The 288,358-nt window shown below is 37.4% G+C and overlaps 2 protein-coding genes across 2 annotated transcripts; both read left to right on the top strand.

The window, feature by feature from the left end:
- The first annotated feature begins 6,286 nt into the window (after positions 1-6,286).
- LOC128659474 (mas-related G-protein coupled receptor member D) lies at positions 6,287-12,520 on the top strand. The gene is made up of 3 exons (XM_053713096.1): positions 6,287-6,342; positions 7,019-7,152; positions 9,836-12,520. The coding sequence occupies exon 3, from the start codon at positions 9,887-9,889 to the stop codon at positions 10,868-10,870; it is 984 nt and encodes a 327-aa protein (XP_053569071.1). The 5' UTR covers positions 6,287-6,342; positions 7,019-7,152; positions 9,836-9,886; the 3' UTR covers positions 10,871-12,520.
- A 65,845-nt stretch (positions 12,521-78,365) lies between these two features.
- On the top strand, positions 78,366-207,541 carry LOC128661598 (proto-oncogene Mas-like). Its single transcript, XM_053715833.1, has 2 exons — positions 78,366-78,457; positions 206,507-207,541. Exon 2 carries the CDS (start codon positions 206,558-206,560, stop codon positions 207,539-207,541), a length of 984 nt encoding a protein of 327 aa, XP_053571808.1. The 5' UTR covers positions 78,366-78,457; positions 206,507-206,557.
- Positions 207,542-288,358: the final 80,817 nt, after the last annotated feature.

Here is a 288,358-nt window from a genome sequence, read left to right as displayed (position 1 = left end):
ATAGATCAGAATATATTAAGCAGCCTCAGCAGAAAACTCCCTGGTATGGGGAACATTGTAGAAATATTTTTCTGTTTCTAAATTCCAATTGGGGATATTTAAATAACAATCTATAATAAGGTTTATAATTATGGAGCAACATTACACAATAAACATGCCAAGCGAGTGTAACAACATTCATTTCTTGCAGATAAATATTAATATTAATAACAGTAGCAGGAAATTACATGAGTAGTGTTTATAAACCCTAATTATGTAACAAGATATTACTAATGACAGGGTCTGATTTGTTGACCATATTAGTTAAATACATGTAGAAAGTATATTTTAAAAAAAAGTAAAATAATTAGTAATACGAAGTTACACACACAAATTAGATGACAACAATATTCTGAGTAATTACATAATTTGTAATTTAAATAATGCATTGCAAACACAGGTTCCCTTAAAAGGATAGTCTAGTCAAAATGAAACATTCATGATTCAGATAGCGCATGCAATTTTAATCAACCTTCTAATTTACTTCTATTACCAATTTGTCTTCATTCTCTTGTTATCTTTATTTGAAAAATCAGAATGTAAGCTTAGAAGCCGGTCCATTTTTGTTCAGCACCTGGGTAGACACCAATTAGAAAGTGCTACCCAGGTTCTGAACCAAAAATGGGCCAGTTCCAAAGCTTACATTCAAATAAAGATTCCAAGAGAACAAAGAAAAATTGATAATAGGAGTACATTTGAAAGTTGCTAAAAATTGCGTGCTCTATCTGAATCATGAAAGTTTAATTTTGACTAGACTGTCCCTTTAAATTGTCATTAACTGAAGCCTAGTGGAAGGATCTTTATTCTTCTACAACAGACAGGTCCCCGTTTCTTAATCTTTGCACTCTTCTGCTTCTTTTTAGTTTACGACTGCTATATATTAAATAGTATCCTGTTGTGATGTTGTTAAAGGGACAGTCTACACCAGAATTTTTATTGTTTAAAAAGATAGATAATCCCTTTATTATCTATTTCCCAGTTTTGCATAACCAACACAGTTATAATAATATACTTTTAACCTCTGTGATTATCTTGTATCTAAGCCTCTGCAAACTTCCCCTTTTTTCAGTTCTTTTCACAGACTTGCAGTCTAGCCAATCAGTGCCTGCTCCCAGATTACTTCACGTGCACAAGCAAATATGTGAACTAACACCCTCTAGTGGTTAAAAACTGTTAAAATGCAATCTGAAAGAGGTGGGCTTCAAGGTCTAAGAAATTAGCATATGAACCTCCTAGGTTAAGCTTTCAACTAAGAATACCAAGAGAAAAAAGAAAAATTGGTGATAAAAGTAAATTGGAAAATTGTTTAAAATTACATGCTCTATCTGAATCATGAAAGTTTATTTTGGCCTAGACTGTCCCTTTAATGTTAATAGAATTTTTGGGGACAGTTGTAATTGCAATTTAGAGACCACTTTATTTTAACTTGCAGTGGAGAATGTTGCAGTTTATAAGGTAAATGGGTAATTACTTTGCTTTATGGCTGAGATATTCTGTGAGCTGTAGTCAGATGCAAGCCATAGTCATAAACAGAAGAGAAGAACCAGAACCAAAAGCATATATACCCAGAACACAGAAGAGTAAGTAGGGCAGACCATGGTCAGGTATCAGTATATCCAGCAGAAATGAGGCATCAAAGAAATCAGAGCAGACAAATGGGTAATCCATGTAAAACAGTCTAGAAATCTCAGTATAGAAAGGGATAATGCTAGAAACATAATCCAAATAGCAATCAGTCATAACAAAGAAGACAGCTCAGGAATAGAAATGGCAAGGTCTTTTGATGAACACTAACAAAGCTCAGAATGATGTTTTCAGAGGCATTTTAGCACTTCCTGTGTGAATTCTGCTGCTGATTCTGCTGCAAGGTCATTTTTGATTGACTAGCATAAATAATCATTAGCACAGGTAAACACATGCAAGCTAATATTTACATCAACATGAGCCCCCTATGCTCTAACCTAAGTGCACTCCTCTTCATATACCTTGCTCTCCTTAGTGCTAAACCTCTTCTCAGAATCCAACATTGGGCACCAGGCAATGCACCCCAAGCCACTAGCCACGCTAAACATCCTCTTTCTAGCGAGGTCTGGGACATGCACCTGTAAGTATCCTGGAGCCTGATAGTTAGGGTTAAACACTGATAGCAATGGTGTCTATATAATATAGGTGCTAGTGTTATAGCAGGTGGGACAGAAACTCCTTGGCTCCTGCTCATAGTAAATTGCTTTAATGAGCTGACATTATTTAGTGAGCCGCATATAGTTTGCTTTTACTAAAATAATAGTGATGCTAGAATGATGTTGTTAATATAATTGACGTGCTAGGAAAAAATTGCTTGCACTAGATTTTTTAAATATATACTGGTTCATTTTTAATAACTTTCATGATTCAGATAGGGCATGTAATTTTAAACCACTTTCCAATTTCTATCATCAAATTTGCTTTGTTCTCTTGGTATTCTTAGTTGAAATCTTTTCATATGCTAATTTCGAATCCTTTGAAGGCCGCCTCTTATCTGAATGCATTTGATAGTTTTTCTCAGCTATTGGGAATTAGTTTCCATATTGGTAACATTGTTCTCACGCATGTGAAGTTACTTATGAGAGGACACTGGATAAAATGCAAGGGCGCAATTACATATATGGCACAGGCTTCAGCACAGGCACTGCAACCCGCGCCGCCCGTAATTTCACCTCGCACATCGGGGTATCACATATACGGTGCCAGCAGCTCATAAAGTGCCGTAAGTTGGATAAACTAGTGATGTCAAGAAATGAGCGTAAATCAAACTTCTGGAGTCGCCAGTGACTTACAGCACTTTAGAAACTGCTAGCGCCTAAGAAAAGTAAAGAAAATAACAAATCTCCCGTAAAAGTCTAACACGTCTCCCAAAAATAAGCCCGGCATGTAAAAACCCCTATATCCGTAATCCCCCCTCTCACTACTAATAATAAATGTATTAACCCGTAGACCGACAACCCCCCACAACGCAATAAGCCTAATTAAACTATTAACCCCTATATCCGCCATCAAACCCACACCGCAAGTAATAACTAAATTATTAACCCCTAAATCCGCCAATCCCAACATTGCAAACTACCTATCAAAACTATTAACCCTTAATCCGCCATTAATCCACAACGCAATAAGCTCATTAAAACTATTAACCCCTAATCTGCCATTAACCCACAATGCAATAAACCTTTTAAAGTATTAATAAGCCCTAAACCTAACCCCTAACCTTACCCCCCCTAACCTAACACCCCCTAAATGAACCCAAATTACCTAATTTACAAAATACTAAAGTTACTATTAAATAAAAAAAAAACTAACACTACTTTAAAAATACAAATAAACTAAGTATAAATTAAAGGGACAGTCTAATCAAAATTCTGGAGAAGACTGTCCCTTTAAGCTACAATTACAGAAAATAAAAAAATCTAAAAACACCCCCTACTCTAAGAATAAACTACCAATAGCCCTTAAAAGGGCTTTTTGCAAGGCATTGCCCCAAGATAATCGTCTCTTTTACAAAAAATACACAAAGTCCCCCCTAACAGTAATACCCCCCCACCCACCAAACCCCCCGAAATAAAAGAACCTAACACTAAAAAATTAAAGGGACAGTCTAATAAAAATTCTGGAGTACACTGTCCCTTTAAGCTACAATTACAGAAAATAAAAAAATCTAAGATTACAGAAAATAATAAAGAAAATTACCAAATTTTACAAAACTTATACCTAATCACTATGAAAATAAAAAAAGCCCCCCCAAAATAAAAACACCCCCTAATTTAATAAACTACCAGTAGCCCTTAAAAGGGCTTTTTGCAGGGCATTGCCCCAAGATAATCAGCTCTTTTTCAAGAAAATACATAACCACCCCCCAACAGTAAAACCCCCTTCCTACCAAAACCCCAAATAAAATAACCTAACACTAAAACCCCCAAACTACCCATTGCCCTGAAAAAGGGCATTTGTTGGGCATTGCCCTTTAAAGGACATTTAGCTCTTTTACTGCCCACCCTATCTAAATAAAATAAAACCCCCCAAAAATCCCTTAAAAAACCCTAAGTCTAACCCCCAAGTGGTACTCACCTGTCCTGAAGTCCGGCGGAGAAGGTCCTGTTCCAGGCAGTAAAGTCTTCTTCCAAGCGGCAACCTCTTCTTTATTCTTTCAGGAACCAGCCGGAGCGGAGCAGAGGGCGGAACTGAAGACCGATGACCGCAGAGCTGAAGACCGGCAACCCTGGAACTGAAGACCGGCGACCCTGGAACTTAAGACCAGTGACCGCGGAACCATGGAGCGTGGAGGATCCTCTTCATACGATCTCAGGCACACTGAATAGGAATTCAAAGTAGGCAATTAAAAATGGCGTCCCTTGAATTCCTATTGGCTGATTTGAGCCTTCAAATTCAAATTAGCCAATAGGATGAGAGCTACTGAAATCCAATTGGCTGTTCAAATCAGCCAATAGGATAAGAGCTACTGAAATTCTTTTGGCGGTCGCCAGTCTTCAGTTCCAGGGTCGCCGGTCTTCTGCTCCGCAGTCATCAGTCTTCAGCTCCGCCCTGCGCTCCGAGACGGCTGGTTCCTGGAAGAGGAAAGAAGAGGTTGACGCTTGGAAGAAGACTTCACTGCCTGGAACAGGACCTTATCTGCCAGACTTCAGGACAGGTGAGTACCACTTGGGGGTTAGACTTTGGGTTTTTTAAGGGATTTTTGAGGGGGTTTATTTTATTTAGATAGGGTGGGCAGTAAAAAAGCTGAATGCCCTTTTAAGGACAATGCCCAACAAATGCCCCTTTCAGGGCAATGGGTAGTTTAGGGTTTTTAGTGTTAGGTTATTTTATTTGGGGGGTTTTGGTGGGTGGGGGGTTTTACTGTTGGGGGGTTGTGTATTTTCTTGAAAAAGAGCTGATTATCTTGGGGCAATGCCCTGCAAAAAACCCTTTTAAGGGCTACTGGTAGTTTATTAGATTAGGGAGTGTTTTTATTTTGGGGGGCCTTTTTTATTTTCATAGGGATTAGGTATATTTTTTGTAAAATTTGGTAATTTTCTTTATTATTTTCTGTAATCTTAGATGTTTTTTATTTTCTGTTATTGTAGCTTAAAGGGACAGTGTACTCCAGAATTTTGATTAGACTGTCCCTTTAATTTATACTTAGTTTATTTGTATTTTTAAAGTAGTGTTAGGTTTTTTTAAATTTAATAGTAACTTTAGTATTTTGTAAATTAGGTAATTTGGGTTCATTTAGGGGGTGTTAGGTTAGGGGGGTTAAGTTAGGGGTTAGGTTTATTGCGTTGTGGGCTTTGGCGGTTTAGGGGTTAATACTTTAATAGCTTTATTGTGTTGTGGGCTTTGGCGGTTTAGGGCTTAATACTTTAATAGGTTTATTGCTTTGTGGGCTTTGGCGGTTTAGGGGTTAATACTTTAATAGGTTTATTGCGTTGTGGGCTTTGGCGGTTTAGGTTTGATGACGGATATAGGGGTTAATACACTTTATTAGTGATTGCGGTTGACAGGTAGATAGATATTGCGCATGCGTTAGGTGTTAGTTTATATTTTAAACTGTGGCTGCCTTGTTTGGCGAGGTGAAAATGGAGTAAAATTTCTCCATTTTCGACACGTAACTCCGTAACTCGCTGAATATTGGATACCGATTTGCGACGCGGTCCCATGTTATCTTATGGGAGTAAAAATTGCGGATGACGGGTGAAATATACATGCCGCATTTACATGTGGCGCTGTATATGTAATAGCAAAATCGCGTAAAAACTGGCGGCGCCGGCTTTTGTGGGCGACGCTGCATATGTAATGGAGCCTCAAGTCTGTGAAACGAACTTAACTTAGGGGGCAGTCTGCAGAGGCTTAGATACAAGGTAATGACAAAGGTAAAAAGTATATTAATATAACTATGTTGGTTATGCAAAACTGGGGAATGGGTAATAAAGGGAATATCAATCTTTTTAAAGAATAACATTTTTGGAGTAGACTGTCCATTTAAAACAAAGGAAAATATACTAGTTGAACCAGATATTTTTTTCTACAATGAAATGATGTACCTCTTTGGTAATACTTAGTGAATGTTGGGAAATACCTTACTACTGACCTAATTTAAAGAAGCTTTCCAGTATTTCCTCATGATTTGCTAATACTCATAGTGGACACACCCTTATTTCTATGCAAATTATATTTCATGAATCACCACCTTATGTAGTTTCTGACTAAACCCTGTATGAAATGAACGAGCAGTGCAGAACTGAGGATCTGAGGTACAACATCAGAAAGTTATAGGTCAGTTGGCATTTATGTAATATGTTTCTGGTTTGTCTTTGTTTTTCTTTCTCATTAGATAGATTTAATGTATAGCTATAATGTAACTTGTAAATATAAGTTATGGTCTATGTTTACATTTTTTTTGTTAGTAGTTACAATTTTCTGCATTTGGTTGCATGATGTGATTGCTGATAAACATGTCTAAAATATAAATAAAAAAGGATTAGCCATTGAGATAATAAAATATTAATTGGTGCAGGCTAAACCTTGTTTTTCTAATTAATGGGTAAATAAAAGCAACACTCGTATCATGGGAAATGTAAGTAATCTGTTTTTAGCTGATTTATGGGTCCTTTTTAAAAGATTGTTTATTATGTTACAGTTATTGTAGGTTACACAAGTTATTTCGTTTTTATAAGAACTTTTTACTAAGCATTTGAAAAAAAACAACACAATTTATTTGTGCTATTTGTCTAGTAAAAACTTTTTGTCTCTAAAGATAACAATACGATTTTCAAAATGCTGATAATTTTTTTCAAATTATTAATATTTTTTCTATGAAGAGCTGAAATGGTGCATCAAGTCCAATACATCATTAACAGTCCAGTGGCTATAGTATAGACAGCTATCATTTTCTTTACATTCTGTATTTGCTTTTGTGTGTATACTTTACATTTAATCTAACTCTTTGCAGGGCCCTATCCTTTCAATATGAATTATTATTTTCTGTTAAGAAGACCGTACAGAGGAGCTAGTGTTTGCATTGCCTGTGCATTATTCTCAATAGAAAGTATGGTCACTCTTCCAGCTGTTCATTGACAGAGAAAGGTAAGGAGCCTGAAATGCTGCGTGTCAGTGAGTAAATCATGCAGGTGCTTGCCCCCCAGTGTGTTTAGTGCTAGAATGTCCCCTGCATAGAACCCAGACAATGTAATCAGTAGCTGAGCTGCCAGCACTTTGTAAAGTGTTAGGATATCTTGGACTTTCTAATTTATTTTCACCCCCCCTCCCCCAGTGAGGTCCTGACCTGCCAGCCCTGCTTCAATCCTTGTACATAGACCAGGGGGGATTTGGAGCTGCAGCATAAGTGAATTTATATTGACAATGTGCAAAAAGACTAACTACACCCTTCTGATTTTTTTTTATTGTTTAAAAATATAGATAACACCTTTACTACCCGTTCCCTGGCTTTGCACAAGCAACATTGTTATATTAATATACTTAAAATCTCTAAATTTCTGTTTCTATGCCTCTGCAGGCCTCCTCTTATCTCAGTGCATTTTATCACCTTTTCACAGCCAGACAGTGCTAGTTCATGTGTGCCATATAGATAACATTGTGGTCAATCCCATCGAGATATTTATGAAACAGCACTAATTGGTTAAAATGCGAGATAGTAAATAGCACTGAGATAAGGGGGCAGTCTTCAGAGGCTTAGACGTAATTTTAAAATTATATTAAGATATCAGTGTTAGTTATGCAAAACAGAGGAATGGAAATTAAAGGGATTATCTTACTTTTTAAACAATTACATTTTTTTTTAGAATGTCCCTTTAAATTTAGATGATTAAGTTTAGTGTCCTTTAAGCAAACTATGTTTAATAGTGTATATATATATCCAGTACAATTTCTAGGCAAAGCATCTATAACAGCACAGACATTATTGCTGTATGATATTAGTGAGTAATAACTGTTACTGAATTGTTCCTATGTCAATATGATTTTAAACAATTTAGTCAGTATGTCTGCAAGAAACAAAGCTTTTGAAATGTAAATATTAAGGATTTAAAGAATTTAATGGAACTGAGCATTATTTCCAGCATTAAAGGGACACTGTACCCAAAATTTTTCTTTCATGATTCAGATTGAGCATGAAATTTTAAGCAACTTTCTAATTTACTCCTATTATCAAATTTTCTTCATTCTCTTGGTATCTTTATTTGAAATGCAAGAATGTAAGTTTAGATGCCGGCCCATTTTTGGTGAACAACCTGGGTTGTCCTTGCTGATTGGTGGATAAATCCATCCACCAATAAAAAAGTGCTGTCCAGAGTACTGAAACCAAAAAAAAGCTTAGATGACTTCTTTTTCAAATAATGATAGCAAGAGAACGAAGAAAAATTGATAATAGGAGTAAATTAGAAAGTTGCTCAAAATTGCATGCTCTTTGTGAATTACAAAAGAAAAAATTTGGGTACAGTGTCCCTTTAAATAACACTTTTCATGTGTAACTTTCAACTTTAAAACAAAATATATTTAAAGGCATCATGTTCTTATTCCAACTATTTTAAAAGGATCATTAAAGGGACATTAAACACTTTGAGATGTTAGACTTTGATATATAGAAAAACGCTGCAATTTGTGTTCATTATTTATTTTGCCCCCTTTTCATGCAACTCCATTCTGAAATTGTGAGCTTTTCAGTCCCTGATAGAAATGAAAGTGCAGAACACTGTTGTATTCCACACAGCCATTGGCTACACACTCTAGTGAACTATTTACAACTGTAACTGATTGGTTACAGCAGAGAAGGTAACCTAAGTTACAATATGGCCGTTCCCATTGTTTATAGACACTAAAACTTTAAACTTATTTTGTCAATATTTAAACAGCTAATAAAACTTTAAAAACATATCTGCATGTTATTCTCAGACTAATCTTGTTTTTTGAATGCCTCGTTCTATCCAGAATTTATTTAGTGTTTAATGTCCCTTTAAGCACCTCTTTCTTTTGTGTAAATATGTGCACGTCACAAGCAAATAATGTAGACTAGGTTGTCTTTAATATGCTGTAATTTAGCTAAACCAGGTGTCTGATTGCTTAGAGCAGTAGATACCCTTATTTACATATACTGAGATAATGAAACTCGGTTAGTGTTGCAAATAATTTTTAAACTATTTTAACATTTATACATGCAGGTCTACATACGCAAAGCATATATATAATGTCTCTATAATAATTTGGTTTAACTGTTTGTAAATAAACTTCTCAGTTGTGTTATTGGTGTAAATAATGCAGTTTTATAGTTTCTTTTGATAGCTACAAATATTGCTTTGTTTTTTCTGGGGTAACAAAAGTTTATCTTCACAATGCTATGGTGAAAAAAACACAGCTCAATATACAAGTAGCTGGCACTTAGAGCACCTCTGTGGTGGGTTAAGAAGTGGCAGTGGATATGTGCACCACTTCTTAGCTTGCGGTAAGCAGGCTCACATCACCAAACCTGCCCTGCAAGGGCTCTAAAGCAGCTTCCTCTGCTTGAAAAATGAAGTCCTTTATATTCAGAGGACACTAAACTCAAAAGTTGGTTAATGCTAATTATCCATTACTAAACTACTGCATAGCCCCTCATCTTTGCCCTCAGAGACTGACATACTAAACTCTCATCCTATCAACATACAGATTCTGAACCAACAGCTCAAAATATTGCTTTGTGGAATTATTTTTAATGCAAGTAATTCAATGGGTCATATATTTGTTTCTAAAATATTTCTTTTATTGTTTTTAATAGGGTACACAAGGGCTTTTTACAAGACTCAAATTGAACAACCAAACTAGTAACATGGATTTCAATGGAACAAGTCATATGGGTCTAAATACAAGCGAGGATGAAAGCGGTTTTGATGAAAATGCGAACATACATTTTGCTATTGCAGCCTCGTCTGCCGTAGCGCTTTGTTTATTTGGAATGGTGGGAAATATAATAGTGTTCTGGTACCTCTGCTTTAGGATTCCAAAGAACAAATATACTGTTTATATTATAAACCTTGTAGCGGCTGACTTCCTCTTTCTAACGTTCACTGTTTTTATAATGGGGATCCAACTTAATTCATTACTTAGTGTAAATGATGATTTTACAGGAAAAGAACAATTGTATATATTTGCTGAGATATTTTATGATTTTGCACAATACTCTGGAATGTTCTTCCTCACAGCTATTAGTGTAGAAAGGTGTCTGTCTGTCTTATTTCCCATTTGGTACCAATGTAATCGACGAAAGAACCAGTCTTCCATTGTGTGTATCTGTCTTTGGATTCTTGGCTGCTCTGAGAGTCTAATTGAAAATGTTGCTTGTTCACCGAAGGATTTTAAGGCCCAGACAAATACATGTACAGGAATTGAAATAATGACATTTGTGATAAGTATTGCTATTTGTCTGCCATTAATGGTGACTTCAAGTCTTATTCTGGTCTTCAGGATACAAAGAACATTACGACAACAGTACCCACCAAGGTTGTATGTCATTATTATTGCTGCAGTTTTTTTATTCATCTTATCAGTTACTCCATTCAGCTTTATGTGGTTTCTTTTTTACTTTAATCTTTTGCCTTTAGATGTTCATATAGTGAGTTTATTTTATGCCAGCGTGTTCTGCACAGTGCTTAATAGCACACTGAATCCCTACATTTATTTCATTGTTGGGAGACACAGGAAGTCAACACCTAAAGTCTCCATACATGAGATTCTTCAGAGAGCCTTCCATGAAGAAGAGGTAGAGAGAAAAAAAATAACCAGCAAAGAAGTGGATACTGAATCAAGTCAATAGTGCCTCAAGTTGCATTACTTTCTGTAAAGGTGCTAGATTCCATTTCTGTTGTGTTAAAAAAAATGATGAATTCATACGGTACAATGTCCAGAGAAACTTTATTTTAGTTTTGTTTAATATTAAATCAAACATGGCTTCCCTTTTGATGTGTCTGTTGCACTGCCAGCCAGGATATCATGTGATCACAGATTGGTGTCAACAAATCCCACAATGCTACAGTGTGCTGTATGGATGAACATATTTGTATGAAAAATAAATAAGATCTTGCTGTCAAGTTGACTGTAGATCAAAAGGTAAATTGTATTAGTCAATACTGGAAACATATTAAAGTGATAATAATATTAATAATAAATATACAATCTGAGACATAAAGCTGACTTCAAAACATCAATACAAAATTGTATAATTTTTTTTATCTATATAAAGTAAATATTAGTGCAATATACAAAAATCGATAAAGATTTTAATTCTATTTAAAGGGACAGTAAAGTCAAAATGAATCTTTCATGATTCAGATACAGCAAACCACTAATATGTCTTATTCTATTGGTATTTTTGGTCGAAGAGTACACCGAGGTAGGCTCAGGAGAAGCAATGCACTACTGGGAGCTAGCTGGTGACTAGTGACTGCACTTATACACCTCTTGTCAGTGGCTCACACAATGTCCTCAGCTAGCTCCCAGTAATGCATTCCTGCGCTGGAGCTGACTTTTCAACAAAGGATACCAAAATAACTAAGACAATTTATTAATAGAAGTAAATTGGAAAGTTGTTTAAAATTGCCTGAACAATGCAAGTTTCATGTACTTTGGTAAAGGAACAGTAAACACCTGGTAATAACAAGGCATTTCTGTTATGTTGCTATAGAATAAGATATCAGTCATGGCATAACATTGTTAAAACAAATTAAGATAATTTTTACTGCAATAATTTATCAATAACCAAACTACACCTACCATTTGCCTTATTTAGAGGAGCCAATCTGGGATTTGGTTCCAATGTTGACTATAATATTAGTATATAGTGCATTGCTGTTATGAATTAAAGACAATTAGGGGCAGATATATAGCACATGTAGTCCTGAGAAATCAGCAAGTTGTATTTTAACTTCTAAGTATTAGAACATGTTAAATGTTTAAACTACATGAAAAGGGAGTAAAATAAATAATATATATTTTTTAATTGCGTCTATTTTGCAATTTATAAATACATGTGTGTGCATATATATATATATATATATATATATATATATATACACACACACACACACACACACCAAACACACACAAACACACGCGCACCATAGCAACACAGTAAAACATATTGTGATGCAGAAGTGTACCCTAAATAACTTATTATGCTGTAGTAACAACGACTGAAGAAAAGAGTTTTATTATCCTTACTAAATAAATAAACATATTGCATTATGGTGGGAATCACTTCGTAAGGGACAAATAAATAGATTATTTGTATTACTTATTCTGAAATGGATTGGGACCATTGTTTGTAAATTGCTGTAAATTACATATGTTTGTTGTTATTATTTTTATACCGCACATGTGCTGTGTAATGTATTTTACATTTATCATATAAATGTATCAGCTTGTACATAAAAATGACACCGTTTATGTATAAAGTGCATTTTTACAATATGCTTTTGTTGTTTTCCTTCTTTAGAAGTCTTTTTTCTCATACTAATAAGACTAATATGGCCCCTTACTTTACGCCAATCCTTACGTCATTTTAGATAACATTTTAGTGAATAATCTCTGTAGAATTACATTACAATTGTTAGATTACATTGGATATTCTATGTTTAGTAATATAGGAAACAGAGTTGTTCTTAATAAGGGCAAGATTACAAGTGGAGCGCTGCAAAGGGGGTAAATAGCGCATCATTTTTAAATATATATGAATATCTGTAAAACAAAAGGTGGGGAAGAAGAGCCACACCAGAGGCTGATCTAAGAGCAGACGTTTCAATTTCAAAATCAGATTTAATAACAATGTGCAGTCACAGTGCACTCACAAGATAAACCTCGCTTAAAGCCGAGGTACATTACAATCATTCATCAATCCAATAGTCCCAGTATCGTTTTCCAGTTCTTCCAGCTGAGCACTGGGGTATTTAAACAATGGTATAAACCCTGTTCCCTTCGTGGCTCTCTGAAATAGAGCTGTTACCTCCAAGAGGCCAGCATACAGTTCAGTGGGTACGGAATAATAATAGCAGTTACGCTATGTTAATACCCACAGAGAGTCGACAACAAAATTGGGCGGTTATCGGATAAAAAACAAACAAAGATGCCGGCAAGTATAGACAATAAAATGACAATACAATTCACTTCTAAAAACAGTTTAAGCAACGGTCGTGGTGGTAAGTGGGCATGAATGTATAAATATATATTTATGTGTTAATATGGGTATATATACATATAAACACATAAATATATATATGTATATAAGCATATACATATATATTTACATTGCAGTCTATGGGAATAAAATAAAAAACTCCAATGCCCTCTATTTGGAGGACATTTGGGGCACTTTTAAAAAATTAACCAGAGATCTAATTTTCAGAGTGCTAATTGCTACCGTGATGTAGTGGAAGCAATAACCAGCCAGTACAGCCATTACAATAACCAGCCAGTACAGCCATTACAATAACCAGCCAATACAATTGTAATGGCTGTTTAATTATTGCGCTCCTGCAAACGGGAACATTTGCAATAATTTAGTGTTCCACTTGTAATCTAACCCTAAGTTTTTCTTATGATAATTAAATGGACATGAAACCCAACTTTTTCCTTTCATTATTCAGATAGAGCATATAATTTTAACTTTTAAATTTATTTCTATTATCTAATTTGTTTTGTACTCTTTGTATTCTTTGTTGAAAAGTATACCTAGATAGGCTCAGAAGCTGCTGATTGTTTGCTGCATAGATACAGTATGCCTCTTGTCATTGACTTTCAGCTAGCTCCCAGTAGTTCATTTCTGCTCTTTCAATAAATAATATCAAGAGATTGAAGCAAAATAGATAATAGAAGTAAATTTGAAAGTTGTTTACAATTGAATGATCTGAATCATAAATAGAAATAGTTTATTTCACGTCCATTTAATGTCAACTTAGGGCTCTATGATCTAAAGGGCTGGTGAGATTATGTAATAATAAAGGTCAAACATTCATATCATAAGGAGTACAGAGAGCATCCACCGTCAGGCTGACTTAAGGGGCAAAAATATAAAACTTAGCGGGTACTTGCAAATTCAGACATAACAGGAAAAAGGAAAACTAATAATAATAATAGTATGTAAAGAAGTTACAATATAGGGAGGAAAGAAATTGGGGGTTTGAATTAACCCCTTCGTGACCAGAGCACTTTTCCCTTTGCTGACCGCCTGGGACCAAGGCTATTTTTACATTTCTGCAGTGTTTAGCTGTAATTTTCCTCTTACGCATTTACTGTACCCACACATATTATATACCGTTTAAATTAAGTCCATTAAATGGATTTTCATTATTTTCATCATATCTTATAATTTACTATAAAAACATTTATAAAATATGAGGAAAAAATGGAAAAAAAATACACTTTTTCTAAATTTGACCCCCAAAATCTGTTACACACCTACAACCACCAAAAAACTCCCATGCTAAGTAGTTTCTAAATTGTGTCCTAAGTTTAGAAATACCCAATGTTAACATGTTCTTTGCTTTTTTTGCAAGTTATAGGGCAATAAATACAAGTAGCACTGTGCTATTTCAAAACCACTTTTTTTCAAAATGAGCGCTAGTTACATTGGAACACTGATATCTTTCAGGAATCCCTGAATATCCCTTGACATGTATATATTTATATTTTTAGAAGACACCCCAAAGTTTTGATCTAGGCCCATTTTGTTATATTTCATGCCACCATTTCACCGCCAAATGCGATCAAATAAAAAAAATTGTTCACTTTTTCACACATTTTTTCACAAACTTTAGGTTTCTCACTGAAACAGCTTGTGCAATTATGGCTCAAATGGTTGTAAATGCTTCTCTGGGATCCCCTTTGTTCAGAAATAGCAGCCATATATGGCTTTGGCAATGCTTTTTATTAATTAGAAGGTTGCTAAATGCCACTGCAAACCACACGTGTATTATTCCCAGCAGTGAAGGGGTTAATTAGGGAGCTTGTAGGGTTAATTTTAGCTTTAGTGTAGTGTAGTAGACAACCCCAAGTATTGATCTGGGCCCATTTTGGTATATTTCATGCCACCATTTCACCGCCAAATGCGATCAAATAAAAAAAAGACGTTACATTTTTCACAATTTTAGGTTTCTCACTGAAATTATTTACAAACAGCTTGTGCAATTATGGCACAAATGGTTGTAAATGCTTCTCTGGGATCCCCTTTGTTCAAAAATAGCAGACATATATGGCTTTGGCATTGCTTTTTGGTAATCAGAAGGCCGCTAAATGCTGCTGCGCATCACACGTGAATTATGCTCAGCAGTGAAGGGGTTAATAAGGTAGCTTGTAGGGAGCTTGCAGGGTTAATTTTAGCTTTAGTGTGGAGATCAGCCTCCCACCTGACACATCCCACCCCCTGATCCCTCCCAAACAACTCTCTTCCCTCCCCCACTCCACAATGGTCCCTGCCATCTTAAGTACTGGCAGAAAGTCTGCCAGTACTGAAATAAAAGGTATCTTTTATTTTTTTTCCACATATTTACATATTCTGCTGTGTAGGATCCCCACTTAGCCCCCAACCTAACTGATCCCCCCCATACAGCTCTCTAACCCTCCCTCCTATACCTATTTGCCACCATCTTGGGTACTGGCAGCTGTACCCAATTTGCCCCCCAAAATGTGTTTTTTTTATTTTTAAAATTAAAAATTTATATTTTCTGTAGTGTAGCTGTCCCCCCTCAATACCCTACCTACCCTCCCCCTCCCAGATCCCTTCACCAGCATATTTGATCCCACCCTCCCTCTCCCTCCTTTCCATTCATTTAAACTAATTGCCGGGTAAATGTACGCCCACACCCCCACCCCCGGCCTCAACCTCGTCACTTGCGGACCAGATCCAATACATACAAGACGGATGTCGACATTGAGGGGCCGCCCACCCGCCTCCCTACTGCAGCTCCCACCCACCAACGATCGGCATCGTTGGGATAAAAAGGGTATTGCAGTGATACCTGAATATTGAGGCATCACTGCAATACCCTGGAAGCAGCTGGAAGTGATCAGGATCGCTTTCAGAGCTTCAAACCCCAGACGACGTGCCAGGAACGTCCTTGGTCGTTAAGGGTGTTTTTTTGTAGGACGTTCCTGGCACGTCCTCAGTCCTTAAGGGGTTAAAGGGACACTGAAACCAATTTTTTCTTCTTCCGTGATTCAGATAGAGCATGCAATTTAAAGCAACTTTCTAATTTACTCCTATTATCACATTTTCTTCGTCTCTTGCTATCTTTATTTGAAAAAGAAGGCATCTAAGCTAAGGAGCCAGCCAATTTTTGGTTCAGAACTCTGGACAGCACTTGTTTATTGGTTGGTGAAATTATCCACCAATCAACAAGAACAACCCAGGTTCTTCACAAAAAATGGGCTGGCATCTAAACTTACATTCTTGCTTTTCAAATAAAGATTCCAAGAGAATGAAGAATATTTGATAATAGGAGTAAATTAGAAAGTTGCTTAAAATTGCATTCTCTAAAGTGTCCCTTTAACAACATCAACAGTTTGAAACTGAGTTACTAGAACATGACAAATTAAAGTACATAAACAGAGAACAGATACAACACAAATTAGCACAAGAGGGACAGGTCTATCTGAACTAACATAAGCCAAGTGGCAAAAAAATGAGCTAAAAGAGAGTCACCAGTGAGGTCCAGAACTAATTGCCAAGCAGCAGAGAGAGGCACTAACTATGATTTGGACCATAAAGACAAGCCACTGAGTCCTGTGGCGGGGAAGGGGCAGCCTCCCAGTGACAAATTTAAAGCATAAGAAAAATTGGCCATGACAGATGAGGCCCTGATTGTAGAACCCAGAGGAGGCTGGAATTCATGGAGCTAACTATGATTTGGACCATAGGATGACTTCCTCTGTGTAGAGGATGGGAGTTTGCCTTGCTGGACCACTATCTAAGACACAAGAAGCCAAAAAACTAACCAGGGTAACGTGACTAGATAATCTAAGTCAGACCGAACCTCTAAACTACAGGGATTCCAGGGAGAGAAAGGTATGAGTGAGAAGTGTATCGATCAAAACTAAAATACCCTCATACATATAATACAATATAAAAGTCGAATCTATGCAGTGAATCATGTGGCTTTCACACTCAGGCCTCTATGTTTGAAAGTGCTGCGAGGCGGCACAATATTCTAAACAATCCGCTGCTATGTCGAGCGAGCTTGCCGTAATATTCCAAGCACTCGACATAGCCACATGACATATTAATGATGTATAGTAAATGATCCCTGGAATATTACTGCCGTCTGCCTAATCGTTTCTCCTAATATCCCTAAACCTAAGTACCCCACGATAGTACACTAGCACTAAATATCTAAACCGCCACATACCCACTGCAAATCGCTAACTATTAACCTCTAAACCACCACATACCCACCGCAAGTACTATTTATTAACCCCTATTAACCCCTATGCCGATATGAACCCACCACAAGTTCTAACTATTAACCTCTATGCCGCCATCAATCCACTGCAAGTTCTCTACAATATCTCCAATACTTGCAATAATTTACATTGTATATGACAATGCATATTTTGTCACATAGATCCGCTAAAACTCCTGCAAGAGAGGCCGAGTAGGTTTTGCCGGTCCTCCTGCGGTCGGCTGCCATCGGCGGTCTGAGGCTCAATACCAATGCGGCACTGAGTTCCAGAAGCCCGGATAAGTTAAGCAGGATTTGCCTGTGTTTTAGTGTATCTCTGTGACACATTATTTAAACATTGATGATAACTTTAGCGACATAGCTATATAGTTTTAATAAGGTTTATTACTTATAGTTTATAATACTTATTTTTTTACATTAGGCAACTAGATGGGCGTTACAGGGGAGTGTTGTTTAGGCAGTGTAGACAAAATTAGGGACGTAGCTGGGCGTTCCGGGGATGTATAAGTTAAGCATGACGTGGGTATAGGCGGTCAGGGGGAGTTAGCTAGGGGGTATATGGGGAGTGTAGGTTAGCTGTGACGTAGGTGTAGGCAGTTGGTGGGAGGTAGCAGGGCAGAGCAGCGGGAGTTTAGCTTAGGTGTAACGCAGAAATTGGCATTTAGGGGAAGTTAGCGAGGCCTGCTAATGGGAGTAGCCTGAACTTTGCTTTGGACACACCAATATGTTCAAAGCAGCAAAGTTCAGTTGCGAGGGTGGTATCAGCAATGTTTGTTTCACCAGCTATCATCTGACGAGACAAACATCACCTGCGCTAGTTAGTATAGGTGTAAATAAACTTAGTACCCCACGGCAATATTTTTGCACCGTGTAAGCACACGTAGAATAGGTTCCCCCCCCCGCAAGTGGCAATTTCGAAAGATGTGGGCGGTGACGACATGCTCTCATTGTCTTCTATGGGAGCGACATCGCTGCTCGCCGGCATTGCTTGGATAAGCCCATTTTGTTTGAACATTCTGACGGATCGTAGGGCTGCGATGCTGACAAGGCAGTCAAAGCAGTTTCATGACAGTCTGTCAATGTTTTGAACATCGGGACCTTGTTGAGTTTGGGGAAATGCCACAGGCGTATCAGAAGTCCAGAGCGAGAAGGAGTTGTCCCCGTCACTGAGGCCAAACTTATCCTGGCTGTCACAGCAAGTACACACCTGATGTCCATCTCTGTAAGATACAGACCTTGTGAGGTGAACTACGCGGTGGTTAAATGGCCGAACGGCCACACTGCCCACATCAGTAGTCATGGAAGTGAAGGAAGGACTGTGAGTTATATCCAGTGTGGTCAGCAGAAGGCATCTCCGTCGAGCGGGGCAAACAACATTGGTTCCTCTGTGCTGGGAGCTTGAGGGTCCGTATAGAATGGTTTACTGAATCTTACCTGCCCTCTGATCCTTCCCGGTCCTGAAACAGGGAAAGTCACCTAGCCCAACATAGGTCATGTAGGTGTCTCCAGTCCAATTAGTCTCACCTAAATGAAAGATTCACCCAAACTGCAAGTATCTGGATAAAACTAAAGTAATTATTTGAGGTAACGTTTTATTGCTTAAACACAAAGATACCTGGTCCTGAGCTAGCATATGTAGAAGGAGTACATTTACAAGTACCGATGATATGTTTGCATTTATTGTTGAACGCTGGAGATATGGCTATTATCCACCACTCAGTGGCGTATCTAGGTTTTGTGCTACACAGTAATTGCCTAGATTAGTGCAGGAGCTCAGGTAGCTGAAAAAAACACACCACACAAAATCAATTTATCCAAGACCGCATAGAAGATCTAGAAAATCACAGCAGACGAAACATCCTGCGCATTGTTGAAGTAACGGAATCCATTAAAGATAATGACCTGCTTGAATTTACGGCATTGACTTTCCCAAGGCTGCTGGGCTTCTCTTCAGACTGCTTACCATTTGGATATAGAAAGAGCACATCGCCTGGGCCCTGAAAGGCAACTAGACAACATAAAAGCACGACCTCGCCAAGTGATTCTAAAATACCTCAACTACCAGGAAAAATTACAAACAAAACAAACAGCTGAAGAAATGCTACCAATAATGTAAAATACTTGAACACAGTGTTTGCTACCTGGTAAATACAATTATACACTGAATTAGTAAGAGAGAAAGAATTGCACCAAAATAAGATGCAGTTCAAAGACCAGGATATCAAGCAAATCACTAGAATAAAATACCAAAATATGTCAAAAATATGTGCAATTTATTAGAACATACTTTCATATAATACATAAACCATCAAAAATTAAATTAATGACTCTGTAAAACATGAAAAATGAAAGCAAAATACAGAAAACATACTAACACACACACAAGGGACAGACAAACAAATCACATGGGCCCCACTAGCAGTTCTGAGCTAAACCTAAGCCGGCAAAAACATCAAAAGATTGAAAAAACAAATGTTCCTGGTGAAAAATCCATCCGTATAGTGATGAAATGAATATGAGTATGAAAGGACCGCAAACACATGCAGTATATAAAAATAGATGAATTATGATGATGAAAAGAATCAATATGTGATTTCAATAATGCAGATGAAATGTGGATGAATGGTTTAAACAGTTGATGGTGATGAAATCAAATGACTTAGGTAAAGTTACAGGCATGCAGTATAACGCAGCAACCAGTATATCAAGCATATGATGATGATGGAGATGTGTGGGGGATATGACAAGTAAGAGTTCTTAACAGGGGCGAGTGTATTTAAATCGATGTTATCCAATATGGTTATTTAGGCAGTTCATTTAGCACTCAGAGCCCCTGATACTGATCACTCATGCGATCCTCCAGGTATTACTTACGACCGCACCACACTAACAACCACCAACTCTCTGACCAACAGAGGTGACGAGACAGTCCCACTGGTATATCCTGCTCCACAAAAGTATAGTGGGGGGATCCCACAGACCAAAAGCGCTGCTCACACAATACAAGTACTGATGATATGTTTGCATTTATTGTTGAACGCTGGAGATATGGCTATTATCCACCACTCAGTGGCGTATTTAGGTTTTGTACTACACAGTAATTGCCTAGATTAGTGCAGGAGCTCAGGTAGCTGACCTATTTTCCATTGCAAAAAACACACCACACAAAATCAATTTATCCAAGACCGCATAGAAGATCTAGAGAATCGCAGCAGGCGAAATATCCTGCCCATTGTTGAAGTAACGGAATCCATTAAAGATAAAGACCTGCTTGAATTTATGGCATTGACTTTCCCAAGGCTGCTGGGCTTCTCTTCAGACTGCTTACCATTTGGATATAGAAAGAGCACACCGCCTGGGCCCTGAAAGGCAACTAGACAATATAAAAGCACGACCCCGCCAAGTGATTCTAAAATACCTCAACTACCAGGAAAAATTATCTGTAATGAGAGCATTTAGAGCAAAGAAAGAGGTCAAATTTAAAGATTATCGTCTTCTATTGTTCAAAGACTTTTCTGCTGAAATGACAAAGAAAAGAAAGGAGTTTTCCCCACTCTGCTCCTGTCTACATGAACAAGGATGTCAGGTAGCTCTCATATACCCGGCAAAACTGCGGCTACAGACACCATCTGGACTGAAGTTCTTCACCTCACCAGCAGCTGTGCAGGCCTTTTGGTCTCAGAAAAAAGACAAGAAGATGGCTGAACTAGAGCAACAAGAACGCTGACCCATAAGTATTTCAGCAATTCCCCTGTCTTAAATAGACAAATGTTTACTGTTGTTTTTCTCTTCTTTACAAAAAATGTTTATTATTGTGTCTTGTGCTGTGAGAGTTCTCTCATCACAAGGCTACTGAGAAATATATTTCTAGAGAGTCATGGTTACAAGTTTCATATTTAAAAAAGGGTTTCTTAAGATTACCCTTAATCTCAGTACAGATCACCAACTGAACCATACCACACCATATTTAGCCACCATATCACCTAGAGTGGCAAGGATATACAACACCATGGGTGTTATCATTGGATGTCTTTCACTCCCTTCTAGACCTCATATAACTTTACAGAATACTGTTAAGCCTAATACAGTATCTATAAGGGGCTATTTAAAGACACCCCTAATCCTATTACTGATGGCCATTTGACCCTTATTGCACTATGTGTATCCACAATGCTCCTTCAAACAATAAAGGACAGGGACATTACATTTACATATATCACTTTACTGTACAAATTTCACAGATGTTACATACCTCCCATCAACTCTTTTATATCATGTTTACACCTTATAATATTAGAATTTTTTATAACAATGTCTCAGATGTCACTAGTCCTTCTATTTTCAGATAATCATAGGACACATATGTCCTCAAATATTTTGCAAGCTTATAGGGATGCATGCCATGGCAGAAAGGAGGTAATTGCTACTATTTCGATTCACCAATATGTTTTGACCTGTATTACAGCCTCTCTTTTGAGACACCAGCACTTTAATTCCTTTGTTTCTGTTATATCATCTGTGATTCCATGGTGTCGGGATTTGGTGATGATGGTTATACCTTTTTTCCCAGGTTGGACCCTGAGTGCCCACAGACCTGCCAGCCGCAGACAACTACATCAACAAGTGCCCACAGTAAGTTCCTTCTATGGTTGCCTCACACATGCACACCTAACTAAAACAACCTACTTACAACCCTCTGTGGTGCGTGCATTTCCAATCATAACTCACCAACATGGCTATGAACTATAAGATAACCTCTTGGAACATTGGAGGAATAACCTCCCCTGCAAAAAGGAGTATGATATTACAACATCTCAATACACTGTGGACAGACATAACACTACTCCAGGAAACCAGACTGTCAACTATAGAAAACGAAAAACTAAAATCTAGGTGGGTGGGTCAAATCCTCTACACACCAACTGAGGGCAGAAAACATGGCGTAGCAATATTGGTTAGAAAGGGACTTCCAGTATCTTTTACGGATACCGTGATAGATGACAAGGGCAGATACATCATTACACTAATGCACATCCACACTTTTATCTATGTTGTATGCAATGTCTATGGCCCCAATGTATATTGTCCCAATTTTTGATCCACACTGCTAGCTAAGCTGGCCACATATGACAACCCATTCATAATTGTTGGGGGTGATTTTAACCTGGCACAAACCTTGCCATTAGATAGATTCAAAGACCCCATGATAACTACCACAACCAAAAAAGATATCTCAAAATATAAAAGGGAAGTACAGTTAATGAATACATTCAAAAAAACCTTGGGCCTGGCTGATGCCTGGAGGGCATATAACCCAGACAAAAGGGATTATACCTGCGTCTCTAAATCACATAACACACTATCACGGATTGATTTCTTCTTAACTTCTACCAGTTTGACACCTCAAATTCACTCACCTACAATATGACAAATAACAATTTCAGATCATGCCCCGATCCATATGAGGCTTCAACCACTAACGAAGAAACCCACAAACAAAACATGGAGGTTCCCCTCTCACCTATATAATAATGTAGAATTCCGAATATGGGGCGATAGTAAGCGCTAAATAGCTTAAAAGGCTGGAAACTAAATTCTGGCGAAAATAATTTTTATTCCATATACATTCAAATTAAAATCACAGATAAAATGTTAGAACACAATGTTCATATAAAAATACAGTAAAATTCTATTCATGGATCCATGAAATATTCCAGGAGTTGTGTAACTGGCTAGTTTAGTTATACAAAACCTTGAATGAAACTCACCCCAAAGTTCATATGTATGTTTGGGATGGATGTGTAAGTCGGTTGCCTGACTTTGAGGTCAGATTGTGCATACAATTGGACAAATTTCAGCAAATGTAAACAACGTGTGGACTGTGGTTCAAATCGAAACAATGTGATGTGTAACAATAAACAATAAGTCAACTTTCAATGGGACAATAAAAATCTCAGCACATAATGGTGTAAAAACATTCGTTCAAACTTCAGTACAAAGTTCACAAAATAATGCAATCAAAGGTGTGTGAGATCCGTTACCGGACCAAGTGAAGGAGGGGCTGTGAGAAAACGTGACTTTGATGCAAAAGTAGGTGTCCCAATGAGTCACCAAGTACTAAAAGCCAGATAGCCTTTCCATCTAGAGATTTAGCATCGAAAGCAAGTGAGGCTTTGACCACCCGAATGATAACAGATCCATACATATAGCTCATAATCCAAAAATGGGATTATGAAATAACATGAAATGAAATAAAATAATACCAATCATGATGACACATTTAGAGAATATATCCAAATTATTCCCCATAGATTGAAATTTTATAAACATAAGGACCTTTTTATCATATATGTTTTCAGACACACGTCCCAGGTATACAGTTCAAGTATACCTAAAAGAATCATCTTGAATATGAGAATTATCCATCCTGAACACAGTATCAGCCCCTTGTTAAGTACAAATTATAGAAGCTAATATACACACTTATAGTTGGGATTATACTCGGACATATATCATGATCGTTGAGTGGTCACAAGATCGGACTGATCACATACACCATGACCATTAATCAATGCAACAAGCCATAAAGTAAAATCTAAGGTACATCTCAATAAAGTCAACAGAGACTTCATCCACTAGAAACGTAGCTGTCGAAACTATCATTTGACTAATGTTGTACAGAGACCCAAACTGGACATATTATAGACCTTAACATAACTACGTAGACATTTATTCAAAAAACACTATCCTCTTAATTCCAGACTAGTGACATTGATATGACCAAGTCAACAACAAGCCCACATATAGTGAAGGAACCATATAGGCACATCCGAATTATCAGAAAGATTCTCTCACTTACGAATTAACACGCAAACATAAGAAGATATTCAATTATGAATATAAATATACCAATTGATTTTTTATGTCGACATAGGAGAGTATATTCACTCACTATCTATAATTTTTGTGAACAGCACAAGGAAGTAATATCAATGGAGCAATAGGTAAAACCGGAAATATATGTTAGACGATATATACCAGATAGCAATATGGGAGCCGACACTTCCGGTTCCGAAAAAATCCCCTCCCTTTTTACAATAATGAACTATGTTAACGAAATCCAAGTGTCAGCCACTACATCCCCCCATAAGAAAGTAGATCTATTCATTATTTACAACTACCGTAAGCCACACATAGTAGTAGCAGCAACAGAACAACAAACCGGAAGCTCATGATAGAACTACAGATACCAGATAGCAACACGGGAGCCGTCACATCTGGTTCGGATATGTTTACTCTCTTCCAATAAAAACAAATTAAGCGATCGAAATCCAAAAACTAGCTCCCTTATTCCTTATTCCGAAAAAAGGCACACACTTTAAGATGCAATACACTGGATAAAGATTTATACTTTATAATACGATAGAAGGTTAACTTAGAGTCCTAATGGTATAACGTATATTATAGATCCGGGAAATGAAAGACTTGTAAAATACAAATGAGAATTAGCACTATATCATATAATCAAACTGATATAAGAAGATAGGAAACGATGATGAAAATTAGACTAAATTAACACTTGTACATTTCCCAGAGATGCTTTGAGGCAAACAGGAAGGGGAATTCCCTCCCAGAGATGCTTTGAGGCAAACAGGAAGGGGAATTTCCTCTCAGTTTTTGGCGCCAAAACCGCCCACAAACAATCCCACATTTAGGCTTTATAAGTTCCCAGTCTACACAAATTCAGTATAGTCTTGAGAAAGGCCAAATCGTGGCCGAAACGCGTTGACAGACATACTGGTGAGCTTGATTCTAATACCAATATTGTCCTTTATATACAGTGTTGCACTATTGTTTCTTTTTTTCTCTTTCAGGTTTTTCTTTTTTATATATTTTTTTATATTTTTGTGATATTGATTTTATGAACAGTATTTTATATATATATATATATATATATATGGACTTCCATCATAGACACTAACAATCAGTGGCGGCTGGTGAATTATGAAGATGGGGGTGCACTTGGCCCCGCCTCTGACCACACCCCTTGAAAAGCCCCGCCCCTCAGATGGCTCTCTACACACACACGGAGAGGGGGAGAGAGAGAGAAGGAGAGAGACAGAGAGAGAAAAAGAGAGGGGGGGGGAAGAGAGAGAGAGAGAGAGAGAGAGAGAGAGAGAGAGAGAGAGAGAGAGAGAGAGAGAGAGAGAGAGAGAGAGAGTATTTTATTATTCAGATAGATGATACAATTTTTAAACAACTTTTCAATTGACTTCTATAATTAAATTTGCTTCATTCTCTTGGTATCCTTTGCAGAAGGAGCAGCAAAGCACAACTAGCTGAACACTTCTAGTCAATCAATCAAAAAGATAAAGCTACAAAGGTGTCTAGTCAGCAATTACCAGCCAGCTCCCAGTAGTGTAGGATATGTACATATTATTTTTGCAACAAAAGATACCAAGAGAACAAACTACATGTGAAAATAAAATAAATTTTAAAAGTGACTTAAATTTGCATGCTGTATCTGAATCACGCAAGTTTAATTTTTTTCCTATCCCTTTCAATGTCTTATCAAAGGGTATGTCATTGGAGTGTAAACCATATTTTACTAACAAAATGCAGTTTCAATGTTTTTTTAAACATTCAGTTTTCATGCAGATCTTTTGTAATGGAATACTGTATTTATAATATGCACATCTCTTACACTAATGGGGATAGCTGGTGATTGGTACCTACACACATTTTTCTTTTGTGATTTGCTAACTAGATTTGTTCAGCTGTCTGTAGTGCAATGCTGTTCTTTCAGCAAAGGATAACAAGAGAATGAAGCAAGTTTGATAATATAAGTAAATTGGAAAGTTGTTTTTAACTATTCATGAACACAATAGTTTTAGGAGATTTAAAGGGACAGGAAACCTAAACATTTTCTTCCATGTTCTATCCAAATCATGGAAGAAAATGTTTGAGTTCCCTGTCCCTTTAAATCTCCTAAAACTATTGTGTTCATGAATAGTTAAACAATCCTGAGAAGGCAGTTAGTAAGGGCTCTAAAACAACCCCCCACCCCTTCCCCCTGTCTGTCCACAGCTACACAGCAAGCACACAGATAGTCCACAGAGATGGGCTGGGGGAGGAGGCAACTTACCTGCAGCTACATCTATGCTACAATGACATAGTATAAAGCTAAATCCTGTTAAGACAAATGGTAAGAAACCAATCTCAAACTCTCTTCATGCATAACCAACCCCCCCCCCCCCCTGCATATCAATATTACCCTGATCTACTCTCTTCATGCATACCCCACTGCATATCAATATCACCCTGGTCTACTCTCTTTATGCATATCCCCCCCTGCATATCAATATCACCATGGTCTACTCTTTTCATGCATACCCCCCCTACATATCAATATCACCATGGTCTCTTCATGCATACCCCCCTGCAAATCAATATCACCATGGTCTACTCTCTTCATGCATAACCAACCCCCCCCCTTGCATATCAATATCACCCTGGTCTACTCTCTTCATGCATACCCCCTGCATATCAATATCACCATGGTCTCTTCATGCATACCCCCCCTGCATATCAATATCACAGTGGTCTACTCTCTTCATGCATACCCCCCTGCATATCAATATCACCATGTTCTCTTCATGCATACCCCCTGCAATATATTATATAAACATACTTTTACTTCACATATACCCCACCATACTGATTTTATTATGATTGCTGTGTGACAATATATATATATATATATATATATATATATATATACATACATACATACACACACACATGTATACATACACACACACATATACATATTAACACCCATTTATTAAAAAACTAAATCTGGCTACTAAGTATATTGGTTGGCTCCTAGAGTCCTAGAATAATTTTTTTAAAGGGCCAGTGTACTCTAAAATCATGGATAATATATAATACCAGTAATACATTCCCTAATTAACTAAATTAGATATGTATAGGAATTTTGAAAAGCAATGCATTTAGTACATTTTACTTTTTTATTTCCTGCTCCTGAAATATTCTGGATGGTGCTGGCACTCCCCAAAAAAAGGGCTGAGCTGTGCTTTTGGCATTGCACTCCAGCAACATATAGATAGGCATTAGAAAATACAGCAATGGGCATTGGGCAGAAAAATATAGGTCCAAACAGTGCAACAACCTTTATTAATTTAAACAGAATGTATACTTGAATCAGACCAAGTATTTTACTGCATATGTATGTAACCCCAGTCCATCCTCCATTCCATTTAAACAGATGTCTATCGGTGCCAGACAGAACACTGTGTGTGGAGCAGCTCCATATAAAGAAGACCGGCAATGTGTGTTCTATGCAGCAGCTGCCTATGTCATAAACTCAGATTAGATCAGGAAGACTATATCGTGGCCTCCTTGACACCCTACAGTGTAGCAGCGTTCAGTTGCGATGCGTTTGCTCAATTTGAATTATTTGCCTGCCCACACAAATTTACTGTGGATCGCTAGCCGGACCTGAAGCAACTCTACTTGTTTCACTAGATGAAGACTATACTTCACATTCCAGGGCTCCTTGCACAGACCTGCCACTGCATCAGTGCACAGCAATGGGATACCAGTTCAGAGATTGTTATGCTGTGTCAGTACCTGATGTCCGGTATATAATATCTTGTGAGTCACCATGCTGTGTTCTGATGCAGTGGCAGGTCTGTGCAAGGAGCCCTGGAATGTGAAGCATAGTCTTCATCTAGTGAAACAAGTAGAGTTGCATCAGGTCCAGCTAGCGATTGTGGCAGGCAAATAATCTAAAGGCATGAAGGTGCGCAGACAGAGAAGGGAGTGGGAAGTCAGGGTTGAGGATCGTTTCTAAGCAAGCAGCATGGGTTGGGAAAGCAATGTGAAAAAATATATACACACACTTCCAATAAGTTTACCAATTGACTTACATGTATAGCATGATAGATTAAAAACTTTAGCACACAGAAAACCTGGCTGTATATTATAATGTCTGTTTAAGCACTGACCTTTTCTGCAATCCCTCCACACTTGAGTTCAGGAAGAGAAAAGAAATTGAAAACAGAGGAACGTAGTAACTATTTACACCAAGATGGAACCGAACAGTGACACCTGCAGGTAAACATTAAAAGTGCAGGCATTTTTTTTTAGTCACGTCTGGCCTTTCTGCAGACACACTACAGATTCTGCGATGAGATCAGTGTTCTGCCTTGGGGACAGGGATCTAGGCTGTGTCTGCCGAGTGCTTGTTTTCCTGCTCCCTTTTATTGCTGGCTAACGTTACATCTTTACACAGGAACATTAACTAGTAACTAAACCACCATGCTGCACTTAGAAACTTCCTAAACACAGATATGCTTTCTATACCATGCTCAGAGTCAGCACGGTATGTAAAGCATATCTGTGTTTAGGAAGTTTCTGAGTGCAGCTGCAGCATGGTGGTTTAGTTACTAGTTAATTAAACTTGTTCCTGTGTAAAGATGTAACGTTAGCCAGCAATAAAGGGGAGCAGGAAAACAAGCACTCGGCAGACACAGCCTGGATCACTAATGAGAAGAAGCAGCTGCACGCAGTGGTTAGGACATTACTAACAGTAATAAAACTTGGCCAAACATTTAAAAATTATTAAATGAACACTTCTTCCTACCTTGTCATGCTCTTCCTTCCCGCCGACCTAAAGAAAATCACTCACCGGCTTAACTCTGGCTGCAGCAGTCGGCCCCAGCCCAGATCAATCTGATGCTGCATTGCCGCATAAGTCACATTCACAGTTTACTGACTCAATCTGTCAACGACACCATCTTGGATCTCCACGCTGTGTTTCCCTGAGATGCTCCTCCTCCCACACACACAGGCACAGCTCTTAGGGTGCGAGTGTCACGTGACAGCTGGCTCTCGCACACTAAGAGCTGTGCTCCTTAAGAAGGCTATGGGCTGGCCTGTAGGTGGCACTGCACTCAATGCAGGCTGAAAGTGGAGAGAGCTTTTGCCTATAATTCTGTCTATCGCACTGCTCAGCATGTGCGATAGTCTAGATAGAAGTATACAGCCCTCTCCACTTTCAGCCTTATTAAGAATTAAAAAGTGCAATTTTAATGTTTTTTAGTAAAAACTGAAGTGGAGAATGGAAGATTTTTTTATTTTATCTGCAAAAAAAGGTTTAAAAATGTAAAAAAAAAATATTTATTTTCTCATTCGTTTTTTTTTTTTTTTCATCAGGGGTCAGTTCAGGTCAGGGGGTTCAGGTCAGGGGGTTCACGTGCTCAAGTGCTCCTATAGAGGAGCCTCCACTGCTAACAATATCACCTAACAGCTGGTAACCACCACCTCCGGATCTGGCACCTAGGGTGCTGAAGCGGCTCTACATTTAGGAGCACCCATATAGAATTTCTGTCCATCATAATCCTTTGCCCATCAAGATTTTTACCTTTTTATACCTACTTTATACTTTTGGATTGTGGATACATAATTTTTGTTCTAATCTTTAAGGGATTATTCATCTATTTTTGAGGATACACATATATTTTTTTCATTTGTCTCAAATTTTTTCATTTTTTTCATTTGTCTCACATTTTTTCACATATCGTTGTTTTAACACTGGATTTAACATTTATCTAAAAGTAACATTTTGTTGTCGATTTTTATACCACCAGAACATATGGTTACACCTACACAAAATTTGGAAGATATCAAGATTGATCTACATTGAACTATATATTTTTTAGATTTCTTTTTGTATTTTTTCACTAGCGCTAGTGTGGATTCACATTCCTGTGGGGTGGGACACCTACTTTTGCATCAAAGTCACGTTTTCTCACAGCCCCTCCTTCACTTAGTCCGGTAATGGATCTCACACACCTTTGATTGCATTATTTTGTGAACTTTGTACTGAAGTTTGAACGAATGTTTTTACACCATTATGTGCTGAGATTTTTATTGTCCCATTGAAAGTTGACTTATTGTTTATTGTTACACATCACATTGTTTCGATTTGAACCACAGTCCACACGTTGTTTACATTTGCTGAAATTTGTCCAATTGTATGCACAATCTGACCTCAAAGTCAAGCAACCGACTTACACATCCATCCCAAACATACATATGAACTTTGGGGTGAGTTTCATTCAAGGTTTTGTATAACTAAACTAGCCAGTTACACAACTCCTGGAATATTTCATGGATCCATGAATAGAATTTTACTGTATTTTTATATGAACATTGTGTTCTAACATTTTATCTGTGATTTTAATTTCAATGTATATGGAATAAAAATTATTTTCGCCAGAATTTAGTTTCCAGCCTTTTAAGCTATTTAGCGCTTACTATTGCCCCATATTCTGATATCTACTATTTAGCCTGCTAGGAGGCTAATCTGTTAGTAAGCTTAAGGCTTTTAAAACTTTAGCGCTCGGTACTCATACCTAAGCATAATGTAGAATTCCGACAATATCTCAAAACGTCATGGACACAATACACAACAGACAACGACCAATACACAGAGGACTTGGACTTATTTTGACATGCCTCTAAAGCAGTCATGAGAGGGTACATCACTTCCTTTACTGGACATTATAAAAATTGTCCAAAAAAATCGATGGACATTTTTTGATACAACTAACGGAGGCATATAACAATTATCTCTCCAATCCCTCTCACACAACGAGACAATCATATTATGACTTTAAAAAACCAGGGACACCTTTTTAATCCAACAAGACAACAAATACAACATTCACAGGCAGGGGCACTTTTATAGCCATGTCAACAAAGCAGGCAAACTATTAGCCAACCTAGTTAAAATACACAACCCTAGATTGTATGTAATTTCCCTTCAAACACAATCAGGTACTACATCACATAGAGAAAAAAGAAAAATTTTGGGAGAATATTAAAGTCCCTACCTTGACAGACGAAAAAAGGGAAAACTTTAATGCTCCAATACGTGTACAAGAAATATCCAGAGCAATTAAACATCTTAAATTAGGTAAGGCAACGGGCCCTGATGGGCTGCCAGCTGAATACTATAAACTCTTGAAAGAGGACATCAGTCCCATACTTGCATCTTTATACTCAGAATACCTGACGAATAATACCCAGCCCAACACACACTTCACAGAAGCCAATATCTGCATCCTGCCCAAACCTTACAGAAACCACACACTCACTTCTTCCTATAGGCCAATCTCACTGCTCAACAGTGACTATAAGATACTGACTGTGGTGACATTTTATCACAGGAATATTGGAATATAGCTCACAGAGTTTATACCTGGCAATTCACATAGCTGGTTTTAAAGTTGAATATTCAAGTAGTTCTTTTGTCTAGTGTCTGTCTAGGTGGGACACTCCCAATGGCCTTTGAGTGGCATTTGATAGGCCACTCCCTTTTGAGTTGGGACTTGGGGTATAAAATACTGTAACACCAGAACCTCTGTCTCTTTTTCTTATCTTACTTATACTGGAAAGATGGCTGATGGTGGACACCTTGGAAAATGTGGCTAAGTAAATTCCTATGATTATTTTAGCATTATTGGACAAATTGGGGTTATTGTAGTAAAGTTACCCTGTATTCAATATTGGACTGTTTGCTGTAAAATAGATTTGTATATATACCTGTAAATATTTATCTTATTATTAACATATATTTATTCCTAAATAAACTGTTTGGAAATAATGGAGACCCTCTCATAGAGATTATTTCACAATTTATTTGTATTGGTTTTAGTGGTATTACCATAGAGATGACTAAATTAGAATTATATTTAGTAGAAAGTAAAGATATTTTAAATTAATAAATAACCACATTTTGGCGGCCATGAAGTTGTAGACAAATCCATATGCAAATTAGTTTTGCAGGAATTAAAAAATATGTTGGTTTAATTTTAGAATATTGCAGGATATATATATATATATATATATATATATATATATATATATATATATATATATATATATAATTTTTTTTAAACCGTTTTCTCAAGAAAAAACCTGGATTTCTGGTCTGTATAAATTTGCATTTGCATAGAGTTACATGAGGGGAAGCACATAAAAGTTGGTTTCAGCAGGCCTGATATTTTTACTGCTGGGATTTATAAATTGTATGTAGCTTGAAATTAGAGTTTACATTTGACCTGCATTTTATTTGAGAGTAAATATTTTTGAATTTTGTTTTCGGTAAAAATCTAAACATTTTTTACAAACAAAAGCTTTACAGTACTTTGTTTTCTTACAAAGAAGATGGTTGTTTGCTGAGTAGACCAGCATTAATAGTTGCCATAGTCAGGTTAAAGTGATTGATTTCTGCTCCTTTATAAATCGAATATAATGTCCATTTTATAAAAGATTGTAATTTTCTTGCACATTTTTTTTTTTTTTTTTTACAAAGGATTCATTTCTGTGAATGTGTTACACCCAGAGCTGTAGCTTGCCCTATGCATACATTTCATTCTGAATTGTTCTGGAATTTGTGTTTGCTTTTATTTGCATGGGATTTGAACTTTAAAGTTATAGTCTAGTACAATTCAAATTTGGTTTTGTTTGAATGTTCACTTTTGTGCGCAAATGTTTCAGATTGTATGGGAAATTGTGTAGAATTTAAAGTTAAGAAATTACAGTATAACTTTGGGAATATGCTAAGCCATAAGCAGTTTAAAGCATATTTTGTTTTTCCCTCCCTCTTCTTCCATTTCTTTCTAAGTAGATAGTTCAGATTTTTAATTAAGTTTGTATGGAATACAAAAAGGTGTAACTTATGTTTGGGTAACAAAGTTAAAAATTTGCATTTTCCTGTGTTTGGAGCAGATCCTGGAACCAAACTACAGTTGAAATTAGCATTTCAAAAGTTCTATAGAAACTTCCTGTACTTACCTGAAACCAAATAAATGTGCAATTTGCTTACAAACTACTTTATGGGGTTTTAAGCCTTAATACATTTATTTGCCTTCAAGGGACAGTCTACCATAGAATTGTTATTGTTTTAAAAGATAGATAATCCCTTTATTACCCATTCCCCAGTTTTGCACAAAAAACTGTTATATTAATATACTTTGTATCACTGAAGAATGTACCTTGTATCTAAGAACATTCTTCCAGCCCCCTGATCACATGACTGTGACTGTTTATTATCTATTGTCTTGCAGTTAGCATTGTTTTGGGCTAAATCTTAAATAGCTCTCTGTGCCTGTAAACAGTGTTATCTATATGGCACATGTGTACTTTTAGTCTCTTTGTGTTGTTAAAAAGCCTGTGATAAGAGGCAGCCCTCAAAGGCTTAGAAAATAGTATATGAGCCTACCTATGAAACTAAGAATACCAAGAAAAGAAAAAAAGCAAATTTGATGATAGAAGTAAATTGGAAAGTTGATTAAAATTACATGTCCTATCTGAATAATGAAAGTTTAATTTTGACTAGACTGTCCCTTTAAAATGTACATTAAGATTAATCTGATTCCCTCTTCCTCTAAACAATCAAAATTTAAAATATTATTATAGTTTTTCCTCAATTTAACACTGTATGCTTCCACAGCTAACTGTTATAGGAAAATATCAGTAAAAAAGGCTTCCTTGCTTTTATTTTGTTCTGTTTAACTTCTGTTTAGTTTGGTGTTTCATTGCCCTATAGATATGATAATTCCTTCCATTTGTGGCAGGTAAAATAGTCTGGCAAACTATGCTGTGAGAGACACACTATTCTAAGTCTGTTCCCCAGATTTAAAATAAAGAATATTGAGCAGTGGTTAGGAAAACTAAATTGAACTATATTACCAACTCTGCTGTAATACTGACCTGCTTATGATCTAATTACTACCCCTTCTAGATGGCTTAACTGCTATGTCCTTTGTTGTGTAAAATTAGCATCTCAATCGTATCTTGTACATCCTGTGTTAACATTTAAAAAATGCTGTGAGAGACACACTATTCAGAGTATGTTCTAGTATATATATATATTTTATTTTTTATTTTAGTTCTAACGGCTATCTGTTAAAAATGTCTGGAAAAAACTATATTTCACAGGAAATTTGTGATTATTTTAACAATTATATTCATAAATATAAGGGTCCATTCCTCATCCCAGTAGCTAAGAACCCAAACTGTGAAAGTGTTTTAGAGATACTCACTAAGGTAATATCTATTAAAAAGATTAATAATAATAAAAGAAAATGTACGATAGCGCAGGCAGTGATGTCAACAATAAGGGGACTAACAAACATTATTGGAGACTTGACAGAGCAAAATACATATCTTAAATTAAAGTTAGAAAAAACACAGTCTGATAGAAATTGTATTAAACTTTCTGCTTTAACCAACACCATGCAGATCGGTAAATTACAACGTCAATTAAAATTAACAGAACACAGCAGAAATGAATACTCAAATAAAATTACTGAGTTACAGATGAAAATTGAACAAAAAGAAAAATTATATTAGTGATATTTCTGGGAACAATGCAGATAGTGATCACTTACTGCCACAAAGGAAAGAGCCTAAACAAGTAATAAAACAAGATAAAATGCAAGTGGGCCCCACTAAAAAAACAAGTTCTGTTCCAATTGCCCCTGTCATAGTATCTGAGAATTTTAACACCCTGAAAGTTCCTACAGGTTTTTCAAATCAGACTAGGCCGATGACTGTAGCAGATAAAGAATTTTTTAAGAACTGGTGGGGCACAATCCCCACAAACAGCTTTAATAACTTTTCACATTGGTTTCACAAGGGAACTGAAAAAGCCATAAAATTAGGTATGAGCATGCCAGAATGGACAGAATTGCTTCAAGATGCCACGGGCCCCTATTCCAACAGGTTATTAGGATTCACCTCAAGCATATTTGATCATGCTGGGAGAATAATTAAAACATTTTTCAATTTTACTAGTCTAGAAAAAGAGATTAGTGAAATTACCATGAGACCTCTAGATGGGCCATTTGAAGTAGCAAAAAGAGTTTTTTTCTGGTGTGTGCTGCGCCAGCCACAGACCCAAATGGTCTGGGGGTCACCAGCTCATATACAGAGGGTACTTGAAGCTCTCCCCAGAAAATGTCAGGAGTTTGTAAAGCTGTATGATCCAAACTCCACAAACTTAGATATGGTGCTCACTAGAGCTGAGCAGTGGTGGAATTATCACCCATACACCATTAAGGCAATTTCTGCAGTGAAGCAGTCAATGGAGCACAATCTGACTATTCACAGGCAGGAATCAGAGAGAGGGGGTAATAGAAGGAATGTTTGTGGATATCAGAATAGTAGAGCATCAAATTCAGGAAACTGTAGAGGCAGGAATTTAAATGGTGATATTAACAGAGGAGAAAATAAGTCTAAAAATTGGAGGCTGAGGTCAAATGAGATGAACAATAAGGCCAACTTAAGTTATTTGGAACTCAAACAAAAAAACAGGAGAATGAGAGATGAAATTGGGTTTCTAAAGAAGCAACTGGGCTCAAATGAAATCATTCATTTTTGTTTATAAGCATATTTGTTTGCAGTACATTTGTATCATGTAATGTGTACTTTAGTTTTAAGTTCAATTAATAATTTTAAGTGTTTTTCATTATTAAATTTTAAATGCCAATATTTAGAATGTATAGTTAATTGATGCATTCTCTTTCTAAAAAACAATAACAGATACCTCCATTGTGATTAGTTTTGGGAGGCCACATGCAATAACATTTTTATGTAAATTGTCTGAAGTCTTATCTTGCAGGAAGAAAACCAATGAAGATAGAAGGCTTCTCACCTTTCCTTCCAGTTTTTCCCCAATAACACATATTATAGATTGTTGTTTTTCAGGTGTCTTCGGGACTGTTCTTACCATGAAGCTATGATGGTGGCGTTGGACAAATTAAATAAGTATAACGTATCACAATGGAGATGTAAAATGGTGCATTAGGCCAAAATAATATATATATAGCATAAAGGGGTAAATAACAATATAGGACAAGCAACATAAGTGTAAGTAAGGGTGCAAGTGGGATGATGCAATGATAGAGGCACATCCCAACTTGAAGTTAATAACTGTGAATGTGGTTTCTACTGCAGATGGAGTGTTGTAGTGTGAAGTAAATACATGCCTGGTTTTAATCTCTTTTCATTCCTTTGAGGGTCTTGGAAAAAAATAAAGTGGTTCAAAGAGAGACTATTGGTAAAGCAAAAGCAAGGACCAGATGCCAAAAGATGACAACAAAGAACTTCAGTGAACCATTATAACATTTGTTTTACAGGCACAATTCACACTTTATTAATAAAGATTTTACTACACGCATACCCATCTAGTGTACCCACACCCACGCACTCACACATGAATTTTTTATTTTTCCCAATTTTTAAGACCATTGTATAAATGTTGCTAATGGGGTTTAGCATAGGATTTTGTGTTTCTATGTATAATTTTAAATGCATTTTTTTAAATGAATTGTATAAAGCTAGACTAGGAATTGACAGTCCTAGGAAAGTACAGAAGAGCTCATATCGCCGAGTCCTAAGGGATGGTGGGAGAATTTTTCCTGTAAGGTTTTCGCTCCCACTGTGTTCTTCTGTACTAGTGGGTATAACTAGAAAACAGGGCAACATAGGAGAAGAAAAAGTGAGGGAATGTGGTGACATTTTATCACAGGAATATTGGAATATAGCCCACAGATTTTATACCTGGCAATTCACATAGCTGGTTTTAAAGTTGAATATTCAAGTAGTTCTTTTGTCTAGTGTCTGTATAGGTGGGACACTCCCAATGGCCTTTGAGGGGAATTTGATAGGCCACTCCCTTTTGAATTGGGGTATAAAATACTCTAACACCAGAACCTCTGTCTCTTTTTCTCATCTTACTTATCCTGGAAAGATGGCTGATGGTGGACACCTTGGAAATTGTGGCTAAGTATATTCCTATGATTATTTTAGCATTATTGGACAAATTGGCATTATTTTAGTAAAGTTGCCCTGTATTCAATATTGGACTGTATGCTGTAAAATAGATTTGTATATATACCTGTAAATATTTCTCTTATTATTAACATATATTGATTCCTAAATAAACTGTTTGGAAATAATGGAGACCCTCTCATAGAGTTTATTTCACAATTTATTTGTATTGGTTTTAGTGGTATTACCATAGAGATGACTAAATTTGAATTATATTTAGTATAAAGTAAATATATTTTAAATTAATAAATAACCACACTGACAAAGATATTAGTGGACAGACTGGCGCTACTCCTTCCCTTACTGGTTCTTCCTGACCAAACAGGATTCATCACACGACGTTCCTCTGTAGTAAACGTAAGGAAAACTCTGGCAATATCTTCTTATTATTGGTATAACTCCCACTCAAATAAACAGTCTAATCTTCAAGATGCATGCCTGTTGGTGCTAGACAACAAAAAAGCCTTTGATAGGATTGAATGGGACCACTTATACACAGCCATAGAAAGCCTCGGCATAACTGGCACTTTTTTCAATCTCATGCAAAAACTATACTCAGCCCCTAAAGCTTCGATAACCATAAATGGAGGATTGTCTTAACCTTTCGGTTTATAAAGAGGGACTTGACAAGGATGCCCCCTTTCCCCACTACACTTTGACTTGGCTATAGAGCCACTGGCCTGCTACATTAGGCAACATAGTGAAGTAATAGACATCAAAGGTCATAGACAGCATTTATCATTGTATGCAGATTACCTCCTCTTATTTATTAGAAATCCAGAGTTCAATTTACCCAAACTCCTTGATATCATTGACACATTCAGTACCTTTTCAGGATACAAAATTAACAAATATAAATCAGAGGTCACTTGGCTGAAAAACGCAAAACATAATACACTTAACAACAATGGCCTTCAAATAACAGAGGGTTCATTCAAGTACCTGGGCATACAAATATACATAGATCCAAATAAATTATATTCATTAAATATAGGTAAGACAATTACAAATATGAAAATGTGCTGCATGGATGGGATAAACTTCCCCTGTCCTTAAGGTAGAATCCACCTTTTTAAAATGATAGCCTTACCCAAAATGCTTTATCCTTTACAGATGCTTCCCCTGCTTTTGACGCAACGAGACGCCAAAGCAATACAATCTGCTCTAGATCAATTTATTTGGAAAGGCAAGAAACAGAGGATAGGCAGGTCTAGTTTGGTCATGCCATTCCTTAAAGTGGGCTGCGCCTTCCGAACATTCTTTGGTACAACTGGGCGACATTGACAAAGATATTGTTCGACTGGTTGGTTGGGAATGAGCATTTTACAATTCCTACTTTAGAAGCAAGTCTTCTTCACCCAACGCACCTAGCCTTTTTACCACACGAAAAACTAAACACTTTCAGGCCCATTTATCAAAGGTCTTGCGGACCTGATCCGACAGTGCGGTCTGCAAGACCTCGCTGAATGCGGAGAGCAATACGCTCTCCGTATTCAGCATTGCGCCACCACCTGCAGACTTGCGGCCAATGGGCCGCCAGCAGGGGGTGTCAATCAACCTGATCGTACTTGATCGGGTTGAATTCCGGCGATCTCTGTCCGCCTGCTCAGAGCAGGTGGACAGTGTTATGGAGCAGCGGTCTTTGCTCCATAACTTTTGTTTCTCGCGAGTCTGAAGACTCGTCAGAAACATGGGCCAACAAGCTCCTTACGGAGCTTGATAGATAGGCCCCTTACCCTCCAGAAATTCAAAAACATGCACTATTTAGAGATACCTTAAGAGCCTGGACCAAAGTATGTTATGTAGGCTGTGGGGATACAATTCACTACCAGCAAATTTATTCCTATCCAGGGTAAAATATCCTACCTGTTTAGAAGACCATCTGTTTTTAGTTTTGTGATATAGTGTTTACATTGAAAATACGCAAACCTGTGTGTGTTCGGGAGTTGGTATGTGGTTTTTAACTCTTTAATCCATTAACCATTAAAATGTACTCCTTTCAGGAGTTACAAACCACATGCCAACTCCCATACACACACAGGTTTGCGTATTTTCAATGTAACACTATATCACAAAACTAAAAACAGATGGTCTTCTCAACACGGAAAACAATAATATTAATACATTATGCACGCTGGCCAAACAGGGCTCATATAAGTTAGCAAATATATATGACCTCATCCTCAAGCACCATGGTCCAATTACAGAACCATTGAGATTGACTAGGAACAACTTGCTGACAGCTTCGAAGAAGTTAGGAACATAACACTATCTGCAAATCTGCGAGAAACACATACTAAAATTCTTCATCAAGCATACATCACCCGGCCCTTAGGGCCAAATGGTTACCCATAGCAAAGAACATTTGTGTCAAATGTAACCAAGCAAATCCTGACTGGATCTATTTGTTTTGGGATTGTCCCAAATTAAAGTGGTTCTGGAGCAAAATAATGTACTGGTTGACAAAAACAACTAGAAAACAGATATCCCTCTCAGCACAACAAATATTCACCTAGATTACGAGTTTTGCGTTAGCCTTAAAAAGCAGCATTGAGAGGTCCCAAGGCTGCTTTTTAATGCCCGCTGGTATTACGAGTCTGACAGGTACAGGTGTACCGCTCACTTTTTTTCCGCAATTTTAACATACTGCAAATCCCCTTACGTCAATTGCGTATCCTATCTTTTCAATGTGATTTTCCTAACGCCGGTATTACGAGTCTTGGAAAAAGGGAGCGGTACACCCTCTCCTGTCAAGACTCCTACCACATTTAAAAGTCAGTAGTTAAGAGTTTTATGGGCTAACGCCGTAACATAAAACTCATAACTAAAGTGCTAAAAAGTACACTAACCCCCATAAACTACCTATTAACCCCTAAACTGAGGCCCCCCCCACATCGCAAACACTTCAATAAAATTTTTAACCCCTAATCTGCCGACCGAACATCGCCACCACTTAAAAAATATATTAACCCCTAAACCGCCGCACTCCCGCCTCGCAAACACTAGTTAAATTTTATTAACCCCTAATCTCCCGTCCCTAACATCGCCGACACCTACCTACATTTATTAACCCCTAATCTGCCGCCCCCAACGTCGCCACCACTATAATAAAGTTATTAACCCCTAAACCTAAGTCTAACCCTAATACCCCCTAACTTAAATATAATTTAAATAATCTAAATAAAATAACTACAATTAACTAAATTATTCCTAGTTAAAACTAAATACTTACCTATAAAATAAACCCTAAGATAGCTACAATATAACTAATAGTTACATTTGTAGCTAACTTAGGGTTTATTTTTATTTTACAGGCAACTTTGTATTTATTTTACCTAGGTACAATAGTTATTAAATAGTTATTAACTATTTAATAACTACCTAGCTAAAATAAAGACAAATTTACCTGTAAAATAAACCCTAACCTAAGTTACAATTACACCTAACACTACACTATAATTAAATTAATTCCCTAAACTAACTACAATTAAATACAATTAAATTAAATATACTAAATTACGAAAAAAAACCCACTAAATTACAGAAAATAATAAAATAATTAAAAAAAATTTAAACTAATTACACCTAATCTAATCCCCCTAATAAAATAAAAAAAGCCCCCCAAAATAATAAAAATCCCTACCCTATACTAAATTACAAATAGCCCTTAAAAGGGCCTTTTGCGGGGCATTGCCCCAAAGTAATCAGCTCTTTTACCTGTAAAAAAAAAAATACAATACCCCCCCAACATTAAAACCCACCACCCACACACCCAACCCTACTCTAAAACCCACCCAATCCCCCCTTAATAAAACCTAACACTACCCCCTTGAAGATCACCCTACCTTGAGGCATCTTCACCCAGCTGGGCACAAGTGGTCCTCCAGACGGTCCGAAGTCTTCATCCTATCCAGGCAGAAGAGGATCTCCAGACGGGCAGAAGTCTTCATCCAGGCAGCATCTTCTATCTTCTTCCATCGGGAGCGGAGCGGGTCCATCTTGAAGACATCCGACGTGGAGCATCCTCTTCGTTTGACGGCGACTGGAACAATGACGGGTCTTTTAAATGACGTCATCCAAAATGGGCTCCCTTCAATTCCGATTGGAATTAAGGTAGAAAAAATCCTATTGGCTGATCCAATCAGCCAATAGGATTGAAGTTCAATCCTATTGGCTGATTAGAACAGCCACTAGGATTGAGCTCGCATACTATTGGCTGAATGGAACAGATCCAATCAGCCAATAGGATTTTTTCTACCTTAATTCCGATTGGCTGATAGAATTATATCAGCCAATCAGAATTGAAGGGACGCCATCTTGGATGACGTCATTTAAAGAACCCGTCATTGTTCCAGTCACCGTCAAAGGAAGAGGATGCTCCGCGTCGGATGTCTTCAAGATGAACCCGCTCCACGCCGAATGGATGAAGATAGAAGATGCCGCCTGGATGAAGATTTCTGCCCGTCTGGAGGTCCTCTTCTGCCCGGATAGGATGAAGACTTTGGACTGTCTGGAAAACCACTTGTGCCCGGCTGGGTGAAGATGTCTCAAGGTAGGGTGATCTTCAAGGGGGTAGTGTTAGGTTTTATTAAGGGGGGATTGGGTGGGCTTTAGAGTAGGGTTGGGTGTGTGGGTGGTGGGTTTTAATGTTGGGGTTTTTTTGTATTTTTCTTTACAGGTAAAAGAGCTGATTACTTTGGGGCAATGCCCCGCAAAAGGCCCTTTTAAGGGCTATTTGTAATTTAGTATAGGGTAGGGATTTTTATTATTTTGCAGGGCTTTTTTATTTTATTAGGGGGATTAGATTAGGTGTAATTAGTTTAAAAATCTTGTAATTTGTTTATTATTTTCTGTAATTTAGTTTTTTTTTTTTTTTCGTAATTTAGTTTATTTAATTTAATTGTATTTAATTGTATTTAGTTTAGGGATTTAATTTAATTATAGTGTAGTGTTAGATGTAATTGTAACTTAGGTTAGGTTTTATTTTACAGGTAAATTTGTACTTATTTTAGCTAGGTAGTTATTAAATAGTTAATAACTATTTAATAACTATTGTACCTAGGTAAAATAAATACAAAGTTGCCTGTAAAATAAAAATAAACCCGAAGATAGATACAATGTAACTATTAGTTATATTGTAGCTAGCTTAGGGTTTATTTTATAGGTAAGTATTTAGTTTTAAAGGGGCACTGAACCCAATTTTTTTTCTTCCGTGATTCAGATAGAGCATAACATTTTAAGTATCTTTCTAATTTACTCCTATTATCAAGTTTTCTTCATTCTCTTGGTATCTTTATTTGAAATGCAAGAATGTAAGTTTAGATGCCGGCCCATTTTTGGTGAACAACCTGGGTTGTCCTTGCTGAATGGTGGATACATTAATCCACCAATAAAAAAGTGCTGTCCAGAGTTCTGAACCTAAAAAAAGCTTAGATGCCTTCTTTTTCAAATAAAGATAGTAAGAGAAGGAAGAAAATGTGATAATAGGAGTAAATTAAAAAGATGCTTAAAATTGCATGCTCTATCTGAATCACAATAGAAAAAATGTAGGTTCAGTGTCCCTTTAAATAGGAATAATTTATTTAATTGTAGTTATTTTATTTAGATTTATTTAAATTATATTTAAGTTGGGGGGGGTTAGGGTTAGGGTTAGACAGGTTTAGGGGTTAATAACTTTATTATAGTGGCGGCGACGTTGTGGGTGGCAGATTAGGGGTTAATAAGTGTAGTTAGGTTGCGGCGACGTTGGGGGGGCAGATTAGGGGTTTATAACTATAATGTATGGTTCGGCGATGTTAGGGGCAGCAGATTAGGGGTTCATAGGTATAATGTAGGTGGCGGCGGTGTCCGGAGCAGAAGATTAGGGGTTAATATTATAATGCAGGTGTCGGCGATGTCGGGGTCGGCAGATTAGGGGTTAATAAGTGTAAGATTAGGGGTGTTTAGACTCGGGGTTCATGTTAGGGAGTTAGGTGTAGACATAAAATGTATTTCCCCATAGGAATCAATGGGGCTGCGTTAGGAGCTGAACGCTGCTTTTTTGCAGGTGTTAGGTTTTTTTTCAGCCGTCTCAGCCCCATTGTTTCCTATGGGGAAATCGTGCACGAGCACATTTAGCCAGTTTACCTCTACCGTAAGCAGCGCTGGTATTACAGTGAGATGTGGAGCTAAATTTTGCTCAATGCTCACTTTTCTGAGTCTAACGCTGGCTTGCAGAAAACTCGTAATACCAGCGCTGTCTTTAGGGAGCGGTGAGAAAAAAAGGAGCGTTAGCACCGCACACCATTACCGACAAAAACTTGTAATCTAGCCGATAGTTTTTACTCCCTGAGAACAACACACAAAAGCGTGATAACCTAGTCAACATAACTATATTAACCTCAAGGCAACTGATATTACAGAAGCAGATGTCAAAGGGAACATTGAAAAGAGAATATCTAGATTCATAAAAAAATGGGAAATTCACTTACTATACTTTCCAGAAAATGTTAGAGAAAGAGTCCTATACCCATTTAAAAACAGTGAATTCATACTAAACAAAAATCTTAAGGGGACTGGTTTTTCTCAAACAACACAACATATTTCAGTATCAGGATTAATTATACTTCAAATTTACACTGTCCTGAGGGATAAATCTGTGGCTGGTGGTCTGGGGGCGCTTCGGGTAAGTATGGTATACACCAAGTTTTCGTGGTGTGTTCTATTTCATTAGACTAAAACCTCATCAGTGTCTTGTATTTAATGAGATGTATAAACTTTTCCTATGTATGTAACATATTTCGCATTGTCATGGGCTCATGAGAGCGCCTCTCTCATTGTATAAATAAAGTTTAAAAAAAATAAATGCTGACATGGAAAACAGTGTAGATATGCAAGGGTTAACACCCACAAACCAAGATCACCAATTTTCGATAAATCAAATTTCGGGATTTGATTATGCTACAATTCAATATCCACAATTCAATATGCTTAAAAAGGAGTTATCAGGCTTTACTGAAGAGGTGATACAGTTTGCAACTAGAATATCAAAGGTTGAATCACAAGTGTCAGATCTTGAAGACCAGATAGGTACAGAGGAGAGTGTAACTAAAAGTCAGGGTGACCTAATTAAAAACTTTCAAATAAAGATAGAGGAACTAGAAGATCGCTCCCATAGAGATAATGTAAAAATAATCAGCCTCCTACAGACCCTTAGCTCTCTTGGCCTTGTGACACTACTCTTTCTTGGATTCACTCTTATCTTTCTCACAGGTCTTTTTCTATGTCATTTGCTGGTGACTCCTCCTCTCCAATGCCTCTTTCTGTTAGAGTACCTCATGGATCTGTTCTGAGTCCTCTGCTCTTCTTAACTGGGTAAACGTATCAACAGTTATGGCTTCAAATATCACCTCTATGCTGATGACAGATCTACCTCTCCACCCCTGCTCTCTCTCCCTCTGTCCTTTCTCATGTCAGCAACTGCTTATCTGACATTTCTTCATGGATGGCCTCTCACCTCCTAATGACTGAGCTCCTTCTAATCCCCCATCTAGCTCTACATCAACTTCTGACTTTTCTATCCCTGTCGACGGCATCACCATCTCCCCATTGCCCCAAGTCCACTGCCTCAGAGTTACACTTGACTCAAATCTATCCTTCACCCCCCTCATCCAATTGCTTTCCTCATCCTGCTGCAACCACCTACGCTATATTTCCAAGATTGGCCTTTTTCTGAGTGCTAACCCTACAAAGCAAATAATCCACTCCCTTGTTATTTCCCGACTTGACCAATGCCATAACCTACTTACTGACCTTCCTCTTTCCTGCTTCTCCCACTTCAATCCATCCTAAATGCCTCTGCCAGGCTAATCCACCTATCTGCTGCACCTCTCTGCGAGTCCCTTTATTGGCTCTCCATTCACAGCAGAATTATATTCAAAATTCTCACCCTTACATACAAAGTTCTCACCAATGACGCTCCGCACTACCTATCCTCTCTAATCAACAAGTATACTCCAGCCCGCCCTCTAAGATCCAACAATGACCTGCTCCTTGCATCTTTGACTATAACTTCTTCCCATGCTAGACTGCAGAACTTCTGTCGTGCAGCACATACCTTCTGGAACACTCTCCCTTGTGCTGTCAGACTTTCCCCTAATCTTACTTCTTTTAAATGCTCCCTAAAGACTTTTTTGTTCAGAGAAGCTTACCACCCAACTCAGTAATAAATTAATTCCACTGGCACTTACATAATATTTCCCTCATCTAACTCTGTAATCACATCTTTCTCACTCTTGCAGTCCTCAACTCCTGTTTCTCAACCTCCTACCCTTCTAGATTGTAAGTTCCCACGGAAATAGGGCCCTCAATTCCTTTTGTATGTGTTGTCAAATTTTGTCTTGTCTCTTACAAGTTTTATATCATTGTTTTATTTAAATTAATTGTACCCATGGACAGCACTGCACAATAAGTTGGTGCTTCATAAATAAAGTATAATAATAATAAAAATGTTGCTTCCAGTGAATTACCACAACTTTTAGGTCTTCAAATAACAGATAGGTCTGACCCAGACCAATTATGGTTAAATACTTAAACTTTCAGTACAAAATCAGTATTATGAGGCAATTTAGGAAAACAAACCCCTTAATGGTAGGACAAGAGAAAATTCTCTTATTCCAAGATTTTTCAGTTGAAACTATGACTAAAATAAGAGAAATGGTCCCCTATTGTTTTGCTTTGAATAAGAAAGGCATTCAAGCCAGACTCATATATTCAGATAAAATACATTTTAATTTTAATGGTGAAAACATCATATTGAAAAACCCACAGGATGGTAAAGATTATATCTGTAGCCATTAGCTTGATAGCGGTAAATGGTGTGTAAAATGTTTGTTTATTATCTGGTTTTACTTTATGAAGAGATTATATCAGTAGTCGTTAGTGTGATAGAGTTAAATGGTGTGTAAAATATTTGTTTATTATCTGATTTTATTTTATGATGATTATGCTGCGACTAGAGGTTAGTTTCCTTTTGTTCCCTGTTTTTTTCCTACTCTTCACTGTGTGGTGTACTCCCTCCTAATATATTGTACATATGGGGAAAATGATTAACCTCTTATCATGGAATGTAGGGGGAATAACCTCACCAGCTAAGAGGAATATAATGCTAAAACAACTTAAACAATTCAGTCTGGACGCAGTCCTCTTACAAGAGACAAATTTGAAAGATAAGGAAATAACTAAATTTAAGTGTAAATGAGTAGGAGAGGTAGTGGCTTCTTCCGGTCCAAATCGTAAGAGACGTGTTGCATTCCTCTTCTCCAAAACGCTTATTTATAAGATTTTATCACAGGAATTAGATCCCGGGAGAAGATTTATTATTATAAAATTATAATGTAAGAGAACAATTTTTGTCATATGTAATGTTTATGGCCCAAATGAGTAAAATAAAATAGGTTTTTGGGATAAATTATAAATTAAAACTCTTTCCCTACATAAATAAAAATTTAATTATTGCGGGAGACTTTAATATGACAAGCTGTCCATTTATTGATAGAATCAGGATAGAGAATGTTCACAGTAATAGAAAATGGGAAGAAAAGATTCTTAGTAGTTTCTGTAACAAGCTGAACTTGTTATGAACTTATGATCAAGGATATAGTGATTTCAGATCATGCAATTATAGGTCTATGTATATATGGAGCTAGACACATGACTGATAGGGCCAACAATTTCTATTTTCTCAAACATCTTTTATATGATACTAATTTTTTTATAAATTTGTAGTGTAGAAATTGAAAGAATATTATTTGAACAATAAAAATTACTATTATGGTGGACTTCCGGTGGGTGGCGTTCTAAGATGGTCGCAAGTCTGAATGGCTCTGCTTGATAATCAAGACTTTTTCCATTTTACAGGATTAATTATTTGCCATCCTATTAGCCCTTAATGGTTTTAGCTATCCAGGCACTCCCAAGGATCAAGATAAACATCTCTTGGCCCCCGAAAAGAAGAAAAGGTATAAGGAAGGAGAGAGCAGCTGGGACACACACAATACTTGCAACGTAGCTGGGAACAAGAATGGAAACCCTCCCCGTTGAAACAACACTCCAACACAAGGACATGTTGATTTTACTACAGGACTTCTTTGTACCAGCTTTAAGCAAGCTGGAATCTACTATGCAAAAACTACTGGCCGACACCCGGGTAGAGAATCTCTCAGGGCTAATGTTAAAATGGCGCCAACTCCCGGCGGAGCCATATCGCAGTGATATTTGCACATCTCCTGAGACACATCAAACAGGGCTGCAGGAGAGATCGCAGGGGCAACAGATAAGGATGCAGCTATGTAGTCCAGCTTTGCCTAGTCACTGCTCTACGACAAAAGAACCCACCAAAGTTATAGAGGAGGTGATATTGACTGTCAGAGCAGCTGACTTTACACCACAGTGCAACACTGACACTTACTTTTCCCCCTGCCAGTCAACATAAAGCTCTTAACTACTGTGCTATAAAGTACACTAACACCCATAAACTACCTATGAACCCCTAAACCGAGGCCCCCACACATCGCAAACCCTATAATAATTTTTTTTAACCCCTAATCTTCCGACCGGACATCGCCGCCACCTACATTATCCCTATGAACCCCTAATCTGCTGCCCCTAACATCGCCGACACCTACATTATATTTATTAACCCCTAATCTGCACACCCAATGTCGCCGCCACCTATCTACACTTATTAACCCCTAATCTGCCGACTGGACATAGCCGCCACTATAATAAATGTATTAACCCCTAAACCGCCGCACTCCCGCCTCGCAAACACTATAATACATTTTATTAACCCCTATTCTGCCTTCCCTAACATCACTGCCGCCTACCTACAATTATTAACCCCTATTCTACCGCCCCCAACGTCGCCGCTACTATAATAAAGTTATTAACCCCTAAACCTAAGTCTAACCCTAACACCCCCCTAAGTTAAATATAATTTAAGTAAAACGAACTAAATTTACTATCATTAAATAAATTATTCCTATTTAAAACTAAATACTTACTTATAAAATAAACCCTAATATAGCTACAATATAACTAATAGTTACATTGTAGCTATTTTAGGATTTATATTTATTTTACAGGCAACTTTGTATTTATTTTAACTAGGTACAATAGCTATTAAATAGTTATTAACTATACAATAGCTACCTAGTTAAAATAATTCCAAAATTACCTGTAAAATAAATCCTAACCTAAGTTACAAATACACCTAACACTACACTATCAATAAATTAATTAAATAAATTACCTACAATTATCTAAACTAAAATACAATTAAATAAACTAAACTATAATACAAAAAAACAAACAAACACTACATTACAGAAAATAATAAAAAATTACAAGAAGTTTAAAATAATTACACCTAATCTAAGCCCCCTAATAAAATAAAAAAGCCCCCCAAAATAATAAAATTCCCTACCCTATCCTAAATTACAAAGTAATCAGCTCTTTTACCAGCCCTTAAAAGGGCTTTTTGCGGGGCATTTCCCCAAAGTAATCAGCTCTTTTACCTGTAAATAAAAATACAATACCCCCCCAACATTACAACCCACCACCCACATACCCCTACTCTAAAACCCACCCAAACCCCCCCTTAAAAAAACCTAACACTAACCCCCTGAAGATCTCCCTACCTTGAGTCATCTTCACCCAGCCGAGCCGAATTCTTCATCCAAGCGGGGCAGAAGAGGTCCTCCATCCGTTTGAAGTCTTCATCCAAGCGGGGCAGAAGAGGTCTTCCATCCGGTTGAAGTCTTCATCCAAGCGGGGCAGAAGAGGTCTTCCTTCCGATTGAAGTCTTCATCCAAGCGGAATCTTCTATCTTCATCCATCGGGAGCGGAGCAGCAGCATCCTGAAGACCTCCGACGCGGAACATCCATCCTGGCCGACGACTTCCCGACGAATGACGGTTCCTTTAAATGACATCATCCAAGATGGCGTCCCTCGAATTCCAATTGGCTGATAGGATTCTATCAACCAATTGGAATTAAGGTAGGGAAAATCTGATTGGCTGATTCAATAAGCCAATCAGATTGAAGTTCAATGCGATTGGCTGATCCAATCAGCCAATCGGATTGTCCTCGCATTCTATTGGCTGTTCCGATCTCTTCTGCCCCGCTTGGATGAAGACTTCAACCAGATGGAAGACCTCTTCTGCCCAGCTTGCATGAAGACTTCAACCGGATGGAGGACCTCTTCTGCCCTGCTTGGATGAAGAATTCGGCTCGGCTGGGTGAAGACGACTCATGGTAGGGAGATCTTCAGGGGGTTAGTGTTAGGTTTTTTTAAGGGGGGTTTGGGTGGGTTTTAGAGTAGGGGAATGTGGGTGGTGGGTTGTAATGTTGGGGGGGTATTGTATTTTTATTTACAGGTAAAAGAGCTGATTACTTTGGGGCAATGCCCCGCAAAAAGCCCTTTTAAGGGCTGGTAAAAGAGCTGATTACTTTGTAATTTAGGATAGGGTAGGGAATTTTATTATTTTGGGAGGCTTTTTTATTTTATTAGGGGGCTTAGATTAGGTGTAATTAGTTTAAACTTCTTGTAATTTTTTATTATTTTCTGTAATTTAGTGTTTTTTTTTTTTGTATTATAGTTTAGTTTATTTAATTGTATTTTAGTTTAGATAATTGTAGGTAATTTATTTAATTAATTTATTGATAGTGTAGAGTTAGGTATATTTGTAACTTAGGTTAGGATTTATTTTACAGGTAATTTTGTAATTATTTTAACTAGGTAGCTATTAAATAGTTATTAACTATTTAATAGCTATTCTACCTAGTTAAAATAACCTAGTTAAAATAAATACAAAGTTGCCTGTAAAATAAATATAAATCCTAACATAGCTACAATGTAACTATTAGATATATTGTAGCTATATTAGGGTTTATTTTATAGATAAGTATTTAGTTTTAAATAGGAATAATTTATGTAATGATAGTAAATTTAGTTAGTTTTATTTAAATTATATTTAACTTAGGGGGGTGTTAGGGTTAGGGTTAGACTTAGGTTTAGGGGTTAATAACTTTATTATAGTAGCGGCGACGTTGGGGGCGGGAGTTTAGGGGTTAATAATTGTAGGTAGGTTAGCGGCGATGTTAGGGAGGGCAGATTAGGGGTTAATAAAATGTATTATAGTGTTTGCGAGGCGGGAGTGCTGCGGTTTAGGGGTTAATACATTTATTATAGTGGTGGCGATGTCCGGTCGGCAGATTAGGGGTTAATAAGTGTAGGTAGGTGGTGGCAACGTTGGGGGGAGGCAGATTAGGGGTTAATAAATATAATATAGGTGTTGGTGATGTTAGGGACAGCAGATTAGGGGTTCATAGCTATAATGTAGGTGGCTGCGGTGTCCGGAGCGGCAGATTAGGGGTTAATAATATAATGTAGGTGTCAGCGATAACGGGGGCGGCCGATTAGGGGATAATATGTTTAAGGTTAGGGGTGTTTAGACTCGGGGTTCATGTTAGGGTGTTAGGTGTAGACTTAGAAAGTGTTTCCCCATAGGAAACAATGGGGCTGCGTTAGGAGCTGAACGCTGCTTTTTTGCAGGTGTTAGGTTTTTTTTCAGCCAGCTCAGCCCCATTGTTTCCTATGGGGATATCGTGCACGAGCACGTTTTTACAGCTTACCGCTACCGTAAGCAACGCTGGTATTGAAGGTTGAAGTGGCGCTAAATTATGCTCAACGCTCACTTTTCTGAGGCTAACGCAGCCATCCAGACAACTCGTGATACCAGCGTTGTCTTAAAGGTGCGCTGGAAAAAAAAGGCTCGTTAGCACCGCAGGTCTTTACCGACAAAACTCTAAATCTAAGCGTATGTCTTTTACTTGTTAAATGTTATGTGCTGGTTTGTTTATTATTTCATATGTTCCGGTGTTTTTATCTGTGCCTCATGCTGGTCTTGCTGGTTTGATGAAGACATAGATCCCTAAAGGATATTGAAATAATTCATGACCCTAACTACTGTGACCAATTGGCTCCGCAGCTCAAGATTTAGTTTTACCTATGCCGCAATACTTTACCACAGTATCAGGCTACTAAATCTCCATTTATGCCAACACTTTAATGACCATAATTCACTAACTTACAGTAGATTGATGACCAATCAATCCCTTTGGTACTGAGACCTCACAGATCTTACAAAATGTATCTCTTTATTACGTCTGTCTCTCTCTTCATCTTGTGACAGAAGATGCATACCCAACTTACTCTCTAGACACTGCTATTCACTTAATTATGTGTTTGTTGCCTTATTATTGTGTAAATTTTGTTTTGATGATACTTATCCTCCTGAGGTGGGAACTTATTAAGCATCTACTGTAAGCAGCACTCTGATTCGCCCTGTGTTCTGCCACCTACTGTAATAGAGGGGGTGTGTTTGCTTACAACACTTAAGATACTACCTCAAAGGCGGCATTCACTTTACCACCAAAGATAGAATCTGCAAGTTATACCCCACTGCCTCACTGAAGACTACTAGTACCTCCATCCTTATAGAGGCTTTATAGATGCATACTGCTAATACTTAAATTAATCCAACCCTATTCACTATAAGACTAATATGGCACCATTATCCCCTTTTATTTACCTTTCCCATAATTTTATTTTTAGCCCTAACAAAATACCTCATGATCTATCACAAAACACCTGATCAAGGAAAAACCCTTACTGCATCACCTCCAAAACCAATGCTATACACACTCCATTGTACCCTTGAACACATGTACATGCTCAGTACCCCCATAGATCTTATCTTACCCCCTTTAAACCCTGCTTATTACTATTAGTCCTAATTCATAAAAGACCATATTGAGCTAGGCCCTGCCTCACAAAAACTGATCCCTAATTAATATCCTTGCACAATAATTATATATGACGCCTGCAAGCACTCTTAGGATGGGTTGCTCATCCCGTGTATTGGTCTGTCCTACTTTCCACTTTACAGACCATATTTTATTTCAATTTGATCCAAACTCGCACTGTATTGTCACTCATCATGACCCTGAAACTCTACATACGTGGATATTTTACCTTCACGGTTCACAGGATGAAATATATACTCTTAATTTATTCTTATTTTTATTTTTTACTTATTTTTATTTTAGTTTATTGTTGTTTAGTTTTGTTAGGTTTAAAAATTATATAAAAACCCTAATGTTGTGTACACATACTCCATAAATGATAACCACTGAATCTGGACTAGAAAGTTGAAAATTTTACATCAGCATAACTCCTCTAATGTCAATACTGATCTGTTTTGGTATTTTCTGCCCTTTAGCACAGTATACAAGGTTTTGCCCTGCATGACGCAAGGATGTATAATACGTATGACTGTACACAGTGTTGGAAGATATGAGAATGAAAGTTTTCTTTTCGAGTCATCATGGAGGATCAGACACATTTTTGTCAAAATTACTTAAGACAGGGAAGGGTGAGAAGAACATTTCAAGTATTAAAAAAGCTAAAACAATAATGTACACCTCTTCAAGTGAGATCAGGAGGATAATGTATGAACACATATATATGCGGCAGGTAGCTGTAACAACACTGCAAAATAGTTTTTTTGGAATAAACTATGCCTTGCAAAATTAGCACCAGATGATCTCCAAGAACTAAATCAACCTATCTTGGAAGATGAAATTCTGACAGCTATAGACAAAGCTAAGTTGAATAAAGCCCCCGGTCCAGACCAAATACCAGCTGAATTCTATTAAATACTGAAAGATGAAATCAGGGATACTCTAAGTGACCTCTTTACCAAATACTATTATTTTAATAAATTAGACTCCAGCCTTTTCTCTGAATCTATAATCACCCTTATACCTAAGAAATATAAAGACCCTCCCACATCGCCAACACTAACTAAACCTATTAACCCTTATACCGCCGACCCCCACATCGCCAACATTAACTAAACCTATTAACCTCTAAACCGCAGTTTCCCGACATCTCCAACACTAACTGAACCTATTAACCCATAATTATCACCAATAGTGGTATATATTATCCATTTATCTGAATAAATAATATTAGATATTATAGCCACACTGGTTTATAAAATGTATAAGTCCTTTTCAATATAACCAATTGATAAATGTATGCATATGGTGTAAGTTACACATACACCCTACTGCGACACCATATAATATTATAATAACCTGGTACAAATTTATTATCCACCCTATTGCAAGACATTTTAATCCTGTTAGATAATCTAACCTGTACTTTGAAAATTGGAAAATCTGTATTTCAATTGGTCAACAATCCAAATGTGTTTTTAAAATTTATGTTGTTTGTGTTCAGTGATTTTAATCTAAGACAAATAAATGTTAAATTTTAAACAGATCACCTTATCACACCTCTAGACTATGATGTAATATAGATATACCAGGGAGTGTGAAGTGCTATTTAGATGCATCTTCAAGTCAAATTTTCTTTTTTTGACCAACCCACAAAAGTTAGTTTATGCATCAGCACTCCAGCCCTTTGAAGGTTAATACCTTTAAATAATACAGGCATCTCCCATATAATAAGTGTAGTGCTGTTGCATCTTTGCTCTTTGTTTAAACTATTAACCCCTAAACTGCCGCCCCTCCCACATCGCCAACACTAACTAAACCTATTACCCATTATACTGCCGACACTAACTAAACCTATTAACCTCCAAACCGCCGTTTCCCGACATCGCCAACACTAACTAAACCAATTAATCTCTAAACCGCCACCCCCTGTAATGATCAGCTAGTACTATTTAGCAAATAAGTCAACCTGTCTAAGAAAGTATATATATCAATATATATATATATATATATATATATATATATATATATATAATGCATCACTTGAATAAGATAGTTTGCTAGTGAGTAAACCAATCAAAAACAAATAATATAATGTAGCCCAGTAGTGAAAGTCAAATCATTTATCAGGAGTAAGTATGACTTTGTTACTTAGGCAGCAGTTTACAGATTTACATTTATTGTGCACATGGAGTTGATAAATAATTAAGGATACCAACAGGATGGATAATTACAGAGAGACTGTATAATAGAAGGATTATACCTTATGCAGTTAAATCAAATCAATGGTTTGGAGCGGACTTTCACAAGTGCAATTTTTGGAAGATCTAGTATGAAGCAAAAGCTAAACCGTTTGCCAAGCAAAGATTCTTATGCAAAAGTGATTGTACTCATGGTCTGCTGCTTCACCAGAACAAGACAGCTGACAGGCGTAGGTTCTACCTGTGTGAATGGCGCTGCTGATGCGCCTTATAATGAAGCTGTGAGTCCGTATGCCACTGAAGAGAGGAGCAGAGGTCCGACGACGGCTGATGGCGTCAGAGGTAAATGCTGAGACAGCTCCTGTGTAGAAATATTATAGTCGAGAACGAAATACCTTAAAACTCTGTCTTCAGCCTCAGATATAAGGACAGGGCTGGAGAGGTGCTACAGTAGTGACTTGTAACACTTCAATAAACCAGCAATGTTAGAATGGAGGGTGGAACCTTTATACAGGTGGAAAAGCTTGATTAGTGGTTATGGTGGATAACCAAATAAGATGGAAACCAAGTAAAGGTGGAAGGTTCATGACACCCACCCACATCACCAACACTAACTAAACCTATTAACCCCTAAACCACCGCCACCCCCACATCGCCAACATCACCCCCCCATAGCCAAAACTAAATAAACCTATTAACCCTTAAACCTCCGTCCTCCCACATCACAAACACTAAATAAAATAATATGATTTGAACAGCCAATAGGAATGCAACGTTACCCCAATATAAAAGGGGTACCTTGCATTGAATCCTCAGTGTGTGGCGGACGATCGCATGAAGAGAACCTCCACGTCGGACCAATAGACCTCCGCCTGGACCTCCGCTGGGTTGAAGATAGAAGATGCCGGTCCCGCGATTGGATACAGATGGAGCCACCTGGATGAAGATGCTTCGCGTTAGTGTCGGCGATGTCGGGGAACGGCGGTTTAGAGATCAATAGGTTTAGTTAGTGTTGGCGATGTCGAGGAATGGTGGTTTAGAGGTTAATAGGTTTAGTTAGTGTTGGCGATGTGGGGGGGGGGGGCGGCAGTTTAGGGTTTAATAGATTTAGTTAGTGTTGGCAATGTTGGGGAATGGCGATTTAGCGGTTAATAGATTTAGCTAGTGTTGGCGAAGTCGGGGAACGTCGGTTTAGAGGTTTATAGATTTAGTTAGTGTTGTTGATGTGGGAGGGGGCGACAGTTTAGGGGTTAATAGGTTTAGTTAGTGTTGGCGATGTCTGGGAACGGCGGTTTAGAGGTTAATAGTTTTAGTTAGTGTCAGCAATGTCGGGAAACGGCAGTTTAGAGGTTAATAGGTTTAGTTAGTGTTGGTGATTTGGGGAGGCGGCGATTTAGGGATTAATAGATTTAGTTGATATAGGGGAACGGTGGTTTAGAGGTTAATAGGTTTAGTTAGTGTCGGTGATATCGGGGAATGGCTGTTTAGAGGTTAATAGGTTTAGTTAATGTTGGCAATGTGGGAGGCGGTGGTTTAGGGTTTTTTAGCTTTATTTAGTGTTTTAGTTAGTGTTGGCGATATCGGGGAACGGCGGTTTAGAGGCTAATAGGTTTAGTTAGTGTCGGCAATGTCGGGGAACGGCGGTTTAAAGATTAATAGGTTTAGTTAGTATTGGCGATGTCGGGGAATGGTGGTTTTGAGGTTGATAGGTTTAGTTAGTGTTGGCGATGTGGGGGGACGATGGTTTAGATTAGAACAATGAAAAATTCAGAATATGAATAAAGAATGGATTCCGAAAATTCGGAAACTGATTTATTCGTTTTCAGAATTTTCGTTATGGAGCCGATTTGGAAATTCAGATTTATCCGAATCTCCGAATCCATCAAAATTTGGCCGAAACGAATTGCACATGTCTACAATTCAATAAGGAGTATAATGACTTTTTTGGGGGCAGGAGGAAGGCACGCCTATTTAAATGATTCCTGTATCTGGATAAAGAGTCTAGAGGTTTTGGACTTCCAAATGTTAAACCTTATAATTGGGTTACAATAGTTAAAATAGCAAGACTGGATCACAGAGAAAAAACACTCTTCCTTATTTGATATAGAGGAGAACCTGATAAAACCTTTTGCCCTAAAAGTTATCCTACACATTCCTATAGCTAAAGTGCCATTGGTTGTTCTAAACATGAGTCATTAGCAATGTGGTTATTGTTTGGCAGAAATTTTGTAATGAACTTAAAGTGAAATGTAACCTATCTAAATGTCTTCCCATTATAGAGGACCCTGAATTTACTCCAGGCCTGAGTTATGTGATATTTCAGACATTGAAAAGGAAGGGACTCGAGTATTTGTTTCAACTGATGGATAAAAGGACTTACCTGTAGGTAATTAAGTCTTTTGATCAGATCAAAGAAGAATTTGATTTACCCAAACATAATTTTTTTAATATCTGCAGGTCAAACAATTTTGTAACCAATCTATACAAGATCAAGCCTCAAGAGGGATATGGTGATATTGGAAAAATGTATTCAGCTATATCTGGCAGGGTGCCATACAGTAGCGATGTGGTATAAGATGATTATGAGTATGTATGGTCAGTTACAGTTAGAAGCATCCACTATTAAGTGGTAAAATATATTTTGGGACCTGTCAGCCCAGAATATAAAATGTAGTATACAAATAGTAGGATATAAGAATACGACATGGAAAGAAACTCACAGTAATCTTGTAAATCTCTTTTAGATTACTCCAAAGTTGCTTGCTAAATAGGAGAAAAACTTCAAGGGGAATATTATCACTGTCGGACTCCTCAGGAAGATATTTTACACTGTTTTTTGTATTACCCCAAATACTGGGAGAGAGTCACCTTCTGGCTTAATAGGTTTTTGAGGCAGAAGGTCAACCTTACCCCCATAAGTATTATATTCTTTATCTTCCCCCAAAAAACAGCTTACAATGGAAGACCATCCCTTAATTATAACAGTGATACAGGTTGCAAGGAATCGAATTCTTCAGCACTTGAAGGCAGATAAATATCCTAATGTTGCAGAATTTATGCAGAGAATGAATACACAACTAACAATTAAATGTAGAACAATTAAATGTTGAAGCCAATAAAGAAAGGCAATTTAAAACTTTTCTATCAAAATGGTTGGAAATTATCAAGGCATTCTCTCCAGATAAACAAAGACAGATTCTTAAACCTTTTTTAAAAGCTCAGCTTGTCTACGCTATAATTCAGGATGGATATAACTGTCCCTTTGGGGAAGAGGAAGGAGGATGGGTAGTGAGGAGGAGGGAGTATAGCCACAACTAGGGTGTTTTTTTTTTCTTCTTTTCATTGATCTTTTTTGTTTTATATATAAGGAAACAAATGTCAATATTTCAATGTTTGGCTTCTCTATATAAATGTATACTTAGAATACTATTACAGGATAAAAAAATAAATAAAAAAAATATATATAATTGTGCTAAGAATAGCTAAGAGTTAAGAATAACTGTGTAACAGGATATTCCATGTTTAACGATGTTATGAAACAGTTTTTTTGGTTGTGTTTTTCTTTGTACATATCATGACGAATGAGTATTCCTTTCTTTTTTTTGTTTCTTTTCTCTTAAATGTGGGGCGCGATCCGATATACGGCGTAGGTTTCGGCGCAAGCGTCGGAACCCGCACCGGCCGTAATTTCACCTCGCACACCGGGGTATTACATATACGGCGCCGACACTTCCTAAATGGCGTAAGTCTGATAAACTAGCGATGTCCAGAAATATGCGTAAATACAGATTTCTGGAGTCGCCAGTGACTTACGCCACTTTAGAAACTGCCGGCGCCTAAGAAAAGTAAAGAAAATAACAAATCTCCCGTAAAAGTCTAACATGCCTCCCAATAATAAGCCCGACACGTAAAACCCCTATTTATACTTAGTTGAATTTTATTTTTTAAGTAGTGTTAGTTTTATTTACATTTAATAGTAACATTAGTATTTTGTAAATTAGGTCATTTTAGTTCATTTAGGGGGTGTTAGGTTAGGGGGTATTAGGTTAGGGGGTGTTAGGCTAGGGGGGTTAGGTTAGGGGGGTTAGGTTAGGGGGGGTTAGGTTAGGGGTTAGGTTTATTGCATTGTGGGCTATGGCGGTTTAGGGGTTAATAGACTTTATTAGTTATTGTGGTGGGGGATTGCGGTTGACAGGTAGATAGACATTGCGCATGCGTTAGGTGTTAGTTGATTTTTGCAGGCATTTTAGGGAGTTACGGTGCTTTTTTTAGTCAGTGCAAGGGTTGCTGCACCTGCAATTTGTGGCAAGATGAAAATGGAGCCGATTTTCTGAATTCTGCGCTCGTAAGTCCTTACGCTGTATATTGGATACCAAATTGCGCGTCTTTTCTATGTTAGTGTATGGGTAAAAAAACTACGTCCGACGGGTGAAATATACGCGCGTAACTTGTATGCTACGCCATATGTAATCCCAAAATCGCGTAAAATCTGGCGTCGCCGGCTTTTGCGGGCGACGCTCTATATGTAATGGAGGCCGTGATTCCCTGTAATTATGATCATTGATCTATTGATTAAAGGGACAGTATACACCAATTTTCATTTAACTGCATGTAATAGACACTACTATAAATAATAATATGCACAGTTACTGATCTAAAAATCCAGTATAAAACTGTTTAAAAACTTACTTAAAGGCTCCCAGTTTAGCACTGTTGAAAAGGTTAGCTGGAACACTCACTGAAAAGCAGACAGTTCCCCCCTCCCCCTTCCTCTGCATATGAAAATACTCTTTACACAAACAGGAGCAAGCTGGATACATCAATATTCTCCAAAAACTTTGGAGCTTGGTAAGGAATCTGAAAATCAGCACAATGTTATTTAGAAATAAGCAAAGCTATAGATAAAGCATGCAATTTATCAACTTTCTAATTTACTCCTATTATCACTTTTCTTCGTTCTCTTGGTATCTTTATTTGAAAAAGCAGGAATGCAAGCATAGGAGCCGGCCCATTTTGGGTTTAGCACCCTGGTTAGCGCTTGCTGATTGTTAACTACATTTATCTGGCTTGTAAGCTTACATTCCTGCTTTTTCAAATAAAGATACCAAGAGAACAAAGAAAAATTGATAATAGGCGTAAATTAGAAAGTTGCTTAAAATGGCATCCTCTATCTGAATCATGAAAGAAACAAAAATTAAGGTTCAGTATCCCTTTAAATGTAATATTGGCAGACTGTCTGCCAGTACCTAAGTGGGGGGGGGGGGGGGGGAGGAAGGGAGGGAAGAAAGCTGTTTGGGAGGGATCAGGGGGTGGGAAGTGTCAGGTGGGAAGTTAATCTCTACACTAAAGCTAAAATTAACCTTACAAGATGATTGCACAAGCAGTATGTAAATAATTTCAGTGGGAAACCCAAAGTTTGTGAGAAAGTTAACAATTTGTTTATTTTATTTGATCGCATTTGACAGGGAAATGGTGGCATGAAATACACCAAAATAGGACTAGATCAATACCTTGGGTTGTTTACTTAAATAAATAAATAAATAAATAAATATATATATATATATATATATATATATATATATATATATATCGTTTTGACAGGTGTATTTAAAGAAAAACAAGGCTCTTTTGTTACAGAAGACCACACATACCTGTTCGCACTAATACAGAAAGTTTACATACTTTAACCCTTTCCCTACCGGGACTCAAAATACCTGAGAGTTTTTAGCAATACATGACAACAGAATGTTCTATCCAAGGTGCGTAAGTCATTGACCTCTTTCCCTGGCAGACCTATAATTTAATCAATGGAGTCAATAAATCAACCAGTAGCCAGATATGTAGATAGCCTAATTCAAAGTAGTGTTAAAAAATACTCTCATTCATTAAGGATTTATTTGAATTTGGGGAACAAATACAAGAAATAGGAAGTTGTGATGCAGATACTTTCTTTGTGACAAGTGATGTTACAAACGTATATACTTGTATTCCTCATAAAGAGGGTCTTAATGCGGTCAGGAATTTGTTGGTGAATGAGTATGAAGGGCCACCAATAGAGTATGCAATACTCTTATTACATTTTGTATTACACAAACATTTCTTCAAATTTGAAAAGAAAATATTCTTGCAACCCCTTGGCACAGCTATGGGTAGTTATGCCAACGTGTTTTTGCATGATTATGAACAAACCCAGTTTTAAACACATCCTGTCTTTAAAATGTATGTTAATTTTTACGGCCGCTTCATTAATAATATGTTTTTTCTATGGACAGGGAGTGAGGAAAGCCTTAAACAGCCTTTTTTTTGTGATCTAAATATTTTACAGGGACCCATTAAATTAGTGGCTAAATGGAGTAAAAAAAAAAAGAAATTGAGTTCTTAGATTTGGATCTCTATAAAAATGATGGATGTATAGAATGTAGACTATACCAAAACCTACAGACAGGAACACTTTAGTGCAGTATGAAAGTTTCCATCCAAAACATTTAATCAGGCCCGGATTGGGCCGCCGGACCATCCACAAGTGAAGCAACAAACAGGCTCAGCCACTGATTCAGGCATGATGTGAGCAGCAGGTCAGGTGTGGGAGGGTCAGGAGCGGCCTCACTGGAATATGCAATTAAAAAGCCGTTTTGGATGGAGGAATTTACCTATTTCCCTAACAGCTTGGGTTACACTTATAAAAACCATTCTTTTTCCCAAATTATTCTATCTCATACAAAATATTCCAATTCCTATGCACAGCATAGATATAAAAAACTATAATAGGGCATGTTCTAATTTAATCTGGAAAGGTGCCAGAGCGCGCATCTCTGTCTTACGTCTCATGTGTAATAAAGAAGCGGCAGGTTTAGCTCTTCCTAATTTACAATTTTATAGCTTGGCCGCACGGTTGAAGGTAGCGGTTGATTGTTTAACTCAATGTGATCAGGTTGTGCCAGTACTCTGGGAGACAGCTCTGGTGGCTCCTTTTCGGTTGGATGCTATCCTACACTGCCCAACGAATGCTCTTCCATCCTCACTTTTCGCGCTCAGTACTTATAGGTATATTATTCTAGCATGGCAAAAATGTTGCTCCCTTATGGGCTGTTCACCCTATGTCTCCAAATATCTACCCATTATGGGGAATCCTAACTTTGCACCAGGACTGTCAGATAAAGTTTTCAGGGTATGGTCATCCAAAGGATTGGTATTTGTTGCCCAAATGTTAGATGTGAATCTCGTGCCTTTAACCTTTAGTGAATTAACTCATTTATTCGGGCTCGAGAATAAAGATTTTTATGCGTATTTGCAGTTAAGACATTTTTTTTTTTAGTTAAAGCAAAACTATGGAATAGAATGGGCTCTTCCGGCATTCCAAGTTAAAATTAATAACTTTCAAGGTGGCCTATATTCAATAGCGCCATTTTACAACTTTTTGAATCAGGGGCCTTCTCATCTACAGAGAGAGCTCATAGCTGCAAAATGGAATAGGTTCTTCCCTGAGGTGAACAGTCAGGTTATCGAGAATACCTTTAAAATAATTGGAAAAAGCTGGGTACTGACGGCATGGAGAGAGACTCAAATTAAATTAGCCTTTATGACGTATTTGACCCCAACTAGGTTGACTAATTGGTATAGGGTACAGACGGTATGTCCCAAATGTTCTTCGCATAGTGCTGATTTATTACATTGTTTTTGGAGTTGTCCAAAGATTGTTCAATTTTGGCTCAGGGTAGAACACTGGATTCAGGCCTCTCTCAAGATAGAGTTCCATTTTCAACCGTTACAGATATTTTTTTTAGTGAATCCACAAACCGCCCATAGAAACCTTAAATTAATTAACCAGATTATATTTCTTGGCCGTAATATAATATTGAGAGCTTGGAAGGCTAAATTAGCACCCAAATTAAATGAGCTCAAAAATGCTCTGATGGTCCACTTTACACAAGAACAGTGGAACTTGCAAGATGTTTCGGAAGGAAGGTTAGCCCGGTTCTTTAATCAATGGGGACCATTTATTTTATCTCTTCCAGTGGAAGTGCAAATTAGGCTGGTTAAACCTTTTAGGGAGACTACATACATGCAATTACAGGTACTGGCTGGTCATTTCCCCCGAATATGGTATAACACTGGAGAGTTGGAAAGGGAGTGAATATGGCGGGGGGAGATACGGCCCGGTAGGGGAGTGATTTTATTTTTTTCCTTTTTTCGGGTTTTAGTGTCACAGCAGTTGCTGCAATTTCATGTTTTGAAATTGAACTGAGACAGAATCAGAGCAATGTAGGGTCACGCCAGAACAAACTGGATCTAGTTTGTAGGTTAAAGGAATTCACCACAGTGGAGTCAAAAAGAGACATAGCCATTAAACAAACTGTGTATATTTTTTTTTTTTTTAATTTATTTTTTTTATTTTTTATTTTATTATTTATTGGCTGTAGATATATGCACTGTTACAGAAGAATTGTAATATATTTAATTTATGTGACTCTCTCTTTATGGGTATTTGTTGCTATTGTTAGACTGCATATATAGCTAGGTTGTTGTATAATAGTAATTATTCAAAGAATTGAGTAAAGCAGAGAAAAGTATAGTAAAAAGTAAAAAGTAAAGAAGTGGGAAATGCAGATAAGTGTACAATATTTCTTACAAGGGGTTTGGTAATTGGCCAAAATGAATTAATTTGTTTTGTTAACTGCTTTGTTTTGTTTTATAATATGTTTTACCCAGCCCTGCGTGGCAGAAAGAGGTGGATTTTTTTTGTTTGTACACTTATTTTGTGTTAAATAAATAAATATTTAAAAAAAAAAAAAAAAAAAAAGAAGCCGTTTTTTTTTTAATGCTAACTCTGCTAGTTTGGGAGACTACATGTCCCAGATTTCCATGCAGCAAGATGCTGATTAACCGGTCAAATCAGAGGAGGAGGGAGGGGCTCCCGTCCGGAGCAGCAATCATGTGGGAACTGGGGATTTCCCTCTGGAGCGGCTGTGGCTGCAGTATGCTGGAATGGGGAAAAAGACAGCATCACTCCATTAATTTGTGTTCTCCCCATGCTCAATTCCCTGGATGCAGAGCCCAACTAGTGGTTGACGCTTGTGAGGGCATTAAACATGACACCAGCAGTAGTGTGGAACTAGGGAGTGCAGCCCAGCAATGTATGCCCAGGCAGATCCTGCCCCTTTACCAACTGTCCCAGCTGCGCACAGGAGACGAGAGTAGAGGAGAATGAGCAACTTGTAATTCCTCCTAGGGACTTCTGAAGCCTAAACCAATGGTATGGAAGTGTAGCTGAGCTGTAAAAACTCTCCTTCTGCACAGCACTGAGCAAGGAGAAATCCCCTCCCACATAACCTCCTGAGAAACAGCTCAAATACTAGTAGATGCAGATAACCCCATGGGTGTAAAAAAAAGGCTGTAACATATTTACACTGCAGTCCTGTCTCTGCTAGGTTAACTGCATACTACTATTTGTTCTCAAAAAGGCACAGCGTTTCTCAGAGGAGCAGACCCCCTCCCCCTGGAATGATTTACTGCTCTTTGCCTTGAATGCATACTTGGACAGAAGCAGGGCTCATCACACTAAAGATACAAATTTTAAAAGAAGGGCTCATCAGCCAAGATACAGTTTTTTTTATAAAAGTATGTATCTCTCTCTCTCTCTCTCTCTCTCTCTCTCTCTCTCTCTCTCTCTCTCTCTCTCTCTCTCTCTCTCTCTCTCTCTCTATATATATATATATATATATATATATACTTTTATAAAAATTGTATATATACACACACACACAATTTCTAGGTGTGCATTGCTGCTGCATGTCTTTATATGCCTTAGTATGATGCTTTAGTATGTGTAATGGATAGATCCACTTTTTTAGTATTAATTAAGGGGAATTCAAAATCATGTTTATGCATCAAAAAATATTTGAGGAGGTAATCATACAGCTTAACACATGGCTGTTGCATGTGATTTAAGGGAGTAAGATTAAACCACTGTTGTGTGTTATCCCCCAGTAATTTAACCCTTTGATTGCACATATGCTTTGCTTCATGTTCATGTTTTATTTATTAATATGTATGCCACCATACAAACACTTTGTGTGTTTGTGTTATGTATATCGGGGGGGGGGGGGGGGGGGCTGGGGCTGGGATGGGGGGGGGGGGGCTGGTCTTCTAACATTTCCAGGGCCGGTCTGGTTTCCCAGTCTGGCCCTGCATTTAGTAAATTCAATACCAAAAGCACAAATGTTAAGAGCACAACGATTAACATCAGTGGTGACAGAGACAGAAGGGGCAATAAAAGAGATGAGAGAGAAGTTTCAGGAAAGGTGTTAACCTAAAAAGGTCTTAGACAAGGGACAGAGTGAAATAAAAGAAATACAGACTAGGGCAACCAAAAGTTTTCTAAACAGGATGTTTTTCACTACAGATTGCACAAGTAGACACATGGAAGTTAAGAAAAGCAGTTTTAGATAACTGGAAAATATTACAGGTGGAGGAGCGGTTAGAATCTTGCACACAGGAACCCCCAATATTCTCCTATAAAAAAGGAGAAGATTGAAGGATTACTTGGTACAAGCAGACCCATATGATAAATATGAAGATAAAAAGCACATTTCCTAACAAAAAAAACAGCGGTTTATAAATGTCATGGTTGTGTCACCTGTAATAGTTTAATTTTGGGGAATACATTTACCCACAGTGGCAGTGGAGATAAATGTAAAACCAGACATGCCCTTAGTTGTGAAACAAAGTATGTGGTTTACTTTATCAAATGCCCATGTGGGCGGTCCTATGTCGGTAAGATGGAATGTGCCTTTAAGGAAAGAATGGCTGTCCATAGATCTTTAATTAGACAGGTCATAGACTCAGGCAAATCAGATCAACCAGAGTAGCTCTACATTTCTTACAATTGTCTACACTACATTAAGATGTAGCCCAATTGACCACATTCCCCCATTAAAGAGTGTGTGTGTGTGGGGGGGGGGGGTGACCGCAAAAAATTGCTCTTACAAAAAGAAACATTTTGGATGGTGGACATAGACACACAACACCCTAAGGGGTTAAATACTTATCTTTCATTTATTAGTTTCCTATAAAGTAATATATGGGATTAAGAAGTTTGGTTAGCTGTGGGTAACACAATATTTTATTTATGTTTATTTTTGTAATTTTTTAAATTTATTTTATATGTTTTTGATTTACCTGGTTGTATCATATGTTTTTGGTAAAATTGCATAGCAAGAATACTTACACCTAGATTTAGAGTTCTGCATTAGCTTTAAAAAGCAGCGTTAAGGCGTCCTAACGCTGCTTTTTAACGCCAGCTGATATTATGAGTATGGCAGGTACAGGTGTACCGCTCACTTTTCTTCCGCGACCTTTGGCTACCGCAAATCCCCTTACGTCAATTGCGTATCCTATCTTTTTAATGGGATTTGACTAATGCCGGAAGAAGTGAGCGGTACAGCCTCTACCTCCAAGACTCCTACCGCATAAAAAAGGCAGTAGCTAAGAGTTTTATGGGCTAACTCCGGAACATAAAGCTCTTAACTACAGTGCTACAAAGTACACTAACACCCATAAACTACCTATGAACCCCTAAACCGAGGCCCCCCACATTGCAAACACTATAATAAAATGATTTAACCCCTAATCTGCCGACCGGACACCGCCGCCACCTACATTATAGCTATGAACCCCTAATCTGCTGTCCCTAACATCGCTGACACCTACATTATAGTTATTAACCCCTAATCTGCCCCCCCAAAGTCGCCACCACCTACCTACACTTATTAACCCCTAATCTACTGACCGGACATTGCCGCCACTATAATAAATGTATTAACCCCTAAACCGCCACACTCCAGCCTCGCAAACACTATAATAAATTTTATTAACCCCTAATATGCCCTCCCTAACATCACCGCCACCTACCTACAATTATTAACCCCTAATCTGCCACCCCCAACGTCGCCGCTACTATAATAAAGTTATTAACCCCTAAACCTAAGTATAACCCTAACCCTAACACCCCCCTAAATTAAATATAATTTAAATAAGATGAACTAAAATTACTATAATGAAATAAATGAATCCTATTTAAAACTAAATACTTACCTATAAAATAAACCCTAATATAGCTACAATATAACTAAAAGTTACATTGTAGCTATTTTAGGATTTATTTTTATTTTGCAGGCAAAATTGTATTTATTTTAACTAGGTACAATAGCTATTAAATAGTTATTAACTATTTAATAGCTACCTAGTTAAAATAATTACAAAATTACCTGTAAAATAAATCCTAACCTAAGTTACAAATATTTCAAGAATTTTAATCTAATTACACCTAATCTAAGCCCCCTAATAAAATAAAAAAGCCCCCCAAAATAATAAAATTCCCTACCCTATCCTAAATTACAAAGTAATCAGCTCTTTTACCAGCTTTGAAAAGGGCTTTTTACGGGGCATTGCCCCAAAGTAATCAGCTCCTTTACCTGTAAAAAAATATTACAAGACCCCCCCCCCAACATTACAACCCACCACCCACACACCCCTACTCTAAAACCCACCTGATCCCCCCTTAAAAAAAACTAACACTACCCCATTGAAGATCACCCTACCTTGAGCCGTCTTCAGCCAGCCGGCCACCGATGGGACAGAAGAGGACATCCGGACCGGCAGACATCTTCATCCAGGTGGCATCTTCTATCTTCATCCTTCCAGCCGACGTGGAGCCATCCTCTTCTTCCGATGTCCTAACGCAGAATGAAGGTTCCTTTAAATGACGTCATCCAAGATGGCATCCCTTGAATTCCGATTGGCTCATAGGATTCTATCAGCCAATCGGAATTAAGGTAGGAAAAATCAGATTGCTTGATTTAATCAGCCAATCGGATTGAAGTTCAATCCGATTGGCTGATTGGATGAGCCAATAGAATGCGAGGTCAATTCTATTGGCTCATACAATCAGGCAATCGGATTGAACTTCAATCCGATTGGCTGATTAAATCAACCAATCGGATTGAAGTTCAATCCGTTTGGCTTATTGGATAAGCCAATAGAATTGACCTTGCATTCTATTGGCTCATCCAATCAGCCAATCAGATTGAACTTCAATCCGATTGACTGATTAAATCAACCAATCGGATTTTTCCTACCTTAATTCCAATTGGCTGATAGAATCCTATCAGCCAATCAGAATTTGAGGGACGCCATCTTGGATGACGTCATTTAAAGGAACCTTCATTCTGCGTTAGGACATCGGAAGAAGAGGATGGCTCCGCGTCGGCTGGATAGAAGATGGCTCCGCTCCGGAAGGATGAAGATAGAAGATGCCGCCTGGATGAAGATGTCTGCCGGTCCAGATGTCCTCTTCTGCCCGGATAGGATGAAAACTTCTGCCAGTCCGGATGTCCTCTTCTGTCCCATTGGTGGCCGGCTGGCTGAAGATGGCTCAAGGTAGGGTGATCTTCAATGGGGTAGTCTTAGGTTTTTTTAAGGGGGGCATTGGGTGGGTTAGTTTTCTGATTACTTTGGGGAAATGCCCCGCAAAAAGCCCTTTTAAGGGCTGGTAAAAGAGCTGATTACTTTGTAATTTAGTTTAGGGTAGGGAATTTTATTATTTTGGGGGGCTTTTTTATTTTATTAGGGGGCTTAGATTAGGTGTAATTAGATTAAAATTCTTGTAATATTTTTTTATTTTTTGTAATTTAGTGGGGGGTTTTTGTATTATAGTTTAGTTTATTTAATTGTATTTTAGTTTAGATAATTGTAGTTAATTTATTTAATTAATTTATTGATAGTGTAGTGTTAGGTGTATTTGTAAATTAGGTTAGGATTTATTTTACAGGTAATTTTGTAATTATTTTAACTAGGTAGCTATTAAATAGTTAATAACTATTTAATAGCTATTGTACCTAGTTAAAATAAATACAAAGTTGCCTGTAAAATAAATATAAATCCTAAAATAGATACAATGTAACTATTAGTTATATTGTAGCTATATTAGGGTTTATTTTATAGGTAAGTATTTAGTTTTAAATAGGATTAATTTATTTAATTATAGTAATTTTAGTTCATTTTATTTAAATTATATTTAACTTAGGGGGGTGTTAGGCTTATACTTAGGTTTAGAGGTTAATAACTTTATTATAGCAGTGGCGATGTTGGGGGTGGGAGTTTAGGGGCTAGGGAGGGCAGATTAGGGGTTAATAAAAAATTTTATAGTGTTTGCGAGGCGGGAGTATGACGGTTTAGGGGTTAATACATTTATTATAGTGGCGTCGATGACCGGTCAGCAGATTAGGGGTTAATAAATGTAGGTAGGTGGCGGCGACATTGGGGGCGGCAGATTAGGGTTTAATAAATATAATATAGGTGTCAGTGATGTTGGGGGCAGCAGATTAGAGGTTCATAGGGATAATATAGGGATGGTGGCGGCGGTGTCCGGAGCGGAAGATTAGGGGTTAATAATATAATGCAGGTGGCGACGATGTCAGGGGCGGCAGATTAGGGGTTAATAAGTGTAAGGTTAGGGGTGTTTAGACTCGGGGTTCATGTTAGGGTGTTAGGTGCAGACATAACTTTTATTTCCCCATAGGAAACAATGGGGCTGCGTTAGGAGCTGAACGCTGCTTTTTTTTCAGCCAGCTCATTGTATCCTATGGGGATATCGTGCACGAGCACGTTTTTCCAACTTACCGCTACCGTAAGCAACGCTGGTATTGAGGGTTGAAGTGGAGCTAAATTTGGCTCAACGCTCACTTTTCTGAGGCTAACGCAGCCATTCAGAAAACTCGCAATACCAGCGTTTTTTAAAGGGAGCACTGGAAAAAAAAGGCTCGTTAGCACCGCACAGCTTTACCGACAAAACTCCATATCTAGGCGTTAGTATGGAAAGCAAACACACATGAAGGTGCCAATAGATGGCAGTGATGTGAAATACTTGCTAAGATGGAGAGAATTGGACCGAGCGCTACAGTGGGGCCTTAAGCTTACTAAAAGTTAGCCTCCTAGTAGGCTGATAATAGTACTAATACGAAAAGGTGAGAGTAAGCGCTAAAAGAGCTTAAAAGGCTAACGAACTTGTGGCTAAATCTTACAATTTATTACCTTCGATAAAGGCTAAACATAAATAAATATCACAATAAAACCACAATAACACAATAAAATTAGAAACATGGATCCATGTCTAACTTCTAAAAACATAAGTACATAATAAAATCTCCTGGGAGATGCGAATTACAGTGGGAGTGTTGACACTCCTTGATAGTGATACACAAGTGTGGGAAGTTGAATAAAAATACAAATATTAATACTTATAAGCAAAGTTAAACCATAAAACGATTCCAAACTCACAATGTCAATCAAATGTGAAGTCAATCAAAAATGGTGAAAAAAAATGGTGGAAAAAGTAAAATGTGAATGTTCGTATTAAACCGTGGGTGTGTCCTCCAACGTTGCTGATGGGTAGTGAGAGATCTATAGTCAAATATAGATGTTAGATGAAATTGTAGATAAAATGAGTGAAAAATAGGTAAAAAATAAGTAAAAAATATATATAATTCAACCTTTAGGCAAAGGTCATTAGAACCAAAAGGCAAAAAACAAAAAGCAAAAAATAGAAAAATAATAATAAATGATAAAATCCACTTTGGTGAAATCAAATATGAAATGTAGCAATCCAAAAAAGACTATCTTTTTTGGATTGCTACATTTCATATTTGATTTCACCAAAGTGGATTTTATCATTTATTATTATTTTTCTATTTTTTGCTTTTTGTTTTTTGCCTTTTGGTTCTAATGACCTTTGCCTAAAGGTTGAATTATATATATTTTTTACTTATTTTTTACTTATTTTTCACTAATTTTATCTACAATTTCATCTAACATCTATATTTGACTATAGATCTCTCACTACCCATCAGCAACGTTGGAGGACACACCCACGGTTTAATACGAACATTCACATTTTACTTTTTCCACCATTTTTTTTCACCATTTTTGATTGACTTCACATTTGATTGACATTGTGAGTTTGGAATCGTTTTATGGTTTAACTTTGCTTATAAGTATTAATATTTGTATTTTTATTCAACTTCCCACACTTGTGTATCACTATCAAGGAGTGTCAACACTCCCACTGTAATTCGCATCTCCCAGGAGATTTTATTATGTACTTATGTTTTTAGAAGTTAGACATGGATCCATGTTTCTAATTTTATTGTGTTATTGTGGTTTTATTGTGATATTTATTTATGTTTAGCCTTTATCGAAGGTAATAAATTGTAAGATTTAGCCACAAGTTCGTTAGCCTTTTAAGCTCTTTTAGCGCTTACTCTCACCTTTTCGTATAAATACTTGCTAAGAATCAGAACTACGATGCTCCAGGGATAACAGCTATTTGTAATTTGAAGGGTATTAAAATGCAACACACAAATATCTTTGCAAATCTAAATCTTTGTGTTCTGCACTATGAAACTAATAAATACTTCAGGTGTTTCAGCAAAACTTCCCTATGTGAAGAACATTGGAATGTGAAATAGTTACAGTACAAACAAACATCTACCCCAAATCTCACCTACCATACCCATATATACATCTCCTTATATACTTAAGTTACAAAGCGTGATTGGCTAGCGTTACAACACATAGATACGTAGCGTGGTGACGTCACTACGTCACCACGTGGGTAGCGCATTGCATACAGGAGCGCAAATAGGTTTGTTTGTAAGTATATAAGGAGATGTATATATGGGTATGGTAGGTGAGTTTTGGGGTATTAGGAAATCTATGAATTGCTGACAATTGACAAAGGTGTTTTGTAAACACCGAAACGTTATGTCTTTTTAAATTTTTGCAAGTTTATTAAAAGTTAAATTTTATGTGAGCAGTGAGTGCCTTTTTTTGCTGGACTTTTTGGATACATTTTAAAGTGCACCCTGGCTGCTGTAAAGAACTGTTTGATGTGCTTGATCATTTTGGGATAATATGTTGTTTACTTGGAACAAGCACTCCACCTTTTGTGATAATTAATTTGGAATACTATTTGCGATTACAACTAAACTAGCAACTGCACACCATTTATACCTTGTTGTTTTTAAATTACATAGACTGTTGTTACTATGGCTTCTACAGCAGTGGATATGGAAAACATGTATATGGATGAGGACTTCAACACTGAGTCCTTTGTATTTACAGATGAAGATGCTGACCGGATCCGTGTGACTGATGACCTAAGTGAGTTGAGGGGTGACACCCCTATCAATGTTTATTATAAATTGCTTAATTTACACAAAAAATAAATTGATTACCATTTGCATGCAGTTTATCTCTCAGGGTATCACCGCAAGAAATATATACCTAGGGGTTTCAGAGTTAAGAACGTTCCCACATTAGGGAGACAAAACATGGAGTTCTGTAGGAAGTGGTGCTCAATACTCAACAAGTGCTCATATGACCTAATGTTATTGGTCATGGAGGAGGTCTGCAGACTTGAGCAAAAGATAAAAATAGAACTTGAGGCCACTAAAGCACAGAGCTACCATGTTTTAGTCGAGGATAAAACCCAGGAGTGGGTGGGTAAACTTGAAACCATGATTGCTAAATACAGAGGAGAGTTAGTCGCATTTAAAAATAAAAAACGAAATACCGTTGAAATGATTACAGGGATAGGCTCCTATATAGATGGCTTTATGGCAAGGAGGAAACAACTAACAAATTTAAATGTAGAAATGTAAGGACACAAAATAATCTTAGCCTGGTATACACCAGTGGCGATTCATCAGACAATGATAAAAATAATGTAGACACTAACGATAGTAGTGATAAACAAGCATCTAGTCAGACACAGTCTTTTTCAGGAGTAGCTACCAGATTAGCGGCGAAGCCACCGCTGGCTATAAATTCAAAAGATCCAGACGCACGCACATCAGGCAAGGTGGACGTAAACCACAGAAAACAGCACAAAAAGAAGTAAATATTACATATAATTTGAGTAGTCGGTCTCTAAGTAGTGTAGAGACTTCAGTTCTGAACCGTGGTTTATCATTCATACCTACGCCCAGATGTGATAAATTTGACTCCATTGTGGATATCCACAGGTTACAGCGACAACTCAAATTAAAGGATTATTTCAAAAATGAAATTAGAACGCCTGCAACTAAATTTAAGAAGCCTTCATCTTTTGAACCCACAAGCACACATCCATCCATTAGGAATTTCACACGAATGTTATGTAGTGAGATTTCCGATAAAGCTCCCTTTCCTATTTACCCTAATTTAGATTTTGAGGAGAGAAATGCCATCAAAGCATTAAGTAATGACAATAGCATCGTTATTCGCCCGGCGGATAAGGGCGGGTCCATAGTCATACATGACTATGTTGACTATAGGGCGGAGGCCTACAGGCAGCTTTCTGACTCAAATATTTATGTTAGGCTGAAAGGAAATCCGAGTAACACATTTAAAAATCACATTGATGAATGCCTCAATAGGGGTTATGAAGCAGGATTATTATCAGAACAAGAGATTGAATATTTGACTAACGATCACCCTAAAACACCAGTAATATATCTTTTGTCAAAGGTGCATAAGACTCTTATTAATCCCCCTGGCAGACCAATAGTATCTGCCAGGGAGTCTTTGTTGTCTAATTTGGCCATCTATATAGACTACTATCTCCAACCGGTAGTAAAAGGAACTCCAGCATATTTGCAGGATTCACCCAGCCTATTGAATATTTTAAGGGGCTATACTATGTTCCAGCAGGGTGATATCCTAGTCACCATTGACGTGGACAGTCTATACACCTCCATTCCCCATGAGGGGGGTGTTGGGGCTGTCAGGTCCATGGTGACGAGGAATCCACTGTATGAAGGCCCTCCGATTGAATATTTATGCAAATTGCTCACTCTGTGTTTGGAGAAAAATTTCTTTAAATTTGAGAATGGTTATTTTTTGCAGGTATCAGGGACAGCCATGGGTTCGAACATGGCACCCACGTATGCCAATTTATATATGGCATGGTATGAACATACAACCATGAGACCATTTGCTCACCCCCACATCAAGTACTATGTGCGGTACATTGACGATGTGTTTTTGGTGTGGGGAGGGAATAAAGGAGAACTTGAAACGTGGGTGACATGTTTGAACACCATGGACTGCCCCATACACTTCAAATTAGAGCATAGTGAGGAAGCAATACACTTTTTAGATCTTAATATTTATAAGATCATGACTGATGATGGATGCTCCTTTGGCACTTCGCTATACACGAAGCCAACTGACCGCAACTCTCTGTTAGAGGTTAGGAGCTTCCACCCCAGTCATCAGAAAACAGGGATTGTCACCTCTCAACTTATGCGGGTTATTCGCAATAACAGTGAGGTATCCACCATGATTGAACAGCTGACAGCTATGGAAGACAAATTGGTGGCGAGAGGCTATGACAAGAGAATGGTCCGTAAGATCAAGGATGAATTAATGCAGGACCCCAGCAGGAGGGGACATGTGAAAACCAGCTTGGAAATGGAACAGCTGAACTTTGTGACTACGTATACCCCGACTAGCAGTATGCTTAAGAAATCGGCGCAGCAACATTGGCCAATCTTGGGAACTGATCCAACTCTCCCATTCCAGAGGATGCAGCCACCTAGGATGGTCTATCGCAGGGCAGAGAATCTGATTGATTTACTGGTGAAGACCGATCCGGTCAAATGCTACCAGAAGGATACCTGGCTGAAGACGTCCAAACAGGGGTGCTACACATGTGGAAGTTGTATCACATGCAACACCATGTTGAGGGGCCAGACGTTCCAACACCCGCATACCAACAAGCGATATACCATCCGATACAGATTAACGTGCACAAGCACATATGTCATTTATATGTTAATCTGTCCATGCTCTTTGGTTTACATTGGCAAAACGATAACGAGTTTCAGAGACCGAATGGCGAACCATCGCTGCGCAATACGTGATGCATTTAGACAAGGGGATTCGGAGCAACCTGTTACCCGGCATTTTGCTGAACACAACCACAGCCTATCCAGCCTTAGGTCAATGGTGATTGACCATTTGCCGCCACTGAGGAGAGGTGGCGATAGGGACACAAGGTTGTTACAAGTGGAAACAAAATGGATTCACATGCTGGACACCGTTCTATACAAAATAATACTACATTGGAATCTACCAGCAACTGTTGTATGCACTGTCACCCGAGACTATTCACATGGATTTTCATCCTAGTGGGTACCCACGGGTTTCTATGCATACTCCAAGAGACATGAAAGGGGAAAAATTACCTCTGCATACAGGGTTAAGTTTAATCTAGTTCACTATCCAAGTGTATATAGGCCTCCATTGCAGGATGAAAAACTGGACAATCTGTTATTAGATGAAATAACCAAAATAACCATGAAGGGTAAGGTTATAGTACTGGGGGACTTTAATTTGCCAGATATAGACTGGAAGATTCCTTCTGCTAGATCGGCTAGAAGCAGGTATATTCTTGAATCTCTGCTAGGGGAATCACTTGAACAATTAGTCAAGGAACCAACTCGTAAGGAAGCTATATTAGATCTAATACTTACAAACAGTGATACAGTTTCAGATGTGTCTGTAGGTGAGAACTTAGGATCCAGTGATCATCAATCTGTTTGGTTTAGTATTCATGTTCAGGAACTGTCCACCCAGACTAAAACAAAAGTTTTAGACTTTAGGACGGCAGATTTTTCATTAATGGGAGAATACCTAAAAAACTATTTAAAGGGGAAAACTCTTATTACAGGGGTTCAAGAACAGTGGGAATTTGTGAAAGGTGCCATTTTAGATGCAACCGCACACTGTATTAGACATGTCTGTAAAAGTAAAAGAAAGCGGAAACCAATTTGGTTTTCCAAAGAAGTAGCACATGCTGTAAAGACAAAAAAGATAGCTTATAAAAATTACAGACACACACAAGCAGATGATGATATGAAAATATGGAGACTCCAACAAAAAAAGACTAAGCAGTTAATTAGGAAGGTTAAAGCTCATGCAGAAGAGAAGATAGCACAGTCAGTAAAACATGGGGACAAAACATTCTTTAGATATATCAGTGAAAGAAGAAAAAATAAGGTAGGAATAGTAAAATTGAAATCAGTTGATGGTAGAATAATAGAAGGAGATAAGCAGATTGCAGACTGTCTCAATGATTACTTCTGTTCTGTTTTCACTAAAGATTGTGAAGATACAATGTCTACATTAAGGGATGCTACGCAAAATAGAAACAAGCTTAACAGTAATCTTTTTACAGAGGATGAGGTTTTGTTAGCATTATCAAAAATAAATGTTACAAAGGCAGTGGGTCCTGATAATATTCATCCAAGGGTTTTAAAAGAACTTCGATCAGTGCTAACTGTCCCATTAACTGATCTGTTTAATCAGTCACTATTAACAGGAGCTGTCCCAGATGATTGGAGAATAGCAAATGTAATACCCCTTCATAAAAAGGGCAGTAGAGAAGAATCTGGCAACTACAGGCCAGTTAGTTTAACTTCAGTAGTAGGGAAATTAATGGAAAGCCTCTTAAAAGAAAGAATTATGACTTACATAAAGACAAACAATTTAGAGGACAAAAATCAGCATGGTTTTACTTCAGGGAGATCATGTCAGACTAATCTAATTTACTTCTTTGATTATGTAACAAAAGTATTAGACAAGGGAGGAGCAGTTGATGTAGCATATCTAGATTTCAGCAAAGCATTTGACACCGTCCCACACAATAAACTTATTCACAAACTATATCTCCTTGGTCTAGATTCAAAAAATGTGAACTGGGTGGAATGCTGGCTTAAGGACAGAAAACAAAGTGTCTTAGTAAATGGAGTTCATTCAGCAGAGGGGGCTGTTACTAGTGGTGTTCCTCAGGGGTCAGTTCTGGGGCCTGTTTTGTTTAACATATTTATCTGCGATATCAGCAAAGGGCTACAGGGGAAAGTATGTCTCTTTGCAGATGATACAAAAATTTGCAACAGAGTGGATGTTCCAGGGGGGGTAGACAAAATGAGAAGTGATATACAACAATTGGAGGATTGGACAAACGACTGGGATCTAAAGTTTAACACAGCAAAGTGTAAAATAATGCATTTAGGGAAGAAAAATCCAAATATTAATTACAGACTCAATAACACTTTACTGACTGTTACAGACGAGGAACAGGACTTGGGAATTATTATTTCAGATGATTTAAAACTTAGTAAACAATGTAGTAATGCAGCGAGTAAGGCTAGCAGAATGCTTGGATGTATTGGTTGAGGTATTTGCAGCAGAAATAGTAAGGTTCTTATGCCACTTTATAGATCATTAGTTAGGCCTCATCTTGAGTATTGTGTGCAGTTCTGGAGACCATATCTTCAGAAGGATATTAACAAACTTGAATCTGTGCAAAGGAGGGCTACCAAAATGGTACATGGTCTAAAAAATAAAACTTACCAGGATAGGCTCAATGACCTAAATATGTATAGCTTAGAGGAGAGAAGGGAAAGAGGTGATATGATAGCAACTTTCAAGTACATTAAAGGGTTTAGTAAAACTGAGGCTGTGGGTATTTTACATAAAATGGAAAATTCAAGAACAAGGGGTCATGAGCTCAAGCTAAAGGGTAGTAGATTCAGGAGTAATTTGAGGAAGCACTTCTTTACAGAAAGAGTGATTGATTTATGGAATAAACTTCCTCAAGAGGTAGTAGCAACAAACACTGTGGGGGACTTTAAAAATGCATGGGACAAGCATAGGGCTATCCTACGAACTAGATAAGTTTATACTGTTAGGTAAGGTCGGGCAGACTTGCTGGGCCTATGGCTCTTATCTGCCGTCAATATCTATGTTTCTATGTTTTTCTATGTGTATACTTATGAGATAATTATAAATTATTGAATGCATAAGTGGGTAATTTTCCATATCACTGCTGTCCATTTATGATTTATTGATTTTAATTTTAAATTGTATTTAGCACTGAGTGTAATAATGATTTTATTTCTATTTGCGCTGCTGTGTTTCGATTAGCGCCCTGTGTGGATAATTGATAATGCCTGAGGTTGATGCCATTTCTGACACTCGTGTGATCAGTGTTGACTTTTATGCCTGCACAGTATTGTCATTGGCTATAGATCACGAGCCAGTTTGACATTGGTAAGGGGGCATGGTGTGCTGGTCCCTATGGCAACTGATTGTAACATAGTTGACTACCATCACATCACATAATAATGCCTAAGTGCCATGCTGTATGTGATCAAGACTGGCGTTTACATTTGCACAGCGCTGTCACTGATCGTGGATCGCAAGTCAGCTTCACATTAGTAAATGGGGGCATTGTATCTGGGTCTCTATGGCAACTGACTATAGCGTGATTGGCTAGCGTTACAACACATGGATACGTAGCGTGGTGACGTCACTATGTCACCACGTGGGTAGCGCATTGCATACAGGAGCGCAAATAGGTTTGTTTGTAAGTATATAAGGAGATGTATATATGGGTATGGTAGGTGAGTTTTGGGGTATTAGGAAATCTATGAATTGCTGACATTTGACAAAGGTGTTTTGTAAACACAGAAACGTTATGTCTTTTTAAATTTTTGCAAGTTTATTAAAAGTTAAATTTTATGTGAGCAGTGAGTGCCTTTTTTTGCTGAACTTTTGGATACATTTTAAAGTGCACCCTGGCTGCTGTAAATAACTGTTTGATGTGCTTGATCATTTTGGGATAATATGTTGTTTACTTGGAACAAGCACTCCACCTTTTGTGATAATTAATTTGGAATACTATTTGCGATTACAACTAAACTAGCAACTGCACACCATTTATACCTTGTTGTTTTTAAATTACATAGACTGTTGTTACTATGGCTTCTACAGCAGTGGATATGGAAAACATGTATATGGATGAGGACTTCAACACTGAGTCCTTTGTATTTACAGATGAAGATGCTGACCGGATCCGTGTGACTGATGACCTAAGTGAGTTGAGGGGTGACACCCCTATCAATGTTTATTATAAATTGCTTAATTTACACAAAAAATAAATTGATTACCATTTGCATGCAGTTTATCTCTCAGGGTATCACCGCAAGAAATATATACCTAGGGGTTTCAGAGTTAAGAACGTTCCCACATTAGGGAGACAAAACATGGAGTTCTGTAGGAAGTGGTGCTCAATACTCAACAAGTGCTCATATGACCTAATGTTATTGGTCATAGAGGAGGTCTGCAGACTTGAGCAAAAGATAAAAATAGAACTTGAGGCCACTAAAGCACAGAGCTACCATGTTTTAGTCGAGGATAAAACCCAGGAGTGGGTGGGTAAACTTGAAACCATGATTGCTAAATACAGAGGAGAGTTAGTTGCATTTAAAAATAAAAAACGAAATACCGTTGAAATGATTACAGGGATAGGCGCCTATATAGATGGCTTTATGGCAAGGAGGAAACATCTAACAAATTTAAATGTAGAAATGTAAGGACACGAAATAATCTTAGCCTGGTAGACAACAGCGATTCATCAGACAATGATAAAAATAATGTAGACACTAACGATAGTAGTGACAAACAAGCATCTAATCAGACACAGTCTTTTTCAGGGGTAGCTACCAGATCAGCGGCAAAGCCGCCGCTGGCTATAAATTCAAAAGATCCAGACGCACGCACATCAGGCGAGGTGGACGTAAACCGCAGAAAACAGCACAAAAAGAAGTAAATATTACATATAATTTGAGTAGTCGGTCTCTAAGTAGTGTAGAGACTTCAGTTCTGAACCGTGGTTTATCATTCATACCTACGCCCAGATGTGATAAATTTGACTCCATTGTGGATATCCACAGGTTACAGTGACAACTCAATTTAAAGGATTATTTCAAAAATGAAATTAGAACGCCTGTAACTAAATTTAAGAAGCCTTCATCTTTTGAACCCACAAGCACACATCCATCCATTAGGAATTTCACACGAATGTTATGTAGTGAGATTTCCGATAAAGCTCCCTTTCCTATTTACCCTAATTTAGATTTTGAGGAGAGAAATGCCATCAAAGCATTAAGTAATGACAATAGCATCGTTATTTGCCCGGCGGATAAGGGCGGGTCCATAGTCATACATGACTATGTTGACTATAGGGCGGAGGCCTACAGGCAGCTTTCTGACTCAAATATTTAGGCAGTTAGGCTGAAAGGAAATCCGAGAAACACATTTAAAAATCACATTGATGAATGCCTCAATAGGGGTTATGAAGCAGTATTATTATCAGAACAAGAGATTGAATATTTGACTAACGATCACCCTAAAACACCAGTAATATATCTTTTGTCAAAGGTGCATAAGACTCTTATTAATCCCCCTGGCAGACCAATAGTATCTGCCAGGGAGTCTTTGTTGTCTAATTTGGCCATCTATATAGACTACTATCTCCAACCGGTAGTAAAAGGAACTCCAGCATATTTGCAGGATTCACCCAGCCTATTGAATATTTTAAGGGGCTATACTATGTTCCAGCAGGGTGATATCCTAGTCACCATTGACGTGGACAGTCTATACACCTCTGTTCCCCATGAGGGGGGTGTTGGGGCTGTCAGGTCCATGGTGACGAGGAATCCACTGTATGAAGGCCCTCCGATTGAATATTTATGCGAATTGCTCACTCTGTGTTTGGAGAAAAATTTCTTTCAATTTGAGAATGGTTATTTTTTGCAGGTATCAGGGACAGCCATGGGTTCGAACATGGCACCCACGTATGCCAATTTATATATGGCATGGTATGAACAGACAACCATGAGACCATTTGCTCACCCCACATTGTGGATATCCACAGGTTACAGTGACAACTCAATTTAAAGGATTATTTCAAAAATGAAATTAGAACGCCTGTAAGTACTATGTGCGGTACATTGACAATGTGTTTTTGGTGTTGGGAGGGAATAAAGGAGAACTTGAAACGTGGGTGACATGTTTGAACACCATGGACTGCCCCATACACTTCAAATTAGAGAATAGTGAGGAAGCAATACACTTTTTAGATCTTAATATTTATAAGATCATGACTGATGATGGATGCTCCTTTGGCACTTCGCTATACACGAAGCCAACCGACCGCAACTCTCTGTTAGAGGCTAGGAGCTTCCACCCCAGTCATCAGAAAACAGGGATTGTCACCTCTCAACTTATGCGGGTTATTCACAATAACAGTGAGGTACCCACCATGATTGAACAGCTGATAGCTATGGAAGACAAATTGGTGGCGAGAGGCTATGACAAGAGAATGGTCCGTAAGATCAAGGATGAATTAATGCAGGACCCCAGCAGGAGGGGACATGTGAAAACCAGCTTGGAAATGGAACAGCTGAACTTTGTGACTACGTATACCCCGACTAGCAGTATGCTTAAGAAATCGGCGCAGCAACATTGGCCAATCTTGGGAACTGATCCAACTCTCCCATTCCAGAGGATGCAGCCACCTAGGATGGTTTATCGCAGGGCAGAGAATCTGAGAGATTTACTGGTGAAGACCGATCCGGTCAAATGCTACCAGAAGGATACCTGGCTGAAGACGTCCAAACAGGGATGCTACACATGTGGAAGTTGTATCACATGCAACACCATGTTGAGGGGCCAGACGTTCCAACACCCGCATACCAACAAGCGATATACCATCCGATACAGATTAACATGCACAAGCACATATGTCATTTATATGTTAATCTGTCCATGCTCTTTGGTTTACATTGGCAAAACGATAACGAGTTTCAGAGACCGAATGGCGAACCATCGCTGCGCAATACGTGATGCATTTAAAGAAGGGGATTCAGAGCAACCTGTTACCCGGCATTTTGCTGAACACAACCGCAGCCTATCCAGCCTTAGGTCAATGGTGATTGACCATTTGCCGCCACTGAGGAGAGGTGGCGATAGGGACACAAGGTTGTTACAAGTGGAAACAAAATGGATTCACATGCTGGACACCGTTCTATACAAAATAATACTACATTGGAATCTACCAGCAACTGTTGTATGCACTGTCACCCGAGACTATTCACATGGATTTTCATCCTAGTGGGTACCCACGGGTTTCTATGCATACTCCAAGAGACATGAAAGGGGAAAAATTACCTCTGCATACAGGGTTAAGTTTAATCTAGTTCACTATCCAAGTGTATACTTATGAGATAATTATAAATTATTGAATGCATAAGTGGGTAATTTTCCGTATCACTGCTGTCCATTTATGATTTATTGATTTTAATTTTAAATTGTATTTAGCACTGAGTGTAATAATGATTTTATTTCTATTTGCGCTGCTGTGTTTCAAATAGCGCCCTGTGTGGATAATTGATAATGCCTGAGGTTGATGCCATTTCTGACACTCGTGTGATCAGTATTGACTTTTATGCCTGCACAGTATTGTCATTGGCTATAGATCACGAGCCAGTTTGACATTGGTAAGGGGGCATGGTGTGCTGGTCCCTATGGCAACTGATTGTAACATAGTTGACTACCATCACATCATATAATAATGCCTAAGTGCCATGCTGTATTTGATCAAGACTGGCGTTTACATTTGCATTCGCTGTCACTGATCGTGGATAGCAAGTCAGCTTTACATTAGTAAATGGGGGCATTGTATCTGGGTCTCTATGGCAACTGACTATAGCGTGATTGGCTAGCGTTACAACACATGGATACGTAGCGTGGTGACGTCACTACGTCACCACATGGGTAGCGCATTGCACACAGGAGCGCAAATAGGTTTGTTTGTAAGTATATAAGGAGATGTACATATGGGTATGGTAGGTGAGTTTTGGGGTATTAGGAAATCTATGAATTGCTGACATTTGACAAAGGTGTTTTGTAAACACCGAAACGTTATGTCTTTTTAAATTTTTGCAAGTTTATTAAAAGTTAAATTTTATGTGAGCAGTGAGTGCCTTTTTTTGCTGGACTTTTATATATATATATATATATATATATATATATATATATGCAACAATAAGCATAAAGTCCAAAACTAGATGTGTAAAATAGTTACGGATTAGCGATACCAATGTCATGCCAAAAACAAAACACTGGAATACTAATATTGAGTGATCTTTAATAATCCTCCAGCTGCCACCTTTTCACAGTCATTCATGCAAACACAAACAAATGAATCCAGTCTAGAACATAAAAATAAAGAGGGGCATCCCCAAATCGTGTAGTACTTCCAATAGATGTGATAGGTGATGATAAAAAAATATACTCACAAGATATAAAGCACTGATATGTGCTATACGAGTGGTCTGGACCTTATCATGCCGTCCCGCAAGGACAAACAACGGTCTGCTGGGGAAATAGATCCCGGGTCTCCAGTAAGTCAAACTCCAAATGACCAACTCAGATGCAGATTTAAAATGACCTAAATCCTCATAAATCTTTTAAAAGGTGCTAAAGGGCTGCAATCTAACTGAACAAGAGCCTCCGTGAGTGAACTCAACATATATAAGAATTTACTGAGGAAAAAGTTTCTGCACTTAGACTGCGCTCTCACCTCACTACCTGTCCCCTTGACCCTATCCCCTCACAGCTACTCCCCTCCCTCTCTTTTACCCTTACCCCTATACTCACACACACTTTCAAACTCTCCCTCAGCACCGGTATATTTCCCTCATCTCTGAAAGATGCACTGGTCACACCTATCCTCAAAAAACTTTCCCTTGATCCAACTACCCATCCAACTACCGCCCTATTTCCCTACTCCCTCTAGCCTCAAAGCTTCTCGAAAAGCTAGTATATGCACACCTTCCTTACATTAAACTCCCTCTTTGACCCACTGCAATCTGGATTTTGTCCCCATCACTCCACAGAGGTCATTAAGGTTACCAATGAACTGCTTACAGCAAAATCAAAAGGCCACTTCTCACTGCTTATCCTCCTTGGTCTGTCCACAGCCTTTAATACTGTTGACCACCCTCTTTTTGCTCCAAACCCTCCAATCCTTGGGCATTTGTAACACAGACCTCTCGTGGCTCTTTTCCTACCTGTCAAACCGTATCTTTAGTGTAGCCTTCTCTGAGGCCTCCTCTGCCTCGTCACCACTTTCTGTCGGGGTACCGCAAGGCTCTATCCTCGGTCCCCTTCTCTTCTCAATCTATACATCATCATTATGTTCCCTAATTAAGTTTCTTGGTTTCCATTATCATTTGTATGCCGATGACACCCAAATCTACTTCTCTGCACCAGATCTATCTCGTTCCTTGCTAACCCATGTCACTAACTGTCTTTCTCACATCTCTTCCTGGATTTCATCTCTCTACCTCAAGCTAAATCTCTCCAAAACTGAGCTCCTTATTTTCCCACCTTCTTCCAAAATCTCCACCCCCAATCTCTCTATAACTGTCGAGAACGCCATTATTACCCCTACCCCGCATGCCTGATGTATTGGGTCACATTTGACTCAGATCTTTCTTTCACTCCTCACATTCAGTCCTTGGCTAAAGCCTGCCGCTTCCACCTTAAAAACATGTCTAAAATTAGACATTTCCTTACACAAGACACAACTAAGATTTTAATCCACTCTCTCATCCTTTCCCGCCTCAATTACTGCAACCCTGTCCTCTTTGGTCTCCCCAGCTGCCGCCTAGCTCCTTTACATTCCATAATGAATGCCTCTGTCAGACTCATCTTCCTTACACATAGCTTTTCATCTGCTGCACCTCTCTGCCAATCCCTTTACTGGCTTCCTCTTGCCTCTAGGATTAAACACAAAATTCTCACTCTGACATACAAAGCCCTCAACTGCACTGCTCCCCCTATATCTCAGACCTTGTCTTCAGACACTCTCCCTCCCGTCCCCTTCGCTCTGCTTATGACCTCCTACTCTCCTCCTCTCTTGTTACCTCCTCACACTCCCGCTTACAGGACTTCTCCAGACTGGCTCCCATCTTGTGGAACTCGCTGCCTCGCTCCACAAGACTCTCCCCTAGTTTTGAAAGCTTCAAGCGCTCCCTAAAGATTCTACTATTCAGAGATGCATACAACCTACACTAAGCTTTCTTTATACCAGTTTATCTCCGCCATTGCTATCCCCTGAACCCCCTTAACATGTAAGTACAAGAGTCCAGCTGTTTGTAGATCACCTTCTTAAGAGCTGACTACAACAGTACGACTCTTGGCAGGGCCCTCTACCCGTTTGATCCCTATAAATGTTTTGTTGTACTTCTCCTTTGTTTATAGTGCTGCGGAATCTGTTGGCACTCTACAAATAACTGATAATAATAATAATAATAATAATAATAATAATAATAAGGAATGAAGTGACCCAGTTACCTTAAATATACATACTCGAGTATATCCTAAAATGCACATACATTTAATAAAAAAGGTTGGTTGATTTGGATAAATAATTGTTCTTGATATATAAAATAATTGTGTTCCAATACAAGCAAGATAGACTCCAGGAGAAATTCTTTCTGTTTCTCAGGAAGGAACATATCCTGTTAGAGAAAGTACCTGACAGCTTCTAAACCCAGTGAATGTTGTATATTAGAATAAAGTGCTGTCACATCACAGGATAGCAATATCAATTTACAATGACCTTTATTAACATTCTCCAAGATAAGATTGGAGCATAATCACTATTTTCTTGAGGAACTTATCAATATACCGTGAAAGATTACATGTTAAATTGCCTATACCAGAGATAATGGGACTTCCTGGGCGGTCAATCAAAGACTTATGGATCTTGGAAAGGTGGTAATAATAAGCCAAATTTGGCTGCTGTGGTATAAGAAAATCGTGTTCTTTCTTAATTATAATAAGCCCCATGTAAGCTCCATCAATCAAACAAATCAGATTTCTTAAATATTCTTTAGAGGGGTTCAAAGGATAATCTCCTATAATAATTCTTATCATGTAATATCCTATCTGCTTCTTTAAGTTAGGCTACTTTATCCTGCAATACCACTCTTTTCAGCTTGTCTTATCACTAATTCTGAATTCAGTGTTAACTTGTTGAGTGCTCTCCTCTCAAATATATTTAGATTCGACTTATTGATATCAAAAGTGGGAATCTTATTAAATTATTCTAAAGCTAGACTTTGGTATAACTGCAGGCTTGGGTAATTGTTAGGGGTATAAAAGGTGGAAGGAATATGTAAATGCATATGTACATAATCATTCTACAAGTGATCACATAGATCCTCCGGGTCCATATAAATCAACTTTTCAGATTTATCAGGCTCAGTATGGAGCTTGATGCCCATGTTTCCAGTGAGCCTTCAGGCTCGCGGGAAACAGAAGTAATGAAGCAGTGGTCTAAAGACGACAAATACGATCAGGTTGATTGACACCTTCTGCTAGCGGCCGATTGGCAGCAAATCTGCTGGGGGCGGCATTGCACCAGCAGTTCACAAGAACTGCTGGTGCATTGATAAATGCAGAGAGCGTATGCGGTCTGCATTTATCGATGTGCAGCAGATCGATGTCTGCTCGCACCATCATAACGCACCATCATAAATAGGGCTCACACCATCATAACGCACCATCATAAATAGGGCCCCTAATCTTAATGTCTATATTATCAGTAAGTATGGGCCTTTTCTGTTCATAATTAAATTTCTTGCCACTAAAATACTTTTGCAGCGATAATTTCCGAATAAACCTAATTAGGTCAACGAACAGATCAAAATATTATGACTGTTCGATGGACTAAAAGATAAACCTCTATAAAGTACTGATAATACTTCATTTGTTAACTTATAATTGGAGAGATTAAATATACCAATCTTTAATCTTTCAAATTTAGCTTTTTTGACATTCTTGCCTCGCCCTCTTCAGCCACGTTTGCATAGGACCTTTTGCCTCTTGTGGTATAGAAGAAATTTGGTTCTCTTTGTGCCTTATCTCCTTCTGTTTTAGTTTTAGGGGGTGTGATTTCTGCTTGACAGCCCTAAGGTTTTAATTTTCCTGAAAAATCTGTACCACTTCTTGGGAGTCCTTATCTATATTTCTATTGGCGCTAATTGCAGAATCAAGAGCTGTTCCATAACTTGTCCGCCTGCTCTAAGGCAGCGGCCAGAAATCAACCGATTGGGTTTATTGCCATCCCCTGCTAGCGGCCAATTGGACTCAAATCTGCAGGGGGCGGCATTGCACCAGCAGTTCACAAGAATGATAAATGCCGACAGCGTATCATGTTCGCTTGCACTATAATAAATATACCCCTAAATCTCTACTTGTCGAGGGGATATTTTCTATAAGGAACTCTAGATCTCTCTATTTTGGAAGATCGATTGGTGGGCTGATCGATTTGTTTGTAATTAGTGTTGTTATTATTTTTTTTTGTGTTCCTTCACCCAATTGTCTCCACCATCTATCTTATCCTTACTTCGTCTTATAATGTCCATATTATTATTAGTATCAGAAGATGTCCTAAATTTCTTGTTAAACTTGTAAACCATTCCATCTTTAGAATCCCCCTCATCCCAACCAATTTTTTAATTTTCTTTGAAGCTAATTTACTCTGAAAACTGTCAATCTTTGACAGAACCTCTTTGATAAATTTTAGGTATTCTTTAGTAAATTCAAATTTCCTCAAATAATGTTGAAGAATCTTTATGTCATCACTAGCTTAAACCCATGGATTTATGTAATGTTTTAACACATGAATAAAGAAATACTATTTCTACTAATGCAAATGAGGTGCACAGTGACACTTATTTTAAGTCTTTAAGCTAAGTATGTTTTAGCTATGTATAATGTTATAAAAAATGTGGTTTGTTAGGTTGTTCTTATGCATAATCCTAATAATAAGTACAGAAGCAATATTATTTTGCAGCTTCCAAGTTGTGGGGCAATCACAATCTTCCAGTTATTGGCTCTTGATAAACTGGTTTTCAGTTTCTGTTAATAGAAGAAAGTTTTTTGAGCGATCATAATCCAAAATGGATTTTGCCACTAAAAACCCACAGCCACCAACATTGTTTTTTCAGTTGTTAAAGGGCCACTTAAGACAAAAGGAAAATTTCATAATCCAGATAAAGCATGCAATTTAAAAAGACTTTCCAACATACTTCCATTATCAAAATGTGCACATTCTTTTTATATGCACACTTTCTAAGGCTTCTGCTCCTACTGGGCATGTGCAAAAGTGCACATATGCATATGTATATGCATTTTGTGATTGGCTGATGGCTGTCACATGATACATGGGGAGGAAAAGTGGATTACCGTTAAAATTTTCCAGAAAATATTCCAGTGCTCATTTCAAATTCAAATATGTGCTATTGCATTATCTTATTACTGCTGTATTTAGTGATCCTTTGAGTACCTGTTATCAGAATAGAAACTGTGAATCCCACTGGCATATACAATGGCCCTTTCACACCTTTTAAGGTTGCAATACAATTCTTCTGAATAAACCCATTCATCCAGTGTGTAAGTAAAAACTCATTTAGCTATTGTAATCTGAATCGTTGCTGATCACTGCTAAATAATTTGAATTACATTTGTGTATAGTCATGATGGGCATACTGGGCATGTTTGCTCAATTGCATTGACACCTTTAATATATTAAAATTATTATTTTTTCAATATTTCTAATTATTGATTTAAAAAAACTTTTCTGGTTTGTTGAGGTATACATCTGAAATCAAGAAGACCACTATCGCCTAGATTACGAATCTTGCATTAGCCTTAAAAAGCAGTGTTGAGGGGTCCCAACCCTGCTTTTTAACGCCCGCTGGTATTACAAGCCTTGCAGGTACAGGTGTACCGCTCACTTTTTTCCGTTATTTTAGCATACCGCAAATCCCCTTACGTCAATTGTGTATCCTATCTTTTCTATGGGATTTTCTTAACGCCGGAATTACGATTGCTGGAAAATGTGAGCGATGCACCCTCTCCTGTCAAGACTCTTACCGCATTTAAAAGTCAGTAGTTAAAAGTTTTATGGGCTAACGCCGTAACATAAAACTCTTAACTAAAGAGCTGATTACTTTGGGGCAATGCCCCGCAAAAGGCCCTTTTAAGGGCTATTTGTAATTTAGTATAGGGTAGGGAATTTTATTATTTTGGGGGGCTTTTTATTTTATTAGGGGGATTAGATTAGGTGTAATTAGTTTAAAAATATTGTAAATAGGGGGCGTGTCCTAACAGCGATCCTGACCGGTCGCAACTTCCAAGAGCTCTGATTGAGAAGCTTAAAATCCGCCGATTATAGGCGCTACTACACAGCTAAAATATAATAGTATATGGTTGCAACATCTGTTAGTCCCTCTGAGGGCTCATCTCTAATATTTGGGCTGTATTTTTGACATCGGATCTCTGGAAAGGACAATAGGGGCCTGGAGCGGCGGCTCCTTAATGGCGGCGCTTCCCCCTCGGTAAATCCGAGGTACTTGTTCCTAACTGGGAATTACAGCATTTCTGCACTAGCGAGAAGAAATCAGATACCTACAGTAAAGTGAATTAACACACTTTTCAAAGAGAACAACAAACAAACTACCTTACATGGCGACACTTAAAATGGCGCCAATGGCGGGAGAATCCTACTTGCAGCGATCGGATGAGAGGTTGGAGAGAATTGAAAAGCTGTTTCACAGGATGATGGATAAAGCTCCATATGACCGTTTGATGCAAATATTGCATAATAAAGAAATACATGCCACACACCTAACCAGGTCTTCTACTGTGAAAGGGTCCCTTGACACAGAGCCACTCGAAGACTTCTCACAGCCGGGAGAGCTGGCTGACTTGCCACAACCACAGGAGTCTCCTATGGAAGCCCATGCTGCGCAGAACACTACACCGCTGCCAAGATTGTCCGTAGCGCAGGAGAAGCAGCAGATCGCTTGCATTACAGACCTGCAAGATCAGGGGACACAGAACATCACCTCGATCAGCACACCTCGTATGAGCGGGCGCCCTCAAAAAATTACTGGATCTATACCCCGGCATGTGACTCGGAGGCTAACGGTGCAAGACACAGCAGGGACGCTAACCCAAGGGACACAAAAATGGACTCTGCCACCTGCTGTTCTGCACTGGAGGTACGCTGAGCAGACATCTCGTTCTCCTTCACAACAACAAGCATTAAGAGAACTCAAGTCCTGTCATCGCAAAAATTCACAGGTTTTTATATCAGATAAAGGCTAGATTATTGTAATGTCAGCTAGCAGGGGTTAAACAACTATCCTGTTGTGCTGACCAGATGTGATTTTGCTCAATTCATCTAGGAGGTTGAACAGAGAAAACCATAAGGGACTCATTTTGAAAGGTGGCCCGTTGGCAGAGATGTTTAGTGTTTCACATGTTGTTTAGTTTCAGTTAATTAAGTATAGGATGCGATAGCTTGGATATGCCACATACCTCACTCTACCCTACACAGCCTGCTACTCTAAGATGCTTAATTTTAATTTTTATAAAATAGCATATTCTTCCTCATACTATTGTACTGAAGGAAGGCTATCTATGGGAAAATAAATAATAAATAGCATACATGTTTGTGGAACGCACAGTCTTTCCCTGGCGGCTGGCGGCCGAGGCCACAGGGAGGGTAGTATTATATTGCATTAGATGACATGTACAGAGAACAGCTATGTATCCCAACATTATAGTGATGGTATTGGCGGTATACTTTATGAAACAGCAGAAATATGTTGGGTCACTAATTCACTTTCAAGTATGTAACATGAATACCTCAGTAATTCATATCATATAGTATTAGTAGTTTTTTTTAAGTCTTGTTACTATTGTTGCTGCAGTTACTAATCTCTCACTAATATTCATTGCTACAACATTGATAATGCCCACTCCTCTCCAAAAAGATTGCTATACATAAGATCTCATCATTAAGACAGATATCAAGAGGATCCTTTGTCAAATATCACATTTATTTATACCCTCACTTTGTGTAGGGGTAGTATAATTTATCCTCCCTATTGCATATGGAACGTTAGACAGCTAGTTATGTTCTTAACTATTAACCCAGTTGGGACTTTTTTTCTTTCTTTATTGTTTTCTATATCACATTATGTAAAACCTTCCCTTTTTAGTTTTTCTTTCTGTTAGTTTATCCACAGCATTGGACTAATACTACTCCACACCAAACAGATTTTAAATTTCTAAGGGGTCCAAGAGCGACCTAACATGTCTTAGGGGTATAAAAATGAAGTCTGTCTTGACTCCTATGTAATATCTTCTTTAAAGACTCAATTTACAAATTATATGTATAATTACTGCATGATAAGTCTGTATGTACCATTTCATTTGACAGTTCTTCAATAAAAAATAAATTAAAAAAAAAAAAAAAAAAAAAAAAAAAAATATTGTAATTATTTTTTTATTTTCTGAAATTTAGTGTTTGTTGTTTTTCATACTTTAGTTTATTTAATTTAATTGTAGTTAGTTTAGGTAATTAATTTAATTATTAGTGTTAGGTGTAATTGTAACTTAGGTTAGGATTTATTTTACAGGTAAACTTGTATTTATTTTAGCTAGGTAGTTATTAAATGGTTAATAACTATTTAATAACTATTGTACCTAGTTAAAATACAAAGTTCCCTGTAAAATAAAAATAAACCCTGAGATAGCTACAATGTAACTATTAGTTGTATTGTAGCTAGCTTAGGGTTTATTTTATAGGTAAGTATTTAGTTTTAAATAGGAATAATGTAGTTAATAATAGTAATTTGATTTAGATTATTTTAAATTATATTTAAATTAGGGGGGGGGTGAGGGTTAGACTTAGGTTTAGGGGTTAATAACTTTATTATAGTGGCGACGACGTTGAGGCGGCAGATTAGGGGTTAATTAGTGTAGTTAGGTTGCGGCAACATTGGGGGCGGCAGATTAGGGGTTAATAAATATAATATAGGTGTCGTCGATGTTAGGGGCAGCAGATTAGGGGTTCACAGGTATAATGTAGGTGGCGGCGGTGTCCGGAGCAGCAGATTAGGGGTTAATAATATAATGCAGGTGGTGACGATGTCGGGGGCGGCAGATTAGGGGTTAATAAGTGTAATATTAGGGGTGTTTAGACTTGGGGTTCATGTTAGGGTGTTAGGTGCAGACATAAAATGTATTTCCCCATAGGAATCAATGGGGCTGCGTTAGGAGCTGAACGCTGCTTTTTTGCAGGTGTTAGGTTTTTTTCAGCCGAATGTGCCCCATTGTTTCCTATGGGGAAATTGTGCACAAGCACGTTTAGCCAGCTTACCGCTACCGTAAGCAACACTGGTATTGAGGTGAGATGTGGAGCTAAATTTTGCTCAACGCTCACTTTTCTGAGGCTAATTCAGCCATTCAGACAACTCGTAATACCAGCATTGTCTTAAGTGAGCGGTGAGAAAAAAAGGCTTGTTAGCACTGCACACCATTACCGACAAAAACTTGTAATCTAGCCGTATGTGTTTTTATTAGAAAGAATAGGCCACGGAAGCCGGAAGGGGAGGAGGCACGGAGGAAGCAGCTCAAGCTCAGAAGGGGAAAGAGCTCAACCACCCCACAGTACCAATCTGCAAGCATTTTCCAAGGGGCCTTTGCTTTTTAGGGGCCGCCGGATAACAGCACTGATAGTGCAGCTTGCCGCTATCCCAGATACTGCTGGGACATAAATACATCAACCGGCTCAGCTTTTATGGTGTTGGAGAGGCCTATAAGCACCCGGGCCTATCTAGGTACTTTTCATGTAAACTTTAAGCATAATTGTGTCTACTATATGCTATAAATTTTGTCTGCCATCTATGGATTTTTACAGTAACTTCTTTGACCGTTTGTATGCTGACGGAGTTGACATACTTCCCCATAAGGTTTAGCGGGAGCCGAAGTAATCAAATACTCTATTATTGTCCTAAACTGGCCTAAAAAAATCAGGTTTAGAGAGATGCCTGTTTGTTTGCTGTAATAATCGAAGAAGCCGTAGAAGCATCAAAACCAGCACTTACTGTTGCACGGAGCTCTTCCTGGCAAGAGATTGTTTGGTGCGCCTGCGCTGGGGGCTTCAGGAGTCGATGCCTGCATGCTGTGACTGACTTCTCCCTGGTGAGAGCCGGCTGGTCCCTCTTTAGCGGTATTGGTGAACGCTGAATTGCTTGACTACCCACTACATACCTGACGTCACGGGTCTCTCCCTGGTTGAGAGCTGGTGGAAAATGTGCACGTTGTAGTGCTTGGGGAAATCCCTCAGTCAATTTGAAACGGAGCCCATCATCTGCTCTAACAACGAGCGAAGCAAGTCCGGAGCATGCAGCGGAGGCTACAGGTACCCTGATCTTCTGGATTTCAGGGAGTGCCGGTGTACTTGAGTAGTATTCAACCAAGCGGCATCAGACATCATCCGGTATTACAGTACAGCGCCTTGGTTATACCTGCGCTTTATAAACGGCTGGTCGCAATCTTCTCTACAGCAAATATTAACACAGGGAGCCTGTCCGTGAGTATAACGGCACCATTCAGTTTGAAATTAAAAGACAAGCCGAGGATTATTTTCTGCTGTGTGGCTTGGTCTTTTCCTTGCAGGCAATAACCCGGTAAGACTGTTCCTGTTTTTTTTCTGTCTTGCTCCCACAGCCTGAGACTATGCTTCTTATTAAATGTTTCTGCCCAGATATAAGCTGAAACCAACCTAATAAAGAAGAAGTTGCCTATGACATTATTTTTTTTTTTTTGGAGCATGGTAAACTTATTCACATTTTCTGTTTTGTCTGGCATTTGAGAAAAGAAAAGCTTTAAATATTGGGATTAGGCTCATTATGTAACTGGTCTAATCACCAAGTGCTATATCCTTTTTGTGAATATTTTTCTATTTTGCTTTATTGTGTCTAAAGGGCCATATATGACAGGTAATAGAGCTTTAAAAGGAGCTAACATAAAGGGTATATACTGATTATAAATCAAGACCCAATTTAAATTGTTGAATGGTGAACGTTTGAATTGCATGAATGTTTTTTTTTAATGGTGTATGGGCCTTGAAATAAAAACTGAGCCGGTTTATAAATATTTAGCTTAGGTTAGTTTTTGATGGTAATAGTTGCACACTGACTGCATTCAAGAAAACAGCATTTTTCTAACTGGTGCAGGACCCCTTGTTTCTTTTAGGGCCAATATTGTAATAAATATGCAATTTAGTTAAAAGTAACCAAAGGGATCTAAACTTATTTTTGTTCTAACTTTCTGATAAATAGAGTGACAAGACATTAGCAAATCTATTTTTTATAGCTTGCTATTTATTGGTGACATGTTACTGAATTTCTTTCTCTAGTTGTTACTCTTTTTTTTGTATTTACTGTTGTTACTCAGGAAACGCTGTATTTTGAAGAGGCCATATTAAGTTTATATATCACTACTTTGTTATTAATAACACTGTATAGCTGACACCTATCTTATTGTAATCGTACATTTTTCTGGAGAAGGTATCATAATAAGTTTATAATTGAGCTGTATTGCAAAATAATTAGTGATAAGTAGTCCACTATATTCACCCCTTTAGAAAGTATATACCTTGTACTTTCACTATTTTTTTCTCTTGCACGTTTATCTTATGGATAAATTTATTTCTAGCCACAAATTAACTTCAGATGAGATGCCACCTAAAACTAGAGAAAGGAAGACTAGGACTAGCACTGATAACCTAGTTAATATTACTCCGCTAAGTAGTGTAACAGAGTCTCAGGGGAAGGAAACTCAGGATATTGTAAAACAAATTTCAGATCTTATGATACCCCAATTTGAACACCTTAAAGTAGAAATAGTAAATCTCACAGCTGAAGTCAAACAGTTTACGCATAGATTGAATGAGGCGGAACAACGTATTTCGGATTTAGAGGATAGTAATGAACAACAGGCAGTGACTATAAGGGAGCAGTCAACTCAAATCATAAATATTCAGTCTAAATTAAATGAACTTGAAGATCGGAATAGGCGCAATAACATAAGAGTAATTGGCATACCTGAAACTTCAGCCTACCATGACCTGATTGACTTTATGTCTAGGACTTTACCTGAGGCCCTAGGCATGGACTGAAATTTTCTACCTCTGTCAATAGAGAGGGCGCATCATATAGGCACCTTAAAACATCTTCCTGATGGTTCTAGTAAGAGTAGGCCGGTAGTCGCAAGGTTCCTGAATTTTCAGGACAAACTTAAAATTATGCAGATTTATAAAAAAAAAAATCCCTTTTCTATCCAAGATAAAAACATATTTATATTCCAAGATTTTTCAGTAGAAACCTCCCTTCAACGTAAAGAAATAACACCTCTCTGTTCTAAATTCATTTCTAAAGGCTATAGGGCCACAGTGATATACCCTGCCAAATTTAAACTAACTACTGATTCTGAGACTCTGATTATGAACACTCCTGAGGAAGTAAGAGAATTTGCAAAAAAAAATGGCATTGTGCTATAAAGATGGTACTGAATACAAAATACCTTAGAGTTCTATATATAATAGAGGAAAACACTGGGTTTTTTTATGGCATGACCACGGCTTTAATTTCTTGGTCACGTAACAATGTTGTTAAATGTAGGCCTAGATATATTCTCTTTTTTTTTTTTTTTTTTTTTTTCTTTCTCTTCCCCTCTCCCCTGCTCTCCTCCTCGCTGTGACCTCTCTTACCCCCTCTCTTAGAGAGTAGAAACATGTTAAATCTAAATATAACTATAAGAGATGATTAACCTGGCCTCCTGGAATGTAGGGGGTATCACTTCCCCACAGAAAAGGAAAAAAATACTTGGACAATTGCAAAAACATAAAATCGACATTGCTTGTTTACAGGAGACCCATTTAAATGCAGTAGAACTGTTTAAGCTTAAGTCTGGATGGGTTAGTGAAGTGATAGGTACCCCATGTACAGACAGGAAAAAGGGAGTTGCTTTACTGTTTTGCAAAAATCTCCCATATGTAATTAATGAAGTTGAATTTGATACGGAAGCACGGTATTTAATTGTTCAATTTACATTAGCAGGTACCCCTTTAATATTATGCAATCTTTATGGTCCTAATAAAAAAGATAAGAAATTTTGGGAAACTTTGCAAGCTAAACTGCTACCTTTTCTTAATCGCAATCTAATTGTTGTAGGTGACTTTAACCTTACAGATTTTCCTACCTTGGATAGACTTAAACCATCTTTGAACAAAGATAACAAGCTACAGACGAAACTCCTTAAAATTTTTAAAAACTTATTACATTTAAAAGATATCTGGCGGATACAAAATCCCGATCTTATTAAATTTTCTTGTGTATCTCATGCACATCAAACTATGTCACGCATTGACTTCTTTTTAACGGATGAAAAATTAATGACCTATGATATGCAGGCTGATATCCAAGAGATTATTGTCTCAGACCATGCTATTATTACTTTAAAGATACAATTAAAGACGCCACAAGAAAGGAATTTTAATAGATTCTTTTTCCCAAGATATCTGGTGGAAAATGTACAATTTAAGTCATGGCTTAAAAGAAAATGGTCAGAATTTTTGTGTACTAACTCGACACCGGGCATCAGCATAGAAACAATATGGGAAAGTTTCAAAGCAGTAATAAGGGGCGAAATCAAATCCTCTTTAGTTTGGCAAAAACGTAAATATATTAATAGAGCTATTGAAGTAGCTAATCATCTTCGCAATGCATATAATTCGTATATAAGTGATCCTTGAAAAACTCTTTGGGAAGCTTACCAGGAAGCTAAAAAATCAAGAGAAATTTTTTTGAGTCAAAAAGTGGCAAAAGATGATTTGAAATCCAGATCTTTTTTCTTTCGCCATAATGGCAAAGCCGGAAAAATTTAGCCAATCTGACAAAATCTAAAAATAAAAATAATATGATTGGTGCATTAAGAACACTGTCAGGTAGGCTCACTAGTAACAAAGATATAACTAATTTTATTTTTAAATATTTTAAAGAGTTATATACAGAAACAGAAATAAATCTAGAAACTAAAAAAAAATGTTTGGACAGGATCCGGGTACCTATATTAGATAAAGATAAACTTGACAACTTGAATTTTCCAATATCTAAAAGTGAGGTGGAAAACGCCATTAGAAAAGCCCTATGAACAAAGCAGCCGGTCCTAATCAGATCCCTATTGAACTGTATAAATTTTATCAGATAATATTTCTGACACTTTAGTAGAGCTGTTTAACCAATATTTCGTAAACAAGGTACCTTGTTCTAGATATTTTTCAGCATCTTCAATAACTCTAATCTTAAAAAAGAATAAAAACCCAGAAGATATCTCCTCATACAGGCCAATTTCGCTATTAAATAGTGATTATAAGATATTAATGCATATTATTGCCACAAGGCTAAAATCACTTATGAACCCACTTATACATAAAGATCAAGTAGGGTTCATGCCAGATAGAAACCCCACTTATAATCTTCGTAGGTTACAATTAATTCTTAATAATACACATATTCAGCGATGCAATAGAAAGCGTAAAATTAGATCTTATGTTGACTCAGCTATTATTTCTATAGATGCGCAGAAGGCCTTCGATTCCTTAACTTGGGATCATCTGTTTACGACATTAAGTAAGTTTGGAATCGAAGGACCTTTCTTGCATTCAATTAGGCAAATATATAAGAATTCTTCTGCCTCTGTTATTATAAATGATGTTCCCTCAGAATCTTTTCCTTTACAAAGGGGCTCTAGACAGGGGTGCCCTCTCTCCCCTTACCTTTTTAATTTATCACTTGAACCTTTAGCGATTTTACTTAGAAAAGAACTAGATGGGATTAAATTAGGCAAGAAAAAAATAATTACATTTCTTTATGCAGATGACTTATTAGTGCTACTTTCGGATACTAAGAAAAATATCCCCCTATTATAGCAGATCTTACAGGATTTTGGTAGTTTTACGGGTTATAAGACAAATACGCAGAAAACCGAAATCTTTTGGTTAAATAAAAGTAAAGACTCCTTAAAGTCTATTCCATTCAAAGAAGCTAAAGATTTGTTTACCTATCTTGGAATTAAATTCTCTATAAACTGGGAAGAGTGGTATGATTTGAACTACCCTCCAGTCTTTCTAAAAATAAAGCATGATTTAGAAAAATGGGCAAAATTTAAAATATCCCTTACGGGTAAAATGAATCTAATAAAAATGCTGCTATTTCCGAAGCTTCTATATCTCATGCAAAATCTCCCTATCTTTATCAAGAGAAAAGATTTAAAGGAATATAATCAAATGGTGACTAAATTTTTATGGGGAAGGAAAAGAAGAGCTATTTCTTTTAAAAAACTATGCTTGGATAGAATGAACGGAGGACTTGCAATGCCAGACATTGAGATATATAACTTAACCTGTATTGGTAAAATAGCATTAGACTTGATAATAAGAGCTAATTATTATTCATCAATAGAAATAGAGGAAGCGCTTTGCTTCCCTTATTCTCCTATAGCCCTACTACATTGTCACCCGGATAAATCTCCCCTAAAAATAAAACAAATAAAAATAATATATAACGTAATAGTAGCTTGGAATAAAATAATTAAACTCTTGGATATTGATTTTTCATTTTCAATTTATTTACCGTTGGTGGGTAACCCCTATTTTTTACCTGCATTGAATTCTAAAAAATTTAAGGAGTGGTCATTGAAAGGGCTTAAAAATATATACCAGTGCTTGGACCAAACTACAAGAAATTGTAAAAGCTTTGAAACATTAAAACTGGAATTTGGATTAATAAATAAGGAATTCTTTGCTTATTTGCAAGTGCGACACTACCTGCAACAATTAAGACCGAATAACCTGAGAGAAGGAACACTGGATACCCTAAAACCGATCCTAAACTTATTTAATTCAGGGAAATATGCGATTTCTTTATTTTATAAGTCAGTTATATCTTTTTTGGGTACAAGAAACTTACACCTCTTAGCAAATAGTTGGCAAATTTACCCAGAAAGAATTAAGGAAAGTTTTAAGGCATTAGATATAGCAACAATATCCACTTCATGGAGAGAAACTCATACAAAACTGATTAATAAAGCCTACAATACCCCGGATGTAAAGGCAAGATGGTCAGTAATAGGAATAGCCTAGCCTGCCCCAAATGTAAGCAGCTAAGTGCAAACCTACAACATTATTTTTGGAACTGTACCAAGATCAAAAGATTTTGGTTAAAGGTTAATGCTTGGCTTAATAGAATTAATTTGACTAATATACAGATATCAGAAGATATTATTTTCTTCTTTGCTAAGGAAGGACATCCTTTTAAGGATATACGTCAGTTAAATAGTATAATTATAACAAGCAGATTACTGATATTAAAATATTCGAAGTCGAAGAAAGCCCCTAGTTTAAGAGAACTTAAAACAAAATTATATAATCAAATTATATTGGAACAGCTGGATATTGTGGTTAGATCGGAAGCTCTTATAAATAGATTCTTTAAAAAATGGAAAAAATATAATTTTAGATTTACCAGAAGAATGCCAGAGTCAGCTGAATGCACCTTTTAGGGGGACCATCTTTCTTGAAACAGCAATTATAAATAAGGAATTTCCCAGATAAAGGAATAATAAGATTAGAGTTCTGAGGAGGGAGGGGATACTTTTCTATTCTGTACTATACTATATCTTATTTTAGGTATATGTAGCAATATACTTATTTCCTTCTCTCTTTCCCTTTTTATTTTATTTTTTTTATTTTTTATTTTTTTGTCTTGTTTCTGTTTTGTCTGTTTTTGTATGTGTTTTAGTTTGGAGTAAAAATTTAATAAAACAGTCAACGGTATAAGAATAGAACAAGAAGAATCTGTGTTAACTAAGTCTAGTTTCTGAAATATTGTTAAAAGATTGAATTAAATGTATTATTTCTTGGAGCAATTCAATTTTGCTAATGGAGCAAAAACATTCTTTTCTTCTTTTCTTTTTTTTAATTTATTGTATTTTACTTTGTACATTGATCACTTGCGCTGTATTTGTCTTGTCAATGTTATTATACTGTTGAAATATAAATAAATAATTTAAAAAAAAAAGAAAAAGAAAGAATAGGCCACAACTTATCTTATCTTCTAAAATGGGATTTGAACAGCTCTTGTAAACTGTAAAACATCTCTATTGCAATATTGTAACCACACAAATGTTGTGCAAACAAGATGGTGCCTTTGCTATGCACAATTTCTAAGTGTTGGTGCAATGATAAATGCGGAGAGCGTATTGCTCTCCGCATTCAGCGAGGTCTTGCGGACCTGATCCGCACTGTCGGATCAGGTCCGCAAGACCTTTGATAAATAGGCCCCCATGCATGCAAATACACCTCTAAATGACACCATAAGTGTCTTGCACATGTGCAACATAATGGAGCTATTACAAATTGCCTTGGAATATTTTAAAAATACAAGTTAGTGACTTTATCAAGTGCCTTTAGATTAAGGTGACCAGATTTTGAAAATAAAATCCAGGGACATTTTTTTTTTTAATTGGCAAATGGTAAAAAACTATTTTACTACCGTATTTTCCTCAAATTATATATGCAGTGTGTTTGGTATGTGTTTATGGAGTGATTGCATGATATATATGTTATTTCTCACATTTTGGCCATGAGATAAAAAAAATACTTCTTAGAATTTTTAGGGATATGAGTACCAAATGTTAAGAAGATAAGATAAAGAAAAAACGTTTCAAAGCATATTTTGTATTTTAATACCCAAAATGTGTAAAATCAGTAGCGCCTAAAAACCAACATAAATCTAAAGTGATGCTGTTATAATTAGTATAAAGAACATGTATGTGCAAAAGAATATGTGCAGATAAACATATACAAGTGCAAAAACACAACAATAAACTTCCCACACGCTGGGTGGTGTGAGGTAAACTCACAAACAATAATGTCAATCAATCAAAAACTCAGGTGTGTGAACCCAAAAGTCCAAAGTTCGAATAATGATGGTATGGCGGCAAAGACTTCTTTCAAAGGTTGAAGGCAAATCAAACGTGGGCAAATCTGTATAGAATACAAAAAAGAAGAAGGCGCCAACATAGTGTGAATCTATATTAAAAGTTGTTCACTCCCCACACATGAATTGTACTTACAAAAAGTAAAGCACTTGAGAAGTGCTACAACGGCTTTCTGGAGCATTAACAGCTGTCCAGGTAGCTGGTCTCTCGTAGTCAAAATGTGCTCCTAGTGCTGCGTACGATCTGCAGCAATTATGCAGCTTGAGCCCTTTCACCTGCTACTTTCTCTCGTTGTGTTCGTAATAAGAGAGATGCCTAAACCAGGTAGGCTGGTAGCTATGATCGGGTGCCAAGTACTTGATAGTAACGATTCCTGAACAAATAATATCACTCAGCCGTGATAAAGATATAGTTAAAAACAAATGTTTATTGCATAAACATGTATCACAACGCGTTTCCCGGTCTACCTTGACCGCTTCCTCAGGTGAATAAACCATATCTAAAATGCACAGCTTATATTTGCTTAACTCGGCGTTCAAGCCGAATTAGAGCGCATGCGTGAAGGAGTACGCAATCCCCATAGTAAAAAGGGGTGTGTATCAATGTCTGAATGATTGGTCGTCTAACAGAAAAATCAGACCAACCATAGGGAACTATGGTGACACACCTCTAACGTATGTGTAAGTGTATATCCAATACTTTCCTGATGTGCAAGTTGCTACCGAAAGCGTAATTTCATTTAAAATACAAGTAACAATTTGCTCTTCAATAGTATTTATACAAGGTTACCAAAAGTTACTAAAGGCGCCGTGGCGCTATAAGATTCTGGATGCGTACGATTTAACCCATAATAGGGATATTACTCCTTCATGCATTTACATCATAAATGCTATACTGTACTATATATCAGAAACAATGACTTATATCTCAATGAACTGATATGTACAGGATGTATACTAAATAAAAAAAAAAAATAATATCAAATGTATAAAATATATACAAAAATATAAAAAAAATTTTTTACTACCCCTCATGTCAAAGATTACAAATACATTTGCTCATATAAACAATACAAATTCCTGAAAATAATAATACTAAATATATAAAATATATTCATAAAGTATATATGTTAAACTGATAAAAAGTTAACATCTATGTGTACTTGTGGTGTATCAAATTACCTCATGTGATCCCTCTCCCAATACTAAAGCTATCCGGATCAGATTCAGTTTCAGGAGGGATGTGATAATGTTATCTATAATTAATGGAGAAATATTGTAATAACTCTGTCAGAGTATATTATTAATACTAATATCGAAAAATGATTAATGAAAATAAGAATGACCACTAACTAATAACCAAATATGACTGTAACTTAGTTAAATGCCGCCATATCAAGATTCTCATTCAGACCGTATGGATTTAAAGTTTTTAATTTCCAGATCCAATACGTCTCTCTTTGTCTTAAATCAATTAGTCTATTTCTACCCCATTTAGATGAAATTTGTTCAATAGGGAAAATACTATACAAATCTGTCTGCCCATCATGACAACAAACTCCATGTCTAGAGACACTATGTTTAATACACGATTTCTTCACGTTTCTCATGTGTTCCCCCCATCTCTTTTTCAGGGGTCTAGATGTTCTCCCTATATACTGTAAGCCACACTTGCATTCCAGTAAGTATATTACGAAGGAGGAATCACATGAAAAATGAGTCTTTATCTCAAATTCTTCTTTCATAGAAAAAGACCTGAACTTATACTCATCTCCCTTTGTAAAATCACAAAGCCCACAGTTAGCTCTATTACATTTGTAGAACCCTTTCTTATTAGACAGCCAGTTTTTTGTCTTATTTACAATATTTTTTCCAAATTTCTTCATCAGTATTTTACTAGGGGCAAGTTTATTTTTTAATGAAGGTGCTCTTTTAAAAGTACATGTGGGGTTTTCATCTAAAATATTCCTTAATACCGGATCATTCAATAGAATGTTCCAATGCTTGCGAACAATTCTCTTAATTTTATCATGATTTGAGGTAAATTTAGTTATAAATCTCAGATTATTATTTTTATTCACTTTGTTCTTATTTGTGCATATCTCATCTAACTTCTTGCACTCTAAATTATCCTTCTCTTTTGTGGTTTTGAAGAATTCAGACCTATCTTTATTTCTAGCCTTTAAATAGCTCTCCTCTATTAGATCCCCAGGATACTTCCTTTCAAGGAATCTCTTTTTTAGGATTACTGCTTGTTCGTCATAAAGAGTTAAATTAGTACAATTTCTACGGATTCTAGAAAACTGATTGTATGGAATATTACTCTTCCATGCCTTGTAATGATTACTTTTGTAATTCAAGTAACTATTTGTATCCACTGTTTTAAAGTGGGTTTTGGTCAAAATATGACCTACTTGGTCCCAATATAGTACCAAGTCCAGAAATTCAATATGATCTGCATTGATATTATGAGTGAACTTAAGTCCCATATTGTTTTCATTAAGTGATTTAATAAAGTCTATAGCTTTATCCTCTGAACCTTCCCAAATAAAAATAAGGTCATCTATAAAACGGCCATAGAACACCAGATTCGCCCCCAGAGGGGAACTATATATGTATCTTTCTTCAAATACCCCCATGAATAAGTTTGCAAAACTGGGGGCAAATCTGGTGCCCATGGCCGTTCCTTTGATCTGTAAAAAAAATTGTTCCTGATAAACAAAATAATTATGTTTCAACACAAATGAAATTGCTTCCAACAAAAACAATCTCTGTTTACAGGGTAAAAATTGATCTCTCTTCAAAAAAACATCTATAGCATCTATGCCCAGATGGTGCTCTATGTTTGAATAGAGAGCTGTCACGTCACAAGTGAACCAAATAAGCTTACGTCCTGCCTTTTCTATTTTCGATAACTTGGCTATTAGGTCTGGGGTATCTTTGATATATGACGGAAGCCCCTTCACTATTGTTTTTAAAAAATGATCGATATATTCAGATAAGTTGCAAGTCAAACTACCTATGCCCGAAATAATGGGCCTACCCGGTGGATTGTTGGTGCACTTGTGTATTTTCGGGAGGTGATAGTAATATGCTAAATTTGGTGACATAGGGACCAGATATTCTTTCTCCTTTTTTGTTAAGATCCCTTCTAGAAACCCTTTGTCTACCATTTTAATTAACTGAATCATATAAGTTTTAGTAGGATTAGATGTAAGTTTTTTGTAATAATTTTGATCTAAAAGGATCCTATTAGCTTCCTGTAAATAATCTGACATATTTTGCAGAACCACCCCTCCTCCTTTGTCCGCCTGCCTGATCACCAAGTTGTCATTTTTGGCTAATCTTGACAAAGCTTTAATCTCATATATATTCAAGTTGGAGTTCCCCACTTTCTTCTCTAGTGTACCAAACTCCTCTAAAACCAGATTTTGAAATAGAGAAATATATGGACTGTTGACTGGCGGGTTAAAATTAGATCTTAACATTAAATTAGAATGGATATAGTCATCAAATAATGCATTACATAACTCTTCTGGTTCATGGTATACTATACTATTGCTCGGTCTTTCTGGCATATCATCAGTAATGATAGCCAATTGTGTTGTATTATTGATTTTCTTGTCACAAAAGTACTTTTGCATAGACAGTTTTCTTACAAACCGATTAAGATCTACGAACAGTTCAAACAAATTATGTTCGTTAGAAGGACAAAAGGATAGGCCCCTGTTTAATACACAAACTTCTTCATTTGTGAGATTGTGACTCGAGAGGTTGAAGATACCCTCTTTCATTCTCTCAAGTCTCTTCTTTTTGGCAGATTTACCTCTGCCTCTCCTGCCACGCTTGCGTATGATCTTTTTTGTGGTGTAAAAGTTCTTATATTTTCTATCTTTGGAGGAGCCCTCTCTAACTGCTTTAGACGTATGGGCATGTGTCTCTGATGTGTTAAATAGGGACCTTGTTCTCTGTTTGACTGAAAATCCTGTGAATTTTGTGATCTCCACTCAGTTCTATTTTCCCCATTAAACTGATCAGGATAATGTTGTTTATTTCTATTTTGTGATGACTTCCTATAATATTCATCATTTCTGTGACTGTCCTCTCCAACCTGATTACGTCTATTGTTATAGGAATTTCTTGGTGAATAGTAGTTATTACTGTTAGGTCTCCTGTCGTTATAATAACCACCCTGATGGGTATGGTTATTTCTATCTCTCCATGTGTAAGAATTATTCCTAGAGGGACCTGGCGATTGATAGTCTGTCCTCAAATTTTGATTATTACCCACATTTTTCTTTTTGTCTTTCGGTTTTTTATAGTGAACTTTAACCCATTTGTTATTAGTATCTCCTTCTAGTTCTAAATTCTCCTTCTGTTCACCATTATCTTCATTGGGACTGACCTCCATATCATTATTTATTACCGGTGTATTATAGATACAACCTTCTAAATAATCTTTTTCATCTCTCGCTAATTTTTTGATTTTTAGCTTGATTAACTTCTTTTGGAATGTATCTGATCTATCTAGTATCTCTTTGTTTTTGCTCATATAATCAGGGTTACTAGAAAATTTCCCTAATAACATTTGCAATTTCTCAATTTCCAAACTCACATTATTCAAGAGGGACTCTCTAAACTCAATTAATAAATCTATTAACTTAAAAGAACAAACAGTTAGTTCATTCTGCCATTTTTTAGTAAGGTCTTCATCATGTGTAAAAGAACATAATTTACTAATCCTTAAACCTCTTGGTATGTGACCTTTATTTTTATATTTTTTTAGAGTGTCTATATCCCACCAATGTCTGTGTTCCCGTTTCAAAGCATCTTCTAGTTTGTGAAATAATTGAACCATTGTGAGTTCATCATCTCCTTTGGATAAAACCTCTAAAGGGGTATCTAAATTACTTAAAATTTGACGTGAATTAACTCTCTCCTCTTTGCTTTGCATGGTGTCAAAAAAAAATTATATATGTGCACCACCTACAAATTCAACAAGTGATAACAAAACAAACTGATAATAAAACTGCTGTTGCAGCAATGAAAGATAAATACAATATGTGTATAAGTCGCTAACTGACCAGTGCCAAAAATCAAAATATTAATACCCAAAATGTGTAAAATCAGTAGCGCCTAAAAACCAACATAAATCTAAAGTGATGCTGTTATAATTAGTATAAAGAACATGTATGTGCAAAAGAATATGTGCAGATAAACATATACAAGTGCAAAAACACAACAATAAACTTCCCACACGCTGGGTGGTGTGAGGTAAACTCACAAACAATAATGTCAATCAATCAAAAACTCAGGTGTGTGAACCCAAAAGTCCAAAGTTCGAATAATGATGGTATGGCGGCAAAGACTTCTTTCAAAAGTTGAAGGCAAATCAAACGTGGCAAATCTGTATAGAATACAAAAAAGAAGAAGGCGCCAACATAGTGTGAATCTATATTAAAAGTTGTTCACTCCCCACACATGAATTGTACTTACAAAAAGTAAAGCACTTGAGAAGTGCTACAACGGCTTTCTGGAGCATTAACAGCTGTCCAGGTAGCTGGTCTCTCGTAGTCAAAATGTGCTCCTAGTGCTGCGTACGATCTGCAGCAATTATGCAGCTTGAGCCCTTTCACCTGCTACTTTCTCTCGTTGTGTTCGTAATAAGAGAGATGCCTAAACCAGGTAGGCTGGTAGCTATGATCGGGTGCCAAGTACTTGATAGTAATGATTCCTGAACAAATAATATCACTCAGCCGTGATAAAGATATAGTTAAAAACAAATGTTTATTGCATAAACATGTATCACAACGCGTTTCCCGGTCTACCTTGACCGCTTCCTCAGGTGAATAAACCATATCTAAAATGCACAGCTTATATTTGCTTAACTCGGCGTTCAAGCCGAATTAGAGCGCATGCGTGAAGGAGTACGCAATCCCCATAGTAAAAAGGGGTGTGTATCAATGTCTGAATGATTGGTCGTCTAACAGAAAAATCAGACCAACCATAGGGAACTATGGTGACACACCTCTAACGTATGTGTAAGTGTATATCCAATACTTTCCTGATGTGCAAGTTGCTACCGAAAGCGTAATTTCATTTAAAATACAAGTAACAATTTGCTCTTCAATAGTATTTATACAAGGTTACCAAAAGTTACTAAAGGCGCCGTGGTGCTATAAGATTCTGGATGCGTACGATTTAACCCATAATAGGGATATTACTCCTTCATGCATTTACATCATAAATGCTATACTGTACTATATATCAGAAACAATGACTTATATCTCAATGAACTGATATGTACAGGATGTATACTAAATAAAAAAAAAAAATAATATCAAATGTATAAAATATATACAAAAATATATAAAAAAAAATTTTTTACTACCCCTCATGTCAAAGATTACAAATACATTTGCTCATATAAACAATACAAATTCCTGAAAATAATAATACTAAATATATAAAATATATTCATAAAGTATATATGTTAAACTGATAAAAAGTTAACATCTATGTGTACTTGTGGTGTATCAAATTACCTCATGTGATCCCTCTCCCAATACTAAAGCTATCCGGATCAGATTCAGTTTCAGGAGGGATGTGATAATGTTATCTATAATTAATGGAGAAATATTGTAATAACTCTGTCAGAGTATATTATTAATACTAATATCGAAAAATGATTAATGAAAATAAGAATGACCACTAACTAATAACCAAATATGACTGTAACTTAGTTAAATGCCGCCATATCAAGATTCTCATTCAGACCGTATGGATTTAAAGTCTTTAATTTCCAGATCCAATACATCTTATAGCGCCACGGCGCCTTTAGTAACTTTTGGTAACCTTGTATAAATACTATTGAAGAGCAAATTGTTACTTGTATTTTAAATGAAATTACGCTTTCGGTAGCAACTTGCACATCAGGAAAGTATTGGATATACACTTACACATACGTTAGAGGTGTGTCACCATAGTTCCCTATGGTTGGTCTGATTTTTCTGTTAGACGACCAATCATTCAGACATTGATACACACCCCTTTTTACTATGGGGATTGCGTACTCCTTCACGCATGCGCTCTAATTCGGCTTGAACGCTGAGTTAAGCAAATATAAGCTGTGCATTTTAGATATGGTTTATTCACCTGAGGAAGCGGTCAAGGTAGACCGGGAAACGCGTTGTGATACATGTTTATGCAATAAACATTTGTTTTTAACTATATCTTTATCACGGCTGAGTGATATTATTTGTTCAGGAATCATTACTATCAAGTACTTGGCACCCGATCATAGCTACCAGCCTACCTGGTTTAGGCATCTCTCTTATTACGAACACAACGAGAGAAAGTAGCAGGTGAAAGGGCTCAAGCTGCATAATTGCTGCAGATCGTACGCAGCACTAGGAGCACATTTTGACTACGAGAGACCAGCTACCTGGACAGCTGTTAATGCTCCAGAAAGCCGTTGTAGCACTTCTCAAGTGCTTTACTTTTTGTAAGTACAATTCATGTGTGGGGAGTGAACAACTTTTAATATAGATTCACACTATGTTGGCGCCTTCTTCTTTTTTGTATTCTATACAGATTTGCCACGTTTGATTTGCCTTCAACTTTTGAAAGAAGTCTTTGCCGCCATACCATCATTATTCGAACTTTGGACTTTTGGGTTCACACACCTGAGTTTTTGATTGATTGACATTATTGTTTGTGAGTTTACCTCACACCACCCAGCGTGTGGGAAGTTTATTGTTGTGTTTTTGCACTTGTATATGTTTATCTGCACATATTCTTTTGCACATACATGTTCTTTATACTAATTATAACAGCATCACTTTAGATTTATGTTGGTTTTTAGGCGCTACTGATTTTACACATTTTGGGTATTAATATTTTGATTTTTGGCACTGGTCAGTTAGCGACTTATACACATATTGTATTTATCTTTCATTGCTGCAACAGCAGTTTTATTATCAGTTTGTTTTGTTATCACTTGTTGAATTTGTAGGTGGTGCACATATATAATTTTTTTTTGACACCATGCAAAGCAAAGAGGAGAGAGTTAATTCACGTCAAATTTTAAGTAATTTAGATACCCCTTTAGAGGTTTTATCCAAAGGAGATGATGAACTCACAATGGTTCAATTATTTCACAAACTAGAAGATGCTTTGAAACGGGAACACAGACATTGGTGGGATATAGACACTCTAAAAAAATATAAAAATAAAGGTCACATACCAAGAGGTTTAAGGATTAGTAAATTATGTTCTTTTACACATGATGAAGACCTTACTAAAAAATGGCAGAATGAACTAACTGTTTGTTCTTTTAAGTTAATAGATTTATTAATTGAGTTTAGAGAGTCCCTCTTGAATAATGTGAGTTTGGAAATTGAGAAATTGCAAATGTTATTAGGGAAATTTTCTAGTAACCCTGATTATATGAGCAAAAACAAAGAGATACTAGATAGATCAGATACATTCCAAAAGAAGTTAATCAAGCTAAAAATCAAAAAATTAGCGAGAGATGAAAAAGATTATTTAGAAGGTTGTATCTATAATACACCAGTAATAAATAATGATATGGAGGTCAGTCCCAATGAAGATAATGGTGAACAGAAGGAGAATTTAGAACTAGAAGGAGATACTAATAACAAATGGGTTAAAGTTCACTATAAAAAACCGAAAGACAAAAAGAAAAATGTGGGTAATAATCAAAATTTGAGGACAGACTATCAATCGCCAGGTCCCTCTAGGAATAATTCTTACACATGGAGAGATAGAAATAACCATACCCATCAGGGTGGTTATTATAACGACAGGAGACCTAACAGTAATAACTACTATTCACCAAGAAATTCCTATAACAATAGACGTAATCAGGTTGGAGAGGACAGTCACAGAAATGATGAATATTATAGGAAGTCATCACAAAATAGAAATAAACAACATTATCCTGATCAGTTTAATGGGGAAAATAGAACTGAGTGGAGATCACAAAATTCACAGGATTTTCAGTCAAACAGAGAACAAGGTCCCTATTTAACACATCAGAGACACATGCCCATACGTCTAAAGCAGTTAGAGAGGGCTCCTCCAAAGATAGAAAATATAAGAACTTTTACACCACAAAAAAGATCATACGCAAGCGTGGCAGGAGAGGCAGAGGTAAATCTGCCAAAAAGAAGAGACTTGAGAGAATGAAAGAGGGTATCTTCAACCTCTCGAGTCACAATCTCACAAATGAAGAAGTTTGCGTATTAAACAGGGGCCTATCCTTTTGTCCTTCTAACGAACATAATTTGTTTGAACTGTTCGTAGATCTTAATCGGTTTGTAAGAAAACTGTCTATGCAAAAGTACTTTTGTGACAAGAAAATCAATAATACAACACAATTGGCTATCATTACTGATGATATGCCAGAAAGACCGAGCAATAGTATAGTATACCATGAACCAGAAGAGTTATGTAATGCATTATTTGATGACTATATCCATTCTAATTTAATGTTAAGATCTAATTTTAACCCGCCAGTCAACAGTCCATATATTTCTCTATTTCAAAATCTGGTTTTAGAGGAGTTTGGTACACTAGAGAAGAAAGTGGGGAACTCCAACTTGAATATATATGAGATTAAAGCTTTGTCAAGATTAGCCAAAAATGACAACTTGGTGATCAGGCAGGCGGACAAAGGAGGAGGGGTGGTTCTGCAAAATATGTCAGATTATTTACAGGAAGCTAATAGGATCCTTTTAGATCAAAATTATTACAAAAAACTTACATTTAATCCTACTAAAACTTATATGATTCAGTTAATTAAAATGGTAGACAAAGGGTTTCTAGAGGGGATCTTAACAAAAAAGGAGAAAGAATATCTGGTCCCTATGTCACCAAATTTAGCATATTACTATCACCTCCCGAAAATACACAAGTGCACCAACAATCCACCGGGTAGGCCCATTATTTCGGGCATAGGTAGTTTGACTTGCAACTTATCTGAATATATCGATCATTTTTTAAAAACAATAGTGAAGGGGCTTCCGTCATATATCAAAGATACCCCAGACCTAATAGCCAAGTTATCGAAAATAGAAAAGGCAGGACGTAAGCTTATTTGGTTCACTTGTGACGTGACAGCTCTCTATTCAAACATAGAGCACCATCTGGGCATAGATGCTATAGATGTTTTTTTGAAGAGAGATCAATTTTTACCCTGTAAACAGAGATTGTTTTTGTTGGAAGCAATTTCATTTGTGTTGAAACATAATTATTTTGTTTATCAGGAACAATTTTTTTTACAGATCAAAGGAACGGCCATGGGCACCAGATTTGCCCCCAGTTTTGCAAACTTATTCATGGGGGTATTTGAAGAAAGATACATATATAGTTCCCCTCTGGGGGCGAATCTGGTGTTCTATGGCCGTTTTATAGATGACCTTATTTTTATTTGGGAAGGTTCAGAGGATAAAGCTATAGACTTTATTAAATCACTTAATGAAAACAATATGGGACTTAAGTTCACTCATAATATCAATGCAGATCATATTGAATTTCTGGACTTGGTACTATATTGGGACCAAGTAGGTCATATTTTGACCAAAACCCACTTTAAAACAGTGGATACAAATAGTTACTTGAATTACAAAAGTAATCATTACAAGGCATGGAAGAGTAATATTCCATACAATCAGTTTTCTAGAATCCGTAGAAATTGTACTAATTTAACTCTTTATGACGAACAAGCAGGAATCCTAAAAAAGAGATTCCTTGAAAGGAAGTATCCTGGGGATCTAATAGAGGAGAGCTATTTAAAGGCTAGAAATAAAGATAGGTCTGAATTCTTCAAAACCACAAAAGAGAAGGATAATTTAGAGTGCAAGAAGTTAGATTTGATATGCACAAATAAGAACAAAGTGAATAAAAATAATAATCTGAGATTTATAACTAAATTTACCTCAAATCATGATAAAATTAAGAGAATTGTTCGCAAGCATTGGAACATTCTATTGAATGATCCAGTATTAAGGAATATTTTAGATGAAAACCCCACATGTACTTTTAAAAGAGCACCTTCATTAAAAAATAAACTTGCCCCTAGTAAAATACTGATGAAGAAATTTGGAAAAAATATTGTAAATAAGACAAAAAACTGGCTGTCTAATAAGAGAGGGTTCTACAAATGTAATAGAGCTAACTGTGGGCTTTGTGATTTTACAAAGGGAGATGAGTATAAGTTCAGGTCTTTTTCTACGAAAGAAGAATTTGAGATAAAGACTCATTTTTCATGTGATTCCTCCTTCGTAATATACTTACTGGAATGCAAGTGTGGCTTACAGTATATAGGGAGAACATCTAGACCCCTGAAAAAGAGATGGGGGGAACACATGAGAAACGTGAAGAAATCGTGTATTAAACATAGTGTCTCTAGACATGGAGTTTGTTGTCATGATGGGCAGACAGATTTGTATAGTATTTTCCCTATTGAACAAATTTCATCTAAATGGGGTAGAAATAGACTAATTGATTTAAGACAAAGAGAGACGTATTGGATCTGGAAATTAAAAACTTTAAATCCATACGGTCTGAATGAGAATCTTGATATGGCGGCATTTAACTAAGTTACAGTCATATTTGGTTATTAGTTAGTGGTCATTCTTATTTTCATTAATCATTTTTCGATATTAGTATTAATAATATACTCTGACAGAGTTATTACAATATTTCTCCATTAATTATAGATAACATTATCACATCCCTCCTGAAACTGAATCTGATCCGGATAGCTTTAGTATTGGGAGAGGGATCACATGAGGTAATTTGATACACCACAAGTACACATAGATGTTAACTTTTTATCAGTTTAACATATATACTTTATGAATATATTTTATATATTTAGTATTATTATTTTCAGGAATTTGTATTGTTTATATGAGCAAATGTATTTGTAATCTTTGACATGAGGGGTAGTAAAAATTTTTTTTTATATATTTTTGTATATATTTTATACATTTGATATTATTTATTTTTTTTATTTAGTGTACATCCTGTACATATCAGTTCATTGAGATATAAGTCATTGTTTCTGATATATAGTACAGTATAGCATTTATGATGTAAATGCATGAAGGAGTAATATCCCTATTATGGGTTAAATCGTACGCATCCAGAATCTTATAGCGCCACGGCGCCTTTAGTAACTTTTGGTAACCTTGTATAAATACTATTGAAGAGCAAATTGTTACTTGTATTTTAAATGAAATTACGCTTTCGGTAGCAACTTGCACATCAGGAAAGTATTGGATATACACTTACACATACGTTAGAGGTGTGTCACCATAGTTCCCTATGGTTGGTCTGATTTTTCTGTTAGACGACCAATCATTCAGACATTGATACACACCCCTTTTTACTATGGGGATTGCGTACTCCTTCACGCATGCGCTCTAATTCGTCTTGAACGCCGAGTTAAGCAAATATAAGCTGTGCATTTTAGATATGGTTTATTCACCTGAGGAAGCGGTCAAGGTAGACCGGGAAACGCGTTGTGATACATGTTTATGCAATAAACATTTGTTTTTAACTATATCTTTATCACGGCTGAGTGATATTATTTGTTCAGGAATCGTTACTATCAAGTACTTGGCACCCGATCATAGCTACCAGCCTACCTGGTTTAGGCATCTCTCTTATTACGAACACAACGAGAGAAAGTAGCAGGTGAAAGGGCTCAAGCTGCATAATTGCTGCAGATCGTACGCAGCACTAGGAGCACATTTTGACTACGAGAGACCAGCTACCTGGACAGCTGTTAATGCTCCAGAAAGCCGTTGTAGCACTTCTCAAGTGCTTTACTTTTTGTAAGTACAATTCATGTGTGGGGAGTGAACAACTTTTAATATAGATTCACACTATGTTGGCGCCTTCTTCTTTTTTGTATTCTATACAGATTTGCCACGTTTGATTTGCCTTCAACTTTTGAAAGAAGTCTTTGCCGCCATACCATCATTATTCGAACTTTGGACTTTTGGGTTCACACACCTGAGTTTTTGATTGATTGACATTATTGTTTGTGAGTTTACCTCACACCACCCAGCGTGTGGGAAGTTTATTGTTGTGTTTTTGCACTTGTATATGTTTATCTGCACATATTCTTTTGCACATACATGTTCTTTATACTAATTATAACAGCATCACTTTAGATTTATGTTGGTTTTTAGGCGCTACTGATTTTACACATTTTGGGTATTAATATTTTGATTTTTGGCACTGGTCAGTTAGCGACTTATACACATATTGTATTTATCTTTCATTGCTGCAACAGCAGTTTTATTATCAGTTTGTTTTGTTATCACTTGTTGAATTTGTAGGTGGTGCACATATATAATTTTTTTTTGACACCATGCAAAGCAAAGAGGAGAGAGTTAATTCACGTCAAATTTTAAGTAATTTAGATACCCCTTTAGAGGTTTTATCCAAAGGAGATGATGAACTCACAATGGTTCAATTATTTCACAAACTAGAAGATGCTTTGAAACGGGAACACAGACATTGGTGGGATATAGACACTCTAAAAAAATATAAAAATAAAGGTCACATACCAAGAGGTTTAAGGATTAGTAAATTATGTTCTTTTACACATGATGAAGACCTTACTAAAAAATGGCAGAATGAACTAACTGTTTGTTCTTTTAAGTTAATAGATTTATTAATTGAGTTTAGAGAGTCCCTCTTGAATAATGTGAGTTTGGAAATTGAGAAATTGCAAATGTTATTAGGGAAATTTTCTAGTAACCCTGATTATATGAGCAAAAACAAAGAGATACTAGATAGATCAGATACATTCCAAAAGAAGTTAATCAAGCTAAAAATCAAAAAATTAGCGAGAGATGAAAAAGATTATTTAGAAGGTTGTATCTATAATACACCAGTAATAAATAATGATATGGAGGTCAGTCCCAATGAAGATAATGGTGAACAGAAGGAGAATTTAGAACTAGAAGGAGATACTAATAACAAATGGGTTAAAGTTCACTATAAAAAACCGAAAGACAAAAAGAAAAATGTGGGTAATAATCAAAATTTGAGGACAGACTATCAATCGCCAGGTCCCTCTAGGAATAATTCTTACACATGGAGAGATAGAAATAACCATACCCATCAGGGTGGTTATTATAACGACAGGAGACCTAACAGTAATAACTACTATTCACCAAGAAATTCCTATAACAATAGACGTAATCAGGTTGGAGAGGACAGTCACAGAAATGATGAATATTATAGGAAGTCATCACAAAATAGAAATAAACAACATTATCCTGATCAGTTTAATGGGGAAAATAGAACTGAGTGGAGATCACAAAATTCACAGGATTTTCAGTCAAACAGAGAACAAGGTCCCTATTTAACACATCAGAGACACATGCCCATACGTCTAAAGCAGTTAGAGAGGGCTCCTCCAAAGATAGAAAATATAAGAACTTTTACACCACAAAAAAGATCATACGCAAGCGTGGCAGGAGAGGCAGAGGTAAATCTGCCAAAAAGAAGAGACTTGAGAGAATGAAAGAGGGTATCTTCAACCTCTCGAGTCACAATCTCACAAATGAAGAAGTTTGCGTATTAAACAGGGGCCTATCCTTTTGTCCTTCTAACGAACATAATTTGTTTGAACTGTTCGTAGATCTTAATCGGTTTGTAAGAAAACTGTCTATGCAAAAGTACTTTTGTGACAAGAAAATCAATAATACAACACAATTGGCTATCATTACTGATGATATGCCAGAAAGACCGAGCAATAGTATAGTATACCATGAACCAGAAGAGTTATGTAATGCATTATTTGATGACTATATCCATTCTAATTTAATGTTAAGATCTAATTTTAACCCGCCAGTCAACAGTCCATATATTTCTCTATTTCAAAATCTGGTTTTAGAGGAGTTTGGTACACTAGAGAAGAAAGTGGGGAACTCCAACTTGAATATATATGAGATTAAAGCTTTGTCAAGATTAGCCAAAAATGACAACTTGGTGATCAGGCAGGCGGACAAAGGAGGAGGGGTGGTTCTGCAAAATATGTCAGATTATTTACAGGAAGCTAATAAGATCCTTTTAGATCAAAATTATTACAAAAAACTTACATTTAATCCTACTAAAACTTATATGATTCAGTTAATTAAAATGGTAGACAAAGGGTTTCTAGAGGGGATCTTAACAAAAAAGGAGAAAGAATATCTGGTCCCTATGTCACCAAATTTAGCATATTACTATCACCTCCCGAAAATACACAAGTGCACCAACAATCCACCGGGTAGGCCCATTATTTCGGGCATAGGTAGTTTGACTTGCAACTTATCTGAATATATCGATCATTTTTTAAAAACAATAGTGAAGGGGCTTCCGTCATATATCAAAGATACCCCAGACCTAATAGCCAAGTTATCGAAAATAGAAAAGGCAGGACGTAAGCTTATTTGGTTCACTTGTGACGTGACAGCTCTCTATTCAAACATAGAGCACCATCTGGGCATAGATGCTATAGATGTTTTTTTGAAGAGAGATCAATTTTTACCCTGTAAACAGAGATTGTTTTTGTTGGAAGCAATTTCATTTGTGTTGAAACATAATTATTTTGTTTATCAGGAACAATTTTTTTTACAGATCAAAGGAACGGCCATGGGCACCAGATTTGCCCCCAGTTTTGCAAACTTATTCATGGGGGTATTTGAAGAAAGATACATATATAGTTCCCCTCTGGGGGCGAATCTGGTGTTCTATGGCCGTTTTATAGATGACCTTATTTTTATTTGGGAAGGTTCAGAGGATAAAGCTATAGACTTTATTAAATCACTTAATGAAAACAATATGGGACTTAAGTTCACTCATAATATCAATGCAGATCATATTGAATTTCTGGACTTGGTACTATATTGGGACCAAGTAGGTCATATTTTGACCAAAACCCACTTTAAAACAGTGGATACAAATAGTTACTTGAATTACAAAAGTAATCATTACAAGGCATGGAAGAGTAATATTCCATACAATCAGTTTTCTAGAATCCGTAGAAATTGTACTAATTTAACTCTTTATGACGAACAAGCAGTAATCCTAAAAAAGAGATTCCTTGAAAGGAAGTATCCTGGGGATCTAATAGAGGAGAGCTATTTAAAGGCTAGAAATAAAGATAGGTCTGAATTCTTCAAAACCACAAAAGAGAAGGATAATTTAGAGTGCAAGAAGTTAGATGAGATATGCACAAATAAGAACAAAGTGAATAAAAATAATAATCTGAGATTTATAACTAAATTTACCTCAAATCATGATAAAATTAAGAGAATTGTTCGCAAGCATTGGAACATTCTATTGAATGATCCGGTATTAAGGAATATTTTAGATGAAAACCCCACATGTACTTTTAAAAGAGCACCTTCATTAAAAAATAAACTTGCCCCTAGTAAAATACTGATGAAGAAATTTGGAAAAAATATTGTAAATAAGACAAAAAACTGGCTGTCTAATAAGAGAGGGTTCTACAAATGTAATAGAGCTAACTGTGGGCTTTGTGATTTTACAAAGGGAGATGAGTATAAGTTCAGGTCTTTTTCTACGAAAGAAGAATTTGAGATAAAGACTCATTTTTCATGTGATTCCTCCTTCGTAATATACTTACTGGAATGCAAGTGTGGCTTACAGTATATAGGGAGAACATCTAGACCCCTGAAAAAGAGATGGGGGGAACACATGAGAAACGTGAAGAAATCGTGTATTAAACATAGTGTCTCTAGACATGGAGTTTGTTGTCATGATGGGCAGACAGATTTGTATAGTATTTTCCCTATTGAACAAATTTCATCTAAATGGGGTAGAAATAGACTAATTGATTTAAGACAAAGAGAGACGTATTGGATCTGGAAATTAAAAACTTTAAATCCATACGGTCTGAATGAGAATCTTGATATGGCGGCATTTAACTAAGTTACAGTCATATTTGGTTATTAGTTAGTGGTCATTCTTATTTTCATTAATCATTTTTCGATATTAGTATTAATAATATACTCTGACAGAGTTATTACAATATTTCTCCATTAATTATAGATAACATTATCACATCCCTCCTGAAACTGAATCTGATCCGGATAGCTTTAGTATTGGGAGAGGGATCACATGAGGTAATTTGATACACCACAAGTACACATAGATGTTAACTTTTTATCAGTTTAACATATATACTTTATGAATATATTTTATATATTTAGTATTATTATTTTCAGGAATTTGTATTGTTTATATGAGCAAATGTATTTGTAATCTTTGACATGAGGGGTAGTAAAAATTTTTTTTTATATATTTTTGTATATATTTTATACATTTGATATTATTTATTTTTTTTATTTAGTGTACATCCTGTACATATCAGTTCATTGAGATATAAGTCATTGTTTCTGATATATAGTACAGTATAGCATTTATGATGTAAATGCATGAAGGAGTAATATCCCTATTATGGGTTAAATCGTACGCATCCAGAATCTTATAGCGCCACGGCGCCTTTAGTAACTTTTGGTAACCTTGTATAAATACTATTGAAGAGCAAATTGTTACTTGTATTTTAAATGAAATTACGCTTTCGGTAGCAACTTGCACATCAGGAAAGTATTGGATATACACTTACACATACGTTAGAGGTGTGTCACCATAGTTCCCTATGGTTGGTCTGATTTTTCTGTTAGACGACCAATCATTCAGACATTGATACACACCCCTTTTTACTATGGGGATTGCGTACTCCTTCACGCATGCGCTCTAATTCGTCTTGAACGCCGAGTTAAGCAAATATAAGCTGTGCATTTTAGATATGGTTTATTCACCTGAGGAAGCGGTCAAGGTAGACCGGGAAACGCGTTGTGATACATGTTTATGCAATAAACATTTGTTTTTAACTATATCTTTATCACGGCTGAGTGATATTATTTGTTCAGGAATCGTTACTATCAAGTACTTGGCACCCGATCATAGCTACCAGCCTACCTGGTTTAGGCATCTCTCTTATTACGAACACAACGAGAGAAAGTAGCAGGTGAAAGGGCTCAAGCTGCATAATTGCTGCAGATCGTACGCAGCACTAGGAGCACATTTTGACTACGAGAGACCAGCTACCTGGACAGCTGTTAATGCTCCAGAAAGCCGTTGTAGCACTTCTCAAGTGCTTTACTTTTTGTAAGTACAATTCATGTGTGGGGAGTGAACAACTTTTAATATAGATTCACACTATGTTGGCGCCTTCTTCTTTTTTGTATTCTATACAGATTTGCCACGTTTGATTTGCCTTCAACTTTTGAAAGAAGTCTTTGCCGCCATACCATCATTATTCGAACTTTGGACTTTTGGGTTCACACACCTGAGTTTTTGATTGATTGACATTATTGTTTGTGAGTTTACCTCACACCACCCAGCGTGTGGGAAGTTTATTGTTGTGTTTTTGCACTTGTATATGTTTATCTGCACATATTCTTTTGCACATACATGCTCTTTATACTAATTATAACAGCATCACTTTAGATTTATGTTGGTTTTTAGGCGCTACTGATTTTACACATTTTGGGTATTAATATTTTGATTTTTGGCACTGGTCAGTTAGCGACTTATACACATATTGTATTTATCTTTCATTGCTGCAACAGCAGTTTTATTATCAGTTTGTTTTGTTATCACTTGTTGAATTTGTAGGTGGTGCACATATATAATTTTTTTTTGACACCATGCAAAGCAAAGAGGAGAGAGTTAATTCACGTCAAATTTTAAGTAATTTAGATACCCCTTTAGAGGTTTTATCCAAAGGAGATGATGAACTCACAATGGTTCAATTATTTCACAAACTAGAAGATGCTTTGAAACGGGAACACAGACATTGGTGGGATATAGACACTCTAAAAAAATATAAAAATAAAGGTCACATACCAAGAGGTTTAAGGATTAGTAAATTATGTTCTTTTACACATGATGAAGACCTTACTAAAAAATGGCAGAATGAACTAACTGTTTGTTCTTTTAAGTTAATAGATTTATTAATTGAGTTTAGAGAGTCCCTCTTGAATAATGTGAGTTTGGAAATTGAGAAATTGCAAATGTTATTAGGGAAATTTTCTAGTAACCCTGATTATATGAGCAAAAACAAAGAGATACTAGATAGATCAGATACATTCCAAAAGAAGTTAATCAAGCTAAAAATCAAAAAATTAGCGAGAGATGAAAAAGATTATTTAGAAGGTTGTATCTATAATACACCGGTAATAAATAATGATATGGAGGTCAGTCCCAATGAAGATAATGGTGAACAGAAGGAGAATTTAGAACTAGAAGGAGATACTAATAACAAATGGGTTAAAGTTCACTATAAAAAACCGAAAGACAAAAAGAAAAATGTGGGTAATAATCAAAATTTGAGGACAGACTATCAATCGCCAGGTCCCTCTAGGAATAATTCTTACACATGGAGAGATAGAAATAACCATACCCATCAGGGTGGTTATTATAACGACAGGAGACCTAACAGTAATAACTACTATTCACCAAGAAATTCCTATAACAATAGACGTAATCAGGTTGGAGAGGACAGTCACAGAAATGATGAATATTATAGGAAGTCATCACAAAATAGAAATAAACAACATTATCCTGATCAGTTTAATGGGGAAAATAGAACTGAGTGGAGATCACAAAATTCACAGGATTTTCAGTCAAACAGAGAACAAGGTCCCTATTTAACACATCAGAGACACATGCCCATACGTCTAAAGCAGTTAGAGAGGGCTCCTCCAAAGATAGAAAATATAAGAACTTTTACACCACAAAAAAGATCATACTCAAGCGTGGCAGGAGAGGCAGAGGTAAATCTGCCAAAAAGAAGAGACTTGAGAGAATGAAAGAGGGTATCTTCAACCTCTCGAGTCACAATCTCACAAATGAAGAAGTTTGCGTATTAAACAGGGGCCTATCCTTTTGTCCTTCTAACGAACATAATTTGTTTGAACTGTTCGTAGATCTTAATCGGTTTGTAAGAAAACTGTCTATGCAAAAGTACTTTTGTGACAAGAAAATCAATAATACAACACAATTGGCTATCATTACTGATGATATGCCAGAAAGACCGAGCAATAGTATAGTATACCATGAACCAGAAGAGTTATGTAATTCATTATTTGATGACTATATCCATTCTAATTTAATGTTAAGATCTAATTTTAACCCGCCAGTCAACAGTCCATATATTTCTCTATTTCAAAATCTGGTTTTAGAGGAGTTTGGTACACTAGAGAAGAAAGTGGGGAACTCCAACTTGAATATATATGAGATTAAAGCTTTGTCAAGATTAGCCAAAAATGACAACTTGGTGATCAGGCAGGCGGACAAAGGAGGAGGGGTGGTTCTGCAAAATATGTCAGATTATTTACAGGAAGCTAATAAGATCCTTTTAGATCAAAATTATTACAAAAAACTTACATTTAATCCTACTAAAACTTATATGATTCAGTTAATTAAAATGGTAGACAAAGGGTTTCTAGAGGGGATCTTAACAAAAAAGGAGAAAGAATATCTGGTCCCTATGTCACCAAATTTAGCATATTACTATCACCTCCCGAAAATACACAAGTGCACCAACAATCCACCGGGTAGGCCCATTATTTCGGGCATAGGTAGTTTGACTTGCAACTTATCTGAATATATCGATCATTTTTTAAAAACAATAGTGAAGGGGCTTCCGTCATATATCAAAGATACCCCAGACCTAATAGCCAAGTTATCGAAAATAGAAAAGGCAGGACGTAAGCTTATTTGGTTCACTTGTGACGTGACAGCTCTCTATTCAAACATAGAGCACCATCTGGGCATAGATGCTATAGATGTTTTTTTGAAGAGAGATCAATTTTTACCCTGTAAACAGAGATTGTTTTTGTTGGAAGCAATTTCATTTGTGTTGAAACATAATTATTTTGTTTATCAGGAACAATTTTTTTTACAGATCAAAGGAACGGCCATGGGCACCAGATTTGCCCCCAGTTTTGCAAACTTATTCATGGGGGTATTTGAAGAAAGATACATATATAGTTCCCCTCTGGGGGCGAATCTGGTGTTCTATGGCCGTTTTATAGATGACCTTATTTTTATTTGGGAAGGTTCAGAGGATAAAGCTATAGACTTTATTAAATCACTTAATGAAAACAATATGGGACTTAAGTTCACTCATAATATCAATGCAGATCATATTGAATTTCTGGACTTGGTACTATATTGGGACCAAGTAGGTCATATTTTGACCAAAACCCACTTTAAAACAGTGGATACAAATAGTTACTTGAATTACAAAAGTAATCATTACAAGGCATGGAAGAGTAATATTCCATACAATCAGTTTTCTAGAATCCGTAGAAATTGTACTAATTTAACTCTTTATGACGAACAAGCAGTAATCCTAAAAAAGAGATTCCTTGAAAGGAAGTATCCTGGGGATCTAATAGAGGAGAGCTATTTAAAGGCTAGAAATAAAGATAGGTCTGAATTCTTCAAAACCACAAAAGAGAAGGATAATTTAGAGTGCAAGAAGTTAGATGAGATATGCACAAATAAGAACAAAGTGAATAAAAATAATAATCTGAGATTTATAACTAAATTTACCTCAAATCATGATAAAATTAAGAGAATTGTTCGCAAGCATTGGAACATTCTATTGAATGATCCGGTATTAAGGAATATTTTAGATGAAAACCCCACATGTACTTTTAAAAGAGCACCTTCATTAAAAAATAAACTTGCCCCTAGTAAAATACTGATGAAGAAATTTGGAAAAAATATTGTAAATAAGACAAAAAACTGGCTGTCTAATAAGAGAGGGTTCTACAAATGTAATAGAGCTAACTGTGGGCTTTGTGATTTTACAAAGGGAGATGAGTATAAGTTCAGGTCTTTTTCTACGAAAGAAGAATTTGAGATAAAGACTCATTTTTCATGTGATTCCTCCTTCGTAATATACTTACTGGAATGCAAGTGTGGCTTACAGTATATAGGGAGAACATCTAGACCCCTGAAAAAGAGATGGGGGGAACACATGAGAAACGTGAAGAAATCGTGTATTAAACATAGTGTCTCTAGACATGGAGTTTGTTGTCATGATGGGCAGACAGATTTGTATAGTATTTTCCCTATTGAACAAATTTCATCTAAATGGGGTAGAAATAGACTAATTGATTTAAGACAAAGAGAGACGTATTGGATCTGGAAATTAAAAACTTTAAATCCATACGGTCTGAATGAGAATCTTGATATGGCGGCATTTAACTAAGTTACAGTCATATTTGGTTATTAGTTAGTGGTCATTCTTATTTTCATTAATCATTTTTCGATATTAGTATTAATAATATACTCTGACAGAGTTATTACAATATTTCTCCATTAATTATAGATAACATTATCACATCCCTCCTGAAACTGAATCTGATCCGGATAGCTTTAGTATTGGGAGAGGGATCACATGAGGTAATTTGATACACCACAAGTACACATAGATGTTAACTTTTTATCAGTTTAACATATATACTTTATGAATATATTTTATATATTTAGTATTATTATTTTCAGGAATTTGTATTGTTTATATGAGCAAATGTATTTGTAATCTTTGACATGAGGGGTAGTAAAAATTTTTTTTTATATATTTTTGTATATATTTTATACATTTGATATTATTTATTTTTTTTATTTAGTGTACATCCTGTACATATCAGTTCATTGAGATATAAGTCATTGTTTCTGATATATAGTACAGTATAGCATTTATGATGTAAATGCATGAAGGAGTAATATCCCTATTATGGGTTAAATCGTACGCATCCAGAATCTTATAGCGCCACGGCGCCTTTAGTAACTTTTGGTAACCTTGTATAAATACTATTGAAGAGCAAATTGTTACTTGTATTTTAAATGAAATTACGCTTTCGGTAGCAACTTGCACATCAGGAAAGTATTGGATATACACTTACACATACGTTAGAGGTGTGTCACCATAGTTCCCTATGGTTGGTCTGATTTTTCTGTTAGACGACCAATCATTCAGACATTGATACACACCCCTTTTTACTATGGGGATTGCGTACTCCTTCACGCATGCGCTCTAATTCGTCTTGAACGCCGAGTTAAGCAAATATAAGCTGTGCATTTTAGATATGGTTTATTCACCTGAGGAAGCGGTCAAGGTAGACCGGGAAACGCGTTGTGATACATGTTTATGCAATAAACATTTGTTTTTAACTATATCTTTATCACGGCTGAGTGATATTATTTGTTCAGGAATCGTTACTATCAAGTACTTGGCACCCGATCATAGCTACCAGCCTACCTGGTTTAGGCATCTCTCTTATTACGAACACAACGAGAGAAAGTAGCAGGTGAAAGGGCTCAAGCTGCATAATTGCTGCAGATCGTACGCAGCACTAGGAGCACATTTTGACTACGAGAGACCAGCTACCTGGACAGCTGTTAATGCTCCAGAAAGCCGTTGTAGCACTTCTCAAGTGCTTTACTTTTTGTAAGTACAATTCATGTGTGGGGAGTGAACAACTTTTAATATAGATTCACACTATGTTGGCGCCTTCTTCTTTTTTGTATTCTATACAGATTTGCCACGTTTGATTTGCCTTCAACTTTTGAAAGAAGTCTTTGCCGCCATACCATCATTATTCGAACTTTGGACTTTTGGGTTCACACACCTGAGTTTTTGATTGATTGACATTATTGTTTGTGAGTTTACCTCACACCACCCAGCGTGTGGGAAGTTTATTGTTGTGTTTTTGCACTTGTATATGTTTATCTGCACATATTCTTTTGCACATACATGCTCTTTATACTAATTATAACAGCATCACTTTAGATTTATGTTGGTTTTTAGGCGCTACTGATTTTACACATTTTGGGTATTAATATTTTGATTTTTGGCACTGGTCAGTTAGCGACTTATACACATATTGTATTTATCTTTCATTGCTGCAACAGCAGTTTTATTATCAGTTTGTTTTGTTATCACTTGTTGAATTTGTAGGTGGTGCACATATATAATTTTTTTTTGACACCATGCAAAGCAAAGAGGAGAGAGTTAATTCACGTCAAATTTTAAGTAATTTAGATACCCCTTTAGAGGTTTTATCCAAAGGAGATGATGAACTCACAATGGTTCAATTATTTCACAAACTAGAAGATGCTTTGAAACGGGAACACAGACATTGGTGGGATATAGACACTCTAAAAAAATATAAAAATAAAGGTCACATACCAAGAGGTTTAAGGATTAGTAAATTATGTTCTTTTACACATGATGAAGACCTTACTAAAAAATGGCAGAATGAACTAACTGTTTGTTCTTTTAAGTTAATAGATTTATTAATTGAGTTTAGAGAGTCCCTCTTGAATAATGTGAGTTTGGAAATTGAGAAATTGCAAATGTTATTAGGGAAATTTTCTAGTAACCCTGATTATATGAGCAAAAACAAAGAGATACTAGATAGATCAGATACATTCCAAAAGAAGTTAATCAAGCTAAAAATCAAAAAATTAGCGAGAGATGAAAAAGATTATTTAGAAGGTTGTATCTATAATACACCGGTAATAAATAATGATATGGAGGTCAGTCCCAATGAAGATAATGGTGAACAGAAGGAGAATTTAGAACTAGAAGGAGATACTAATAACAAATGGGTTAAAGTTCACTATAAAAAACCGAAAGACAAAAAGAAAAATGTGGGTAATAATCAAAATTTGAGGACAGACTATCAATCGCCAGGTCCCTCTAGGAATAATTCTTACACATGGAGAGATAGAAATAACCATACCCATCAGGGTGGTTATTATAACGACAGGAGACCTAACAGTAATAACTACTATTCACCAAGAAATTCCTATAACAATAGACGTAATCAGGTTGGAGAGGACAGTCACAGAAATGATGAATATTATAGGAAGTCATCACAAAATAGAAATAAACAACATTATCCTGATCAGTTTAATGGGGAAAATAGAACTGAGTGGAGATCACAAAATTCACAGGATTTTCAGTCAAACAGAGAACAAGGTCCCTATTTAACACATCAGAGACACATGCCCATACGTCTAAAGCAGTTAGAGAGGGCTCCTCCAAAGATAGAAAATATAAGAACTTTTACACCACAAAAAAGATCATACTCAAGCGTGGCAGGAGAGGCAGAGGTAAATCTGCCAAAAAGAAGAGACTTGAGAGAATGAAAGAGGGTATCTTCAACCTCTCGAGTCACAATCTCACAAATGAAGAAGTTTGCGTATTAAACAGGGGCCTATCCTTTTGTCCTTCTAACGAACATAATTTGTTTGAACTGTTCGTAGATCTTAATCGGTTTGTAAGAAAACTGTCTATGCAAAAGTACTTTTGTGACAAGAAAATCAATAATACAACACAATTGGCTATCATTACTGATGATATGCCAGAAAGACCGAGCAATAGTATAGTATACCATGAACCAGAAGAGTTATGTAATTCATTATTTGATGACTATATCCATTCTAATTTAATGTTAAGATCTAATTTTAACCCGCCAGTCAACAGTCCATATATTTCTCTATTTCAAAATCTGGTTTTAGAGGAGTTTGGTACACTAGAGAAGAAAGTGGGGAACTCCAACTTGAATATATATGAGATTAAAGCTTTGTCAAGATTAGCCAAAAATGACAACTTGGTGATCAGGCAGGCGGACAAAGGAGGAGGGGTGGTTCTGCAAAATATGTCAGATTATTTACAGGAAGCTAATAAGATCCTTTTAGATCAAAATTATTACAAAAAACTTACATTTAATCCTACTAAAACTTATATGATTCAGTTAATTAAAATGGTAGACAAAGGGTTTCTAGAGGGGATCTTAACAAAAAAGGAGAAAGAATATCTGGTCCCTATGTCACCAAATTTAGCATATTACTATCACCTCCCGAAAATACACAAGTGCACCAACAATCCACCGGGTAGGCCCATTATTTCGGGCATAGGTAGTTTGACTTGCAACTTATCTGAATATATCGATCATTTTTTAAAAACAATAGTGAAGGGGCTTCCGTCATATATCAAAGATACCCCAGACCTAATAGCCAAGTTATCGAAAATAGAAAAGGCAGGACGTAAGCTTATTTGGTTCACTTGTGACGTGACAGCTCTCTATTCAAACATAGAGCACCATCTGGGCATAGATGCTATAGATGTTTTTTTGAAGAGAGATCAATTTTTACCCTGTAAACAGAGATTGTTTTTGTTGGAAGCAATTTCATTTGTGTTGAAACATAATTATTTTGTTTATCAGGAACAATTTTTTTTACAGATCAAAGGAACGGCCATGGGCACCAGATTTGCCCCCAGTTTTGCAAACTTATTCATGGGGGTATTTGAAGAAAGATACATATATAGTTCCCCTCTGGGGGCGAATCTGGTGTTCTATGGCCGTTTTATAGATGACCTTATTTTTATTTGGGAAGGTTCAGAGGATAAAGCTATAGACTTTATTAAATCACTTAATGAAAACAATATGGGACTTAAGTTCACTCATAATATCAATGCAGATCATATTGAATTTCTGGACTTGGTACTATATTGGGACCAAGTAGGTCATATTTTGACCAAAACCCACTTTAAAACAGTGGATACAAATAGTTACTTGAATTACAAAAGTAATCATTACAAGGCATGGAAGAGTAATATTCCATACAATCAGTTTTCTAGAATCCGTAGAAATTGTACTAATTTAACTCTTTATGATGAACAAGCAGGAATCCTATAAAAGAGATTCCTTGAAAGGAAGTATCCTGGGGATCTAATAGAGGAGAGCTATTTAAAGGCTAGAAATAAAGATAGGTCTGAATTCTTCAAAACCACAAAAGAGAAGGATAATTTAGAGTGCAAGAAGTTAGATGAGATATGCACAAATAAGAACAAAGTGAATAAAAATAATAATCTGAGATTTATAACTAAATTTACCTCAAATCATGATAAAATTAAGAGAATTGTTCGCAAGCATTGGAACATTCTATTGAATGATCCGGTATTAAGGAATATTTTAGATGAAAACCCCACATGTACTTTTAAAAGAGCACCTTCATTAAAAAATAAACTTGCCCCTAGTAAAATACTGATGAAGAAATTTGGAAAAAATATTGTAAATAAGACAAAAAACTGGCTGTCTAATAAGAAAGGGTTCTACAAATGTAATAGAGCTAACTGTGGGCTTTGTGATTTTACAAAGGGAGATGAGTATAAGTTCAGGTCTTTTTCTACGAAAGAAGAATTTGAGATAAAGACTCATTTTTCATGTGATTCCTCCTTCGTAATATACTTACTGGAATGCAAGTGTGGCTTACAGTATATAGGGAGAACATCTAGACCCCTGAAAAAGAGATGGGGGGAACACATGAGAAACGTGAAGAAATCGTGTATTAAACATAGTGTCTCTAGACATGGAGTTTGTTGTCATGATGGGCAGACAGATTTGTATAGTATTTTCCCTATTGAACAAATTTCATCTAAATGGGGTAGAAATAGACTAATTGATTTAAGACAAAGAGAGACGTATTGGATCTGGAAATTAAAAACTTTAAATCCATACGGTCTGAATGAGAATCTTGATATGGCGGCATTTAACTAAGTTACAGTCATATTTGGTTATTAGTTAGTGGTCATTCTTATTTTCATTAATCATTTTTCGATATTAGTATTAATAATATACTCTGACAGAGTTATTACAATATTTCTCCATTAATTATAGATAACATTATCACATCCCTCCTGAAACTGAATCTGATCCGGATAGCTTTAGTATTGGGAGAGGGATCACATGAGGTAATTTGATACACCACAAGTACACATAGATGTTAACTTTTTATCAGTTTAACATATATACTTTATGAATATATTTTATATATTTAGTATTATTATTTTCAGGAATTTGTATTGTTTATATGAGCAAATGTATTTGTAATCTTTGACATGAGGGGTAGTAAAATTTTTTTTTATATTTTTGTATATATTTTATACATTTGATATTATTTATTTTTTTATTTAGTATACATCCTGTACATATCAGTTCATTGAGATATAAGTCATTGTTTCTGATATATAGTACAGTATAGCATTTATGATGTAAATGCATGAAGGAGTAATATCCCTATTATGGGTTAAATCGTACGCATCCAGAATCTTATAGCACCACGGCGCCTTTAGTAACTTTTGGTAACCTTGTATAAATACTATTGAAGAGCAAATTGTTACTTGTATTTTAAATGAAATTACGCTTTCGGTAGCAACTTGCACATCAGGAAAGTATTGGATATACACTTACACATACGTTAGAGGTGTGTCACCATAGTTCCCTATGGTTGGTCTGATTTTTCTGTTAGACGACCATTCATTCAGACATTGATACACACCCCTTTTTACTATGGGGATTGCGTACTCCTTCACGCATGCGCTCTAATTCGGCTTGAACGCCGAGTTAAGCAAATATAAGCTGTGCATTTTAGATATGGTTTATTCACCTGAGGAAGCGGTCAAGGTAGACCGGGAAACGCGTTGTGATACATGTTTATGCAATAAACATTTGTTTTTAACTATATCTTTATCACGGCTGAGTGATATTATTTGTTCAGGAATCGTTACTATCAAGTACTTGGCACCCGATCATAGCTACCAGCCTACCTGGTTTAGGCATCTCTCTTATTACGAACACAACGAGAGAAAGTAGCAGGTGAAAGGGCTCAAGCTGCATAATTGCTGCAGATCGTACGCAGCACTAGGAGCACATTTTGACTACGAGAGACCAGCTACCTGGACAGCTGTTAATGCTCCAGAAAGCCGTTGTAGCACTTCTCAAGTGCTTTACTTTTTGTAAGTACAATTCATGTGTGGGGAGTGAACAACTTTTAATATAGATTCACACTATGTTGGCGCCTTCTTCTTTTTTGTATTCTATTTTGTATTTTATTCTTACCAAAGAATTCTGGTTCAACAATAATAATCTGCTAGATTACAAGTTTTGTCGGTAATGGTGTGCGGTGCTAACAAGCAGTTTATGCTCACCGCTCACCTACAGACAAAAAAGTGAGCAGAGAGCAAAATTTAGCTCCACATCTCACTCTAATACCAGCGCGTGCACGATTTCCCCATAGGAATCAATGGGGGAGAGCCGGCTGAAAAAAAAACCTAACACCTGCAAAAAAAGCTCCTAACGCAGCCCCATTATTTCCTATGGGGAAAAAAAATGTATGTCTACACCTAACACCCTAACATGAACCCCGAGTCTAAACACCCCTAATCTTACACTTATTAACCCCTAATCTGCTGCCCCTGACATCGCCGACACCTGCATTATATTATTAACCCCTAATCTGCCGCTCCGGACACCACCGCCACCTACATTATATTTATTAACCCCTAATCTGCTGCCCCCAATGTCGCCGTAACCTAACTACACATATTAACCCCTAATCTGCCGCCCCCAAAGTCGCTAACCCTAACACCCCCTAACTTAAATATAATTTAAATAAATCTAAATAAATATTCCTATCATTAACTAAATTATTCCTATTTAAAACTAAATACTTACCTATAAAATAAACCCTAAGCTAGCTACAATATAACTAATAGTTACATTGTAGCTAGCTTAGGGTTTATTTTTATTTTACAGGCAACTTTGTATTTATTTTAACTAGGTACAATAGTTATTAAATAATTATTAAGTTACAATTACACCTAACACTACACTACAATTAAATTAATTTCCTAAATTAAATACAATTAATTACAATTAAATAAAATGATCTAAAGTACGAACCCCCCCCCACTAAATTACAGAAAATAATAAAATAATTATAAAATGAATTACCTAAATTAAATTCTAAAATGAATTACCTAAATTAAATACAATTAATTACAATTAAATAAAATTATCTTAAGTACGGAAAAAAAAAACACTAAATTACAGAAAATAATAAAATAATTACAAGTTTTTTAAACTAATTACACCTAATCTAATCCCCCTAACAAAATAAAAAAGCACCCCCAAAATAAAAAAAGCCCTACCCTACTCTAAATTACAAATAGCCCTTAAAAGGGCCTTTTGCAGGGCATTGCCCCAAAGTAATCAGCTCTTTTACCTGTAAAAAAAAAATACAATACCCCCCCAACATTAAAACCCACCACCCACACACCCAACCCTACTCTAAAACCCACCCAATCCCCCCTTAAAAAAACCTAACACTAACCCCCTGAAGATCACCTTACCGGGAGACGTCTTCACCCAACCGGGCAGAAGTGGTCCTCCAGACGGGCAGAAGTCTTCATCCAACTGGGCAGAAGTGGTCCTCCAGATGGGCAGAAGTCTTCATCCAGACAGCATCTTCTATCTTCATCCATCCGGCATGGAGCAGGTCCATCTTCAAGACATCTGACGCGGAGCATCCTCTTCTGCCGACGACTGAATGAAGGCTCCTTTAAATGACGTCATCCAAGATGGCGTCCCTTCAATTCCGATTGGCTGATAGAATTCTGCCGTCTGGATGAAGACTTCTGCCCGTCTGGAGGACCACTTCTGCCTGGTTGGGTGAAGACTTCTCCCAGTAAGGTGATCTTCAGGGGGATAGTGTTAGGTTTTTTTAAGGGGGGATTGGGTGGGTTTTAATGTTGGGGGGTATTGGGATTTTTTTTTCAGGTAAAAGAGCTGATTACTTTGGGGCAATGCCCCGCAAAAGGCCCTTTTAAGGGCTATTTGTAATTTAGTGTAGGGTAGGGCTTTTTTTTTATTTTGGGGGGGCTTTTTTATTTTGTTAGGGGGATTAGATTAGGTGTAATTAGTTTAAAAAACTTGTAATTATTTTATTATTTTCTGTAATTTAGTGTTTATTTTTTTCCGTACTTAAGATAATTTTATTTAATTGTAATTAATTGTATTTAATTTAGGTAATTCATTTAATTACAGTGTAGTGTTAGGTGTAATTGTAACTTAGGTTAGGTTTTATTTTACAGGTAAATTTGTCTTTATTTTAACTAGGTAGTTATTAAATAGTTAATAACTATTTCATAACTATTGTACCTAGTTAAAATAAATACAAAGTTGTCTGTAAAATAAAAATAAATCCTAAGCTAGCTACATTGTAACTATTAGCTATATTGTAGCTATCTTAGGGTTTATTTTACAGGTAAGAATTTAGTTTTAAATAGGAATTATTTAGTTAATTGTAGTAATTTTATTTAGATTTATTTAAATTATATTTATTAGTTGGTGTTAGGGTTAGACTTAGGTTTAGGGGTTAATAACTTTAATATAGTGGTGAAGATGTTGGGGTCGGCAGTTTAGGGGTTAATAATATTTAACTAGTGTTTGCAATGCGGGAGTGTGGCGGTTTAGGGGTTAATATATTTATTATAGTGGCGGCGATGACCGGTTCGGCAGATTAGGGGTTCAAAATTTTATTTTAGTGCTTGCGATGCGGGAGAGCCTTGGTTTAGGGGTTAATAGGTAGTTTATGGGTGTTAGTGTACTTTTTAGCACTTTAGTTAAGAGTTTTATGCTACGGTTTTGTAGTGTAAAATTCTTAACTACTGACTTTAGAATGCGGTAGGAGTCTTGACAGGAGAGGGTTTACCGGCGCAATGCAAGTCCCATTGAAAATATAGGATACGCAATTGACATAAGTGGATTTGTGGTATTTCTGAGTCTGGCCAAAAATGTGAGCGGTAAACCCTCTCCTGCAAGACTCGTAAAAGCAGCGGGTGTTAAAAAGCAGCGTTGGGACCTCTCAACGCTGCTTTTTAACCCTAACGCAAGACTCGTAATCTAGCCGAATATAAATAAACAATTCAGAACAGTAACTAAAAACTTGAAAAACAGTATTGTGGTCCCCCCACCAAAAAACAGTTTTATTTTAACAATACGTTACTCATGTGTATCCCGGCCTTTGTTCAGACATTTGTATTAACTTGCATATTTCTCAGAGGTATGAATCTGCCTGAGAATATTTTTGTTCTTGGAGATTTTCTCCACAAATTCTAAACAAGACAATTTAATGTTATTTTTCATGATGAGAATCGCTTTTTCTCAGCAGTCCATATGTCATTCATGAGTGAGAAAACTCTTTCCACCAGAGCATTGCTGCCTGGCAGACAGAGGACTACTGCAGCTAATTTTTTAAGGTTAGCATGGGGTACCTCCACTCTCGGGAAATGGGTCATAACTGCATTCCACTTGCTGGCTACCGACACTGCTGATGCTGATGCATTCCATACAGCTATTTGCTCTTTTATGAATTCATTAAGAAAAGTCCCTTCATCAAACAAAGCATCTTGATCTACTATTACATTTGGACATTTTGTGTTAAGAAGTTCAACTGCCTTCTCAATATCAGACCTTGTAGGCACTCTCTTCAAAAGCAAGAATTGAAGGTCTTCAAGGTCATCTATATGTTTTCCCCAAGCATGTAAATATTGGACTGAAGCGTCAAAAAATGAGTGAACAACTTTAAAGTAGGAAGCTTCTGTTAAAACCCCAGCTCTTTCTAGCTCCTTGATTTGTTTTCTTACCATTACTTGCACAAAATATTCCTCATGTCTAGCAGACAGCTTCTTTTTAAGGGTGTTGAGGATCCCAGCTGATTTCACAGCGCAGCGATCTTGCCCCTCCAGTGATTTTATTGTGTCATGGAAAAGTGACACAGTACTGTGGATGAAACAGAGCCAAAGTTCAGTTGTAGGGTCTTCAAATATCTTCCTAAGGACAACTGGACACTTTTCTTCAGACAGAAAAAATGACTTCAGTGGCTCATAAAGCATAAGAATTCTTTCCAAAGCAGGTAACATTGAGAGCCACCTGGCATTGCTGTGCCCAAGAATATATATATATTTTTAAAATATATTTTTATTGTGGAGGACTCATCAAGACAGTACATGCATATTGTGAACATAACAGGCTTACGATATTACAGCATGTTTTTGTTTCTTAACATCTAGAATGTAAATGATACATAAGAAATGGTGTAAGATAAACATAATGACAATGTACATATACAGCTGAAATAATAGCCTCCTAGTTTTTTAGATTTGTAACTGAAACACTTACCAGTCTGTCTTCTTACATGAGCCCCTCATTTTCCATACATAAAAAACAACTAATAACATAACAAAAAAAACCACATATTTTATTAATTTAACTAATCTGTTTCTAAATAATCTCTAGGTAAGGGAGGAAGAGAACCGGGTAGAGGGAGGAAAGGGAAGGAAGAGAAGAAAAAAAATAAAAAAAGAACTCAAAAAATGCTTGAATATTTATTTCATCATTATGTTCTGGTGTTTCGAAGTATGAGAGAAAGTCTCGTAGTGTCACCCACTCCCCTCTCAATGTCGCCTCTATCATTAACTCATGTTGCATAAAAGGTTGGAGGATTTGTTTTTGTTTCCCCAAAGAAAGATTTTCTAAAAGGGGTTTCCATTTTTTCAAAAAAGCTGGCAGCCTACCTTTAGTTTTAGAAAACAGCAAGTCCTTAATCCAGCACACAACGGCCCCCTGCACCCCACTCCAGAGCTCCACTCCAAACTCTGAACAGTAGATAAAAGAATCAAAGCAGAGTAGCAGCAAACAAAGGATTTATTGTTTAACACAACAACAGATGCAGCAACGTTTCGGTATTGCTACCTTAGTCAAGCTAAAGTGCATAATGACATAGATTCTATTTATACCCATCCACCACAAGGTGGTGCTCAAGATACAAATCCATATTAACCCTTAATCTACCACAGTGTAAATACCTTAAACCTAAGTTTCACATTTATCAATTTAACAATGAATCAATAAAATCTTAAAAATGCTCAAAAATACAGATATATAGACAAGCCATTTATAAGAATACAGACATATCCAAATCTTTGTTCAAACCTTTAGGTTCCATTGTGTCCAATTTCCATATCCAAAAACATTCTCTTTGTTTTAATAACTGTTCTCTATTACCTAACCTATGTGGCAGTGGTACTTTTTCAATAATTTGGAACCTCAATTGTCCTATTGAATGTCCCTTTTCCACAAAATGGTGCGCTACCGGTGCTTTAATGTTTTTCGTACGAATGTTACTTTTATGCTCTTTTATTCTGTCCTTAATGATCCTGGTCATTTCACCAATATAACTCCTCCCACAGGGACATTTAATTAAATAAATTACAAAAGATGACTTACAAGTATGATAACCCCTAATTTTAAATGTCTTCCCTGTGATTGGATGGTGAAAATCAGGACCTTTAATCATGTTATTGCAACATGAACAGTTCAAACATGGATAACAACCCTCAGTCTTACAGGATATATATTGTTGTTTTATTTTAATATTAGAGCCTACATCAGCATGTACCAATTGTTGTCTAAGATTTAAGCCTTGCTTGTAGGCAGGCATGGGCAAATTAACAAATTCTTTGATTTCTGGATTACATTCTGTTAACACAGACCAATGCTTTTTAATAATGTGTTGGATCTGGGCCGATTGAGAATTCAATTCTGACACAAAAATCAAACGGTCATCTTTTTTATTTTCCTTTTTCTTTGGGCTCAATAGAGCCTCTCTTGGAACAGATGACGCATATTTGATCTCTGTGTCAATTAATTCAGAGGGGTAACCCCTCTTAAGAAATCTAGATTTCATTTCTTGGAACCGTAATTCTAACAAATCGTCATCAGTGACAATTCTGCGTACTCTTAAAAATTGGCTACGAGGAAGGGCCTTTAAAAGAGATATTGGATGCGCACTATCAAAGTGAAGAAGACTATTCCTGTCTGTGTCTTTTCTAAACGGATCAATCTTTAATTCTTTACCCTTTTTCATTACTTTGGTGTCTAGAAACGTGATGTCACTTTCACTCCATGTTAATTTAAATTTTATCTTACCCAAGGCACCATTGAGCTCAGTTACAAATGTAAGTAGGGATCCAACGTCGCCCCACCAAATACCAAAGATGTCATCGATATAGCGCCACCAACAGGCGCCATACCGATGAAACCCAGGATTGGTGAAAACAAATTTCTCTTCGAAAACATTCATAAAGATGTTAGCATAATTGGGGGCCACGTTGGACCCCATGGCGGTTCCCTGAACCTGCAAGAAAAACTCATCCTCAAATAAAAAGAAATTGCAGTACAAATACAATTCCAATAATTGTAATAGAAAATGGGTTTGCGATTTAGAATAATTGCCATCCAAACCCAATACCATTTCAACAGCTCCCATACCACTGTCATGGGAGATGGAGGTATATAGGCTCTCTACGTCTAAACTATAAAGAATGAATTTATCAGTTACCAAATCCAATGCCTCAACCTTTCTAAGGAAATCTCCTGTATCTTTGAGAAAAGAATTTGACATTTCTACAAATGGTCTCAATATACGGTCTAGAAAAATTGACACATTGGTAAGGACTGACTCAGTACTCGCAACAATGGGCCTGCCTGGGGGAGATTTTAAGTTTTTATGTACTTTTGGCAAAGTGTACAGCACTGGAGTGCAGGGATGTTCAACATACAAAAAGCTATACAGATCTTTATTAATTAAACCATATTTTAAAGCTTTCTGACAAATACTGCTTAATTCTTTCTGAATTAAAAATACAGGATTACTAACCAATTTTTTGTATACCTGAGAATCTTGCAATTGTTGTTTGATTTCTTTCAAATAGTATTCTTTGTCTAAAGCTATTATGGCTCCGCCTTTATCGGCACTTTTCAAAATGACATCCTTTCTAGACCTTAAAGATTTAATAGCTGCTATATCGTTCACAGTAAAGTTACTTTTCAGATCTTTATTGAGCCAAGTTTGATTACCAGACCTTCTGAGTCCTCGGGGGACTCAGAAGGTGACCGCGTAGAGGCGGACGGAAACATTGCGGCAGTAAAAGGCAAATCACAGCGACAACTACGATCAGCCAGCGGCAAACAGAAGTGATGGGTGAGCTTGAGGTCCCAAGGAGTGAGATATCCGGTAAAGTGAATACTGAGAACATTGTGATTAATATCTCAAATGCGGCCTTGTCTGATGCTGAGTTGTGTTTGCTTAACAAAGGACTTTCTTTTTGTCCCAAAAAGGACTGTAATTTTTTTCAACTTAGCAAAGATTTGTATAGGTTTTTTAGAAACTTGAGACTTAAAAGCTTTATGTCAAATTCCTGCTATGGTGTGAATGTGGTTAAAGAGAAATCAGCCTTTGATTTGGCGCATTTAGGGTTAAAGAAAAAAAGTACTTTCTTACCCCCTCAGAATAACCATAGTGTGGAAACTTATATTAACTTAGTTAAAAGAGATATTGCTAAGTTACAGGATACAGTCTCTAAGAGTAAATTGCCCGCTAATAGGATGTTAACACATAAAAGGTCTGGTAATCAAACTTGGCTCAATAAAGATCTGAAAAGTAACTTTACTGTGAACGATATAGCAGCTATTAAATCTTTAATGGCCAAGAAAGGATGTCATTTTGAAAAGTGCCGATAAAGGCGGAGCCATAATAGCTTTAGACAAAGAATACTATTTGAAAGAAATTAAACAACAATTGCAAGATTCTCAGGTATACAAAAAATTGGTTAGTAATCCTGTATTTTTAATTCAGAAAGAATTAAGCAGTATTTGTCAGAAAGCTTTAAAATATGGTTTAATTAATAAAGATCTGTATAGCTTTTTGTATGTTGAACATCCCTGCACTCCAGTGCTGTACACTTTGCCAAAAGTACATAAAAACTTAAAATCTCCCCCAGGCAGGCCAATTGTTGCGAGTACTGAGTCAGTCCTTACCAATGTGTCAATTTTTCTAGACCGGATATTGAGACCATTTGTAGAAATGTCAAATTCTTTTCTCAAAGATACAGGAGATTTCCTTAGAAAGGTTGAGGCATTGGATTTGGTAACTGATAAATTCATTCTTTATAGTTTAGACGTAGAGAGCCTATATACCTCCATCTCCCATGACAGTGGTATGGGAGCTGTTGAAATGGTATTGGGTTTGGATGGCAATTATTCTAAATCGCAAACCCATTTTCTATTACAATTATTGGAATTGATTTTGTACTGCAATTTCTTTTTATTTGAGGATGAGTTTTTCTTGCAGGTTCAGGGAACCGCCATGGGGTCCAATGTCGCCCCCAATTATGCTAACATCTTTATGAATGTTTTCGAAGAGAAATTTGTTTTCACCAATCCTGGGTTTCATCGGTATGGCGCCTGTTGATGGCGCTATATCGATGACATCTTTGGTATTTGGTGGGGCGACGTTGGATTCCTACTTACATTTGTAACTGAGCTCAATGGTGCCTTGGGTAAGATAAAATTTAAATTAACATGGAGTGAAAGTGACATCACGTTTCTAGACACCAAAGTAATGAAAAAGGGTAAAGAATTAAAGATTGATCCATTTAGAAAAGACACAGACAGGAATAGTCTTCTTCACTTTGATAGTGCGCATCCAATATCTCTTTTAAAGGCCCTTCCTCGTAGCCAATTTTTAAGAGTACGCAGAATTGTCACTGATGACGATTTGTTAGAATTACGGTTCCAAGAAATGAAATCTAGATTTCTTAAGAGGGGTTACCCCTCTGAATTAATTGACACAGAAATCAAATATGCGTCATCTGTTCCAAGAGAGGCTCTATTGAGCCCAAAGAAAAAGGAAAATAAAAAAAGATGACCGTTTGATTTTTGTGTCAGAATTGAATTCTCAATCGGCCCAGATCCAACACATTATTAAAAAGCATTGGTCTGTGTTAACAGAATGTAATCCAGAAATCAAAGAATTTGTTAATTTGCCCATGCCTGCCTACAAGCAAGGCTTAAATCTTAGACAACAATTGGTACATGCTGATGTAGGCTCTAATATTAAAATAAAACAACAATATATATCCTGTAAGACTGAGGGTTGTTATCCATGTTTGAACTGTTCATGTTGCAATAACATGATTAAAGGTCCTGATTTTCACCATCCAATCACAGGGAAGACATTTAAAATTAGGGGTTATCATACTTGTAAGTCATCTTTTGTAATTTATTTAATTAAATGTCCCTGTGGGAGGAGTTATATTGGTGAAACGACCAGGATCATTAAGGACAGAATAAAAGAGCATAAAAGTAACATTCGTACGAAAAACATTAAAGCACCGGTAGCGCACCATTTTGTGGAAAAGGGACATTCAATAGGACAATTGAGGTTCCAAATTATTGAAAAAGTACCACTGCCACATAGGTTAGGTAATAGAGAACAGTTATTAAAACAAAGAGAATGTTTTTGGATATGGAAATTGGACACAATGGAACCTAAAGGTTTGAACAAAGATTTGGATATGTCTGTATTCTTATAAATGGCTTGTCTATATATCTGTATTTTTGAGCATTTTTAAGATTTTATTGATTCATTGTTAAATTGATAAATGTGAAACTTAGGTTTAAGGTATTTACACTGTGGTAGATTAAGGGTTAATATGGATTTGTATCTTGAGCACCACCTTGTGGTGGATGGGTATAAATAGAATCTATGTCATTATGCACTTTAGCTTGACTAAGGTAGCAATACCGAAACGTTGCTGCATCTGTTGTTGTGTTAAACAATAAATCCTTTGTTTGCTGCTACTCTGCTTTGATTCTTTTAGCCTACCTTTAGTAACCAGCAGAGCATCTTGCTGTTCTATAAAAATTTGTTTATATAAGGCTTTTTTAGAGGCCTATATCAAGGAAGCTAGGAGACAGTTGTGTGACATCAACACATACTGCATCTTACCGGCTAATCCGACACATCGTTTTCAAAGAGAATTGTTTGACTTGTTGGATGAAGGTAGGCACTTGGGCATTCTGGATGATGAAACTTTTAAGTTTCTATACGTGACTAATCCCATCATCCCCATTTTCCATCATTTGCCCAAAGTGCATAAAAGCATCCAAGAAGTTAAGGGACGTCCAATTTTTTCGGGCATAAGCTCACTTTTTGAGCCCTTGTCTGAATGGTTGGACGCAATTCTTCAACCAATAGTACCTACATTATCTAGCCATGTTAAAGATACCACACATATTCTCTGACTCATCAAAGAGGTCAATTGGTCAGCCGCGAGTAGCTGGCTCACTATAGATGTGGTATCGCTGTATTCAAGCATACCACATGATTATGGCATCACAGCAGTGAAATTTTTCTTAGAATCCAGTTGTAACATGGATGAACAGACTATGAAATATGTGACCAGGGTGACTCTCTTCCTATTGAAACACAATTATTTCCTTTTTGAGGGAGTTTATTATCTGCAGAGACAAGGTACAGCCATGGGGGCTGTTTGCCCCCTCATATGCAAACATCTTCATGGGGTGGCTGGAGGTTAACTTTATCTATGAAGAAAGTAACCCCTATATCTCATGCATACAATTCTATAAACGTTTTATAGATGATTTGCTTATAGTTTGGCCCTCTGACAAATCATCTGCAGAGATGTTCATTCAATATCTGAATGAAAGTAACAATGGGGTAAACTTTACCCATGAATGGAGGAAATTGGAAACTAATTTTTTGGATATCACCCTTATAGGTGACATTATGTCAGGGAATATACACACAAAGCTGTATCGGAAACCAATGTCAGGTAACACCTTACTACATAGAAAGAGTGCTCATCCTACACATGTATATAAAGGCATTGTCAAGGGAAAACTTTTATGTGTAAAATTTTTTTGTAGTAGGGACACAGACTTCTTAAATGAAAGTCATAATATTGGAGAAAGATTAAAGGAGAGAGGGTATCCCCTTGAATTGATAAAAAATGTGTCTTGTGAAGTAATCAGAAAGTCTAGATCAGACACATTATTACAGAAATCACGTAATAACACTGACAATAGAACCTTGTTTATTACATAATATTCGTCTGACTTCTATATCTGTAACATCTTAAAGAAGTATTTTCCCATTTTATATGGAGATAAATTGTTTAATCCCACGGTAGATAAATGTCTTAAATAAAAGGTCTTAAAACTCTTGGCAATATTCTTTCACCTAGTCAATTACCTCAAAAACAGCGAGCCTCCACCTGGTTGAGTGTTGATGGCACATATAAATGTGGAGTGACTAGGTGTAAGGCCTTTGACTTCCTCATAGAAGTAAGGAGCTTCTATTCTTGCACTACCAGTACCACATACACAACCAAAGGGTGTATTAAGTGCTCTACACAATATGTTATATATCTTATTGAATGCACAGAACACTGTCACCAATATGTAGGCATGACTACCAGGGACGTACGCACAAGAATTAGGGAACACCTAGGTTATATCAAAAATAAAATACCTTGCTCTGAGCTCTCCAGACATTTCTTGGAAACACATAGTGGTAATGTTAAGACCTTTACATGGCAAGCAATTGAATCCATTGGGCGACCACCAAGGGGAGGCGACAAGAGTGCTGTTTTAGCATGCCAGGAGGCCTTCTGGATATTCAAGCTGGGCACCCAGGTCCCCAAGGGCTTCAACTCAGAGTTCGATCTAATCAACCATTAGTGTTGATTATCAGTGCCTCTGTTTATTTATTCTCTCATTTATGCACATATATAGATTTATATGTTAAAAATGGTTTTCCCATATCTTAGGGCGCAGTTTATATGGTTGTATGTAGTACAATCACATACAGAGGAATTTCAGGTGCTAACCTTGTATTAGTGGCATAATGTCCATATTCAATAGCTGACGCCCCTTGATATTGGGCACCTTCATAGATGCTATCCCTTTCTTATTAATAATGGTAATTACATTTGTCCCCCTTCTTTAGCTTCTTTATTTTATAGTTTTGCACACAAACTTCACAGAAGGTTATAACATTGATTAAATCAGTTATTTTATGCTTAGTTAACAGTGTAGTACTCTAAATATAGAACTATACCCTTATGTCTCTTTATTCAAAGCTGTACATTATACATGTTGTTATCTGATTTGTTAATTACACCTGTTGATGTTGTTTTTGTGATCCCAGCATTGGGCATATGGGCGAGATATCTAGCAACAATATTAACAAATGGCTTTAAAGGTACTGGAATTTACCACTTTAGGTTGATAGTATTTTTACTAATATATGTGTGTATATGGGCATTCTTCATATGGTAATAATTTTTATAGGGCACTATTTCCTTGGTATATATCTATATACATAAATATTTCTTATAATAACTTTTACATGATTTTTTTGAATTTTGATGACATAATTATCCCTATGTTTAACATTCTGATCGTATATTATATTATTATTTTATATAATATTAATATATGTTTTTCCTCCAGACCTCTTTCTTTATGTAGATCAGTTCTCACTCATTAATTCAGCAATTTTAGGGGTTAATATGGGAGGTCCTTTGAGCTCTCTATCTAACCAATGACTGTGTAAGGGTGTACTTTTAAGACTGCAATTTCCAAGTACCCAGCAGGTCTAAGATTACGGCAAGAAGCCGAAACTTGTCAGACCAGCTGTTCTCTATATTCTTGTGCTGGTGGCTATGGAACTTTTATTATGTTTCAATAAAGATGATATGTTTTATAATAAGATGAAGAGATCCGCTACCTTTTTTTGAATACATTTTTTAAATTGTGTCATGGTGGGGGATTTCCCAGAACACCATAGGGTCAAAATGCAGTTTCTTGCCACAAGTGTACAGAGGGTTAATAATGAGTGAAGTTTGGTACTTGTATTATCCCATTTGAACAGGTAGATCTTATCAATGTCAAAGATAATTTCAATAGATAGTACTGTTTTAAACTAGTATTGTAATAGTCCCCAGAAACATCGAATCATTGGGCATTCTAAGAAACAGTGAATTAGGGAAGGTTTAGGATATTGGCACTTTACAAAATGATTTGGGTGTTGTGGATTCCATTTTATCCATCTGCTGGGTGTGATATAATCCCTATTTAGAAGTCTAAACTGTGCCTCTCTCAGTGTCATGTTCATTGTAGCCAACTTGACTTTCAAAAGACTATTTTTAAGGTCTATGATATCAATGTCAGATGTTGTGTCTAGTTGTAGCTTCCCCAATATGTCCGTATGGGCCCTAGTGGATTGGTGTCTTAATAATACTTTGTAAAATTCTGAAATTGAGTATCTCCCCAAAGTGAATGCCATGTGTGAGATTGCAAAGGGAGATTGTTTCCAAAAATTGGGATCAGACTCTATTAGAGACGTTATATAGTGCCTAAGTTGAAGATAGGCATAAAAGTGCTTATGGGATAGGTCAAATTTAGTTTTCAGATCTTGGAATGGTTTCATAGTGTGCAACAATGGATCCAGAGTGTCCCCCACTCTGTTGAGTCCTCTTTCTCTCCATAGCAAAAAAGGTGCGTGATCATCCCCTGCCGAAAAGCCGGGATTCCCTATGATAGGGATAAATTTTGGGGAGGGGTGCAGGTGTCCCAGCATCTTATGGGCTTGAGAACAAATCTTAAGGGGGTCTCTATATAAGAAGTTATGTTTTATGTGCTGTGGAAGTTCTTTTAAGGAGCATTAGGGAAGGGAAGCCAGGGCACAAGGTGCCGTGACCGCCTCCTCTAATGATTTGTTATAAAAATGTGCCGTATCTAATTGCCAATCTGTGACTAGTCGCAACAAAGTTGCCCAGTTGTAAAAACATATATTTGGGAGACCCAGTCCTCCCTCCATATGGGCTTCTTTAGATGCAAAGCAAAAATATGCAAAACCTGCAACTATGTGGTGGAGGGTGATTGCTTTCATTCCTCAGTTACAAATAAGTCATATCGAATTAGACACAAATTGAACTGCAAATCTACTTTTGTAGTTTATCTTTTGACCTGCAGGGGGTGCCAGATCCAATACGTTGGAAAAACCCAGCGAATGCTCAGGGACAGAGCACTTGAACACATCAGGGATATCGATAACCTTGATGTCTTCACGCCTGTTGCTAAGCATTTTAAAAATATGATGCTGACTCATCCCTAGTATCATTTCTGGCCATTGATTATATCCCAAAACATTCTAGGGGGGGAGACAGGGAATATAAACTGAGCTATAAGGAGGCTTAGTGGATATTCACTCTCAATACTAGATATCCGCTTGGCATTAATATGGAATCTGATGTTAATCTACTTATCTAATGTTCATTTATATGACAAGTCCTGGTCTCTCCTGGTTCCTCAAAAGAACTTTTATATAACATATTTTCATTGCATAGTTGACAATTCATAATGTTATTAATATATACATTTTTTCAATGTTAGCTATTTCATTATCCTCTCACATGTTAAACGTCTGTGTATTCTATTTGGCAATTATCTGTATAGGCAGGGTTAAGTACACACATGTTTGTATTTTTTGGTGATTGATTGTCCTTAAAATGTGTATCCAGTGCTTGCAATCAACAGCAGTGAACAAGTGTGGAGGCCCCACACGAAACATGTTTGCCGTGTCTTGCAATACTGGAACACCATTATTGAATCTGTGAGTTGCATCTCACATTCCCTGTTTTTATTGCGCTCTACTACCAATAAAGACTTTTCTATTTTTACAACAAGAGTCACTGTGCGTTTCCTGGGGAGGAGTTGCGATAGACTTACCTGTTTTCCTCCCTCCATATAAGAAAGTTGGAGTTTGTGTGCTGCTATCCTCAATTTCCGCCTCCGCCAGATAAAGTGTCCAATAGCTCTCTCTAGCCTTTTGATGTCTCCTCTAGCCATAAAAAGTGGCAGCATAAGCAGAGGGTACAGAATCTTAGGCAAAAGTGAAATTTTAAACAAATTAATGCGGCCCGTGAGACCCAGGGGGAGGTCCTTCCATCGGCTCAGCTGGGAGCACACTGTGTTGCACTGGGTTTCAATATTAAGTTTGTACAGTTTGTTGGGGTTTTTACTCAGATGTATGCCCAAATAAGTTAGTGAGTTGGATACCTCCACAAAAGGGTAGGTTATGGTTTCAGAATTGTTTTTATGCAGCCATAGAATTTCAGACTTAAGAGTTATTTGTCTTGTAGCCTGAAAATTTACCAAACATTTCCAGGGTATCTATGATTGTGGGTACATATAGGTTTGGGGAATCCACAAACAGCAGCATGTCAACTGCATATAGAGCCAAACTTATGCGTACTGTTCTTAATACTAACCCCTGGGAAAATCTGCCTCAACTTCACCGCTAAGGGTTCCAAAGCCAAATCGAAAATCAATGGGGACAGAGGACATCCCTGTCTGGTGCCTCTCTCCAGGACAAAGTCCGGAGAGAAACAGCCAGTAACCAATATTCGAGCCGTAGGTGTAGAATACATTTTACGCAGTGCTTGTATGTAGGGACCCTGGAAATTGAAACGTTCTAGTGCATCGAAGAGGTAGGGCCACTCCACCCGATCGAAAGCCTTTTCCGCATCGAGGGATAAAAGAAACGGCTTCCAATTTTTCAGTGTCAGAGAGGGCGCCTCCCCTCTCCCAGTAATGATTTATGACCTGAAGTACTCGTCTAAGATTGGTCACAGAGGTACGTTTGTATGCAAAACCTGTTTGATCAGAGTGTAAGAGAGAGGGTAAGATGGTTTCTAAGTGATTTGCTAGGATTTTTGTGAATGTTTTATAGTCTGCACTAAAGAGTGAGATAGGGTGGTATGACTCCAGAAGAGAGTGGTCCTTACCGGGCTTGGGGATTAGAGTTATGTGCGCAGAAGAGAAGGTATTGGAAGGAAGAACATCCCCCCACCTGGGGCAACAGCATCCGGTAAAACTCAATTGGTAGACCATCAGGCCCTGCTGCCTTACCCAAGGCAATTGATTTTATTGTGGATCGGATCTCATCTACTGAGATGGGTGCATTAAGAGAGAGTCTATCTGGTCCTCAGTCAATTGAGGAAGTGTTACTGTACTCCAAAACTGTTCCAAGGTCTGTGCCGCCGCTTCAGGTTGTGTCGCATATAGGTTTTTAAAGTATGATGCAAAACATTGTGCCACCTCTGCTGTTGTTTTATATGTATTGCCCTTATATTGTAAAGTCGCTACTTCCCGCCGTGTCTCCCTCCTATTCACCAGAGAGGCTAGTAATCTACCTGATCTATTCCCGAATCTGTGAAATTTGCTCGCAGTTTTTAAGAGCCCGGATGTTGCTTTTTGTTTTAAAAAGGTGTCCATTTCCCCCTTGACAAAGAGGAAGGTGTCATATGCGTCTCTAGATTTGGTAACACTATAGGCTTGGTAGGATTGCTCAAGTTCTTTCTGTAGATCGTTATATTTTTTTTGGAGTTTATGTTTCAAAGTTGCCACATAAGAAATGATATGTCCTGTAAGGACTGCTTTGGCAGTATCCCAAAACAAGCGAGGTGTTTCTAGGTGTTGTTGGTTGTCAGTGAGGTAGTTGCTCCAACAGTGAACTAAATGTTTCTGAAAGGCCTCAGATTGCATCAAATAAGAAGGAAATTTAAGCGTATTTCTGTTTGGTTTGGGGCCATAAAGCCCCAGCGTCAGTCCAACAGGAGCGTGGTTTGATAGTAAGATTGTATGTATTGTCTCTTGACCAACACAGGGGATCAGAGAGTCTGACAGAACATATTTATTCTAGAGAGTGAACCCACTGCCTTCGATAGACATGTGTAATCTTTGTCCGTCGAGTGTCTCCTTCTCCAAATGTCGCACACCTCCAGTTTCAATTGTAATTTTTGAAATATTTTCTGTTCAAATTTGCCCTTATATCTCTGGATCCTGGGGTTAACTTCTGCAGGTTGTTGCCAGGTCCTGTCCAACTGAGGGTTAGGGGCCAAATTAAAGTCCCCGCCCAGTATGAATGGGAAAGCCATAAATGGAGATAAGGCCTGTATGAGTCTGTCCCAAAAGGGAAAGTCCTTCTTGTTGGGTGCATAGATATTACAAAGGATGTATATTGCATTCTGTAGTTTGATTTTTACAGTCAATTTTTTTTTTTTTTTTAAATGTACACTACTGTTACACCAGATATGAGTTTCACTGGTGTGACACTGTGCCCTAGCAGGCCCTGAAACGCACACGTCTGATGGAAACTGACTGCTATTATTTCACAGTCAAATTTCTAGTTTTTTTTTAATGTACACTACTGTTACACCAGATATGAGTTGCACTGGTGTGACACTGTGCCCTGGCAGGCCCTGAAACGCACATGCATGAAGGAAACTGACTGCTATTATTTCACAGTCAAATTTCTAGTTTTTATTTTAATGTACACTACTGTTACACCAGATATGAGTTGCACTGGTGTGACACTGTGCCCTGGCAGGCCCTGAAACGCACACGTGTGAAGGAAACTGACTGCTATTATTTCACAGTCAAATTTCTATTTTTTTTTTAACCCCTTAATGACCGAGGACGTACGCCATACGTCCTCAGAAAAAATACAACGCCTGAGGACGTATGGCGTACGTCCTCGGTTTGGAAAGCAGCTGGAAGCGATCCTGATCACTTCCAGCTGCTTTCCGGTTATTGCAGGATGCCTCGATATCGAGGCATCCTGCAATAACAAATTTTACCCCTCCGGTGCAGAGAGAGCCACTCTGTGGCCCTCTTTGCACCGGGCATCGATGGCCGCATTCGTTGGTGGGTGGGAGCTGAAGTGGGAGGTCGGGTGGGCGGCCATCGATGCGGTCCATGTCAGAGAGGGGGGCGGGATCGCCGGGGGCGCGCGTGCGTGCACGGGAGGAGGCGGGCGGGCGCGTGCACGGGGAGGGACCGGGTGGGAACCGCTACACTACAGAAAAAAATGTTTTTATAAGTGGGAGAAAGGGGTCCAAAATATTTAGTACTTGGAAATCTAAGTGATCTGGGAGCGGGTGGGGGATTGGTTTTGGGGGGGGGAAGCTACACTACAGAAAAATGAAATAAAAATAAACTGGGTACTGGGTACAGACAGCTGCCAGTACCCAATATGGCCCCCAATAAGGCAGGGGGGGAGGGTTAGGAAGCTGTTTTGGGGGGGATCAGGGAGGTTGGGGGCTAAGGGGGGGATCCTGCACAACAGCATATGTAAATATGCTAAAAATATATATGTATATAAAAAAAAAGATACCTTTTATTTTAGTACTGACAGACTTTCTGCCAGTACTTAAGATGGCGGGGACAATTGTGGGGTGGGGGAGGGAAGAGAGCTCTTTGGGAGGGATCAGGGGGTCTGATGTGTCAGGTGGGAAGCTGATTTCTACACTAAAGCTAAAATTAACCCTGCAAGCTACCTAATTAACCCCTTCACTGCTGGGCATAATTAATGTGTTGTAACAGTTGCATTTAGTGGCCTTCTAACTACAAAAAAGCAACGCCAAAGCCATATATGTCTGCTATTTCTGAACAAAGGGGATCCCAGAGAAGCATTTACAACCATTTGTGCCATAATTGCACAAGCTGTTTGTAAATAATTTCAGTGAGAAACCTAAAGTTTGTGAAAAAGTTGACTATTTTTTTTAATTTGATCGCATTTCGCGGTGAAATGGTGGCATGAAATATACCAAAATGGGCCTAGATCAATACTTGGGGTTGTCCACTACACTACACTAAAGCTAAAATTAACCCTACAAGCTCCCTACAAGCTCCCTAATTAACCCCTGCACTGCTGAGCATAATACACGTGTGGTGCGCAGTGGCATTTAGCGGCCTTCTAATTACCAAAAAGCAATGCCAAAGCCATATATGTCTGCTATTTCTGAAAAAAGGGGATCCCAGAGAAGCATTTACAACCATGTGTGCCATAATTGCACAAAATGTTTGTAAATGATTTCAGTGAGAAACCTAAAATTTGGAAAAATGTAAAGTTTTTTTTTTTATTTGATCGTATTTTGCGGTGAAATGGTGGCATGAAATATACCAAGATGGGCCTAGATCAATACTTTGGGTTGTCTACTATACTACACTAAAGCTAAAATTACCCCAAAAAGCTCCCTACATGCTCCCTAATTAACCCCTTCACTGCTGGACATAATACACGTGTGGTGCGCAGTGGCATTTAGCAGCCTTCTAATTACCAAAAGCAATGCCAAAGCCATATATGTCTGCTATTTCTGAACAAAGGGGATCCCAGAGAAGCATTTACAACCATTTGTGCCATAAAATGTTTGTAAATGATTTCAGTGAGAAACCTAAAATTTGTGAAAAAAATTGGAAAAAAGTGAACAATTTTTTTTATTTGATCGCATTTGGTGGTGAAATGGTGGCATGAAATATACCAAAATGGGCCTAGATCAATACTTTGGGATGTCTTCTAAAAAAAAATATATACATGTCAATGGCTATTCAGGGATTCCTGACAGATATCAGTGTTCCAATGTAACTAACGCTAATTTTGAAAAAAAAAATGGTTTGGAAATAGCAAAGTGCTACTTGTATATATATATATATATATATATATATATATATATATATATATATATATATATATATATATATATATAAAAACAGATACCTTTTATTTTAGTACTGGCAGACTTTCTGCCAGTACTTAAGATGGCGGGGACAATTGTGGGGTGGGGGAGGGATCAGGGGGTCTGATGTGTCAGGTGGGAAGCTGATCTCTACACTTAAGCTAAAATTAACCCTGCAAACTCCCTACAAGCTACCTAATTAACCCCTTCACTGCTGGGCATAATTCATGTGTTGTGCGCAGTTGCATTTAGTGGCCTTCTAACTACCAAAAGCAACGCCAAAGCCAGATATGTCTGCTATTTCTGAACAAAGGGGATCCCAGAGAAGCATTTACAACTATTTGTGCCATAATTGCACAAGCTGTTTGTAAATAATTTCAGTGAGAAACCTAAAGTTTGTGAAAAAGTTGATTATTTTTTTTAATTTGATCGCATTTGGCGGTGAAATGGTGGCATGAAATATACCAAAATGGGCCTAGATCAATACTTGGGGTTGTCTACTACACTACACTAAAGCTAAAATTAACCCTACAAGCTCCCTACAAGCTCCCTAATTAACCCCTGCACTGCTGAGCATAATACACGTGTGGTGCGCAGCGGCATTTAGCGGCCTTCTAATTACCAAAAAGCAATGCCAAAGCCATATATGTCTGCTATTTCTGAAAAAAGGGGATCCCAGAGAAGCATTTACAACCATTTGTACCATAATTGCACAAAATGTTTGTAAATGATTTCAGTGAGAAACCTAAAATTTGGAAAAATGTAACGTTTTTTTTTATTTGATCGCATTTGGTGTTGAAATGGTGGCATGAAATATACCAAAATGGGCCTAGATCAATACTTTGGGTTGTCTACTACACTACACTAAAGCTAAAATTACCCCAAAAAGTTCCCTACATGCTCCCTAATTAACCCCTTCACTGCTGGACATAATACACAAGTGGTGCGCAGTGGCATTTAGCGGCCTTCTAATTATCAAAAAGCAACGTCAAAGTCATATATGTCTGCTATTTCTGAACAAAGGGGATCCCAGAGAAAAATGTACAACCATTTATGCCATAAGAAAGAAAAGAGGGCGCAGCTTCATCCGGTAAAAAAGTTAATCTTTATTTATTTAAGTACATGGATAAAATTCCAGCAGCAGCAGGAAACATAGAACAGGGATGAAAGGTCTGACTAGTTTTGGCTATCTCGCCGTAATCGTAAACCTGTACATCTTAAAATTGTATTGGTTTAAAAATACTTTACTATTCTCTAATTGGTTGTTTAGAGGGCGTTGTTTGTTGAAACATATTAACTCCATGAGTGCTGAAAAGGGGTAGTGGGAGCTAGATAACTATGTATACTGAAACTTGGGATTTTTTAATGAAAACTATTTTACACCAGTATGTTCTGGAAGTGACAGATAATATTTACAGAAAGGAAGGAGGTTGTAATAATATCTAAATAATTCATACATCCTATATCTAAACATATATTTAAGATGGTTTTAGTATTATTGTATATATACCATATTATTGAATATATTGCTACATAAATAGATGTAATCCCTCTATATATCAAGGAAAAATGTTTAGAGAAAATATTTCTCATATCGCATATGATTCAAGGGCAAAAGTGATATATACTCATACTCATATCTATGATGCAATATAATACATAGATCTCAATTGACTGAAAAAAGCCCCTAAAAATCAACCAAAATAACACAATTGTCTGAAAGAAGTCTATTAGATTTAACCTATTCGTAGATTAGGACACCTCAGAATAACAGCGTGATCATAGTATTTAATCATAGCAGAACTGATGAAAAACATGTAGTTTCATTTAAGGCATATTAAGCTCTATAGTTCTAATATCTTAGGGTATCCTAATACGATTTATTCTTTCAGTGAAGTTCATACCTTATATATATACAAGGGTACTGAACACTGAAGTAGTGCAATGATAATAAACTAATAAGCTAAAGGCATATACATTGATGTGAGGTGTAAAAATAACCTACTTGTCCTATAGCTAACAATAGTCAGTAACTGAGAACTCCGAGCCATTATGGCCCACATAGGTATCTACTAACACCAAACCTATAGTCATTTAGAAAATATCAATGGTAATATTTAGGGTGATGCAAATTCTTAAAGTACACAATCTATAAAATGTATATATAGATTGTCAGAGTCGTATAAACCCCTATTATATGATGTGCAGAGTATTACATATGTTTATGACTTGGAAAAATTAAAAAGATATTATATGTGTTAATAGGGACAGAAAGCTCCAGAGAGGAGGTGATAATACACATGTGCTACCTAACATGTGAACAGTATATAATTAACTGTACAGTACTGGTGTCGTCGCCTCTGCAAGCACATAAAGTTATGTGATTGCATATTGGGATATCGGCCGGAGTCGGCCAAAAACGTGTAAAGGGTAAACGGTAGGCTGGAGTTGGCAAGTGTTGCCACTACTACAGTACAAATAAGGATAAATAATCACATAAAGTGATAATGGATAGTAAAATAAGTAAACACGTATATTGGTGATAGACCAAGGGCACAGCTCAGTGGGCAGATAAAATTATAGCCCGTTCATTGGCTTATTGCCAATGATTAATCAGATCGAACTCTGAGTTATATCCATCAGGTACTCTAGTCCTTAATTTAAAAATCCAGAAGGTTTCACGTCTGGCTAAGAGTGTATCCTTGTCTCCCCCTCTTAACAGTTTTTTTATTACTTCGATAGCCGTCCATTTGAAGGTATTGACTAAACAAGCATGTGTTTCAATGAAGTGTCTGGAGAGTGCTGAACATGTTACTTCGTTTTTAATGTAACCCAAATGTTCCCGTATTCGGGTACGTACATCTCGACTAGTTTTACCAACATACTGTTGGTGATGTTGTGTACACTCAATTAGGTATATAGTATAAGGTGTTGAACATTTTATAAGCCCGTTGGTTTTAAAAATTTGGTTTGTGGTACAGGAATAAAATTCCTTACCTTCTACCAAATAATCACAGGCTTTGCACCTCCCGTCACCACATTTGTATGTTCCTTGGATACTAAGCCAAGAGGATGGCTTCTTTGTAGGGGGTAATAGGGAAGGAGATAATATGTTGCCCAAAGTCATATTTTTGGAATATATGCATTTGAAACCCTTAGTTACCACTTCCTTTAGGGCTTTGTCCCCGTACAATATAGGAAAATATTTTTTGAGAATGGAACACACCTCATCATACTCTGTAGAATACTTGGTGATGAACATGGTTCTATCATCCATGTCACTCTTGTATTTGTGTTTTAGGGCCTCCTGCCTACTCACCCCAGCCACCTCCTTAGCCACGTTTCTGACCATCTCCGGCCGGTACCCCCTTTCCACTAGTTTATCTACCATACTCTTGCTTTCAGCAGCAAAGTCCTGGTCTGAACTGCATAGGCGTCTAGTACGTAGCAACTGTCCCTTGGCAATTCCCTTAAATACATGCCTTGGATGTGAGCTTTTGTGGTGCAAGAGTGTGTTGCCAGAGATTGGCTTTCTATACAATCTAGAAGTGATTAGGCCAGTGTTTGAATCACCTACTAGGGTCACATCTAGGAAATTGATGGAAAATTTACTCCATTCATAGGTAAATTGTACCCCGTTTTCACTAGTATTCAAATATTGTACAAAGCCCTAAAGGAAGTGGTAACTAAGGGTTTCAAATGCATATATTCCAAAAATATGACTTTGGGCAACATATTATCTCCTTCCCTATTACCCCCTACAAAGAAGCCATCCTCTTGGCTTAGTATCCAAGGAACATACAAATGTGGTGACGGGAGGTGCAAAGCCTGTGATTATTTGGTAGAAGGTAAGGAATTTTATTCCTGTACTACAAACCAAATTTTTAAAACCAACGGGCTTATAAAATGTTCAACACCTTATACTATATACCTAATTGAGTGTACACAACATCACCAACAGTATGTTGGTAAAACTAGTCGAGATGTACGTACCCGAATACGGGAACATTTGGGTTACATTAAAAACGAAGTAACATGTTCAGCACTCTCCAGACACTTCATTGAAACACATGCTTGTTTAGTTAATACCTTCAAATGGAGGGCTATCGAAGTAATAAAAAAACCGTTAAGAGGGGGAGACAAGGATACACTCTTAGCCAGACGTGAAACCTTCTGGATTTTTAAATTAAGGACTAGAGTACCTGATGGATATAACTCAGAGTTCGATCTGATTAATCATTGGCAATAAGCCAATGAACGGGCTATAATTTTATCTGCCCACTGAGCTGTGCCCTTGGTCTATCACCAATATACGTGTTTACTTATTTTACTATCCATTATCACTTTATGTGATTATTTATCCTTATTTGTACTGTAGTAGTGGCAACACTTGCCAACTCCAGCCTACCGTTTACCCTTTACACGTTTTTGGCCGACTCCGGCCGATATCCCAATATGCAATCACATAACTTTATGTGCTTGCAGAGGCGACGACACCAGTACTGTACAGTTAATTATATACTGTTCACATGTTAGGTAGCACATGTGTATTATCACCTCCTCTCTGGAGCTTTCTGTCCCTATTAACACATATAATATCTTTTTAATTTTTCCAAGTCATAAACATATGTAATACTCTGCACATCATATAATAGGGGTTTATACGACTCTGGCAATCTATATATACATTTTATAGATTGTGTACTTTAAGAATTTGCATCACCCTAAATATTACCATTGATATTTTCTAAATGACTATAGGTTTGGTGTTAGTAGATACCTATGTGGGCCATAATGGCTCGGAGTTCTCAGTTACTGACTATTGTTAGCTATAGGACAAGTAGGTTATTTTTACACCTCACATCAATGTATATGCCTTTAGCTTATTAGTTTATTATCATTGCACTACTTCAGTGTTCAGTACCCTTGTATATATATAAGGTATGAACTTCACTGAAAGAATAAATCGTATTAGGATACCCTAAGATATTAGAACTATAGAGCTTAATATGCCTTAAATGAAACTACATGTTTTTCATCAGTTCTGCTATGATTAAATACTATGATCACGCTGTTATTCTGAGGTGTCCTAATCTACGAATAGGTTAAATCTAATAGACTTCTTTCAGACAATTGTGTTATTTTGGTTGATTTTTAGGGGCTTTTTTCAGTCAATTGAGATCTATGTATTATATTGCATCATAGATATGAGTATGAGTATATATCACTTTTGCCCTTGAATCATATGCGATATGAGAAATATTTTCTCTAAACATTTTTCCTTGATATATAGAGGGATTACATCTATTTATGTAGCAATATATTCAATAATATGGTATATATACAATAATACTAAAACCATCTTAAATATATGTTTAGATATAGGATGTATGAATTATTTAGATATTATTACAACCTCCTTCCTTTCTGTAAATATTATCTGTCACTTCCAGAACATACTGGTGTAAAATAGTTTTCATTAAAAAATCCCAAGTTTCAGTATACATAGTTATCTAGCTCCCACTACCCCTTTTCAGCACTCATGGAGTTAATATGTTTCAACAAACAACGCCCTCTAAACAACCAATTAGAGAATAGTAAAGTATTTTTAAACCAATACAATTTTAAGATGTACAGGTTTACGATTACGGCGAGATAGCCGAAACTAGTCAGACCTTTCATCCCTGTTCTATGTTTCCTGCTGCTGCTGGAATTTTATCCATGTACTTAAATAAATAAAGATGAACTTTTTTACCGGATGAAGCTGCGCCCTCTTTTCTTTCTTATTATTCACACATTGGATTACAAGGAATCCTCTTTTGCAGTCTCTGTCCGACATCCCCGGTCCTACCTTCTCAGCGTTTAATGCTTCAGTTTGGAAGCGGTTTGTCTTCACAGGAAGGATTCACTACGGAGCGGTTCAGCCAATGGGCTCGCAGTCTCACACACACCCCCAGTTTAGACGTCATGCCTAGGCGCCGGGACGCTTGAAACAGAGAAAGATCAGCAGCGTTACACGCCAAGCGGAGGATCTCTATCAGCGCATACCTTGTACAGCCTTGAGCAGTTAATCGTCTAGAATCGGAGAAGATTTTGGCAGAAGGGTGAGTTTGTTTCACTCTATTCCGCAATGGTGGATGCCTGTTTTTCCTTATTGCTGGGGGTGTTTGCTGTGTAGACCTGCTGGGGCACATACCGCCACTACTAAACTGACCTTTGTGAAGATTCCACGATATTGGTTTGGAATATTAATATTGGAGAGACACACTAGTTTTCAATTTGGGAATATTTTCTTTGTTGTTATTCATTTATGCCATAATTGCACAAGCTATTTGTAAATAATTTCAGTGAGAAACCTAAAGTTTGTGAAAAAAATTGTGAAAAAGTGAACAATGTTTTTTATTTGATCGCATTTGGTGGTGAAATAGTGGCATGAAATATACCAAAATGGGCCTAGATCAATACTTTGGGATGTCTTCTAAAAAAAAATATATACATGTCAATGGCTATTCAGGGATTCCTGACAGATATCAGTGTTCCAATGTAACTAGCGCTAATTTTGAAAAAAAAATGGTTTGGAAATAGCAAAGTGCTACTTGTATTTATGGCCCTATAACTTGCAAAAAAAGCAAAGAACATGTAAACATTGAGTATTTCTAAACTCAGGACAAAATTTAGAAACTATTTAGCATGGGTGTTTTTTGGTGGTTGTAGATGAGTAGCAGATTTTGGGGGTCAAAGTTAGAAAAAGTGTGTTTTTTTCCATTTTTTCCTCATATTTTATAATTTTTTTTATAGTAAATTATAGGATATGATGAAAATAATGGTAACTTTAGAAAGTCCATTTAATTGCGAGAAAAAAACGGTATATAATATGTGTGGGTACAGTAAACGAGTAAGAGGAAAATTACAGCTAAACACAAACACAGCAGAAATGTAAAAATAGCCCTGGTCCCAAACGGACAGAAAATGGAAAAGTGCTGTGGTCATTAAGGGTTTAATGTACACTACTGTTACACCATATATGAGTTGCACTGGTGTGACACTGTGCCGTGGCAGATCCTGAAACGCACACGTGTGAAGGAAACTGACTGTTATTATTTCACAGTCAAAAATCTGTTGTTTTTTTTAAATGTACACTACTGTTACACCAGATATGAGTTGCACTGGTGTGACACTGTGCCCTGGCAGGCCCTGAAATGCACAGGTGTGAAGGAAACTGACTGCTATTATTTCACAGTCAAAAAAGTGTTTTTTTAAATGTACACTACTGTTACACCAGATATGAGTGGTGGCACTGGGCAAGTGGGCACAGTATACGCCGTGAGCCTGACACACACGCTGGCAGGCAGGCAACTGCAATTAGATTACACAGGAAAAAAAAAAAAAAGCAGACTGATATTCTAGCCCTAAAAAGGGCTTTTTGGGGTGCTGTCCTTACAGCAGAGATCAGATGAGTCCTTCAGGACTGTAGTGGACACTGAATACACTAGCCTAGCTATCGATTTCCCTATTAAATCATCAGCAGCTACACTGTCCCTCCTCTCACTACGAATGCAGCCTCCGAATGAATCTAAAATGGATGCTGTCCAGGAGGTGGGAGGGTCTGGGAGGGAGGGTCTGCTGCTGATTGGCTGGAATGTGTCTGCTGACTGTGAGGTACAGGGTCAAAGTTTTACTCAATGATGACGAATAGGGGGCGGACCGAACATTGCATATGTTCACTAGCTAGGTCATATTCCTTCTGTGAGGGTTCAACTTTGCGAAAAAAATGATGTCACAGAAGTTGAACCTGCACGAGCAGTTAGAGCGGCTTTGTGTTTGCTTGCGGCTTCATGTTCATTGATTGATGTTCTACCTCCACTTGAAAGGTAAACACAGAATGACATATCGTGCATAAAACAGAAGATCCCTTTCCAGCACTTTTCAGGAAAGGAAACTCTTTTTGGAGCAGCTCATTCAAATAGCACTTTCTTTTGCTGTGCAATGCCATGACACTTCTGCAATCACTACACTGCCAAACTGGTACAGAATCTGTAGAGAGATAACATGTCTTAAACAGATGTAGAAGATTGCATGCCAAGGCAAGTACTGGGGATGTGGGTGAGTAAAAAACATATTTACTTGATAACAACTATACTGTAATAGTAAAAAAAAAGTCAAGTATCCAAAAGTCCCACTATTGTTTTAGCTCATTTTCATTCATTGTTATATGCTTTTGCTGTTTTCTTGTTTGATGTCTTTTGTTGCAACTTGAGACCGAGGACTTGCCAGTGAGCAGGACTACAGAGCAGAAGAAGGCCACGTTATTGATTGATTGTTTATACTGCTAGAGCAGTTGCAGACGGTATTGCTTCCAGAAGCAGAGACTCATTTAAAGTATTGTCTTCGTGTTACTTCTGGACCGCAGAGAGCATCATTTTTTATATGTTATATTACGTCAATAAAGCTGTAGCTATTAGTTTTCCCATAATCGGTGTCTGGTGTATTTATTTATTGTTGATATAATAACATATCAACCTATGAGGTTTGGGATATTGTGAAATATATATATATATATATATATATATATATATATATATATATATATATATATATATATATATATATATATAAAGCAGTGAAACAGGAAGTAAAATAGCTGAGTAGAAACCAGGAGGAAGGAAAACTGAGAAAGTTAATAACAAAGGAAGAAAATATTTTATAGAAAGGTGCAATTAGCTAAGATAAAAATGTGAGTACGCTACAGTAACATGGAAGAAAAGAAATGAGAAATATAATAAAAGGAGGTAGTGAGATAGAAAATGCGAGGAACAAACTGTGAGAGAAATAATTAATTTTTTATACTCTCTCCTCTCTGCCCTGTGGGTAACACAATTTTAATGCCATTTTTTCCCAGAGACATTTTAAAGGAATGCTTTACTCACTCAGCATACTGGAGTAACAGTTTTGCTGCCTTCCCCAGTCCTCCCCAGAGCTCCCTCTCCCATTCACCCCAAGACCAGTGTACATGTTGTGCAGAGCCCCATAAAAATTAAAGATAAAAGTAAATTGGAAAGTTGTTTAAAATTGCATGCCCTATCTGTATCATGAAAGTTTATTTTTGACTAGACTGTCCCTTTAAGTCCCTTTAATCTCATATCGCAAGAGATTTAGCAGTCTTTTTATTTTCATAAAAATAAAAACCATGCAATATATCAGCTTATATCCCCTAGATATTGGAATATTAAATTTAAACCATTTTACTAAAGAACCCTTTTAATTCATGGTTTATAACTTTATTATATATTATGTACAATTACAATCTTTATATATCCAATTATAAATTTACAATATATATTTGCTGACAAAATAGCAGGACATGTGTTAACCATGTATGTGCCAGCCTGCTCTTGAAATTCTATAAATAAATCTTGACTGTTCTACATACCTTTTTAGTAGAAGCAGTACCAAATAAATTCCTGGCATGTGTCCACCCATAAGATGCCTCACCTACGTGCTGTGTTCCCAGTCTAGTTATACCCACAAACCACCTGTAATTTCATGTACATTCACAGCTGGGCAACATTTTTGTGGCATAATTGTGACTTAATAAAGGGACTATCTATCTTTTTAAACAATAAAAAATCTGGTGTAGACTGTCCCTTTAATATATTTACTCATCTATCTAAAGAAAATAACTTTCCTGGGGAGTCTAAAGTTCCATAGTTTGTTGCAAATGCATATGCAGTAATGTGATCTACTAAAAGATACCACCTACAATGTAATTGCAGTGCTAAAATAATTAAACTAGTTTGAAGGAACAATTTAGCTCATGATTAAAGGAACATGAATGAATTTAATTAAAACATTTTATGTTTACTTCCATTTACAAAATTTACATTGGTCTCTTGGTATCTTTTGTTGAAGAACATACCGTACCTAGTGCTCAAGACATAGTGGTGCATGCTGTTGAGCCTACCTAGGTATGCTCTTAAATTTAGGATGTCAGGAGAACAAAGTAAATTTGATAAAGGAAGACAATTGAAACTTGTTTTTCAATTGCATGCTCTAGCTGAATCAAGGAAGTTCATGTCACTGTTAAGCTGTTTTATATTGATAGAGCATTTTATGTTCTACTAAATCACACTTGTTAAAATATAAGATAAGAATAATGGTGATTAACCATTTCTTCTTCACCCCCTGTTTACAAATGGCCGGCTAGATTACGAGTCCTGCGTTAGCCTTAAAAAGAAGCGTTGAGAGGTCCTAACGCTGCTTTTTAATGCCCGCTGGTATTACGAGTCTGGCAGGTACAGGTGTACCGCTCACTTTTTTCCCGCGACTCGAGCATGCCGAAAATCCCCTTACGTCAATTGCATATACTATCTTTTCAATGGGATTTGCCTAACGCCGGTATTACGAATCTTGGAAAAAGTGAAAGGTACAGCCTCTCCTGTCAAGACTCCTACCGCATTTAAAAGTCAGTAGTTAAGAGATTTATGGGCTAACGCCGGAACATAAAACTCTTAACTAAAGTGCTAAAAAGTACACTAACACCCATAAACTACCTATTAACCCCTAAACCGAGGCCCCCCCACATCGCAAACACTTAAATTAAATTGTTAACCCCTAATCTGCCATCCCTAACATCGCCTACACTATATTAAAGTTATTAACCCCTAAATCTAAGTCTAACCCTAACCCTAACCTCCCCTAAAATAAATATAATTTAAAATAATGTAAATAAAATTACTACAATTAAATAAATTAATCCTATTTAAAACTAAATACTTACCTATAAAATAAACCCTAAGCTAGCTACAATATAACTAATAGTTACATTGTAGCTAGCTTAGGGTTTATTTTTATTTTACAGGCAACTTTATATTTATTTTAACTAGGTAGAATAGTTATTAAATAGTTATTAACTATTTAATAACTACCTAGCTAAAATAAAGACAAATATACCTGTAAAATAAAACCTAACCTAAGTTACAATTACACCTAACACTACAATATAATTAAATTAATTACCTAAACTAAATACAATTAAATTAAATAAACTAAATTACGGGAAAAAAATAATTACAATTTTTTTAAACTAATTACACCTACTCTAATCCCACAAATAAAAAAAAATAAAAAAAAATAATAAAAATCCTTACCCTATAATAAATTACAAATAGCCCTTAAAAGGGCCTTTTACGGGGCATTGCCCCAAAGTAATCAGCTCTTTTACCTGTAAAAAAAGAAAATACAATACCCCCCAACATAACAACCCACCACCCACACACCCAACCCTACTCTAAATCCCACCCAATCCCCCCTTAATAAAACCTAACACTAACGCCTTGAAGATCACCCTACCTTGAGACGTCTCGAAGCTGGGTGAAGTGGTCCTCCAGACGGCCAGAAGTCTCCATCCGATCCGGGCAGAAGAGGTCTTCATCCAGGTGGCATCTTCTATCTTCATCCTTCCGGCGCGAGCGGGTCCATCTTCAATCCAGCTGACACGGAGCATCCTCTTCCAACGACATCCAACTGAAGAATGAAGGTTCCTTTAAATGATGTCATCCAAGATGGCGTCCCTTGAATTCCGATTGGCTAATAGGATTCTAATAGCCGGGCGAGATTACGAGTTTTGCGGTAACAGGGGTGCATTGCTAGCGAGTAGTTTCTGCTCACCGCTTACCTACAGACAACGCTGGTATTACTGGTTTTTACAAACCTGGAGTTAGCCACAGAAAAGTGAGCAGAGAGCAAAATTTAGCTCCATATCTCACCTCAATACCAGTGCTGCTTACGGTAGCGGTGAGCTGGCTAAACGTGCTCATGCACGATTTCCCCATAAGAAACAATGGGGCAGAGCCGGCTGAAAAAAAAACTAACACCTGCAAAAAAGCAGTGTTCAGCTCCTAACACAGCCCCATTGATTCCTATGGGGAAATAAAATTTATGTCTACACCTAACACCCTAACATGAACCCCGAGTCTAAACACCCCAATCTTACACTTATTAACCCCTAATCTGCCGCCCCCAACATAGTCGCCACCTGCATAATATTATTAACCCCTAATCTGCCGCTCCGGACACCACTGCCACCTACATTATACTTATGAACCCCTAATCTGCTGCCCCTAACATCGCCAACACCTACATTATATTTATTAACCCCTAATCTGCTGCCCCCAATATCACCACAACCTACCTACACTTATTAACCCCTAATCTGCTGCCCCAACGTCGCTGCCACTATAATAAAGTTATTAACCCCTAAACCTAAGTCTAACCCTAACACCCCCCTAACTTAAATAATTAAAATAAATCTAAATAAAATAACTACAATTAAATAAATACTTCCTATTTAAAACTAAATACTTACCTATAAAATAAGCCCTAATATAGCTACAATATAACTAATAGTTACATTGTAGCTAGCTTAGGGTTTATTTTTATTTATTTTAACTAGGTAGAATATTTATTAAATAGTTATTAACTATTTAATAACTACCTAGCTAAAATAAAGAAATAAAATAAAACCTAACCTAAGTTACAATTACACCTAACACTACACTATAATTAAATTAATTACCTAAACTAACTATAATTAAATACAATTAAATTAAATAAACTAAATTACGAAAAAAACAAACACTAAATTACAGAAAAAAAAATTATTACAATTTTTTAAAACTAATTACACCTACTCTAATCCCCCTACTCTAATCTTTTTTTTACAGGTAAAAGAGCTGATTACTTTGGGGCAATGCCCCACAAAAGGCCCTTTTAAGGGCTATTTGTAATTTAGTATAGGGTAGGGATTTTTATTATTTTGGGAGGCTTTTTTTATTTTATTAGGGGGATTAGAGTAGGTGTAATTAGTTTATTCTGTAAGTTTTTTCTGTAATTTAGTGTTTTTTTTCGGAATTTAGTTTATTTAATTTAATTGTATTTATTTGTAGTTATTTTAGGTAATTAATTTAATTACAGTGTAGTGTTAGGTGTAATTGTAACTTAGGTTAGGTTTTATTTTACAGGTAAATTTGTCTTTATTTTAGCTAGGTAGTTATTAAATAGTTAATAACTATTTAATAAATATTCTACCTAGTTAAAATAAATACAAAGTTGCCTGTAAAATAAAAATAAAACCCTAAACTAGCTACAATGTAACTATTAGTTATATTGTAGCTAGCTTAGGGTTTATTTTATAGGTAAGTATTTAGTTTTAAATAGGATTAATTTATTTAATTGTAGTAATTTTATTTAGATTATTTTAAATTATATTTAGGTTAGAGGAGGTTAGGGTTAGACTTAGATTTAGGGGTTAATAACTTTAATATAGTGTAGGTGATGTTAGGGATGGCAGATTAGGGGTTAATAAAATTTAACTAGCATTTGCGAGGCGGGAGTGCGGCGGTTTAGGGGTTAACATATTTATTAAAGTGGTGGCAATGTCCGGTCGGCAGATTAGGGGTTAAAAATTTTTAGTTTAGGGGTTAATAGGTAGTTTATGGGTGTTAGTTTACTTTTTAGCACTTTAGTTAAGAGTTTTATGTTCCGGCGTTAGCCCATAAATCTCTTAACTACTGACTTTTAAATGCGGTAGGAGTCTTGACAGGAGAGGGTCTACCACTCATTTTTTACAAGACTCGTAATACCGGCGTTAGGCAAATCCCATTGAAAAGATAGGATACGCAATTGACGTAAGTGGATTTGCGGTATGCTCGATTCGCGGAAAAAAAGTGAGCAGTACACCTGTACCTGCCAGACTCATAATACCAGCGGGCGTTAAAAAGCAGCATTGGGACCTCTCAACGCTGCTTTTTAAGGCTAACGCAAGACTCGTAATCTAGCCAAAAGTGTTTTGACTGCTCCAGTTAAGCCTATTAACTGGTTGAACAGGTCGATATATTCTCATCCTGCAGCTCATAGGCTGAGTTGAAATAGCCATAGCGTTGCTGGAGCAAGTGAAAGGATGAGGGACAATACATTATGATATGCATGTATCAGGAAATTACAGTATATGTATCCTATTACAATGTCAATTTTTGCTAGTCAACAAGACTAATCACTACAGGAAAAATGCAATTTCCTTGCCTCCCTGTGTCCCTTCAAACCAATTCTGCATAATTGTTTCCAAGTGTGTGATGAAGCTATGATAAGAATATAAGTTAACCCATTTACTGCTCGCATTGTCTACTCTACAGAAACTTGATAATATTTCAAATTGCAACATATTCTATCACCATTTGTCTAGTCATCTAAATGCAGTGAGCATTTTAATAGTAAAATTAAATGAGTTTACCTAAAAAATGAACGGCTAGATTACGAGTTTTGTCGGTAAAGACTTACGGCTAGATTTAGAGTTTTGTCGGTAAGGACCCGCGTAGCTAACGCCGGCTTTTTTCTGGCCGCACCATAAAAATAACTCTGGTATTGAGAGTCCACATAAAGGCTGCGTTAGGCTCCAAAAAAGGAGCGTAGAGCATATTTAACGTAGCTTCAACTCTCGATACCAGAGTTGCTTACGGACGCGGCCAGCCTCAAAAACGTGCTTGTGCACGATTCCCCCATAGGAAACAATGGGGCTGTTTGAGCTGAAAAAAAACCTAACACCTGCAAAAAAGCCGCGTTCAGCTCCTAACGCAGCCCCATTGTTTGCTATGCGGAAACACTTCCTACGTCTGCACCTAACACCCTAACATGTACCCCGAGTCTAAACACCCCTAGCCTTACACTTATTAACCCCTAATCTGCCGCCCCCGCTATCGCTGACCCCTGCATATTATTTTTAACCCCTAATCTGCCGCTCCGTAAACCGCCGCTACTTACATTATCCTTATGTACCCCTAATCTGCTGCCCCTAACACCGCCGACCCCTATATTATATTTATTAACCCCTAATCTGCCCCCCACATCGTCGCCTCCACCTGCCTACACTTATTAACCCCTAATCTGCCGACCGGACCGCACCGCTATCATAATAAAGTTATTAACCCCTAATCCGCCTCACTAACCCTATAATAAATAGTATTAACCCCTAATCTGCCCTCCCTAACATTGCCGACACCTAACTTCAATTATTAACCCCTAATCTGCTGACTGGAGCTCACCGCTATTCTAATGTATTAACCCCTAAAGCTAAGTCTAACCCTAACACTAACACCCCCCTAAATTAAATATAATTTTAATCTAACGAAATTAATTAACTCTTATTAAATAAATTATTCCTATTTAAAGATAAATACTTACCTGTAAAATAAATCCTAATATAGCTACAATATAAATTATAATTATATTATAGCTATTTTAGGATTAATATTTATTTTACAGGTAACTTTGTATTTATTTTAACCAGGTACAATAGCTATTAAATAGTTAAGAACTATTTAATAGCTAAAATAGTTAAAATAATTACAAAATTACCTGTAAAATAAATCCTAACCTAAGTTACAATTAAACCTAACACTACACTATCAATAAATTAATTAAATAAAATACCTATACAGGGAGTGCAGAATTATTAGGCAAATTAGTATTTTGACCACATCATCCTCTTTATGCATGTTGTCTTACTCCAAGCTGTATAGGCTCGAAAGCCTACTACCAATTAAGCATATTAGGTGATGTGCATCTCTGTAATGAGAAGGGGTGTGGTCTAATGACATCAACACCCTATATCAGTGTCAGCCGCTCTGGAATCAATCCGGGATGTAACCCAACTGCTAGCGTGAATTGAAAGCACACGCTAGCACACTGAGAAATATCCAGGACGTGACCCACTCAGGAAGCAGATGAGAAGATAACTAAAATAAATATTGTTCCAGAATGCAGGAAAGCCACAAAGGATAAAACGTCCCTTTAAGCAGTACAAAGAACAAAAAGGAAATGCTCTTACTTGAAGCTCTGAAAAAAGGTCCTCTTTAGCAGGCTTGTAAAACAAAGGAAAAAGTTCTCTTTTGCAGCTTGTAAAAGTAAAAGTCCCTTTAAGCAGGTGTATAACAATCAGAAAGGCAAAGTTCTCTTTTGCAGCTTGTAAAAGTAAATGTCCTTTTTAGCAGGTTTAGAACAAACAGAAAGGCAAAGTTTTCTTATGCAGCTTGTAAAAGTAAAATGTCCTTTTAAGCAGGTTTAGAACAAACAGAAAGGCAAAGTTTTCTTGTGCAGCTTGTAAAAGTAAAAATGTCCCTTTAAGCAGGTTTATAACAGACAGAAAGGCAAAGTTCTCTTTTGCAGCTTGTAAAAGTAAAATGTCCCTTTAAACAGGTTTAATTTATCAAAGAAAAGGTTTAAAGATAAAGGCAAAAGCAAGGTCAGGCAGGCAGAAGTCGGCATCCAAATATCAGCAAAAGGTAGAGGCAAAAGACAAGGTCAGGCAAGCAGAAGTCGGCATCCAAATATCAGCAAAAGGGTAAAGGCTACAGGCAAGGTCAGGCAGGCAGAAGTCAACATCCAAATATCAGCAAGTAGGGTTTAGGCATGAGGCTTGGTCAGGCAGGCAGAAGTCGGTACACAAGAGAACAGAATTTGATAAGTTACTCACAAACTCCAAAGGGAAACAAACAAACGGGCCCCGATTCAGATCTCCCGCCGTGGTTTAAAGGCAGGAGCGTAAACGTCATCAGAGGGGTGTGTCGAGAAAGCGTCATGTTGCTAAGCAACATGACGTCAGTCACACAGAGAAGATCCGGGAGCCGCGGCGACACGGCGATGAACGGAGGTAATCATGACAGCACCCCCCTCCTCAAGGACCCCTCCGGGGGACAGGACCAGGCCTATCAGGATGAGTCTTGTGGAAGGTCTTGACCAAAATAGGAGCATTTACTTGATGAGCCGGTTCCCAAGAACGTTCCGTGACTGGATAACCCTTCCAATGAATGAGATAATACAATTTCTTGCCACACAACTTGGAATCTAGAATATGGCTGATCTCAAACTCAGGGTGTCCATGCACCAATAACGGTGGAGGTTTGGAAAAAGGCTTAGAATACCTGTTAATCATCACAGGTTTTAAAAGAGAAACATGGAATACCGGATGGACTTTGAGAGACTTGGGTAAAGCCACCCGATAAGCAGTGGAACACACCTGACCCAGTATTCGGAAAGGACCCACATATCGTGGTCCCAATTTGTTAGAAGGTTGTTTCAGGCGAAGAAATCGAGAGGAAATCCAAACTTTATCACCAGGGCGATATTTGGGAGCCTTCTTCCGTCGAAGGTCTGAAAAGAACTTGTAACGTCTAGAAGTTACAGAAAGAATACGATGTATCTTCTGCCAATGTCGAGTTAATCTTCGGGCTGTAAGATCAGAAGCAGGATTCACTGTGGAGGAAGTATGCAAAGGAAATGTTCTAGGCTGATATCCGTAAGCTGCATGAAAAGGAGAAGTCTGAAGGGAGGAATTGTACCGGGCATTATGAGCCAATTCAGCCAAAGGAAGGTAAGAAGTCCAGTTAGAGTGATAATGATCCACATAATGTCTAAGATATGTTTCAAGACACTGGTTTACTCTTTCAGTCTGACCATTCGATTGTGGGTGGTGAGAAGTAAGAGGAGAAGTAATAGTAGCAAAATTCTTGATGAACTTTCTGTAATAGTTGGCGAAGCCTAGGAAACGTTGTAAAGCCTTCAAAGAATCAGGTCTAGGCCAATCCAAAATGGCAGAAAGTTTAGTAGGGTCCATTTCGAATCCAGATGCCGATATTACATAACCCAGAAAGGGTATGGATTTTTGATGGAAAGAACATTTCTCCAGTTTAGCAAACAGATGGAATTCTCTTAGACGTTGAAGTACTTTCTTGACGTGGTGCACATGATCTTGGTGGTTCTGAGAAAAAATTAAGATGTCGTCCAGGTATATGATAACAAAGATATTCAAAAAATCACGAAAGATCTCGTTTACAAAATGTTGGAAAACCGCCGGAGCATTGCATAGCCCGAAGGGCATGACCAAATATTCATAATGCCCAAATCGAGTGTTAAAGGCAGTCTTCCACTCATCTCCTTTGCGTATACGGATCAAGTTGTATGCACCACGTAGGTCGAGTTTGGTGAAAATGGTGGCTCCCTGAAGATAAGTAAAAAGTTCAGGAATAAGGGGTAGAGGATAACTGTTCTTGATGGTAATCTGATTCAATCCTCGGTAATCAATACAGGGTCTTAATCCGCCATCCTTTTTTCCTACAAAAAAGAAACCAGCCCCTACAGGGGAAGAGGAGGGCCGAATAAATCCTCTAGCCAGATTGTCTTTTATATATTCTTCCAGAGCCATGTTTTCTGGTTTAGAAAGTGGATATGTCTTGCCTCGAGGATAGGCAGCCCCGGGAAGGAGATCAATGGGACAATCAAAAGGGCGATGAGGAGGAAGACGTTCAGCTTCTTTTTTGGAGAAAACATCCACAAAGTCATGATAATGCATAGGTAAGGATTCCGGAGTTTCAACTGTGAGAGCAATAGTGAGTGGTAACTTAGTAATCTTTTGAAGACATTTAGTCTGGCATGTAGATCCCCAGGAAGTGAGTTCACCGAAAGTCCAAGAAAAAATGGGATTGTGAATCTGGAGCCAGGGTAATCCCAAGATAATGGGAAATTGCGGAGTGGGAATGACATCAAAACAAATTGTCTCGGAATGAAGTATTCCTACGGTGAGGAGTAAGGGTTGAGTAGAAAACTGAATATATCCAGAACCCAAAGGATCTCCACTGACCGTAGAGACTGAAATGGAATACTCCTTCTTTAGTAAGGGTATAGAATGTGTAGAGACAAATGTAGAGTCAATGAACACTCCTCCAGCACCAGAATCAATTAGAGCTTGGGTATAGATCTTCTTATGTCCAATTAGAAGGGTTACTGGAACAAAGAGTTTCTTGTATAGGGAATGACCACTATTTTGGCTTAACTCAGTTCCCTGGACTAGAGTTAAGCCCTGGCTTTTACTGGCCTAGTAGGACAATCCCTTAATAAATGCCCTTTAATGCCACAGTACAGACATAAGCCAAGAGTCCGTCTTCTCAAGCGTTCAGTCTCAGTTAATTTTATACTTCCTACTTCCATGGGTTCAGCCTGATCAGTAGTAGGAGAGACTGGAGTGACTGGATAAGAAAAACGAGGAGCCAAACGAAAAGGAGTTCGAGTTGAAGTCCTCTGTGTTCTATCCTTTTCTTGTTGGCGTTCACGAAACCTGGCGTCGAGACTGATACAGAGATTTATTAAGGCTTCTAAGGACTCTGGAAGTTCACGATACACCAATTCATCCTTGAGACGCTCAGAAAGTCCTTTACGGAAAGCGGCTCTGAGTGCTCCCTGATTCCAAGTGGTTTCAGAGGCAAGGGTGCGGAACTCAATAGCGTATTGAGAGACTGGTTGATTTCCTTGACGTAAATCCAGGAGAGTAGCTTCAGCAGCGGATGACCTTCCAGGTTTATCGAATACGTTTGAGAACGTAGATAGAAATGTATCAACATCCAAAAGTATAGGATCATTCTTTTCTAGCAAAGGTGATACCCAAGCCAAGGCTTTTCCTTTCATTAAGGAAATAAGAAATGTGATTCTAGAAGAGGGAGTAGCAAAAAGAGTAGGGCTATTTCGGAAATGAAGGCGGCATTGATTCAGAAAGCCTCTACATTCTTCAGGATTCCCATCATATTTATCCGGAAGAGGTATCCTGGGACTTAGTTGTACCTGAGACTGATTGTTAGGAATCGAAGGAGGTAATGCCTCAATCGGATTTGGATTGGGATTAGGATTGGGAGGTGCGGTAGCAACCAAATTTTGTAATAGAGCAGTAATTTGATCAAGTTTAGTGTCCAGAGACTGCAAGTGAGTGGCATGAGATCCCAAGAGCTGTCCCTGGTGAGCCACGGCCATAGATAATTCAGTGGGGTCCATTTTTATGGCCCGTTTGTAATGTCAGCCGCTCTGGAATCAATCCGGGATGTAACCCAACTGCTAGCGTGAATTGAAAGCACACGCTAGCACACTGAGAAATATCCAGGACGTGACCCACTCAGGAAGCAGATGAGAAGATAACTAAAATAAATATTGTTCCAGAATGCAGGAAAGCCACAAAGGATAAAACGTCCCTTTAAGCAGTACAAAGAACAAAAAGGAAATGCTCTTACTTGAAGCTCTGAAAAAAGGTCCTCTTTAGCAGGCTTGTAAAACAAAGGAAAAAGTTCTCTTTTGCAGCTTGTAAAAGTAAAAGTCCCTTTAAGCAGGTGTATAACAATCAGAAAGGCAAAGTTCTCTTTTGCAGCTTGTAAAAGTAAATGTCCTTTTTTAGCAGGTTTAGAACAAACAGAAAGGCAAAGTTTTCTTATGCAGCTTGTAAAAGTAAAATGTCCTTTTAAGCAGGTTTAGAACAAACAGAAAGGCAAAGTTTTCTTGTGCAGCTTGTAAAAGTAAAAATGTCCCTTTAAGCAGGTTTATAACAGACAGAAAGGCAAAGTTCTCTTTTGCAGCTTGTAAAAGTAAAATGTCCCTTTAAGCAGGTTTAATTTATCAAAGAAAAGGTTTAAAGATAAAGGCAAAAGCAAGGTCAGGCAGGCAGAAGTCGGCATCCAAATATCAGCAAAAGGTAGAGGCAAAAGACAAGGTCAGGCAAGCAGAAGTCGGCATCCAAATATCAGCAAAAGGGTAAAGGCTACAGGCAAGGTCAGGCAGGCAGAAGTCAACATCCAAATATCAGCAAGTAGGGTTTAGGCATGAGGCTTGGTCAGGCAGGCAGAAGTCGGTACACAAGAGAACAGAATTTGATAAGTTACTCACAAACTCCAAAGGGAAACAAACAAACGGGCCCCGATTCAGATCTCCCGCCGTGGTTTAAAGGCAGGAGCGTAAACGTCATCAGAGGGGTGTGTCGAGAAAGCGTCATGTTGCTAAGCAACATGACGTCAGTCACACAGAGAAGATCCGGGAGCCGCGGCGACACGGCGATGAACGGAGGTAATCATGACAATCAGGTGTGCATAATTATTAGGCAACTTCCTTTCCTTTGGCAAAATGGGTCAAAAGAAGGACTTGACAGGCTCAGAAAAGTCAAAAATAGTGAGATATCTTGCAGAGGGATGCAGCACTCTTAAAATTGCAAAGCTTCTGAAGCGTGATCATCGAACAATCAAGCGTTTCATTCAAAATAGTCAACAGGGTCGCAAGAAGCGTGTGGAAAAACCAAGGCGCAAAATAACTGCCCATGAACTGAGAAAAGTCAAGCGTGCAGCTGCCAAGATGCCACTTGCCACCAGTTTGGCCATATTTCAGAGCTGCAACATCACTGGAGTGCCCAAAAGCACAAGGTGTGCAATACTCAGAGACATGGCCAAGGTAAGAAAGGCTGAAAGACGACCACCACTGAACAAGACACACAAGCTGAAACGTCAAGACTGGGCCAAGAAATATCTCAAGACTGATTTTTCTAAGGTTTTATGGACTGATGAAATGAGAATGAGTCTTGATGGGCCAGATGGATGGGCCCGTGGCTGGATTGGTAAAGGGCAGAGAGCTCCAGTCCGACTCAGACGCCAGCAAGGTGGAGGTGGAGTACTGGTTTTTGGCTGGTATCATCAAAGATGAGCTTGTGGGGCCTTTTCGGGTTGAGGATGGAGTCAAGCTCAACTCCCAGTCCTACTGCCAGTTTCTGGAAGACAGCTTCTTCAAGCAGTGGTACAGGAAGAAGTCTGCATCCTTCAAGAAAAACATGATTTTCATGCAGGACAATGCTCCATCACACGCGTCCAAGTACTCCACAGCGTGGCTGGCAAGAAAGGGTATAAAAGAAGAAAATCTAATGACATGGCCTCCTTGTTCACCTGATGTGAACCCCATTGAGAACCTGTGGTCCATCATCAAATGTGAGATTTACAAGGAGGGAAAACAGTACACCTCTCTGAACAGTGTCTGGGAGGCTGTGGTTGCTGCTGCACGCAATGTTGATGGTGAACAGATCAAAACACTGACAGAATCCATGGATGGCAGGCTTTTGAGTGTCCTTGCAAAGAAAGGTGGCTATATTGGTCACTGATTTGCTTTTGTTTTGTTTTTGAATGTCAGAAATGTATATTTGTGAATGTTGAGATGTTATATTGGTTTCACTGGTAAAAATAAATAATTGAAATGGGTATATATTTGTTTTTTGTTAAGTTGCCTAATAATTATGCACAGTAATAGTCACCTGCACACACAGATATCCCCCTAAAATAGCTATAACTAAAAACAAACTAAAAACTACTTCCAAAACTATTCAGCTTTGATATTAATGAGTTTTTTGGGTTCATTGAGAACATGGTTGTTGTTCAATAATAAAAATTAATGCTCAAAAATACAACTTGCCTAATAATTCTGCACTCCCTGTAATTATCTACAATTAAACCTAACACTACACTATCAATAAATAAATTAAATACAATACCTACAAATAACTACAATGAAATAAACTATCTAAAGTACAAAAAATAAAAAAGAACTAAGTTACAAAAAATAAAAAAATATTTACAAACATAAGAAAAATATTACAACAATTTTAAACTAATTACACCTACTCTAAGCCCCCTAATAAAATAACAAAGCCCCCCCAAAATAAAAAAAATGCCCTACCCTATTCTAAATTACTAAAGTTCAAAGCTCTTTTACCTTACCAGCCCTGAACAGGGCCCTTTGCGGGGCATGCCCCAAGAAGTTCAGCTCTTTTGCCTGTAAAAAAAAACATACAATACCCCCCCCAACATTACAACCCACCACCCACATACCCCTAATCTAACCCAAACCCCCCTTAAATAAACCTAACACTAATCCCCTGAAGATCTTCCTACCTTATCTTCACCATACCAGGTTCACCGATCGATCCAGAAGAGCTCCTCCGATGTCCTGATCCAAGCTCAAGCGGGGGGCTGAAGAGGTCCATGATCCGGCTGAAGTCATCATCCAAGCGGGAGCTGAAGAGGTCCATGATCCGGCTGAAGTCTTCATCCAAGAGGGAGCTGAAGAGGTCCATGATCCGGATGAAGTCTTCTATCAACGGCATCTTCAATCTTCTTTCTTCGGGAGCCATCATCTTCCATCCGACGCGGAACATCCTCTACTCCCGACGCCTACTAGCCGAATGACGGTTCCTTTAAATGACGTCATCCAAGATGGCGTCCCTCGAATTACGATTGGCTGATAGGATTCTATCAGCCAATCGGAATTAAGGTAGGAATATTCTGATTGGCTGATGGAATCAGCCAATCAGAATCAAGTTCAATCCGATTGGCATCCAATCAGCCAATCGGATTGAACTCGATTCTGATTGGCTGATTCCATCAGCCAATCAGAATATTCCTACCTTAATTCCGATTGGCTGATAGAATCCTATCAGCCAATCGGAATTCGAGGGACGCCATCTTGGATGACGTCATTTAAAGGAACCGTCATTCGTCGTTTAGTCGTCGGCCAGGATGGATGTTCCGCGTCGGAGGTCTTCAGGATCCTGCCGCTCTGCTCCGGATGGATGACGATAGAAGATCCCGCTTGGATGAAGACTTCAATCGGATGGAAGACCTCTTCTGCCCCGCTTGGATGAAGACTTCTACAGGATGGAGGACCTCTTCTTGCTCCGCTTGGATGAAGAATTTGGCTCGGCTGGGTGAAGACGACTCAAGGTAGGGAGATCTTCAGGGGCTTAGTTTTAGGTTTATTTAAGGGGGTTTGGGTTAGATTAGGGGTATGTGGGTGGTGGGTTGTAATGTTGGGGGGGGTATTGTATGTTTTTTTTTACAGGCAAAAGAGCTGGACTTCTTGGGGCATGCCCCGCAAAGGGCCCTGTTCAGGGCTGGTAAGGTAAAAGAGCTTTGAACTTTAGTAATTTAGAATAGGGTAGGGCATTTTTTTATTTTGGGGGGCTTTGTTATTTTATTAGGGGGCTTAGAGTAGGTGTAATTAGTTTAAAATTGTTGTAATATTTTTCTTATGTTTGTAAATATTTTTTTATTTTTGTAACTTATTTCATTGTAGTTATTTGTAGGTATTGTATTTAATTAATTTATTGATAGTGTAGTGTTAGGTTTAATTGTAGGTAATTGTAGGTATTTTATTTAATTAATTTATTGATAGTGTAGAGTTAGGTTTAATTGTAACTTAGGTTAGGATTTATTTTACAGGTAAATTTGTAATTATTTTAACTATTTTAGCTATTAAATAGTTCTTAACTATTTAATACCTATTGTACCTGGTTAAAATAAATACAAAGTTACCTGTAAAATAAATATTAATCCTAAAATAGCTATAATATAATTATAATTTATATTGTAGCTATATTAGTGTTTATTTTACAGGTAAGTATTTAGCTTTAAATAGGAATAATTTATTTAATAAGAGTTAATTAATTTCGTTAGATTAAAATTATATTTAACCTAGGGGGTGTTAGTGTTAGGGTTAGACTTAGCTTTAGGGGTTAATACATTTATTAGAATAGCGGTGAGCTCCAGTCGGCAGATTAGGGGTTAATGTTTGAAGTTAGGTGTCTGCGATGTTAGGGAGGGCAGATTAGGGGTTAATACTATTTATTATAGGGTTAGTGAGGCGGATTAGGGGTTAATAACTTTATAATAATAGCAGTGTGGTCTGCTCGGCAGATTAGGGGTTAATAAGTGTAGGCAGGTGGAGGCGACGTTGAGGATTAGGGGTTAATAAATATAATATAGGGGTCGGCGGTGTTAGGGGCAGCAGATTAGGGGTACATAAGTATAACGTAGGTGGCGGCGCTTTGCGGTCGGCAGATTAGGGGTTAATTATTGTAGGTAGCTGGCTGCGACGTTGTGGGGGGCAGGTTAGGGGTTAATAAATATAATATAGGGGTCGACGGTGTTAGGGGCAGCAGATTAGGGGTACATAAGTATAACGTAGGTGGCGGTCGGCAGATTAGGGGTTAAAAAAATTTAATCGAGTGGCGGCGATGTGGGGGGACCTCAGTTTAGGGGTACATAGGTAGTTTATTGGTGTTAGTGTACTTTAGAGCACAGTAGTTAAGAGCTTTATGAACCGGCGTTAGCCCAGAAAGCTCTTAACTACTGACTTTTTTCTGCGGCTGGAGTTTTGTCGTTAGATTTCTAACGCTCACTTCAGACACGACTCTAAATACCGGAGTTAGAAAAATCCCATTGAAAAGATAGGATACGCAATTTACGTAAGGGGATCTGCGGTATGGAAAAGTCGCGGCTGAAAAGTGAGCGTTAGACCCTTTTTTGAGTGACTCCAAATACCGGAGGTAGCCTAAAACCAGCGTTAGGAGCCTCTGACACTGGTTTTCACGGCTACCGCCAAACTCTAAATCTAGGCCTATGTCGGTAAATATTTAGCCCCACTTCTTCCTGTAATACCAGCTTTGCTTACAGCAGCGGTGAGCTGGCTAAACATGCTCGTGCACGATCTCCCCATAGGAAACAATGGGGCTGAGCTGGCTGAAAAAAAACAGCGTCCAGCTCCTAAACCAGCCCCATTGTTTCCTATGGGAAAATACTTTTATGTCTACACCTAACACCCTAACATGAACCCCGAGTTTAAACACCCCTAACCTTACACTTATTAAGCCCTAATATGCCGCCCGACATCGTCGCCACCTGCAATATAATATTAACCCCTAATCTGCTGCTCCGGACACCGCCACCACCTACGCTATACCTATGAACCCCTAATCTGCTGCCCCTAACACCGCCACCACCTACATTATATTTATTAACCCCTAATCTGCCGCCCCAACGTCGCCACCACTTACCTACAATTATTAACCCCTAATCTGCTGCCCCCAACGTCGCCGCTACTATTTTAAATGTATTAACCCCTAAATCTAAGTCTAACCCTAACACTAACTTAACTAACTTAAATCTAATTTAAATAAATCTAAATAAAATTACTATAATTAAATAAATTAATCCTATTTAAAACTAAATACTTACCTATAAAATAAACCCTAATATAGCTACAATATAACTAATAGTTACATTATAGCTATTTTAGGATTTATTTTTATTTTACAGGCAACTTTGTATTTATTTTAACTAGGTACAATAGTTATTAAATAGTTATTAACTATTTAATAGCTACCTAGCTAAAATAAATACAAGTTTACCTGTAAAATAAATCCTAACCTAAGTTACATTTACACCTAACACTACACTATAATTAAATAACGGCTAGATTTAGAGTTTTGTCTGTAACGACCCGCGTAGCTAACGCTCTGTTTTTCCCCCCCGCACCTTTTAAATACCGCTGGTATTTAGAGTTCACAGAAGGGCTGCGTTAGGCTCCAAAAAGGGAGTGTATAGCATAATTTACCGCCACTTCAACTCTGCTTACGGACGCGGCCAGCTTCAAAAACGTGCCTGTGCACGATTCCCCCATAGGAAACAATGGGGCTGTTTGAGCTGAAAAAAAACTAACACCTGCAAAAAAGCAGCGTTCAGCTCCTAACGCAGCCCCATTGTTTCCTATGGGGAAACACTTCCTAAGTCTGCACCTTCAGCCCCCGCTTGGGCTTGGATGAAGACTTCGGAGCTTCCTCTGGACTGATCGGTGATACCCGGCGTGGTGAAGATAAGGTAGGAAGATCTTCAGGGGCTTAGTGTTAGGTTTATTTAAGGGGGTTAGATTAGGGGTATGTGGGTGGTGGGTTGTAGTGTTGGTGGGTGGGTATTGTATGTTTTTTTTTCCAGGCAAAAGAGCAGAATTCTTTGGGGCATGCCCCGCAAAAGGCCTTTTAAGGGCTGGTAAGGTAAAAGAGCTTTTCTATTTTTATTTTAGAATAGGGTAGGGCATTTTTTTTATTTTGGGGGGCTATGTTATTTTATTAGGGGGCTTAGAGTAGGTGTAATTAGCTTAAAATTGTTGTAATATTTTTCTAATGTTTGTAAATAATTTTTTATTTTTTGTAACTTAGTTCTTTTTTATTTTTTGTACTTTAGTTCGTTTATTTAATTGTATTTATTTGTAGGTATTGTATGTAATTAATTTATTGATAGTGTAGTGTTAGGTTTAATTGTAGATAATTGTAGGTATTTTATTTAATTAATTTATTGATAGTGTAGTGTTAGGTTTAATTGTAGATAATTGTAGGTATTTTATTTAATTAATTTATTGATAGTGTAGTGTTAGGTTTAATTGTAGATAATTGTAGGTATTTTATTTAATTAATTTATTGATAGTGTAGTGTTAGGTTTAATTGTAACTTAGGTTAGGATTTATTTTACAGGTAATTTTGTAATTATTTTAACTAGGTAGCTATTAAATAGTTATTAACTATTTAATAGCTATTGTACCTGGTTAAAATAAATACAAAGTTGCCTGTAAAATAAATATAAATCCTAAAATAGCTACAATATAATTATTATTTATATTGTAGCTATATTAGGGTTTATTTTACAGGTAAGCATTTAGCATTAAATAGGATTCATTTATTTAATAAGAGTTAATTTATTTAGTTAGATAAAAATTATATTTAACTTAGGGGGGTGTTAGTGTTAGGGTTAGACTTAGCTTTAGGGGTTAATAAATTTATTATAGTAGCGGTGAGGTCCGGTCGGCAGATTAGGGGTTAATACTTGAAGTTAGGTGTCGGCAATGTTAGGGAGGGCAGATTAGGGGTTAATCAAATGTATTATAGGGTTATTGAGGCGGGAGTGAGGCGGATTAGGGGTTAATAACTTTATTATAATAGCGGTGAGGTCCGGTCGGCAGATTAGGGGTTAACAATTGTAGGTAGGTGGCAGCGATGTTGGGGGCGGCAGATTAGGGGTTAATAAATATTATGTAGGTGTCGGCGGTGTTAAGGGCAGCAGATTAGGGGTACATAGGGATAACGTAGGTTGCGGCGGTGTGCGGTCGGCAGATTACCCAAATCCCCTTTTTTTTTTTCTTTCCCACCATGACTGTCTCCTTCAGTACAAGGAGATCCTATAGAGAGTGGAGAGAGTGGAGTATGATGGGACACGTTCTGGTAATAAACTATATACGGTTGCATATAGTAAATGTATATAGTAAATTGCATATAGTAAATGTTATAAGAGTACCTCATGTTAGACTGGTCATGTTCGTAATAATAAGATAGGTTGTAGAATGTAAGTTTTCTTTTTTTCTAAAACCACGTTCTGGTAAAATACTATATAAGGTTACATATAGTATGAGTTGTAATAATGCCACATAGTATACTGGTTTATATCTGCAATAGTAAGAAAAGATTAAGAATATGTGTGTTATTTGTTATTAAAATCCTGTCCTAGAGGCCACATAGGATAGCTGATCGTCAACTCACTTGTTAGATTAGTTATAGTACTATCCTTATTTACGCAGCATTGCGAGTTTTTACATATTAACAACAGATGTCATTATCTCTAACAGATTTTATAGAATGTAAGTTTTCCCTTTTTTACTAAAATCATGCTTTGGCAAAATAATATCTAAGGTTACATATAGTATGGGCTATATTAATGTCATATAGTAAACTGGTTATATTTGCAATAGTAAGAAAGGATTAAAAATGTGTGTTTTATTTGCTACTAAAACCCTGTCCTGGGGCAGTATAGGATAGTTGACCGTCAACTTACTTGTTAGATAAATTACAGTGCTACCCTTATTTACGCAGCACTGCTGATTTATACATAATAACAACAGATGTCACTATCTCTAACAGATTACTTAAAGGGCCACTGTAAGTAAATATTTTCTATGCCTGTTACTAGCTAACTACCCCAAATATGCTTTTTATCAATAGCATTTCATTAACATATCTCTGCCGTATATCAGAAATCTTGTCTGCAAATTTAATTGTTTTCCAAACCCACTCTGTGGGTATCCTTTGTTCTGTACCAATCCGCTTACAATACCTAGGTTTCAAAATGGCGCTTTAAACACAAAGTTATTGGTTTAAGTATTTTGAACATGCAGTGCTGAAAATAGTGGGCAGGATAACGTGACATCATCGGCGAATAAAATATATAACTTTTAGAACGTTATGAAACTCCGTTTTGGAGAAAATATAGGTCAGTAGGTTTTAATTAATGTTTATTAACTTTAATATGTTAGTTGTTTAGCTTAAAAATTATAACAGAAAGTAATCCTTTAATATAGGCGTCTGTTTAGGAATCCCCTTGGACCATACACTAACAGCCACACAGGTTAATTAATATTCCCATGGAGATGTAATTTACCCCACTCCATCATTCGGTAATGATGAAATAGTAATATGACAGGAGTTAGTTGTCTGCTCTATAGGTAGACCCCCTCCACCTCATATCTTATTAATAATATAATTCCCACCTGGAAAATGATATTATATGCCCGATGTCCACCTTATAATATAATATAATTGGAATAATATTACAAGACAGTATTGTAGAATGTCTTGTACACTTCTTACAAATGTTCTGTTTGATAAACTTTGTTGTTTGTTTAAGTTTGCAATTTTATGTAGTGTTTTTAATTTTACTCAATATTCTGGTTCAATCTCAGATAAAGTTTCTTTACAAGGAAAAAGGAATGGTATAATAGTTGTAATCAGCTCTCAAGTGCTCTTATGCATAGTTAAATGATTAATACAATGTAGAATATTAAGTTTATTTCCCACAATACAAAAGGTCTCAATAGCCCTCAAAAAAGATTGATGGCCCTAAGGGATTATAAAAAAGTAAAGGAGAGATCCTCTTTCTGCAGGAAACCCACTTTAAAAGGGGATATGAGCCCATGGTTAGTTTAAAAAAATTTGGTGAGTTATATCTCTCTTCACATGCAATGAAACACAATGGGGTGGGATCCTAGTGAATAAAAGATTGCCCTTCCGTATGTCTTCTACCCATAAGGATAAAGAAGGAAGATATATAATTGTAGTAGGATTTCTATAACATAAACCCATCACACTCGTAAATATATATGCCCCCAATGCCAATCTCGCCCCCTTTTTCCTCCAGCTCTGCAAGAAAATACTTGAAGTTTCTAGAGGCAGTTTGGTTCTGGGTGGCGATTTTAACCTCGCTTTTGACCCGTTAATCGACTGCTCCACAGGCACATCTTCAGTACCCAATAAGACGCTGAAACAAGTTAAGCTATCTCTTGCCCAATTAGCAATACATGATACTTGGAGACTTCAGCACCCAGACAAAAAAGATTACACGTTCTACTCTAACCCCCATCATTTATACACAAGAATTGATTACTTTTTCACAGATGTCACCAACAATCTTATATCACTTCCACTGATATTTACCCCATAACTTGGTCAGACCACGCCAAAGTCAGTTGCCAGTTTCAATGGCCCTCCTTGTTCCCCTCTGCCGCTAATTGGATGTTTGATGAATCCCTCCTTAGAGACCCCCTGGCTTTTGCATATATACAAAAATCATTAATTGAATACTTCCAAAGCAATGATACCCCAGACACAGGCATACATAATATCTGGAATGCACATAAATGCGTTATTAGAGGGGAGCTAATAGCTCTTAAAGCTGCTAAGCTCAAACAACAGAATGTATATCTGAATTCTCTCTTAGAAGATTTAGTAGCTAAGTTGCAAGATATACACAAAATATATCCCATAAATATCTCACTGCTAGATAGCATAACACATAAACAAAATCAGCTCCGCCTCCTTTTGGGTACTGAAGCTAAAAATAGAGCTCTGTATCTCAGGAAGGTCTACTATAAAGGGGCTAACAAACAGGGGAGGATGTTGGCATGACAACTGAAGAGAAGAACAAATAAACAATACATAATGAGATTACGGGGGACTACGGGTGACGTGAAGGCAACTACTACTGACATTACACTAGCTTTTAAGGACTAGTATGATAACCTATACAATAGAAGACACAACTCAGGTGAACCCATCTCTCTCCCCACAGGTAAGGCCCCAGGACCCGATGGGTTCGGAAACTCCTACTATTTACAGTTTAAAGAAATACTATGCCCATACCTTCTACGTTATTATAAGAGCAAAGACGAAAATGAGGAACTCTCCTCATCCTCACTTCAAGCACATATCTCAGTAATACTTAAACCTAGTAAGTCACGACCAAATAACAAACTATCGCCCGATCTCGCTCATCAACACCGATATAAAGATCTTTGCAAAAATAATAGCTTATCGCCTAAACTGGTTCCTCCCTGACCTCATACACAATGATCAGGTGGGCTTTGTCCCGGGTCGTGAAGCAAGGGATAACACAGTTCCTAATATACACCTAATCTGGCATATCACAAATAAAAATATCCCATCAGTTTTGATATCAACAGATGCCAAAAAGGCATTCGACCGTGTCAACTGGTCATGTTTGAGAGCATCCCTGGAGGCCTTTGGCTTCGGCTCTACTACTTTAAAATGCATATTTGCTTTATATACATCCCCCAGTGCTCGAATATTAGTTAATGCTTCCCTTTCACCCTCATTAGAAATTAAAAATGGCACACGCAAAGGTTGTCCCCTTTCACCATCGCTCTTCGCTCTCCTTATTGAAACATTAGCCACCAAGATCAGGAACAATACAGAAATAACAGGCAAAACATTAGGACAGGAGATCTACAAGATATCTTTGTTCGCAGATGATATCCTCTTTACCCTTACCAACCCAGAAAAATCAATCCCACCGCTTTTAGCGGAGTTCTACACCTTTCATAACCTAACAAACTTTTTGATAAATCAGAGTAAATCTGAAATTATGGGCTTTAGTCTTTCGGAGGGCACCGTGGAATAACTCAGAAAAAGTTTCCATATAGGTGGTGTAGGGGGGCAATGAAATACTTAGGTATATATCTCCCCAACTCTTTTGACAAGATATTCCAGGTTAATTATCTCCCAATTAAAACAACAATTATGAATGACCTTTCATCCTGGAGTTCAAAGAAACTATCCTGGTGGGGTCGTATAAATACTATAAAAATGAATATTTTCCCTAAACTCCTCTACATCATGGAAGCGCTGCCAATTCCTCTGCCTTCTAAATGCCTTCCTCAGATACAGTATTTATTCAGCTCTTTTGTGTGGCAAAAGAAACCACCAAGAATCAATAAGAACACCATTTACCTACCTAAGATGAGGGCGGACTTGGTTTACCCAATCTAGAGGCATATAGAACATCCATTTTCCTGCAGAGGATACTAGACTGGAGGGTGGGTGCAACACAGAGGAGATGGGTTCGATTAGAGGACTACATGACCCCTGACCTTCCATTAGCTAGTTTATGCTGGAGATCAGACTTTCATGAGAAAACTAAATGGCTCGCCAACCCAATCACTAGTGAAACTGTCTCTCAATGGGACTCGGCCACTAGGCACTTTCCATGCCTTTCATCTAACCCGGGCCCCTTGACATCACTACTCTATAACACTGACTTCTCTATATCTCCCCGAGCTCAATCAAATTTACTAGATTCGAAGGCTGAAGACATTTCCATATATCATGTAACTGCCAACAAAACTATATGCACACAAGACCAACTAATAGAGAGGGGCTATGACTGGGCGAGAAACTGGTACTCATACAGGAGATTACATAACTACATATACACCCATAAACATAGAAACAACATGGTCTGCTCGCCTACTAACATGGAGAAATTATATTTATCTAGATCCCCAATGAGGCACTCACTTTCCATCATTTATAAAAACATTACTCAACCTCCACCAGGCAACTTACCATATTCTATCGAAATGTGGGAGAGAGAGCTGGGAACTATTATTCTCCCACAAACAGCGTCCAATATATTTATAAATACTAAAAAATCCTCTTCCTCAGTCTCTATCCTGGAAACCAATTACAAAATTTTGCACTGCTGGTATTTTTTTTTTTTTTGTAAATACATTTTTTATTGAAGTAGAAGTAAAGCTTAACAAACAAGATTCCCCCATGAGGCAATATTACATCAAAGAGAGCATTACGTTGTCTATAAGCTGATATTGGTGACAAAACAAAATGCACATGTAGAAAGAAAATTACATATCAAATCTTAACATGGTGATAGACAAAAGTTTAGGCGACATGGAATAGAACTTCATTTTATGTTATATTACTGACAGATGATCTCCACAATGCAGTAGAAAACACTCCTTAACTTATCTGAATCAAAGGTATCAGCCTGTGGAGAATTAGCATATGTGTCGGTCACTCTTGGGCAGAAGTATATAGCGGGGAGGGAAGATCAGCGGGCAAGAGCCGCTCCGATATAAGGGGGGAGATGGAGGGGTGGAGCCTTCCAATCAATATGGTGGAGCTTATAATATAATTATGTATGAGTTGGCTTCCTCGACTGTTAGGTAAATACTGAAGATAATACTAGAGTTAATAGGTTCCTATTTCAGAAAAGTCAGCTAAACTTATCCCTGCCTGTGTAGAGTAAGAGTATATACTGTAGTGCGATGGGCATATTAGGAGATTAGCATATTGTGTAGCTATACACTCTATAGGCTCAATAAAAGTCAGATATAAACGCTATCGGTATAGTTTTGTTTAACATATTAGCAAGGGAAAAGTGTAATTGAATCTCATAGGGAATTACGCTAAAGTAAGTGAGGAAGTACATCTAACATAACTGCACTGCGACTAAGCAGTCTCAGTTACTGTAATTAATGTTTAACCGGTAAGATACTATAACCAACAGATAATTCAGAGCTACAAGCTATCAGCCACAATGTGAGCAAGGATTATGAACATGAAAGCTGACATGGGCTGTACATTCCCTTCATTACATAACAAACTGTAAAGTCATCATTCGTATCAATGGATCTGTAAATGAACACTATGAAAACTAATAGGGTAATTATTGGTGTGCTGAGTGCCAGTGCTCTCTGACGTTGGAAACTAAGATTCAATTGAACAGCAAAGTCTCGCTGATTGGGAGTTCATGTGCACTAGGGTTATATCTACAATACCACCACAAGAATTTCTGCAGCTAATGTACTACACATTCAACAAATTACCGGTATACTAGGCATATTTATGTATATGGCTGGAAAAAATCTACTAGTCAACTTAGTGAGTGTACTACTGTATTAGCACTTCCTCTGGCAGGTCTCATTGAGGCAAAAACTCTGTATACCTCCTAACGACTAAGTCTGTAAAGATAGAACAAATAAATAATATTACTGACTTCTGCTCATAGCAAATGAGGACGCCAATAAAACACTACAACATTTGGTTGTAATAATTTAACCTAGATAGTGGGGTTATTTGGGGAGAAGTTTAGCAATAGTAATATCATATTAAATACCCCTAAAATATTCACATATTAAAATCATTAGAAGCCAAACCATATGTTATGCAAAATGATGAATTTCCGAGATTACAAAACATAATGAAAACCATTCACTTTGAAATCTCCCTGTATTGTACATGTGTACTGATAACGAATCCATTACAACTCGCTTCCCATGTTATTCCCTAGGAGTGAGTGGACCTTGAGATGTGTGAGCATAGCTGAGATATATTGACATATAATATGTATTGAATCCAGACATTTGCTGAAGCATGATAGTCAGGTAAAGCATTTTACAAAGGTACTTACATCTAAGGTAATTATAGAGCTTATATGGGTATATAGAATTGGGCAATGTCCCTGCCTTAAGTTGAGTAATAGAGCATTACTTCAGGAATATCTATATTAGGCAAACTAAATCCTATTTATAGTTGAGTGTGACTAAAAATGCTATGAGCTATAGAATTAAACAGGGGAAGCAAGGTACTGATAATAATATAACAAGTAAACTCATGAGAACAGGTAAATGAAAGAGAAGTCTCATAGCAAATGTGTAAAATATGCAGCCAAGAGAGTGCTAAAAATTCAATATGGGAAGTAATGGACCCCAACAGTCACTCCACAATATTATGTGGAGAGGGGGACATTAGAACATTAGAATGTTTGGAGCATAGGGGACCTCTGAATGAGCCCCTCTCGCCATCTATAGGCGATGCAGGAAAAAGGAGTAGGGATATGACCCGCAGGCAGTAAGTACCGGCGGGAAAGGAAGGAGAGAGGCTTAACAGGTAAGTAATATATACTAATAATGTGGACAAAACTATAGAGAAACTAGGGATTACAGTCATATAGTCACCAATAATGATAGCAAATAACATATAGAATAAAAATAACACAACATTTAGGTAAAAAGAGCAAGCAGTTTAGGTCAAATGCAGGAAAATGTAAATGCCAGCCCCAGTGGTTTCACAGATCCTACATCTCTTTTGTATGCAATTCAACAGGCTAAAATCTAAGTGCCTATATATTCTAGCAGGGGAGTGTTAAATAAAGTATTCGTCTGTTTAAATTAGCATGTTGGTAGTGATATTATCTCAGATACATTGCAGTAAGCAAAAGGATAAGATGTGATATTCTATTAGTTTTTAGTTGGATACCACTCAGACCTATATACTAAATGAGGTGATTATGGCTATGTAATGATGGGGCTTTCTATATCCTTACATATATAACATGACTTGTAGGGTTAAATGTTCAGGCACAAGTCCTCTGGCTCACACTGGCATAGTACAACAGATCAAGGAGAAGTGTCTCTGCTATAATATCAGTAAGAATAGTTTCTATGCAGATAGGGGATCGCATTAAACCTGAGGGTCAGCATTAAGTGATTTGAAGTGTAGAGATGTCTCATATAAATGAATATGACTGAGGTAGAGAGCCTTCTTGTGTGCGAATATCCCATATTATGTGAGATTCAAGTTAGCAGCTATCACAGACTCTGATATTCGTGACATTAGTATGATATGAATGTACAGTAATCTTCTCGGTAGACCAGACTATAAGCACTGTGTGGGGCTGGGTTAGACCTGCATAGGTTTTTAGTGAATACAAAACTGAATTAATAACTAACAAACAAACTAGGTCTATAGAAAGTATGTAGAGATACATTATAATATGGGCAGTAGCAAGAGTCATATACCGCTTAGCTCCTTTAACTAATTATGAGCTAACTCAATTATTTTAGCAAAGTCCGAGAGCAAAGTATGTTTATCCGAATCCAAGTCTATAGAGAGCCATGCTTGTGGATGTTAGGTTGCTAAACAAAGATCATCGGGGCGCAACCTAAAAGCTAAACCTCCAGTAGGTTTGATGAAATTACACCATTACTACTGCCCATATACTGCAAACATAGGTTAAATGTTGTCTTAAGCTAAATAACTAATTAAGTTACTTTGTAATAGTCAGCAGACCTAAATGGACATGTTGTTTTGCCTAGTCATTGACTACAGTCACTATGGCCTAGATTTGGAGTTCGGCGGTAGCCGTCAAAACCAGCGTTAGAGGCTCCTAACGCTGGTTTTGGCCGCCCGCTGGTATTTGGAGTCAGTGATTAAAGGGTCTAACGCTCACTTTTCAGCCGCGACTTTTCCATACCGCAGATCCCCCTACGCCATTTGCGTATCCTATCTTTTCAATGGGATCTTTCTAACGCCGGTATTTAGAGTCGTTTCCGAAGTGAGCGTTAGAGCTCTAACGACAAGAAAATAATAACAAATTTACCTGTAAAATAAATTATAACCTAAGTTATAATTAAACCTAACACTACCCTATCAATAAAATAATTAAATAAACTACCTACAATTACCTACAATTAACCTAACACTACACTATCAATAAATTAATTAAACACAATTCCTACAAATAAATACAATTAAATAAACTAGCTAAAGTACAAAAAATAAAAAAGAACTAAGTTACAGAAAATAAAAAAATATTTACAAACATAAGAAAAATATTACAACAATTTTAAACTAATTACACCTACTCTAAGCCCCCTAATAAAATAACAAAGCCCCCCAAAATAAAAAATTCCCTACCCTATTCTAAATTAAAAAAGTTACAAGCTCTTTTACCTTACCAGCCCTGAACAGGGCCCTTTGCGGGGCATGCCCCAAGAATTTCAGCTCTTTTGCCTGTAAAAAAAAACATACAATACCCCCCCCCAACATTACAACCCACCACCCACATACCCCTAATCTAACCCAAACCCCCTTAAAGAAACCTAACACTAAGCCCCTGAAGATCTTCCTACCTTGTCTTCACCATACCAGGTTCACCGATCCGTCCTGGCTCCAACATCTTCATCCAACCCAAGCGGGGGTTGGCGATCCATAATCCGGTCCAGAAGAGGCTCCAAAGTCTTCCTCCTATCCGGCAAGAAGAGGACATCCGGACCGGCAAACATCTTCTCCAAGCGGCATCTTCGATCTTCTTCCATCCGGAGCGAAGCGGCAGGATCCTGAAGACATCCAGCGCGGAACATCCATCCGGACTGACGACTGAACGACGAATGACTGTTCCTTTAAGGGACGTCATCCAAGATGGCATCCCTCGAATTCCGATTGGCTGATAGCATTCTATCAGCCAATCGGAATTAAGGTAGGAATTTTCTGATTGGCTGATGGAATCAGCCAATCAGAATCAAGTTCAATCCGATTGGCTGATCCAATCAGCCAATCAGATTGAGCTCGCATTCTATTGGCTGTTCCGATCAGCCAATAGAATGCGAGCTCAATCTGATTGGCTGATTGGATCGGCCAATCGGATTGAACTAGATTCTGATTGGCTGATTCCATCAGCCAATCATAAAATTCCTACCTTAATTCCGATTGGCTGATAGAATCCTATCAGCCAATCGGAATTCGAGGGACGCCATCTTGGATGACGTCCCTTAAAGGAACAGTCATTCGTCGTTCAGTCGTCGGTCCGGATGGATGTTCCGCGCTGGATGTCTTCAGGATCCTGCCGCTTCGCTCCGGATGGAAGAAGATCGAAGATGCCGCTTGGAGAAGATGTTTGCCGGTCCGGATGTCCTCTTCTTGCCGGATAGGAGGAAGACTTTGGAGCCTCTTCTGGACCGGATTATGGATCGCCAACACCCGCTTGGGTTGGATGAAGATGTTGGAGCCAGGACGGATCGGTGATACCTGGATGGTGAAGACAAGGTAGGAAGATCTTCAGGGGCTTAGTGTTAGGTTTATTTAAGGGGGGTTTGGGTTAGATTAGGGGTATGTGGGTGGTGGGTTGTAATGTTGGGGGGGGGGTATTGTATGTTTTTTTTTACAGGCAAAAGAGCTGAACTTCTTGGGGCATGCCCCGCAAAGGGCCCTGTTCAGGGCTGGTAAGGTAAAAGAGCTTGTAACTTTTTTAATTTAGAATAGGGTAGGGAATTTTTTATTTTGGGGGGCTTTGTTATTTTATTAGGGGGCTTAGAGTAGGTGTAATTAGTTTAAAATTGTTGTAATATTTTTCTTATGTTTGTAAATATTTTTTTATTTTCTGTAACTTAGTTCTTTTTTATTTTTTGTACTTTAGCTAGTTTATTTAATTGTATTTATTTGTAGGAATTGTGTTTAATTAATTTATTGATAGTGTAGTGTTAGGTTAATTGTAGGTAATTGTAGGTAGTTTATTTAATTATTTTATTGATAGGGTAGTGTTAGGTTTAATTATAACTTAGGTTATGATTTATTTTACAGGTAAATTTGTTATTATTTTAACTAGGTAACTATTAAATAGTTCTTAACTATTTAATAGCTATTGTACCTGGTTAAAATAATTACAAAGTTGCCTGTAAAATAAATATTAATCCTAAAATAGCTATAATATAATTATAATTTATATTGTAGCTATATTAGGGTTTATTTTACAGGTAAGTATTTAGCTTTAAATAGAAATAAGTTATTTAATAAGAGTTAATTTATTTCGTTAGATAAATATTATATTTAACTTAGGGGGGTGTTAGTGTTAGGGTTAGACTTAGCTTTAGGGGTTAATCCATTTATTAGAATAGCGGTGAGCTCCGATCGGAAGATTAGGGGTTAATAATTGAAGTTAGGTGTCGGCGATGTTAGGGAGGGCAGATTAGGGGTTAATACTATTTATGATAGGGTTAGTGAGGCGGATTAGGGGTTAATAACTTTATTATAGTAGCGCTCAGGTCCGCTCGGCAGATTAGGGGTTAATAAGTGTAGGCAGGTGTCGGCGACGTTGTGGGGGGCAGGTTAGGGGTTAATAAATATAATATAGGGGTCGGCGGTGTTAGGGGTAGCAGATTAGGGGTACATAGGGATAACGTAGGTGGCGGCGGTTTACGGAGCGGCAGATTAGGGGTTTAAAAAAATATGCAGGGGTCAGCGATAGCGGGGGCGGCAGATTAGGGGTTAATAAGTGTAAGGTTAGGGGTGTTTAGACTCGGGGTACATGTTAGAGTGTTAGGTGCAGACGTAGGAAGTGTTTCCCCATAGGAAACAATGGGGCTGCGTTAGGAGCTGAACGCTGCTTTTTTGCAGGTGTTAGGTTTTTTTTCAGCTCAAACAGCCCCATTGTTTCCTATGGGGGAATCGTGCACGAGCACGTTTTTGAGGCCGGCCGCGTCCGTAAGCAACTCTGGTATCGAGAGTTGCATTTGCGGTAAAAATGCTCTACGCTCCTTTTTTGGAGCCTAACGCAGCATTTGATTAAACTCTCGATACCAGAGTTAAATTTATGGTGCGGCCAGAAAAAAGCCCGCGGAGCGTTAGCAGCCCTTTTACTGCCGAACTCCAAATCTAGGCCTATGTTTTTTAACTTTACTCATACATTATCCCATTTTATACACACCCTGCTTTGTGAGCTAACCATCTCTTTCCAATATCAGGCAGAATATCAGAAAAAATGTGAGCTCATAAACTCATTACTAAGTAATCCACTCCAATATTAGCCTGAATGAGGAAGTGTAAAGTACCTGCGGGGGACTAGTGTGGAGAACCTCAGTGAACTTGTAAATACCATCTTACATGCTTATAGTCAACAATTAAACAATAAAACAATATAGTGAGACAACTGCATACAGTGATAATTAGACATAAAACTCTAAAATTCTAAGTCCAAGTAAGATATCTAACTTAGTAAGGACATTAAATGTGGAGCAAAAGTTTGATCCTATCGTAAAATAAGAAAATGTTGGATAACCCCAAAGACTCGAACATAATCACTCAGGGCTTGCAGTGTACAAAATAACTTAACCCTTCATAGTGAACAGTCATGCCCCATTCTGTTAACCTACACCTACGGGCAATAAGGTCCTCCATGGAGAAAGCCGCATTATTAGGTCTCTACAGTTAATGCTTAAAACTGATGTATAGTTGGTTCCCAGCAGGAGCGTGGTGCTCTCATTGTGTAAAAATAAACTGGCATCACTAAAGAATTCTCCGCAACCTAAGGGGTCTGAGCTTGATACACACGGAGCAGGAGCTGTATTTGATGGTGCAATATTCAGAGTCTGCAGTCCGAAACCAGCTTCAGCCTGAAGTCCTTCAGCAACCGTCCGCATCGCTAGGAAGCCAAAAGTTAGTTTCTCTGCGCCCACTGTGTGAGATTGTCCAGTGTATGCCATTGCCGTATCCGGAGTTATCTTGCTACCCTGCCATCCGTCCAGCCAAGCTTGTTCCTCAGGACCATCGACAGGGGGACTAGCTTGCTCCACCTCACCGTATGACCTGGAGAGGGTTTGAGTTAGGGTACCTGTTATTTTTTCTTCAGGAATGTCGCTATGCTCGCCCCTCAATGCGCTTGTAAGGGAGTTGAAATGCACGTCCATCCTGTTTGTTGATCTTTTGCAGCTGATAGCAATCTCCATGATAGGTTTATTACTTTTCTTTTCAGGAATACTCTGGACAGTAGAGCGGTGCTTCCTCCACCTCAGGGATATAAATGTCCAGGCTATAGTATATAAATCTTGTAAATTTACTGTATGTGCTGAACCGGCTTAAATCCAGGAGTGCCGAGTAGGCCTCAACACGCAGCGTTATTATGTAGAGATCCCTGGGGATATTTAAGCCAGAAAAGGAAAGTTACAAGTTCTGCTGATCCCTCTAGTAATCATGCTTATTATATGTGTCTTTTAGAGAGAGTAAGATAGTTTTTTAGTAATTTAATGCCTTCGTTATATCTGGAGCTCAGAGTAGCTGCGTCTACTTGTCTCGGCTGTTGGCTCCGCCCCCCCTGCACTGCTGGTATTTAACCCCCCGAAAGCTACATCGGTTATACCCTAAAGTTAGTAACAAATGCTGGAGATGTGGCCACGTTGGGAGTGGAATGGGTCACATGTGGTGGTGGTGCTCCCGGATAAACCATTACTGGTATGAAGTAATGCAAGAAGTAGAACACATTTTACAAATAACTATACCACACGACCCCCAGATATGGGTATTAAATAAATCTACCCAATTGCCCTCCAAGCACCTTATTCCACTATTTCGAATATTCACTAATAGTGTTAAAATGCTAACAGCTAAAGTATGGAATTCGAAAGACGTTCCCTCTCTAGCAATGTGGAGGGATAAGGTTACTGAACTGCTAGAACTTGAGGAATACTCTGTTTACAAGAAAGGTAATATTGCCCTATAATAGGGTAGTGCAGTTAAAATAAATAAGAAGCCCCTTTATTTTAACTGCACTCTGTTAATTTCAGACTATTTACTAATTGATAATTTTATATGTTGTTGTAACATTAGTTGTAACATTTGGGACATATTGTGGGAAGGATAGGGAAGGGATTTATAGTATATTTAGTGTAACAAAAGTGGCTTATCTACCCTAATATAAGGCAATACAGGACACAGTTCCTAAATAGAGGCTCTTATATTTACCCAATATCGTTGATCTTTCCCCTCCTCCTCCTATATGTGATAAACTACATAAAATCAGCAAAATTGAAGTACTTTATACAAGTCACAGTTTCAGAGTTGTGTTTTTAACTATAGTTCTGGCACGCTAGATACAATTTCTATTTCTACTGCCTTTTCTAACTATAACTAGTAAAAGTTCAATTTTAAGTGGAAAAATATATATTTTATGTGTAAAAAGAGCATACTTTTCCCTATTCTCTTAATAGGGTTTTCTCTTTGATTTAAATGTTGTAATATGCTCTAAGCACACTCCCAGCCAGTTACCTCTTTCTATAATATAGACAACAAGGTCAGCTGGGAACAAATAGCATTTTTGCCTTTTCCAGCAAATCTGGGATCACCTCCCTTTGTTTTGTTAGGATTTACAATTATCTGCAGATTTAAAGTGTTGATGAATATTGGCCTAGATTTATAGACACAGGGGGAATTACCTCTTGTAAAGGCAAGATCATGTTCCACGATTTGTTATTGGGGTTTCATGCCATTTACCCTGTATTGTTGTATGGGGTGCACACATGATATCTCACAAACCAATGAGAACTGCTTGCAGTGCAGAAAAACAATAATTATAACCAGAACACGTAGAAAACAGACTTAAAAATGGTTTAAGTAAATGTTTGTTATTGTAAAGTATTCAGGTCTGTTTTCTTATGGTAAAGCAGTCTTGCTGGATAGAATAAAAGGTTTCCAAAGGGACTGGCCAGGGCATCCCAGAATTGGGATTTTGTTGCTAACATCTAGGCCCAGCATGGGGAATTCTCACAGCATTCCTAAAGACTATATTACCCCTGTGATGTATCTAGTCTCATGTCTCACGTTTATTTTTATTTTATTCCTCTTTAACTGTCTTTAAGTTTTCTTTTTTTGCAAATTTTTATAGAGGAAGTGTTTTCAATTTAATTAATTTGTTTTGTAAGGTTTAGAAAGCATTTTTGATGCTGATATCCTTCACAGTAGAACTATGTGGTGAGTGCTGAACAGTTACAAGGTAGATGTGTCTCCTCTGATAATAACAGTGAGGTCCTAATGATTAAAAACTCCCCAAAGTGGAGAAAAATCACCCAAAATTTTTGTTGGCTTTTTTGAACCTTGTATTACACTGAATGGGCCTCTCATTCATACCCAGAATTCCTCGTAAATAGATAAATAGTTCTCAAGCTAAAATTAGCTTTTCTAAAATTATCTTTATGGACTTTGCAGTGCAGAAAAGACTTCTTAGGCAATATCACAAGAGCAAAGAGAATTAGATCATCAGACCCTTAGTCTCTATTTGTGACTGTAATGAGGAGCATCTACAAATCATATTATCCAGACTCCTAACTCTGACACCTCTTAGGCTATAATATTCTGTAGAACAGAATATATTAAGCAGCCTCAGCAGAAAATTCCCTGGTATGGGGAACATCGTAGGAATATTATTTTGTGTCGAATTTCCCATTGGGGATATTTAAATAAAAATCTATAATAAGATTTATAATTATGGAGCAACATTACACAAATAACAGGCCAAGCTAGTTTAACAACATTCATTTCTTGTAGAGAAATATTCATGTTAATAATAGTAGCAGGAGTATTGTTTATAAACCCTAATTATGTAAAAAGATATTGCTAATGACAGGGTCTGATTTGTTGACCATATTAATTAAATACAGGTGGAAAGTATATTTTAAAAAAAGTAAAATAATTAGAATACGAAGTTACACACACAAATTAGATGACAGCAATATTTTGAGTAATTACATAATTTGTAATTTAAATAATGTATTGCAAACACAGGGACCCACTTGTGCATGCAGAAATAGCGAGATCTCACTACTTTTAGCAAGATCTTGGCAGAGGTCCTTAAGGGCTTAATGACCAGCGCCGTCCTCACCTCTAATATTGGTGCTGGTCATTAAGGGGTTAAGGCCAGGTGTGTTTGTCTCGTGCAGTCTCTACTGTACATGACTGCGTCGGACAAACATACTTGGCCTTTTATTATATAGGATGGGTAATTACTTTGCTTTATGGCTGAAATCAGTATATCAAGAGATATTCTTTGAGAAGTAGTCAGATGCAAGCTATAGCCATAACCAGAAGAGCAGGACCAGAACCAAGTGTATATACCCAGAACACAGAAGAGTAGTTGGGGGGCAGACCTTGGTCAAGTACCTGTATATCCAGCAGAAACTAGACAAAACAGTACAGAAAGGGATAATGCTAGAAACATAATCCAAATAGCAATCAGGGGTCATAGCAAAGAAGACAGGTCAGGAACAGAAATGGCAATATAATTTTATGAATAAAAAGAAAGCTCAGAATGATGTTTTCAGAAAGCTCAGAATGATGTTTTCTATGTGAATTCTGATGCTGATTCTGCTGCAAGGTCATTTTTGATTGACTAGCATAAATAATCATTAGCACAGGTAAACACATGCAAGCTAATATTTACATCAACATGGGATCCCAATGCACTAAAGTATGTGCACTCCTCTTCAGGTACCTTGCTATCCTGTTTTTGGTTTTTGTTTTCTTAAGACTTCTTTCAATTTCTGTTACATCCAATTGCACTGAAGCTTCAATTATTTGTACCCACATCTTATTTGACCTTGAATCCAATAGAGCTTTATACAATGGAGAATAAGGGAATCTCCATTTTCCAAATACTTCTAGCACTTTATTAAGGGGCTGTATCCCCCAAATAGAAGAGTGAGTTTTTATAATTCCCTTAATATAGTGCAAAATGTGTAAGTACGAATATAGATGAACATCTGGTTATCCAAATTTATATTGAATTTCAGGGAAAGACCTCATTACTTTATTCAAAGAATCCATCAAATCTCCAATCTTTTGAATTTTTACTTTCACCCAATCTTTAAAAATCTGTGAGTTCAAACCATGCTCAAAATGTAGGTTCTCTATGATGGGCAGATAAACCGTCCACTGATGGGGAAGCTTTAACAATTTATTTAACTTAAACCAAGCCTTTAGTATTCCTCCATACATTATATTATTCCTAACTGAAAAAGGTAGCTCCCTCCAATCCAAGTGCAATAAAAATGCCTTAGAGAGATCAGACAAATGCAAGTTATCCATAGATTCCTCATGGAAATGTTCTGTCCCTAGTAACCAATGTACGGCTACTTGCGCCAACGAGACAAGATTATATAAATATATATCTGAAACTCCCAAACCTCCATGTAAAAAGGGCTGTTGCAACTTAGCTCATACATTTGTTTCCCCTCCCCAGAGAAAATCATTAAATATCTTATTCAGCTTCTCAATATCTTTCTTTGGTATTAAAATCGGCAACATATTAATCGTGTAAAGTAGTTTGGGAAGAATCATCATTTTAATGAGATGTGCTTTACCCATCAAAGAGATGGGTAAATGATTCCATCATTTAAGATCTTGCTCTATAGACAAAAGAATCTAGTCAAAGTTAATATTATGGGATAAACGGAGATATATATAAAACAGCGCTTGAACTTAAAATACTTTTGCCTCTCTCTGTAAACCCCCTTCCTGGTCACGAATTTGAAATGATTTGTAGTTGAGAGTGGCGCTACTAAAAGCTAAAAAGTATTAAAAACTATGAGAGGAAATATATGTGCTACCTACTAAATATTTTATGTATATATTTTACCCAAATCAAATAGAAAATTAAATTTCCATATAAATAAGTATACCTTTACTAGATTATGAATTTAGGAAGAATACATCTGTTCTATTCACATAAATTTCATAAGCATTTTTGGTACAATCAAAAGTTTTTATTATATTACAATCATATGCTGAGAAAAAACTAAAACATTTAAAATACACAGCTGTATATCTATATAAATAAAATATTTCACAAATGACTCACAAAGTAAAAACAGATATTGATATGATAAAATATAAATGAGAGAGCCCAGATAATTATGAGTCTTTCCTAGTAAAGTAACGATGTCCACAAATATTACTTAGAGGTGTGGTCTGTATATTGAAACAAAAGGATTTGTTGAATTTGTTGGAAAGATTCTCTTAATAACACAATTGTTTCAAACAGTTCATATAGTATCCAAGTTCAATTGATAAAATATCAAAGCTCAAATGAATAGAGTGGCAGAGTTCCCAAATAGATGTTAAAAATCCAGTATGTTTAGCAGGGCGACAATCTTGCTTGTGTATTATTTGCAGTAAACTTAAATGGCACTTTATGAGGTATATGACTTTATGAGGTATATCTGAGCCGCTATATAAGTGGTCTTACCTCCTCCTTCATGTGTTAACCCCACTTCATAGGTGGTCTTACCTCTTTTTAAATGTGTTTGAAGTCTCTAGGCTTACCGGTCTTTTAAGTTTGGGTAAACGTAGCGATGCAGCGATTCGGTTTTCTTCAGCTTGCGCAAGCTCTCCTATAAACCGATGGCTTCTTTACCTGCTCTTAGTACTCAGGTGTACGCAGGTGTAGATCTGTGTGAGGTCCGTTAATCTTCCTGCACTTAGTACTCTTTGTACGCAGGTTACAGACAGGTGACTGGTTTCTTTAGCTCCGACCAGTATGATGGTGTTCCTTTTGGAATGGGTTCCGCAGTCTGGGTTGGCAAAGGGATTCCTTGCAATACAACTTTTTATCACAGTTTTCTACGCGTTTCACCCGCGTTCCGGGCTTTTTCAAGATACTGTGATTACTCGGCTTTCCAATTTAAATAATGCCGCCTTCTATCTGATTGGTCCTGCTTTAGTAACGTCACTGGGCTCTCTTAGGATAACCCCTTCGGGTTTTTCTTTTACTGAAAATATAGGCTCTCTCATTTTTTAAAACATTCTCTGCTAGAAACATTCCCCAAAGTAATGCTTTTCTAACTCAATCTCAAATAACAAAAGATGACAGAAAATGAAAATAAAATAATAAAGGAAAATCGGGGAAAATGTATCTTTTTTCTACACCACGGTAATGGTGTTATATACGGGATATATTAGTTTTTCTCATCCTCACATATATTTTTGCGTAAGGTCTTAACAACACCTTCCTTTTAGTTAGGGTTCTCTACCTATAAAATGATATCTTTTTGATGGATATTGATATTACCTAAATAGATATCTATATTTTTGATAATGGTGTCATTGAATTTAATGTAGATTGTTTCAAAATATTAATTTAGGTTAGATTTGAAAGGATAATGGATGATTTTATGTGTGTCTTAAAGTGATATTAGAATTAATGAATTAAAACTTGCTTTTATATTTCAGTATTAATTCCGTGAATAAATTTTTTTTTTTATTTCATATTTTTTAACTAAAAATTTTAATCTTTCTATTAGGGTGATTTCATATTAATTTTCTTAGTAAAAAAATTTTTTCACTATAGTTATAGATAACTTTTTAATTTTTATTTTTTAATTCTTAAAGATAAGGTGCATAATTGTTTGTTAAAAATAAAGTGCATAATTATTTGGTAAAGTGCAGAATTTTTTAATAGAGTGCAAAAATTTTTTTGGAAAGTGCTTGTGTATATATAGTAATTTTTTAATTTAGATGGTGTCCTAAAAATCTTATTAAATTAATCTTACTATAAATATGAATTGATCTTTTTTTTAAAAAGGTATGTTCTATTTTATAGGTTAAGATTTGGCTAAAACATTTTAAAACTCAACTACAAAGGAATGGAGATAGGTCTAATTCTGAATTTAATCCATATGGATATATGGTATTAAAATTGAATATGAGCTCAGCTTCTTTTTTCAAAAGACTTAGTTCAAAATTGCCCCCTCTCCAATTTTGTTTTACTTTACATATTCCCCAATAGGTGAGATCAGATAACTTGTTTTTGTGGGTTTCCCTAAAATGTTTATATAATTGGGTGTCTAAATTTCCCTTTCTTATATTGCATAAATGTTCTCTTATTCTGTCTCGTAACAACCTAGTGGTTTCTCCTATATAGAATAAATTACATGAACATTTTAATAGATAGACTACTCCTTTGCTATTGCATCTAATGGTATCCTTTATAATAAATTCTTCTTTTGATCCTGGGATTGGTATAGATTTTTTCTTTGAACTATATTGACAAGCCCTACAGAGATGGCAGGGAAAAAATCCTTTAAGTTGTTTACCTAGTAGATCTTTTTCTATTAGTTTTTTATGATGTCTAGGTTTAAATTCACTAGGGGAGAGTATTGTTTTGAAATTTCTTGCTCTCCTAAATATCATTCTGGGATGTGGTTGGACTTTATCTCCTATCAACGGATCATTTTTTATCAGATGCCAATGTTTTTGTAGGATTTTTCGGATCAGACTAGTCTGATCCGAAAAATCCTACAAAAACATTGGCATCTGATAAAAAATGATCCGTTGATAGGAGATAAAGTCCAACCACATCCCAGAATGATATTTAGGAGAGCAAGAAATTTCAAAACAATACTCTCCCCTAGTGAATTTAAACCTAGACATCATAAAAAACTAATAGAAAAAGATCTACTAGGTAAACAACTTAAAGGATTTTTTCCCTGCCATCTCTGTAGGGCTTGTCAATATAGTTCAAAGAAAAAATCTATACCAATCCCAGGATCAAAAGAAGAATTTATTATAAAGGATACCATTAGATGCAATAGCAAAGGAGTAGTCTATCTATTAAAATGTTCATGTAATTTATTCTATATAGGAGAAACCACTAGGTTGTTACGAGACAGAATAAGAGAACATTTATGCAATATAAGAAAGGGAAATTTAGACACCCAATTATATAAACATTTTAGGGAAACCCACAAAAACAAGTTATCTGATCTCACCTATTGGGGAATATGTAAAGTAAAACAAAATTGGAGAGGGGGCAATTTTGAACTAAGTCTTTTGAAAACAGAAGCTGAGCTCATATTCAATTTTAATACCATATATCCATATGGATTAAATTCAGAATTAGACCTATCTCCATTCCTTTGTAGTTGAGTTTTAAAATGTTTTAGCCAAATCTTAACCTATAAAATAGAACATACCTTTTATAAAAAAAGATCAATTCATATTTATAATAAGATTAATTTAATAAGATTTTTAGGACACCATCTAAATTAAAAAATTACTATATATACACAAGCACTTTCCAAAAAATTTTTTGCACTCTATTAAAAAATTCTGCACTTTACCAAATAATTATGCACTTTATTTTTAACAAACAATTATGCACCTTATCTTTAAGAATTAAAAAATAAAAATTAAAAAGTTATCTATAACTATAGTGAAAAAATTTTTTTACTAAGAAAATTAATATGAAATCACCCTAATAGAAAGATAGATTAAATTTTTTAGTTAAAAAATATAAAAAAAAAAAAAAATGTATTCACGGAATTAATACTGAAATATAAAAGCAAGTTTTAATTCATTAATTCTAATATCACTTTAAGACACACATAAAATCATCCATTATCCTTTTAAATCTAACCTAAATTAATATTTTGAAACAATCTACATTAAATTCAATGACACCATTATCAAAAATATAGATATCTATTTAGGTAATATCAATATCCATCAAAAAGATATCATTTTATAGGTAGAGAACCCTAACTAAAAGGAAGGTGTTGTTAAGACCTTACGCAAAAATATATGTGAGGATGAGAAAAACTAATATATCCAAAATATAACACCATTACCGTGGTGTAGAAAAAAGATACATTTTCCCCGATTTTCCTTTATTATTTTATTTTCATTTTCTGTCATCTTTTGTTATTTGAGATTGAGTTAGAAAAGCATTACTTTGGGGAATGTTTCTAGCAGAGAATGTTTTAAAAAATGAGAGAGCCTATATTTTCAGTAAAAGAAAAACCCGAAGGGGTTATCCTAAGAGAGCCCAGTGACGTTACTAAAGCAGGACCAATCAGATAGAAGGCGACATTATTTAAATTGGAAAGCCGAGTAATCACAGTATCTTGAAAAAGCCCGGAACGCGGGTGAAACGCGTAGAAAACTGTGATAAAAAGTTGTATTGCAAGGAATCCCTTTGCCAACCCAGACTGCGGAACCCATTCCAAAAGGTACACCATCATACTGGTCGGAGCTAAAGAAACCAGTCACCTGTCTGTAACCTGCGTACAAAGAGTACTAAGTGCAGGAAGATTAACGGACCTCACACAGATCTACACCTGCGTACACCTGAGTACTAAGAGCAGGTAAAGAAGCCATCGGTTTATAGGAGAGCTTGCGCAAGCTGAAGAAAACCGAATCGCTGCATCGCTACGTTTACCCAAACTTAAAAGACCGGTAAGCCTAGAGACTTCAAACACATTTAAAAAGAGGTAAGACCACCTATGAAGCGGGGTTAACACATGAAGGAGGAGGTAAGACCACTTATATAGCGGCTCAGATATACCTCATAAAGTCATATACCTCATAAAGTGCCATTTAAGTTTACTGCAAATAATACACAAGCAAGATTGTCGCCCTGCTAAACATACTGGATTTTTAACATCTATTTGGGAACTCTGCCACTCTATTCATTTGAGCTTTGATATTTTATCAATTGAACTTGGATACTATATGAACTGTTTGAAACAATTGTGTTATTAAGAGAATCTTTCCAACAAATTCAACAAATCCTTTTGTTTCAATATACAGACCACACCTCTAAGTAATATTTGTGGACATCGTTACTTTACTAGGAAAGACTCATAATTATCTGGGCTCTCTCATTTATATTTTATCATATCAATATCGGTTTTTACTTTGTGAGTCATTTGTGAAATATTTTATTTATATAGATATACAGCTGTGTATTTTAAATGTTTTAGTTTTTTCTCAGCATATGATTGTAATATAATAAAAACTTTTGATTGTACCAAAAATGCTTATGAAATTTATGTGAATAGAACAGATGTATTCTTCCTAAATTCATAATCTAGTAAAGGTATACTTATTTATATGGAAATTTAATTTTCTATTTGATTTGGGTAAAATATATACATAAAATATTTAGTAGGTAACACATATATTTCCTCTCATAGTTTTTAATACTTTTTAGCTTTTAGTAGCGCCACTCTCAACTACAAATCAAAGTTAATATTATACCATTTATACAGATTATTTGAGATATTAATGCCTAAATAGGTTAAGTACTTGCTAACCACTATGAAAAAAAGAAAGCTCAGAATGATGTTTTCAGGGGCCTTTTTAGCACTTCCGGTGTGAATTTTGCTGCAAGGTCATTTTTGATTGACTAGCATAAATAATCATTAGCACAGTTAAACACATGCAAGCCTATAGTTACATCAACATGGTCCCCCTATGCGCTTACCTTAGTGCACTCCTCTTTAGGTGCCTTGCTCTCCTTAGTGCTAAACCAGTTCTCAGAATCCAAAATTAGGCACCAGGCAATGCACCCCAAACCACTAACCACGCTAAACATCCTCTTTCTAGCGAGGATTGGGACTTGCAATTGTGTCCTGGTGCCTGACACAGTTAGGGTTAAACACTGATAGCAATGCTGTCTATATAATTTGCGTTAGTGTTATAGCAGTTGGGACTGAAATTCTATTGCTTCTATTGCTTCTGCTTATAGTAAATAGCTTTATTGAGCTGACAATTTGCTTCCACTAGATTTTTTTAATATATACTGGTTCATTTTTAATGACCAGTATAGAATACAGACTAAGATTTGCAGATCTTACAGCATAGGAAAATATACTAGTCGAACCAGATTTTTTCCTGTGAATATTGGGAAATACCTTTATACTGATCTAATTTAAAGATGTTTTCCATAATTCCTGATAATTTCATAATACTCATAGAGGACATGCCCTTATTTCTATGCAAATTATAGTTAATAAATTGTCGCCTTATGTCGTTTATGACTAAACCCTGTATGAAATGAACGAGCAGTGCAGAACTGAGGATCTGAGGTACAACATCAGAAAGTTATAGGTCAGTTGGCATTTATGTAATATGTTTCTGGTTTGCCTTTGTTTTTCTATCTCATTAGATGTCATTTTTCATATTTCTTCTGTACTTTATAGCTATAATGTATAATGTAAATACAATTTTCTGCATTTGGTTGCATGATGTGATTGCTGATAAACATGTCTAAAATATAAATAAAAAAGGATTAGCCATTGAGATAATAAAATATCAATTGGTACAGGCTAAACTTTGTTTTTCTAGTTAATGGGTTAATAAAAGCAACATTTGTATCATGGGAAATGTAAGTAATCTGTTTTTAGCTGATTTAGTGGCTCCTTTTTAAAAGATTGTTTATTATGTTACAGTTATTGTAGTTTACAAAAATAATTTCATTAAGTCGTTATTACTAAGCATTTGAAAAAAACTCACGCCTAGATTACGAGTTTTGCGTTAGAGGCTGTGCAGTGCTAACGAGCAGTTTATGCTCACCGCTCTCTTACAGACAGCACTGGTATTACGGGTTTTTACAAACCCGATGTTAAAAGACAAAAAGTGAGCGTTTAGCAAAATTTTGCTCCACATCTCACTCCAATACCAGCGCTGCTTATGTTAGCGGTGAGCTGGTGTAACATGCTCGTGCACGATTTCCCCATAGGAATCAACGGGGAGAACCTGCAAAAAAGCAGCGTAAAACTCCTTAATGCAGCCCCATTGATTCCTATGGGGAAATACATTTTATGTGTACACCTAACACCCTAACATGAACCCGGAGTCTAAACACCCCTAATCTTACACTTATTAACCCCTAATCTGCCATCCCCGACATTGCCGACACCTATATTATACTTATTAACCCCTAATCTGCCGCTCCGGACATCGCCGCCACCTACATTATACTTATGAACCCCTAATCTGCTGCCCCCAACATCGCCGACACCTACATTATATTGATTAACCCCTACTCTGCCGCCCCCCATGTCGCCGCCACCTACCTACATTTATTAACCCCTAATCTGTCGTCCCCAACGTCACCGCCACTATATTAAAGTTACTAATCCCTAAACCTAAGTCTAACCCTAACACCCCCTAACTTAAATATAATTACAATAAATCTAAATAAAATTACTATATTTAAATAAATTATTTCTATTTAAAACTAAATACTTACCTGTAAAGTAAACCCTAAGCTAGCTACAATATAACTAATAGTTACATTGTAGCTAGCTTAGGGTTTATTTTTATTTTACAGGCAAGTTTGTATTTATTTTAACTAGGTACAATAGTTATTAAATAGTTTTTAACTATTTAATAACTACCTAGTTAAAATAAAGACAAATTTACCTGTAAAATAAAACCTAACCTAAGTTACAATTACACCTAACACTACCCTACAATTAAATTAATTCCCTAAATGAAATACAATTAATTACAATTAATTAAAATGATCTAAAGTACAACCCCCCCCACTAAATTACAGAAAATAATAAACAAATTACAAGATTTTTAAACTAATTACACCTAATCTAATCCCCCTAACAAAATAAAAAAGCCCACCCAAAATAAAAAAAGCCCTACCCTACACTAAATTACAAATAGCCCTTAAAAGGGCCTTTTGTGGGGCATTGCCCCAAAGTAATCAGCTCTATTACCTGTAAAAAAAAATACAAATCCACCCCCAACATTAAAACCCACCACCCACACAACCAACCCTACTCTAAAACCCAACCAATCCCCCCTTAAAAAACCTAACACTATCCCCTTGAAGATCACCTTACCGGGAGAAGTCTTCACCCAACCAGGCTGAAGTCCTCAATGAAGCCGGGAGAAGTCTTCATCCAAGCCGGGGGAAGTGGTCCTCCAGACGGGCAGAAGTCTTCATCCAGACGGCATCTTCTATCTTCATCCATCCGGCGCGGAGCGGGTCCATCTTGAAGACATCCAACGTGGAGCATCCTCTTCATCCGACGGCTTCTTACTAAATGACGGTTCCTTTAAGTGACGTCATCCAAGATGGCGTCCCTTCAATTCTGATTGGCTGATAGAATTCTATCAGCCAGTCGGAATTAAGGTAGAAAAAATCCTTTTGGCTGTAAAATAAAAATAAACCCTAAGCTGCAATTATTAGTTATATTGTAGCTATTTAGGGTTTATTTTACAGGTAAGTATTTAGTTTTAAATAGGAATTATTTAGTTAATTGTAGTAATTTTATTAAGATTTATTTAAATTATATTTAAGTTAGTGGGTGTTAGGGTTAGACTTAGGTTTAGGGGTTAATAACTTTAATATAGTGGCGGCGACATTGGGGGCGTCAGATTAGGGGTTAATAAATGTAGGTAGGTGGCGGCGATGTTAGGGACGGCAGATTAGGGGTTAAAAATATTTAACTAGTGTTTGCGATGCGGGAGTGCGGCAGTTTTGGGGTTAATATATTTCTTATAGTGGCGGCGATGTCCGGTTCGGCAGATTAGGGGTTAATCATTTTATTTTAGTGTTTGCAATGTGGTAGGGCCTCAGTTTAGGGGTTAATAGGTAGTTTATGGGTGTTAGTGTACTTTTTAGCCCTTTAGTTAAGAGTTTTATGCTACAGCGTTGTAGTGTTAAACTCTTAACTACTGACTTTTAAATGCAGTACCAGTCTTGACAGGAGAGGGTTTTCCGCTCACTTTTTGTCAGACTTGTAATACCGGTGCTATGCAAGTCCCATTGAAACTATAGGATACGCAATTGACGTAAGTGGATTTGCGGTATTTCCAAGTCTGGCCAAAAAAGTGAGTGGTACACCTGTACCTGCAAGACTCGTAATACCAGCGGGCGTTAAAAAGCAGCATTAGGACCTCTTAACGCTGCTTTATAAGCCTAACGCACAACTCGTAATCTAGCCGACAGTATTTTATTGGTGCTATTTGTATAGGAAAACAATTTTGTCTCCAAAGATAACAATTAGATTTTCAAAATGCTGAAAATGTTTTCAAATTATTAACAATGTTCTTTCTATGAAGAACTGAAATGGTGCATCAAGTCCAAAACATCATTAACAGTCCAGTGGCTATAGTATACATAGCTATAATTTTCTTTACATTCTTTATTTGCTTTTGTGTGTATATTTTACATTTAATCTAACTCTTTGGCAGGGGTCTGTCCTTTCAATATTAATTATTTTTTGTTGAGAAGACAGTACAGAGGAGCTAGTGTTTGCATTGCCTGTGCATTATTCTCAATAGAAAGAATGCTTCATAACGATGCTTTTTCCCTAACGCCGCTATTACAAGTCTTGCAGGTATAGGTGTACTGCACACCTTTTTGTCCGTCACGTAACGTCAGTACCACACTTTAAAAAAAGGCCTTTTTTAATGGGACTTCCATAGCGCCGGTATTACGAGTTTGCCTGGGAGGCCAAAAAGTGAGCGGTACACTCTATAAACACAAGATCCGTACGGCCATCTAAAGTCAGTAGTTATGAGTTTTATGCTACAAAGCCGTAGCATAAAACTCATAACTAAAGTGTTAAAAAGTACACTGACACCCATAAACTACCTATTAACTCCAAAACAAAGGCCCTCCCGCATCGCAAACACTATAATAAAATTATAAAACCCCTAATCTGCCGCTCTGGACATCGCCGCCACTATTAAAATGTATTAACCCCTCTTCCGCCACTCCCCGACATCGTCACCACTATAATAAACCTATTAACCCCTAAACCACCGCCCTCACGCATCGCAAACACTACTTAAATATTATTAACCCCTAATCTGCCGTCCGCCCACACCGCCGCATTAATAAACCTATTAACTACTAAACCGCAAGCCCCCCACAATGAAATATACTAAATTAAACTATTAACCCCTAAACCTCTGGCCTCCCACATCACTACATATAAAGATATTTTAAAAAAACCCTCCCTAAGGCAAGTCCTAAAAGGCAACTTAAGCATTCAGTAGTTGGCCACTACTAAAGTTTATTGTCAAGGAGAAATATGCATTAGGAGAGACTTTTGTGTAATCGTTACATTTGGAGAGACTTTCCATTTCTAAAATAACACGCAAAGTTACACATGTCAAAATAAGGGGCATTGCAACAAAATGACCATTTGCTAAAAGAGACTATACAGCTTTCACTTAAAAAATAATACTTTTTTTTTGGTTAATTAAAGGTGGTAACGTTAGACCATCCTTTACCTATCAGTCCAGTAAGAAAACACAGAATCCATTTTCTTAAAGCAGAAGTATATTGAAAACACTTGCATAAAGTTATAAGCTTAGTAATTTATTTTAAATATCTACGCATATCAAAGGTTTTCTTAGAAGAAAGTTTAATTGTTTGTTTTTAAAGGAACAAATTTGTCACAATAGATTTCAGTGAAAAATCTGCTAATTGTATAATTTTGTATTTTATGATTTTTATGTAATGTTTTTTAATAAGTAAAAGGTTTTTTTTTATAAAATTGGCATATATTTTCAAGTTCTCTTCACTATATATTAGTAAAAAAAAAACAAAAAAAAAACGTACCTGGTTTAACCATATCACAAAGATAGAGGCTTTAAACTGAAAGTCCGGAAGTGTTTCAATGTGACATTATATTTATTTGGGTACAGATAAAATTTATAAACATTAGAATTCACATTTAATGTTTCATATATTCAAAACTAATAAAGAACATAACAACCATTATGCAAATTTATAATAAACACGAATAAATACATAAAGGTGTATTTTTCAATAAAAGATAAAAAAAGAGTGATTTATCCTTCAATAATTTTTTACCAAAAAGGAAAAGAGTCCAAATATATATAATTATATATATATATATAATTATTTGAGAACACCCTTATTAAGGTCCCCATTATTAATGTGATCATACCCATATCTCTAACGTTTTGAGCTTACTGAGCACCCCGAAAACCATTCTCTGTTTTATTTAGATACAACGTAGTCACAAAGGTAAAAATTATATTAATATAACAGTGTTAGTTATGCAAAACAGAGGATTTGGAATTAAAGGGATTATCTAACTTTTTAAACAATAAAAATATTTTTTTTGTAGACTGTCCTTTTAAATTTAGTGTCCTTTTAGCAAACTATTACCCAGATTACAAGTTGTGCGCTAAATACCGTGTGTAAATAACACAAAAAATGTAGCTGTACCGCACTTTCCATAGCGCTGCCATTACAAGTTACAGAAAAAAAAACTTCTTCTGTTTTGCGATATGCTTCATACCGCACAAAAGCCATTTGTGCACATTTTCCCCCATAGACATCAATGGAGAAAAAGTGTTAGAAAAAAACTATCACCTGCGATTGCGGAATGGCGATCACTATAACGCAATCCATATTGATGTCTATGGAGACATGAACGTTATGTAAAAACCTAACACCCTAACATAAACCCCTAGTCTAAATACCCCTAATCCGCCGCCCCGACAGTGTCAACACTATAATAAACCTATTAAACCCTAATCCGCCGGTCCCGACATTGCTGACACTAAATAAAGCTATTAACCCCTAAACTGCCACCCCCGACATCGCCAACCCTAAATAAAGTTATTAACCCCTAAACCATCGTCCCCAGACATCGCCGACACTAAATAAAGTTATTAACCCCTAATCTGCTGCCCACCACATCGCAAATATTAAACTAAACCTATAAACCCCTAAACCGCCAAACACCCACATCACAAATACTAAACTAAACCTATTAACCCCTAAACCGCCAAACACCCAAATCGCGAAAACTATATTAAACTATTAACCCCTAAACCTAACATCCCCCCTAACTTGAAATTAAACTTACAATATAATTACCTTCAAATAAATAAAAACTTACCTGTGAAAAAAACAACAACCTAAGCTTAAACTATAAATAAACCTGACATTACTATTTAAATATATATATATATATATATATATATATATATATCAAAAATAAAAAACCTAAATTACAAAATTAAAAAGTCTAAAATTAAGAAAAATTAAAAAAGATTACAAAACTTTCTTGGCATTAAGTTGGTTAATGCCAATTAATGATTACTAAACTACTGCATAGCCCCTCATCTTTGCCCTCAGAGACTGACTTACTAAACTCTCATCCTACCAACATACAAATTCTGAATGAACATCTCATAATATTGCTTTGTGGAATTATTTTTAATGCAAGTAATTCAATGGGTCATATATATGTTTTGTAAAATATCTCTTTTATTGTTTTTAATAGGGTACACAAAGGCTTTTTACAAGACTCAAATTGAACAACCAAACTAGTAACATGGAATTCAATGGAACAAGTCATATGGGTCTAAATACAAGCGAGGATGAAAGTGGTTTTGATGAAAATGCGAACATACATTTTGCTATTGCAGCCTCGTGTGCCGTAGCACTTTGCTTATTTGGAATGGTGGGAAATATAATAGTGTTCTGGTACCTCTGCTTTAGGATTCCAAAGAACAAATATACTGTTTATATTATAAACCTGACAGCTGCTGACTTCCTTTTTCTAACGTTCACTGTTTTTATAATTGGGATCCAATTTAATAAATTGATTGGGGGAAATAATGATTTTACAGGAAAAGAACAATTGTATCTATTTGCTGAGATATTTTATGATTCTGCACAATACTCTGGAATGTTCTTCCTCACAGCTATTAGTGTTGAAAGGTGTCTGTCTGTCTTATTTCCCATTTGGTACAAATGTAATAGACAAAAGAACCAGTCTTCCATTGTGTGTATCTGTCTTTGGATTATTGGCTGCTCTGAGAGTCTAATTGAAAATCTTGCTTGTTCATCGAAGGATTTTGATGCCCAGACCAATGCATGTACAGGAATTGAAATAATGAGATTTGTTATAAGTATTGGTATTTGTCTGCCATTAATGGTGACTTCAAGTCTTATTCTGCTCTTCAGGATACAAAGAACATTACGACAACAGTACCCACCAAGGTTGTATGTCATTATTATTGCTGCAGTTTTTTTATTCATCTTATCAGTTACTCCATTCAGCTTTTTGTGGTTTCTTATGTACTTTAAGCTTTTGTTTTCACATGTTCAAACAGTGAGTTTATTTTATGCCATTGTGTTCTGCACAGTGCTTAATAGCACACTGAATCCCTACATTTACTTCATTGTTGGGAGACTCAGGAAGACAACACCTAAAGTCTCCATACATGAGATTCTTCAGAGAGCCTTCCATGAAGAAGAGGCAGAGAGAGAGAAAATAACAAACAAAGAAGTGGATACTGAATCAAGTCAATAGTGCCTCAGGTTGCATTACTTTCTGTAAAGGTGCTAGATTCCATTTCTGTTGTGTTAAAAAAATGATAAATTCATACGGTACAATGTCCAGAGAAACTTTATTTTAGTTTTGTTTAATATTAATTCAAACATGGCTTCCCTTTTTATGTCTGTTGCACTGCCAGCCAGGATATCATGTGATCACAGACTGGTGTCAACAAATCCCACAATGCTACAGTGTGCTGTATAGATGAACATATTTGTATGAAAAATAAATAAGATCTTGCTGTCAAGGGGGCAGGGGCTGTAAATTAAAAGGTAAATTGTATTAGTCACTAATGGAAATATATTAAAGTGATAATAATATTATTAATAATAAATATACAATCTGTATAAAAAAATATTATTCATTTAAAGTAAATATAAGTGCAATATACAAAAATCGATAAAGATTGTAATTCTATTTAAAGGGACAGTAAAGTCAAAATGAATCTTTCATGATTCAGATACAGCAAACCACTTTCCTGGTTACCTCTATACAAATATGTCTTGTTCTATAGGTATTCTTGTTGAAGCTAGCTCCCAGTAGCACATTGCTGCTCTGGAGCTGACTTTCAACAAAGGATACCAAAATAACTAAGACAATGGGGCCCATTTATCAAGCAGTTATGAAGCAGCGGTCTAAAGACTGCTGCTCCATAACCCTGTCCGCCTGCTCTAATGAGGCGGACAGGAATCGCCGGAAATCAACCCGATCGAGTACGATCGGGTTGATTGACACCCCCCTGCTGGCGGCCAATTGGCCGCGAGTCTGCAGGGGGCGGCGTTGCACCAGCAGCTCTTGTGAGCTGCTGGTGCAATGCTGAATACGGAGAGCGTATTGCTCTCCGCATTCAGCGAGGTCTTGCGGACCTGATCCGCACTGTCGGATCAGGTCCGCAAGACCTTTGATAAATAGGCCCCTATGTATTAATAGAAGTTAATTGGAAAGTTGTTTAAAATTGCATGAATAAATAATACAAGTTTCATGTACACTGGTAAAGGAACAGTAAACACCTGGTAATAACAAGGCATTTCTGTTATGTTGCTATAGAATTACATATCAGTCAAGTCAGAACATTTTTAAAACAAATAATGATCATTTTTACTGCAATAATTTATCAATAACCAAACTACACCTACCATTTGCCTTAGTTAGTGGAGCCAATCTGGGCTGTGGTCCTAATGTTAGGGAAATAATGTTTGCTATAATATTCCTATAGAGTGCCTTGTTTTGGAGTTGTTATGAATTAAAAACAATAAGGGACAGATATAGAGCACAGTTAGCCTTTGAGAAATCAGCAAGTTGTAGTTTAACTTCTAGGTATTATAAAATGTTCAATTTTTAATCTACATGAAAAGGAGGTAAAATAAATAATGAAAATATAAAGCAAAGTTGTTTCATTACTCATAACTTAACATTTTATATACAAATCTCAAGATGTTTACTGTTCCTATAAAGTATGTCACTGATTTTGATTAAACTTTTACATCATTTAGAATTTCTTCAACTCTTGATGTAAGAATATATACAACTAATGTCATGTTACAATTGGCTTACACATCTGTCATTACCAGTGCCTGTCGCAGTACTACTGATGTTTTTGTAACCTCTGTTACCTCACAAGTTTACATATCTTAGACCCTCATCTTTAAATACCTTTTATACTTAACCAACTCTTTACCATTTTTTTCCTTCTCTGGTATAAACATTGGAAATGTTTTTGATTAAGGTAACTATTAATTTATGCAAAGGAAATTAATTTTCACATAGTTTTATCCCTTGGAATGGAACACAATGTAATACTTGAATCATTGTAATACTTGAATACATTTTATATATATATATATATATATATATATATATATATATATATATATATATATGTGTGTGTGTGTGTGTTTGTGTGTTTGTGTGTGTGAATTTTTTAAAGAAACTTTTGTGTCTATTTTGCAATTTATATATAAATGTGGTGTGTGTGTGTTTATATATATATATATATATATATATATATATACACACACACACACCAAACACACACAAACACACAAACCATAGCAATGCAGGAAAACATTTTGATGCAGAAGTGTACCCTAAATAATTTAATATGCTGTAACAACGACTGAAGAAAAGAGTTTTGATTATCCTTACTAGCCGCTAGATTACGAGTTTTGCGTTAGGCTTAAAAAGCAGCTTTGGCTGGTCCTAATGCTGCTTTTTAACGCGCACTGCTATTATGAGTCTTGCAGGTACAGGTGTACCGCTCACTTTTTTGGCCAGACTTGGAAATACCGCAAATCCACTTACGTAAATTGCGTATCCTCTTTTTTCAATGGTACTTGCATTGCGCCGGTATTACGAGTCTGACAAAAAGAAAAAAAAATCCTATTGGCTGATGCAATCAGCCAATAGGATTGAGCTGGCATTCTATTGGCTGATTGGAACAGCCAATAGAATGCCAGCTCAATCCTTTTGGCTGATTGCATCAGCCAATAGGATTGAACTTCAATCCTATTGGCTGATTGCATTAGCCAATAGGATTTTTCCTACCGTAATTTCGATTGGCTGATAGAATTCTATCAGCCAATCGGAATCTAAGGGACGCCATCTTGGATGACGTCACTTAAAGGAACCTTCATTCTTCAGTCGCCGTGGAAAGAAGAGGATGCTCCGCGTTGGATGTCTTGAAGATGGGCCCACTCCGTGCTGAATGAATGAAGATAGAAGATGCCGTCTGGATGAAGACTTCTGTCCGTCTGGAGGACCACTTCGCCCGGCTTGGATGAAGACTTCTCCCGGCTTCGTTGAGGACTTCGGACTGGTTGGATGAAGACTTCTCCCGGTAAGGTGATCTTCAAGGGGTTAGTGTTAGGTTTTTTTAAGGGGGTATTGGGTGGGTTTTAGAGTAGGTTTGGTTGTGTGGGTGGTGGGTTTTAATGTTGGGGGATTGTAATTTTTTTTACAGCTAAAAGAGCTGATTACTTTGGGGCAATGCCCCGCAAAAGGCCCTTTTAAGGGCTATTTGTAATTTAGTGTAGGGTAGGGCTTTTTTTATTTTGGGGGGACTTTTTTATTTTGTTAGGGGGATTAGATTAGGTGTAATTAGTTTAAAAATCTTGTAATTTGTTTATTATTTTCTGTAATTTAGTGTGTTTTTTTGTACTGTAGCTAATTTTATTTAATTGTATTTAATTGTATTTAATTTAGGGAATTAATTTAATTATAGTGTAGTGTTAGGTGTTATTGTAACTTAGGTTAGGTTTTATTTTTCAGGTCAATTTGTATTTATTTTAGCTAGGTAGTTTATTAAATAGTTAATAACTATTTAATAACTATTCTACCTAGTTAAAATAAATACAAACTTGCCTGTAAAATAAAAATAAACCCTAAGTTAATAATAGTAATTTTGTTTAGATTTATTTAAATTATATTTAAGTTAGGGGGGGTTAGGATTAGACTTAGGTTTAGGGGTTAATAACTTTAGTATAGTGGCGGCGACATTGGGGGAAGGCAGATTAGGGGTTAATAAATGTAGGTAGGATGCCGCAACATTTGGGGGCGGCAGATTAGGGGTTAATAAATATAATGTAGGTGTCGGCGATGTTGGGGACAGCAGATTAGGGGTTCATAAGTATAATGTAGGTGGCGGCGGTGTCCAGAGTGGCAGATTAGGGATTAATAATATAATGTAGGTGTCGGCTATGTTGGGGGCGGCAGATTAGGGGTTAATAAGTGTAAGATTAGGGGTATTTAGACTCGGGGTTCATGTTAGGGTGTTAGTTGTAGTCATAACTTTTATTTCCGCATAGGAATTAATGGGGCTGCGTTAGGAGCTAAACGCAGCTTTCTTTCATGTAATTAGCAAGAGTCCATGAGCTACCTACCAGGAGGGGCAAAGTTTCCCAAACCTCAAAATGCCTATAAATACACCCCTCACCACACCCACAAATCAGTTTTACAAACTTTGCCTCCTATGGAGGTGGTGAAGTAAGTTTGTGCTAGATTCTACGTTGATATGCGCTCCGCAAAAGGTTGGAGCCCGGTTTTCCTCTCAGCGTGCAGTGAATGTCAGAGGGATGTGAGGAGAGTATTGCCTATTTGAATGCAATGATCTCCTTCTACGGGGTCTATTTCATAGGTTCTCTGTTATCGGTCTTAGAGATTCATCTCTTACCTCCCTTTTCAGATCAACGATATACTCTTATATATATACCATTACCTCTGCTGATTTTCGTTTCAGTACTGGTTTGGCTTTCTACAACATGTAGACGAGTGTCCTGGGGTAAGTAAGTCTTATTTTCTGTGACACTCTAAGCTATGGTTGGGCGCTTTTTTTATAAAGTTCTAAATATATGTATTCAAACATTTATTTGCCTTGACTCAGGATGTTCAACATTCCTTATTTTCAGACAGTCAGTTTCATATTTGGGATAATGCATTTGAATCAATCATTTTTTCTTACCTTAAAAAATGTGACTTTTTCCCTGTGGGCTGTTAGGCTCGCGGGGGCTGAAAATGCTTCATTTTATACGTGTCGCTGGAAGTTGCGTCATTTTTTGACGTTCTTTTGCGCCAAAAATGTTGGCGTTCCGGATGTGGCGTCATTTTTGGCGCCAAAAGCATTTAGGCGCCAAATAATGTGGGCGTCTTATTTGGCGCTAAAAAAATATGGGCGTCGCTTTTGTCTCCACATTATTTAAGTCTCATTTTTCATTGCTTCTGGTTGCTAGAAGCTTGTTCTTTGGCATTTTTTCCCATTCCTGAAACTGTCATTTAAGGAATTTGATCAATTTTGCTTTATATGTTGTTTTTTCTCTTACATATTGCAAGATGTCTCATGTTGCATCTGAGTCAGAAGATACTTCAGGAAAATCGCTGCCTGGTGCTGGAACTACCAAAGCTAAGTGTATCTGCTGTAAACTTTTGGTAGCTGTTCCTCCAGCTGTTGTTTGTATTAAATGTCATGACAAACTTGTTAATGCAGAAAATATTTCCTTTAGTAAAATACCATTACCTGTTGCAGTTCCATCAACATCTAATGTTCAGAGTGTTCCTGATAACATAAGAGATTTTGTTTCTGAATCTATTAAGAAGGCTATGTCTGTTATTCCTCCTTCTAGTAAACATAAAAAGTCTTTTAAAACTTCTCTTTATCCAGATGAATTTTTAAATGAACATCATCATTCTGATTCTAATGATTCTTCTGGTTCAGAGGATTCTGTTTCAGAGGTTGATGCTGATAAATCTTCATATTTATTTAAAATGGAATGTATTCGTTCTTTACTTAAAGAAGTCCTAATTGCATTAGAAATTGAGGATTCTAGTCCTCTTGATACTAAATCTAAACGTTTAGACAAGGTCTTTAAATCTCCTGTAGTTATTCCAGAAGTTTTTCCTGTTCCTGGTGCTATTTCTGAAGTAATTTCCAGGGAATGGAATAAATTGGGTAATTCATTTACTCCTTCTAAACGTTTTAAGCAATTATATCCTGTGCCGTCTGACAGATTAGAGTTTTGGGACAAAATCCCTAAAGTTGATGGGGCTATCTCTACCCTTGCTAAACGTACTACTATTCCTACGGCAGATGGTACTTCCTTTAAGGATCCTTTAGATAGGAAAATTGAATCCTTTCTAAGAAAAGCTTATTTGTGTTCAGGTAATCTTCTTAGACCTGCTATATCTTTGGCGGATGTTGCTGCAGCTTCAACTTTTTGGTTGGAAACTTTAGCGCAACAAGTAACAGATCATGATTCTCATAACATTATTATTCTTCTTCAACATGCTAATAATTTTATCTGTGATGCCATTTTTTATATTATCAGAGTTGATGTCAGGTTTATGTCTCTAGCTATTTTAGCTAGAAGAGCTTTATGGCTTAAAACTTGGAATGCTGATATGTCTTCTAAATCGACTCTACTTTCCCTTTCTTTCCAGGGTAATAAATTATTTGGTTCTCAGTTGGATTCTATTATCTCAACTGTTACTGGTGGGAAAGGAACTTTTTTACCACAGGATAAAAAATCTAAGGGTAAAAACGGCTAATAATCATTTTCGTTCCTTTCGTTTCAACAAAGAACAAAAGCCTGATCCTTCATCCTCAGGAGCAGTTTCAGTTTGGAAACCATCTCCAGTCTGGAATAAATCCAAGCCTTCTAGAAAAGCAAAGCCAGCTTCTAAGTCCACATGAAGGTGCGGCCCTCATTCCAGCTCAGCTGGTAGGGGGCAGATTACGTTTTTTCAAAGAAATTTGGATCAATTCTGTTCACAATCTTTGGATTCAGAACATTATTTCAGAAGGGTATAGAATTGGTTTCAAGATGAGACCTCCTGCAAAGAGATTTTTTCTTTCCCGTGTCCCAGTAAACCCAGCAAAAGCTCAAGCATTTCTGAAATGTGTTTCAGATCTAGAGTTGGCTGGAGTAATTATGCCAGTTCCAGTTCTGGAATAGGGGCTGGGGTTTTATTCGAATCTCTTCATTGTACCAAAGAAGGAGAATTCCTTCAGACCAGTTCTGGATCTAAAAATATTGAATCGTTATGTAAGGATACCAACATTCAAAATGGTAACTGTAAGGACTATCCTGCCTTTTGTTCAGCAAGGGCATTATATGTCTACAATAGATTTACAGGATGCATATCTGCATATTCCGATTCATCCAGCTCACTATCAGTTTCTGAGATTCTCTTTCCTAGACAAGCATTACCAGTTTGTGGCTCTGCCGTTTGGCCTAGCAACAGCTCCAAGAATTTTTACAAAGGTTCTCAGTGCCCTTCTATCTGTAATCAGAGAACAGGGTATTGTGGTATTTCCTTATTTGGACGATATCTTGGTACTTGCTCAGTCTTCACATTTAGCAGAATTTCATACGAATCAACTTTTGTTGTTTCTTCAAAATCATGGTTGGAGGATCAATTCACTAAAAAGTTCATTGATTCCTCAGACAAGGGTAACCTTTTTGGGTTTCCAGATAGATTCAGTGTCCATGACTCTGTCTTTGACAGACAAGAGACGTCTAAAATTGATTTCAGCTTGTCGAAACCTTCAGTCACAATCATTCCCTTCGGTAGCCTTATGCATGGAAATTCTAGGTCTTATTGCTGCATCGGACGCGATCCCCTTTGCTCGTTTTCACATGCGACCTCTTCAGCTCTGTATGCTGAACCAATGGTGCAGGGATTACACAAAGATATCTCAATTAATATCTTTAAAACCGATTGTACGACACTCTCTGACGTGGTGGACAGATCACCATCGTTTAGTTCAGGGGGCTTCTTTTGTTCTTCCGACCTGGACTGTAATTTCAACAGATGCAAGTCTTACAGGTTGGGGAGCTGTGTGGGGGTCTCTGACAGCACAAGGGGTTTGGGAATCTCAGGAGGTGAGATTACCGATCAATATTTTGGAACTCCGTGCAATTTTCAGAGCTCTTCAGTCTTGGCCTCTTCTGAAGAGAGAATCGTTCATTTGTTTTCAGACAGACAATGTCACAACTGTGGCATACATCAATCATCAAGGAGGGACTCACAGTCCTCTGGCTATGAAAGAAGTATCTCGAATTCTGGTTTGGGCGGAATCCAGCTCCTGTCTAATCTCTGCGGTTCATATTCCAGGAATAGACAATTGGGAAGCGGATTATCTCAGTCGCCAAACGTTGCATCCGGGCGAATGGTCTCTTCACCCAGAGGTATTTATTCAGATTGTTCAAATGTGGGAACTTCCAGAAATAGATCTGATGGCTTCTCATCTAAACAAGAAACTTCCCAGGTATCTGTCCAGATCCCGGGATCCTCAGGCGGAGGCAGTGGATGCATTATCACTTCCTTGGAAGTATCATCCTGCCTATATCTTTCTGCCTCTAGTTCTTCTTCCAAGAGTAATCTCCAAGATTCTGCTCATTTGTTCTGCTGGTAGCTCCAGCATGGCCTCACAGGTTTTGGTATGCGGATCTTGTCCGGATGGCCTCTTGCCAACCGTGGACTCTTCCGTTAAGACCAGACCTTCTGTCGCAAGGTCCTTTTTTCCATCAGGATCTCAAATCCTTAAATTTAAAGGTATGGAGATTGAACGCTTGATTCTTGGTCAAAGAGGTTTCTCTGACTCTGTGATTAATACTATGTTACAGGCTCGTAAATCTGTATCTAGAGAGATATATTATAGAGTCTGGAAGACTTATATTTCTTGGTGTCTTTCTCATCATTTTTCCTGGCATTCTTTTAGAATTCCGAGAATTTTACAGTTTCTTCAGGATGGTTTATATAAAGGTTTGTCCGCAAGTTCCTTTAAAGGTCAAATCTCTGCTCTTTCTGTTCTTTTTCACAGAAAGATTGCTAATCTTCCTGATATTCATTGTTTTGTGCAAGCCTTGGTTCGTATAAAACCTGTCATTAAGTCAATTTCTCCTCCTTGGAGTTTGAATTTGGTTCTGGGGGCTCTTCAAGCTCCTCCGTTTGAACCTATGCATTCATTGGACATTAAATTACTTTCTTGGAAAGTTTTGTTCCTTTTGGCCATCTCTTCTGCCAGAAGAGTCTCTGAATTGTCTGCTCTTTCTTGTGAGTCTCCTTTTCTGATTTTTCATCAGGAAAAGGCAGTGTTGCGAACTTCTTTTGAATTTTTACCTAAGGTTGTGAATTCCAACAACATTAGTAGAGAAATTGTAGTTCCTTCATTATGCCCTAATCCTAAAAATTCTAAGGAGAAATCATTGCATTCTTTGGATGTTGTTAGAGCTTTGAAATATTATGTTGAAGCTACTAAGACTTTCCGAAAGACTTCTAGTCTATTTGTCATCTTTTCCGGTTCTAGAAAAGGCCAGAAAGCTTCTGCCATTTCTTTGGCATCTTGGTTGAAATCTTTAATTCATCATGCCTATGTTGAGTCGGGTAAAACTCCGCCTCAGAGGATTACAGCTCATTCTACTAGGTCAGTTTCTACTTCCTGGGCGTTTAGGAATGAAGCTTCGGTTGATCAGATTTGCAAAGCAGCAACTTGGTCTTCGTTGCATACTTTTACTAAATTCTACCATTTTGATGTGTTTTCTTCTTCTGAAGCAGTTTTTGGTAGAAAAGTACTTCAGGCAGCTGTTTCAGTTTGAATCTTCTGCTTATGTTTTCATTTAAACTTTATTTTGGGTGTGGATTATTTTCAGCAGGAATTGGCTGTCTTTATTTTATCCCTCCCTCTCTAGTGACTCTTGGGTGGAAATATCCACATCTTGGGTAGTCATTATCCCATACATCACTAGCTCATGGACTCTTGCTAATTACATGAAAGAAAACATAATTTATGTAAGAACTTACCTGATAAATTCATTTCTTTCATATTAGCAAGAGTCCATGAGGCCCACCCTTTTTTGTGGTGGTTATGATTTTTTTGTATAAAGCACAATTACTCCAATTCCTTATTTTTTATGCTTTCGCACTTTTTTCTTTTCACCCCACTTCTTGGCTATTCGTTAAACTGATTTGTGGGTGTGGTGAGGGGTGTATTTATAGGCATTTTGAGGTTTGGGAAACTTTGCCCCTCCTGGTAGGAATGTATATCCCATACGTCACTAGCTCATGGACTCTTGCTAATATGAAAGAAATGAATTTATCAGGTAAGTTCTTACATAAATTATATTTTTTTGCAGGTCTTAGACATTTTTTCAGCTGGCTCTCCCAGTTGATTCCTATGGGGAAATCGTGCACGAGCACGTTACACCAGCTCACCATTAAAGCAGCGCTGGTATTGGAGTGAGATGTGGAGCAAAATTTTGCTCTACGCTCACTTCTTGTCTTTTTTTTTTTTTTTTTTTTTAAATAAAGTGTTTTATTGAGAAATTTCAATGACATCAAATAAACGCAACAAATCTGCGAGTCAAAAACATCACAAAGATACAAGTGACATTAATACACCTGAAAACAATAAATGGAAGCTCACTTCTGGAAGTATGGCAACTTACTAAACAGTCAATTCTATTGTTAAAGTAGAAATTTTCAATAGACTTAGTTGAGTTAGGTGATAAAGAACAGATAAATAATATTTCTATAGGTCTTAATATAACCTTCATCAAGATGTTGCTTTTCTGAGTTAATTTTTCTCATTTTTCATTTAACTTTACATTTTTTTTTTTTTTTTTTTAACCTTCCAAAGAGCTTTATTGATCTTATCATGTTTACAAGTGAGAATATGTAAGTAAGAAGAGGAAAAAAAAAAAACAAAAGAAAAGGAAAATTAACAGTGTGAGGACACAATTCGTCCTCAGAACAGTATAATGTTACACATTGTAAAATGGATAGTACTCTGTTCAAGGCGATACCAAAAGCACAGAAATTAGCCGTAATACATAGTGGTACCTTATAACACGGATGAGGGAGACCCAAAGGTCTCTTGGCCAGGAGAAGGGGGGAAAGGATAGGAGTCTAGAAGTGAGATGGGGGGGGGGGGGAGGGAGAGGGAGGAGGGGTATATCGTTAGTCATGAGTGGGCGTTTCATGGAAGCCATCTGGGTCGAGGCAGGTCTATCCCCAAATCAAATCCTATGCCCCCCCCCCATGAAAAGCTAACAAGGAGAGAGAACATTAGGTTTCCAGGTTGTATCATATGCGTCTTTCCAGTCAGCCCATGTAAGCTCGAAGAGGTCGGAATTACCTAAATTATAAAATATGCTTTTTTCCATGGTATATAAGTAGGCCATATAGGAGCAGACTCTTGTCCAGCTAGGTGGGGACTCTGATTTCCAATCACAAGCTATCAGATGTTTAATGGACATGAAAAGGTATATGCTTATGTAAGCATGATGCTTAGGGATAGAGTGGATACCTATGTGTAGCAGGGCAACTGCGGGAGAGCTACGTAATGAGACTCCCAATTTGGGGAGGACTCTAAAACATTTTGTCCACAAGGGGCGAATTTTGGGGCATTCCCACCAGATGTGTAGAGAATCCCCTCTCTGACCACAACCTCTCCAACAATACGGGGATGCGCTAGAAAATATTTTAGCCAACCTGGTGGGCACATAGTACCAATGAGCCACCAACTTGTAATAAGTCTCAAATAAGGTGGTGCAATGTATGGCCTTTTTGGTACGCTCAAGCGCTTGTCCCCAATCATCTTCTGTAAGTGATTTGTCAAGCAGGGATTCCCACTTTACAAGGTGGGGAGTTAAATCCGAGTTTAGGTTAGAGTCCAACAGGGTATAGTGTCTGGAGAGGGGTCTATATAGCCTCTTTCCTTGGTTCCAAGTGGACTCCCACGGGGTCAGTGGGCGGGCTAACTGAGGTTTAAAGCCCCAAGAGGTCAAGAAGCTTTTAATTCTGTGGTGTTCAAATTTCAGGATATGGGGTAAGGCCACATCAGCCCCCAACTGAGAGGCAGATTTGAATCCACTTTCCGGTGGCGGAAGCCAAAGGTCCGATACCACATTCATTCCGATTTGAGACCATTTCAATGGATGGGCATCCTGTAAGCCTACCAATAGGCCGGGCAATGAGGTTATGGGAGATGGGTGAGGGGCAATTTGTCTAGAGTGGCGGATTTTATCCCAAAATTGCAGGCATTCCCGAATGATGGGATTTATCAAGGTTAATTCTCTGCGACAATGTGTGGGCGTCCAGATCAGGTCTCGTAAGGCTAGGTTGTAGGGCAACGAGGCCTGTTCGATGGAGCGCCATTTGCAGGAAGACTGCTTGACTCCCCATTGTGAGACATGGGTGAGCATGGCTCCCTCGTAGTATCTCACTATCGAGGGAGAGCCCAGACCTCCTTTTAACCTGGGCAATTGCAGAACTCTCTGCGCCACTCTTGGGGGTTTGCCCTGCCAAATATATTTGGTGAATTCGCTCTGGAACTGTAAAAGAATTTGCCTGGGGACTCTGATTGGCAGACAACGGAATAAGTATGTGAGACGAGGTAGGAAAGACATCTTTAAAGCTGCGATCCGTCCCATCCACGAGACTTGCGAGAGGTTCCAACTCTTACTAAGGGAGCGAAGCTCCGATAGCAAGGGGAGATAATTGTCCCTAACAATCCGGGGAAAGTCGTTGGAAAGTTTGACGCCTAAATGCGTCACCGATGTTTCCGACCATCTGAAAGGGTATTTGGTTTTTAGAGGGGCCAAAGACAAGTTCTGGAAGCCTTGGGTGTAGATCTCTGTTTTAGGAATGTTTAGTTTGTAGTGAGAATGGGCATTAAATTCCCTGACTATTTGTAGGAGTCTAGGAAGGGTGATCGCAAGGTCCGAGGAGAAAAGGGTGATGTCGTCCGCAAATAAGGCTATATTGTGTTTGGTACCACATAGGGTTATCCCACCCATGTGTGGGTCCAATCTAATTTGTTCTGCCAACGGCTCAATGGCCAGCGCAAAGAGCAGGGGTGACAGGGGACAGCCCTGTCTAGTCCCGTTGAAGATATAGAAAGGGGGAGTTTGGAAACCGAGCCCCTTTACCGAAGCGGAGGGAGTGGAGTATAAGGCTTTAATTGCTCCCACAAGGGAGCTTGGGAATTGAAAGGTATCAAGTACTTCCCACAAAAACCGCCATCTCACCCGATCAAAGGCCTTTTCGGCGTCCAATGAAATGATCGCCATAGGTTTATTGAGGCTAGACGACAGGCTCATCACATTCAAAAGTCTTCTAGTGTTATCTGGTCCTTCTCTTTTGGGGATAAATCCTACTTGGTCTGGATTGATCAAGTGGGGGAGAAGGTTGGCAATGCGATTAGCTAAAATTTTTGAGAAGAATTTAATATCAGTGTTGATTAGTGAGATTGGCCTATAGCTGGCACAAAGAGAGGGGTCCTTATTGGGTTTCAAAATAGTTATAATAGTGGCTTCAAGGAATTCACTCTTAAATTTACCTTCATTTCTAGCTAAGTTGAAGAGTCTAAGAAGCAAGGGGGAAAGTTCTTGAATCTAAGTTTTATAGAAATGCACTGGGAAGCCATCTGGTCCAGGCGATTTAAATGATTTAGAATTCTTGATGACTTGTTGCACTTCTTTGAGAGAGAATGGCAAGTTTAAGGTATCCTTTTGATCGGGTGAGAGGGACGGGAGGTTCAGTGCTTTTAAGTACTCGCAAATAGAGTCTGCTGAGGTCACAGGGGGGTTCTCAGACCTTTCTATGTTATAGAGGTTATAGTAAAACTCGGCAAAAGCCTCCCCTATCTGTGAGGGAATTTTGAGGAGGGAGCTCTCTTTGACAATGCTATGTATACGTGAGATACTAGTTCTTTTTCTGATTTTGTTGGCTAGGAGGGTGTCCGCCTTATTGCCCTTATAGAAATACAGTTGTTTGAGTTTAGTTAGGTTATCCTGGGTTCTCCTAAGCTCTAGCTGTGAGATGTGATTTTTAAGATCGATTATTTGGGCTGCTAAGGAGTTAGCAGGCTTTACTCTATTTTGGGATTCTAAATCTCTAAGTTTAATGTGAGCCTGGGACAACGAGAGACCCGCTTGTCTTCGGAGTTTAGCCTGTTCAGATATCATTAAGCCTCTAATGGTTGCTTTAGCAGCTCCCCAGAGGGTGTCATCTCCGACCTGAGCCCGGTCATTAGTTTCCAGAAAGTGTTTAATTTCTGTACGCAATTTTTCTCTAAGGGGAATATCTTGTAAGAGATTGTGGGGCATGCGCCAGGAGGGTCTAGAGCGAGTAGTGTTTGAAGAGATGAGGTCGGCGGTGACACAGTCATGGTCAGACCAGGGGCAAATAGAAATGGCTGTGTTAGTGACTAGATCTAGTGAGTCTGCCGTAGAGAACATGTAGTCAAGTCTGGCGTATTGTCGATGTGGTTGTGAGTAGTGCGTGTAGTCTCGGTCCTTAGTGTGGATAGCCCTCCATATGTCAAAAAAACCTGATCCTGTCATGAGAGTACGGAATTTCGCAGCAAGCCGTTCTGTAGAAGGAGGCGCCCTAGCTAAGTCAGAGGACTTTCTATCTAGTTTCAGATCCCAGGTCATGTTAAAGTCGCCCAAGACAATAACCCTACCTTGTTTGTGCTGGGAAATAACATGAAGTATGTGTTTGAGGCACTTAGGCTGGTGAGTGTTGGGCAAGTAGACTGACACAAGTGTATAGAGCACGTGGTTGATGTTACAGACTAGGATGATATATCTGGCCTGCAGATCTCTAATGGTCAAGACTGGTTCAACAGCTAACCTCTTGTGCAGAAGAATAGCTGTGCCTCTGGCTTTTTTGGTGAAGGGAGCATATTCAATATGTGTATATTCCCTGGAGGAGAGTCTGATCGGTTCGTCAATTAGCCAATGCGTCTCTTGGAGGAACACTATGTCAGGATTGTGGTGTTTCAGCGAGCGTAATAAGAGACTTCTCTTAAAGGGAGTGTTAAGTCCTCTAACGTTTTGGGTGAGAAACCTCAAAGGAGAGCAAGTCATGTCTGGGAGTGATTAAGAGTTGGGTACGGAGGGTCTGAGTACCCGGGTCTGGGAGACAGAGTGGGGGAGAAGATAAGGAGAGGAAAGGTAAGGAAAAAGAGAAGACACTTAGTAGTGCCTCTAAAGCGGTGGAAGTAGTCCACCTCGAGGGAGCCCTGGCGTGGGCTTCAGTGGGGGGGTTGAGCATACAGCTCCGGAGCTAGTGCAGTGGGGCAGAAACATCAGCCCCGCTCTAATAACATAAGTATCATAACATAAAGTGCTTAAACCAAAGTGATTACAAAACAGCAGAAAACATATCTTACCAGAACATATAACATATAACTTATTTAGTGAATAACGATTTTGGCGGCTCAAAAAGTCTCACAAGTACTTTGCCTGACTCAAGTTGCAGGCAAGTCAAAAAGAACCATCAGATGAGACCTAGGAGCCTATATACTTTCAAACCAGGACCAATGACTCCTGAAGGAGCCTACGCAATGGGCTCAGGGTGTTCTTGGGATACTTGTAATTGTTGTATCTTAGGTCTTTTTACTCTCTGTTCTTTCGTCGGCCATTCAGGAGCTGAGGCTCTCAAGGCAGATTGAGGTTGGGCCCGTGCATTCAAGGGGTCCACCAATAGACCCCATGAGGCCAGGAGAGTCATACCCTGAGAGGGTGTGGTGATGGTTATGGACTGGTTATCTTTGGTTACTATGAGCCTGGTTGGGAACCCCCATCGGTATCGGAAGTTAGCCTTGCGTAGAGCAGAGGTTATTGACTGGAAGTGGCGACACTGTTGGAGGGTGTGTGCTGAGAGGTCAGGTAGTATTTGTACTCCCTCAAACCTACCACTTAGATTTTGTTTATGGTTGGCAGCTTGAAGAAGGCGATCTTTATATAAGTAGCTATGAAAGCATACTATGATGTCCCTCGGCTTGTCAGAACTCACTGTCCTAGGGCGCAAAGCCCTGTGTGCTCTCTCCATTGTGTTAGTGAGGCCTTCAGGGGTGCCTATAAGCTCTTTGAAGAGATCCTGAAGGTAGCCCTGGATATCTGCTGGAGCCACTGATTCCGGGACTCCTCTGAATCTGATATTACTTCGCCTCGATCTATCCTCCATGTCAGCCAGTTTAGATTCTAATTGTGAAATCTGCTCAGCCAAATTTTCAGCATAGGCCAGGATGTTGGATTGATCCACAGCCTGATCATCCTGCTTGCGTTCCAGCGCATCAACTCTGTCACCAATTTCTGAGATTTCTTTCTTGAGTTCTGCAGAGCTGCGCTGGATTTCTTGGGTGATGGACTTAGTCTGAATGGCCAGAAGTTTCTTGAGCGATGATTCTGTAATGTAATGTTGGGAAGCAGTTGCTGAGTGTAGGCTGGATTGAGACTCCTCGTCTTGGGAGTCCGGTTCACTTATTTCGCCACCTGGATGGGGTAGGGACTCCTTAGAAGCGTGGGCAAAATGGTCAAAGACTGTCTTCCTAGGTTTGGGGTTTGACTTTGAATGTTTCTTCATCATGTGAGGCATTTTATAGACTAGTTATTAGATCTCCGGGAGGCAAAGTAATAAATCCCTGGGGGCTCAAGGGTAATATACTGCTGTTTTGGAAGAAATTCAAGGGTTATGCATATCACATTGAAGCACGCAATTTACATAAAACCTATCTCATAGTTAGAGCGGGGCTGAGTCACACTTTAAAGGGAAAAGTTACATGAATACTCACATTTGTTACTACCAGTCAGGTCCCTCACCTCGGGGAATAGGGGGATACGACCCGAAGGAAGGGGAAAGGGAATTGGAAGTGACCCACCCGGACTAGCCAGGCGGGAGCGGGGAGGTGAGGGATTGGAAAGCAGTAGTTAACCCTTTTAATTCACACAGAACTGGCCGGAATATACCAGTCAATATACCACAGGTACCTTATTAGATCAACAATAGAGCTTTAGGAGTAGATTATCAGAATTACAGAAAGAGAACGGGCACAACAGTGTCAACATATAAGGTGAGAAAATGATATTAACAATATATGATGTACATAAGACAACACTACAGTAACAGAAGTATTCAAATCAGAGTATCATAAACTGTCCAGAAATATCTGATGAAGGACATCAGTAAACACAGTTACAGCCCAAAATGTGCATTAGTTGGTTACTAGGTTAAAACTTTCCTCCAGGCCTTTTTTTTCTAGTAAATGTGGGCTGATAAGGACCTTACTCCTCTTCTAGGTGGTAGAGGGTATTGATATTGGTCAGTCCTGAAACTTTATGTGGCCCGAAAGAGGTGTATAAGGACCTGTTAAAAGTCTAATAAAGTGATGAGAAATTGGCTGCGGCAGGACCAGGATCTAACTGTAAGGCCTTGGTTTTCTGGGGTTTAGGCTTAGCATGTATACGTGCAGCCCGTGAAGTAATGTGGTTCTTAGTAAAGGGGGGAGTCGCTGTATTTGGTAAAGACTCTTACCCGTTTATGCGAGGCTGTTCCGCTCTCTCTCTGGGGCCTTCAGTGTGTTTTAAATGAAGGCCTCAAGATGGCGGGAGTACGCGCTCAAAAAGCCTAAGTGTAGCGCACTTCAGGCCGCAGATTCCTTTCCAGGCTTCTCAGGAGGCCCACTTCTAGTTCAGGCCCTCAATGTGGGTAATCTACTGGTCAGGAGAGGGGTCAGATCTTGAGAACACTCCCTTACCACCGGCGATCACTCAATGGTCTCCGTCTTGGTTCACAGATGGTCACTGCTCGATCCGGAGCGGAGCCCCGACCCTCCGGATCGCAAGATGCAGAGAAGATGCGTGGCAGTGGGCTCGATAGTGCGGGTGTCGATGGCTCCTAGGTCCGTCTCAGTTTCTCCAAGTGGTGAGTAGTCACCGGTGTCTGGAATCACATGCAAGTTTTTAGGTCCGGCGCCGCGTCAGTGGCCGCTATTAGGTATGCGGCAGGGTCCAGAGAAGTCTTGCTGTATAAGAGATTCAGATTGTCTTTCAACAGCCCCGGAGCGGAGCCCCGACCCTCTGGGGTCCCAACAACTCAGGCTGGTAAACTTCTATTAAGGCCTTGCTGCAAGCGGCTAGTGATGCTTCTTCTCAGGGAGACTGGGGTAAGCAGGCTCACGACTTTAAAGTTTTTTGCTCCCAGTTCAATCCTAGGATGTTCCTGTCAATGATGTGTGGTTTTTCCACAATTTCTAGAGTTTACTAGTTGTTAATAAGCTTATTAAGTTTAGATCTAGAGAGAGCTCACTAATTGTGCTGCCACTCCGTATTGCGGTTAGCTCCGCCCTCCACTTCTTGTCTTTTAGTTCCGGGTTTGTAAAAACCCGTAATACCAGCGCTGTCTGTAAGTGAGCAGTGAGCATAAACTGCTCGTTAGTACCGCATAGCCTCTAACGCAAAATCTCGTAATCTAGCCGTAAATAAATAAACATATTGCATTATGGTGTGAAACACTTAGTACGTGACAAATAAATACATTATTTGAATTAATTATTCTGAAATGGATTGCGACCATTGTTTGTAAATTGCTGTAAATTACATATGTTTGTTGTTATTATTTTTATACCACAAATTAGCTGTGTAATGAATTTTACATTTATCATATAAATGCATCAGCTTGTACATTAAAATGACACAGTTTATGGGGCATATTTATCAAGCTCCATATGGAGCTTGATGCCCCGTGTTTCCGGCGAGGCTTCAGGCTCGCTGGAAACAGAAATTATGAAGCAGTGGCCTAAAGACCGCTGCTCCATAACTTCTCCGCCTGCTCTAAGGCGGCGGACAGAAATCAACCCGATCCAATACGATCGGGTTGATTGACACTCCCTGCTGCGAATCTGCAGGGGGCAGCATTGCACCAGCAGTTTACAAGAACTGCTGGTGCAATAATAAATGCCGCCAGCGTATGCTGTCGGCATTTATTGATGTGCAGCGGACATGATCCGCTATATCGGATTATATCCGCTCGCACCATAGTAAATAGGCCCCTATGTGTAAATTGCATTTTTAAAATATGCTTTTGTTGTTTTCCTTCTTTAGAAGTCTTTTTTTTTTTAATATGGCCCCTTACTTTACACCAATCCTTACATAATTTTAGATAACATTTTAGTGAATTACCTAAATGATACCCACCTGAGGCTCTCTTGAATTTCCTCTACTGCTACAACTGCATGCTTTTGTAAAAACTAAATTGTGCATATAAATTTGTAAGTTAAGCGATATAAGGCTAGATTCCAAGTGGAGCACTAATTATTTCTCCCACTAACTTGTTAACTGTGCTCCACTTCGGCTTTTTGCGTGTGTTGGATACCGCGTGTATTACAAGTTTAAAGTAAAACTTTTTCGTAGGAGCGCTAACCCCACACATGCAAAAAGTCAGTTACAATATTGCAACTGCATTAATGTATTCTCTCATAGACTTCAATAGAGGGCGAAAAGTGGGAATAAAATCAACAGGTTGATTGAAATTTCTCAAGGGCGCTAACCTGACATAAAATATTAATATTTCACATTCAATGTTCTTCACATAGAAGAATATGTTCTATTTTTTCATAAATACACATGTCTATATATATATGATTATTTTTTGGTAGAATATATATCTATACCTATACTGTATATACTGTAGATTATATATATATATATATATATATATATGTACAGATATATATACTATTATCTATTTTACAATATATATATTCACCTATAAGTGAAGAACATTAGAATATGAAATATTTACAGTAAATACATAAATACTTTATTAAAAATTAGTGTTAAAGCCTGTGTAAACTGGCCAAAATGTATGCCAAAATATACCTATCCCTTTATCCATCTATCCCTCTATTCAACTATCCCTCTATTCAACTATACCTTTATCTCTATCCCTCTATCTCTACTGCTCTATCTCTATCCCTCTATCTCTATCCCTCTATCCATCTAACTCTATAATTATATCCCTCTATCCTTCTATCCCTATCCCTCTATCCCTATTCCTCTATCCCTATCCATCTATATCTATCCCTATGCTTATATCCCTATCCCTCTAACTCTATCCCTGCCCATCTATCCTATCCCCCAATTCCTATCCCTTCCTTCCATCTATCTCTATCTATCTATCTATCTATCTATCTATCCCTATGCCTCTATCCCTATCCCTCTATCCCTATCCATCTACCCCTCTCTCTCTATCCCTCTATCCAACTATCCCTATCCCTCTATCCCTATCCATCTATCCTTCTATCTCTATCCCTATCCCTCTATTCCTATCCCCCATCCCTATCCCCCTATCCCTATCCCTCTATCCCTATCACTCTATCCCTATCCCTCTATTTCTTTATTTTTCTGCAGTATAGGATCCCTCTAACCCTACAAACTCACTAATACCCCATCAAACAGCTGTCTAACCCACCCCCTCTAACTATTTCCGCCATCTTAGGTTCTGGCAGCTGTCTGCCAGTACCTATAAACCCCCTTTCTTTCATTTATTTGTATATTTTTTCTGTAGTGTAGGGGTCCCACCACTTCCCCCCTCCCGCGATCGCCATTTACCCCCACACACACTCAAATTCCTTTTCTGTAGTGTAGCGGCCTCATCCCTCCCTGTTCCTTTATAAAAATCTTTTTTGTAGCGTAGGGCCTTCCCACTCCCTCCTCTTCCCTCCCACCTCTGCTGCTGAGCCACCCACCCGCCACCTGCCTCCAGACCCCACCTCAAGCCGGCACCAGCAGAAGATTGTTACAGACGCTGGTACACACAGTATCACCACCTGTAACGATCAGGCATCTGCCCTCATATGGAGGCAGAGCACTGGTCATGCTCCAGCTCCATATGCCTGGAGCTTCAGGAGCTCCAGCTCTCGGCTGTAACATAACAGCTGAGAGTGCTGGAGCTTCCTGAAAAGAGAAGAGAATTTCTAAGCCCAAGAAAGGTGGCTATAAGTTAGAACAGTTATTGGAGGAGGGAGACGGTTTTACCCGTAATATATTAAAATATAACCTTTATTGGGTATCATTAAAAAATAACGGATCCACAAACAAACATATAATTTATTAAAAACACAGAATGTAGATGAAATTATAATAGGCTGCGTGTAGTATTCCACACAAATAGTGACTTAGGGTGTGTTTTCTTGACCGAAGGTTAGATGTCTGTGCTTAGAAAAATACAGTAGTAAACTGCATAAGAGTATTAAGTATACTAGATAGAATACTAGTGTAAGGTATCACTTTAAATTCATATACCGTGAATTAGGACTCAGAATAGCACTTGAATAGTGTTATTCAGTATATATAAAGCCCCGATATTGATTTTGAAAAATTAGTGATCACTTTTGGTGAACTATCATTAGAAATTTATATTTCTCTGTATTTTATAAATTAAATCCAATGATATAGAGTTATAACTCTTTGCTATAATCTAGTGATTGAGGGAATTCGATATTTATCCTCTATTCACTGTAATCTCAAGTGATAAACAGTACTTATGTGATTATCATATATTTCCCCAAGTTCAGAGTATAAAGATGTCTATATATACCCCTGTTTGTATCCCAATCTAAGGTCCATTTGTGGGAGTTTACTATTGTAATATATTAGTGGGAGCTTACTTATTATATTACTAATTTCTAAGAAAATGGTTGGTTCCCACCTTTATATAGTGAAACTTTTATCATACTGTAATCATGGTATGTGCTTCAACATAATAAGCTGTAAAAACTTGAAAAAATAATAAAGTAAAACACTTAAGGAATATCTTATATTGTCCTAAGTTCATTGGTATATAGTTATCTTTAAAGGCTAGTGTTGCTGATACTTATTTGCTCTTAATTCGAGGTCAATTTATTAGAGCTTGCTGCTATGGTATCAAAAAACACTATCCAAACGAACTTGGAATGATTGTATAATTATCCAAAAGTGTTTATAGTAAAAGTTTACAAACCTATCGTGATAGCGTTTGTTTCAACATTATATACTATGCTAGCTTATGGTGGTCAGATACAGCACTCATAAAGTGTAGTCACTATAGAAACTTATAGAAGTGGTCTTGTACTTCAACAAGTTTTCAGCTCCAGGTTATGTAATAACCTAATATTGGTATAAACTGCACCAGTTAAATAAATCAGATATTAATTACAATGGGTCCTACTGCAGCTTCAAGGCGTATATAAACCTATTTCTTGATTAACTTAAACAGCCTGCTCACTATATTCGTGTATAGGCACCGCTGCAGCTTAAATTGAATGAAACAAACTGCCCACATTAAATGTTTATGTTCGGCTAGTCGCCGCAAAATAATCAAAGTTAAGAGGTTTGTTTCTCCAGGGAAAGCCCGTAATATATCTATGCCTTCGGCTGACAGCCGTTAGTCAACATGTAATATAAGGTGTTTTTAATAAACATCGCTATTAGGTTAACCTTGTCATTAAATTCTGCAAATTAAAAAAGTTGTGCTTTTAGCATATCAACTTGCTAAGCCCTAACATGTTTCGCCACCAACGTGGCTTTCTCAAAGGGTAAATCGCGGCGTTCGGCGTGGTCTTTTAACAACTCGTATCACTCCCCTTTTCCTGACGTCATCGCCTATCAGAATGGATGTTCGTCTGCGCCAATGGTCATCTCTCTAAAGTGCTTGCTTGATGTGATCTAGCACCTAAGGGGATGCTTATCGATTGGAGTTCTGAGCTTATAATGAATAATGAATGTAACGATTCTCTCGTTATAATTTAGTCAATATATTGAGTGTTATAAGGTTATTTCAATATGTGTTTTAATCACAACTGTAAGAATCAGTGTGCATTATGTGTTCTATCCACATTGTTATTGAATGACATGCTGGGGATGTTTATGGTTACATTTGTATATGTATATGAAACGGATAGATGTTGTTACACAATTCCCATGATAGTCATTATAATTTCCTGTATCAGATACTTATAGTTAACAGGTTATATCCCTATACTTGAATAGATACCATTAAGATAGGATTAATTTGTTATATGTCCCTAATTTGAAAGTATCCATTTAGTATCATGCCACTGAAATAACCAATGGTAGAATTGTAGGTGATTTACTTTTAATGATGGTTACCAAATTCATATGTAATATTGTACTTATTAGGTGTTACATGTGGTATTTTAAAATCTCTATATTTTAGATTATGAAGTTGCACATATAGGTTTTGTGCAATTCCTAAGTATGCCATATTACGAAGAATCAGGTTTTTTCTAATATTGTTACATTATAGTGAAGTGAATATAGAGGCTGTGTAAGAGTGCGGTTTAAGATATTGTGATTTAGATTCTGAGTACGTTATAAATAATAATAGTTATCAAAATAATAAAATAAAATAACGCTGAGTATGTAAAAAGTGAACCAATTATGTTGGTTATGTGTGTGGAATCATGGCTGATTCTAAGTAAAATATATAATTGTGTGGGGTCATACAACTACTAAAAGTGAGTGCTCTCAACAAGAAGGGAAAATGAAAAAATGTGCAAAACGATGTGGAAAAAATTGTTGCATGATTAGAGTGAGGAAGTGATAGACCATAGTGCTCTACGGTGTGTATGCTGATGAGTGCTAGGTACGTGAGATAAATAAAGTGCCTAGGCATTGTGATGGGGACGTTATCATTGCATTAATCAAATATTAAAACACTTTTTATTTGGTGTCACTCTGTCTCACACTATCATAACCTGTTCTAATAGATTCCAATTCTTATTGGTCCAAGGGTATTCTCTAGTGAAGAAAATATCGTTTCTCTTGATTCATATATTAACCAACGTACTGGCTTATCTATTTAAGGTTTTTCATCTATCTTATTGAGTTACACTGATTCAGTTTACAGATAAGAAACATAATTATTATGTTCATTCAACCCATTGGGTTGAGTGGCATTTAACAGGTAGATCCATCTACTTTCATATTGTAGTAGTTGTTTCTCTTTGTCTCCACCTCTTATGCCAAATTTAACTTTTTGCACTCCAAAACACTGTAAAGTATTCAATTTGCCCTGATGGCATTTAAAGAAATGTCTAGCCACTGATGTAATGGTCTTTTTATTATGTAGGTCTTTGGCTGCATTTTTTATATTTCGTACATGTTCCTGCAACCGTGTGTGTAATTTCCGTGTCGTCATTCCGACGTAGATCTTCGGGCATTTACAATTTAAGACATAAATTACACTAGTAGTGTTGCAGTTGATGAAAGATTTAATATTGTGTATTTTATTAAATCTGTCTTTCACCGTGGTGGTCTTTTTCAAAAATTGACAACTTGAGCATGATCCACATGGATAGGATCCATTTGGTATATTACCTCTTACAGTTTTTTTGTTGTATACGAAGTGACTGGGACTCAATATATCTTTCAGGTTTTTTGTCCTTCTGTAGCTGACCTCTATTTTAGGTCCTATTAGTTTCTCCAATACTTCCTAAAGCTGTCTCGCACTGCAATTAAAGGCCAGGTATGTTTGTCCTCGCGCAGTCTCTACTGCGCTTGACAGCTTCGGACAAACATACTTTGCCTTTTATAATATAGGAATTTATATTGCATGAATATGATTTTTCATGTTTTCATCTACTTAACTGCAAAGGGCTCCAATGCACACATATATACATATAGGTAAATAAATAATTAGTGTGAGCTAACACACCTTGACAACTTCCAAGCGACGTTGATTAAATCTTCTAAAAAAATAAGAAAACAAAATAAAATAAAAAAGAACTCTGCAGCAGCCCAATCCCAAAACAGAATACAGCAAGGTCCCCAGTCTTGCTGAACGCAGACAATACAAGAGAACAAAGTGATGGGATAGCGCTATCGGAATTCTCTTATTGCAGATACAGCTGGTTTGATGTAAACACAAATGAAGTACCCCAAAGAAAACCCCTGGAGAAAGGGGGTAGTGTAAGCTAGAATGAGCAAGTTTAGTGCTCAGAAATCACTCCTATGTTTTGCCAATATCACAAGGTCTGGATAGGCGCAAATCCTAAATCTAAACAGGCCCAAATAAACAGATTTAACCCCTTAATGACCACAATGTACCCTGTATGTCACTGTTCGTTAAGGGTTTTTTCAGGACATAATAGCACAAGTCTAGCAAGAACACGCTATTAATGCCCTCCCTCCAGCAGGCTTTGTGGAATAGAGCAGTCTCAATGCTGGTGACAAGACCGCGCTATAAAACAATCAAGTCCCAAAAAAAGGCCAGTGACATACAGGGTACGTCGCTGGTCCTTAAAGGGTTAAGAATCAAACGTAGATATAAAAAAAGGGAATAAAACACAATTCAAAAAAGATGAAACATCACTTTAAAAAATAAAGTTAAAAGCTAAAAACGCTTAAATATGAATGAAGAAGGAGCGATGAGAAAATATTTACATTAGTTGTAGAATTTCCTACTTATAGGCTCCAACCTCAATCAATATGAGGTAGGTAGACAGCTTGACAGGAGAGCTCTGATCTGGCACTACACGTAACCCGTCGCAAGGTCTGTATCTTTATATGATGCCTTCAGTGCTTGTTGCAGTGTGGTAGAAGCGATCAGGAATCCTCGAGTCAGAGTAACATAAGAAGAAACAAAAAACAAAATAATGGTGCAATACTGCGGTTTAATAGGAAAAACAAATGAACTGCATGTATAAAGCCCTGAGGATGTTCTGCTCACATTAGTTAACCTCAAAACAATGAGGTATTAACAAGCCTTAGACACGATCCTTATGTGAAATGACAATCTGTCCCTTCATCTACAGCAGATGAACAAACGGCTTTCACATACGGATAAGGGTAGATAAGTCTCCCACAAACGAAGCACAATTTAAATCAAACATTCAAAATGTCCATAAAACTATATGGCACGGTGAGAGGTGCCGTAATACCTTATGCGTTTCGAAGGAATAAAAACTATATGACCTTCTTCATCAGAGGTTTAAGAAGTCACTAAAAGTTTGCTATTTAAAAACAGATGTTGTGGCTCCACCTCCAAGCAAAAAAAGAATCTAAATGGTATTTCTGGTCACGTGTTGTTGTGACTCATCTCGGCACTCCTCCTGGAGCACCAATGATCTAGCACTCTCCATGTGTCATGATCCAGCCTACAGTTGAACCTGGCACCTGTTTTTATTTTTGCTGCTGTTCTTCCCCAGCCTGCTGACTTACTTTCTTCGCTACCAGATGGCTTGGTCCCAGGCTGAGAAAATTGGTTTTGCTGCAACTTTGGCTCTCTAGCTCCACCTGCCTACCAGCTGTAACAAATCATATAATCAGCAGCCTGCTATATTAGGCAGGGTTGCTTTTAGTTCTGGGCCTTGACATTGAGTGATGCACTCTGACAGAGCCTCTGGTCCAGATTCCTGTTTGAATACAGATTTGTTGGATTTCCTGGTGCCTGATTTCTGCTTCATTTTGAGACTACTCTTCTGGATTTTCCCTTGGCACTGTGTTTAGTTTCTGGACTGATTTCCTGGCAATTGACCTTGGCTAATTCTCTGATATTCCCTAAGGACTGCCTCAGGTACTACTTTTTATATATATATATATATATATATATATATATATATATATATATATTTTTTTTTTTTATTGAGGACAATAAATGATATGCTTTTACAAAGTATTAAACAGGAATTACAGATAATTACATAGTTTCTGATATCATAGCTTATGTGAAAGAGAGTCCAGTCCTCTTTTTTTGTTTTTGAGAAAAAATTGTTTTACATCTACGTGGTTCAAATAAAATACAGATAGAAATTAAATTGTAGGAAGGTGGAAATGTAACATACCAGAAAAGATTACACCATCGATATTTCCGGCAAAACCTTGGCTAATATTTTCAATTATAACAAAATAATTATACATATGATTAATATTTAACGTTTTTAGCGACTTTTTCTAGATCATACAATAATACTATATAGTTGAGTAATGATTGAGATACATACATCTCTGACATTATGCAATTTATGCCCTGCAAGTGAAAAGAGTAGACTATATAGCTCAGTTATGTTTATAATAAGAAATCTAACAGCAGATTTTCATTAATGGGTTAAAAATTACATTCTCGGGGGCGTGTCCAAGCAGCGGCTCCGTGCAGTCGCATTTTCCTGAGCTCTGGGAGTGTGGGTTATAAGCCGATTAATATCAACTCACAAATACGGTATCAGCTAACTAATTGATCTTTACACATTTTAATACAACTATCTTTGGCTGTACGTATGATCCCAGGATCAGAAACGGACAATCGAGGCCTGTAGCAGCGGCGATCTCACAGGCAGCGTCCCCCCCCCTTGGTGTATCCCCAGGGGTGATCAACCAGGACCGAATTCAGGACAGAACACATCCTACTACTTCGTTCCTTCACTTATTTTTTGACTTTTTCCCTCCTCCTTACCTTCTTGGTAAAGTTTATCTGTCGCATACTTCAATTATCGGAAAAAGAAAATGGCGGCTACTGTAGCAGACACGGAGAGCGACAACACCCTCACATCGCTAGACCGTACTATGCTTAAATTAGAGGCATTATTTCAGAAATTGATAGACAAGGCTCTGTCAGAGCAGGACCTTCTCTCTCTCATGCAGAAAGCTCCACCTTTAATCTCGAAGCCACCTTTGCCTTTACAACCTTAAATTACCGGGTACAAATTTACAGGAAACAGAAATACCTGATTTTAGGGAACAATGGGAAGATATACTGACTGAATGCTCTAATAAAATAATGACTCTAATTCTAAAGGAAGATAGACTTAAACTTGAGAAAATAAATAGGCAACTGACAGAGACTACAACCACACTTAATAAATGGGAAGAGAACAGCGAATTTAAAGAATTGAATGATAAGATGAAAAATGAGATCTTGCGCACACAATCTGAAATGAAAATTAAGAAAAAGAAAAAATATGTTAGAGATGATAAGGATTATAAACTGAAACAGGTGTATACTTATAATAAAAATAAAAAGGAAGGTAGTGACTCAGATGGAGCAAAAAGTGGGAATAAACAAAGAAAGGTCCCTTTAGGACAAGCAGAAAAAGACACCCAAAAACTAGACGCAGCAGAAGTAAATGTAACCAACAAAAAAAAGAGAACAGCCAACTCCAGGAGATCCAATTACAAATTGAGAACAAAGAAATAGTTGATATGGCTATTATTAATCTTTCTTCAATACAGTTGACAAGTGAACAAACATCTCTTTTAAAAAAAGGGTTGTCATACTCGCCCATCTATGCTTTGGATAAATTTGAGGCAGTAAAGGATCTAAAATTATTTGCTAGAAAATTAACTTGCCATAAACTGTTTGATGTAGAGCCTGATAAGCATTTAAATTCAGATGAAGTTTTGGCTACACTTGAATCATTGGCACATGATAATGTAACTACTGACACCGTTGAGGATCAAAATACCATCGATAGTGGTCTTAAACCAAAATCCACGTTTATGCCCAATCTTAATAAAGTACCGGTAGTTTCGACCTTTGTCAGATTGGTGGAAGGGGAGATTATGCGTCTAAATAATGACAATATTGTAATGGATAATCTTACTCAAGATGAAAGAAAAGCTCTTTATGAGCTAGGATCAAATAAAAATCTAACCATTAAACCATCTGACAAGGGTGGAAATTTGGTAATACAGGATACTTTGAAATACAAGGAAGAGTGTTACAGACAGTTAAATGACACAGCACAATATAAGAAAATGTATGATAACCCTCTGAGTACTATTCTAAAGAAATTAAAAACTATCTTGGAATATGGTTTGATGAATGATATTATTTCAAAAGATGAATTTGAATATTTGTTACCTAAGAATCCAAAGATACCCACATTCTATACTATTCCAAAGGTCCATAAGGAGGGGTGTAAATACCCCCCTGGAAGACCAATAATTGCCGGCATTGATGGACCTTTGGAAAGTATAGGGGAATACATTGATCACTTCCTCAAACCATTTGTCCAATATCTTACAACCTATGTCCAGGACACCCCTGACTTTCTAAGAAAGATCAGTGGCATTAGTATTGAAGAGGATACAATATTGGCAACTATCGATGTTGAGTCTCTGTATTCTAGCATTCCCCATGAAAAGGGAATGCAGGCTACACGATTCTTTCTGCAGCAAAGAGGGAGTGCTTTTCAGAGACATACAAACTTCGTTTGTGATTTACTGGAATTTGCACTTACAAATAATCTCTTTGTGTATGATGACAGGTATTTCCTACAGATACGAGGCACGGCTATGGGGGCGAAATTTGCGCCCTCATATGCGTGCCTCTATCTAGGTTTCTGGGAAAATATTTATGTTCTGGACTCTGCCACAGTGAGTGAGCACGTCTCTATGTGGCTTCGCTACATAGATGACGTGTTCCTCCTGTGGCGGGGTACAAAACCACAATTGAAGTCTTATGTTGAATCTTTGAATAATGAGACATTCAATTTGAAGTTTACACTTACGTGTGACTTTAACTCTATCAATTTTTTGGATGTGACAGTAATGGCCTATCAAGGTATTTTGACAACAAAAGTCTATCGTAAAATAACTTCCACTAATAGCCTGTTAAGGGCTGACAGCTTTCACCCTAAACATCAAATAAAAGGTATTCCAGTATCACAGTTCTTTAGGGCACGAAGGAATTGTACAACAGATGAGGAGTTTATTAAAGAATCACAGGGGCTGACTAAACGTTTTAGAGACAGGGGGTACCCTAAAAAAATGATAAGTGCAGCATATCAACGCCAATATAAACGAACACAGGAAGAGAGTATCTTCAATGTTACAGCTAAAAAACCTAATAAAAGACAGAGTGGACCAATAAGATTCATATCAAGATATAATGAAAGTTGGGAGGATTTGAGGAAAATAATGCAAAGATATTGGCATATTCTTCTGACAGACACTAAACTATGTGAAATTTTAACTCCAGAACCCCTAATGACTACACGCAGGGCTCCTAATTTACGTGACAGCCTGGTCCATAGTCATTATGTTCGGCCACAATTGGATGGAAATTGGCTGGACAGGAAGAGTATGGAGCCAGGGTGTTATCCATGTAAAAAATGCAAAGCCTGCAACTATATAGAGAAAATAAGTTTTTTCTCAGATAGGAAAGGTAAAATTTATAGGATTCGCTCTAAGATAACGTGTAGAACGGAGGGACTAGTTTATCTAGCAAAATGCAACTGTCCCCAATATTATGTGGGGAAAACCACAAGGGCCCTACGAGATCGCACACTGGAACATGTGAGAGACATCGAACAAGATGTCATAACTTCAAGTGTGGCGAGACATTTTACAGAATATCACAATTCTTCTCCTAACTGCTTTAGGCTTATAGGTATTGATAAGGTCCACTTAGGTATTCGCGGTGGTAATATAGACAAAATATTGCTACAGCGAGAAAGTAAGTGGATTTTCAACCTGGGAACCCTCACGCCCCAAGGTCTGAATGAAGAAAATAATTTAGGTCATTTTCTATGATTGTGAATAAATAATGTCTGTGACAGTATATTATTTTGAGTTGAATTGAAAAGGTCTCAAGTATAGGATGTAGCAGGTTTTAAGTATAAGATGTAGCCTTAAGGTTAAATTTAGAAATTGAGGTGGCATCTGGTTAAAAGTCGCTGTCACTGTGAGTGAATTTGCCTCTGCACAAAGTAGTCTGCTATAAAGTGAATAGTAGTATCTCATTACGCACCAATATGGTTGACACTTAGCAATTATTATGTTGCTTTTTGTAAAAAGTTTATGAATATTATATTGAAACAGATGGGCTTTCATTATGAAGATATGTTCACTAATGAAACTCAGTGAATAGGAACCAATATTCACCAGCTATGTTTCCGGAGGTAATGGTACTCAATATCCCTTTAAATGAGGACGGCACCAAATACAAACATACAATTGCCCGGATGAAGCCAAAGAATTGGTGAAACGTACGTCGGCTATAACGGCTCAGTCTGATCTGAGCGACAGTGAGGAGAACGCCCAGAGTAGCCTGTATAATCTTTAAGCTACAAAGTAGTGCACAGTTCCGTTGGGAGGATTTCCTGTCAAGCAGCAAGTAAGCAAGTAACAAAGTGTAGAGGGAAGAATTACCGCTACGTTCATACTACACGCCACGGCTTGTGTGTGCTGGGATCAACCGGCCTTCGGCTGTGGAGCGCAGCTCCCTCCAGGATCACCCTGTTACAGAGAATATGCTGCTTTTCACCTAAAGGAACAGTCACAGACGGATTACAATTTACACGGATAAATCTTTGATGACCGGTTCATGGGATACTCTGCTACTTTAAGGACAGCAACTATACAGTATTAACGTTGGCCAACGATAAGTATATCTTTGCTGTTTTGCATCTCATGAACTTTATTATTTATCCATGTTTGTTGCTTTACTTGCGAGTGTTTTCCTCAGTATTTAATGTTTTATTTATCATTTCCTTTTTTGTTTCAATATTTACTTTGTATGGTAATAGGGTGTATATACCTGTTACATAAGTCCTGCCTTAGTATTAGTTGTGTTAACTGTGCACAGTAGATAGTTTTAAGCATATGTGAACTATCTTTTACTAAGTAAAACATATTGGACTAAGAGTGCTGGTGTGAGATATCTTTATTTCTCTTCCTTTTTAGTATTTACAACCAAAGACCCTGAAGTGTGTCTTACCTATTGGGCCCAGGAGGGTCGCAGAATCCAAGAAACAGTTGACAGGGGAATTAGATCAAGCTGATCTCCTAGGCGCGCTTTCCCTCCAGACTATAATACGACATGTAGAAGACGAGTCAACGGTGACTGCTAAAGAGAAAAAACCCATGGAGAAACCTTTACGCTCACCACCGGACATTCTGGATCACAAATACCCTGCCCTCAACTCCAGTTGGCTACCTGTTCAGCTTACATCCCGAACCACAGGGACTAAACAAGACCATGACAACATCATCGTAGTGCAGGGTTTTATTCCTAATGCACTGTACTTATGGAACTCTCCCGACATAACGGGAACACTGATTTCATCCTCTCTGGGCAAATACATGACTGTGTGCAAACCCCCACATACATTGCAGGTCCCCATGGAGAAGTGGGTCACTTTCCCTGCGGCATTTGACACTTCATGGCACATGCATATAAATAAAGCCTTATATCCTAAAATTGTATACCCGACTTAAACAATTCCTAGGGGTTATGAAGGTAAAGTGTCTGTCAGCCGTTAAAATTTGTAAATGTATTGCACTGCTTTATTTAGGTTTTACTTGTACGTTTGGTTTTCCTTTTATGTAAATTCATTATGTTCGCTATGCTTAAATTGTAGACAGGCTGACAGAATTGATATGTGAAGCCTCCACGCCAAGCTGTTCTCAATATATAACCCACACTTGCATCGCAAAGCCGGAGATAGTGCCTGATAATGCTTTTAGTGGCGGGACACTTCCTTAGCAACTGTGTAACCCTAAACATATATATTTCTATATGAGGCAATCCCATGGCATTAAAGTACATTGAATATTTTAACTCAAACTCCTCCTATATCGCAAGTGGCCGAGGCGGTGTGGGACAGGTCCCTATATGGAATGTGCAGACAGTACTGTTAACCAGTTAGGGGGATTTGCCATATTTATTTTTTTTAGCAGAGCTCAGCGCCGGCTCATTTACCAACCGCATGTGAGACAGGTGAGGCGTTAATAATTCATCGCATCTTTGAAGGTTATGGGAGCTAACTAACAATAAGGCCTTGCACTTTTTGCAGATAGGTTCTGGGGACCGTGACCTATCATTCTATAACTGCCAGACTGCTTTAAAGTTTTGTTTTATGTATAGCTCTTCACATGTTATGAGGTTCTCTTATATGTGCCTATTATGGTGGTAAATTGATGTGTTTTAGAAAGGGTTTGTGGCAATATCTCACAGAAACACAGGCATAAACGACGGTGCGGTTGTATTTTAATCAATCAGTTTTTAAAATTAGCATCTAGTTTTATTTTTACTCTACACCAAGTTCACAATACTCCTCCTACAGATGCAAAATTCTGTGTTACTTCTCATAATTTCTGGTTTACTGTGTTAATGAAAATCCCTCAGCTTTTATTCATAATGTTAATATGGGACCAAAAGTGTCCAACCTTTTCTCAGGGGATAGAAAATAAGGACTGCACTTTTGTGAATACAAGTCTATTTATCAACTATGATGTAAAGGTTTGCATAGCTGTATTCTATACTAACAGTTGTATTTTACTTTCTATGTAATGTCCTTAATACAAAAAAAAAAAATAAAAAAAAAAAATTACATTCTCATCTGCGATAAGATCTAGTGTGGGGTGAGCAGTTTTCTTAGTTCTTGGTAAAATATGGCATGTCAGATTCATTATAGGCTGTATATTTCCTCACCTTCACTGCTGCGGCCGTCAGTGATGAAGGCTATAAAAAAATTCAATTCTAATATAAGGTGGCGCAAACTAATGCCGATTCCTAAAATAAACTTAAACTAGATATTATATAGGTCTTGGGATGTTCTTCAGGGTGGCTCTCAGGTTTATAATTAATTTTACTATGTATGACTCTAAAAATATATAATAATATACGGGTAGATTACGAGTTTTGTCGGTAAAGCCGTGCGGTGCTAACAAATGAGCAGTTTCTGCTCACCGCTCACCTACAGACAACACTGGTATTATGGGTTTTTTCAAACCCGGCATTAGCCGCAGAAAAGTGAGCGTAGAGCAAAATTTAGCTCCACATCTCACCTCAATACCAGCGCTGCTTATGGTAGCGGTGAGCTGGTGTAACGTGCTCGTGCACAATTTCCCCATAGGAAACAATGGGGCAGAGCCAGCTGAAAAAAAACCTAACACCTGCAAAAAAGCAGCGTTCAGCTCCTAACGCAGCCCCATTGATTCCTATGGGGAAACACATTTTATGTCTACACCTAACACCCTAACATGAACCCAGAGTCTAACCACCCCTAATATTACACTTATTAACCCCTAATCTGCCACCCCCGACATCGCCGACACCTGCATTATATTATTAACCCCTAATCTGCTGCTCTGGACACCGCCGCCACCAACATTATACCTATGAACCCCTAATCTGCTGCCCCTAACATCGCCTACACCTACATTATATTTATTAACCCCTACTCTGCCGCCCCCAATGTTGCTGCAACCTAACTACACTTATTAACCCCTAATCTGCTTCCCCCAACGTCGCCACCACTATATTAAATGTATTAACCCCTAAACCTAAGTCTAACCCTAACACCCCCTAACTTAAATATTATTTAAATAAATCTAAATAAAATAACTACAATTAAATAAATTATTCCTATTTAAAACTAAATGTACTTACCTGTAAAATAAACCCTAAGCTAGCTACAATATAACTAATAATTACATTGTAGATAGCTTAGGGTTTATTTTTATTTTACAGGCAACTTTGTATTTATTTTAACTAGGTACAGTAGTTATTAAATAGTTATTAACTATTTAATAGCTACCTAGTTAAAATAAACACAAAAGTACCTGTAAAATAAAACCTAACCTAAGTTACAATTACACCTAACACTACACTATAATTAAATTAATTACCTACATTAACTACAATTAAATTAAATTAATTACAATTAAAAAAAATAAGCTAAAGTACAAAAAATAAACACAAAATTACAGAAAATAATAAAATAATTACAAGTTTTTAAACTAATTACACCTAATCTAATCCCCCTAATAAAATAAAAAAGCCCCCCAAAATAATAAAAATCCCTACCCTATACTAAATTACAAATAGCCCTTAAAAGGGCTTTTTGCCGAGCATTGCCCCAAAGTAATCAGCTCTTTTACCTGTAAAAAAAAAATACAATACCCCCCCAACATTAAAACCCACACACCCAACCCTACTCTAAAACCCACCCAATCCCCCCTTAATAAAACCTAACACTAACCCCTTGAAGATCACCCTACCTTGAGACATCTTCACCCAACCGGGCCAAAATCCTCAACGAAGCCGGGCAAAGTGGTCCTCCAGACGGGGAGAAGTCTTCATCGAAGCTGGGCAGAAGAGATCCTCCAGACGGGTAGAAGTCTTCATCCAGACGGCATCTTCTATCTTCATCCTTCCGGCGCGGAGCGGGTCCATCTTCAAGACATCCAACGCGGAGCATCCTCTTCTTTCTTGATCCGACGACTAAATGACGGTACCTTTAAGTGACGTCATCCAAGATGGCATCCCTTCAATTCCGATTGGCTGATAGAATTCTATCAGCCAATTGGAATTAAGGTAGAAAAAAATACTATTGGCTGATGCAATCAGCCAATAGGATTGAAGTTTAATCCTATTGGCTGATCCAATCAGCCAATAGGATTGAGCTCTCATTCTATTGGCTGATTGGAACAGCAAATAGAATGCAAGCTCAATCCTATTGGCTGATTGGATCAGCCAATAGGATTTTTTTTACCTTAATTCCCGATTGGCTGATAGCATTTAGTCATCGGATCAAGAAAGAAGAGGATGCTCCGCGTCGGATGTCTTGAAGATGGACCCGCTCCGCGCCGGAAGGATGAAGATAGAAGATGCTGTCTGGGTGAAAACTTCTGCCCTTCTGGAGGACCTCTTCTGCCCGGCTTTGATGAAGACTTCTGCCCGTCTGGAGGACCACTTCGCCCAGCTTCGTTGAGGACTTCAGCCCGGTTGGGTGAAGACGTCTCAAGGTAGGGTGATCTTCAAGTGGTTAGTGTTAGGTTTTATTAATTGGGTGGGTTTTAGAGTAGGGTTGGGTGTGTGGGTGGTGGGTTTTAATGTTTGGGGGGTATTGTACTTTTTTTTACAGGTAAAAGAGCTGATTACTTTGGGGCAATGCCCCACAAAAAGCCCTTTAAAGGGCTATTTGTAATTTAGTATAGGGTAGGGATTTTTTTTTATTTTGGGGGGCTTTTTTATTTTATTAGGGGGATTAGATTAGGTGTAATTAGTTTAAAAACTTGTAATTATTTTATTATTTTCTGTAATTTAGTGGGTTTTTTTGTACTTTAGTTTATTTTATTTTATTGTAATTAATTTAATTTCATTTAGGTAATTAATTTAATTATAGTGTAGTGTTAGGTGTAATTGTAACTTAGGTTAGGTTTTATTTTACAGGTACTTTTGTATTTATTTTAGCTAGGTAGTTTATTAAATAGTTAATAACTATTTAATAACTATTGTACCTAGTTATAATAAATACAAAGTTGCCTGTAAAATAAAAATTAACCCTATGATAGCTACAATCTAATTATAAGTTATATTGTAGCTAGCTTAGGGTTTATTTTATAGGTAAGTACATTTAGTTTTAAATAGGAATAATTTATTTAATTGTAGTTATTTTATTTAGATTTATTTAAATAATATTTAAGTTAGGGCGTGTTAGGGTTAGACTTAGATTTAGGGGTTAATACATTTAATATAGTGGTGGCGATGTTGGGGGCAGCAGATTAGGGGTTAATAAATGTAGGTAGGTGTCGGCGATGTTAGGGACAGCAGATTAGGGGTTAATAATATTTAACTAGTGTTTGCGAGGCGGGAGTGCGGTGGTTTAGGGGTTAATACATTTATTGAAGTGGCGGCGATGTCCAGTTCAGCAGATTAGGGGTTCAAATTTTTATTTTAGTGTCTGCGATGTGGGGGGGGGGCCTCGGTTTAGGGGTTAATAGGTAGTTTATGGGTGTTAGTGTACTTTTTAGCACTTTAGTTAAGAGTTTTATACTACGGCGCTAGCCCATAAAACTCTTAACTACTGACTTTCAAATGCGGTAGGGATCTTGGAGGTAGAGGGTGTACCGCTCACTTTTAGGAAAACTTGTAATACCGGCGTTAGGAAAATCCCATTGAAAAAATAGGATACGCAAATGGCGTAAATGGATTTGCGGTACTTTCGAGTCGCGAAAAAAAAAGTGAGCGGTACACCTGTACCTTCAAGACTCGTAATACCAGCGGGCGTTAAAAAGCAGCGTTGGGACCTCTCAACGCTGCTTTTTAGCCCTAACGCAAGACTCGTAATCTAGGCGATAATGTCTTAATAGTATGTGTCCATAATGATAAGTGTGGTACGTCTCTAATAATCCTTTTGGATTTGTGAGTTATTTAACTCCGTAAGAGGTTTCTTATAGAAAAACTCAGTGTATTAGGTGAAATGTATTGTTTTATTATACAATATTCAATTCTTAAAATATTCAATTCTTAAAATGCTAAAAATACTTTTATATTTAAAACACCGGTGTTGAATAATACTAATCTAGATTAAATATATATTATAATTGGTAAATTAATCTAAATATATCTAAAGCATGTGCACTTCTTAGTAAAACATATAAGTACTGGGTACATTAAAATTGATACATAAAAATGAAAACATAAAAGGTCCTTGAAACAATGTTGCTATCAGTTCAATGTCTCTTGAAAAAAAAATTGTTTCGTATAGACCCTTTGTTGGTTGTGGTTGATATTTTCAAGGTAGGTTGCAAATACCTTTCTAGGCTTAAATTAAAATCTTGACTTCTGAGTTGTAAATTATAGTTATATTGTTGTATTTGGGCATGTGCTCTGACAAATATAACAGATTGTGGCTTAGCTGTGCACATTTACACGAGGCTGCCTATAGTATCCGTTCTCCTTTGTTAAAGGCTCTATGAAAAAGGTTCTGCTGGGTACCTGTAAATAGCTTGTTTTTAGCTCATAGTATGTACATACGGTTTGTTGGCGTTTAGCGTTCTGCAAAGTCTCCTCCTGTTCAACAGTGCACTGTTCCAATCTTCGGACTGTTAGTTCCGGTGGAGTGCTGTGGCTTCCAGCCCCCGTTTACCGGATGTTCTCAAAAGTTCCTCAGTAGCCACATCCCATTTTAAAGGACTTCTAAGCAGCAAATCAGTATCTCTTTTCTAGGATAGCCGAAGGATTGAGTCACACTCTATAAAGGCGATACAATAAACTTTCAGTCTGAGCGCCATTAGTATAGGTGTTATTTCAAAAAACAGTATAATAATTATAAATAATACATTTTGTGGACATTGTTTACTATTAGTCTAAATATTACTGCATATTTAGTTAATACAGTTGTGCATTGCTATTCGTCCCAGATAATTCATAGATTAGCTTATAACATAAGTGGTTAAGATGCTATTAACTTAACTCAGAACATAACTGAACATCATTTAACTTTTCGTTATAATAACCTGATCCTCTAAATAAAAGATCCGTTGGTACAGGAGCTTTACAGAAATGCTATCCGCCATTGAAAATTGCCTGCTGAGCAATCCCTTCAGTGTTGTCCTTATTAGAGGAGATTGGGATGTTTTGTATAACTTCCATTGTTAAGCTGAACAATCCAGCCCTTATTAGAGCTTATTAAGTCTCCTTAATATCTCACATCAAAGCAGAGGCCTTAATATCTTGTACATTAGATAGAGGATTTGATTAATCAGGTTCCTCTGCCACCCAGGGATCCCCCCCGAGCCCTTGAGGCGGTGGTATAGGCTCCAGATATCGCTCTCTCGTAAACTGCTTCTTTGTCAGTCCGGTACTGTAGTGGTTGTCCCTGATCTTCTTTGTTGACTGCAGTCTTGTTTGGGTTTAGGTCTCTCACCCGGGATCTGCTCAGTATGGAGGCAGGCATCATCTTGGAAAATGTGGTAGCGATGGTCTCCCTGGAAATATCCTGCTCTGTAACAAGGAGGTATTTGGCCCGAGGGTCATACCAGTGTTTGCTGTTTTCTACTCTGTGATTGTCCCTTAGATGTATCGGCAGGGGTGATATTAGCAAGTTACCACCTGGGCAGATATTCACATTATCGTTAGGCATGATGATTACCGGTCTCTGATAGATTTTGTGTTGGTGTATGTCCTGCCGCTGGTAGATGTCGAGGTTGGTTTGGCTTGTACCTTATACTTGATGTTCGTTCTATCAGTATTTGTAAATCATGTTCAGCTTTGTCTATCAGAGCCTGAAACAGTGCTTCTAATTTGGCTATTCTACATTCTAAAATGTTAGAGAGATCGTCAGTATGTACTACCATTTTGATACTTGCAGCTTCTCTCACTGTTCAGTTGCCTGACTGTAGAAAGTTAGTCGCTTTTGTAAAATGTTATTCACTTTTGTAAAACCAAGGTATTGCAATAGTAAAGTATCTGGCAAATTGCCCTAGGGATTTCCTAGGGGGGAACGCTGCCTGTATAGTAGCCGCTGCTCCAGGCCTCAGTTGTCCTTTTTCGCCTCCGGATCATAAATACAGCCCTTTAGAAAATAATATTGCTTGCTGATCCACAGGAGCACAACGCCACTTGTACTAATAGTAAACTCAGTATGGAGGCAGGCGCTATCTTGGAAAATGTGGTAGCGATGGTCTCCCTGGAAATATCCTGCTCCGTAACAAGGAGCTATTTGGCCCGAGGGTCATACCAGTGTTTGCTGTTTTCTACTCTGTGATTGTCCCTTAGATGTATCGGCAGGGGTGATATTAGCAAGTTACCACCTGGGCAGATATTCACATTATCGTTAGGCGTGATGATTACCGGTCTCTGATAGATTTTGTGTTGGTGCATGTCCTGCCGCTGGTAGATGTCGAGGTTGGTTTGGCTTGTACCTTATACTTGATGTTCGTTCTATCAGTATTTGTAAATCATGTTCAGCTTTGTCTATCAGAGCCTGAAACAGTGCTTCTAATTTGGCTATTCTACATTCTAAAATGTTAGAGAGATCGTCAGTATGTACTACCATTTGACACTTGCAGCTTCTCTCACTGTTCAGTTGCCCAACTGTAAAAAGTTAGTCGCTTTTGTAAAATGTTATTTGCTTTTGTAAAACCAAGGTATTGCAATAGTAAAGTATCTGGCAAATTGCCCTAGGGATTTCCTAGGGGGGAACGCTGCCTGTATAGTAGCCGCCGCTCCAGGCCTCAGTTGTCCTTTTTCGCCTCCGGATCATAAATACAGCCCTTTAGAAAATAATATTGCTTGCTGATCCACAGGAGCACAACGCCACTTGTGCTAATAGTAAACAGCTGTAGGATTGCAGAAATAATCGGCGGATTATATTCTTTTCTCCCAGAGTTTAGAAAAGTGTGACTAAACAGAGCCGCTGCTTGGACACGCCCCCTGCCTCAGGTACTTTTGCTTGCTTGTTACCTGATACTACAGAGTTCCAGTCTAAAGTATATGCAAGTATCCTGTCTGTTATTACAAAGAACTGCATTCCTGCCTGTTACTACAGAGTTCCAGTCTACAACCTATGCAAGTATTCTGCCTGTTATTACAAAGATCTGTATTCCTACCTGTTACTATAAAGTTCCAGTCTACAGCCTATGCAAGTATCCTGCCTGTATTTACAAAGTTACCTGATTACAGCATCTCTTCATGTCCTGCCTGTTACTGACAAGTTTTGGTCTACAGCATATCTACATATCCTGCCTGCTATTGCCAAGTTTCTTGTCTACTGTTGATTTACATTTTTGCCTGCTTTAAGATTGTCTTAACCAAGTTACTTTGTATTATTGTCTGCACAGAGATTTTGCATTTTATCTAGTTTGCATCTCTCTGCATTGCTAATTAACTTATCAAAAAACTTCACCTTTATTTTCTAAAACCCTTGTATCAGTTTAATTATGCCAAAAAGGAAAGACTCACGCAGACAAAACACAACTTTAACCCCAGAACCTGACACCTCTGCACAACAGCTTCCAACACCTGAACATGCTCCCTTGAAGAGCGTGACACCATGTGATCCTTATGTTTACATATCCCCGCGGAGAGTGCAGAGTGTGCAAGGACTTAGTATGTAATGTAATGTAATTCGATAGATTATGTGACGTTAGGCCTAATTTTATGTTTGTTATATGTTCCAGCAACCTTTTCTTGTATGGGCAGGTTGTTCTTCCTACGTACTGTAAATTACAACTACACTGTAGTAGGTACACAACATAATCGGTTTTACCGTTACATTGGCACAAGATATTAAATGATTTCACAAATGTGGTTGAGCTGATTGACTTTGTTGGTTTTGTTGCATTGTAATGGTGAATACATGCTTCACAGTTTAACTGTTACACTTTAAAAAAAACTTGGATCTTTCACCTAACCAATTTATACTCCTAGGTTTATCTGATTTTAGTTTGCTTGGGGCCAAAATAGATGTTAAATTCTGGTTTTGTCTGTATATTACTGTGGGACTATTCTCTGTGATATCTTTTAGGGGGAATCTTGTTCCAGAATATACCAGTGTTTCTGAAGGATGTTCTTAATCTATCTTGCCCCTTCATTGTATTTAGTAATAAAACTGGTTTTGTTTATATTTTTTGTCCACCCTTTTTTTGTAGACTCCTTTTTTTGGTTCTTTTTTACCCTCAAGAAGCATTTGTCTATCAAATTCCAGAGTTCTATTTTGGGCCTCTTTTAGCAAGCCCGCAGGGTATCCCTTTGCCAAAACCTTATTTGGAAGTTCTTGTGCTTCTTTATTGAAATCTTCCAATTTGGAACAGTTCCTTCATATTCTTTGGTACTGTCCAAAAGGAATATTCATAACCCAACTTGGATTGTGGGTGCTTTTGGCATGGAGATAGCCATTGCAGTACTATCTTTTTTATACAGTTTTGTCAAAATCTTGTTACCTCATGGCAAAAAACTAAATCTAGGAAGTTTCTACCACTATTGGAAACTTTTTCTCATCACTCATTCATATTTAAGCATATTTAGCTTTAAACTTTATTTTTGATGTAATGTTTCATCGTTTTTGAATTGTGAATTGTGTTTTGTTTCATTTTTTTTATATATACATTTGATTCTTAAATCTATTTATTTGGGCCTGTTGAGATTTAGAATTTGCGCCTCTCCAGACCTTGTGATATTGGCAAAACAGTGATTTCTGAGCAGTAAACTCGTTCATTCTAGCTTACATGGGTTTTCTTTGGGGTACTACATCTGTATTTACATCAAACCAGCTGTATCTGCAATACGAGAATTCCGATAACGTTATCCCATCACTTTGTTCATATACATATATACACACATATACATATTAAGACAGGTGTATGTATGTATGTATCTCTGTGTTAAAGCCCTTTGCATGCCTTTTTTCTAACACCTGAGACCTCATATCTTTGAGCTCTTATAACTTTTTCTTGGAATTAAAAAAAACATTTTTTTATTAGACAGTGCTATTATGAGTGTAACTGTACTTTGTAATGTATTTTTAATGTTTGTCAAGTGACATTTTTTTCAAGTGTGGTTGCGCTAACCCAAATGCGTGTTAAATTAAATTGTGCTCAAGCAAACATGTTTATTTTCAAAGTTTACTTTCAAACTGATAAACATAAGCATCAAAATTACACTAAACCAGAGAATTGCTCAGTGTAAAACAAATTAAGGGTTAAGGATTAAACAGAGCTATTTTTTTGAAGCACATTCTTTTTTTCCCCTCTTCCAATTCTTCTTATTGCAAAGACACAGATTGGCAGAAAAGCAAAAAAAAAAAAGAGTGTGAGATTATTTTTTAAAACAAACAAAAAACAGGATAGTAAGAAATGTTAAGAGCAAACTGTTATTAATTATTTTCACTAACCATAAAAGTCTAACCAATGTTTTGCTGACAGAAAGGAGATAGTACAAATGACCACTAGAGGTCCTCAGAGACAATAAAAATTCATTTTGTGAAAGAGCAAAAATGCGATCCATGTTTGTGCTTCCTTTTTAACCACTTCACGCAGTTAGGACGTTCCATGAGTCCTAACGGCTCTGGGCTTTAATGCTGTTGGAACTGCATGGAACGTCCTACCTTTTTTGGCGTCCTGCAACCTCCTGGTAAATTGGACTGGGGGCGTGCCCAGTATTGTAGGCAGCCCCCCCATTGTTCTAATGTTAAACACTTGGCGGTGGTCAGCTTAAATAAAGAATAAAACAAAAGCAAAACTAGCTAATAGCTTAGCAGCTGACCAGTATCTGCATCATATTTGGTAAAAAGGTTGAAACTCATCAACCTAGGTAGGTAGGTGATCAGACTGGTCACTGGTATTATTTATTTGGATGCTAAGTAAAATCTGTGCTCAACATTGAATAGATGCGTTGTCAATATTTAAGTATATGGTGACCTCAAACTTAAGACTAAAACACACACAAGTCAGAGAACATTACAATTTCTATTATGGGTGCTGGTTATATATATATATATATATATATATATATATATATATATATATATATATATATGAGGTGGGACCAAGTCATTGGTTTGCAGGTCACAAGTAAGTCCGGAGCACTAGAAATAGTGCTGGAAGAATCTTCATGTTCATACCCCAGAACAAGAGAGCATTAGCTGATGTGCTGAAGTGGTCTTAACGTCCTTTCTTGGTTTCTTGCGATATACTCCAAACAGTTTCACCTCATCTTCAGACTGTTGAAACTTTCACAAGATTCTACACAGGCAAATTTTGCTGTACTTCGTCTTCTCTACATTTTTTTTATGTTAATAACAGACAAGCCCAGTCAGCATAAAATGAGAATTTGGTTACATTTTTGTTTGTTGTACTTTTGTAGTTATATTACTTTAACTTCAGACTGAGAGCAACATCTTAGTTTATCCCAGTTTCACTTTCCATGGACTGCTCTGATTGGCCGACCTTGTTTGTAGATTGAATTCCTGTTGATGGAAATCTCTTAAACAGTCAGTCAAAGCATGTGTGTAAAGTGTTCACATAAGGGTCAGGCTTTAACAAATAACCTTAGATAGTGACATTCTGAGATTTTGTATAACCTTTTTATTACTAAAAAAAAAAACATGACACTTTCCAATGCCATTTTATCATATTTTATTGCTTGACCAAAAATAAATATCTTGGGGTGTAATTAAAACAAAAGTGAGTTAGGTATTTTAAATCTATTATTTATATACATTCTCCAGGGACCACACTAGGTAATAACTCTGACCTTTAGAATGTATAAAGACTTGGCAAGTCATAGGGCTCAAGTCAAGGTCAAGTCTCGAGTCATTTCTGTCAAAGTCTAAGTCAAGTCACAAGTCTTTCTTGATTATTTCTAATTTAATCACGTCATCAAATTTTTGACTTGAGTCCAAGTCAAGTCTAAGTCATGCAACTCAAGTCCACATCTCTAATATATATTTATATATATCCCTCGTGTACCAGCCCCTGCTCACTCTGTCAGAACCTCTGTCCCTCATACTCTGTAAGATGATGTCCTGTTTGATGTCACTAGTGATGTCATTGACAATGTCATAAGTGTTCCACTAGTGATGTCATTGATGTAATTGATTATGGCTGAGGGGTTTAATGAACACAGCCGGCTATTTCACATACCAAAAATTGCTACCCCCACAGAAATATTAATTGGTGCTATTGTCTCCTGTTTACATGCTTTACTTCAGAATATGTTTGGTGTTCATATTTTCAGTGTGGGTGAGGGTTTCTAAAGGCAAAATCAGCTATTTCAAATAACAAAATAAAGATAGCAAACAAATACAATCCAGCAGGTAAAATGGAACATTGGGAACACATTAAAGGGAAGAACATTTTAGAGCACAATGTCCCTTTAAAACATATATGCACTTATAATAGGCCAACAGAAAAAGCCTAGAGACCCCCATGGCCTTTGTTATAAATCCCAGAAGCACTTCTTTAAAGTAAATCCTCTAAATTAGTTTATATAGCCAGGAGATCACAGTGGTAATTGTGATCAGCTGGCATGAATAAATGTGCATTTCTTTGAGTAGACTCATGCCCTTATGTGCACATCAAAGTTATATAAATATACCTAAAAGCCCTTATTTATATGAGGATAACTCCTTCTTTTTTACTATGTAGATTAGAAAAACCCCACATAATTGTTTACTACCTTGTTTGTTTTTAAGGAACAGGTCAAGAACCATTAAAGCTATAAACTTCCAACTTAAAAGGTCACTAGATATAGACAAAAGCTATAAGCATGCTGTGTTCCATATAAATACATTTACCCATGTCAACTGTAGAGCTTGCAAATATCCCAATTATGGGTTAGATAACAAGTGGCAAGTTAACAATTACACGCAAGTGAAAAGGGTTTTTTCTTGGATGTTTGCGCACATTGCGTTTACCGCTCGTATTACAAGTTTAAAGTAAACGCGAAAGCATGAGCACAACCGCAATTTACTCTAGAATGATTACTGCAACCTCAGAGCTCTGGTTAATTGTTTCACGAAACAAAATAGTGTCACAAAACACATCAGGAATACATTGCACAGTACAGTTACAATCATAATAACACCATTTAATAACATTTATTAAAATAAAATATTGCATACACAAGTTATAAGGGCTCAATGATATGAGGTCTTAGGTGTTAGAAAAAAAGACTGCAAAGGGCTTTAACATAGAGATACATAAATATACATGTCTATACAGTATATGTATATGTATGTACTGTATAAATATATATATGTCTATATATGTATACATATTTAGTTATGGTATGTCTCCCATGTAAACTGCTGTCTCTTCCTGGATCTTTTTTTTAACACTGCTTTAAAACTTATTCTAAGGCATGTCTCTCATGTAAACTTCTGTCTCTTCCTGGATCTTTTTTTAACACTGCTTTAAAACTTATTCTATGGTATGTCTCCCATGTAAACTGCTGTCTCTTCCACTCTGTGGCCCTCTCTGCATTGACCAGAGATGGTGCCTATTGTTGGTAGGTGGGAGCAACTGCAGGCAGGCGGGTGGGCGGCCCATCACTGGACTGTTCCAGGAAAGGGGGCGGGAGCTCGCGAGGGGGGGCGGGAGCGCAGGCACCGTCCGACCATCTGATCAGTGGGAGGATGGAGAGGGGAAATGTTGTTGGGAATGGGATCTGGGAGGGGGAGGGGGGGAGGATATTGATGGGGGTAGCTACACTACGGAAAATTGGGGAAAAATACAAAATGAATTTAAAAAAAAGCAAATTTGTTAAGAAGTTGAGTACCAGTATTTCTAAACTCAGGAAAAAAAATTAGAAACTATTTAGCATGGTTGTTTTTTGGTGGTGGTAGATTTGTAACAGATTTTTGGGGTCAAAGTTAGAAAAAGTGTGTTTTTAAATTATAAGATATGATGAAAATAATGGTATCTTTAAAAAGTCCATTTAAAAACGGTATATAATATGTGTGGGTACAGTAAATGAGTAGGAGGAAAATTACAGCTAAACACAAACACCGCAGAAATGTAAAAATAGCCCTGATCCTTAAGGGTAAGAAAATGAAAAATGGGCTTGTCCAGGGTTTAACACTTATTCTATGGTATGTCTCCCATGTAAACCTCCTTCTATGCCTGTATCTGATCATATCCTGTCCCCAGCATTTGCATTTCCTAATTTCTTGTTTTGTTTGCATCTATCCCTTTGATCTAGTTCTAGGTCTTAATTTTCTCACCTGTGTGTCACTCATATCCCTGTCTCCACTCAGTTAATTTATTTAACTCAGCTGTCAGCAGAAGCCCTATAAATTTAAGATCAGCTTTAGGGAAAGCATTTGCTGGGTTTAGCATTTGCAGTGAACACCATCTCTCTAAGCTGCCATCTCTCTAAGTGAACATCTATGAGTGGCAGCACTAAGAATTAGGCAAGATTTGTGGCAAGCTAAATATTTTCTTTTCAAAACCAATATTTGACAATTAATATTCTGCTATGCTTTCAGAACTGCTTTTTCTATTCCACAGGCATGCTCACATGCTCATACCTTACCCTTCTCCACATGCAGTTTATATAGGCCCCTTTATCCTTTCCTCTCCTTACCTTAGCTCTCATGAACTACTTTCTATTTTAAAATCAATGTCACTAAACTGCATCACCTCACAGAAATACACACACTGCTATAAATCTCATTCTCACCTACTCTTACTTTCCATCTTGCTGCTATTAGCATCAGGCAACATCTCTCCAAATCCTGGGACCACCTTCATTCCCACCATTACCCAATCACGCACTCCTTATAGAAACTTTAATAAAAGCAACACACATAACCTAATTTCCATCCAATGCATCCCATACGCACACACTTCTTTCACTTGCACACTATGGAACTCTCGCTCTGTCTGCAACACACTTAAAACCATTCAGGACCTGTTTATGTCAAATGCTTTAACCCTCTTAGCAATTACCGAAACCTGTCTATCTTTTTCCGACACCGTTACCACTGCTGCTCTCACACATGGTGGTCTTCACTTTAGCCATACCCCTAGGCCAGGTGAGAAACGTGGCGGTGGTGTTGAGATCCTGCTCTCCCCCTCCTGCACATATCAGTACCTACCTCCAATCCCACCTCTCTCCTTCTCCTCCTTTGAAGTCCACTGTATTCGCCTATTCTCCCCCCTCTACCTCAAAGTGGCAGTCATCTATCACCCTCCCGGACCTACCTCCCAATTCCATGACAACTTTGCCGCCTGGCTTCCTCACTTTCTCTCTACAAATATACCAACCCTAATTATTGCGGACTTCAACATTCCCATTGACAACCCATCTGCCCCTGCTGCCTCTAAACTTCTTTCACTCACATCCTCCTTAGGTATCTCACAATCCACCCTATTCCCTACCCACCATGATGGACACTCCATCTACCTGGTATTTTCCTACCTCTAATCTATATCTGACCTCACCTGTCACCATTGTTTCTTATTTCAGACCATCACCTGGTCACCTATAATATTAATGCAACAGCTAAACCCACTTCTACATCCCGCCCCCGCACCTGTAGAAATCTATATGCTGTGGATTTTCTCCAATTTTCATTCAAGATCTCCTTCCTCACACTTCCACTATAACCTGCGCTGATCTCGCAACAGCCCACTATAACAAAACTCTCTCCTCTGCACTAGACACACTTGCTCCTCCCCCCCACTGCGCAACACATCACGCCGTCAGTTACAGCCCTGGCACTCTCAGCAAACAAGCTATTTGCAAAATGCTCCCATATTGCTATGCGTGCCTGTAGGAAAACTCACTCTGAACCTGATTTCATACACTATATAAGTTTATTCTTCGTTCATACACTTCTGCCCTTCACTTAGCCAAGCAAACCTGCTTCTCTTCTCTCATAATCTACTCTTTCCTCAAACCATAAATGACTCTTCTCCACCTTTAATTCTCTCCTCTACCCACCTGCTCCATCCCCCTGTCTGTCTTTAGTGCTCAAGACCTGTCAGACTACTTTTTAAACAAAACACATACTATCTGAAGCAACATCCCAACACCAACATGCAATATTCCATCAACAGGCCCAATTACTCCCTCTGCCACCCTTTGCATCTTCCATCCAGTCACTGAGAATTAAGTTTCTTCCTTACTATCTTCCTCACACCTCACTACCTGCCCACTCAACCCTATCTCTTCCCATGTAATACCCTCCCTATCTTCCACCCTCACTCCTGTTCTTACCCAAATCTTCAACCTATCTCTCTACTGGCTCATTCCCATCTTCTTTCAAACACGCAAAAGTCACTCCCATACTCAAAAAACCCTCCCTCGACCTTAATTCTCCTGAAAGCTACCGCCCCATATCACTGCTTCCACTAACATCAAAACTCTTTGAAAAACTAGTTTACAATTGCCTAACCCACTTCCTGTCTGCCAACTCCTTGCTTTACCCCCTGCAATCCGGATTCCACCCCAAATACTCTACTGAGACTGCCCTTACCAAGGTTACTAACGATCTTCTCTCTGCTAAAAATATTGGCCACTACTCTATACTCATCTTACTTGACCTCTCAGCTGCCTTCGACACAGTTGACCACCCCTTCTTTCTCACAGGTCTTTTTCTGTGTCATTTGCCGGCAAATCTTCCTCTCCAATGCCTCTGTCTGTTGAAGTATCTCAAGGATCTGTTCTGGGTCCTCTACTCTTCTCCATTTATACTTCTTTGCTGGGTAAACTTATCAACAGTTTTGGCTTCAAATATCACCTCTCTGCTGATGACTCCCAGATCTACCTCTCCACCCCTGCTCTCTCTCCATCTGTCCTTTCTCATGTCAGTGACTACTAATCTGGTATTTCTTCCTGGATGGCCTCTCACCACCTAAAGATTAACATGTCCAAGACTGAGCTCCTTCTTATCCCCCCCTCAAGCTCTACGCCGACTTGTGACTTCTCTACCCCTGTTGATGGCATCACCATTTCCCCATCGCCCCAAGTCCGCTGCCTTGGAGTTATACTTGACCCAAATCTATCCTTCATCCCCCATATCCAATCGCTTTCTACATCCTGCCGCAACCATCTACGCAATAGTTCCAAGATTCAACCTTTTCTGTGCGCTAACACCACAAAGCAAATAATCCACTCCCTTGTTATTTCACAACTTGACTACTGCAATAACCTACTTATTGGCCTTCCTCTTTCCTACCTCTCCCCCTTCAATCCATCCTAAATGCCTCTGCCAGGCTGATCCACCTTTTCCGTTGCTCTGTATATGCTGCACCTCTCTGCGAGTCCCTTCATTTGCCTCCCATTCACTGCAGAATTAAATTCAAAATTCTCACCCTTGCATACAAAGCACTCACCAATGCCGCTCCCCTCTACCTATCCACTCTAATCAACAAGTATACTCCAGCCCGCCCACTAAGATCCAACAATGACCTGCTCCTTGCATTTGCGACTATCACCTCTTCTCATGCGCGATTGCAGGACTTCTGTCGTGCAGCATCTCCCTCGTGCTGTCAGGCTTTGCCCTAATCTTTCTTCCTCTTAATGCTCTCTGAAGACTTTTCTGTTCAGAGAAGCCTACCACCCAACTCATTAATAAATGAATTTCTCTTACCTAACAACATTTCCCTCATCTAACTCTGCATTAACATCATTCTCAATCTTGCAGTCCTCACCTCCTGTTTCTCAACCTCCTACCCTTCTAGATTGTAAGTTCCCATGGGAATAGGGCCCTCAATTCCTCCTGTATGTGTGTAAATTGTGTCCTGTATCTTACAAGTTTTATATAATTGTTTTATTTAAATGAATTGTATCCATGAACAGCGCTGCAGAATATGTTGGCGCTTCATAAATAAAGTATAATAATAAAATAATAATAATATGTGTATATACATATGTATATGTGTGTTTATGTACTTACAAAATTTATACACATATAAACACATAAATACATATGTACACACAAGGTTCTTTGCCGTGTGCCACGGCATGAGAACGAGACTCCCCTTTTGCTTGCATGTAACTGTTAGCACGCCACTCGTAATCTGGCCCTTAGTGGGGGTTCAACAAATAGGACTATATGACAATGCAATTTTATATATATATATATAAATATATATATATATATATATATATATATATATATATACAATTGACATAAAGTCCAAAACTAGATGCACCAAATAGTTACAGATCGGCGATACCAACTTCAGTCCAAACAGAACACTGAAATACTAATATTGAGTGATCTTCAACAATCCTCCATTTGCCACCTCTTCACAGTTATTCATGCAAACACGAACAAATTAATCCAGTCTAGAACAAAAATAAAGAGGGGCGCCCCCAAATGGTGCAGTACTTCCAATAGATGTGATAGGTATGATAAAAAAATATACTCACAAGATGTAAAGCACTGATATCTGCTATACAAGCAGTCTGTACCTTATCATACCATCCAGCAAGTGCAAACACTGGTCTGCTGGGGATATGGATCCCCGGTCTCCAGTCAGTCAAACTCCAAATGACCACCTCAGATCCAGATGTACAATAACAATTCTTTCTCCAAATCAAAGGTAAGTGAATGTTTTTAACATTTTTTTTATAAAATGTGCATTTTAAACTATACTCAAGTCTTTATATTTAAGGTATCTGTGTCGCTATAGTCTTTCTTATATATCTTGAGTTCTCTTGTTCTCTCACAGAGACTCTTGTTCAGTTGGATTGCAGCCCTTTTAACAGATCTTTGAGGATTTGAATTATTGTACATCCGGATTTGAGGTGGTCGTTTGGAGTTTTGACTGACTGGAGACCTGGGATCCATTTCCCCAGCATGATGGACTGCATGATAAGGTCCAGACTCCTCGTATAGCACATATCAGTACTTTACATCTTTTGTCATCATAACTATCACATTTATTGGAAGTACTGCACCATTTGGGGGCGGCACTTTCTATTTTTGTTTTAGACTTGTGTCTACAGTGTATATATATATATATATATATATATACGTATATATGGCTTGACAGTATCTTACAACCTCTAGTATTGAGACTGCATAGTTATCTAAGAGATACTAAGCACCTATTACAAAAATGGCAAAAGTAAAATGGCAACAAGGACATGCTTGGTTGACAATTGACGTGGTATCTCTTTATTCGTCAATCTCACATAATATGGGATTGGAAGCGATTAAATACTTTCTGACCACCCAAACTAACTATTCGACTGAATTTGTAAATTATTTACTTCTTGTGACACGTTTTTTATTAACTCACAATTACTTCTCTTTTGACTGTAATTGTTATCTACAGTCCCGAGGTACAACCATGGGTGCAAAATTTGCACCTTCTTATGGAAATTTGGTGATGGGATGGTGGGAAGCCACCTACATCTATGGTGATGACAATCCTTTCTGAGGATATTAAGATTTACCATCGTTTCATAGATTATCTTATTTTTGTATGGACAGGAGGCAGAGAGAGTCCTTTGTTGAACATCTGAATGAAAACCCTTGGGGTTTAAAATTTACACACAAATTCAATTAAAATAATATCAATTACTTAGATGTCACTTTGAAAGCAGACACCACTAATGAATTGGTCTTGTCAACCATCTATAGGAAGCCTATATCGGGCAATACCCTACTACATGGAAAAAGCTGCCACCCCAGGAGGGTAACTTTTGCCATAGCAAAGGGACAGTTTATACGAACAAAGAGAAACTGTTCCAATGCTACAGATTGTGAGTTACAGAGTCAAGATTTGGTATCGAGATTACAACAAAGAGGTTACCAAAGAGAGGTTATCCAAAAAGCCAAAAGCGAGGTGGATGGTATAGATAGGGAATTATTGTTAAAAGATAGAGACAAAGATAAACAAAATAAAGACCGCAAAGACAAGCAACCAATTTCATTCATCACACAGTACACCACAGACTTCGAGCAAATATGTAAGATCATTAGAAAGCATTTACCTATGCTCGCAGCCGATGATCAACTAATTGATGTGCTTAAACGTGGCTGTCATTTTTCTTATCGGAGAGGAGTTACTTTAGGAAATATCCTATCTCCGAGTAAATTGCGTACCAAGAAAAGTGGTAGCGCGTGGCTTGAAAACAGAGGGGTGTACAAATGTGGCTATGGACCATGTATCCCATGTGGTTTCATAGAAAAAAGACAAAGCTTTACGAGTTTTGCCACGGGTAGAGAATATCAATTAAGTTCTTGTGTCAATTGTCGCAGCAAAAATGTGATATATTTGCTTTGGTGCAGTTGCAATAACAAGCAATATGTTGGTTGCACTACACGAGAGGTGAGAGAGAGGATTCGCCAACATCTCTCAGACATCAAGAGATCTAAACATCGTTTTGCTAGACACTTTATTCTGGAACACAACAATGATAATACAACATTCAATTGGATGGTCATTGAACAAGTGAGAGTACCCAAAAGGGGTGGTAATATCACCAAATTGGTACACAAACGTGAGGCTTTCTGGATCTTTACCCTAGGGACTAGGATCCCTTTGGGGTTTAATAGTGTATATGATATTATTAACTATTGGGAATAACCCTGAGCAATATTTAAAATAATAAAAATATTTAAAATATTCATTTTATTTTATTCTATTTTGCTACAGATACTGAAGTGATAGTTTAATCACACATCAAAAGATAGTGTACTGCAATATGTGGTCACATAATATTTTCCCCTTTGTTGTATATTGTATTTTGTCGTATTTAATTGCATTTTTCAAGAATGTGGTTATGTCTTGCACTAACACCGCATACTGATATACAAATGAACAAAAAAGGGTAAATGAGGATATAATAAGGATTTAATAAGTATGTTGTTATTGAGGTTTGCTACCACCTTTTTCCTACCAGCAATGAAGTTTTTGAGGGTACCCAATTGCAAATTGGCATCTACCATCCTTCCCTCCCCCCCAAAAAAGTTTTCCCTATAAGGTTCCTTTAACCTTATATAATAAAATAACTTTGCCAATGTATTCAATACACCACATATAGTGCATTTAACAGCACATCACATACAATGTATTCAAGGCACAAATGAATCAATGATTTTAGTACTAAGATCCCAGAAACAGTGAACATATACATACATTTCTTTAGTTGGCATATTTTTAATAAATTAAATATTATATAGAAACCCTTTTCTTTTACTGAATATTCGGGGTATAATATTGTATCTTTTTAATGTAGTTCGAAGTAGTATAGCTCACAGGATTCAAGACTTACGGCTAGATTACGAGTTTTGCGTTATGAGTGAAAAAGCCTCCTAACGCTGCTTTTCACTACTGCTGGTATTACGAGTTTCCGTTATGCCACAAATTTCACCAAATCCATAACGTAAACCCAGACTTAGTAGTTAATGATATATTGATAACAAAAACATCCACAAATCACTTCAAAAACATTACACAAAGTACACCTACACTCATACAAACACTTGACAATAATTATTTTCATATCAAACATTTTCATGTCCAAATATAACGGATCAAAGTTACGAGATCTCGGGTGTTTGAAAAAAATGCACACAAACTCATTCTACATTGACTTACATAGACAGACGGGAACATACACTCATATAGCTACATCCAACTACAAATATTTTATCACATACATACACAAATCGATACATACAAACAATATACAGCACATTACCTACACAAAACAGATTTTTATTAGGAAATTAACACGATTTAGCTACTTTTTCACACAAGGACATGACATCACTCACTTTACGCTCAAGACAAGTGTTTGGTTTTATTTCTAGGGACATATCTCTCCTCCATTGACTTTTATGGGGAAGACGTGCTCGTGCACGCGACCGCAAGATTTACCTAACGCACGCAAAATGCATAGCCTTTAAAACTCGTAATACCAGCGTTACAATAGGGGTGCTAATTCATTCATTCTTGCGTTAGTTCCGCTATGACAAATAGATCGAGAAATTACTATTTCCCTATGGACTTATGGCTTTTACTTGTGTCAACATCACTACAACATCACATTCTTAAAGGAAATTGCATTACATCAACTACAAATCACCATCAATTCTATCATCAACAATACGAAATCTGTTTAAAAATTTAAATCATATTTAAAGGGACAGAATATTATTGTTAACATTTCATTATTCACAAACAGCAGCCAATTGTAATTGTCTCATTTACGTCTATTATAACACTTAATTTATTGAACTCATATGCTTGGATGAACAGCATATCTACATAGGCTCACCAGATGATGTATGATGGATGCACATACATGCCTTTTGCCAATGACTCATACATGTGCATTGATATTCTTTAAAAAATAACACATATAAACAATGAACACATTTACATCATACAAATACATTGGAAGGTTGGTTAACATTGGATTCTCTCAAGGAATCATGAAAGATCAATTATGGATTTAGTGTCCCTTTAACATCATGATTTACTCATAATATACCATTAGAATTACGTACAATAAGAACGTATCAATAGAACATATTAGTGTTGTCGCTTTTTTGGAAGGAACAACAATGCTATACTACTTTATAGAAATCAGCATATGTGGGAGAGAATCACCATACATACATAGATGTACATAACACGCATCACACAACAACAAAACACACATTTATATTTTTAATCAGCACACAATTACAATGTTGTAAAATACAACAACAGAATGAAGATTTGATAACTAGACAGGCAGGTTGCTAATATGATGAAGTCATTCGAAGCTTCAACCATACAGATTACAGCATTAGGACTGTACCGCCCCTTTCACCAGTTTCTCACTCAATACTACAATACTACATATACGTAAACGAGAGTTTGGAAGATCTTCATTATTATTGCAGTTTCAATGGATTGCAGTTTCAATGGGACAAGTTAAATATTGAAATCTCGCCAATCACTTATATATTGAATATTATATTTGTCACCCATTACTTTATCGTTTAGCAACAATATTACAGCAACATTGATTGATCAGATTCTATGCCATGTCTATGCACACATTATACACAAGTATGCACTTTCATTCATTTTAGTGTGGACATGTGCTTTCTACAATAAGATCGGGTTTAATAAGTATTTATTACGCATATGAATAAACATCACAAAGATGCACTGTATATGTTACATTTTACACTTTCACATTACGATTCATGGGGGGGAGAAATTTCAGCAAACACAAGAAAAATCTGCCTACTTTGAAAGCATCCGCACCGCTCACATACAATCAAGTGTACACAATCAGCAATCATTACAAACATGCTACATTTGGACATATTGAACTATAAATCACCCAAACAACATGGTCAAAGCGTCCCTTGTGATCGACATTGTATCAAATCGATTTTGTGTTTTTGCATACCTTGTTACTCCCTGTGTGTTTGCTCTGCTGTTTGGCTTTGTGCTGCTTAGCTTGGCAAATATGGATGATCCACAGTTAGTTGTTGCTGGTGCTGTTGCACGAGTTGTGTTCAACTGAATCAGGCGTGCTTGGCGTCTCCAAGAGAGACGTAGGGCTTGTCTGCTTAGAGGTCCTCCTATTCACAGGGTGAGGCCCACCTTGGATAACATGAGCGACTTTGAGGTTTATGACAAGTATAGACTCAATCGCGATCAGCTCATTAGCCTTTACGATGTACTTAAAAAATGTGTAGATAGTCAGATATTCAACCTATATAGATCTCACAACACACGTTACATATGATGTTTAGATATCTCAATTTAGAATCTTCACACATGAAATAGGAATGATGTATGTTGCGCTCTCCCGAATATGCGTCACAGAGATAAAATGGAATTGCGCATTTGTGAAATCCCTATCATCCGCCATTTCAGACATTGAATATCGAATCATACCACAGTTCTAAATATTAATTGTTATCATTCAATCTTTACAAATATCCGAATTGAATATCGTAATACACCCATTTGAAAATATATTCGAAGTCTTTAAAAATTATACTCATCACACTACTATATCCAAATCAATTATGAATCATGTATGCGCAATTATGCTTTGACTAATTGCGCGATGATCATGAAAGATATAATTGCGCAGAGACGTGAACATGTGTTTGCTGTAACAGTGGCATTACTTTAGACATGTTGGTCCAATGTATACATGAATTAGTATATATGTGAAGAATACAGTATCCTTATTTACAATCTTCTACATTTGAAAACATATACTAGCAAGATCACAAAAATAAATGAACAATGTCTAACAATTGATGACAATGCAAGAATAAAAAATGACTTAAAGCAACAGTCAACAACTTAAAAGATTGAAAACAAGAATACATGTTCTCTTTGTTTAAAAATTAATTTAGAAAACAATGAACTCACGTGAATACAAATATAATTTTACTTTGTCAATTCTAAAATAAAAAAGAAAATATTGTTTGTGTCCATGGCCTGATTTTTATTAATGATATCCAATCATGATTGAATATTTTACAGATATGGCTGTCGGTGCTGGAACCTCGAGCCCGTGTTCGTCACAGTCTTGTATGTCTCATTTTAATTTTCATTTGTCTCACAAACTTGGACATAACATTACCTAATCCATTCACATTTATCTCTATTAATATGGATACTCTAAATCTATTTTAATGTTATTTTAAAATAAGAATCACAAATGAGATTTTGGATTCCATTGTAGTACAAATATTAAATTATGAGTATTTGAAGATATTCCTTCAATTCTTGATATCTTCATTTTAATGTAATCTTCGGGTCATGGCCCTTTAGTATTATGCCCCTGGGTAGTGCTTGACAGTTTTTGGCTACATTAAGACCACACCAACACATATTTACATATGTGCAGATTATATAAATATACATCTCATATGCTTTGATATATTCTTCTTATCATTAAAGGGACATGAAAACCAACATTTTTCTTTTATGATTTAGACAACCTGTTATATGAAACAAGTTTCAAATGTTATTTGATTATCTAAATAGCTTCAGTTTATTGGTATCCTTAGTTGAAAAGCATATCTAGGTAGTCTCAGGAGTAGCAATGCATTACTGGGAGTAACCTGATGATTGGTTGATGCACATTATATAATATTTTAATTGTTTAAACAAATGTCTTCCGATAACTCCCAGTAGGACATAGTTGATCCTTTTAAAAAGAATTCTAAGACAATGAATAAAATTACCTAATTTAAGTATATTTGTAAGCTTTTTTAAATCACAGGCTGGATTTGAATCTGTATAAAAAATACAATTACACATTTTGAGTTTCATGTCCCTTTAAGAGAGAAGGATAATTAAAGATTCTTGATGATAGCATGAAATTATATTTATTAAAGGTATTGCATGCTCTATCCCATTCATTACATCAACATATGGACTAGACAATTCCTTAACAGTGACATTGTCAAATAAAGATATTTTACTATTTAATATTAATTACAAATATCTAAATTAATCCTTACACTGTTTTGATGAAACAATGTTGATATCTAAATCACATCTTTCACTCTTGGACTACCTTTATAGATATATCAAAATATTCAAACAGCACCATGATGACATTTCTTTAAAAATATGTTATGTATTGCATTGTGATCAATATGTGTTGTGTCCTAAAACAGATTTCTGTACATTGCACAAATAGATCTATGTGCCACATGGCTTATCTTGTAGTTGTCAACAGTTGTTATTCAGTGTGTGTTGTGTGTGTGTCTGTATTATTTTCAAAACAGGGATCAATAGTTATATTTAGATATGCCAATGATTTATATGAGAAAAATTGGCTGTCTAATATAGTAAGAAATCCAACATATGTGAAAAACATCATTTTCTTTAATATCACCTTGATCAACTCATATATTTATTGTTCATATTAGTGCTCTAATCTTCAAATTTCTAACAGCCAGATTGCGAGTTTTGCGTTAGAAGCTTTGTGGTGCTAATGAGCAGTTTTTTCTCACCGCTCACTTACCTGCAGCACTGGTATTATGGGTTTTTACAAACCCGGCGTTAAAAGACAAGAAGTGAGCGTTGAGCAAAATTGTGCTCCATACCGCACTCCAATACCAGCGCTGCTTAAATCGGCGGTGAGCTGGTTATACGTGCTCGTGCACGATTTCCCCATAGACATCAATGGGGAGAGCCGGCTAAGAAAAAGTCTAACACCTGCCAAAAAGCAGCATAAAACTCAGTAACGCAGACCCATTGATTCCTATGGGGAAACACATTTCATGTTTGCACCTAACACCCTAACATGAACCCCGAGTCTAAACACTCCTAATCTTACACTTATTAACCCCTAATCTGCTGCCCCGACATCGCCGACACCTACATTATACTTATTAACCCCTAATCTGCCGCTCCGGACACCGCCGCCACCTACATTATACTTATTAACCCCTAATCTGCCGCCCCTAACATCGCCGACACCTACGTTATATTTATTAACCCCTAATCTGCTGTCCCCAACGTCGACGCCACTATTCTAAATTTATTAACCCCTAAACCTAAGTCTAACCCTAACCCTAACACTCCCTAACTTAAATATAATTTAAATAAAATTACTATAATTAACTAAATTATTCCTATTTAAAACTAAATACTTACCTATAAAAATAAACCCTAAGCTAGCTACAATATAACTAATAGTTACATTGTAGCTAGCTTAGGGTTTATTTTTATTTTACAGGCAAGTTTGTATTTATTTTAACTAGATAGAATAGTTATTAAATAAATTAACTAAATTAAATACAATTAAATAAATTAAATTAAATTAGCTAAATCACAAAAAAACAAACACTAAGGGTATTTAACAGACAAATTGTATGATTTCTGTGTAACACAATATCCTCGAATACCTATCTTGTATACAACTCCAAAAATACATAAAACCTTACATAAACCTCCGGGACGTCCCATAGTGTCAGCAGTACAATCGCTTACTCAACCGGTTGCGCAAGTGATCGACATCCTTTTACAACCAATTGTAAAGGGGGTCAGATCATATATAGCTGACACCAATGATCTGATAAGGAAAATGAGGGATGTGAGTGTGGAGACTGGTGACATCCTGGTAACCCTGGATGTCAACAGTCTCTACACAATCATCCCCCATGATAAGGGCATAGATGCAGTAAGAACTCATTTGACGGAAGGCAGGCTATATGAGGGGCCACCTGTTGAATATTTACTTACCCTTTTAGAGTACTGTCTCAGCCATAATTATTTTCGATTTGAGACAAAATTTTACCTGCAGATAGCAGGCACGGCGATGGGGTCGAATATGGCCCCATCCTATGCCAACATATTTAAGTCCCAGTTCGAAAATGATTATTTATGGAACACTGACACATCGTCGATAGTGTTTTATGTGAGATACATCGATGATGTTTTCTTGATCTGGCGAGGGGGGCAAAGAACATTACTCGATTGGTTTAACCATCTAAACAACACAGAAACCACTGTGAGATTTAAAATTAGCCACAATGAGAAAGAAATACAGTTCCTAGATCTAAATATCTATATACAGGGACACAAATTGGGAAGTACACTTTATCACAAGCCAACAGATAGAAATTCTATACTGAGTGCCAACAGCTGCCATCTGCCCACACTCCTGAGGGGGATCATTAAGTCCCAAATGATTCGTGTAATTAGAAATAATTCGAACCACTTTGCAGGGGTCTCCCAGCTGCAGGAAATGAGGGACAAATTTCTTCAGAGGGGCTATAAGAAGAGAATAGTGGAGGATACCTTAAACGAGGTCCTACCACTTACACAAGATACCCTCATCTACAAAGCAGCAAAAGCTGAAACAGAAAATAAATTAATAATGGCTACCACCTTTGCCCCAAATACCACACAAGCTGGCAAAATATTGAGGACACATTGGCCCCTGATACAATCAGACACAAGTTTGAAATTTGCAGAGAGAATGACACCTATGATAGTCTACAGAAGAGGAACCAATCTACGAGACATCTTGGTCCGCACTGACCCTAAAAAAAGCTACATAGGTGCTACACATAAAAATATTAAAGGCTCATACAAGTGCTTGGGATGCACCACATGCAATGGGTTGATATCTACCAAAACGTTTCACCATCCACAAACGAATAAAGTGTACACCATCCAACACTCCATATCCTGCAACACGACACATGTGATATACCTGCTCTATTGTCCATGCTCTCAATTCTATGTTGGAAAAACGAGTGGAACACTCAGAGAAAGGATGGCCAATCACAGGAGAGCTATCCGAGTAGCACTAAAGGAAGGGGATTCGGACCAACCGGTGGCGAGACACTGTGCAGTAAAATCACATCAAGTATCGACCATCAGGTATATTCTCATCGATCATATCCCCCCCCTGGATAGAGGGGGAGATCGGAACAAGACCCTATTGAGGCGTGAAGCAGAATGGATGTACAGACTTGGCACTATAACCCCAGGGGGACTGAATTCCCCACCGGATTATAAAGCGCTCATATAGATTGGAGACACACTACGAAGCATGGCCAGTGGAAACCCTAGTATGCTTTGGTAGTTTGGCGAACTTGTCCCCAGTGGGGGTGAGCTATCTAACATACACCAAAAACCTGAGTAGGAGGGAGACACCTAGGTGCCACCCACCACTCATAATACAAGTGGTCCACAAAGGCATATTGCGCTTCTTATACATTCTATCTCCTATATCTGTACAAAAATGAGCTGAAGACGAAACAAGGAGCCAGTAGAGCCACACCAGAAAAAGATGCAGGAAGAAGGAACTGTTCCTTTCAATGAAGGATCACATATAAAGGATAGTGGATAGTGCACACCAAGAAAGAGAAGAACCAGTTCTATAACACCATGATAAGAGGGGAAGCAAAATAACATAAGAACTGTATAAGAGATATAATTTGAACTCCCAAGACATGTATCTATTCAAACATTTAGTCAATTTATACTTATATCACCAGGGGCCAATCCTGCAGTAGTACATAGTAGCCAATATAGTAGTGCATAATTGTTAGTATGTATACTAGCATTTTATCTGTTACTTTTTATTTTTTCCATTTTTAATTTGTGTCAATATATACATGATATATATAGTGCAAACTGGTGTATGAAAGTTGTAACTAGATTAGTATATGTGGGTCAGATTAATAGAATAGTACTAGTATGAACACAGTACCTATACTGAGAATAAGAACGGAACATATGCATAGCAACATAGCGCCCTAAAAAATAGTACAACGTAGGATCCCTACGCCAAATAGTTCCGGCAGAAGGATTTTACCATGACCACCAGAATAACAAAACACGCAATACAACCAGCGTAGTAAGTACATTCATCACAATGAAAAAAACAGAGACCCGATCAGTGTTACAAAAATGATAAGAGCGGGGTACAAGTAGTGTGTTGTTTAGAGATAATTAATGTAATATAAGTGACAAACATAAGTAGGAAATGATAACACCGATAGTGCACTATAAGTATTTATTTATTTAAGCATCGAGGGGATGCAAAAGAATAATTAGCACATGTATATAGTAATAGTATGAATTTGATGGATAACATTGACACATAAGATTTAAATAATACATACATACCAAAAAAGGTGTATAATATTTGACGTAACCTACCGGATGTAGTAGAAGTAGACACTTCCGGGTTAGCAATGGTGGAACGCAAGGTATGCGTTCCACGGATAGTTTTTGCCGCACTTTCACTGATTTAACACAGGTGGGAATTGTTTGTTGTGTATACACATGTGTATAAATTTGTTTGCTTTGTCACATTTTGTCATGCTGATGAAGGGGAAAACATCCCCGAAAACGTTTCATTAAAGAAAGCTTTGATTGTTCACCCTGAGAGTGCATTTATTTGCAAGGAATATTTGAAGTATCTTTGCACCCAGGCAGCTGTCCCCAAGGAGGGTAACACAGTAAAGAGGACGGTAATTATATATATATATATATATATATATATATATATATATATATATATAGCATGTGCAAAGATTTATGTACAAATTCTTGCATTAATAATCATTTATAAGAAAAATATAAGATAAAAGCATATCATGACTTCTAGAAATACAAATACACATTCATTTATGTGAAAATATCATATAACAGATTTTTTTGTATAACAAATAAATATAAAAATAACTTTCTATGAGATATTGTTTGATCAGGTATAAATGTAGCTATTTCTTGGACATTATCAGTTGAAAAATAAAAGATTAGCATTAGAGAAATGTGCTTGTCATGGACAGTAATGAAATGGTATAAATAAAGTTTGGAACAACTTGAATAACTGCGACATCGATGACTGTTAGTTAACACTAGTCTGATGCTCTTCGCACCGTACTTGATGTGCGTGTTTTTTACGGCTTTTTTTATAAATAAGGAGATTGTTTTCAGGTCCCCGGCAGCGATGTTTGGCGAGCGTATTGACGCCGGCGAATGCAACATAGTTGATGCTTTGATAAATAGGCCCCTTAATGACAACAATATTCTGAGTAATTACATTCGGCTAGATTACGAGTTTTGCGTTATGGCAGTGCGCAAATAGTGCATGCGTAATGTTTATTGCACACTCTTCGTAACGTAGGTATTACAAGTCTGAAAAGAACATTGTTACGCATCGCGTTAACATGAATACCGCGTTTATTTCACTTGCCTAATCACGGCCACATAATGGATTCCCCCATAGAGATCAATGGAAACTGAAAAATAAACTGGTTTTTCATCTAACACTTGATAACGCGAGAACTACACATTGCTCTATCACATTACACATACAACTTACTGGAAACAAATAATAATCATGTCAAATGTACAAACAACAATCGCTCACACAACATAGCAGATTCGCATTCAACATTCACAATTATTTACAACAAATACTACATAACATTTACACAAAATGAGGATATGCATCACGGAACAAAAGAACAAGAAAAACAAATTACACACTGATACACAATGCAGCAAAAGACCAAGCAGGACTACAAGGCACTTACATTAAATCAAAAATAGAGCTTTATTCTTTGAACATTTTAAAATCCAACAAAAAAAGCCTGACAGCTCCTAAGACAAAGTGTCTTACGCGTTTCGGCTTAGGGAATAGCCTTACTCATAGACATGTCTGTGACCCGGAGCTACTGGCTTAAATAGCCAGTGCTCAGGGTCACAGATTAAAAGCAGCTGTCAATTTAAAATAGTAAATATCACAATAATGGGCATTGATAGATAAGTTTTTATAACACTCTTATGAGACAAATGGATTTAATTAGTTGCACTAAATCAACTGTTACCAAGTGGACTAATACAGATGAATTCACAAAGTAAACATTAACTAGATCTATTACCACATTAAATAGCACCTGAGAGGTGAACTGTGTAGGCAACCGTAGTTTGTTTCTAGCCAGGGAAAAATACACTCATTGAGTCTTCTGTGGGTATAGGCTGTAAAGAACATATGCAATAAATTAAAAGGCTTGATAACATTCAGAGACAGTCAAGGCATAAAGAGCATATTGACTATTAACATGTAACTGTTTTTCCTGCCTAAAGCTAACTGTTGGGGATAATTGCTATCTTAAGCATCAATTAGTACCCTAAAACTTTGTTAGCATTTATTGTTCATAACCTTAACTAGGAATTGCAGGACTCAGTAAACTCAATTTAAACTATTGGGCACAGGATTTGAACTGACTAAGCTGTGCATTGTACAGTACAGCTCTGTAAATAAGAAGACATATATATACAGAGGGACAAGTGATGAAGATAGACGATATATTACTTGTTGCTAGTATTATTTCTTCCTAAGTGGCTAATATACTTCGTTATATGTAATGAACTATGCAACCTCTATTATGTATTAGAATTAAATCCATAAGTAAACATTATTTACAGGTTACTAAACATAGAGCTGTGTGGTTGGTATGCAGAAATCTTGTGACACATACTAAATTGTTACAGCCTTTATCTAATTCTTTTCCAAAAGTTAATGACATCTCCCTCAATGTTGAAACCAAGGGGTTTTCTAGTTTTTAACTGGAATATCCAGAATGCTTCTTGGTACATTAATTTACTTGTGGTGTCCCCTCCTCTCTCTGGGCTCCTGATCTGTTCAATGACCTGCCAGACAAAGCTTGTGACATTTTTTTCATGCACACTGATGAAATGCATAGCAAGGTCTGATACTTCAGCACCATTCTCAACATTGTTGAGGTGCTCTCTTATACGCGACCGTACTTCCCTAGTAGAGCACCCTACATACTGTTTTTTGCATGTTGTGCACTCCACAAGATAAACAACGTTGGACGAGCGACAGTTGGTGCAACTAAGGAGGTCATACATTCTCTGGGTCACTTTCGACTGAAAGGTTTTCGTAACTCTGGTGTGACCACATGCAATACACTTTGAAAAATGGCATTTATAGTGCCCCTTGACACTGAGCCAACTGCTTGCTACTGTGGTTCGTTTTTTTAGGATACTAGGAGATAGTATGTTGGAAAGTGTGCAGTCCCTTCTGGCTGAAAATTTACAGCCCTTGCTAACATAATCCTTGAGACTATCCTCTGCTGACAGTATAGGCAGATGTTTGTTTATTATGTTGCAAATCTGATCAAATTGAGAGCTGTATGTCGTGACAAAAAGGGGTGCTGACCGATCGAAAGTTCTTGGTCGCGTCCCATTAATGTTACTAGCCAGCATACTGCCCCTATTCATCCTGGTGACCTCAAGAAATGCTCTGTTAATGGTTTTAGTTGCATATCCTCTTGCTAAAAGTTGAGATTTAAGAATCTCACTTTCTTGCAGAAAATTAGCCTCTTCGGTGCAATTGCGTTTGATTCGTATGAATTGCCCTTTGGCTAATCCAAAACCTGTGTGCTTTGGGTGGTTACTGCGTGCATGTAGCAATGCATTAGACGTAATGGGCTTTCTATACAAACTGGTGACCACCTTTCCAGAGATAGGTTCACCCTGAAGAGTGAGATCCAAATAAGGAATCTGTATGGTATCATGCTGGAAAGTAAATTGTAAATTTAAATCATTTAGATTAATATATTGGACAAAGTCCATCAGTTGTTGTTCATTACCAGTCCAGACAATCAACAAATCATCAATATATCGTTTATATATTTTGATGTAGCCTTTGAAGGGGTTACTCTCTGCATAGACGTGGGATATTTCCCACCATGCCATGAAGATGTTTGCATAGGCAGGGGCGAATTTGGCCCCCATGGCGGTCCCACGTCTCTGCAGAAAGTACTCACCCTCAAACTTGAAAAAGTTATGGCTCAGAAGAAAATCTAATACCCTCATGATATAATCTATTAGTAAGGGGTCATAGTTGCTATGTTGTTTCAGAAAAAACTCCACCGCTCTTAATCCCTCTTGATGAGGGATTGCCGAGTAGAGACCCACCACATCTATGGTGAGCCATGAACACTTCGTGTCCCAGTTAACCTCTGATAAAAATTTTAAGAGATGTTTGGTATCTTTGAGGTAGGACGGGATCTGAAGCACAAGAGGCTGAAGGAGGGATTCAACCCAACTAGATAGACGCTCGAAAAGGGAACCTATACCGGAGACTATCGGTCTTCCTTTCACCTCTGTTATAGATTTATGCACTTTTGGCAAGTGATGGAAGACCGATATTAATGGTCGGGGGACAAAGAGATAATCAACTGTATCTCTATCTAGAATTCCCTCCTCAAGACCATCATCCAAAAGATCCCAGAGCTGTTTCTTGAAGGTATCAGTGGGATCTCTACTCAGTTTCTGGTAGACATTAACATCATAAAGTTGTCTATGTGCCTCCAGGACATAGTCATCTCGATTCATAATGACTATACTCCCGCCCTTATCTGAGTCCTTAATTACTATGTCATTTTTGGTACTCAGATTTTTGAGGGCTTCTCTTTGTAAAATAGTGAGATTGGGGTAAGTCCTTTTATGATTTTTTGAGAGACTGATTAAGTCTTCTTCAATCCTTTTGTGAAAAGCTTCTAGGAATGGACCACGTTCTTTTGTTGGATAAAACACTGAACGTGGTCTAAAGCCAGAATGTGAGGTCTTTAGACCTTGATTGACTACATTTGATTCTGAGTAGAGTTCTCGCAGATTAACCAAGTCACAAGTATCTTGGAAGCTAACTATGTCAAAAACATCTTGACTAGTTATGCTTACATTAGAAATTGCATCAGTGTGCATGGAAAGATTGTCAGCCGGGTCTGGGGGGAGTGTAGATCTACCCCAAAATAATTTTTTGAGGGTAAGATCTCTCACCATTCTGTTCACATCAACTATTGTATCAAAAAGGTTGAAATCATTTTTTGGTACAAATCCCAAACCCAGACCCAGAACTTGTTTTTCTGTCTCATTTAATTCCATTGATGATAGGTTAATTATTTTTAAATGTTGTATTTGTTCCATCTGCCTCTGCCTCTGCCTCTTCTTGCACCCCATCTGCCTCTTCCTCCTCTTCCTCCGTTTCGTCCCCCCTCGGTTGACCGTATGGCACTCTGAAAACCCTGCTGCACATCCGTCCTGTTAGGGGGTAAATTAAAGGAGGATGGAACTGATGGTCTTGGATCTGAATCATCATTCGCCAGGAAGTCTGCATTACTCAGTTCTTCTGAGATGGGCAGCTGTGTGCTCACTTTGTTTTTAGCAGAGTTCCTGATTAACACAGGTTCAGATCTAATGTCTCTTTGTGCTTTTGGTAATGTACTTTGTGTGTCTATTGAGGGTTGACTACTCGGGTTGGTGATGTCACTAGTACTAGGCCTCTCTTCATCAGATATCTCCGGATCTGAGAAGGTTTTATCCTGCTTGTCACTAGAATTTACATTAGCTACTTTAGACTTTGATCTAGATCTTCTCTGTCTCTTTTCTTGGGAATTAGATCGATTATGCCAAGTATAAACCCTGTTATTTGTATAGTCAGTGAGGTCACGATTATACTTTCTGAGTTTGTAGTTGTCTAGATCTGTCCTGAACATTTTTATTGTATCTTGTAGGATTGTGTCAAACTCAGTGTATTTGGGATGATCTATGTATGTGTTTAAATTAGCTTGTATGTTGACCATATCCTCCCTCACATTAGCTAATTGAGTGGCTTTGAACTTAATTATAAGGTGCATAAGTTTCTGGGAGCATTCACTCAAAACCATGTTCCATTCTTTTACAAAATCCTGATCGTCTACTTGAAAAGTAGGGTACTTATTGAGTCTCAGTCCTCTGGGTATTAAGTCCATTAGTAGATATTTTTCTAAAGCACGCTTGTCCCACCATGTTTTGTATTCTTTTAGTAGTATCTTTTCCATTTGCAAAAATGCTTCACTGATTGAAAGTGTCTCTATTTGTTTAGTAAAAGTGTCTTCCAAAGAGAGTCTCTCAATGTCCATATCTTGTAGGGATTTTAACGAAAATAAATCAGTAGTGTCCATGTTTATAGAGCTCTAATACTTCTCAAATATTGCTGGGGTGTGTAGATGATTAATTAACCCCAGTATAAGTATTTAAGAGAAGAAGAAGCAACTTAAAAACAGCATGTAATTACGCCGAGCCCAAGGGAGAAAAATATGCTTGACACAGCTTAAAAAAGAAAAGTCTCCCGTTAGAGGGCTGCTAGGCGCGGGTATAATATGAAAAGGGGAAATGATTTGACAAAATATCCCTTCGAGTTGAGCAACACAGTCACTAGTATCTGCAAAACCGGGTAAACGTGTGTAAGTATATGCGTTCAGTCGTGCGGTCTAAGCAGAGTGGGTATGGATACACAAACCAAACATTCGCATCGGCGACTAGGAAAGATTTAAAAAAATAAAGATTTAGAACAGTTAGCAAATACGATACAATCAAAAATTATAATTTTGATTTTGCAATATTAAATTATGATAATGTTATGCAAACAATCACTATGACATCATCGTATTATACACATTCCTTAAAAAAATATGTGGATTTAGAAACTCAATCTGAGCATGCGCAAATTCAAACAACTTCTCCACAGTGCACACATACAAATCTTCACAAAAGCACAACCTGGACCTCGTTTACTTTGCAAACCGGTACATCATTAAGCATTTACATAGGGTATATAAGCATGCTCGGAACATGGCTACATTGACTGTATTGCTTTTTCAAGACAGGTACAGGTCTAGGCATTGGAAGTTAGAGATAGTGAGAGATAGTCAGCGATAGCTAGAGAGAGAGAAGTGAGAAATAGTGATAGAGAGATAGTGAGAGAGATAGTGAGAGAGAGATAGTGAGAGAGAGAAAGAGAGAGAGAGAGAGAGAGAGAGAGACAGAGAGTATGAGAGAGAGTTGTATTTGTGTACAAATCTGTCTGGGTGAGTGTATGAGTGCTCCTTTGTTTTTCATTCCTTATAGTTGAACATATTTACTTTTATTTACACGCAAACACATTCAGTACATACATACACATACCAGTAACACTACATACACACACATACACTCCATGTCCCGTTCCCTTTAAACCTATACCATCCCATAGTTATATTTTGTTCATTTTAGATCAATTTATTGTTTACACACCCTCATTTAGTACTTTTTTTTAAAGTTTGTCTGTTTATTACTACCCATTACCCTATTTTCTAGAACCTATTCACACTTTAAACACTTTTTACTTTTGCTTCATTATTTTGACCCCCTTTCATTTGTGCACTTTCACCTTCTGAAAAGGTATGGTGGGAAGGAGGAATAGGAAAGAGATTAGGGACGAGATTAGGGAGGAGATTAGGCAGCAGATTAGGGACAAGATAAGGCAGGAGATTAGGGACGAGAGTGGGAGAGGAAGGGGAGAGGAAGAGGGAAAGGAATTAGAGAGGAAAGGGGAGAGGTCAGGGTGGGTGGGCCAAGCCACATTGTTGAAGACGAACAAGTGGCTGAGCCCAGTGGGACAAGGCAGGTGCCCAGAGAGGGTGCAATACAGTCTGGAGAACAAAGGCTCACAACACAGGGGAAGCCCAGGCAGAGAGAGGAGAGGTATACTAGGGAGGAGAAGGAGTCCCTTATAATGGCTCATATGGAGAGGGCTAGGAGGCTGCAGGCACCGAAGGCCGTCCCTTCAGTGAATAAAAAGTTGTGGCTGAAGATCAGGGATGCTGTCAAAGCAGTGGGGGACTTCAGGAGGGACTTAAAATCTATACAGCACTGCTACCAGGACTGCAAAAGCGAGCTCAAGAAAAAAATGTTGAGGAAGAAACAAACGAATACTGCGACCGGTGGCGGCCCGGAACAGAAATTTGTCTACAGCCGCTGGGAGGAAATGCTGTGCCCCAACATATCCGAGGTGGCCCTAGTTGGGATTGAAGGAGGGATCGATACCGGGAACCGGCACTTCTCATCTTCTGGTAAGGACCTTTACTATTCTCTTTTCATCCACCTCATAACTCATTTACACTCAAAATAAATTATGGATATGGCTAATGCAATTACACTTTTTTAAACATTTTTCCAAGTCAGAGGAAAAGCTGCAATAGGATAGTCCATTCCTGTCTCACTAGATTCTTACCTCTTTACACTTCTCCATTGGAGATGACCATGAGGCAGGGGATGAGTGTTGCTGGACTGCTCCATTTTGCTTTGTCTCTTACACACAGCACCAACTTCACAGGATAACCTACCTAGAGGTGCCCAGTGCTGCGGACTTTCATTGATCCTGACACAAGTTGACTCCAAACTAGGCATTGTCTAGTTATAATGCTAGATTTACCCTAATATGTTGACTGGTAAACTAGTCCACACGGCTTTGGGACATAATGAGCTATTATAGTTTGCGTCAAAGCTGCCGAACAATTTAATTATCTATCAGAACTTGTTCATACTGAAAAATGTTAACCTTGTTGCTGTTTATATTGCTCTTTTCCTTGGTTAACTACAGTTGTAATTTTATTCCCTACTAAGTGTACCATGTTATTCCTATATTTTTTCACTCAGTATTCTGATGTTCTCCAGGTATATTGGACAATCATATATGAAGGGTCAAATCCTAGTTTTCCCACCCTAAGCCGTTGCTTACATTTTAAATTTTTTTTTAAAAAAATTGGAGACACACCAACTGGTATAACCACGAGGCAGAAGTGACTACTACCCAATTAAAAATGGCAGACTTTTATGTGCTGATGCAAGCATCGCTTGATAGAATGGAGGAGAAAATGGATCGCTGCTTTCACGACATACAGCTTATAGTAAGAGATCAGCGTGGGGAAGAGGTAATCCCAATAACCAAAATGGCGGCTCCTCTAAATCTCGCTAAGAACGACGAGACCTCCCATCTTAGCCTCAGATTAACAACATCAGCGTTAGAAATGCCACAACCCTGCATGGAGTCTTCTCTACATGATATCTCGCTATACACAGGGGCAAGTTTCGCAGAAGAGAAGAGCTACATCCTATCGGATTCGCCTAGAAAAGAGAAGAGTTTCAAAGACTAAATTCTGCAGTTAGTCAGCACCGTGCCGCTTACAAGTGGTTCACACCCTCATACAGAGAGCAGGATCCTCGGCTCTGAGATGGCCTCGGCTGCTGCGGACTCTGTCGCTGACGTTATCGGAGCTGTATGTCTGACGGTAATAGATGGTGATCTGCAGATGCTGCTCGCCATGGTCGAGACCATACAGGAACCCGGTCATAAAGACCTGAAGTCCCTTATGAGGCCGGACTTACCATTCTCAAAAATCCATCTCACCAGCCCAGGGCAACCTCGGGGAGATTTTAAACATATAGCCGTTGTCCTGGCTAGTTTGCAGACTGATCAGAGCCTTGGCAGCGGGTTATAGACCTTACGTGTGCTTCCTCACTTCCTCTGGAATGAGCAGGGTCTTTTCGACAAATTCTCACTCTTTTTGGAAATTCAGGAGCAAACTCTACAACTTGCACCACACTTCATTGGCAGTAAAGGACTGAAAAGAGGGGTAGGATGAGGCTCTGGTCACATTCGGTAAAGCTCCATATCCCTGCACTATTAGTCTTTGACAGCCCTAATTCAACACTAAATTAACAGCTTTTACTCTAAGATGTTTTATAATTCAACTTTTATGATGCCGGTTCTGGTTTATGGAGTACAGGACTCAGCGTTATGTCACATTTACTGCAATTTCTGGAAAACCCATCTAATCTGTAACCTTTATTTAATAGAGCAGATAGGCTTGTGTGACAAAAGTAAAGTTGATTCACCACGTTGTTAAACTTGCAGAAAACTAGCCGCTTATCCTCCTATTAATTTTCTATGTTCTGATGCTGATGCTTGCATCTGGCTACCTAAGCACATGAGGCAGGAGTGCTTCTGCATGTACCCTCTGTATAATATCTTATCAATCATGTAGTTATTGTCTGTATGTGTTATATAGCTGGTACCTATATATAGCTATTTGTGTTTTTGAGTTAAAAGATATACCAAATGTGACTCCCCTATAGTAAGATGTTCACACTTAATGTAATATAAGGTGATATATCCCTGACTCTTTATAACTCGTTAGCATATTTTGCATTTCAAAATGGGTACTGTCTGTCTCCCTTGCATGAGGGAGAACAATTACACTCCTCACAAATAAATGGATTTAGTACTCATAGACCAGGCTGCAGTACTACCATAGCTTACCCTGTAGCAACATCGCAGTTATTACCCTACATCTCCATAACACCCTTTCTATGTCACTATGGTTACTAATTCTGTATCCTAGGGATAAACTTAAAAAGCGTACCATAGACTCATGTGTTCTTTAGTTTAGGAGTTAATAACGTAATAATAATTTAAGTATTACATAGTTTGAAAGTAACAAACCATCCCCCGGCTTTTATATTAATTACATACGCTTAGAGACATAACTTACATATTTCACACCTATTCACAAGCCCAAAAATTAGAGCAGGGCTATGATTGCCCATACTTTACATTATGTTAGATATTATATTATTTGATCATATCATTGTTTATCTACTGGACTCAGGTTCAGTGATTTCCTACCTACATACAGCCCCTCTTTATGTTTTCTCCTATACTATATTGAATTGTGTAAGAACTTGAGCTCTTGATTTAACAACCTTACTATAGGACTCTCATAAGTTTCCTATCGCTTCTAGTTCTTAAGATACCTATGTTTTCTCTATATTCACTCTAGCCCGCCCCCCTAAAGTCCCCCCTCCCCCAAACTAAAAGTGGCTCTGGCCCACTGATCTTCCCCCCCTCCCCTTAAACCATACCACTACCTATGTATATATAGATATAAGCATGTTCGTTGTATAGTTGAACCCATAGGTTCTTTTCTATTCAGAGATGTCTAACTTTTCATAATCTTCAACTCTTTTACACACTATCTGCCTCACCATTAGGTTTCCTAAATACGTATGCTTATTTTATAATGTGTCTTGCTTTATATGGTAGTGGTTGGCCCATGAAAAAAGAGGTCACTCCTACCCCTGCACAGGTTAATTCTTCTAGTTTTCATTACCTTTTTATCACTATTTAACATAAGTACTTGAATTGCACAATTTTTGTCTTCTGTACTAAACTTTAATACTGTTTTGTATTTTGTATTTAACCTGTGCGGTCGGATCAATGTATGTTTCCTTTTACTTTAACCTCAATAAAAAATATTTTTTAAAAAACAAAACAAAACTTGGGCAGTTACATTTGGGTTAGTTAACTCTGGAGTTTAAGTTGCCTACTTGTGAGTGTGCTTACAAATATTATATAGCTGTTCACTTGTTTTTTGTATATTTGCATGATAGCAGTATTTTCTTATTACTTTACCACAGCGGCTTACCTACCTTGTGAGATTTACATTTCCTATTGAGTGGGTGCACTACCATGTTAATATTGCCCTAGCCATAGAGAAGCAAGTGAGCTTGTGAGGAGATTGGTCTTTTAAACCTATCTGCCTTCAGCATGTTATTACTGGGATTTTATACACCTATCTGTCTTCAGCATGTTATAACTGGGATTTTATACACCTATCTGTCTTCAGCATGTTATAACTGGGATTTTATACACCTATCTGTCTTCAGCATGTTATAACTGGGATTTTATACACCTATCTGTCTTCAGCATGTTATAACTGGGATTCTAAACACCTATCTGCACTTTTGGAATAGATAGGTACTACCAGGGACAAGTAACCTAATATATTGACTCCTGTTTAAGCCTTCTAGAATTTATTATTTTTCCTTCTCCTTTAGCCATAAAATATTTGCTAGCTGATGCGACTCACCTGTGCTGGGTATAGGGCCCGTGCCCAGTCGACGGGATCTATTTTTTTTTTCCCTCTATTATAGTATGGATGTATTAATAATTTGCCTTGTGTTAACAACGGTCCTATGACAGCAATCCTATCCTTTTAGAGGTGGTAGCAATTCCGCAATACATACCTAGGTTATCTCTATCCTGGGCTGCTTTTTTACTTATCAGGCAATGTCACTGTAATACTCCATTACTGTCTCTTTAACTCAGGCACCTCCTCTTCACCTCTATACACTATATAAGGTCACTTCCTCCTACCATTGTTGCTTGATTATTTTGTTCCTACTGAAAGTCTTTGGATCAAAGTTTAAGCTATTGTTACAATTCAGAATTTCAGAAACATTTGTTGCTGCTCCATTCTGGAGTTCATTTTGACTCTTTTGCAGTTTACCTTAAACATCCGCTGATTGCAGTATCTTTTGCTTGCCTGTTAAATGTTCGTTTGCACTTCCAAGCATTGCAGGCTATTCTTACTGACCTTCTAATCCGGATCATCATCTCCAGCTGACAGGCTGCCTACACAGCACCATTCATCTGACACGCTGTTCGCACAGCCACCGGAGCACCGCTCAGCTGACACCCTGCTCACATAGCCTACAGAACTCCAATCTGCTATATCGGATCATCACAAACAAGGGAAAGTATTTCTGCAAGCTGCAGAGTATTGAACTGTTTAACTTCTTCCTCTCTGCTTATTAACCAGCTGACCATTTATCTGTGCAGTTTCATCTTGTCTTTGCTCATGTACTTTGCCTGCAAGAATCTTTTTGCTTAACCTGCTGCATTACTCAAAGTTATAAACTATTTCTGTGTTATTTATATACTTTACCTAAACATCAAAGCCATCTTGTGTTATCAAAATATAAAATTTATTCTGGGATTTTTACATGAATTATATATTCACTTCAAAATTATACTCTTTGAATTGTATGGACTTCTTCCAATGGTGAATCGATACACTTACAGAAAATCATATGTAGTGAATGCATTTTATCCTAAGACCTCTCATTCAATCTGTGTAAATGTGTTAATTAAAGCAACATACACCTGACAATATCTTTTGTGTATGTTTGCTCACCAAATGAAGTAAATGCTAATAACCAATTTTACTCATTTAATCTATTATTATTATTTGGGTATAAGTTATTAGCTACAAACACAAATTCTGTTAAAGGTTTTAAATCAAGACCTTACATAATAATCAAGCCTAAAAATCACTAATTACTTTGCGTTCAAAAATGGACCCAGCTGAAATTAGTAATCAATTTGCCAACATCAATCAAAAGTTGGATTACCTTGCTAGAGGTCTCACTGAGGTACAAGCAGAAAACACAGCTTTAAAAGCTTTATTTAAAAATATTATTTCTCCAAGAACCACTGATATACCCGAACCCCATATAAATCTCCCAAGTGCTTTCTCTGGTAAAAGATCTGATTTTAGGGATTTTAAAAACGCTTGTTTTCTCCCCTACTCAATGAAACCACGTACTTATCATTCAGAAAACATAAAAGTGTGTACAACAATTTATTTTCTTTCTGGAGAACCCAGAGCATGGGCCAAAAGATTATTCAAGACTAATGATCCTATTCTTGAATCTCTAGACAGTTTTCTATCAGCAATGGCCAGCTTATACGAAGATTGTGATAAACAAATAAAAGCTGAGATCTGACTACGTGCCCTAAAACAAGGATAACGTCCAATAGAAGAGTATTTTACGGAATACCACTACCTCACAGCAACAAGCAATCCTACAGACTCTCTGCAATCATACATTTAAAGACCTCACAGCAACAAGCAATCCTACAGACTCTCTGCAATCATACATTTAAAGACCTCACAGCAACAAGCAATCCTACAGACTCTCTGCAATCATACATTGTGAGATTTACATTTCCTATTGAGTGGGTGCACTACCATGTTAATATTGCCCTAGTCCTAGAGAAGCAAGTGAGCTTGTGAGGAGATTGGTCTTTAAAACCTATCTGTCTTCAGCATGTTATAACTGGGATTCTAAACACCTATCTGCACTTTTGGAATAGATAGGTACTACCAGGGACAAGTAACCTAATATATTGACTCCTGTTTAAGCCTTCTAGAATTTATTATTTTTCCTTCTCCTTTAGCCATAAAATATTTGCTAGCTGGGGGGGGCGGAGCCAACTACTGAAGCAACAGGACGTTTTCATCTTGAGCTCCTGCAAAATCTTTAACTATTTAGCATATGGAACATTTAATTTATGTTTTTTCAACTTATCACCAGAATCCCTTTATCATAAGGGAGAAAGCAGCAACTCTACAACTTTATATAATGCAATTTCAAGCATTTATTTTGACTCCTGTACAGTGAACATTTCAAGGATAGCTCCACGTGGTAGCGGTGATTACCTGACACATAGCCATAGCTTATAACACTCTGGTCCCTAGACTGCATCACCAAGAATGGCTGACTTTAATGAACCAGTGAGAGAATCGCTCAAAAAATTGATACAGCAGATGGACCTTAACTTCCAAGACCTAACATTTGTGCTTAGAGAACAGTGTGTGGCAGACGATATTTCCCTATTTAAAATGGCGACTACTGATGATCCCGATGGGAAAAAGGAGAACTCACAGATTCTTACCAGATCATCAAATGCTGCGCTGGAGCTGCCGCAGACCTGCATAGGCTCTTCTGTAAAGGAGACACATCATGGCGCAAAGGGGAATCCTGCGGTTGAGAGGGGACCTACCTCATTTGTTCCGGATAATGAGCAGCTATATGTCGGCGACAGAGAGTCACGAACTGGTACTATTTCACCGCAAGCAGGCAGCCTAGACCGCTTACCGGAGAGCCGGATCCCTGACCTAAACAACGCTCCGGATACCATGCAGGCTGATGAACTACTTAGTCTACTCGCTGCAGCAGAGTTACTACAGGGTGATCGCTATACAGCCTCATGGCCACAGGATAGCAGGCATCCGATCTCACATTCCCAGACCTGGAGCCCAGAACTTCTGAACGTCTACATAATAATCTATCCACTCCCTAATGCATACGTTGTGGGATACCTTCAGAAAAGTGGCATTGGCTGACATTAACAACCACTCCAATGCGGGGGACTGTGCTCATACAACAGCAAGTTTATTGTTCCCTCTTCTATGATTAATGTTGTTTGGCGATATATTTTAGCCCCCTTATTGTGTTTGCATGCCATTAAACTTTATGTAACTTGGGAGATAGAGCAATAGCAGGTCGCCTATAGATATGCTCCTGGTACTCTAGCTCCTTTCTCTTTTTTTTTCAAGTTCCATTATACTTTTTGTCCGTTGGTTTGTAGCATGGGCAAGATTAGTGTTTTCCTAATAGTGTAATTCATATCTTTCTCTAGCCAATCTATACACTTGTATTGACTTATTGCTCATATGCTTAATCATTAATATAATATGAACATATATGCATAATAAGACCTTACTAATTTATGAGAACAGCAGATAACTATATCAGCTGAATTCGCCGCTCAAGCATAATATCTTGTGCATCTAGGTTTACTTGCTATACCAAAGTGTTCGTTTATAAGCCTTTACTCAGCATGCTTTTATTATAGGGGTATCTCTCTGTATATATACTATGCCTGCAAAGCTTCAGACTAGTTGTGAGAAAATATGTACGCACTGACTAACAGCTGTTAGATAACCTAATTGAAGCACATTAGCTCATTTCTTCTGTGTTAGTTATCCAGCTTTTAATTGCTGCGTCTACCTCAGCTTTCTACACTATATGGTTAATACTAAATATATATTATCCCGCAATAACATCTTTAGACACAAAGCCAATCCTAAACCGGATATACATAAGTTAACAATAACTATATACAATACTGCTCTGGAAAGATGTTTATTGTAGTGATTCAACCCTTTTTTAACTAGGGTAAGCTTTATATGGCTTATGTTATTGGTTTGTTAGTGCACCTGTGTGTTTACTCGTCTGAAGTTAGCCTAGACATGTTGAGTATAGCAGTCGTCTAGAACTCCTAACCCAATTAATGTTCATGAGAATTCAAAGCAAATCATAATGACAAAATACTAATTGTAATTTTTATGTTCCTAGACTTTTGTATGTCTCTACTATTTTCAACTATAATGGCACATGAATAATTTGCTGTTCTAATATGTATGTGTTTTGCATTGCTCCCTTTAAGTGTTTACCTATCAAGGCAGACGTATACTGAGCTATGCTAATATATTTGTCCGTTACATTGCCTCCTCTGGTTATGCACCTACTTCCAGACCTTCACTACTAATAATGAGGCCTGATTTAAAAGTCTATGGCTGAGGGTAGGGTCGCTAGAATTGTTGTTTATATATAGAGTTCTAGATATTTTGCCTATATTGAGGTCTGTTTCATTTTATACCCACCTATAGGATAACAGAACCTTGCAGTCTTGTGTTTTCCTTCCCAGGGACAAGTTAGACTATATTCAGGTTCTATGTCTGTTGCAATGATATATGGACTAAAATATTCCCAATGAGATATATTATTATAAATAAGTGCACAGCTATTGTCTTAGGCTTCTTGTTATCTGATAACTCTTCTACACAGATATCTGTTTAATGTTCACTTTAAAACGCAATCACACTAGATGTAAAATAACATCATTCGCTAATCCTTGCCTCCGGTAACCCTAGGGGCTATATTATTTACGCCAAGGATTTTTCATTTATTTATAGTCGGACTCCATTACATAGCAGGGGATAGATACTCCACTAGATTCCTCTCTCCACGACACCCCCTTCTGGGAGAGATCCTGATGTCCCCTTTCGGGGTATGGATTGTAAGTTAGCAAAGTCTATTTTCATAGTTAACCTTCAAGGCTTATGATTCTACCCTCTTTAGATATGTCTCTATATATTCTGGCAAACTATACCTAGTTAGGGAGTTACTGGTACTTCTGAACTTAGTGTAGGGATAACTAATTCCACCCTCTCATATTCTTATATAAAGTATATAGCCTATGACATATTAAAATATAGCTCATTATCTAAAGGTATCTTTATATTCATGGTCTGAACACACAAAAATTCCTACTCAGGTTATTATACACACAGTGAACTCTCCTTTCCTTGCTAGCCTAATTAGGAGTTCAGTTATTGCATACTATTGATACCCAATCCTAACACAAGTTCTCATAACCCTATTGCCTACTACCTATTTTATCCCCCTATAATTATAAAACTCCCATATTACTAAAACCTTCTATCTCATCCAAGTTCAGGAATTAATAAGACATGTATTATATGTCTACTTATAGAATATTTAACCTATGTATTTTCCCCTACTATGCATATGCATATCTAACAATAAATAGATAGTTGACCCTATTTCATGGCCCATTCAACCTCCCTCATTGGTTAGACTGTACCCCCCCCCCCCTTAAGTCTCCTAAAATACTAGCATATATATATGGCTCCGCCCTCCACCGTTTCCCCTCTATCTATAGCGGTGCTTACCCGCTGAATATCCCCTTCCCCCTTGTTCACGCTCTTTCTGAAGCTCCTAAGGAGCTAGAACTCTGACCATCAGATAACTTTTATTTTCTATACTCCTGGTCCATCGGGCCTAAATCCATGTTTCTAACTGGTCAGTCATACATGTTATATTATTGAAAAAACGAGGTTTCGTTAGCCTTTAGTCAATGTATTATATAGACGCCGAAATGTTGTGGTTACTAATGTTTGTATCCTATTCTGTTGACAAAAAGGTGTATTGTGTATTATTAGTGATTATGTTTAATGCAAATACCTCAATAAAAAAATTGTTTTAAAAAAAAAAAAAAAAAAAAAAATATTTGCTAGCTGATGCGACTCACCTGTGCTGGGTATAGGGCCCGTGCCCAGTCGACGGGATCTATTATTTTTTCCCTTTATTATAGTATGGATGTATTAATAATTTGCCTTGTGTTAACAACGGTCCTATGACAGCAATCCTATCCTTTTAGAGGTGGTAGCAATTCCGCAATACATACCTAGGTTATCTCTATCCTGGGCTGCTTTTTTACTTATCAGGCAATGTCACTGTAATACTCCATACTGTCTCTTTAACTCAGGCACCTCCTCTTCACCTCTATACACTATATAAGGTCACTTCCTCCTACCATTGTTGCTTGATTATTTTGTTCCTACTGAAAGTCTTTGGATCAAAGTTTAAGCTATTGTTACAATTCTGAATGTCAGAAAGATTTGTTGCTGCTCCATTCTGGAGTTCATTTTGACTCTTTTGCAGTTTACCTTAAACATCCGCTGATTGCAGTATCTTTTGCTTGCCTGTTAAATGTTTGTTTGCACTTCAAAGCATTGCAGGCTATTCTTACTTACCTTCTAATCCGGATCATCATCTCCAGCTGACAGGCTGCCTACACAGCACCATTCATCTGACACGCTGTTCGCACAGTTACCGGAGCACCGCTCAGCTGACACGCTGATCACATAGACTACACGCTAGCGCTCAGCTGACACCCTGCTCACATAGCCTACAGAACTCCAATCTGCTATATCGGATCATCACAAACAAGGGAAAGTATTTCTGCAAGCTGCAGAGTATTGAACTGTTTAACTTCTTCCTCTCTGCTTATTAACCAGCTGACCATTTATCTGTGCAGTTTCATCTTGTCTTTGCTCATGTACTTTGCCTGCAAGAACCTTTTTGCCTAACCTGCTGCATTACTCAAAGTTATAAACTATTTCTGTGTTATTTATATACTTTACCTAAACATCAAAGCCATCTCGTGTTCTTAAAATATAAACTTTATTCTGGGATTTTTACATGAATTATATATTCACTTCAAAATTATACTCTTTGAATTGTATGAACTTCTTCCAATGGTGAATCGATACACTTACAGAAAATCATATGTAGTGAATGCATTTTATCCTAAGACCTCTCATTCAATCTGTGTAAATGTGTTAATTAAAGCAACATACACCTGACAATATCTTTTGTGTATGTTTGCTCACCAAATGAAGTAAATGCTAATAACCAATTTTACTCATTTAATCTATTATTATTATTTGGGTATAAGTTATTAGCTACAAACACAAATTCTGTTAAAGGTTTTAAATCAAGACCTTACATAATAATCAAGCCTAAAAATCACTAATTACTTTGAGTTCAAAAATGGACCCAGCTGAAATTAGTAATCAATTTATAACAATATAAATCTCCCAAGGCCTTTCTCTGGTAAAAGATCTGATTTTAGGGATTTTAAAAACGCTTGTCTTCTCCCCTACTCAATGAAACCACGTACTTATCATTCAGAAAACATAAAAGTGTGTACAACAATTTCTTTTCTTGCTGGAGAACCCAGAGCATGGGCCAATAGATTCTTCAAGACTAATGATCCTATTCTTGAGTCTCTAGACGGTTTTCTATCAGCAATGGCCAGCTTATACGAAGATTGTGATAAACAAATAAAAGCTGAGATCAGACTACGTGCCCTAAAACAAGGAAAACGTCCAATAGAAGAGTATATTACGGAATTCTACTACCTCACAGCAACAAGCAATCCTACATACTCTCTGCAATCATACATTTAAAGACCTCACAGCAACAAGCAATCCTACAGACTCTCTGCAATCATACATTTAAAGACCTCACAGCAACAAGCAATCCTACAGACTCTCTGCAATCATACATTTAAAGACCTCACAGCAACAAGCAATCCTACAGACTCTCTGCAATCATACATTTAAAGACCTCACAGCAACAAGCAATCCTACAGACTCTCTGCAATCATACATTTAAAGACCTCACAGCAACAAGCAATCCTACAGACTCTCTGCAATCATACATTTAAAGACCTCACAGCAACAAGCAATCCTACAGACTCTCTGCAAACATACATTTAAAGACCTCACAGCAACAAGCAATCCTACAGACTCTCTGCAATCATACATTTAAAGACCTCACAGCAACAAGCAATCCTACAGACTCTCTGCAATCATACATTTAAAGACCTCACAGCAACAAGCAATCCTAC

This window comes from Bombina bombina, chromosome 5 (genome assembly GCF_027579735.1).
Source record: "Bombina bombina isolate aBomBom1 chromosome 5, aBomBom1.pri, whole genome shotgun sequence".
Classification (NCBI taxonomy): Eukaryota; Metazoa; Chordata; class Amphibia; order Anura; family Bombinatoridae; genus Bombina; species Bombina bombina.
Note: the sequence above shows the minus strand (reverse complement) of the source record. Positions and strands in the feature narration are given on the sequence as shown.

Bases quoted from the DNA above. Each gene is read 5' to 3' on its own strand.
- LOC128659474 (XM_053713096.1), top strand. From the start codon at position 9,887: ATGGATTTCAATGGAACAAGTCATATGGGTCTAAATACAAGCGAGGAT.
- LOC128661598 (XM_053715833.1), top strand. From the start codon at position 206,558: ATGGAATTCAATGGAACAAGTCATATGGGTCTAAATACAAGCGAGGAT.